This window comes from Oncorhynchus tshawytscha, linkage group LG16, assembly GCF_018296145.1.
Source record: "Oncorhynchus tshawytscha isolate Ot180627B linkage group LG16, Otsh_v2.0, whole genome shotgun sequence".
NCBI classification, from domain to species: Eukaryota; Metazoa; Chordata; class Actinopteri; order Salmoniformes; family Salmonidae; genus Oncorhynchus; species Oncorhynchus tshawytscha.
Genome location: NC_056444.1, coordinates 16496964 through 16759393, shown reverse-complemented (window position 1 = coordinate 16759393; position 262430 = coordinate 16496964). Strand labels below are relative to the sequence as shown.

At 45.7% G+C, this 262430-nt stretch overlaps 15 protein-coding genes across 37 annotated transcripts in view; 7 read left to right on the top strand and 8 right to left on the bottom strand.

The window, feature by feature from the left end:
* Nucleotides 1-20920: 20920 nt before the first annotated feature.
* LOC112215413 lies at nt 20921-25487 on the top strand. Of its 8 annotated transcripts, XM_024374431.2 has the most exons (9): nt 20921-21010; nt 21305-21362; nt 21493-21810; nt 21933-21953; nt 22081-22332; nt 22481-22612; nt 22738-22974; nt 23058-24445; nt 24525-25487. In XM_024374431.2, the coding sequence occupies exons 2-8, from the start codon at nt 21329-21331 to the stop codon at nt 24398-24400; spliced, it is 2337 nt and encodes a 778-aa protein (XP_024230199.2). In that variant the 5' UTR covers nt 20921-21010; nt 21305-21328; the 3' UTR covers nt 24401-24445; nt 24525-25487. The 8 variants fall into 8 exon arrangements, with proteins under 8 accessions (XP_024230199.2, XP_024230200.2, XP_024230198.2 ...); XM_024374432.2 differs by having other exon boundaries at nt 21496-21810; nt 23058-25487; XM_024374430.2 differs by having other exon boundaries at nt 23058-25487.
* Nucleotides 25488-27399: 1912 nt separating this feature from the next.
* Nucleotides 27400-33611, bottom strand: spice1 (spindle and centriole associated protein 1). 2 transcript variants are annotated; one of them, XM_024374428.1, is made up of 17 exons: nt 33225-33611; nt 33068-33115; nt 32831-32977; nt 32500-32602; nt 30878-30996; nt 30715-30809; nt 30406-30554; nt 30151-30276; nt 29704-29996; nt 29486-29617; nt 29226-29355; nt 29005-29145; nt 28449-28909; nt 28108-28282; nt 27946-28024; nt 27693-27753; nt 27400-27597 (listed from the first exon to the last, which is right to left on the bottom strand). In XM_024374428.1, exons 1-17 carry the CDS (start codon nt 33318-33320, stop codon nt 27544-27546), a joined length of 2409 nt encoding a protein of 802 aa, XP_024230196.1. In that variant the 5' UTR covers nt 33321-33611; the 3' UTR covers nt 27400-27543. The 2 variants fall into 2 exon arrangements, with proteins under 2 accessions (XP_024230196.1, XP_024230197.1); XM_024374429.1 differs by having other exon boundaries at nt 27946-28021.
* A 1300-nt stretch (nt 33612-34911) lies between these two features.
* Nucleotides 34912-51164, top strand: LOC112215411 (protein shisa-2). Its single transcript, XM_024374426.2, has 2 exons — nt 34912-36097; nt 48036-51164. The coding sequence occupies exons 1-2, from the start codon at nt 35782-35784 to the stop codon at nt 48614-48616; spliced, it is 897 nt and encodes a 298-aa protein (XP_024230194.1). The 5' UTR covers nt 34912-35781; the 3' UTR covers nt 48617-51164.
* A 9722-nt stretch (nt 51165-60886) lies between these two features.
* On the bottom strand, nt 60887-125457 carry atp8a2 (ATPase phospholipid transporting 8A2). 8 transcript variants are annotated; one of them, XM_042298848.1, is made up of 37 exons: nt 125142-125457; nt 117871-117984; nt 111498-111675; nt 103443-103542; nt 103120-103218; nt 102832-102877; nt 102628-102668; nt 100864-100937; nt 100479-100548; nt 100181-100308; nt 99875-99986; nt 99515-99683; nt 99277-99404; nt 99112-99189; nt 98852-98985; nt 98636-98711; nt 98434-98539; nt 98185-98267; nt 98033-98082; nt 97891-97960; nt 97698-97782; nt 93035-93174; nt 90844-90982; nt 90690-90754; nt 75669-75841; nt 72766-72949; nt 72414-72524; nt 71402-71476; nt 70856-70978; nt 70128-70206; nt 69972-70033; nt 69370-69426; nt 68715-68822; nt 65915-66003; nt 65334-65438; nt 61391-61485; nt 60887-61290 (listed from the first exon to the last, which is right to left on the bottom strand). In XM_042298848.1, the coding sequence occupies exons 1-37, from the start codon at nt 125440-125442 to the stop codon at nt 61196-61198; spliced, it is 3942 nt and encodes a 1313-aa protein (XP_042154782.1). In that variant the 5' UTR covers nt 125443-125457; the 3' UTR covers nt 60887-61195. The 8 variants fall into 8 exon arrangements, 7 of the variants coding, with proteins under 7 accessions (XP_042154782.1, XP_042154783.1, XP_042154784.1 ...); XM_042298851.1 differs by lacking the exon at nt 60887-61290 and adding an exon at nt 64982-65039; XR_006079030.1 differs by lacking the exon at nt 60887-61290 and adding an exon at nt 63240-63328 and having other exon boundaries at nt 61401-61485.
* Nucleotides 125458-125954: 497 nt separating this feature from the next.
* Nucleotides 125955-132235, bottom strand: rnf6 (ring finger protein (C3H2C3 type) 6). The gene is made up of 4 exons (XM_024374416.2): nt 132104-132235; nt 130851-131006; nt 130115-130267; nt 125955-129878 (listed from the first exon to the last, which is right to left on the bottom strand). Exons 2-4 carry the CDS (start codon nt 130996-130998, stop codon nt 127999-128001), a joined length of 2181 nt encoding a protein of 726 aa, XP_024230184.2. The 5' UTR covers nt 130999-131006; nt 132104-132235; the 3' UTR covers nt 125955-127998.
* A 509-nt stretch (nt 132236-132744) lies between these two features.
* Nucleotides 132745-162390, top strand: LOC112215406 (cyclin-dependent kinase 8). 2 transcript variants are annotated; one of them, XM_024374414.2, is made up of 13 exons: nt 132745-133186; nt 150936-151011; nt 151082-151192; nt 152709-152849; nt 154021-154078; nt 154231-154362; nt 154783-154926; nt 155777-155846; nt 158782-158854; nt 158981-159078; nt 160700-160787; nt 160940-161092; nt 161297-162390. In XM_024374414.2, exons 1-13 carry the CDS (start codon nt 133059-133061, stop codon nt 161420-161422), a joined length of 1398 nt encoding a protein of 465 aa, XP_024230182.1. In that variant the 5' UTR covers nt 132745-133058; the 3' UTR covers nt 161423-162390. The 2 variants fall into 2 exon arrangements, with proteins under 2 accessions (XP_024230182.1, XP_024230183.1); XM_024374415.2 differs by lacking the exons at nt 132745-133186; nt 150936-151011; nt 151082-151192; nt 152709-152849 and adding an exon at nt 153070-153089.
* A 657-nt stretch (nt 162391-163047) lies between these two features.
* LOC112215405 (wiskott-Aldrich syndrome protein family member 3-like) lies at nt 163048-190363 on the top strand. 3 transcript variants are annotated; one of them, XM_042298845.1, is made up of 10 exons: nt 163048-163171; nt 164616-164848; nt 176118-176264; nt 180922-181056; nt 182943-183096; nt 184555-184672; nt 184751-184932; nt 185182-185421; nt 186126-186424; nt 189161-190363. In XM_042298845.1, exons 3-10 carry the CDS (start codon nt 176132-176134, stop codon nt 189316-189318), a joined length of 1419 nt encoding a protein of 472 aa, XP_042154779.1. In that variant the 5' UTR covers nt 163048-163171; nt 164616-164848; nt 176118-176131; the 3' UTR covers nt 189319-190363. The 3 variants fall into 3 exon arrangements, with proteins under 3 accessions (XP_042154779.1, XP_042154781.1, XP_042154780.1); XM_042298846.1 differs by having other exon boundaries at nt 163062-163171; nt 164620-164848; XM_042298847.1 differs by lacking the exon at nt 164616-164848 and having other exon boundaries at nt 163061-163171.
* A 4269-nt stretch (nt 190364-194632) lies between these two features.
* LOC112215404 (G-protein coupled receptor 12-like) lies at nt 194633-198583 on the bottom strand. Its single transcript, XM_024374413.2, has 3 exons — nt 198239-198583; nt 197931-197986; nt 194633-197417 (listed from the first exon to the last, which is right to left on the bottom strand). The coding sequence occupies exon 3, from the start codon at nt 197403-197405 to the stop codon at nt 196386-196388; it is 1020 nt and encodes a 339-aa protein (XP_024230181.1). The 5' UTR covers nt 197406-197417; nt 197931-197986; nt 198239-198583; the 3' UTR covers nt 194633-196385.
* A 7368-nt stretch (nt 198584-205951) lies between these two features.
* Nucleotides 205952-209993, bottom strand: LOC112215402 (ubiquitin carboxyl-terminal hydrolase 12). Of its 2 annotated transcripts, XM_042298844.1 has the most exons (11): nt 209813-209993; nt 209619-209700; nt 209352-209503; nt 208238-208318; nt 207829-208042; nt 207448-207683; nt 207183-207259; nt 206979-207062; nt 206652-206849; nt 206493-206571; nt 205952-206236 (listed from the first exon to the last, which is right to left on the bottom strand). In XM_042298844.1, exons 3-11 carry the CDS (start codon nt 209397-209399, stop codon nt 206135-206137), a joined length of 1119 nt encoding a protein of 372 aa, XP_042154778.1. In that variant the 5' UTR covers nt 209400-209503; nt 209619-209700; nt 209813-209993; the 3' UTR covers nt 205952-206134. The 2 variants fall into 2 exon arrangements, with proteins under 2 accessions (XP_042154778.1, XP_024230177.1); XM_024374409.2 differs by having other exon boundaries at nt 209613-209993.
* A 148-nt stretch (nt 209994-210141) lies between these two features.
* Nucleotides 210142-213770, top strand: LOC112215403 (60S ribosomal protein L21). Of its 2 annotated transcripts, none has more exons than XM_024374410.2 (6): nt 210142-210260; nt 211020-211098; nt 211299-211360; nt 212533-212645; nt 213116-213266; nt 213646-213770. In XM_024374410.2, the coding sequence occupies exons 2-6, from the start codon at nt 211032-211034 to the stop codon at nt 213733-213735; spliced, it is 483 nt and encodes a 160-aa protein (XP_024230178.1). In that variant the 5' UTR covers nt 210142-210260; nt 211020-211031; the 3' UTR covers nt 213736-213770. The 2 variants fall into 2 exon arrangements, with proteins under 2 accessions (XP_024230178.1, XP_024230180.1); XM_024374412.2 differs by having other exon boundaries at nt 210220-210260; nt 211027-211098.
* A 9147-nt stretch (nt 213771-222917) lies between these two features.
* lnx2a (ligand of numb-protein X 2a) lies at nt 222918-242552 on the bottom strand. 3 transcript variants are annotated; one of them, XM_042298842.1, is made up of 12 exons: nt 242416-242552; nt 239056-239249; nt 238417-238799; nt 230723-230967; nt 230504-230641; nt 230183-230382; nt 229681-230085; nt 229397-229597; nt 227281-227458; nt 226757-227006; nt 224728-224886; nt 222918-224060 (listed from the first exon to the last, which is right to left on the bottom strand). In XM_042298842.1, exons 2-12 carry the CDS (start codon nt 239074-239076, stop codon nt 223925-223927), a joined length of 2316 nt encoding a protein of 771 aa, XP_042154776.1. In that variant the 5' UTR covers nt 239077-239249; nt 242416-242552; the 3' UTR covers nt 222918-223924. The 3 variants fall into 3 exon arrangements, with proteins under 3 accessions (XP_042154776.1, XP_042154775.1, XP_042154777.1); XM_042298841.1 differs by having other exon boundaries at nt 242406-242541; XM_042298843.1 differs by lacking the exons at nt 222918-224060; nt 224728-224886 and adding an exon at nt 226442-226639 and having other exon boundaries at nt 242406-242541.
* Nucleotides 242553-242823: 271 nt separating this feature from the next.
* On the top strand, nt 242824-245494 carry si:ch211-140b10.6 (protein POLR1D-like). The gene is made up of 3 exons (XM_024374404.2): nt 242824-242978; nt 244417-244491; nt 244678-245494. The coding sequence occupies exons 1-3, from the start codon at nt 242953-242955 to the stop codon at nt 245096-245098; spliced, it is 522 nt and encodes a 173-aa protein (XP_024230172.1). The 5' UTR covers nt 242824-242952; the 3' UTR covers nt 245099-245494.
* Nucleotides 245495-251777: 6283 nt separating this feature from the next.
* Nucleotides 251778-256972, top strand: pdx1 (pancreatic and duodenal homeobox 1). The gene is made up of 2 exons (XM_024376475.2): nt 251778-253107; nt 256533-256972. Exons 1-2 carry the CDS (start codon nt 252717-252719, stop codon nt 256970-256972), a joined length of 831 nt encoding a protein of 276 aa, XP_024232243.1. The 5' UTR covers nt 251778-252716.
* A 604-nt stretch (nt 256973-257576) lies between these two features.
* urad (ureidoimidazoline (2-oxo-4-hydroxy-4-carboxy-5-) decarboxylase) lies at nt 257577-258837 on the bottom strand. The gene is made up of 2 exons (XM_024374403.2): nt 258600-258837; nt 257577-258185 (listed from the first exon to the last, which is right to left on the bottom strand). Exons 1-2 carry the CDS (start codon nt 258772-258774, stop codon nt 257836-257838), a joined length of 525 nt encoding a protein of 174 aa, XP_024230171.1. The 5' UTR covers nt 258775-258837; the 3' UTR covers nt 257577-257835.
* A 382-nt stretch (nt 258838-259219) lies between these two features.
* The window catches only part of LOC112216488 (vascular endothelial growth factor receptor 1-like), a 99242-nt gene continuing 96031 nt past the window's right edge, over nt 259220-262430 (bottom strand). The window contains 3 exon segments of the mRNA XM_042298638.1: nt 259220-259925; nt 259994-260099; nt 260217-260316. Of these exon segments, the coding sequence (XP_042154572.1) occupies nt 259707-259925; nt 259994-260099; nt 260217-260316 (425 nt within the window). The 3' untranslated portion in view covers nt 259220-259706.

Sequence of the window (262430 nt, the reverse complement as noted above, 5' to 3'; positions counted from 1 at the left end):
CTGCTGCCTTGGCAGGAATTAATGGACCCCAGGTAGAGTAGCTGCTGCCTTGGCAGGAATTAATGGACCCCAGGAAGAGTAGCTGCTGCCTTGGCAGGAATTAATGGACCCCAGGAAGAGTAGCTGCTGCCTTGGCAGGAACTAATGGACCCCAGGTAGAGTAGCTGCTGCCTTGGCAGGAATTAATGGACTCCAGGAAGAGTAGCTGCTGCCTTGGCAGGAACTAATGGACCCCAGGTAGAGTAGCTGCTGCCTTGGCAGGAACTAATGGACCCCAGGAAGAGTAGCTGCTGCCTTGGCAGGAACTAATGGACCCCGGGAAGAGTAGCTGCTGCCTTGGCAGGAACTAATAGACCCCGGGAAGAGTAGCTGCTGCCTTGGCAGGAAATAATGGACCCCAGGAAGAGTAGCTGCTGCCTTGGCAGGAACTAATGGACACCAGGAAGAGTAGCTGCTGCCTTGGCAGGAAATAATGGACCCGGAAAGAGTAGCTACTGCCTTGGCAGGAACTAATGGACCCCGGAAGAGTAGCTGCTGCCTTGGCAGGAACTAATGGACCCCAGGAAGAGTAGCTGCTGCCTTGGCAGGAACTAATGGACCCCAGGAAGAGTAGCTGCTGCCTTGGCAGGAACTAATGGACCCCAGGAAGAGTAGCTGCTGCCTTGGCAGGAACTAATGGACCCCAGGAAGAGTAGCTGCTGCCTTGGCAGGAACTAATGGACCCCGGAAGAGTAGCTGCTGCCTTGGCAGGAACTAATGGACCCCAGGATGAGTAGCTGCTGCCTTGGCAGGAATTAATGTACCCCAGGAAGAGTAGCTGTTGCCTTGGCAGGAACTAATGGACCCCAGGAAGAGTAGCTGCTGCCTTGGCAGGAACTAATGGACCCCGGGAAGTGTAGCTGCTGCCTTGGCAGGAACTAATGGACCCCAGGAAGAGTAGCTGCTGCCTTGGCAGGAATTAATGTACCCCAGGAAGAGTAGCTGTTGCCTTGGCAGGAACTAATGGGGATCCTTAATAAATACAAAATACAGAGAAGAGAGAAGAGGAAGAGGGGAAGGAAAAATGATGAACACCAGGAGAGAAGAGGAGGGATGGTGAACACCAGGAGAGAAGAGGATGGATGGTGAACACCAGGAGAGAAGAGGAGGAATGGTGAACACCAGGAGAGAAGAGGAGGAATGGTGAACACCAGTAGAGAAGAGGAGGAGAAAAGGGGGAATGGTGACCAGGAGAGAAAAGGAGGATAAGAAGGAGGAATGGTGACCAGGACAGAAGAGGAGAAGGAGGAGGAATGGTGAACACCAGGAGAGAAGAGGAGGAGAAGAAGGAGGAATGGTGACCAGGAGAGAAGAGGAGGAATGGTGAACACCAGGAGAGAAGAGGGGAATGGTGAACACCAGGAGAGAAGAGGAGGAGAAGAAGGAGGAATGGTGAACACCAGGAGAGAAGTGGAGGAGTAAAAGGAGTAATGGTGAACACCAGGAAAGAAGAGGGGGAGAAGAAGGAGGAATGGTGACCAGGAGAGAAGAGGAGGAATGGTGAACACCAGGAGAGAAGAGGAGGAGAAGGAAGAATGGTGAACACCAGGAGAGAAGAGGAGGAGAAGGAGGAAGGATGAACACCAGGAGAGAAGAGGAGGAGAAGAAGGAGGAATGGTGACCAGAAGAGAAGAGGAGGAGAAGAATGAGGAATGGTGACCAGGAGAGAAGAGAACACCACAGCCTACTGAAACCAATGCCACATCACACCATCTTCTACCTGACACAGTGTGTGACCATTCACCTGCCCCCTCTGCCTCCTTCCCCCTCCCCTCTCTCTCTCTCCACCTCCTTCCCTCTCTCTCCCTCCACCTTTCTCCTTCCATCTCCCTCGCTCTCTCTCTCTCTCCCTCCACCTTTCTCCTTCCATCTCCCTCGCTCTCTCTCTCTCTCTCTCTCGCTTCCTCCACCTCTCTCTCTCACTCCCTCCACCTCCCTCGCTCTCTCCTCCTCCTCCAAAGGCACACCAGCACCTCCAGGCCCTGAGAGCAAGGCTTTCTGGGATATCAGAAACAGATGTGCCTCCTGCCCTGATCTCTACAAACATACACACTCTTTTGACGACAACACACACGCACACATACATTCCCCCCTACACACACACCCTGCAGCAGATGAGAACCGGCACCAGGACCCAGTCAGAGTGACGGGCCAGCGTGACCCTGGGCGTGACCCCAGCCTGAAGCACCTCAGACAGGAAAGGACCGCAATAGGGTTCAGCTGTGATCCTCCTCCTCTGCCCCCCCCTTCGTCCCCCGGTCTCATTAAGACAAACTGTTTTTAAAAGCAAAGCAGCTTTCACTACCACTTAAAGCAACACCCTGGAGCTAACACAGGGAGGGAGAGGTGGGGAAAGAAGGAGACAGAGAGGGAGAGAAGGATGGGGAAAGGAGGAGACAAAGAAGGAGAGAAGGATTTGGAAAGAAGGAGACAGGGAGGGAGAGAAGGTGGGGGAAGAAGGAGACAGGGAGGGAGAGAAAGTGGGGAAAGAAGGAGACAGGGAGGGAGAGAAGGTGGGGAAAGAAGGAGACAGGGAGGGAGAGAAGGTGGGGAAGAAGGAGACAGAGGGAGAGAAGTTGGGGAAAGCATGAGAAAGGGAGGGAGAGAAGGTGGGGAAAGAAGGAGAGAGAGGGAGACAAGGTGGGGAAAGAAGGAGAAAGGAGGGAGAGAAGGTGGGGAAAGAAGAAGAGAGAGGCAGACAAGGTGGGAAAGAAGAAGAGAGAGGGGGAGAGAAGGTGGGGAAAGAAGAAGAGAGAGGGAGACAAGGTGGGGAAAGAAGAAGAGAGAGGGGGAGAGAAGGTGGGGAAAGAAGAAGAGAGAGGGAGACAAGGTGGGGAAAGAAGAAGAGAGAGGGGGAGAGAAGGTGGGGAAAGAAGAAGAGAGGGGGAGAGAAGGTGGGAAAGAAGAAGAGAGAGAGGAGAGAAGGTGGGGAAAGAAGAAGAGAGAGAGGGAGAGAAGGTGGGAAAGAAGAAGAGAGAGAGGGAGACAAGGTGGGGAAAGAAGAAGAGAGAGAGGGAGACAATGTGGGGAAAGAAGAATAGAGAGGCAGACAAGGTGGGGAAAGAAGAAGAGAGAGGGGGAGACAAGGTGGGGAAAGAAGAAGAGAGGGGGAGAGAAGGTGGGGAAAGAAGAAGAGAGAGAGGGAGACAAGGTGGGGAAAGAAGAAGAGAGAGAGGCAGACAAGGTGGGAAAGAAGAAGAGAGGGGGAGACAAGGTGGGGAAAGAAGAAGAGAGAGAGGGAGACAAGGTGGGGAAAGAAGAAGAGAGAGGCAGACAAGGTGGGGAAAGAAGAAGAGAGAGGGAGAGAAGGTGGGAAAGAAGAAGAGAGAGAGGGAGACAAGGTGGGGAAAGAAGAAGAGAGAGAGGGAGACAATGTGGGGAAAGAAGAATAGAGAGGCAGACAAGGTGGGGAAAGAAGAAGAGAGAGAGGGAGACAAGGTGGGGAAAGAAGAAGAGAGAGAGGCAGACAAGGTGGGAAAGAAGAAGAGATAGGGAGACAAGGTGGGGAAAGAAGAAGAGAGAGAGGGAGACAAGGTGGGGAAAGAAGAAGAGAGAGAGGGAGAGAAGGTGGGAAAGAAGAAGAGAGAGGCAGACAAGGTGGGAAAGAAGAAGAGAGAGAGGGAGACAAGGTGGGGAAAGAAGAAGAGAGAGAGGCAGACAAGGTGGGAAAGAAGAAGAGAGAGAGGGAGACAAGGTGGGGAAAGAAGAAGAGAGAGGGAGACAAGGTGGGGAAAGAAGAAGAGAGAGGGGGACAAAGTGGGGAAAGAAGAAGAGAGAGGGAGACAAGGTGGGGAAAGAAGGAGAGAGGGGCAGACAAGGTGGGGAAAGAAGAAGAGAGAGGGGGAGAGAAGGTGGGGAAAGAAGAGAGAGGGAGACAAGGTGGGGAAAGAAGAAGAGAGAGGGGGAGAGAAGGTGGGGAAAGAAGAAGAGAGGGGAGAGAAGGTGGGAAAGAAGAAGAGAGAGAGGGAGACAAGGTGGGAAAGAAGAAGAGAGAGAGGGAGAGAAGGTGGGGAAAGAAGAAGAGAGAGAGGGAGAGAAGGTGGGGAAAGAAGAAGAAAGAGGGAGACAAGGTGGGGAAAGAAGAAGAGAGAGAGGGAGAGACAAGGTGGGGAAAGAAGAAGAGAGAGGGAGACAAGGTGGGGAAAGAAGGAGAAAGGGAGGGAGAGAAGGTGGGGAAAGAAGAAGAGAGAGGCAGACAAGGTGGGAGAGAAGAAGAGAGAGGGGGAGAGAAGGTGGGGAAAGAAGAAGAGAGAGGGAGACAAGGTGGGGAAAGAAGAAGAGAGAGGGGGAGAGAAGGTGGGGAAAGAAGAAGAGAGAGGGAGACAAAGTGGGGAAAGAAGAAGAGAGAGGGGAGAGAAGGTGGGGAAAGAAGAAGAGAGGGGGAGAGAAGGTGGGAAAGAAGAAGAGAGAGAGGGAGAGAAGGTGGGGAAAGAAGAAGAGAGAGAGGGAGAGAAGGTGGGAAAGAAGAAGAGAGAGAGGGAGACAAGGTGGGGAAAGAAGAAGAGAGAGAGGAGACAATGTGGGGAAAGAAGAATAGAGAGGCAGACAAGGTGGGGAAAGAAGAAGAGAGAGAGGGAGACAAGGTGGGGAAAGAAGAAGAGAGGGGGAGAGAAGGTGGGGAAAGAAGAAGAGAGAGAGGGAGACAAGGTGGGGAAAGAAGAAGAGAGAGAGGGAGACAATGTGGGGAAAGAAGAATAGAGAGACAGACAAGGTGGGGAAAGAAGAAGAGAGAGAGGGAGACGAGGTGGGGAAAGAAGAAGAGAGAGAGGGAGACAAGGTGGGGAAAGAAGAAGAGAGAGGGAGACAAGGTGGGGAAAGAAGAAGAGAGAGAGGGAGACAAGGTGGGGAAAGAAGAAGAGAGAGAGGGAGAGAAGGTGGGAAAGAAGAAGAGAGAGGCAGACAAGGTGGGAAAGAAGAAGAGAGAGGGGAGACAAGGTGGGGAAAGAAGAAGAGAGAGAGGGAGACAAGGTGGGGAAAGAAGAAGAGAGAGGGAGACAAGGTGGGGAAAGAAGAAGAGAGAGAGGCAGACAAGGTGGGAAAGAAGAAGAGAGAGAGGGAGACAAGGTGGGGAAAGAAGAAGAGAGAGGGAGACAAGGTGGGGAAAGAAGAAGAGAGAGGGGGACAAAGTGGGGAAAGAAGAAGAGAGAGGGAGACAAGGTGGGGAAAGAAGGAGAGAGGGGCAGACAAGGTGGGGAAAGAAGAAGAGAGAGAGGGAGACAAGGTGGGGAAAGAAGAAGAGAGAGAGGGAGACAAGGTGGGGAAAGAAGAAGAGAGAGAGGGAGACAAGGTGGGGAAAGAAGAAGAGAGAGAGGCAGACAAGGTGGGAAAGAAGAAGAGAGAGGGGGAGAGAAGGTGGGAAAGAAGAAGAGAGAGGGGAGAGAAGGTGGGGAAAGAAGAAGAGAGAGAGGGAGGAGATAAGGTGGGGAAAGAAGAAGAGAGGGGGAGAGAAGGTGGGAAAGAAGAAGAGAGAGAGGAGACAAGGTGGGAAAGAAGAAGAGAGAGAGGGAGAGAAGGTGGGGAAAGAAGAAGAGAGAGAGGGAGAGAAGGTGGGGAAAGAAGAAGAAAGAGGGAGACAAGGTGGGAAAGAAGAAGAGAGAGGGGAGACAAGGTGGGGAAAGAAGAAGAGAGAGAGGGAGAGACAAGGTGGGGAAAGAAGAAGAGAGAGGGAGACAAGGTGGGGAAAGAAGAAGAAAGGAGGGAGACAAGGTGGGGAAAGAAGAAGAGAGAGGCAGACAAGGTGGGAAAGAAGAAGAGAGAGTGGGAGAGAAGAAAAGAAGAAGAGAGGGAGACAAGGTGGGGAAAGAAGAAGAGAGAGGGGAGAGAAGGTGGGGAAAGAAGAAGAGAGAGGGAGACAAGGTGGGGAAAGAAGAAGAGAGAGGGGGAGAGAAGGTGGGGAAAGAAGAAGAGAGGTGGAGAGAAGGTGGGAAAGAAGAAGAGAGAGAGGGAGAGAAGGTGGGGAAAGAAGAAGAGAGAGAGGGAGAGAAGGTGGGAAAGAAGAAGAGAGAGAGGGAGACAAGGTGGGGAAAGAAGAAGAGAGAGAGGGAGACAATGTGGGGAAAGAAGAATAGAGAGGGAGACAAGGTGGGGAAAGAAGAAGAGAGAGGGGAGACAAGGTGGGGAAAGAAGAAGAGAGAGAGGGAGACAATGTGGGGAAAGAAGAATAGAGAGGCAGACAAGGTGGGGAAAGAAGAAGAGAGAGGGGAGACAAGGTGGGGAAAGAAGAAGAGAGGGGGAGAGAAGGTGGGGAAAGAAGAAGAGAGAGAGGGGAGACAAGGTGGGGAAAGAAGAAGAGAGAGGCAGACAAGGTGGGAAAGAAGAAGAGAGGGGGAGACAAGGTGGGGAAAGAAGAAGAGAGAGAGGGAGACAAGGTGGGGAAAGAAGGAGAGAGGGGCAGACAAGGTGGGGAAAGAAGAAGAGAGAGGGGGAGAGAAGGTGGGGAAAGAAGAAGAGAGAGGGAGACAAGGTGGGGAAAGAAGAAGAGAGAGGGGGAGAGAAGGTGGGGAAAGAAGAAGAGAGGGGGAGAGAAGGTGGGAAAGAAGAAGAGAGAGAGGGAGACAAGGTGGGAAAGAAGAAGAGAGAGAGGGAGAGAAGGTGGGGAAAGAAGAAGAGAGAGAGGGAGAGAAGGTGGGGAAAGAAGAAGAAAGAGGGAGACAAGGTGGGGAAAGAAGAAGAGAGAGAGGGAGAGACAAGGTGGGGAAAGAAGAAGAGAGAGGGAGACAAGGTGGGGAAAGAAGGAGAAAGGGGGGAGGGAGAGAAGGTGGGGAAAGAAGAAGAGAGAGGCAGACAAGGTGGGAAAGAAGAAGAGAGAGGGGGGAGAGAAGGTGGGGAAAGAAGAGAGAGAGAGGGGGGGAGAGAAGGTGGGGAAAGAAGAAGAGAGGGGGAGAGAAGGTGGGAAAGAAGAAGAGAGAGAGGGAGAGAAGGTGGGGAAAGAAGAAGAGAGAGAGGGAGAGAAGGTGGGAAAGAAGAAGAGAGAGAGGGAGACAAGGTGGGGAAAGAAGAAGAGAGAGAGGGAGACAATGTGGGGAAAGAAGAATAGAGAGGCAGACAAGGTGGGGAAAGAAGAAGAGAGAGAGGGAGACAAGGTGGGGAAAGAAGAAGAGAGGGGGAGAGAGAAGGTGGGGAAAGAAGAAGAGAGAGAGAGACAAGGTGGGGAAAGAAGAAGAGAGAGAGGGAGACAATGTGGGGAAAGAAGAATAGAGAGAGGGAGAGAAGGTGGGGAAAGAAGAAGAGAGAGAGGGAGACAAGGTGGGGAAAGAAGAAGAGAGAGAGGCAGACAAGGTGGGGGAAAGAAGAAGAGAGAGAGGGGCAGACAAGGTGGGGAAAGAAGAAGAGAGAGGGGAGAGAAGGTGGGAAAGAAGAAGAGAGAGGGAGACAAGGTGGGGAAAGAAGAAGAGAGAGGGGGAGATAAGGTGGGGAAAGAAGAAGAGAGGGGGAGAGAAGGTGGGAAAGAAGAAGAGAGAGAGGGAGACAAGGTGGGAAAGAAGAAGAGAGAGAGGGAGAGAAGGTGGGGAAAGAAGAAGAGAGAGAGGGAGAGAAGGTGGGGAAAGAAGAAGAAAGAGGCAGACAAGGTGGGAAAGAAGAAGAGAGAGGGAGACAAGGTGGGGAAAGAAGAAGAAGAGAGACAAGAAAGGGAGAGACAAGGTGGGGAAAGAAGAAGACAAGAGAGGGAGACAAGGTGGGGAAAGAAGGAGAAGGGAGGGAGAGAAGGTGGGGAAAGAAGAAGAGAGAGGCAGACAAGGTGGGAAAGAAGAAGAGAGAGAGGGAGAGAAGGTGGGAAAGAAGAAGAGAGAGGGAGACAAGGTGGGGAAAGAAGAAGAGAGAGGGGAGACAGAGAAGGTGGGGAAAGAAGAAGAGAGAGGGGGAGACAAGGTGGGGAAAGAAGAAGAGAGAGAGGCAGACAAGGTGGGAAAAAGAAGAAGAGAGAGAGGGAGACAAGGTGGGGAAAGAAGAAGAGAGAGGGAGACAAGGTGGGGAAAGAAGAAGAGAGAGGGGGACAAAGTGGGGAAAGAAGAAGAGAGAGGGAGACAAGGTGGGGAAAGAAGGAGAGAGGGGCAGACAAGGTGGGGAAAGAAGAAGAGAGAGGGGAGACAAGGTGGGGAAAGAAGAAGAGAGAGAGGGAGAGAAGGTGGGGAAAGAAGAAGAGAAGAGAGGGAGACAAGGTGGGGAAAGAAGAAGAGAGAGAGGCAGAGAAGGTGGGAAAGAAGAAGAGAGAGGGGGAGAGAAGGTGGGGAAAGAAGAAGAGAGGGGGTGGGGAGAGAAGGTGGGAAAGAAGAAGAGAGAGAGGGAGATAAGGTGGGGAAAGAAGAAGAGAGGGGGAGAGAAGGTGGGAAAGAAGAAGAGAGAGAGGGAGACAAGGTGGGAAAGAAGAAGAGAGAGAGGGAGAGAAGGTGGGGAAAGAAGAAGAGAGAGAGGGAGAGAAGGTGGGGAAAGAAGAAGAAAGAGGCAGACAAGGTGGGAAAGAAGAAGAGAGAGAGGAGACAAGGTGGGGAAAGAAGAAGAGAGAGAGGGAGAGACAAGGTGGGGAAAGAAGAAGAGAGAGGGGAGACAAGGTGGGGAAAGAAGGAGAAAAGAGGAGGGAGAGAAGGTGGGAAAGAAGAAGAGAGAGGCAGACAAGGTGGGAAAGAAGAAGAGAGAGGGGAGAGAAGGTGGGGAAAGAAGAAGAGAGAGGGAGACAAGGTGGGAAAGAAGAAGAGAGAGGGGAGAGAAGGTGGGGAAAGAAGAAGAGAGAGGGAGACAAGGTGGGGAAAGAAGAAGAGAGAGAGGGAGAGAAGGTGGGGAAAGAAGAAGAGAGAGAGGAGAGAAGGTGGGAAAGAAGAAGAGAGAGAGGGAGAGAAAGGTGGGGAAAGAAGAAGAGAGAGAGGGAGAGAAGGTGGGAAAGAAGAAGAGAGAGGGAGACAAGGTGGGGAAAGAAGAAGAGAGAGAGGGAGACAATGTGGGGAAAGAAGAATAGAGAGGGAGACAAGGTGGGGAAAGAAGAAGAGAGAGAGGGGAGACAAGGTGGGGAAAGAAGAAGAGAGGGGGAGAGAAGGTGGGGAAAGAAGAAGAGAGAGAGGGAGACAAGGTGGGAAAGAAGAAGAGAAAGAGAAGGCAGACAAGGTGGGAAGAAAGAAGAAGAGAAAGAGGGGGAGACAAGGTGGGGAAAGAAGAAGAGAGAGAGGGAGACAAGGTGGGGAAAAAAGAAGAGAGAGAGGGGCAGACAAGGTGGGGAAAGAAGAAGAAAGAGAGAGGGGAGAGAAGGTGGGGAAAGAAGAAGAGAGAGGGGAGACAAGGTGGGGAAAGAAGAAGAGAGAGGGGGAGAGAAGGTGGGGAAAGAAGAAGAGAGGGGGGAGAGAGAAGGTGGGAAAGAAGAAGAGAGAGAGAGGACAAGGTGGGAAAGAAGAAGAGAGAGAGGGAGAGAAGGTGGGGAAAGAAGAAGAGAGAGAGGGAGAGAAGGTGGGAAAAGAAGAAGAAAGAGGGGAGACAAGGTGGGGAAAGAAGAAGAGAGAGAGGGAGAGACAAGGTGGGGAAAGAAGAAGAGAGAGGGAGACAAGGTGGGGAAAGAAGGAGAAAGGGAGGGAGAGAGAAGGTGGGGAAAGAAGAAGAGAGAGGCAGACAAGGTGGGGAAAGAAGAAGAGAGAGGGGGAGAGAAGGTGGGGAAAGAAGAAGAGAGAGGGAGAGAAGGTGGGGAAAGAAGAAGAGAGGGGAGAGAAGGTGGGAAAGAAGAAGAGAGAGGGGAGAGAAGGTGGGGAAAGAAGAAGAGAGAGAGGGAGAGAAGGTGGGAAAGAAGAAGAGAGAGAGGGAGACAAGGTGGGGAAAGAAGAAGAGAGAGAGGGAGACAATGTGGGGAAAGAAGAATAGAGAGGCAGACAAGGTGGGGAAAGAAGAAGAGAGAGAGGGAGACAAGGTGGGGAAAGAAGAAGAGAGGGGAGAGAAGGTGGGGAAAGAAGAAGAGAGAGAGAGAGACAAGGTGGGGAAAGAAGAAGAGAGAGAGGGAGACAATGTGGGGAAAGAAGAATAGAGAGAGGGAGAGAAGGTGGGGAAAGAAGAAGAGAGAGAGGGAGACAAGGTGGGGAAAGAAGAAGAGAGAGAGGAGACAAGGTGGGAAAGAAGAAGAGAGAGGGGGAGACAAGGTGGGGAAAGAAGAAGAGAGAGGGGGGAGAGAAGGTGGGAAAGAAGAAGAGAGAGGGGAGACAAGGTGGGGAAAGAAGAAGAGAGAGGGGGAGATAAGGTGGGGAAAGAAGAAGAGAGGGGGAGAGAAGGTGGGAAAGAAGAAGAGAGAGAGGGAGACAAGGTGGGAAAGAAGAAGAGAGAGAGGGAGAGAAGGTGGGGAAAGAAGAAGAGAGAGAGGGAGAGAAGGTGGGGAAAGAAGAAGAAAGAGGCAGACAAGGTGGGAAAGAAAGAAGAGAGAGGGAGACAAGGTGGGGAAAGAAGAAGAGAGAGAGGGAGAGAAAAGGTGGGGAAAGAAGAAGAGAGAGGGAGACAAGGTGGGGAAAGAAGGAGAAAGGGAGGGAGAGAAGGTGGGGAAAGAAGAAGAGAGAGGCAGACAAGGTGGGAAAGAAGAAGAGAGAGGGGGAGAGAAGGTGGGGAAAGAAGAAGAGAGAGGGAGACAAGGTGGGGAAAGAAGAAGAGAGAGGGCGAGAGAAGGTGGGGAAAGAAGAAGAGAGAGGAGACAAGGTGGGGAAAGAAGAAGAGAGAGGGGGAGAAAGGTGGGGAAAGAAGAAGAGAGGTGGAGAGAAGGTGTGAAAGAAGAAGAGAGAGAGGGAGAGAAGGTGGGGAAAGAAGAAGAGAGAGAGGGAGAGAAGGTGGGAAAGAAGAAGAGAGAGAGGGAGACAAGGTGGGGAAAGAAGAAGAGAGAGAGGGAGACAATGTGGGGAAAGAAGAATAGAAAGGCAGACAAGGTGGGGAAAGAAGAAGAGAGAGAGGGAGACAAGGTGGGGAAAGAAGAAGAGAGGGGGAGAGAAGGTGGGGAAAGAAGAAGAGAGAGAGGGAGACAAGGTGGGGAAAGAAGAAGAGAGAGAGGCAGACAAGGTGGGAAAAGAAGAAGAGAGGGGAGACAAGGTGGGGAAAGAAGAAGAGAGAGAGGGAGACAAGGTGGGGAAAGAAGAAGAGAGAGAGGGAGAGAAGGTGGGAAAGAAGAAGAGAGAGAGGGAGACAAGGTGGGGAAAGAAGAAGAGAGAGAGGGAGACAATGTGGGGAAAGAAGAATAGAGAGGCAGACAAGGTGGGGAAAAGAAGAAGAGAGAGGGGGAGACAATGTGGGGAAAGAAGAAGAGAGAGAGGCAGACAAGGTGGGGAAAGAAGAAGAGAGAGAGGCAGACAAGGTGGGAAAGAAGAAGAGAGAGGGGGGGGAGACAAGGTGGGGAAAGAAGAAGAGAGAGAGGGAGACAAGGTGGGAAAGAAGAAGAGAGAGAGGTGGGAAGAGAAGGTGGGAAAGAAGAAGAGAGAGGCAGACAAGGTGGGAAAGAAGAAGAGAGAGAGGGAGACAAGGTGGGGAAAGAAGAAGAGAGAGAGGCAGACAAGGTGGGAAAGAAGAAGAGATAGGGAGACAAGGTGGGGAAAGAAGAAGAGAGAGAGGCAGACAAGGTGGGGAAAGAAGAAGAGAGAGGGGGAGAGAAGGTGGGGAAAGAAGAAGAGAGAGGGAGACAAGGTGGGGAAAGAAGAAGAGAGAGGGGGAGAGAAGGTGGGGAAAGAAGAAGAGAGGGGGAGAGAAGGTGGGAAAGAAGAAGAGAGAGAGGGAGACAAGGTGGGAAAGAAGAAGAGAGAGAGGGAGAGAAGGTGGGGAAAGAAGAAGAGAGAGAGGGAGAGAAGGTGGGGAAAGAAGAAGAAAGAGGCAGACAAGGTGGGAAAGAAGAAGAGAGAGGGAGACAAGGTGGGGAAAGAAGAAGAGAGAGAGGGAGAGACAAGGTGGGGAAAGAAGAAGAGAGAGGGAGACAAGGTGTGGAAAGAAGAAGAGAGAGGGGGAGAGACAAGGTGGGGAAAGAAGAAGAGAGAGGGAGACAAGGTGTGGAAAGAAGAAGAGAGAGGGGGAGAGAAGTTGGGAAAGAAGAAGAGAGAGAGGGAGAGAAGGTGGGGAAAGAAGAAGAGAGAGGGAGACAAGGTGGGGAAAGATGAAGAGAGAGAGGGAGACAAGGATGGGTACAAAGAGAGAACAAAAGATCAAGGTAAAGGAAAAGGCCAAGAGAAAAAAGATAGTCAGAAAGAAAGGGGAGGAAGAGGGACAGAGAGAGGGGGAGAGAGAGAGGGGGGAGAGAGAGAGAGAGGGAGAGGAATAGAGGGGAAGGAAGAGAGAGAGAGGGGGGAGAGAGAGGGAGAGGAATAGAGGGGGAGGGGGAGAGAGAGGGAGAGGAATAGAGGGGAGGGAGAGAGAGGGAGAGAGAGAGAGGGGGAGAGAGAGGGAGAGGAATAGAGGGGAAGGAAGAGAGAGAGGGGGGGAGAGAGAGGGAGAGGAATAGAGGGGGAGGGAGAGAGAGAGAGGGGGAGAGAGAGGGAGAGGAATAGAGGGAAGGAAGAGAGAGGGGGGGAGAAAGAGGGAGAGGAATAGAGGGAAGGAAGAGAGAGAGAGGAATAGAGGGGAAGGAAGAGAGAGAGGGGGAGAAAGAGGGAGAGGAATAGAGGGGAAGGAAGAGAGAGAGAGAGGAATAGAGGGGGAGGGAGAGAGATAGAGGGAGAGCGAGAGATAGAGAGAGGGGGGGGGAGCTCATATCACATCCAGCTGTCAAAAGGCACCCGCATCACAGAATGCATTGCGACTTGGCATCGCTGTCCTAATAAGAGCGGGCAGCGTCATGGTACTTCTCATATCAAAACATTCCAAACAAGTTTTAATTGCACAGGAGGCATATGAGGTCACTGATTAATGATGATAAAGTAATGTCATTATATCTGGCACTGGAACAGCCAGCCTGCTTGGAGCCAAGCTGGTGTGTTTGTTTATAAAAACAACGTATTATACTGTCTAGGTACTTAAAAAACCTCTACACTGCTCCACTCCTTCATCCCCCTCTTTCTCTCTCCGTATTCATGATTGTGAGTATGGTATTTGTCATTGTATAGTCGTTTATGTATGAATATTGTGAGAAAAATATACGTCTGGCATCCATGTAACCACTGAAATATTTAGCTCCTTTGTAATCATGTTTCACAGTGGATCCAAATAAACTATTCAAATCAATGTGTCTGTGTGTGTGTGTGTGTGTGTGAGTGGCAGGGCATGCTGAGGTAGATTAATACGCTGGCTCAGAGGGGGGCTCATCCATTCAGCTCTGACTGATGTGCGTTCCAAATTGATTTATGAAAACGGCTCTTAATCAATTACGTGTGGAGAAAGAAGGAGAGTGAATGGAGAGAGGAGAAGAAAGGGAGGATCCAAGGGGGGTGAGAGTGGGAAAGAGAGAGGATAGAGGGACTGAGAGGAGAACCAGAGGGCAGAGAGGAAGGGGAATAGGAGGGAAAGAGAGAGGGAAAGAGAGGTGTGTTGTTGTGTGGTTAGGTGATATGGTCGATCTAGTCTAAATACAGGTTCTGTAGTGTCATCACATGTTGGGATACTGTGCAGTGTGATTCTGTTCAGCCATATTGTGTTACTGGATATTGATGTGCAATGGTATATTGTGAATGGCACTGCATGGTGTCAGGCCTCTCTATGTTGCTCGGTATTGTGTATGTATCATTGTTTTGTTAATAACATACTGTGCTATGTAGCAACATTGTTATTAGGGTGCAATAGTATTGCCCTTACAGTTGAAGTCAGAAGTTTACATTCACTTAGGTTGGAGTCATTAAAACTCATTTTTCAACCACTCCACAAATGTCTTGTTAACAAACTATAATTTTGGCAAATAGGTTAGGCCATCTACTTTGTGCATGACACAAGTATTTTTTCCAACAATTGTTTACAGACAGATTATTTCACTTATAATTGTCAGACCCTGACCTAACCAAAACAATAAAGAAAACAAAGAATACTAAGGTCAGGGCGTGTCAATAATTCACTGTATCACAATTCCAGTGGGTCAGAAGTTTACATACACTAAGTTGACTGTGCCTTTTACGGCTTGGAAAATTCCAGAAAATGATGTCATGGCTTTAGAAGCTTCTGATAGGCTATTTGAGTAATTTGAGTCAATTGTAGGTGTACCTGTGGATGTAGTTCAAGGCCTACCTTCAAACTCAGTGCCTCTTTGCTTGATATCATGGGAAAATCAAATTAAATCAGCCAAGACCTCAGAAAAAAATGTACAACTCCACACGTCTGGTTCATCCTTGCGAGCAATTTCCAAACGCCTGAAGGTACCACGTTCATCTGTACAAACAATAGTATGCAAGTATAAACACCATGGGACCACGCAGTCGTCATACCGCTCAGTAACGAGACGCGTTCTGTCTCCTAGAGATGAGCGTACTTTGGTGTGAAAAGTGCAAATCAATCCCAGAACAACAGCAAAGGACCTTGTGAAGATTCTGGAGGAAACAGGTACAAAATAATCGATATCCACAGTAAAACGAGTCCTATATCGACATAACCTGAAAGGCCGCTCAGCAAGGAAGAAGCCACTGCTCCAAAACCGCCATAAAAAAGCCAGACTACGGTTTGCAAATGCACATGGGGACAAAGATCGAGAAATGCCCTCTGCTCTGATGAAACAAAAATAGAACTGCTTGGCTATAATGACCATCTTTATGTTTGGAGGAAAAAGGGGAATGCTTGCAAACCGAAGAACACCATCCCAACCGTGAAGCACGGGGGTGGCAGCATCATATTGTGGGGGTGCTTTGCTGCAGGAGGGACTGGTGCACTTCACAAAATCGATGGCATCATGAGGGAGGAAAATTATGTGGATATATTGAAGCAACACCTCAAGACATCAGTCAGGAAGTTAAAGCTTGGTCACAAATGGGTCTTTCAAATGGACAATGACCCCAAGCATACTTCCAAAGTTGTGGCAAAATGGCTTAAGGACAACAAAGTCAAGGTATTGGAGTGGCCATCACAAAGCCCTGACCTCAATCCTATAGAACATTTGTGGGCAGAACTGAAAAAGTGTGTGCGAGCAAGGAGGCCTACAAACCTGACTCAGTTACACCAGCTCTGTCAGGAGGAATGGGCCAAAATTCACCCAACTTATTGTGGGAAGCTTGTGGAAGGCTACCCGAAACGTTTGACCCAAGTTAAACAATTTAAAGGCAATGCTACCAAATACTAATTGAGTGTATGTAAACTTCTGACCCACTGGGAATGTGATGAAAGACATAAAAGCTGAAATAAATCATTATCTCTACTATTATTCTGACATTTCACATTCCTAAAATAAAGTGGTGATCTTAACTGACCTAAAACAGGGAATTTTTACTAGGATTAAATGTCGGGAATTGTGAAAAACGGAGTTCAAATGTATTTGGCTAAGGTGTATGTAAACTTCAGACTTCATCTGTATGATGTGATATCATAGTGTTGTTGTGTTAATGTAATATCATAGTGGTATTGTGTTAATGTTAATACTAATTAATGTCATGACTCTGGGTTACTGAGAGGAATAAAGAAACAGTTGTTTTCAAACGCCCTCCCTACCCCTTTCTTCAGGTTTCTATTTTGTACAGTATTCTGTTTCAGTAACATGTTAGCTCTACGGTGTTGTGTTGAAGTCATAGCGTGATCCTTGTGTGTTATCTGCTCTCGTGTCATTATAGTATCTGTGTGTTTTATGTAGTGATATGTGTGTTAGTAGCATGGTGTGGGTGTGTGCTTTGATAAGGGCCCAGTATTAGTTGAGAGGAGGGGGGGGGTCTGCAGTTGTTTAAAAAGTCCTTCCCCTGACGGCCCCATTGTGCCGCAGATGGGGCGGAGGACGGGGATAGGCGGGGGGGGGGGGTCATGCTGGGAGCTCGTTTCTCCTGCCTGTCAGAACTATCTGGGATCCAGCCGGAACTAATCAACTCCTATAGGCCTCACCATTACCCAGCCTGCACTAGGTCCCAGGCAGTGGGGCTGGGGGACAGTCCTGTGGGAACAGAAGGGGGGGAGGGAGGGAGGGAGGGAGGGAGGGAGGGAGGGAGGGAGGGAGGGAGGGAGGGAGGGAGGGAGGGAGGGAGGGAGGGAGGGAGGGAGGGAGGGAGGGAGGGAGGGAGGGAGGGGAGGGAGGATGACCCCCCAACACTCACACACACACATATACACTCTCTCTGTTCATACACACTCACACACATCCCCCTCCAGCCCGTGCGGCACACACAACACTCCCACTGTTTCACACTGAAGCAATAATAAACACTTGCAATAATATTTTCACAGCAAGCAACAGCTTGCTTCAGATCAGAACCTAACACAGCTGCATGGTACAGTCCTCTACACACGTTCACACACACACACACACACACACACACACACACACACACACACACACACACACACACACACACACACACACACACACACACACACACACACACACACATGCAGACTCTTCAAAAACACACACTCCCTTCTTCACACACATGCGTATAGAGACATACCATAACAGTCAATGTGTTACAAGTCTAGTAGTTTCTGAAGACAGTTTGAGGTTCATTCAGACCAAATGCAGCCTTTCAGATACACAACATCTTCCTAGAACGGCCTCTATACATAACACCACATACCAAGGTTAAGAGTTACAAACTTGATGCATCGAAAACAAGCCCACCAAAGCTGAATTCATTTACAGAGTATAGTCAAACAAACACTATTTAGCTTCATAACAACAAACTAAACCACTCTGGTAAAACAAAGTGAATAATCAACCTCACAGTGGAAACTACATCACAAAGAAGAAGACAGTCATAGTTAGTGGCTTTATATGTTGAGAGAAAGAGGGTACATTCCAACAAAACCTCATACTGTGTGTGTGTGTGTGTGTGTGTGTGTGTGTGTGTGTGTGTGTGTGTGTGTGTGTGTGTGTGTGTGTGTGTGTGTGTGTGTGTGTGTGTGGACAGAGTGGTATATGGATGTCGCCCTCTGGTGGAGGAAAAGTGAAGCTACAAAGTTTAGAGAGAACTGAAGGCACGCTTCCTGAGACTTAAGGGTACTGGGCTCCAACGCTTCTATAGAAGTCAACAAGGAAAAAGCCATTCCATTCCAAAACCACACCCTGTCAAATAACATTGACAGTACAGTTGACGTACTGAATCCCTTTTCTTCATCTCTCTGTTGGTAGCCTGATCCACGTTCCTCACCGCTGCGCTCTCCTTTCGTCTGTGTGACGAAACAGAAGGTAAGTTCGCAAGATCAGGATGGTTCTTTGTTACTTAGCTATACATATTCCATATTCTGAGTAGCCATCCTTCTATGGGCAGGTGCAAGTCTGGAGGCCTGTCTACAAAAACCTTGGTGAACATTTAAAGATAAATACAACCCAAGTGGTTTTAATGTACCTTATCAGACACTCCAGATGTAAGAACCATCTATCTACAATCTGATCCCTAAGGCCACATGGGATGCATCCACACGAGCCAATAGTCTAGAAGTCAACAAGGGGACGTATTTATATCACAAAGACAGAGTGCTTCATCGTGAAATCTTTTTCATTTTGACCACCAATCTCCAGCATTAACCATTACTCTAGCCGGTCAAGTGTCCCTCACACCTTCCCTAGACAATGTGGAAGTCAATCGTGTCAAGCAGTGACTGAGTGTGTGTTTGAGCTGGAGTGTGTGTTTGAGCTGGAGTGTGTGTTTGAGCTGGAGTGTGTGTGAGAAAGAGAGTGTGTGTTTGAGCTGGAGTGTGTGTTTGAGCTGGAGTGTGTGTGAGAAAGAGAGTGTGTGTTTGAGCTGGAGTGTGTGTTTGAGCTGGAGTGTGTGTGAGAAAGAGAGTGTGTGTTTTCTGGGCTGTGGAGAGGGGGAGACTCCAACCCCCCTTCATTAAGGTGAAGTAGGAGCAGATTGAAATGTGTTAAGAAAACTAAAGCGTGTGCCTGTGCAGTCTCGCCTCTCACATTGGCATTGTGTGTGTGTGTGTGTGTGTGTGTGTCTGACTCGTAACGGTGTGTTGTAATGGTTGACTGTGTATCTGAGTGTATCAAGCAACTATAAGATTCAGGCCTACTTGTACACATGTAAGCATTTGTGAGCGTCATTGTCTCCTTGAAAATGCCACTCTGTCTGTACATGTGTATGCAAATGTTTATATAGTATACCCTATGTGAGTTGCTATATACAATTTCACCCTACTTCCTATGCATTATGACAAACGTGTGTACAGTTATGTGGAGAGGTCGGCTGGAGTAGAAGTGGCGAATGGAGTCTCCCTTGACTGCTTAGAGGCAGATGAAGGAGAGGGTTCCCACAATGTTCCCCAGGTCTCTGGGTGGGGTGGAGGGGGGAGTGAGGGGGGTATAGCAAGCCACTGGGGCAAGGTTAATCCCCATTCATCCCCTCCTCCACTCAGTTGCACAGAACACAATAAGCCCCTCCTGCTCCCCTGGCATCCCCGTGACGACCCTTAACCCTGTGTTTACTGCCGCTGCTCCAGGCCTCTTTATACTGCAGCAGTTATTATCTGACGGATCTACTTCTTAAGATATGGAGAGAAATAGTAATGGCGTATTTTTGTAGGCACTAACTCCGCTATGGCTCATCGGCAAAAGCCTATGGGAAAATGTATGTTTCATTGGGGGGTTGGAAAACCCCCCGAAAATAAGGTCTGTGGTAAACACAGGCTTAGGAGATCTCAAAACACTGAATATACCAAACATTAAGAACACCTTCCTAATATTGAGTTGCAACTCACCCTTTGCCTTCAGAACAGCCTCAATTCACCTGGACATGGACCATACAAGGTGTCAAAAGCGTTCCACAGGGATGCTGGCCCATGTTGACTCCAATGCTTCCCACAGTTCTGTCAAGTTGGAAGGATGTCTTTTTGGTGGTGGACCACTGTCGATACACATGGGAAACTGTTGAGCATGAAAAACCCAGCAGCGTTGCAGTTCTTGACTCAAACCGGTGCACCTGGCACCCACAACCATACCCCATTCAAAGGCACTTAAATCTTTCATCTTGCTCATTCACCCTCTGAATGGCACACATACACAATCCGTCACAATTGTCTCAAGGCTTAAAATTCATTCTTTAACCTGTCTCCTCCCCTTCATCTACACTGATTGAAGTGGATTTAACAAGTGACATCAATAAGGAATTATAGCCTTCACCTGGTCAGTCTATGACATGGAAAAAGCAGGTGTTCTTGATGTTTTGTACACAGTGTACATTTTGTACTGAGATAATCTTCATCAGCAGACGTCACTTTTTGTGGATTTTGAAGCACTTATGTAATCAAAACAAGCACATAAAGCACACGAAGGCTTCATAATTCATGAATGCCTTGTTAACTGGCTGATATTATCTCATAGAACAAAACGTATAAGATTCCCTAAGCCTGTGTTAACCTCAGACCTTATTTTCAGCGTTGATCAAAAAACGCCATTCTTTCCCCATTCATTTCCCCCCATGGGAATGGCTGAACAAACCAGAGGTAACTCATTTACATATTTGAGCTCTATTCCCCCTGGCTATAATGGCATAGTCACTGCTCTCTGGAAAAAGCTCCACTCCTTCCTCCCTCCTTCCTCCTTCCTCACTCTATTCTACTCTCAACACTAGCCCTGCAACCTCCACAACACAGCATAATTATAGCATAGTGCACACCTGAGATGATAAAATAAATATAGTCTGTTGAATTACTAGTTGATACATTGATTTGTGGCTAAAAGATCAAAAAGCAGTTTAAACAGCTACATAATCACTCAACATGTTGGAATACAAAAATAGGAATCCTTTGTTACAGTAGCTGTCTATGTTTTTCTTGGACTGAACATTAAAGAGAGCGGGAAGGCTTTAGAAACTGATCATGGTACTATCATATCATTATTCTAATATTTGGGGAAAAATGTGCTTTTGGGGACATTGTAGACTTTCTTGCTTCCTCGAAGTTAGCTAATATGCAATTAGATTACACAATATCAATTGCAGCAAATCAACTGTTGCTTTTATTTCCCTATTTTGTGCCATTGGTTCCAATGAGTCCACAATGTCAACTAAAGCCCCCCAACTATCTCCAAATATTTCCCCATTGACCTTCATATAGATTTTGTTTTGGTTGTGACACCCCAATCTGTTGGCAACTTCGTAGAATTGCAACATCTAGTGGCAATGTAATTATGTTCTAGGTAAAACACTACCATCTAGTGGAATAAACATGTAATGCATGTTGTGAATTATTGAGGTGGACTACTTGAATGTGGATGGTCCCCTAAACCTGTTTTCTGGTGACATAAAGGAGCTGCGACAGAAGTCAAGGGGGCTAATGTACAGTAATATTCCTACCTTTAGCTTTCCCTGAAGGCCCTCTGCCTGTGCCTGTGCTTCCTGCACCCTGACCTAGTTTTGGGGAAGTTCTCTGGATGGGCAGAGGCCAGCAGCTTGTGAGATCTGTTTCCTGAGATGCTTCCTGCTTTTCTGTGGAGTCATCTCATCTGTTCAAGACAAGATTCACTCTTCCCAGCGAGAGCGTTGAGAAATTGCCACACATACATAACATTTTTTTCGGCCCGTGCAAACTACCTTGCAAAAGTTGGAGTCAGAGTTGACATGTACTTGCAAATTATGTCATTGGTTGTAGCTATTAATGTCAGCATTCCGTGAGAATCAAATCTTCTCACGACAGCCACGAGTCCATCTTCTTTGGCATAATAAAAAAATAAAAAATAAAAATATATATCATATATATCTATATATATATCATCTTTTTAATTTTATATATATATATATATATATATATATATATATATATATATATATATATATATATATATATATATATATATATATATATAAAATCTTTGGCATCGCCTCGTTGCCGGGCAACCCTGGGAGAGGGACTGTCTAGTTGCAAAGCATGTTGGGTACCGTAGTCCTCTAACCCTGCTGCGCGCTGCAACTTCTTCGATACTCCACACATTCAGGTAGGATAATTTTCTCGTTTCATTAAGTGTACTAGTGTATATTAGTTTAGAGACAAATTATTATAGTCAGTGTTGTCATGTTTGAGGATGTAGTTTTTTGGTGGGTCAAGGGCAAAAGGCAGACATTCTGCTGTCAACTTTGACAGAAATATGCTCATTGGCTAAACCAGGAAGTTGACTGGAAGAAAGCTAGCGTTACAAGTTCCAGATGTACCTGTGATTTAAATGTAGAATTCACAATTAAAAAGTTTGCTAAATAAAAAAACTATCTAATTGAACAGTTTTCTTTGCCAGGCTGCCTGCAATGGATCAGTATACATGGTGATGGAATTCCCCACAACGCCAGACCTAGGTAGAGGGTGTGTTCCCTTGTCCGTGCACACCGGTGTAGTTTGAAACACACACTGTTCCGCAATTTAACTACCAATCTGCTTGAATAACTTCTAAGATGAAGTAATGATTGTTCCAATCCTTCCTGACAGAAGACCCAGGCCCAGTGGGGCCTCCAGGGGGGCAGAAGCAGCCTGTGAAGTCCCACCTGCTGGCCTCCAGAGAGCTCCTGGTGGCCTCCCTGTATAACCTGGCTCCCCTGCTGGACAGGACCCTGGCATCCGGCCTGCTCTCCCAGGAGAACTACTTTGAGGTGGGGGCAGAGAGGACCCCTCAGGGCCGGGCACGCAGGCTGCTGGAGGTTGTCCAGGCTGAGATGGACGAGGCTGGGGCCAGAGGCTTCATGGAGTGCCTCGGGAGATGCAAGCAGCACTACCCGCGCCTCCGAGCCTGGCTCAGAACTGATGCAGGTATGGAAGGCCAAGTGTGTGAACACATGATGAATGTGTATGAATATAGTTACCTAATTTCATCTTCCACATGCAAACTTGAGTCTTAAGACAATATTTGATGTATTTTGTTTCCCTCACAGATATTCAGCGTGGACCCACAGGTATGGTAATGCAGAGGACCTCTTTCTGAAAGGGTCAGACTGTTGGTATGCATAGGTGTTTTAATCATCTGGCATTGGTCATCTCCTATCTGATTCAGTGTTGTGTTGTATTGTTTGGCTTCCCCAGAGCGTCAACTGCAGGCCCAGCTCAGTGTCCTGTGTGGCCGGTTGGGGTTCTCTGTCCTGCCAGTCTCCCTGGAGCTGTTCTCTAATGGCACCCTAACTCAGTTTGAACTGGACCAGGTCCAGGCAGCGCCCACATCTTACCAGCAGACCCACCAGCTCCTGTCCGTCTGTCTGTCCAAGGGAGAGAGGGCCTGCTGTAGCTTCTACCAGGCACTGGGCAGCGAAGACCCACAGCTGGCCTCAGACATCAGTGGTGACATGTTATTAACTTGTTATAACAAGTTTATTACTTTTTAATTCTGTCTCGTGTTTTGTGTCTGTATTTCAGTCAGTGGGCTGGTAGAGGCTCTGCCTGATATCTCTGGTCAGTGGTCATGAAGTTTATATCACCTCTGTGGCAGTGGAGGATCCTGGGGTGTGTAGTACTCCTGTGGAAGTGAAGGATGATGGGTTATGTAGTACTCACACTGCAGTTGAGACCAGACAGACTGATGGGGAAGGTCTGTCTCTCCCAGACACCCACATACTCTCGGGTAAAGGTCACACCAGTTAACTACCATTATAACACAAGCAGATCAGTAGCAGAAGATAGATTCAGATTGAAAATAAAATAAACAATTGACAGTGACAACCTGTGTCACCTCCTCCTCCTTCTCAGATGTGCTCCAGCAGGTGCTGTCCCTGCTGGCTGTGGCTCCAGGTGAGGGGGCCAGGCTGAATGTGTGTGAGCTGGGGGTGGCAGTGGGTCTACCCAGGAGGACCGTCAGAGAGTGCCTGTTGGAGGAGGTTGAGGTGGGGGACATCGTTCAGCTCAGGGCCCTGGTCACCCTCTTCCTCAGTAAGACCCAGGATGCCTCTAGGCTGCTAAACAGGGTGGCAGAGTGCACAGCACAGCGTAGGTCTCACTACTTACTTATTTGTCTATTTGTATCAGGTACTTCTCTATCTACCTATCAGTAACTGTTTTGTTGCTTTTAGGGGTGCTGCTCTCTGAGAGGGGATGTATGTTACTGAAGCTGCTGTCTGTGGCTGAGGCCTTTCTCCGCACTGGGGACCACCTGCAAGCTGGGGACCACCTCTGTACTGTGGACCACCACCTGCGAGCTGGGGACCACATAGACAAAGTGTGGAACATCTTTAGCTTGGTCCTGTGGGACAGCATGGCAGAGGCTCTGGAGGATCCTGGGGCTGCAGTGGAATCATTGTGGGAACCTAGGGATGCTGTCCGTCTGTTACGAGACAGTGAGAGAGTGGAGACAGAGCTTCTCCAGGAGTTGGAGGAATGTTGGGCAGACGGGGGAACTGAGAGCCTGTTACAGAGTGTTACAGTACTAGCTCAGTTGCTACGTGATCTCCACCCTCTTCAGGACAGTCTGCGCCTCTCCCCTCCTGAAGAGGGGGCTGTGTACCCCTGCCGCTCTCGCAGACTCCATAGAGTCACCCGTTTCCAGGGCCTGCCTGCACGGGTCATCCGCAAAGCACTGGGACACGGAGCTCCCTCCAAACACCCAGTCCCAGCTGGTCTCCCCATCCAGTACAGAGATCTCTGCCTCTGCATCACACGTCTGCTGGACAGGGTGCACCCACAAGAAAGCACTACCTCCATAGATCTCTCCCAGGCTCCTATTGCTACCATCAGCCAGCACATCTGCTCAACCCTGGCCCGGCCGGCGTTCGGCCCCCAGAGCTTTGATGCTGGTGTGAGACACAGGGTTCTGTCTGTGGTAAAGTATGACCCGGTCAGGTGGAGCCTGCTTAACTTACAGGAGCTGCATAAAGACACTCTGTTGGGTCTGGAGAGCTACCTGAAGCCAGGGGAGCATCACAGCTTCCAGCTTGTCCCAGAGAAAGTACGGATCTTCGGAGGGCCAGAGATACGCTGGGGAGAAAGGGTCAGGGGCCCAGTCGCCATCGACAATGGGATAGAGGAAGTCCTCCAATTTGTCACCTCCGAGCCAGCCTCCTTTCTTATCAGTGTTAGCTGCCGCGGCTATGACAGGGGCCAGTACTTTGAGGTACACGAGCCGCAGTGTGTGCGTGTGTCTGGACTGCAGGAGCAGGGGGTGGGCGAGGTGCAAGGTTTAGGGGGGACAGTGTTGGTTTTGGCAGTAGAGGGCGAGACAGTGTGGATGAGAGAGGAGAGGCAGGGGAGGGCGTGCGGGACAGAGCTGGAGCAGGTGTCTCAGAGACACTCTGCCACACTACAGGACGGGGGCTGCTGCTTCAGGGTCACGACCCCAGGGACACGTTGCCAGGTCAAGTTCATCTACAAGACAAGGAGGATCTCTGCTGTGGCCGAGAGGGACTGTGAAGTTTTCTAAAACCCTATTCGCACGGGACTAGTATTATTATGGAACGTAGGTCATGTAATTATTGCCCCAGCATGTCCGTTTTACCCCATGGACGATTTGCACGGGACTAGTATTATTATGGAACGTAGGTCATGTAATTATTGCCCCAGCATGTCCGGTTTACCCCATGGACGATTTGGACGGGACTAGTTTTACCAAACTGCCCCTGTAAATGTTATTTTTTTCTCATTCAAAATGTGACGTTATGCCTGGAGGCTCTACTATGGGCATGATGGTCTTCAGTTCAGAGAAAGTCATAATAATAATGCATATCAGTAAGAACCATGAACTGTAACCTACACAGACACTTAATTACCTGACGGATCTGGCAATTTATCTTTTCATTGGCACAATATCATCCACTTCATTTAAAAGATAAGTTTGACTCTTTGAAAGTTGATTTGTGAAGGAAAAAAACAGTTCATTCATCTGTAGTCTACGTGCATATAATTTTGTTTTACGCATCAATTTGTTCCCAAATTCTTACCCACACTGGGCGCAGTACCTGTTTAACTCAAAACACACGGATGACAATTCACACGGGATTAGTATTATCAGAGTAGGTTTTAGGGGCTGGGATAACAACCTTCCTGCCAAGTAAAAATAACTGACATGGCAGATTCGGACAGGACTAAAATGACAGATGTGGTGAGTTGCGCTTGTGCACATAATTACATTACCTGAGTTCCCCCGGTAAAACTAATCCCATCCGAAATGGGCTGAAGTCTCACTTGGTGGGATTTAATACCAGAAGCAACAAGCTGGTATTCATGCATAGATTATGGCACCCACATGATTGAAAAAGGTTCTTCAGCACCAGAACCAGAAAGCTGTCTTCACATGTACAGCATGATGAGGTGTGGCGGACTCCAATGTTATTAAATCCCAGCTATAGAGCGAGACATAGACCGTGTTCATTTTCTCACTCACAATCCTTGTTCAGTTATTTATCTATCAACCTACACAGCAGCATTATGTTTTCTATTTTTGTCCAACAATGCACAGTACCTTAGCTGATATAGTTCAATCATAATGTAATTAAAAAATTAAATAGAAACCTTGCACCCGACTTTTCCTACGAGCACCGACTTCGCTGATAACTGAGGAAATGTACTTAAGACTGTGATATGTGGTTGTCCCGCCTAGCTACAGTTGAAGTCGGAAGTTTACATAAACTGAGTTTAAATGTATTTGGCTAAGGTGTTTCACAATTCCTGACATTTAATCCTAGTAAAAAAAATCCCTGTTTTAGGTCAGTTAGGATCACCACTTTATTTTAAGAATGTGAAATGTCAGAATAATAGTAGAGAGAATGATTTATTGCAGCTTTTATTTCTTTCATCACATTCCCAGTGGGTCAGAAGTTTACATATACTCAATTAATATTTGGTAGCATTGCCTTTAAATTGTTTAACTTGGGTCAAACATTTCGGGTAGCCTTCCACAAGCTTCCCACAATAAGTCGGGTGAATTTTGGCCCATTCCTCCTGACAGAGCTGGTGTAACTGAGTCAGGTTTGTAGGCCTTGTTGCTTGCACACACCTTTTCAGTTCTGCTCACAAATTTTATATAGGATTGAGGTCCGGGCTTTGTGATGGCCACTCCAATACCTTGACTTTGTTGTCCTTAAGCCATTTTGCCACAACTTTGGAAGTATGCTTGGGGTCATTGTCCATTTGAAAGACCCATTTGTGACCAAGCTTTAACTACTGATGTCTTGAGATGTTGCTTCAATATATCCACATAATTTTCCTCCCTCATGAGGCCATCGATTTTGTGAAGTGCACCAGTCCCTCCTGCAGCAAAGCAGCCCCACAACATAATGCTGCCACCCCCATGCTTCACAGTTGGGATGGTGTTCTTTAACTCGCAAGCCTCCCCCTTTTTCCTCCAAACATAACGATGGTCATTATGGCCAAACAGTTCTATTTGTGTTTCATCAGACCAGAGGACATTTTTCCAAAAAGTGCGATCTTTGTCCCCATGTGCAGTTGCAAACCGTAGTCTGGCTTTTTTATGGTGGTTTTGGAGCAGTGGCTTCTTCCTTGCTGAGCGGCCTTTCAGGTTATGGTGATATAGGACTCGTTTTACTGTGGATATACTTTTGTACCGGTTTCCTCCAGAATCTTCACAGTCCTTTGCTGTTGTTCTGGGATTGAGTTGCACTTTTCGCACCAAAGTATGTTCATCTCTAGGAGACAGAATGCGTCTCCTTCCTGAGCGGTATGATGGCTGCGTGGTCCCATGGTGTTTATACTTGCATACTATTGTTTGTACAGATGAACATGGTACCTTCAGGCGTTTGGAAATTGCTCCCAAGGATGAACCAGACTTGTGGTCTGTCTACAATTTTTTTTTCTGAGATCTTCGCTGATTTTTTGATTTTCCCATGATGTAAAGCAAAGAGGCACTGAGTTTGAAGGTAGGCCTTGAAATACATCCACAGGTACACATCCAAACGTTGTCAATTAGCCTATCAGAAGCTTCTAAAGCCATGACATCATTTTCTGGAATTTTCCAAGCTGTTTAAAGTCAACTTAGTGCATGTAAACTTCTGACCCACTGGAATTGTGATACAGTGAATTATAAGTGAAATAATCTGTCTGTAAACAATTGTTGGAAAAATTACTTGTCATGCACAAAGTAGATAACCGACTTGCCAAAACTATAGTTTGTTCACAAGACATTTGTGGAGTGGTTGAAAAATGAGTTTTAATGACTCCAACCTAAGTGAATGTAAACTTTTGACTGTACCTTAAGATGAATACACTGACTGTTATTCTCTCTGGATAAGAGCGTCTGTTAAATTACAAAAACATAAATGTATTCATATTCATACACCAGTTATTTAAAAAGCCTTTTTATACAGTGCTATTAAACTATATTGAAACTGGCCTCAGGCAAAGTTGTGCTGTGTTATTGTGTGTATACAATGAGGTAGAAAATAATGTCTGCACCAGCAACACAACCACAGTTATCAAAAGTTTTAATTCACAACCATAATAAAATTGCATAGGTAAAAACAGGGTAAAGAAACAACATTAAGTCTAAAGTGACCTCTACTAAAAGTTACAAAAGTTGCAGGGAGTTTCTGTATTCAGTTCTTAACTTGTTCATCTTACATGTGTAGACAACGCAAACCAGCCTTCTCCTTTCAGCTTGTCCACCTGTACTGGACAAAAGGGAAAATTGTATGATCGTCCTTAAAAAAAAATACTAAACATTCCACAAATAGGATGAACCAGTGTGTGTGTGTGTGTACCGGAGTCCTGCTGCCTCTGGACTGTCCTCCAAGGCTTTGTGGAGAGACCCCACCAGCAGACCTGAAACACACAGGACCTCCTCAGTCAAGATGACCATCATTCCCCTGATCCCTTCATCCACATCACCTGCCGAGTCGGTTAGAATGAAATGTCCTAGTCACAGATCTAAAGTCAGTGTTGTATTGTCCCATTTACGGTTCTCTCTAAATTTACAGTCCTCCCTAATGAAAACAGTTCTTATTTCAGACTCACTGTCTACTACCTCCGCTGCCCAGGGGGGAGGGGTCCTGTTCAGGCAGCAGCATGGATGACTCTGGGCTCAGGCCTGCTGCTGAGAGGGAGAAAGTAGTAATGAATACTGTGTGGAGATGGTTACAACACACACCTCTTGTCTCACACACACAGCTGCCTGACCTGACAGTGGAGGTATGGGGGAGACAGAGGGGGAAACTCTGGCTGAGGAGGAGCTCTGTCTCTGTTGTTCTATAAGCTCCAGCAGTCTGCTCCTGGCTGCTGCGCTCTGCCTGTTGAGCTCTAGGAGACGCTGTTCCACACTGCTCTCACAGCCTGGGCCTTCATGAACCACAGACTGTAGGAGACACAGAGAAACAGCAGGTACTTCACCTGTCATTCATGCAAAACTTGATTGAAGACACCAGTATGTTCACCTCATGGAATGTTTATCATGCCGTACTGTACAGTACTCAAGAGACCTGAAATCTGAACAGTGAGTGTTCTGTTAGATGTGACCTCACCTGCTGTGTTTGCTGCTCTCCACCACAGGACCATGTCCCCCTCTCTCTCCCTGCCTCACGCTGGGGTGTTGTTCTGCCTGTACTGCTGGGAACGAAGCCTCTCTTCTCCATGCCCTGTTGGGGAGTCAGTCTCCCTGTGCTGCTGGAGACAGAACCCCTGCCTGAACTCTGACCTTCACAAATCTCTGACCCGGAGGGAGGAGTAGCAGGGTGGAACTGCCCCAGCTGATCCCGTATGAGGGCGTTCTGACGGGTCAGCTCGGCAATCTGAGACAGCATGGCACCCTGGGACGGATCGCAGAGGAGAGGGAGGGGGTCTGGGATGGCGGCTGGAGGGGGTGTAGGGGCAGGGCGGGACAGGCTGAAGAGAGAGGGGGCGGAGCTGAAGGTCTGGAGGTCGTCACAGGAGCCCCGGGTCACAGGGAGAGAGGGAAAGTGGTGAAGAGCCAGGGAATGAACAGCTGGGGAGGAGAGCAACATGACAGAATGAAAACATGGAGAGCAGAGTAGAGCCAAATAGACAACCCAGAAAGAAGTAGAGAGAGAGACCTGTTACCTGAAGTGTGACCGTGTGGCCGATTGTCTCTCTGACGTGGTGGAGAGAGCAGCACAGCAGGGTTGAGAGTGAGACCTGTCTGATTCTGTTCATAGGAGGGTACAGGAGCGTCTGCATCATAGGACGGTTCCCACTCACTGCCTGCATAGGGACACAAGTCTTTACCAATACTCATAACACGTTGAGGAAAAGTATAGTGAACCATGTGTGTGTGTACTGACCTGTAGCTATGCTGCCAGCCTCTTGGGGCTCATAGTCCCCGTCTCCTCCTAGTACCCCCAATCCCCCCAGAACCAGCACCACTGTGTCCAGCCTCTGTTCCAGATCACATGCTCGCTGCTGCAAACCTGCCTGGAGGGAAATCACTATTAGAGACCTCTTCATCACACATAATGATATGAAGAAACATGAATTAGCCTTGGAAGCCATTCTTAAGGTAGAAGTGATGTAGAGAGATTGTGTGTGTGATGTCTATTCTGACCTGCAGGGCGGCGCTCTCCTCTCTCAGGGTCAGGGTCTCTGCGGTGAGGGCGTCTATCATCCCTCTCTGCTCCTTCACCTCCACCTCCAGCCTCCTCCTCTCCTTTCCCTCCCTCTGAGCCTCATCCTCTCTCTGACCCACAGGGGATAGAGTTATCATTCATACTGGCAGAACAGAACATAGACACAGAGAACCAGTCGAATAGTCGTTAGGCATACCTGTCTGAGTAGTCTAGCCAGGCGGCCCAGTGTAGACACCAGAGCCACAGAGAAGCCTGTGAGGCCGTGTGTGCTGTGCTTTGGCCCCGTCGTCCCCTCTCCTTCCCCTGCTCCTGGGGCTCTGGGAGGCTCCTCTAGCCCTAGGCCATCCAGCTCTGTCTCCACCTGACCCAGCAGGCCCTGCAGCAGCCCCAGGCTGGACTGGTTCCCACTCAGAGAGCTGAGGGTAGAGCCATCCAGACCTGACTCAGTACTGCGCCCCCTACTGGCTTTCGAGGACCGGCTCTTCCTGCCTACATAGAAACAGACACATAGGAGAAACATGGTAACATATGCCTCTATGAACCAATTACTGCACTACTATGCATTAATGTGCACTAATTCAGTCAACTTTAAAGAATAGTACCTGATGAATTGACTGTTGTTGTGATGCACTATGAGTCGTACCTGAGCGGGTGAGAGGAGGGTCTGGGTTCAGGACCTGAGTGACCAGGGTGAAATGCTCCCCAGGTTCAGGCTGGGGTTGGGGCTTTCTGGACCACAACCGCTGGACTTTTACTGTGGCATTCAGAGCTGGAGAGAGAGGAGGAAAGGAAAGAGAATGAGGGTGAGAGAGCAAGAGAAAAAATAGGGAGTAAGAGTTGATGTATAGTACATCACATTATCCATCCTTTTTCCCAGTTAAACGATCTGTCCTCTTACCCGCTTGTACTTGGGTTCCCCCTGAGGCACTGGGAGTCTGAGGGGGGCTGTCTCCTCCTGCCCCCTGGAGGTTGGAGTTACACTGGGGTTTTTGCTGCTTCCCTCTAGTACAAGGCTTGGCTTTCACTTTCCGGGTATACACCTTGTAACTGACAACAGAAAAGGATGTGAGCTGATAAAGTGTCTTCTGCATTTAACTCAACCCCTCTGAATCAGAGAGGTGTGGGGGGCTGCTGTCTGGCAAATAATCATTTGTAATGGGTGTGTGTGGGCATTGGTAAGTGTTTGGCAGAATGTCAGCGTTGTTACCTGGTATCCATGTTGGAGTTGAAATTGACAGAGGCAGAATGGCCAGTTTCTTCATCACTATGGTCTTCAACAGAGTCCTCCAGCTCATTCAGAGCCTGAAATAAAAAATAAATCTGTTAAGAAATGGAAAAAGACACAAACACAAAGAGAAAGAGAGCAGTACCTGTGGGTCCATCATGGACTGGCTGAGGAGGGAGAGCTGTGTTGGGGCCTCTGGTTTCTGCAGGACAGGCAGGTCTGAGTCAGAGCCACAGTCTGGAGCCATGGTAACACTGGGGAACCCTGAGAAAAATAAAGAATACAAAATCACTCACAACAACACTTTAGAGCTTCCATTAACCGGTCAGTAATAACCAGCTTTAAGACAATAAAAACATTGAAAAGCTGATTGACCGGGAGAAAAATAAAAATCCCATTGCGAAATAATGCCTATTAGGCTAACTGATGGAAATACCAGTCGATGTAAATACATTTGACCGGTCATACTTACCGTGTATACTCGTTAGGCATGTTATTTATTACAGAGTGCAGAAAACATGTCAGACAGCAGGAGAGCTTCTGCTACAGCATCTCAAACAGCTGTTTCGTTGCTGCTAGACTGAAAGCTGCCTTTATAGGCACAATCAGTGCACAACAATTCTAAATGCAATCGTGTGTTAAAAACTGTTTTGATGGCCACAATTAAAAATAACTAGTATTTGTATTCATCAACTGGTAATTGAAGCGCGCTTTGGCTTCATCAGTGCATCACACACCACTTTGCAATGAAATGGAGGCCGTGTGCATTTTGAAAACAGACCTAATTATGTGAATCCTGAACGTTTTGCTACATATGAGGTGTCTAACCTTGCTTCAAAGCAGCCAAAATCAGACCACGTCCATAGAGGCATTTATTTTATTAAGACTTCCATATGCCATTGAAACCAGTAGACTATTTCTCTCATGTTCTATTGCTTTTCAAATCAAGTTTATTTTTTACATTGTCCAGTAGCCAAAGGCGCAATAGTCATATTATCAACCCATGTTAGTTGTTGCATCTTTAGATCTCCCCTCTTTCTACATTTCAAATGGATATTTCCATCTCCGTCACATGAAACGTCTCGCATGTGTGGTGTGCTTTTGACAACAGCGTTTTCCCGCTAATTGCATTATGGAATGAACATTTGTGAAAAGCAGCCTGCGCATTGCTTATAATGTGAAGAAATAATAGTTTGTCAACATTTTAAGCGAAACATTCTGATCGGTTGCATCAGACTCATTGCTTTTTAAAGTTTTGTTATGTAGTCTATGCCTACTGGTTGAATTTGGGATCTATCATCCCACAACTGTCCCAGAGTGTTTGGAACAGGCTCTCTTTCTTGACAAGCTGACCAATAGAATAAGTCAACTTTTCTACTATGGTGCATAGTAGATTGACAAAGGCTTGTGATTTTGCTGTTCATTACTCATCTTGTTGGCTGAGGAAAAGTAAATGTGGACACTTATTCTAAAATCTTCAAAGTGCGCATTGGAATTTGGTAAGGATGCATGTAGTTCCATCCTCGAGTTGCATGTTAATATGAATTACCATAATCTAAATGTGCTTTCAGTCATTCGGAGCAACACGGGTGGACGCCCTAATCAAGTTATGGGTCTGGTAAATTTCTCAAATGTCCGGTGCCACAACAGAAACCCTGTAAGATGCATAGAGAACATTCAAACACAGACATACAATAACCAACACATGATCAAAACACATTGAAAAGCCATTCATTAATCCATAGCAGGATAAGAGCAGTATCATACCAGTCTGCCTGCGAGGCGCGTCGCCAAACAAGTCTTTGACCACAGCCATAGCTCTGTCTGACCGGGCCAGAACGTCCTGCAGTTGAAACTGATCTGAGAACACCTACAGCACAATGAGATAACAAGTCTTCAGTGTGAAGACGAAGGTTTAATCTGCAGTTATGTAATATAAACAACATTCAAGAAACATCTGTGGGGAATCAAGGGGATGTAAGTGATCACTGAGTTGCGAGCTGACTTGAGTTTGCAATTTCAAAGTAGTTTCATGTCAAATTAGATTTATGTGAGATACCCCTATGATCTGCGCATGAGATCTGTCTGTACTCCTCACCTCTCTGATGATGTTGAGGCTGGCGCGGTCTAGCGGAGCTGGGCTACCAGGGAGGTCCTTCTTCCTCCTGTGTCTCAGAGCTCTCTCTCTCAGCTCCCACTGGGCCACCACTCGGTTCTGGGACCGGTGCAACTCATGACGACGATTCTGAGGAGGAAGAGAGATGAGTAGGCATACTGACCTAGGATAACTTACAACATAACAAAATGAGAGAAAACAACTACATGTCTCTCTTACCAGCTCCTCCGGTGAAGCCTTGTGTACAGAGAGGTCATGGACGGTGCTCTGAAATTAGCAGAAGATGGTAGTCATAATTTCATAAATGTATCTCTTCATTCTCCCCTGGTGGCAAAGTTGATTCCATGACAGGGACAGCAACTACTAGCACACTCACCACCCACTCTCTCTTCGGGGCATTGGCCTTCTTGGGACGCACAGCAGGTCGTTTTCCTTGACCGTGCTGTAAGCGGCCCACCCTCGTAAACGACATCTGGGAAGAAAACGATAACTAGCTAGAAAATGTCTGATTAGCTGGCTAACGTTAGCCTACCTAGCTATGTTGTTTGACAGGAGTTTTTTCAATGAAAGTCATACGCAAGCTACTCTTAAACTAGGTAGTTGTAGCTTGCTGGCAAACTAGGTTATTAACTGTAGCAAAGTGTTTAGTTAGTTTGCTGTATTCATTGTTTTCTTTCCGTTGTGGAGTGGCGCTGTGTTCAACAGTTGTTGCGCGCTTCTGGGTGAAATGTGTAACCTCCTAGTTACCAATCAAACGACACCACAGATAGAACAATGACACAGATATTTCACTGATTGTATAAATGTGAAGCATCCGCTTTCCGTTTCCACTCACTACCAAATATGGTAGTGAAAGGAAGCCCACTATGGATTTTTGCCGACATTCAGCAAATGTTCTCATCGATGAAATATTTGATCTCAATACAGTTTTCTGTTCCCAAAACTACAATCTGGTATGAACATAGTGGACTAAGTTTAGTAGAATTTGCCCTTTGCAAACTTTTTACAACATCGCGTTGTTTAGAAGGTGCTCAAAGGCGAATTGAGTTATTGCACACGGGTTCTTAACAAAGTAGGCGTTCCCTAACGGAAATATGCAGATATTACTAGAACAACCCAATAGGATCTCGCTAGTTCGTGCTTGGCTCTGCCCACTTCCTTACTTGTTTTGCCACTATGACTAATTTGTTCCCCATTGTAAACGACTGGCTGTTGTCTATCTTGGTTAAGTTATAAAACATCTTTGAGGAGCTCTTTGGCATAATGGGAAATGTAGTCTTTAAAAGCTACAAGCAAGGCACACAGAGTTGTTTGAAAGAGATTTAGATGTAGCAAGAGAGCTTGAGATAGAGCTACACACTATAAAAAATGACCTGAAACATAGGTCCACTCTTCATCACGTTCAAAATATAAAATTACAACAATGTATAGTATTTGCATAATCAGTAATGGGAAAAACACAAGTGGTTCTATGGATTTGTGCTAATACGTATGACCACCAGGTGGCAATGTCATCTTACAAATTATTTTCAGCTCCCATATGACAGAACAGACAGTACTCACCTTGAACATCGAACAACATAATCAGGACAAAGATGTAATGTAGCCTCACAGAAAAAAGTAGGTAGTAAACCTAATATATCAGTTAGTATTCACCATAGAGATCCTATTAAATTCATATTAGTATTCTAATTCCTAGCTATAGGATATTCACTCGAGAGGGTCAATTCACATCCGTGTGAGAGAATGCGTGCGCGCGTGCGTGCGTCCTGGCCAAAGTTTGTATGCACATAAGTCAATTTAATGTGATAATGTATGAGTGCCGGCCGGCCAGCAGACAGTGCGTGCGTTCTTACATTGTGCGCGCAGGGGTCCCAAGGGGGCACCCACACCCAATGCCGCACCGGGGCTACCCTCAGAAAGCGGTGGGGCTCCTCGGAACCGTATGCAGTGACAGTTCTTCACACTGACAACTGGCTGAGCTGAGCGCTGAAAAGTCTAGAAAAATGTCAGTAACCAATGCGCAAGCGCATGGCTGAACTAGTAGCCCACCTCTCATTCGAGGCACTCTCGCCATAGATGGACTAGGAGTGAGAGCCTGGGAGGCAATACTGTATGAATGCGTGAAAAGTTTACATCTCTTGCACGTCTCTTTATGGCGTAGCCTATCCTTAATGAGCACCAGAGACTGTGACTAACATGCTCTATTCGATTTTAGTCTCATGGTCTAGTTTCCAAAATTTGAGTCTACTGTAGAACAGTTTTGAGAAGTTAACCTCATGACACATTAGAAGAGGATAAAAACAAGTTGCTGGTCTGGTGGACTGGACAGAGGGACAGGGGGAGAATCCGTGAGAATACTCACATGGCACGTATGGATTACATGTAAAGCCAGTGTTGGTTTCGCTGCATCTCTGGGGGAAAGTCATCCGAGAAGCGTATTTTCAGGAGACCATGGACAGCCTCGCTTCCATGCCAGAGGGATTCCGCTCAGCCTGGATTTATGTTGGATTTGCCCGGGGCTCCGAGAGCTCACAGCCGTGAAATTGAGAGTGAAAGACGCGCTATGAAATAATAGGCTATTTGTAAGATTGGTGCCAAATGTAGGCTATTTATGTTCTGGATATTTGATCATGTTTTATTTTCTCAACAAGCGTTACTAACGCTACTTGGAATCTTGTGATCAACTTCAAACAGTGGACACTTAAAAGGAGCGCTTTGGTGACAAATTTGTGGATCTATTGAATTAGGCTGTAGGATTACCCACGGAATTCCACTCTCAAATGATAGTTTCAAAGTCGTTTGTTTTGTTTACATTTTGTCGCCTCGCTCTTTCGTTTCATTCATTCGCCGTATCACTTTGTTAACCAGGTTAAAGCCTGAGAGTAAGAGAAAGAAAGTCTCATAGCGCGCCCAGTGTGCACACGGGCACCATGGTCGGGATGTGGGGTGGCGGAGGTCTCCCAATGTCTGTCACCGTGGTTGTGACTCTGCTCCTGGCTATTATTGACGTGAAGGCGAGTGGGGAGTACTGTCACGGTTGGCATGACACCCAGGGCACATGGAGAGAGGGCTTCCAGTGCCCGGAGAAGTTCGATGGTGAGGATGCCATCATCTGCTGCGGGAAATGCGAGCTGCGGTACTGCTGCTCCAGGAATGAAGCACGGCTGGACCAGGGGACTTGTGACAACGACAAGCAAGCCCAGCAACCGGGCACCGACAGCAAAGAGAACAAGGAGACGGGCGCAGGTGAGAACTCTGTCTGGCCCAGCACGGCCAGCTTTAGGGGCCACAGCAGCTGTGCCAAACGCTCTGCCTCAAGGCTGCAAAGCTCTCCTTGTCTGCTAAAAATTATAATGTCATTTCTAAATTAGATTTTAAACTCGCTCAGTTTAAATTGTTTAACTTAATTATAGGCTACGCCAGCAATATTGCATTTTCAAGGAGATGAGTGAGACGGGAAGAGGGCCTAATTGCCTAATTTTAATAAAGGTTTAGACCACAATGGCCCAGGCCTAGAAAAAATGATACTTAATTGAAAGTTGGAGTTATGAGTTTCTTTCAAACATGTAGGTATGTTCTAGTCTTTTCAACCACTATCTATCTGGGAGCTTAAAAATCGCTTAGAGATAGCGTACCGGTTCAGTTGGCAGCAACAGCTGCAGAGAAGCCAGTTGACACCATAAACCCACGCACTCACAAATGGAAAATTGTGCTGCGTGGCGTTATAAATAGCTGTGTTTGTTCTAGCTGCAACACACGCGCGCCGCGGGGACTGCAGAGCTCGAGCAGCGCACTGTCCCCACGAGGATCAAGTTTGGACTTGACCGGATCTTTAGGCCATTGGCTCGCGACGGCGCTGACAGCTCTGTTCATAAAAACAAATCGCGTTATGAATCATTTCCCCGCGCTTGCGTGTCGATTCCGCTGAGGTATAGGCCTATGTGAACGGTTCATTCCCATCCCAAACACATTAGGAATGAATCCCCTGTATGTTCTTTCCTTACGTTTACCGTCTAGTTACATTCACATGATTTCAACGCACATTTTTTACTTTATCCAGGCCTTTTTTTTTTACGTTGAGTGGATAGGGTGTCCATGACCAATTGCGCATGGAACGGAAGCGCCTAATAATGTCACATTGTAACCTCATCTAAGTCTTAGCAGTGAGTTAGTACTAGCCTAACAATTGGGTGTGATTGGAAGAACAGATGTCATAATTCTTCATTATTTTTATTGAAAGCAGATTTACTGAAAATCTTCAAGGTCAAAAAAGGTATTAGTTATTGATGTCTTTGACATGTTTCCAACATATTTCCATCACCTTCTCACTACAGTTGTAGCACAGAAAGCTGCATCATATAGGAAGAAAAGAGACACTACAGTGCACACATATTAAGTGCTTGCACATTACAAAATGAGAGGCACATTTACTATGAGTCAAAAATCTTGCAATGGTCATTTTTCAAAGACAAAAAATAGTTGGCTACACGTAGTACAGATATTAAACATACACATCAACAGAGCATGCCTTTCTTGTAGAGTAGAATACAGTATGTTTCTCTCTTGGCATTTGTTGAAAGAGTCATCAGTTATCACTCCAGAAAGAGCCAAATACATTTTCATATAGTGAACAACAGCCAAAATAACTTAAACTGGCAAAAAAAATGAAGTATTTTGTCATGCAAGGCACCGCTTGTACACATTGAATTCATTTTTTTATGTACAGGGCAACCAATTAATCACAAAGCAAAGATACACACAGCCATGTCAATGAATAACCCCAAGGATACTGTATATGCATTAAGAACAATAAACAGAGCCTAACATTCAACATGAAGGAACATGTGTGGGATGCAGGAAAGGAGAGGACCCCGGGGATTTGAATGGGGAGAGGACGAGCAGTCAGTTACACATAATATGCCCAAACAAGAACAGAGAGATGGGGGCTGATATTACTGCAGACAGAGTAGGGCTGTCCCAGCCCCAGTCCAGCAACAGGTGTGGAATAGACTAGTGGGCTGAATGGAAACTATAGACACTCTCCAACAGATAATGTCACAGCACTGTCATTACTACACTTCTCCCCTCAGCCATTTTACTTGTGTCTCTGTCAGACTATAGGCTGTATTCACATATCATGTGACGCTGTTAGGAGGACATTAGATGACTTTCTGGAGCCTTACGCACTAACTCATATCCATAGTAGCTACATAACTCTCTTAAAGAAAAGCTCCTCTAAACCTGATCATGGTATGGTTTGGCTGTGAGGTATTGAAGCTAACAGCTGTTCAATTAAGCAATAAGGTCAGAGGGGGTGTGGTATATGGCCAATATACCACGGCTAAAGGCTGTTTTTATGCATGACGGAACGCGGAGTGCCTGGATACAGCCCTTAGCCGTGGTATACAGTATTGGCCATATACCACAAAACCGCAGGGTGCCTTATTGCTATTATAAACTTGTTACCAACATAATTAGAGGAGTAAAAATACATGTTTTGTCATACCTATGGTATACGGTCTGATATACAATGGCTTTCAGCCAATCAGCATTCAGGGCTCGAACCACCCAGTTTATAATAGGAAATAGGTCATGGGCTCATAAAATTGATGTCGTAGCGCCTCAGCTTCTACCTCTTTTGTACTGTATCTAGACTGAGTCTAGTCAGGTTGACTGTTGTCCCAGAATTAGTTTTATCTAATGAGTGCCTATAGCTTCAAACTTTAGACATCTTGAAATGGTCCTTTGAAAAGCTGGTGACTTTTGATGTTGCTCAGAGGGAGAGAACGAGTGTGTGTTAAGGAGAGAGAGAGAATGAAAAAGGAAAATGACAGAACGAGTCACTGCCTCTCTCAGGGTTACAGTTACACTCCATAACACTTTGGAGTATTCAAACTGGAAAATGAGTAACTTAACCAGAGGAACAATAAATCTCATGAAATCAGTTGTCATGTAACAAGTTCCCCATTGTGCTCCAAACGGGTGTGTGCCTGTGTGCGTGTGTGCCTGTGTGCGTGTGTGCCTATGTGCCTGTGTGCGTGTGTACGTGTGTGCGAGGAAGCACCTCAACTCTGCCCTGGTCCTGCTACTCGAACCATTGCTGCCAACATTCCCCATGAGCGCTCACTGTTGGGTCAAAAGTTAACGAAACACCCAAAGAACACTTCCGTTTACTATGAACCACTTTCTGTATGCTGTAGTAGGCTACACTGCCATCCTCTACCTTCACTCTGTAAGAGAGTTAGCCTGCTGCTTCATTACCAAGTCATCTTAACATGATTCATCCAGCATAAAACATTTGGTTCCTTGGAAGTTGTGGGAACGTAGGCTTTTGGTTTCACATTGGTTGTGGGAACAAAGGCATACGTAATATGTTTTTTAAACATTCTGAGAACAGAAGCTAACTTTTTTTTTTAGGTTGGAGGGAGGTTCTGAGAATGTTTTACTCTGGTTCCTTGGAAGTATTCCTGGGAGGTTTTATTAAGGTTTTATTAACACTCTGAGGCCTATAAGTTATTTTGAATAACTTCCTTAAAACTTTCACGTGTCAAACTCATTCCACAGAGGGCCAGTTGTCTTTGAGTTTTCTCTCCTCCCTTGTATTTGATTGATGAATTAATGTCACTAATTAGTAAGGAACGTTCCTCACCTGGTTGTCTAGGTCTTAATTGAAAGGAAAAAACTAAAACCAGCAGACACTAAGCCCTCCGTGGAATGAGTTTGACACCCCTCTCTTAGGCATTAATCATGCAAATACATGTATTTTTTATTGTGAGACGGCATCAGTGAGATTCAAACCTATAATCTTCTGTTCTACATCCATGGAATTAGTCAATTGTGCCACAAGGATGGATCTAGCATTCCATGTTTTTTTTACACATACAAAGCTGTTCATTTTAGTCTATTCAAACAGTCCCCATTTCAAAGGGAACAGGCACTCATTAAGATCAGATTTGAAACACTTAACAAGATAAAGGATAGAGAGAGTTTTGTTGATGCTGATAATGGAATGTATGTTTTTAAATAACAAAAAATGAAAGTTTTGTTGTGTTATTTATGGAAAGTTTTCTTAATATTCTCGGAACAATTTGAGAACATAACTTTAAATAGAACAGTGAGCAAAACCTGTAGGAAACGTAATTCCCACAGAATAAATATTTTTCTTACCACTCTCTGAACTATTGAAAAATATTCCCAATGTCAAACCAGTTGGAGAACGTTCCTAGAACATTACCAAGATTGAAATGAAACGTAACCATGTTTGAACTTTTAGGAAGGTTCCTTAAATGAGCTGAGAATGTTCCAAAGCCAAGCAACTATCCTGCACCATTACCAGAACGTTGTGGGAAGGTTGTATGCTAAATAACCTTAGGACAACCACACTCTCACCAATCTCTCAGAAACACATGGTTCTCAGAACGTTATGTGCTAGCTGGGTACTGTACTTCCTGGAACTGGTTTACACTAGACAGATGGCAGAAAAACAGCTGTGTACTTTAAGGGGTGAATTACATGCTAATCATGCGAGAATCATGCAGATGATCGGATTGAACACACAGTAGCCTGCTTTATCTCCAGAGTCACAGCTGTTACTATGGTTCAAAGGTTACAGTAAGAGAGATGTAGTATGCATTAGAGCCCCACTGCAAGGTTGGCCTATATCATGTTGAAAAGATGTATGGAATTAGGCCTTCAATGTGATCTGTTGCATTACTCCAAACCAGCCATCATTAATGCCACTCTCAATATGTCTTAAAGCTGCCTCTATACAGTATAAGGGACTATTCTGGCTTAAATGCCATAGCGCGATGTGGATTTATATAGGAGAAGAGGTCAGGAAGACCCACATAAGTTCTGGCTACATAACTTTGGTATGAGACAGAATCCCCCCTCTCACAGACAAACACAGATCAAACGCACGCACAAACTCACTCAGACAGATAGGTTCAGGGTCGGTGGAGGGGGGTTGAGGGTTGGGGGGGCCACAGCTGGGCGCGCAGGATAAGAACAGATCAAAACAAAGTTAATAACTTCTAATGAGGGACTGGGGCCCCCTGGAGACACGCCAATAGTCCACCTCTGTCTCGGCCTTTCTTCCTCTAATTTCGTCTCTCCCTCTTTTCTCTTTTGTCTCACCGTCTCACTCCATTTCTCTTTCGCTCTCATTTGGGTTTATGGGTGAGGTAAAAACACGTGAGTGTAACAGCTCTTGCTTGAACTTTTTGACAAACTGTTTTTCTCACTGCAGTTCACTCTTGGTCTCTCAACTTTACTAATTCAAGGAAAGAGGGTATTTTCCAAGATCATGTCAAAAGTCTTGATGGTAGAATAAACCACTTCATCATGTTGCTGTTGTAGTTTGTTCAGTTTGTTTTCTCTGAGGGCGTAAGTGGTTATGGTCTGAGGAAGTTCTATCCTCTCTCTGCTCTGCTTGTTATAGAAAGAACAGCCCTGTCTTAATTTACACTACATGACCGAAAGTATGTGGACACCTGCTCGTCGAACATCTCATTCCAAAATCATGGGCATTAACATGGAGTTGGTCCCCCCTTTGCTGCTACAACAGCCTCTACTTTTCCGCGAAGCCTTCCACTAGATGTTGGAACATTGATGCTGGGACTTGCTTCCATTAAGCCATAAGAGCATGAATGAGGTCAGGCACTGATGTTGGGAGACTGGGCCTGGCTCGCAGTTGGCGTTCCAATTAATTCCAAAGGTGTTCGATGGAGTTGAGGTCAGGGCTCTGTGCAGGTAAGTTAAGTTCTTCCACACCAATCTTGACAAACCATTTCTGTATGGACCTCACTTTGTGCACAGGGGCATTGTCATGCTGAAACAGGAAAGTGCCTTCCCTAAACTGTTGGAACAAAGTTGGCCGCACAGAATTGTCTAGAATGTCACGTATGCTGTAGAGTTAAGATTTGCCTTCACTGGAACTAAGGGGCCTAGCCCGAACCATGAAAAATAGCCCCAGACCATTATTACTCCTCCACCAAACTTTACAGTTGGCACTATGCATTGGGGCAGATAGCGTTCTCCTGGAAAATCCAGATTTGTCAGGAGACGAGACCTTACAGCAAAATGCTTACTTACAAGCCCTTAACCAACAATGCAGTTTTAAGAAAAATACCTAAAAAAAACAATAAATAAAAGTAACAAATAAAAATAACGAGGCTATATACAGGGGGTACTGGTACAGAATCAATGTGGAGGCTATATACAGGGGGTACTGGTACAGAATCAATGTTGAGGCTATATACAGGGGGTACTGGTACAGAATCAATGTGGAGGCTATATACAGGGGGTACTGGTACAGAATCAATGTGGAGGCTATATACAGGGGTACAGAATCAATGTGGAGGCTACTGGTACAGAATCAATGTGGAGGCTATATACAGGGGGTACTGGTACAGAATCAATGTGGAGAATCAATGTGGAGCTATATACAGGGGGTACTGGTACAGAATCAATGTGGAGGCTATACTATATACAGGGGTACTGGTACAGAATCAATGTGGAGGCTATATACAGGGGGTACTGGTACAGAATCAATGTGGAGGCTATATACAGGGGTACTGGTACAGAATCAATGTGGAGGCTATATACAGGGGTACTGGTACAGAATCAATGTGGAGGCTATATACAGGGGGTACTGGGAGGCTATATACAGAATCAATGTGGAGGCTATATACAGGGGGTACTGGTACAGAATCAATGTGGAGGCTATATACAGGGGGTACTGGTACAGAATCAATGTGGAGGCTATATACAGGGGTACTGGTACAGAATCAATGTGGAGGCTATATACAGGGGGTACTGGTACAGAATCAATGTGGAGGCTATATACAGGGGTACTGGTACAGAATCAATGTGGAGGCTATATACAGGGGGTACTGGTACAGAATCAATGTGGAGGCTATATACAGGGGTACTGGTACAGAATCAATGTGGAGGCTATATACAGGGGGTACTGGTACAGAATCAATGTGGAGGCTATATACAGGGGGTACTGGTACAGAATCAATGTGGAGGCTATATACAGGGGGTACTGGTACAGAATCAATGTGGAGGCTATATACAGGGGGTACTGGTACAGAATCAATGTGGAGGCTATATACAGGGGTACTGGTACTGGTACAGAATCAGAATGTGGAGGCTATATACAGGGGTACTGGTACAGAATCAATGTGGAGGCTATATACAGGGGTACTGGTACAGAATCAATGTGGAGGCTATATACAGGGGTACTGGTACAGAATCAATGTGGAGGCTATATACAGGGGGTACTGGTACAGAATCAATGTGGAGGCTATATACAGGGGGTACTGGTACAGAATCAATGTGGAGGCTATATACAGGGGGTACTGGTACAGAATCAATGTGGAGGCTATATACAGGGGGTACTGGTACAGAATCAAAGTGGAGGCTATATACAGGGGGTACTGGTACAGAATCAATGTGGAGGCTATATACAGGGGTAATGGTACAGAATCAATGTGGAGGCTATATACAGGGGGTACAGAATACTGGTACAGAATCAATGTGGAGGCTATATACAGGGGGTACTGGTACAGAATGAATGTGGAGGCTATATACAGGGGGTACTGGTACAGAATCAATGTGGAGGCTATATACAGGGGTACTGGTACAGAATCAATGTGGAGGCTATATACAGGGGTACTGGTACAGAATCAATGTGGAGGCTATATACAGGGGTACTGGTACAGAATCAATGTGGAGGCTATATACAGGGGGTACTGGTACAGAATCAATGTGGAGGCTATATACAGGGGGTACTGGTACAGAATCAATGTGGAGGCTATATACAGGGGGTACTGGTACAGAATCAATGTTGAGGCTATATACAGGGGTACTGGTACAGAATCAATGTGGAGGCTATATACAGGGGGTACTGGTACAGAATCAATGTGGAGGCTATATACAGGGGGTACTGGTACAGAATCAATGTGGAGGCTATAAGGCGGTACTGGTACAGAATCAAAGTGGAGGCTATATACAGGGGGTACTGGTACAGAATCAATGTGGAGGCTATATACAGGGGGTAATGGTACAGAATCAATGTGGAGGTTATATACAGGGGGTACTGGTACAGAATCAATGTGGAGGCTATATACAGGGGGTACTGGTACAGAATCAATGTGGAGGCTATATACAGGGGTACTGGTACAGAATCAATGTGGAGGCTATATACAGGGGGTACTGGTACAGAATCAATGTGCTGGGGGCACCGGTGTGTCAAGGTAATTTAGGTAATATTTACATGTAAGTAGAGTTATTAAAGTGAGTATGCATAGATAATAACAGAGAGTAGCAGCAGCGTAAAAGGGTGGGTGGGGGGCAATGCAAATAGTCTGGGTAGCCATTTGATTAGATTTTCAGGAATCTTATGGCTTGGGTGTAGAAGCTGTTTAGAATCCTCTTGGACCTAGACTTGGCGCTCTGGTACCGCTTGCCGTGCGGTAGCAGCGAGAACAGTCTATGACTAGGGTGGTTGGAATCTTTGACCATTTTTAGGGCCTTCCTCTGACACCGCCTGGTAGAGAGGTCCTGGATGGCAGGAAGCTTGGCCTCTGTAGTGCCTTATGGTCTGAGTCCGAGCAGTTGCAATACCAGGCAGTGATGTAACCTGTCAGGATGCTCTCGATGTTGCAGCTGTAAAACCTTTTGAGGATCTCAGGACCCATGCCAAATCTTTTCAGTCTCCTGAGGGGGAATAGGTTTTGTCAGGCCCTCTTCACGACTGTGTCCTTGCACCACACGGTCAGGTCTCTGACCTCCTCCCTATAGGCTATCTTGTCATTGTCGGTGATCATACCTGCCACTGTTGTGTCATCAGCAAACTTAATGATGGTGTTGGAGTCGTGCCTGGCAGTGCAGTCATGAGTGAACAGGGAGTACAGGAGGAGACTGAGCATGCATCCATGAGGGGCCCCCGTGTTTAGGATCAGCGTGGCGTATGTGTTGTTACTTACCCTTACCACCTGGGGGCGGCCCGTCAGAAAGTCCAGGATCCAGTTGCATGGGGAGGTTTTTAGTCCCAGGGTTCTTAGCTTAGTGATGAGCTTTGAGGGCACCATGGTGTGGAGCGCTGAGCTGTAGTCAATTAATAGCATTCTCACATACAGTAGGTCAAATCAAAATCAAATTTATTTATATAGCCCTTCTTACATCAGCTGATATCTCAAAGTGCTGTACAGAAACCCAGGCTAAAACTCCAAACAGCAAGCAATGCAGGTGTAGAAGCACGATGGCTAGGAAAAAACTCCCTAGAAAGGCCAAAACCTTGGAAGAAACCTAGAGAGGAACCAGGCTATGAGAGGTGGCCAGTCCTCTTCTGGCTGTGCCGGGTGGAGATTATAACAGAACATGGCCAAGATGTTCAAATGTTCATAAATGACCAGCATGGTCAAATAATAATAATCACAGTAGTTGTCGAGGGTGTAGCAAGTCAGCACCTCAGGAGTAAATGTCAGTTGGCTTTTCATAGCCGATCATTAAGAGTATCTCTACCGCTCCTGCTGTCTCTAGACAGTATAAAACAGCACAGGTCAGGGTTCCATAGCCACAGGCAGAACAGTTGAAACTGGAACAGCAGTATGGCCAGGTGGACTGGGGACAGCAAGGAGTCATCATGCCAGGCAGTACTGAGGCATGGTGCTAGGGCTCAGGTCCTCCGGGAGAGAGAAAGAAAGAGAGAAAGAGAGAATTAGAGAGAGCATACTTAAATTCACACAGGACACCGGATAAGACAGGAGAAGTACTCCAGATATAACAAAAACACATAAACTACTGCAGCATAAATACTGGAGGCTGAGACAGGAGGGGTCAGGGAGACACTGTGGCCCCATCCGATGATACCCCCGGATACCCCCGGACAGGGCCAAACAGGAAGGATATAACTCCACCCACTTTGCCAAAGCACAGCTCCCACACCACTAGAGGGATATCTTCAACCACCAACTTACCATCCTGAGACAAGGCCAAGTATAGCCCACAAAGATCTCCGCCACGGCGCAACCCAAGGGGGGGCACCAACCTAGACAGGAAGATCTCGCCAGTGACTCAACCCACTCAAGTGACGCACCACTCCTAGGGACGGCATGGAAAAGCACCAGTAAGCCAGTGACTCATCCCCTGTAATAGGGTTAGAGGCAGAGAATCCCAGTGGAGAGAAGGGAACCGGCCAGGCAGAGACAGCAAGGGCGGTCCGTTGCTCCAGAGCCTTTCCGTTCACCTTCACACCCCTGGGCCAGACTACACTCAATCATATGACCTACTGAAGAGATGAGTCTTCAGTAAAGACTTAAAGGTTGACACAGAGTCTGCGTCTCTCACATGGGTAGGAAGATCTTTCCATAAAAATGGAGCTCTATAAGAGAAAGCCCTGCCTCCAGCTGTTTGCTTAGACATTCTAGGGACAATTAGGAGGCCTGTGTCTTGTGACCGTAGCGTATGTGTAGGTATGTACGGCAGGACCAAATCAGAAAGATAGGTAGGAGCAAGCCCATGTAATGCTTTGTAGGTTAGCAGTAAAACCTTGAAATCATCCCTTGCCTTAACAGGAAGCCAGTGTAAGGAGGCTAGCACTGGAGTAATATGATCAAATTGTTTGGTTCTAGTCAGGTGTTCCTTTTGTCCAGGTGTGAAAAGAGGGCAGTGTGGAGTGCAATAGAGATTGCATCTTCTGTGGATCTGTTTGGGTGGTATGCAAATTGGAGTGGGTCTAGGGTTTCTGGGATAATGGTGTTGATGTGAGCCATTCAAAGCACTTCATGGCTACAGATGTGAGTGCTACGGGTCGGTAGTCATTTAGGCATGTTACCTTAGTGTGCTTGAGCACCAGGACTATGGTTGAAACATGTTGGTATTAGAGACTCAGACAGGGAGAGGTTGAAAATGTCAGTGAAGAGACTTGCTAGTTGGTCAGCGCATGCTCAGATTACACGTCCTGGTAATCCGTCTGGCCTTGCGGCCTTGTTAATGTGACACGGTCGCCCGGAAAAGCTGATGCTCTCATGCATGTTTCAGTGTTACTTGCCTCGAAGTGAGCATAGAAGTAATTTAGCACGTCTGGTAGGCTTGTGTCACTGGGCAGCTCTCGGCTGTTCTTCCCTTTGTAGTCTGTAATAGTTTGCAAGCCCTGCCACATCCAACGAGCGTCAGAGCAGGTGTAGTATGATTCGATCTTAGTCCTGTATTGAAGCTTTACCTGTTTGATGGTTAGTCGGAGGGCATAGCGGGATTTCTTATAAGCTTCCGGGTTAGAGTCCCTCTCCTTGAAAGCGGCAGCTCTGCCCTTTAGCTCATTGCGGATGTTGCCTCTAATCCATGGCTTCTGTTTGGGATATGCACGTACAGTCACTGTGGGGACGATGTCATCGATGCACTTTTTGATGAAGCCAGTGACTGATGTGGTGTACTCCTCAATGTCATCGGAAGTATCACGGAACATATTCCAGTCTGTGCTTGCAGTGCTGCTCCAGAGTCCAATGGCGGTGAGCTTCCCACCACTCCAGCCGACACTTGGCATTGCGCATGGTGATCTTACGTTTGTGTGCGGCTGCTTGGCCATGGAAACCCATTTCATGAAGCTCCCAGACGAACAGTTCTTGTGCTGACGTTGCTTCCAGCGGCAGTTTAAAACTTGGTAGTGAGTTTTGCAATTGAGGACAGACCATGTTTACGTGTTACGTACTTCAGCACTCTGCAGTCTCGTTCTGTGAGCTTGCGTGGCCTACCACGTCGCGGCTGAGCCGATGTTGCTCCTAGACGTTTCCACTTCACAATAACAGCACTTATAGTTGACCGGGGCAGCTCTAGCAGGGCAGAAATTTGACGAACTGACTTGTTGGAAAGGTGGCATCCTATGACAGTGCCACATTGAAAGTCACTGGGCTCTTCAGTAAGGCCATTCTACTGCCAATGTTTGTCTATGGAGATTGCATGGCTGTGTGCTCGATTTTATACACCTGTCAACCACAGGTGTGGTTGAAATAACCAAATCCACTAATTTGTCCACATACTTTTGTATATATAGTGTATATTTGATAATGGAAGAAAGAAAAACATATTTTTTTCCCTTGTTTGTTAAAAAATGGTTATCCTCAAACCACTGAAAACCTCCCTCCCACTCCCTCACCCTTCTTCCTTCCTCTCTCCACAGTACCCATCTACGTTCCCTTCCTGATCGTGGGCTCTGTGTTCGTGGCTTTCGTCCTGGTGGGTTCCGTGGTTGCCGTTTGCTGTTGCAACTGTCTCCGCCCCAAACAGGAACTGTCATCAGGGGGCGGGGGAGGAGGCGGGTCTGGTGGCGGCCGTCTCCTGGAGACTATTCCCATGATGGCTAGCGTGGGAACATCTCGCGGTTCCTCTTCCCGCCAATCAAGCACGGCCACCTCGTCCAGTTCCTCTGCCCCTCCTGCCCAGGTGCCTCGCCCGGCCCCCCAGCCCATGATGCGTGCCCAGGCCTCCTGCTGTCTCCCTCCAGACGCCAGTGTCTTCGTCAACATGCCGACCAACTTCTCTGTGCTCAACTGCCAGCAGGCCACCCAGATCATGCCCCACCAGGGACAGTTCATCCACCCCCAGTACATCGGCTATGCCACCCACCACATGTCTCCACCCCAGGGGGTCTACCTGGACCCCACCCAGGGGGGCTACAGACAGCTGCAGTCCCCCTACCCCCCACCCACCAGTGTGGCCAGTGTCACCAGCGAGCAGAAGTACCCTCCAGTAACAGTTTAAGCCATTTTGGGGACTGTGTGTAACAGACCTTGTGAGGGCCTTATGGGGACTGTTTGAGATACCTTATAGGGACTGTGTGAGAAACCTTATGGGGACTGCATTAGAAACCTTATGGGGACATTGGGAGCTCGCCAGCTTGGAGAGAGAATTATATGGACTCAGGCTCACACAGAGGACTCTGTGAGGAAGCTGGGATCTGTGCCTGACCAGCCACAGTGTGTTGCGTGTGTCTGTCCTACATGTGTGTGATATGTAAAGGTTTGGCAGATTTGCCTCAGGGTAATGATTGTGAGTGAGCTGACCTCACCCTAAGATTGAGGCAGGGGTATGTCTGTCTGGTTGTCCTCATTCAGCAACACACAGAGGGGTGATGCTGCCCACCAGGGCCAATGACTCGCAGCAGAGTGTGTGGGTTTAACGTCTTGAAGTTTGTCAGTGTAGCGTTTGTTGTATGTGTTTGTAAATGAGTGAATGTGTGTATGTACAGTACAAGTGAGGGTGCTGTGTCCAGTGTGGCTATGTGTGTATGTGACTATATGTACAGAATGTGCTGTGTGTGTATTACTGTCAGTGTATGTGGTGGTGAGTGGGTGTATGTTAACGGATGTACTATGTGTGTGTGTATATGAGTGTATAGTATGTGTGTATATGAGTGTATAGTATGTGTGTATGTGTGTGAGGACGTGTGTATATGAGTGTATAGTATGTGTGTATATGAGTGTATAGTATGTGTGTATGTGTGTGAGGACGTGTGTATATGAGTGTTTAGTATGTAATGGGAAATGCAGGCGGTGTGATGTGAAAAACAGTCCCTCTCTCCCTGTAGGCCTGTTGATGTCTAATGAAGTGAACACAGGACACAGACTGTGACGCTCCAGCCTTACACACACCCCCCCCTCCCCCCACACACACACACCTACCCACTGCCTTGAGCGGAAACGCACACACACTTGCATATACACAAGAGAACCCACAAAATTAAAATACACAAACACTCATGCAAGGACTTGGAAATAAATGTGCCTGAAAGGAGGTGTGTGTGTGTATATGTATGTGTGTGTGTGCGTATGTATGTGTGTGTGTAGCTGTGATCGGCAACCTTCTGAAGATTGCAGAAATAATAACGCAGTAAAAGCTGTCTGCCAACTGTTCCACCTCACTGAGTATCCCTCCTGTGAAAGAGGTGTGTGTGCTGGTGTGTGCGTTTACTGAAGGTAGACTGGAGTTGTGCTGGAAGGTTTCAGGGCATTTCCAGCAGTTCTTTTCACTTCAGGGGGGTAGAAAAAGAACAGCAAAAAAATGGACAAGACCCACTGGGCACACCACATCATTTCAGGGCGGCAGGGTAGCCTAGTGGTTAGAGTGTTGGACTAGGAACCGAAAGGTTGCAAGTTCAAATCCCCGAGCTGACAAGGTACAAATCTGTTGTTCTGCCCCAGTTAACCCACTGTTCCTAGGCCGTCATTGAAAATAAGAATTTGTTCTTAACTGACTTGCCTAGTTAAAAAAAAAAAATTCTACGTGGATTATTTGATCGAGATGACCCGTTAGGCCTCTATTCACTCAAAAAGACAGCCAAAGTTAGTTGAATTTCCAACGTGTTATCACTATGCTTTCAACCAAATTCTAATGGAAAGACAATGTTTGGTTTAGTTGTCCCCCAAATGTCTATCACTGTGCCAACCATTTAAAAGCACAGCAAAGTTCAAATGGGAATACAATGTCAGATATTTTGTTTATTTATACGACAGATTGGTGACATCACTGTGTTTCATCTATTAGCCGAACCAAATGACCTGGATGGCAGTTGAGATTACATTCAAAGTACGTGGAGCAAGTGATCAATGCCTCTCGAGATTCTGCACAGATTATTAAAGCGATTGTGAAGATCTCCACAGACCTATGATGACCGATGCATGCTATCTTAAACATGCATACTTTATCTAATTACATCATGTATAGTTACAGTAACCTAAAAATGTGGCTGTGGATGTGTTACTCATTTTAAGGTTGAACTTTACATTTGTTTGTAAGATAGAGTAAATATCCTTAAGTTAATTAAGGCTATTACAAAAGTAATATTGAATTGTTTGGTTGACAATGCACCCAAATATCAACATTTTAAAGGAAATGTATCTTACTGTTTGGATAGTTCCATTCTTTAACTTTTATTTTTGGTTGAGTTGGCGACGTGAATACAACATATAATTTGTTAACTTGTCGACAAATAAATATGCTATTTATGTTGTTTCAAAAGCGATATTGAATTGTATTTGGATGTCAACACAACCAAATATCTTGTCTGATGACTCACATTGAATTATTCCACTGCTCTATCAATCACTACATACTTAATTGCGGAAAAGAAATAAACAATTGTGACGTAGCGTTTGGCCGGAGCAAAGAGACTGGGTAAGTCAGCCAACCAAATATCAACATTTGAAGGAGATTTTATCTTCTGCTTGGATAGTTCCATCTGTGTTACTAATTTAGTCTGGCTTTAATTACAGTTTGTCTACAAATTAAGTTTGTCTCCATCTCAACCAAAAATCTAAGTTAAAGAATAGTACTAAATCAAATCAAACTTTAAATGCACTTTAAATAAAGTTGGATTTGATTTAGTCCTATTCTTTAACTTAGATTTTTGGTTGAAATGGAGACGGGAATCCAACTTATGGTTGCGTTGACAACTAAACACAATTCAATATCACTAAATATCATTTCATTTTTATCAACTAGAGCTTGAAACTAGAGGTCTTTATCGGCTCCAAAAAGTTGGACCTGGATCCCGAACGGATCCGAAAACAATCAGACCCGAACACGAATGGACACGACAACAACCGGTCCGGGTCTAGACCAGACTCGATTGGAGCCGAGTTACAAAAAATGTATGTTTGCTAGCCAAGTTGCTCATTTGGTTAACAAATAGATCATTATATGTTGGATAGGCCTTATTAGCGTAAAATAAATAGCTATGCAGAGCCGAGGTTGGGTCCATTCAGGTCCACTCAGGTCTTTCAGCTGTAGTTATATAGACCCGATGACAATCAAACAGGACCTGACCCGGCCCGGAGGGAAAAGTTAGAATTTTGGACCCAGACTCGCTCGGGTCCTGGGTCTGGTCTCGGACCCATTAGGCCTTTGTTCTAAACCTATTCCTTTTCTGCTGTCTTTTTTTTTGCTGAATTCTGGTTTGAATTGAAACAATGGCTGTTGATGACTTTGCCTAAATAGCATCATTGAGGATAAATGAGTATGGTCACATTTCATTTGCTCCGTTAAACCTACACTTTGGAATGACTTCGATGGCAGCATTGAATTGATCTAGTTTCCCTCAACAATCATTCTCATAATAGTACATAGGTAAGAGTCAGTGACATCATAGCTAAGCTGGGCTTGGTTAAACCCTGGATGGGAGACTAAAGGGTAGCTGTGGATAGATTAGTTCTCCAGTAAGAGGTGCTGCCCAGCCGATTGTTTTTTAAAATTCTGAGTAGATATAACGTTGACATTTGATGGTGTTTTAACGGTACAAATTCAACAAGGTTTGTCTATGTTAATATGATGACATAATTCTGTGGTTGAAATTTTACCCTCGAAACAAGTTGATGACAACAAAAAAATCCTATATATTTTCCACGTCATAATACATTGACAAATTATGTTGAAACAACGTTGATTCAATCAGTTTGTGTCCAGTGGGAACACTTTTCACTATGTTGGGTAGCTGGTCTTAAAGGTGGCTTTTGGATTTTGGACTCACTTCTACTTTGTGCCCTGTTATAGAACTGTCTCTGTATTAGGACTGTACACAACTCACCCCAAGTTCCAGTTGATGAAACTGCAGAAATGCATAGGTGTCCCAAAGTGAACTAACCTGACTGTGTGTTTTGTGTATTTCAAGCACAATGTCTGTATGATCAACTGTGTGTGTGTGTGTATCCTGAGGTTGAATGTGTACCTGCTCCCTGTGAAACACAGTGTCCTTTTTCATATGAATTATAATAAATCAATATTAAACAGTGTCCAAACTGTCATGGAGTCATCTGTCCATTCTGTCTGTTTCTACAGTTACCATCCAATACTTTTCTAGAATAAGGATAAAGCATTTTGTTGAGGTTTTGGCGGCTGGCTTAAGAAAGGATATATTACTAACATCACAGTTGTTTGGGCCATATCTATTCTTAAACCATGTACAGCGCACCCCCACCCCATAAATTCACACAACACAAATGTTCCATGGTTAAGTTAGAGAGGTCTGTTGCCATAATGCTAGTCTTACGGCTGACTCGGTCCCAGCAGGAGTTGTGAGATTTACACACACTTAGAGACGAGACCCAGAAGAACAGAAACAACACTCCAAGTGTAAAAACTGACACCCAAGCAGGGGCCAAACCACAAAACGGTCTTGGGGAGTGAGCAGCCAACATACACACTACATACACTGAGTGGACAAAACATTAGGAACACTTTCCTAATATTGAGTTGCACCCCCTTTTGCCCTCAAAACAGCCTTTAATTTGTCAAGGCATGGACTCTACAAGGTGTCAAAAAGCGTTCCACAGGGATGCTGGCCCATGTTGACTCCAATGCTTTCCCACAGTTGTGTCATGTTGGCTGGATGTCCTTTGGGTGGTGGACCATTCTTGATAAATACAGGAAACTGTTGACTATTAAAAAAAACTGTTGGGTTGCAGTTCTTGACACACTCAAACTGGTGCACCTGGCACCTACTACAACACCCCATTCAAAGGCACTTAAATCTTTGTCTTGCCCATTCACCCTCTGAATGGCACACATAAACAATCCATGTCTCAATTCTCAGAAATCCTCCTTTAACCGGTCTCCTCCCTTCATCTACACTGATTGAAGTGGATTTAGCAGGTGACATCAATAAGGGATCATAGCTTTAACCTGGTCACTCTATGCCAACTTGACACAACTGTGGGAAGCATTGGGGTCAACAAGGGCCAGCATCCCTGTGGAACGCTGTCAACAACTCTGTATGGCTTCATTTAAAAGGAGGATACTTTAAACAGGGATCCATTGTCAATCCAACAGAAATGTAAGGTTTTAATCTGTAAAGAGCCCACTCTTCAACATAGGATGGGCCTCTCTTAGTAGCTTACTAGAAAACCAGTTTGGATCTAGATACAATGTGGGCTTTAAGAGAAGTTTAATGCCTTAATATTTAATCGTTTTAACCCTCCAAAATCATGCTTGCTTGAAGCCATTCCTGCGTTGTCTTGGCTGTATGCTTAGGGTCATTGTCTTGTTGGACGGTGAACCTTCACCCCAATCTGAGTTCCTGAGCGCTCTGGAGCAGATTTTCATCAATGATCTCTCTGTACTTTGCTCCGTTCATCTTTCCCTCGATCCTGACTAGTCTCCCAGTCCCTGCCGCTGAAAAACATCCCCACAGCACAATGCTGCCACCACCATGCTTCACCATAGGGATGGCGCCAGGCTTCCTCCAGACGTGACGCTTGGCATTCAGGCCAAAGAGTTCAATCTTGAAACCAAGATTGGAGCTCTGTCAGAGTGACCATTTTGTTCTTGGTCACCTCCCTGACCAACGCCCTTCTCCCCCGATTGCTCAGTTTGGCTGGGCGGCCAGCTCTAGAAAGAGTCTTGGTGGTTCCAACCTTCTTCCATTTAAGAATGATGGAGGCCACTGTGTTCTTGGGGACCTTCAATGCTGCATACATATTTTGGTACCCAGATGATCCCCAGATCTTTGCCTCGACACAAACCTGTCTCTGAGCTCTAAGTACAATTCCTTCGACCTCATGGCTTGGTTTTAGCTCTGATATGCACTGACAACTGTGGGCCCTTATATAGACAGGTGTGTGCCTTTCCAAATCATGTCCAATCAATTGAATTTACCACAGGTGGACTCCAATCAAGTTGTAGAAACATCTCAAGGATGATCAATGGAAACAGGATGCACCTGAGCTCAATTTCGAGTCTCATAGCAAAGGGTCTGAATAATTACAGTTGAAGTCGGAAGTTTACATACACTTAGGTTGGAGTCATTAAAACTCGTTTCTCAACCACTCCACAAATTTCTTGTTAACAAACTATAGTTTTGGTTAGGACATCTACTTTGTGCATGACACAAGTTTTCCAACAATTGTTTACAGACAGATTATTTCACTTATAATTCACTTTATCACAATTCCAGTGGGTCAGAAGTTTACATACACTAAGTTGACTTCCAGAAAAATGATGTTATGGTTTTAGAAGCTTCTGATAGGCTAATTGACATAATTTCAGTCAATTGTAGGTGTACCTGTGGATGTATTTCAAGGCCTACCTTCAAACGTAGTGCCTCTTTGCTTTACATCATGGGAAAATCAAAATAAATCAGCCAAGTCCTCAGAATTTGTTTTGTAGACCTCCACAAGTCTGGTTCATCCTTGGGAGCAATTTCCAAACGCCTGAAGGTACCACGTTCATCTGTACAAACAATAGTATGCAAGTATAAACACCATGGGACCACACAGCCGTCATACCGCTCAGGAAGGAGACGCATTCTGTCTTCTAGAGATGAACGTACTTTGGTACGAAAAGTGCAAATCAATCCCAGAACAACAGCAAAGGACCTTGGGAAGATTCTGGGGGAAACAGGTACAAAAGTATCTATATCCACAGTAAAACGAGTCCGATATCGACATAACCTGAAAGGCCACTCAGCAAGGAAGAAGCCACTGCTACAAAACCGCCATAAAAAAGCCAGACTACGGTTTGCAACTGCACATGGGGACAAAGATCGTACTTTTTGGAGAAATGTCCTCTGGTCTGATGAAACAAAAATAGAACAGTTTGGCCATAATGACCATTGTTATGTTTGGAGGTAAAAGGGGGATGCTTGCAAGCCGAAGAACACCATCCCAACCGTGAAACATGTGGGTGGCAGCATCATGTTGTGGGGGTGGTTTGCTGCAGGAGGGATTGGTGCACTTCACAAAATAGATGGCATCATGAGGGAGGAAAATGATGTGGGTATATTGAAGCAACATCTCAAGACATCAGTCAAGAAGTTAAAGCTTGGTCGCAAATGGATCTTCCAAATGGACAATGACCCCAAGCATACTTCCAAAGTTATGGCAAAATGGTTCAAGGACAACAAAGTCAAGGTATTGAAGTGGCCATCACATAGCCCTGACCTCAATCCCATCGAACATTTGTGGGCAGAACTGAAAAAGCGTGTGCGAGCAAGGAGGCCTACAAACCTGACTCAGTTACACCAGCTCTGTCAGTAGGAATGGGCCTAAATTCACCCAACTTATTGTGGGAAGCTTGTGGAAGGTTACCCAAAATGTTTGACCCAGGTTAAACAATTGAAAGGCAATGCTACCAAATAGTTGAGTGTATGTACAGTGTATGTACATTTCTGACCCACTGGGAATGTGATGAACGACATAAACGCTGAAATAATGTGATGTCTCTCTGACATTTTACAATCTTAAAATAAAGTGTTGATTCTAACTGACCTAAGACAGGGAATTTTTTACTAGGATTAAATGTCAGGAATGATGAAAAACGGAGTTTAAATATTTAGTATTTGGCTAAGGTGTATGTAAATAAGGTATTTCTAAAAACCTGTTTTTGCTTTATCATTATGGGGTATTGTGATGTCATTATGGGGTATTGTGATGTCATTATGGGGTATTGTGTGTAGATTGATGATATTTTTTGTTGTCATTAATCCATTTTAGACTAAGGCTGTAACGTAACAAGATGTGGAAAAAGTCAAGGGGTCTGAATACTTTCTGAATGTACTGTAGATATGGTGACAGAGGGCAACCTGAGAGGTTAACCTGTACGTGTTCATCTACAAAGCCCTTTTGGGTAAACTTCCTTTTTATCTCTGTAGTCTGGTCTCCTTCACCACCAGCAGTTACATTACCCAGTCTGCTATGTGGTTGCTAATTCAAGTCCCCAGGACATTTACAGTATTAGGCAAGACTGCCTTCTCTTCTTGTGCATCAGACGCATGGAATAGTCTACAATCCATGCTTCATCTAGACCACTGAATTTAGACCACTGAACATCTAGTGCCACTGAATTCATTAAAAATGTTGATGGGAGACTCTGTTACAGAGAAGTATAAATGTTTTTTTCCCGGACAGATCATGTTGTTGTATTGTATTGTATTGTTGTATGTTTTAATTCTGTAATGTATTGATTGTTGCTGCCTTCTTGGCCAGATCTCCCTTGAAAAAGAGGCTCTGGGTCTCAATGGGCTTTTCCTGGTTAAATAAATAGAACTTGTTTTACGGCTCTTGACAATTCCCGTATTTATTATCTTACGTGAATGATTGTTGTACATTCCTTTTACATATTTTGTTAGAGATTCTCCGGAGATTCTAGACGTACTGTATCAAACACTTTCTCAAAATCTGCTCTAAAGATTAAACCTGTTTTCCTTCCATTCTCATAGTTTTCCATTATTTACAGTAGTTGTCTAATGATGTCTCCAATATATCTTAAGATATATATCAATATAATATATCTTAAGATATGTCAATATAATATATCTTATATATATATCAATAATATATCTTAGGAAACCTGATTAATAATGTCCGGTAGGACCTATTTTATTCTGAGTAATACATTTTGCCAATATTTTTAAATCACAACATTGAACAGTGAAGGAGGTGTGTTCTTGGCACATCTCTATGGAAACTAGGGGGGACTAGGATGTGGGGTGGGGACGTGTAGATGGAGAGAGAGAGAGAGATTAAATGGATCTAAGGGTCCTACTAGGGAGAAGAAATTGATTCCCCACATTGGAGACGAGCGGCTGCAGGTTGGAGCTGGGCTGGAGGCTTGGAGACGTCCAGGAAGGTGGGTGTGGGAACCCCATGCGGCTCCATGCTGATCAGGAACGGAAGTTTAATGGGGATGCTAACGGGTCATGGCTGGCTTGTAGTCTATTCACAGTTTACATCTAGAATGTAAATTCATCACATTAACTTGGAGTAAATGTATTCCATCTCTTTCTGTGAAACTGGCCGTATGTTTACTATTTTGACTGTCCGTCTCGTGTTCTCCTCCAACATGCTCTCAGCCTTCATTCACTTTGAGTGTCTATTTACTGACTCTACTCTCTTTCTCAATGTTCTCATTGATTAAGCAACCTAAACCTGAACTGCTAATCTATCTTGCATTAGACCATTCAATTGTGCCTTTTCTTAACACATTGGAGTACATTTCCCTGACCTTTGCCTTCCTGCCCTTACGTGTCCTTAACACAGATTTGGCAGACACTGCTTTCACACAGACCACAACACACCATGTAGGGTTGGAAGCAACAATACACACATTCTACAGAATATTTACTGAAATGTTATCTATGCAGACTTTCCAAAATACTGCTTATTGATGGAGTTGAACTGGAATTCCATTGAAGTACACGACCGGTCAAAAGTTTGGGGTCACTTTGAAATGTCCTTGTTTTCCTTGAAAATATACATGAAATGAGTTGCAAAATGATTAGGAAATATAGTCAAGACGTTGACAAGGTTATAAATATAGATTTTTAATTTAAATAATAATTGTGTCCTTCAAACTTTGCTTTCGTTAAATAATTCTCAATTTGCAGCAATTACAGCCTTGCAGACCTTTGGCATTCTAGTTGTCAATTTGTTGAGGTGATCTGAAGAGATTTCACCCCATGCTTCCCGAAGCACCTCCCACAAGTTGGATTGGCTTGATGGGCACTTCTTACGTACCATACGGTCAAGCTGCTCCCACAACAGCTCAATAAGGTTGAGATCCGGTGACTGTGCTGGCCACTCCATTATAGACAAAATACCAGCTGACTGCTTCTTCCCTAAATAGTTCTTGCATAGTTTGGAGCTGTGCTTTGGGTCATTGTCCTGTTGTAGGAGGAAATTGGCTCCAATTAAGCACCATCCACAGGGTATGGCATTGCAAAATGGAGTGATAGCCTTCCTTCTTCAAGATCCCTTTCACCCTGTACAAATCTCCCACTTAACCATCACCAAAGCACCCCCGGACCATCACATTGCCTCCACCATGCTTGACTGATGGCGTGAAGCACTCCTCCGGGATCTTTTCGGTCTCACAAATGTTCTTCTTTGAGATCCGAACGCCTCAAACTTAGATTCGTCTGTCCATAACACCTTTTTTCCAATCTTCCTCTGTCCAGTGTCTGTGTTATTTTGCCCATCTTAATCTTTTATTTCTATTGACCAGTCTGAGGTATGGCTTTTTCTTTGCAATTATGCCTAGAAGGCCAGCATCCCGGAGTCGCCTCTTCACTGTTGACATTGAGACTGGTGTTTTGCGGGTACTATTTAATGAAGCTGCCAGTTGAGGACTCGTGAGGCATCTGTTTCTCAAACTAGACACTTATGTACTTGTCCTCTTGCTCGGTTGTGCACCGGGGGCTCCCACTCTTTCTATTCTGGTTAGAGCCAGTTTGCGCTGTTCTGTGAAGAGATTAATACACAGCGTTGTATGAGATCTTCAGTTTCTTGGCAATTTCTCACATGGAATAGCCTTCATTTCTCAGAACAAGAATAGACTGAGTTTCAGAAGAAAGTTCTTTGTTTCTTGTTAATTGCAAAAGGGTTTTCTAATGATCAATGATCAATTAGCTAATCCAAGTTTATAATGTTAAAAGGCTAACACAAGGTGCCATTGGAACACAGGAGTGATGGTTGCTGATAATGGGCCTCAGTACACCTATGTAGATATTACATAAATACATTTAAAAAGCAATTTCCAGCTACAATAGTCATTTACAACATTAACAATTTCTACACTGTATTTCTGATCAATTTTATGTTATTTTAATGGTCAAAAATGTTGCCTCTCTTTCAAAAACAAGGACATTTCTAAGTGACTCCAAACTTTTGAACGGTAGTGTATATATGTAGCACCTGTTATTAGTTAACATCCTCAATTATAACTCCAGGTAAATTATAGTGGGTGTATAGCCCAGAGAAAAGGAGAACAAACACAGGCATTAAAAGACAGAGACACAAGTCCATTTTATTCAACAAAGAATAAATCCATAGATTAATTGAGAACCCAACAAACAGAGGAAGCACTACAAGCCAGGCTGCTGCTAACTCGGCCTCCTGGGGCGACAGGCAGGACCGCAGGAATCACAGCAGCGGTGGAATACAAGGGAAAATAGATTCAACCGAGCAGGAAGAGGAGACGTGCTGCAGATGAGGGGGAGAGAGACGAGGTCACTGATCCAGAGAGAGCAAGAGTGAGAGAGAGAGAGAAAAGCAGAGAGAGATAGAAAAGTAGTGAAAGGGAGAATAAGAGTTAAAGAAGCTGATGGAGGTGGTCTACAGGGTGCCCCCTCCTCTCCAATCCCCCTCTTCAGCTCTCTGAGAGGAATCCATCCTAGGCCAGTGTGTGTTTGGTGTTTATGTTAAAGTGCCCCCCCTCCTCTTCCTCCCTTTCTCCCATGGTCACGGTGATGACGGATGAGTTAAACCCCTGCTCAGGAGAGGGAGATGTGAGGGAGTGAGGACACGGACACACACACACGCGCGAGCAGCATGCACGCACGCATGCACACACACACACACACACACACACACACAGGAGGGCAGATACATACAGAAGCACAGCCATGCACACGGACAAAGACGCACAGGTGCATAAACTAAACCCAGTCCATGCTATGATTAGATACACATTAGTCTCTGTGGTTGATTTATTCTGTCTGTTTGTGTGGTTGTGATTACTCATGCCTGTGTGTCTATATATATATATATATATATATATATATCATACATACATACATACACAGTGGGGAGAACAAGTATGATACACTGCCGATTTTGCAGGTTTTCAATTTTTTTCAATTTTATCCCTGATGTCCTTACACAGCCTTCTGGTCTTGGCCATTGTGGAGAGGTTGGAGTCTGTTTGATTGAGTGTGTGGACAGGTGTCTTTTATACAGGTAACGAGTTCAAACAGGTGCAGTTAATACAGGTAATGAGTGGAGAACAGGAGTGCTTCTTAAAGAAAAACTGGTCTGTGCGAGCCAGAATTCTTACTGGTTGGTAGGTGATCAAATACTTATGTCAAGCAATAAAATACAAATTAATTACTTAAAAATCATACAATGTGATTTTCTGGATTTTTGTTTTAGATTCCGTCTCTCACAGTTGAAGTGTACCTATGATAAAAATGACAGACCTCTACATGCTTTGTAAGTAGGAAAACCTGCAAAATCGGCAGTGTATCAAATACTTGTTCTCCCCACTGGATATATTTGTGTGTGTGTGTGTATGTGTGTGTGTGTGTGTGTGTGTGTGTGTGTGTGTGTGTGTGTGTAGAGCGGAGACCAGGTTGGACAGTATAGACGGGACTCCATGCTTAGCAATGATCTCCAGGGGTCAAGGTCAGAGGTCAAAGTCAGTATAAGTTCCAGTAAGGCCACAGCAGGGTCGGTCACTCAGCATAGTCTGTCTCCGCTGTCGCCTTGGCAACTGTGGTGGCCACCTTGGTAACTGTTGCCAAGCGCCCCGTAGGCCAGGTGGGCTGAGGGCGGGGCGGTGGGGCAGTGGGAGGGGCTAGATGCTGGGCCGTTGGCGGGTAGTATCGTAGGATCGACACACCTGTGACTGAGACACCACCCCATGTTCCTCCTGGGAGAAGGCATAGCCATCTATAGAGAGAGAAGAAGAGGGACAGGTACAGTGAGTACACCACTGTATGTTTACCTACCTACATAGAAGTAAATCCGAGGCTGGGACAAGGATACTCACGAGACACGTTGCTCTGCTGCACAGAGTTTTTGCGGCCCACGTTGGAGGGTGTTTTCCTAAAGACCCGGGTCAACAGGTGGGCACGCTCGTTCAGACTGGAGGAGAAGAGACAGACAGGTAAGTTAACCAATCACAGCCACTGATTGACAGGTTACAGGGAAAATCTCTATATCAGGTTAACACAACCAACACAACAGGTGGAAGTACTACTCCGAGGGATAACCAGTCGTATGACTGTGGATCACCTTTTAGTCAGGGCAATTTCTATGGCAACGAATCCTTCAGAACTAACCTGCTCTGTAGCAGGCTAACTCCATTTATCCTGAATGAAGTGTCTGAGCCGTGAGTTAAGGACCAAAGTAAATCAGATTCCCTCCCTCTTACAAAGATTGCGACATTATCCCCATCATTTCAGGAACAAGACTGATTCAATATTTTATTAATCAAAAAAGGTATTGTTGTGTTTTTTAAAAATATTTTTTATATTTTTATTACCAAAGTAAATAAAATAAAGACGGCCCTTCTAAAAGCCTATTTCACACCATAGCCTGCAGAGTTTGAAAGATAATTTTTCAGCACAAATGAACATGTGGCACCGACTCGCCCATGGATTGATGTTTCAGTACTGTCTCAATGAAGAGTTTGGCGTTTGACTAGCCATGTGCGACATGTAGCAGGCTTGCAACTGCGCGTACGCTTTGATTACACTGACAGCATCATTGCATTTTGGTACACCAGAATTACATTCATTTCCAATGAAAACGCTGCGTTTGCCTTGCAGCATCGCGCTGCAGAGGCAGTTGCAGTGCGTTCGGTGTGGTGCATAGCATACGTTGGATTTATGGAACATACGTGTCAAACTGTATGCGTTAAAGGCTTGACAAAAATGGTAGCAGAAGGTGAATGTTGAACTTTTGTTGCATACATATCCAGATGATACTGCAAACTATTTTGCGCAAGGACGTTGTCGGTGTGTTTGAAGCACTAGAGTTAGCGGCAGGCGGTCGAGCAATATCCACCGTCATAGTATGGTTAAAGCCTGAGCTGGTATGTGAAGCTAACTGAAGCTGGCTGGCTTTAGAAAATCCTGAGTAGATCTAGCTTGCTTCGTAGTACAGTCTTTGATTGTGACCGAACACTCTGAAGCTTAGCTTGAGTGTCACTGGCCTGCTATACTACAGATGAAACGTTTTCAGAGCGTGAGACGATTCATTTGAAATTGAACCTGGGAGGAAGCAGCGCCGCTGGGTTACAGGCTCGCGTTGCTCAGAGTAAAATTACACTCTAGGTTCTGGTCAAATTACGACACAGCTCACCCCCGAGAACACTTGATAAAGTGACTCGCGCTCTGCTCATGCGGTCCAGAAGTTACAACGCCCATGTCATCCTGTCTGTGCTATCGTGCCAACTCCTTGTCACTCATTCTCAGGCCAATGACTTGACAATAACAACCTTTGGCATTGGCAAGAGCACAAACAGATCTGGGACCAGGCTATGATTTCCTTCCCTTTTATGCACACATATAGGTGAAAACAATGGGTAGTCCACCCTATTGCTTACACCTTGAAGACCTGCAGATCAGAGGTCTTGAAGGAAAGGAACAAGGAAGTGAGAAGAGATCATTTTGTACTATTAGGACATGGCATAGGCACCTGTCTTTCCCACTAACATGGACTTTGCTGATAAAGGAAAGGAGGGAAAATGTACAACTGTGATGTGTTTGTTGTCTACAGATATATTGCACTAGTAAGTCTCTCTGGATAAGAGTGTCTGCTAAATGACTAAAATGTCCATGTAAATAGCCGAGTCCTTTTAGCATTATAGAAGTCAAGCCCTGCCTAGACCTTACCCCAAGACAAGACAACTTCTTGATGTGACTACCAGAGCCAGACCTGGTAGGGTAGGGGCTAGGGGGCTGGGCATATGTCTTGGCTGGTACTGAAGAGCAGATTGACATTCAGTTAATCCAATCCCATCTCATTATGTGACTGCAGGGCAAACAGACAGCCATGTTAAGCCCCCCGCCCCCATTCCTCCTGCTCTCTCTCCAGAGGAAGACTACACCCTCTGTTTTCCAGGACAAACACCATCATCCCTCCTCTAAACATTCACGCTCACATGCAAACACGTACAAATTCACACAGACAGACACGCATACATCCCCCAGCCTTCCTCTCTCTCAATCCTCCTCCTCACTAATGGCAACGCTAAACATTCTGTTAACAGTATCCAAACAGAATGTTTCCTAACAGAATACTTCCCAGATTGTCTGATTCCGCTGTGGAACACGGTAGGTTACTTCTCTAGATCAGGCAGCCAATGAGGCATTAAATCACATGAGGGGTTTCCCTGGCACTGGGGCAGGGGCCCTGATCCGATCCACAGAGTGTGTGGACCCGGGCCAGCCTCCCCAAGGTTACACTTCTGAGCAAGCAGCAGGGACCTATTCTTTATGGTACCACAGGGAACTTAGACCTGGTGTGTTTGGCAAAGCCTGAAAAAACCTCCTGAAGTTTTGCAACCATATCATTCGCCAAAGAAAATGAGGTCTGCTAAATGGATGACAAGGTGAATGAATGAAGAACAAATTGATAGACTAAAAAATAAATATATAAATAGCACATCTGTAAAGTCATGCCTGAATCCGTCGCCCCTGTAGTGTCGCTGTCTGAAAGGGGAGTGAGACTCCAAACAGTCCAAGAACGCTCCACATCTAATTACTTCCCCAGAGAAACTTTGGTCCTCTACCTTTCCCATCCTCGTCCCAATCCTCTCCCGTTATGAAATACAAATACAGATGTGTGTGTGTCTCCTCTGTGCCTCTCACACTCCTCAATGCTTTCCATGGTCGTCGCTGGGGGTTCCTACCCATGTCTGGGAGAAGGTTCAGCCCAGGCCAAGGGCCTCACCTCCAGGCTAGGGAAGGCTGTGTGCACCCAGCCATCCAAAAACAACACCCTGCCTCCCCTCCCTGTCCCCAAGCACCTCCCCAGCCCACCTCTGTCCGAGCCAGTTCTCTGTTCTGGACTGTTGGCCTAGCCGTCTCACTGGATGATTGAGGACTATTGTTCCTGCCCAAAGCCCACCAAAGAGCCCCATCCACAGCCAATATCCCACACAACCACCCCTCAAATGGCCAAACCTCAGTCTTCCATCTCCCACTCCATTCCTCAACCTAATATGGCCAAATACCTCAGATGTCTTAAAGCCCCTTCTAACATGATCAACCCTGAATGGTTCTACTCCTTATCTTATGATAGATACACTGACTACAACCCACGATACAAAACAAACACACACACACAAACGGCTAACGCTAACACACAACCTCAAGAGGCTACAGCACACTCAGTCCTTACAGCAGTGCAAACCTGTCCACTTCCTGACTCGACACAATCAGATGGAGAGATAGGAAAAAGAAGAGGGGGAAGGAAAAGAGACAGTATGAAACATGAGTGCTGAGGTGGGTGAGTGAGTGAGAGTAGGATGCAGTGAGAGAGACGGGGGAGGAGTCTTGCAGAGCGGAGCAGGAGCAGACACACCGGTCAGAGTTCACACAGTGAGCCAGGTCAAACCAAGCCAAGGTGCTACCTGTGTCTGTCTGTGCCCTGAGCTCTGGGGCTAGGGGACCTCAGGGTTGGCTTTGGCCCTGTGGATGGGTCAACCATGTTACCAACAGGTTAGCTGGCCATGGTTACATCACTCTCATATATGGTATATGCTAGACATTAAAACACTGGCACATCAATCTAAATAAACACATTAATCTTACAGACTTTGTAACAAAACCTTTAAAAATGGGGGGACCCCTCAGTCCAAGGAATTATCATTACCTCACATGGATATGCTATGAAAATGACATGAACGATGTCGCAGTAAGTTCAGTAAAGCCCCGCCCCCCAAACTGTGATCCCTTGATGCAGTGTGTGTGTGTGAGTCTGACCTGCGCCCGCTGGCGTCTCGGAGCACAGCAGCCCCCGGGTCTACAGCCCTGGCCTCCAGCTCCTGAACCTCTTCCAGAAGAGACTTCTTCACAGTGCGACGACCCCTACAACACATTCACAGGATTATGTTGCTCGTCAGGATTTCACAGGTTTTTTGGGGTGATATCTGCGGGCAAAAATGCTTGATTTCTTTGGCATCGCAAATTGCTAACTTTTTCTGGCAGGGAAATATTTGCTGATGTGTGGCTTGACTGAACCATTGTATGTGGTAAAAGTGTGGTGATTGGTTAAAATTGCGAGCCCACTTTTTATAGTGTGGTGTTCAGACAGTTTTATGCAGTAATTTGACCGTTTTATGTGGTAATAGTGTGATGATTGGTCAAATTTGCAAGCCCTAGCATAATATGCGGGAATGGTTGATTTTGCAAAAAAATATGCAATCGCAGAAATCTTGGTACAGTAGGATAGTAGTACAGTAGTACAGTGTATGTGTTCGTATTGAAATGTGAAAAACACTGCTGTTCATATGATGTATGCATTGATTTAAGAGGTATTTATGCAGTGTGAGTGTGTTACTCACGCGTTCCAGGCAAAGTCTTTGAGTAGACAGGCTGCTGGCACCAGGACCAGCCCCAGCCAGAAGTGCCAGCACTGCATCACTCTGCTAGCCTACAACACAACGTCAACACAACGTCAACACAACACTCCAGGAACCCAGGAGAGAGACATAACACATTCCAGCCACGTCAAGAGAGACGTTAGACAGACACGCTCCACAGGGTCTCCACCCTCTTTTGTCCAGCTACAGACAGCTTCGTTGACCTCTAACCAGGAGTCTGTCTCCAGGGGTTAATCATCCTCTACACCACGGTCTCTCCGTCCCCCTCTACACCACGGTCTCTCCGTCCCCCTCTACACCACGGTCTCTCCGTCCCCCCCCTCTACACCACGGTCTCTCCGTCCCCCTCTCTACACCACGGTCTCTCCGTCCCCCCCTCTACACCACGGTCTCTCCGTCCCCCACCACGGTCTCTCCGTCCCCTCTCTACACCACGGTCTCTCCCCCTCCCCCTCTCTCCCCCTCTACACCACGGTCTCTCCGTCCCCCTCTACACCACGGTCTCTCCGTCCCCTCTCTACACCACGGTCTCTCCGTCCCCCTCTACACCACGGTCTCTCCGTCCCCCTCTACACCACGGTCTCTACACCACGGTCTCTCCGTCCCCCTCTACACCACGGTCTCTCCGTCCCCCTCTCCGTCCCCCTCTACACCACGGTCTCGGTCCGTCCCCCTCTACACCACGGTCTCCGTCCCCTCTACACCACGTCCCCCGTCCCCCTACACCACGGTCTCTCCGTCCCCCCCCTCTACACCACGGTCTCTCCGTCCCCCCCCTACACCACGGTCTCTCCGTCCCCCACCACGGTCTCTCCGTCCCCCCTCTACACCACGGTCTCTCCGTCCCCCTCACCACGGTCTCTCCACCACGGTCTCTCCCCCCCTCTACACCACGGTCTCCGTCCCCCTCTACACCACGTCCCCCCCTCTACACCACGGTCTCGCCGTCCCCTCTACACCACGGTCTACACCACGGTCTCTCCGTCCCCCCCCTCTACACTACGGTCTCTCACGGTCCTCCGTCCCCTCTACGTCCCCCTCTCTACACTACGGTCTCTCCGTCCCCCTCTACACCACGGTCTACACTACGGTCTCTCCGTCCCCCACCACGGTCTACACTACGGTCTCTCCGTCCCCCTCTCAATTAGCTGCACCTCCTTGTCTACCTCTCCATTCAGATTCCATCTGCATGTCTTTTTCTTTCTCTCTTGATGCGTCGGTCTCTTTTAGAGCGCTCTGAAGTCTCTCTCCCTGCCTGCTGTCCCCCCCTTTTCAAACTCTCTCTTTGTCTTTCTACGTGGTAGCCAGTTCTGCCACCATATGCCAAATGCCTGTAGCAGTTTGCTGAATATGCCCTGACATATTTCTGGTAACAAAGCCCATCTCTCTACTATACTAGCTACATTCATACAAGTGGACATTGACTGTGCTGTAGTCTATGCTGTACTGGCTAGCTACATTCATAGTAAGATTAGAGTGTTCCCTTAGTCCCTGTTATGAGACTGTAGTTCAGAGATGGTCAGAGGTAGATACTTTGGACCGGACACAGCTGACATTCCCAAGGGGATTCTCTGGACTGAATCGGAAAACCATTATGAGCCAGTCCCAATGACAGCTGGAAACACACCCAGAGAAGCTCAGACTACACACACACAGTTTGACAAACACCCACAGACAACAGGACAGACTGTCGGTCTCAGACAAACACCTCCACAAACACACCAAAAACACACACATTCTTTGTCAAAAACCCCACACGCACAAATACGGTCTCAAACAAACACACACAAACATAACTCAAAACACAATTATTTGAAGCGTAAACACAAAGCACTCAATGAATAGCCCAGTATTCATCCCCTATGGGCAGATGAATGTAGAGATACAGGGAACGAGAAAGGGTGAGAGAGCAGAGGGAAGTGAGGAGGAGAAAGGAGGTGATGGGGTTGTCTGAGCGGGCTGATGGAGGGATTGGAGACGGGGAGCGAGGAGGGGTGAGTGTCTCCCCCAGTTCCCCAGTTGGACAGAGCAGCTGCAGGGTTTATTCACATTCCTCATTTCTGACACAAATTGAATTAATGGTCTGAAAGAGGCGGAGACTCCCTCCCCTAGTCTCCCTTCACATTGGGGTAGCACTGCACCCTGAACCTAGCCCCCTAAAAAACCCAACATGGGTCCCCCAATCAGGGGGTCCCCCATATACACACACCCGTCCTCCTCCAGCCCTGCCCAGCTCGGCACACACGCTATAGTCAACACCTCCAGAGCAGGCCGTAAAAGCCTGGGGCTCGGGTGACCGCGCAGCAGGTGCAGAGGGCCTGCAGAGTGGGCTGGAAGGGCATAAATCTCCCAGGAGCTCCAGCAGTGCTGACATGGAACACCCAGAAGGCCAGCCGCCCAGGCGCCGTGTGTGTGTGTGTGTGTGTGTGTGTGTGTGTGTGTGTGGGGGGGGGAAATGGAGGGTTATTACACCCCCACCATCAGAATGACTGACACATGTATGGGGAGTGGTGGTGGGTGGAAAGCATTAAGTCCATATAGAACACATCCACAGAACAGCCATGGTTTCTGGCCTATTAGGACATATTTACAGCCTGGTCTGAGGCTGGGTTTTTTGGGGCTGCCCGCACACCTCTGCAGCACGCCTCAGCTTTCCTAACCAACAGGACTCTGTAGACACTGCTTCCTTCACTACAGTCGTAAGTAGTAACAGAAGAGACAGCTTGAGCCATGAGAAGAATCAGAGGAGGAGGAGACTTGCCTGGCCCTGCATGTCAGGAGCGATGGGGATGGACGGCCAGAAAGCTGAGTAGACAGTGAAGAACAGCATCCAGAGAATCATACTGCCCCACACTGCCAAGTGGGAGAACTACAGGGAAGGAGAGGGGTGGGAGAGGAGGGAGGGAGTTGGTAGAGGAAGGAAACGGAGTGAGAAATATAGAGCGAGGTCACATAGTTAATGTACAAACACTGAATATAGACAACCTTGTCCCTGAGATTCCCCGCCTCCTCTTTCCCTCTGTCTCATTCTCTTTCCCTCCTTCCCCCTCTCCCTCTCTGTAAGGGGACACTGTGTGAATACCTATGGGACCCTGCTTCATTACCGGGGGGGGTGTTGTGTGGACAGCTGAACGGACGGGGGTGTCAACGCCCCCCTCACCCCCGTCCCTGGAGTGGGAATGCCCTGAGATGGCTGTAACACATGGCAAGGGGAGTGTGTGTGTGTGTGTGTGTGTGGCTGATCTCTATACACAAGTATACCCTACACTGTCACCTACCCCTATACCTGTACACAACAGTGTCAGCTGTCAACCTGTAGGCTACCAGTCATGTGGTACTATATGTCAACAGGGTACATAGAAGCAGTCTATAGGGCTAGTGAAGTGGGAGTGTGTAGAGGGGAAACAGACTCTTACCCTGGTCCACGCAGTGGTTTCCATACCAGCTTTTAAACACACTGTTACTACCACATACTGCAGAGAGAGAGAGAGAGAGAGAGAGAAGAGAGAGAGCACGAGAAGAGAGAGAGCACGAGAAGAGAGAGAGCACGAGAAGAGAGAGAGCACGAGAAGAGAGAGAGCACGAGAAGAGAGAGAGCACGAGAGGAGAGAATGAAGGAGGGTTTGTTCACAAATGACACCAGAGATAATAAACATCCATAATGATATACTGTAAACTTAACAATTCCTGTTAAAACCCTCAGAGTACCTGCTGCTCTCAGCCATCTAAACACAAACAAATAAGCAAAAGACACACACACACCGTGCTAAATGTAAGGAACAGAGTGATGGAGAGGGAATAAGGTAGATGAGTAGAGCGATTGCTGAGGTAGACTAACTGCAGTCCCATGAGCACTTCATTACGGATTTAAATGGCCAGAGTCGAGCATCTCTGTAGCAGGATCCAAAAAGTGTAATTGACACACACAACACACACATTTTATCAGACTGGGCATTACATTAGTGGGATGAGTCCATGTTAATGTTCAGACGAGACACAGTGTAGGGCATCTGCTTACCGTGTAAACCATGTTCCCCACAAACAGGTAGTCAGTACCATGACCGTTGTTGAAAGGACTGTCTGGGGAGAACACACACACAGAAATATTTACCACAAGATATTAAGTTAATGAAGAGTGTGTGTCTAGCAGGGGGGAGTAGGCACCACTACTTACCATGTTCTAGTACTTTGAGTGGAAACCAGAAGAGAATAATGGAATGGATCAGAGCATTTATACAGTGACCCCAAAACACCTGAGGGAGAGAGACAGAGACACACACAGAGAGACAGAGACACACACAGAGACACACAGAGAGACAGAGCGAGAGGATGGAGAGAGCGAGAGAGGGCAGTAGTAGTAAGTATAAACCAATGCCAAAACACACAGAGGCCACATCCAAAAACAGTGTTTCCCTCAGAGTAATACAACTACCACTGTGTATTCACCATCGCTACCAACCAACTGCCCTGCTCCTGCGCACACACATTACACACACCTTCCACCCACTAACTGAATGACTTCCTTATTCTGGCCCTCTGAATCTCATTAGCATTGCCATGGAGACGGCCCGGACTCCCTGCCACCTTGTTTACCCGCTGGGGTTCCAAACAAACACCAGGCATCTCAAATCCATCCAGACATGACCCATCAAACACAGAGTATGACAATCATAGCTTCATTTCAGATGACGCCACACATGTGCATATAGGTCTACAAGTTATGTCTAATAATATGCTAATCATGTATGTATTTTTTCATTCACAGTGTTCAAAATGGTTCCATATGCTTGTCCATGAATAATTGTACAGTATTTCAATGTAATTGTGTGTGTGTGTGTGTGTGTGTGTGTGTGTGTGTGTGTGTGTGTGTGTGTGTGTGTGTGTGTGTGTGTGTGTGTGTACCTTGGTGTTGAAACCCTCAGCGTTCTGGGTGATCCTGTATAGCTGGGGGAAGCGTAGCATGTTCTGCTGACTGCATGGCCGGTCAAAGATCCCCAGAGTGAAGGGAGGCAGCGCTGTGAAGATCTGACATACACACACACACACACACACACAATAACAAAGTCAAAACACCCAAACAAACACGACTGCCTTTCAGAGATTCAGACAGTGACTGTTGTGTAGATTGTGTGACTGAGAAAACACACAACACAATCAACAGGAATTCCACCAAACGTGGTGAGCCTGAGGGCTGCACACATTATCACTGAGACGTAGCGGCAGAGAGAGAGGAGAACAGACACTGCTGTGGCATGCAGATGGACCACAGATAACAGAACACAGCTCACACCGAGTGGAGGCATGGAAGGAGAGGGAGGGATGAAGGGAGGGAGGGAGAGAGAGAGAGAGGGGGAAAGGGTGTAGGAGAGAGAAACATATGGAGTACGAGGGAGAGTAAAAGGACAGAGATCCAGGGAAATGGACAGTATGAATAAAGTGGACACTCACCACGTTGTAGAGGCCGATACACCAGCGTTCAAACAGGATCTGTCCAGAGAAGCCGTTCACAAAGGCAAACCACAGCTGGACAAGAGAGGGATGACATAGGATGAGTGAACAAGGGAGGATGGAATGAAAGGCTTTATAGGGCTAGATAGAGGAGAACCATGTCAGACATTGATTTGTTTCATGGTGAAGTGGCCCTTGTGCATAGATGACAGATCTAGGATTTTTCTCCACTACCCAATGCTAAAGTTATCTACAAAGAGTAAAACACTGGAATCTGACTCTGGGTCAGGTGTTGAGGAGGAGTGTCCACCCATACAGAGAGACTGACTGATCAGAGTGTATGATGATATTCCTGGAGCACACACACTCTGCTTTGTGGACAGAGACAGTCTATGACCCTTCACGTATAGAAATCTGCAGGCAGCCAATAATGTGTGATAAACAAACACACACCAGTGTGAGAGGGACCGCGAGGTAGAGGGTCTTATGATGGTTTGCACCTGCTGGCATCCTTAATGTTAGACAGAAAGGGAGGCAAGAAGGGGGCACAGCTGACAGATACCCCTCAGGGCTTCCAAAATGTCTCTCACCCATTCTACACAGTGTAGGGGTGTGTGTGTGTGTACATCCAGTAAAGTATGTGTGTGTGTGTGTGTGTGTGTGTACATCCAGTAAAGTGTGTGAGTGTGTGTATGTGTGTGTGAGTGACAGAAAGCAGACACCAGAGGGGCACCTCATCCATCACTGTCAAACATTTCGACAAACAGCTGCAAAATGTCTCTGTTAATGTATGTGTCTGTGAGTGAGCGAGCGAGCGAGCGAGAGAGAGGGAGAATGACATCAAAATAGAAAAGGGGATTCGTCACTCACTAAATGAGTCCAGCTTCCTACTAATGTAAATCATATTTTATGTGTCTTCATCACCTGATTGGCTCTCTGGGTGGCATGCATAGGACCTGACCTATATAAGGGAGGGTGGGCGTGGTGAGGATGAGGGAGGGGTGTGTCTTACCTCTATAATGTAGAGCACCACATTCTTATAGAAACAGTAGAGTATACACTTAGTGACACGGTTATAACTCCACGCCCCATGGACCAGCAACAGCTTCTCTAGGTAGGAAAACTAGGACCAGTCAGAGGGGGAGGGGGAGAGAGAGATGGATACAGGGTGAGACAAAGAGATAAGCAGTACCCGAGGGGTAAAGACAGATAAACAGACAGATTCCTAGATTCCTCTGGCTCTCACATAATACTTCAACTGGCTCCTCCCCCATTCTCCCCACAGGGACACATGCTAACCATTAACATAGGAGTGCTAGCAGCTCACAAACAAGCTGTGGGCTGGAATCTGCTTTGTGTGTTACCTGTGCTATGGAGTAGTCAGAGGAGTTGGTGGCCTGCATGCCCTCGTTGCCACTGATGCCAACCCCCACATGGGCAGTCTGGATCATGCCCACGTCGTTGGCCCCGTCTCCTATGGCCAGAGTGATGGCCTTTACATGCTTCTTCACCATGTCCACGATCTCGGACTTCTGGAGGGGAGACACCCTGGAGAGGGAGACCATATTAGAGACACATATTTACCTCAGATTACACAGATCCACAAAGAAATGGAAAACAATCCAATGTTGATAAACTCCCATATCTACTGGGTGAAATTCCACAGTGTGACATCACAGCAGCAAGATGTGTGACCTGTTGCCACAAGAAAAGGGCAACCAGTGAAGAATGAACACCATTGTAAATACAACCCATATTTATGTTAGTTTATTTTCCCTTTTGTACTTTAACCATTTGCACATCGTTACAACACTGTGTGTGTGTGTATATATATATATATATATATATATATATATAAAATATAATATACACACACATACACACACCCACACACAAATTACATTTGTAATGTCTTTATTCTTTTGGAACTTCTGTGAGTGTTATGTTAATTTTGATTGTTTATTTCACTTTTGTATATTATCTACTTCACTTGCTTTGGCAACGTTAACATGTGCTTCCCATGCCAATAAAGACCCTTGAATTGAGACGAGGGACAGATCAGTTAGAAACCAGTTACACAACAACCTAAAAGACGTCTGGGAGACTGGAAACAACTATTCGACCAGGTGGGGAACAGACAGACAGAGAGAGACGCACAGACAGACAGAGACACACAGACAGACAGAGACACACAGACAGACAGAGAGAGAGACACACAGACAGACAGACACACACACACACACACACAGACAGAGAGCACGTGAGATCAGATTACCAACAACATAAATGACAAATCGCATAAAGATTAGAATGATTGGAAATGGAAGAGAGGAAAAGAGTTGAAGAGAGAACAAAAGGAGATTTAAAGACAGCTGGCAGATAAACAGACAGACTTCACACATAAACATGAGGTTTCTGTTCAGTGGTTTACATCAGGGAGCAGCAAATATAACCACAATGGCTTCTATTTAGTGCCAAATCCCAAGGTAAAAGTTGGCCTTAACCACAGACCTAGGATAAGATTTTACTGCCCCAGATCCTAACCTGACCCATTAAATAGATGGAAATATATCTGTTCCTGTATCAGTTGTTTAGGGCACTGCTTCCCACTAATGTACTTGTGTAGCCATTCAGTCATTGTGGTAGCTGGTTGAGGGACCAGACCCCTGAGGTACTCCACCCTCTTAACCTGTAACCCTCAGCCTCTCTGTCTGTCTGTCTCCTAAACCGGCTCTGTCTACGCAGACAATGAGATGAGGAGCCCAGGGGACAGGGTCTATGGTGAATTCACAGACATTGTGTGTGTGTGTGTGTGTGTGTGTGTGTGTGTGTGTGTGTGTGTGTAAGAGATAGTATGCCTTTTGAAAACATGGCTCCTGTTACTCTCTGCATGTCAGTTTTGTAGGCCTGTAGTCAAACCAGGACACACAGTAATTTCAAGACCCAACAGGGACCACTCTTTCTTGGTCAAGAGGAAGCAGGCCAGGCTGGGTACGGAGCAAATCTCTACACCAGCATATAGCCTTTCAATGTATCGCTCTGACACACACACCTGCTGCAGGCCAGCGGGATGCCCACGGGTCATAAAGATGGTCTTTGTGTTCTGAGCAGAACCGTGGCCCGGTCAAGCTGAAACCACAGAGCTGGGTGGTCCGCTTAGTATTCTCTCTCTCTCTCTCTCTCACACACACACACACACTCAGCGAGAGAATTGGCTGGAGAAGCTGATGTTGAAAGACGAGATGAGCCTCTGCTCTCTGAGGTGCGTGTCTGTCTGCGTGTCTGTCTGTGTGTCTGTCTGCGTGAGAGACAGAAGGAGCGTATAGGACACAAGTAGAAATAGTGACTCAACAAAAAAAATCCCTCAAAGCCCCCCACCCCCCCCCTGTTTGAGAATGGTGGCTCGGGGTACCTCAGGGTAGATGAAAGAGGCTAAATGGTCTTCATGGTGGAGTTGAAGAGTAAATGAGGAGTTTAAAGTGGTTGTTTAAACAAACAGAGTGTGAAGTCAGGAACCCAAGCATAGAGCCCTGCCTGAACCCACCACCCCTTACAAACAACGCACACACACACCAGGAGGAGAGGATCACAGTCACCTCTGCTATGAGTGGGCCGGGGGGGATCAGGAGGAAGAAAGAGAGGGATCTAGGACAGGGGAGGGAGGGGGGAGGGGGGGCTGGAGGCATTTGTAAGGCCTTGGAGACCCAAGTCCGGATATGGCTTTTATGCTACAGAGAGTCAATTACGTGTGTGTGTGTGTGTGTGTGTGTGTTTTAATAGCGGTAAGTGAGCCATGACTTGGACATTTCCATGCGGTGTGGTGTATTACATTAACCTCTGAGCTGCATGCCAAGCTTTTAACATCTACAGTTATTTACTACTGTAACCCTGGGCAACCTGCAACCTTTAACCCTAACCCTTTGAGCTGCATGCCAAGCTTTTAACATCTACAGTTATTTACTACTGTAAACCTGGGCAACCTGCAACCTTTATCATCTACAGTTATTTACTACTGTAAACCTGGGTAATCTGCAACATCTACAGTTATTTACTACTGTAACCCTGGGCAACATCTACAGTTATTTACTACTGTAACCCTGGGCAACCTGCAACCTTTAACTCACAACCAGAACGTTTATAGGCAGCACATACACCAAGTACCAAGCACACCCTAACACACAGTCCTATACTCTGCATCTTCCCTGTGTCTGACCTGAAGCAGTTGCAGAACAGGATGTGTGTTTGCGAGTGTGCGTGCATTTCTTACCGGCAGCAGATGACGGCCTTGCAGGACAGGGCGAGGTCTAGGAAGGCTTGGCGGAGCTCGAAGGACAGGGCGTATTTTAGGGTCTGTCCATCAATGATCAGAGCCAACTCATTCTCCTTCCCCAGAGAGTCACCCAGAGATGTACAGTGGGCTGTCAGGGTGGCACGTGTAGCCTGGTGAGGGCAAGAGAAAGAGGGGGTGAAACTCAACACACACAGACTGTGATAGATATCTATCAATCTATACACACACACACACACACACACGTTTGAAGCAGAAAGAGATGTGAAGGTATACACTGGAAACACACACACACACACTCACATAAAACACACACAGTACATGCGTGAGGTACTCGTGTTTGTTGGACCAGTCGGAGCAGAGTGTACAGGCCGTTTATGGGGCAGTAGTTTGGGGCAGGTTTATAATGGAGGAACAGGGACTGATAGAGAAAACAAACATCCCATAGACTCTAATGAGAACCATGTGGACAGGCAGGCACGCAACACACCACCACACAGCCCACACAGGAGAATACACACACGTGGAATACAAGACTTAATCCACACGCAAACACACATTTAAAGGATATGCTTACATCCACATTTAAACTATAAATAGAAACACACTTTCACAATGTTCAATATAAATACACATAAGATGTACAATGAGCTCCGAATGTGTTTGGACAGTGACACATTTGTTGTTTTGTCTCTGTACTCCAGTACTTCGGATTTGAAATGATACAATGACTATGAGGTTAAAGTGCAGACTGTCAGCTTTAATTTGAGGGTAATTTCCATCCATATCAGTGAAACCTTTAGAAATTACAGCACTTTTTGTACATAGTCCCCCCCCCCCCATTTTAGGGGACCAAAAGTATTGGGACAAATTGTATCATTTCAAATCCAAAGTGCTGGAGCACAGAACCAAAACATTTTAAAAAAAGAGTTTCACTGTCCCAACACTTTTGGAGCTCACTTTATTGTAGAAAAACAAAACTACAGTCCCAGGCACAAACATGAATACACTTCATGGGTACAAACCCACAGAGAAGACTAGGTTATTTCCAGTCCAATGACCCCAGCTCATCCCTGTGACCTGGACTGATTGAGATGACCCCCCTCTTATCAACTGACTAGTGTGTGTGGGGAAACTACACAGCCCTCCTGTCAACTGACTAGTGTGTGGTGGGAAACTACACAGCCCTCCTGTCAACTGACTAGTGTGTGGGGGGAAACTACACAGCCCTCCTGTCAACTGACTAGTGTGTGGGGGGAAACTACACAGCCCTCCTGTCAACTGACTAGTGTGTGTGGGGAAACTACACAGCCCTTCTGTCAACTGACTAGTGTGTGGGGGGAAACTACACAGCCCTCCTGTCAACTGACTAGTGTGTGGGGGGAAACTACACAGCCCTCCTGTCAACTGACTAGTGTGTGGGGGAAACTACACAGCCCTCCTGTCAACTGACTAGTGTGTGGGGGGAAACTACACAGCCCTCCTGTCAACTGACTAGTGTGTGGGGGGGGAAACTACACAGCCCTCCTGTCAACTGACTAGTGTGTGGGGGAAACTACACAGCCCTCCTGTCAACTGACTAGTGTGTGGGGGAAACTACACAGCCCTCCTGTCAACTGACTAGTGTGTGGGGGGAAACTACACAGCCCTCCTGTCAACTGACTAGTGTGTGGGGGAAACTACACAGCCCTCCTGTCAACTGACTAGTGTGTGGGGGAAACTACACAGCCCTCCTGTCAACTGACTAGTGTGTGGGGGGAAACTACACAGCCCTCCTGTCAACTGACTAGTGTGTGGGGGGAAACTACACAGCCCTCCTGTCAACTGACTAGTGTGTGGGGGAAACTACACAGCCCTCCTGTCAACTGACTAGTGTGTGGGGGAAACTACACAGCCCTCCTGTCAACTGACTAGTGTGTGGGGGAAACTACACAGCCCTCCTGTCAACTGACTAGTGTGTGGGGGAAACTACACAGCCCTCCTGTCAACTGACTAGTGTGTGGGGGAAACTACACAGCCCTCCTGTCAACTGACTAGTGTGTGGGGGGGGGAAACTACACAGCCCTCCTGTCAACTGACTAGTGTGTGGGGGAAACTACACAGCCCTCCTGTCAACTGACTAGTGTGTGGGGGAAACTACACAGCCCTCCTGTCAACTGACTAGTGTGTGGGGGGAAACTACACAGCCCTCCTGTCAACTGACTAGTGTGTGGGGGAAAACACACAGCCCTCCTGTCAACTGACTAGTGTGTGGGGGAAAACTACACAGCCCTCCTGTCAACTGACTAGTGTGTGGGGGGAAACTACACAGCCCTCCTGTCAACTGACTAGTGTGTGGGGGAAACTACACAGCCCTCCTGTCAACTGACTAGTGTGTGGGGGAAACTACACAGCCCTCCTGTCAACTGACTAGTGTGTGGGGGGAAACTACACAGCCCTCCTGTCAACTGACTAAACTACACAGCCCTCCTGTCAACTGACTAGTGTGTGGGGGAAACTACACAGCCCTCCTGTCAATTGACTAGTGTGTGGGGGGAAACTACACAGCCCTCCTGTCAACTGACTAGTGTGTGGGGGAAACTACACAGCCCTCCTGTCAACTGACTAGTGTGTGGGGGAAACTACACAGCCCTCCTGTCAACTGACTAGTGTGTGGGGGAAACTACACAGCCCTCCTGTCAACTGACTAGTGTGTGGGGGAAACTACACAGCCCTCCTGTCAACTGACTAGTGTGTGGGGGAAACTACACAGCAACTACACACACTCCCTTTATTTCCCTCATACACACATTATTTCCCCCCCCTCCGCTGTCCCTACAAAATGTACACACACAAACCGCATTCCCTCCGAAACTGATACAACAGCGGGCTGTCCCTCCTCTCTCTTGAAAAATCCCCTCTTGTTTTCTCAGCCTTGGGCTGTGTGTTTTTCTTCTATCCCAGAATTCCTGTTTGCATTTACCTTCTCCCGAACAGGGGAGAGAAAACACAAACAGAATGAAAGGATTAAAGAAGATTACAGGTTGTCAGATTCTGCAAATCAAAGTATTTGCGTGTGTGTGACTGTTTGAGCTGGTGTCCGTGTGCGTGTATGCGTGTTTGTGTCAAGGGGCACTGTCAGATACAGTCACAATCCCCATCCATCTACCCTAGTGTAATATCCTCATTCTGGGAAGGACAAAACAAACATTTCATTTTCTCAAAGCAATTCAGAAAATAAACTTTTTTAGGTAAGCACCTCAATTCAAAAAGGAAGAACCTCGTGCCGGTTGTCAGGATTACGTCACCTCAAACACACTGTTCTTATGAGGTAGTTTGGTGTAGAGGGGCTGTCTGTCATTCTGTTATTAAAACTTCTTAGGGACCCTTTTTTCTCAATTTCCGCCTGAATGGCGTGTCCAAAGTAAACTGCCCGTTGCTCAGGCCCTGAAGACAGGATGTGCATATAATTGGTACCATTGGAAAGAAAATACTTTGAAGTTTGTGGAAATGTTCAAATAATGTAGGAGAATTTAACACAATAGATATGGTAGGAGAAAATCCAAAGACAAAACAACCAGAATTATTTATTATTTTTTTGAGACCATCCTCTTAGAAATGCAGGGGAAAGGTCGTATTGTAAAATTCCTATGGCTTCCACAGGGTGTCAGCAGTCTATGTTCAAGGTTTCAGGCTTGTAACTTCAAAAACTAATAAGAAATAACAGTTTTTGTAAGACGACAGTCTTGGAAATCTGTGTTTCTGCGCACCATGACGAAGTTGCGCACCTGCTAAAATCGGTTTCCTATTGAACATACTTCTTTCCGAAATAAATATTATAGTTTGATTACATTTTAGGGTGTCTGAGGAGTAAATAGAAACGTATTTTGACTTGTTGAAACAAAGTTTAGGGGTAGATTTTCAGATTCCTTTCTCTGCAAATTGAACGAGTGGATTATTCAAGTCGATGTCACCAACTAAACAGACTTTTTGGGATATAAAAAAGGATTTTAAATAACAAAACGACACTACATGTTATAGCTGGGATGCTTTGGATGACAAATCAGAGGAAGATTTTGAAAAAGTAAGTGAATATTTAATCTTTATATGTGAATGTATGAAATCTGTGCCGGTGGAAAAATATTTTGATGTGAGGCGCCGTCCTCAAACAATCGCATGGTATGTTTTTACTGTAATAGCTACTGTAAATCTGACAGTTCAGTTAGATTAACAAGAATTTAAGCTTTCAGCCAATATAGGACACTTATATGTACCTAAATGTTTAAAATCCATAATAACTATTAGAATTTTATTTGAATTACGCAATCTCCAGTTTCACCTGAAGTTTTCACGGGACACCGATCCTTAAGAAGTCATTTGGTGTAGATTGGCTGTCTGTCACTTTGTTATTATAAGGTAGTTTGGTGTAGAGGGGCTCTCTGTCACTTTGTTATTATAAGGTAGTTTGGTGTAGAGGGGCTGCCACAATATTATGATGAATGTCACAATATCATGAGATATGACAGACTACCTCCATCATCACGATTACACTCCCGAAGTAATAACCAACACTGTGATTCTCTTTCTCTCTCACACACAGCCGCACTCACTCACTCACTCACACACACACTCACACACACTCACAAACACCTCAATGAGTCCAACTGGCAGCAAACAGTGTAATGGCCTAGCACACCGGTGTTAATAACCCACTGCTACTTGTCACAGCAGATAGCTAGTCTGTGCTAGGATGGCCTAACACACCAGTGTTAATAACCCACTGCTACTTGTCACAGCAGATAGCTAGTCTGTGCTATGATGGCCTAACACACCGGTGTTAATAACCCACTGCTACTTGTCACAGCAGATAGCTAGTCTGTGCTATGATGGCCTAACACACCAGTGTTAATAACCCACTGCTACTTGTCACAGCAGATAGCTAGTCTGTGCTATGATGGCCTAACACACCAGTGTTAATAACCCACTGCTACTTGTCACAGCAGATAGCTAGTCTGTGCTATGATGGCCTAACACACCGGTGTTAATAACCCACTGCTACTTGTCACAGCAGATAGCTAGTCTGTGCTATGATGGCCTAACACACCGGTGTTAATAACCCACTGCTACTTGTCACAGCAGATAGCTAGTCTGTGCTAGGATGGCCTAACACACCGGTGTTAATAACCCACTGCTACTTGTCACAGCAGATAGCTAGTCTGTGCTATGATGGCCTAACACACCAGTGTTAATAACCCACTGCTACTTGTCACAGCAGATAGCTAGTCTGTGCTATGATGGCCTAACACACCGGTGTTAATAACCCACTGCTACTTGTCACAGCAGATAGCTAGTCTGTGCTATGATGGCCTAACACACCGGTGTTAATAACCCACTGCTACTTGTCACAGCAGATAGCTAGTCTGTGCTATGATGGCCTAACACACCAGTGTTAATAACCCACTGCTACTTGTCACAGCAGATAGCTAGTCTGTGCTATGATGGCCTAACACACCGGTGTCAATAACCCACTGCTACTTGTCACAGCAGATAGCTAGTCTGTGCTATGATGGCCTAACACACCGGAGTTAATAACCCACTGCTACTTGTCACAGCAGATAGCTAGTCTGTGCTAGGATGGCCTAACACACCGGTGTCAATAACCCACTGCTACTTGTCACAGCAGATAGCTAGTCTTTTGCTATGATGGCCTAACACACCGGTGTTAATAACCCACTGCTACTTGTCACAGCAGATAGCTAGTCTGTGCTATGATGGCCTAACACACCGGTGTTAATAACCCACTGCTACTTGTCACAGCAGATAGCTAGTCTGTGCTATGATGGCCTAACAGAACTGAAATCAACACTTGTTAACTGATTATAAAATCATTATCAAACAGTTTGCAAAATCATCACATCATTGGTTATGTAACTTATTACACCACATTTTCTTAATGTAAAACTAACCATTTCACATTTGTCCTGTACATCTGCAGATAAGAGACACTGCAGGCTGTAAAATGACTGAATCTAGTCTTCTTTCTCACAAATGCTGCCTGTTTTTGGAGAAGACTGGTGCAATCAAGGACTGTACATTTTTCCATGTCACTGAATGACACCATAGTCCCTGCGCCCAATAACACTAAGGCAACCTGTCTAAATGACTCTCTCACCATAGCACTCACATTTGTAGCCATGAAATGCTGTGAAAGGCTGGTCATGGCTCACATCAACATCATCCCAGACACACTGGACTCACTCCAATTCGCATACCACCCCAACAGATCCACAGATGAGGCAACGTCTATTGCCCTACTCACTGCTCTTTCCCACCTGGACAAGAGGAACACCTATGTGAGAATGCTGTTCATTGACTACACCACAGTACCCTCAAAGCTCTTCACTAAACGAAGGACCCTGGGACTCAACACCTCCTGTAACTGGTTCCTGGACTTCCTGTTGGGCCGTCCGCAGGTGGTGAGGATAGGCAACAATACATCCGCCACACTGACCTTCAACAAGGGGGCACCTCAGGGGTGCGTGCATAGTCCCCTCCTGTACTCCCTGTTCACCTACGACTGCATAGCTGTGTACAACTTCAACACCATCATTAAGTTTGCCGACCACACAACCTTAGTAGGCCTGATCGCCAACGCCGATGAGACAGCCTATAAGGAGGTCAGAGACCTGGCAGTGTGGTGCCAGGACAACACCCTTTCTCTCTCAACGTCATCAAGACAAAAGGAGCTGATCGTGGACTACAGGAAAAGGAGGGCCGAGCACTCCACTGTTCGCGTCGAGGGGGCTGTAGTGGAGCAGGTCGAGAGCTTCAAGTTCCTTGGCATCTCCCCCTCTTTACACCACTGCTACTCTCTGTTATTATCTATGCATAGTCACTTTAATAACTCTACCTACATGTACATATTACAAGTCCTAGACTGTTCTTTATGCTACCCTCACGACAAGCGGTACCGATCCTCCAAGTCTGGAACCAACAGGACCTTGAACAGCTTCTACCCCCGAGCCACAAGACTTCTACATGATAAAATAGTTAACTAAATAGCAACCAGGACTATCTGCATTGACCCTTTTTGTACCAACTTTCACTCATCACAGATTCACCCCACATTCACATTCAGATTCACGCCTGGTTCCTCTCTAGGTTTCTTCCTAGGTTTTTGCCTTTCTAGGGAGTTTTTCCTAGCCACCGTGCTTCTACACCTGCATTGCTTGCTGTTTGGGGTTTTAGGCTGGGTTTCTGTATAGCACTTTGAGATATCAGCTGATGTACGAAGGGCTATATAAATAAATTTGATTTGATTTTGCTGCTACTGTTTACTTTCTGTCACTTTATTCCTAGTTATATGTACATATCTACCTCAATGACCTTGTACCCCTGCACATCGACTATGTACTGGTAAAACGTGTATATAGACAAGTTATCATTACTCATTGTGTATTAATTATAACTTGTATTATTACTTTTCTATGATTTATCTCTCTGCATTGTTGGCAAGGACCTGTAAGTAAGCATTTCCCTGTTAGTCTATACCTGTTTATGAAGCATGTGACGAATAACATTTGATTTGATGACAGATCTCTCAGTAGCAGGCATTTTCAGTTCGAAACAAAATTGTATTTTTCATATGCATCTAAGCTGGGAACAAGCTGAAACACAGATTCACACACACACACACACACAGTAAACCATGTTCTCAGGCTCTTGTGTTGAATCTTATCAGGTTTATATTTAGAGCTGGGCAGTAAGGTTCAGATGGTGTGACATATCATAGGTCACCGTCTCGCCACACACACACACCTCTGAAGGGTGAGGGTGGGGGAGGAGACAGACACGCTCATTTCTGAAATGCAGATTGTCACCAGTGAGATTTAATAAAGAGTTTCATTATCAGCCAAGCATCTGTACAAACACCCACATCCTCCACAGTCTGCCTGACAGACAAAGCTACACATAAACACCAACACACCTAGACATACACACAAACACCAACACACCTAGACATACACACAGAAGGTTGGCATAAAATATGACCATAAATTGAGTGTCTACATAGTGTCTTAATTAAGGAGAGGTGTGTGTGTGTGTGTGTGTGTGTGTGTGTGTGTGTGTGTGTGTGTGTGTGTGTGTGTGTAGATTAAATGTATGACTAATGTAAGACTTAAGCCTGGTCTGTACAAGCCACCACCTCTACTGCAAAGACTGAGTCTGAGTGTGTGCGTGTGTGTGTGCGTGTGTGTGTGTGTGTGTTTGATATGAAGGTGACAGATGGAGCGTGTCACAGCGTCACTGTCACAAGCTGCCATGTTTACCCAGGAGGCATTGCTCAGAGGGTTTGTTTTGACGAGAGGGAGTGACAAAAGGAGATCCCATTACCCTCCTCAATCATCAACATCAGATGTTTCCCTCTATGCCTCTCCCTATTTCTCTACTTCTCCCTCTCTCCTTTTTTCTCTTCACCTCCCTCCCACTTTCTCCCCCTCTCCTACTTTTGCATCTCACACAAAACATAATAAAACAGATTCCCTGTCTTGTTCACACACACACACACACCTGTCCATAGAGAGGGTGCTGACAGATGTATAGGTAGCAGCGTGAAGGAGACATGGAAAGGAGGGGAGGGAGGGAGACATCCGCCTGACTACCAACAGAGAAACTAAAGAAACAGACAGAGAGGAAAGGAAGCAGGGAAAGGAGAAAAGGGAGTGAAAAACAAGGAGGACAAGAGATATATTGCAATGGGACAATAGGTCTCTCCTATGAATGATATGCTCCTGCTCTCTCGCTTTCATCTGTAGTGACCTCCTCTCTACGGCTGTCTGGAGCTGTCCTCCCACTAGTCTGTCTGCTTTCATCTGTAGTGACCTCCTCTCTCCACGGCTGTCTGGAGCTGTCCTCCCACTAGTCTGTCTGCTTTCATCTGTAGTGACCTCCTCTCTCCACGGCTGTCTGGAGCTGTCCTCTCACTAGTCTGTATGCTTTCATCTGTAGTGACCTCCTCTCTCCACGGCTGTCTGGAGCTGTCCTCCCACTAGTCTGTCTGCTTTCATCTGTAGTGACCTCCTCTCTCCACGGCTGTCTGGAGCTGTCCTCCCACTAGTCTGTCTGCTTTCATCTGTAGTGACCTCCTCTCTCCACGGCTGTCTGGAGCTGTCCTCCCACTAGTCTGTCTGCTTTCATCTGTAGTGACCTCCTCTCGCCACGGCTGTCTGGAGCTGTCCTCCCACTAGTCTGTCTGCTTTCATCTGTAGTGACCTCCTCTCTCCACGGCTGTCTGGAGCTGTCCTCCCACTAGTCTGTATGCTTTCATCTGTAGTGACCCTTCTCTCCACAGCTCTCTGGGCCTGACACACACACGTTCCTAAACTACAATAATGTACATCTGGATTAGTATACTAACTCAACAAATATTTACAGTTGGAGAGATGAGAAAGAGCAAGCAGACTGGTTACGGATTCAGGCTACTTCTCCAACATGTGACAGGAATGTTAAGTTAATAGTTGTTCTGGTTTTAATTGAATAGACATATTACAGTGCTACTGAACGGTCGCACTGTCATCCTAGCCCCTCCCTCTCTCAGGGAAGCGGGCATGTCTCCCTAGCCCCTCCCTCTCTCAGGGAAGCGTGCACGTCTCCCTAGCCCCTCCCTCTCTCAGGGAAGCGTGCACATCTCCCTAGCCCCTCCCTCTCTCAGGGAAGCGTGCACGTCTCCCTAGCTCCTCCCTCTCTCAGGGAAGCGTGCACGTCTCCCTAGCCCCTCCCTCTCTCAGGGAAGCGTGCACATCTCCCTAGCCCCTCCCTCTCTCAGGGAAGCGTGCACGTCTCCCTAGCTCCTCCCTCTCTCAGGGAAGCGTGCACATCTCCCTAGCTCCTCCCTCTCTCGGGGAAGTGTGCACGTCTCCCTAGCCCCTCCCTCTCTCAGGGAAGTGTGCACTTGGGAGAGTATACATAAAAGTATACATAAAAAAACTCATATTTTAACAATGAAAAGGATTGGTCTACATTTAGCTAAAAATATCTATGTGAGATAGCGGGGCGGCAGGTAGCCTAGTCGTTAGAGCGTTGAGCCAGTAACAGAAAGGTTGCTGGATTGAATCCCTAAGCTGACAAGGGATTCAAAAATGACAAAAATATGTTGTTCTGCCCCTGAACAAGGCAGTTAACCCAATGTTCCTAGGCTGTCATTGTAAATAAGAATTTGTTCTTAACTGACTTGCCTAGTTAAATAAAGTAAAACAAAATAAATAATAGCCTACAAGGATATACCATTAGATTCAACATTGTAATAAAATATGCACAGCATAACAAAAAGACACCAGCAGTCTACAAGTTTCACAGTCTGGCGTGCTTGTTGTTGTCGGTCAATCATAGCCAAGCTTCAGTCAGAGGCTCCATGTTACCCATCATCCAATAGGTAAGCAAGCGAAGTGGGAGATTTCTAATCAATGCAAAATGTAATTAAAAGTACAGAATTAAGTTTGGTAAAGTAGAAGAAGGAGTAGGCTACAGTTATCTTCCAATAGGTAAGCTGTTGTTTAATGGAATGGAGTTGTTGCAGACAAGGATGGAGGGCGCAGCAAAAAAAGTCTATATTAGCTAGCAGGGGAATTTAGCAGGCTACTGTAGCTAGCTAGCTAACTAGCAGGGGAATTTAGCAGGCTACTGTAGCTAGCTAGCTTCTTTACAACAATTTGATGCTGCCCCGACCAGCACTACCAGATGGTATAACCTATGGCAACAACAGTTTTGGCAAGTTTCTCTCTCTCCCTCCCTCCGTGCCACACATAGACTGTTACACACCGGCCCCTGATCTGCTATCTCCCCTCTACCACCCCACCCTTATGCTGAAACAAGCAGAGCACAGCGCGCCATTAAAAGTTTACCAAAAATGTGTTTAAACATTTATTTCTACTATCCGGATATCCCCTCCCCCCAAAAATATATATTATTTGAATAATGAAATATTTGTTTAAATGCCCATCCCTCATTTGTAGGTATCCCTAGTCCCTAGGGGGTTGGGTTAAATGCGGAAGACACATTTCGGTTGAATGTATTCAGTTGTGCAACTGACTAGGTATCTCCCTATACAACTGACTAGGTATCCCCCTTTCCCTATACAACTGACTAGGTATCCCCCTTTCCTTATACAACTGACTAGGTATCCCCCTTTCCTTATACAACTGACTAGGTATCCCCCTTTCCTTATACAACTGACTAGGTATCCCCCTTTCCCTATACAACTGACTAGGTATCCCCTGACTTTCCTTATACAACTGACTAGGTATCCCCTTTCCTTATACAACTGACTAGGTATCCCCCTTTCCTTATACAACTGACTAGGTATCCCCCTTTTCCTTATACAACTGACTAGGTATCCCCTTTCCTTATACAACTGACTAGGTATCCCCTTTCCTTATACAACTGACTAGGTATCCCCTTTCCTTATACAACTGACTAGGTATCCCCCTTTCCCTATACAACTGACTAGGTATCCCCCTTTCCTTATACAACTGACTAGGTATCCCCTTTCCTTATACAACTGACTAGGTATCCCCCTTTCCTTATACAACTGACTAGGTATCCCCCTTTCCCTATACAACTGACTAGGTATCCCCCTTTCCTTATACAACTGACTAGGTATCCCCCTTTCCTTATACAACTGACTAGGTATCCCCCTTTCCCTATACAACTGACTAGGTATCCCCCTTTCCTTATACAACTGACTAGGTATCCCCCTTTCCCTATACAACTGACTAGGTATCCCCCTTTCCTTATACAACTGACTAGGTATCCCCCTTTCCTTATACAACTGACTAGGTATCCCCTTTCCTTATACAACTGACTAGGTATCCCCTTTCCTTATACAACTGACTAGGTATCCCCCTTTCCTTATACAACTGACTAGGTATCCCCCTTTCCTTTCACTAGTAGTATCCAAAGTCGGGGACGAACAGCAGTAGGGTCGCCCAAAAAATATGGAACAAAAAAAATGAAGAGTACATATTATTGTATGGCCCAGTATACAAACTGTGAGAAAGATAACTTAAGAAAAAAATAGAACATTTCTTTTTCTTTTCATTTTGATAAGAGATTAAAAACCAATGAATTGAAAGTTATTTGTTGATGTAACAATCCCAATTTACCAATTTTAAGGTTGTGTCATTAGATTTGGGGTGGGGTCTCGAGAAATTCTTGGTGGAAAAAGTGCGCTGAAAGACTTACACACACGCTACCCACACACACACACACAACCTACACAACCTCCATCTAAGCCTCAGGATGTGTTCACTGTGTTGTTTACTGAAGTGTGCAATTGTTTCAATTGACTATTATAAAACTTGTTGTAATAACCTGATGCAATATACAGTATTTATAGTTTGCGTGTAGTTAAAAAAAATATATATATATTTTGTTGTGTTGGTAGCATTTTTGTACTCAGGGCACCACTGCAAATGAGACATTGGTCTCAATTGGGCTCCCTGAATAAATAAAAGTAAATCAAACTGTTTAGCTCAGGATGAAGTGTGCATAGTACAGTCACAGTGAACAACACATCCCGAGCTAAACAGTCACGGTGAACAACACATCCCGAGCTGAACAGTCACAGTGAACAACACATCCCGAGCTAAACAGTCACAGTGAACAACACATCCCGAGCTAAACAGTCACAGTGAACAACACATCCCGAGCTAAACAGTCACAGTGAACAACACATCCCGAGCTAAACAGTCACAGTGAACAACACATCCCGAGCTAAACAGTCACAGTGAACAACACATCCCGAGCTGAACAGTCACAGTGAACAACACATCCCGAGCTGAACAGTCACAGTGAACAACACATCCCGAGCTGAACAGTCACAGTGAACAACACATCCCGAGCTAAACAGTCACGGTGAACAACACATCCCGAGCTAAACAGTCACAGTGAACAACACATCCCGAGCTAAACAGTCACAGTGAACAACACATCCCGAGCTAAAGTCAGTCACAGTGAACAACACATCCCGAGCTGAACAGTCACAGTGAACAACACATCCCGAGCTGAACAGTCACAGTGAACAACACATCCCGAGCTGAACAGTCACAGTGAACAACACATCCCGAGCTAAACAGTCACAGTGAACAACACATCCCGAGCTAAACAGTCACAGTGAACAACACATCCCGAGCTAAACAGTCACAGTGAACAACACATCCCGAGCTAAACAGTCACAGTGAACAACACATCCCGAGCTAAACAGTCACAGTGAACAACACATCCCGAGCTAAACAGTCACAGTGAACAACACATCCCGAGCTAAACAGTCACAGTGAACAACACATCCCGAGCTGAACAGTCACAGTGAACAACACATCCCGAGCTAAACAGTCACAGTGAACAACACATCCCGAGCTAAACAGTCACAGTGAACAACACATCCCGTCAGTCACAGTGAACAACACATCCCGAGCTAAACAGTCACAGTGAACAACACATCCCGAGCTAAACAGTCACAGTGAACAACACATCCCGAGCTAAACAGTCACAGTGAACAACACATCCCGAGCTAAACAGTCACAGTGAACAACACATCCCGAGCTAAACAGTCACAGTGAACAACACATCCCGAGCTAAACAGTCACAGTGAACAACACATCCCGAGCTGAACAGTCAGTCAGTCAGTGAACAACACATCCCGAGCTAAACAGTCACAGTGAACAACACATCCCGAGCTAAACAGTCACAGTGAACAACACATCCCGAGCTAAACAGTCACAGTGAACAACACATCCCGAGCTAAACAGTCACAGTGAACAACACATCCCGAGCTAAACAGTCACAGTGAACAACACATCCCGAGCTAAACAGTCACGGTGAACAACACATCCCGAGCTAAACAGTCACAGTGAACAACACATCCCGAGCTAAACAGTCACGGTGAACAACACATCCCGAGCTAAACAGTCACGGTGAACAACACATCCCGAGCTAAACAGTCACAGTGAACAACACATCCCGAGCTAAACAGTCACAGTGAACAACACCTCCCGAGCTGAACAGTCACAGTGAACAACACATCCCGAGCTAAACAGTCACAGTGAACAACACATCCCGAGCTAAACAGTCACAGTGAACAACACATCCCGAGCTAAAAAGTTAAGGTAAACACACTTCTTTGGCACTCTGTCCATTCTCTCCATATGGTAACTATGATATCTCGCTCTATCCCAAAACAGTCCATCAGTACACATTCCACTTCATACACACATTCTGAGACACAATGGCGTTTACAGGCCGTAACCCTGCCTGCTATCTGCAGACTGTCTGTCTCACAGACAAATTAACTCCACTAAAGCTAGCAGACTGAGCCATTCTCACATGACAGTTACCCAACCACTTAGAATGACACACAACTTAACAAGCCTAAGGTTGAAATGCAATCTGTAGAATTTGACTGCAGCAAAATGTATTCTACAGAATGTCTCTGATACTGGGGTCTGCACACACACTCAATAATGCTCACAGATATGTAATAAAGAATGACTATGCCAATCCAGTGGATCTGCAGTGGTGAACAATCCCTGTGTTTACCCAGAGGAAATTCTCACTCAATTTGTGTGTGTGAGTGAGTGAGTGAGTGAGTGAGTGAGTGAGTGAGTGAGTGAGTGAGTGAGTGAGTGAGTGAGTGAGTGAGAGAGTGAGAGACACACACACAGAGGGATGAGAGGAGAGAAAGAGATCTTTCTACAGGAAGATACCAGACAGCTTAATTACCTCCACCTGTGAGCAGACAAAGAAACACACTCTCCAATCTTTGCTCTGCCACACCCTAGTTCCCACGGTAACACTATAGAACCCACCCTAAAGACACACACACACACACACACACACACACAGGGAGGAGAAGGAGCAGGAGTAGTAAGTGGAAAATGAGGATGAGGAGAAGAGGAAAGGAAGAGGTGGATGATGGGTGGGGGGGTAAAGGAGGAATTGGTAAGGCAAGAAAAAATATGTACTCACATCCAGTGAATCCTCGTTGACGATGATGAGGGACATGCCATGGGAAACTAGACGACAGGAGTAACCTAAGATAGAGAATACAATCTCAGCTACAGCATAGAAACACTCATCAAGAAGTACACGCCATCTCTCTCTCCCTCCATCCCTCTCTCACCTATGTTGATGGCGGTCTCCTGTTTGTCTCCAGTGAGGACCCAGATCTTGATGTCGGCCTTCATCAGAGTAGCGATGGTCTCAGGGACCCCTGCCTGGAGTCGGTCCTCTATAGCTGTGGCCCCCAACAACAACAGGTCCTACAGAGACACACACACACAAAGAAAGAGAGAGAGAAAGAGACAGAATGAGTGAGCATAGACTAAGAGAGAGACAGAATGAGTGAGCATAGACTAAGAGAGAGACAGAATGAGTGAGCATAGACTAAGAGAGAGACAGAATGAGTGAGCATAGACTAAGAGAGAGACAGAATGAGTGAGCATAGACTAAGAGAGAGACAGAATGAGTGAGCATAGACTAAGAGAGAGACAGAATGAGTGAGCATAGACTAAGAGAGAGACAGAATGAGTGAGCATAGACTAAGAGAGAGACAGAATGAGTGAGCATAGACTAAGAGAGAGACAGAATGAGTGAGCATAGACTAAGAGAGAGACAGAATGAGTGAGCATAGACTAAGAGAGAGACAGAATGAGTGAGCATAGACTAAGAGAGAGACAGAATGAGTGAGCATAGACTAAGAGAGAGACAGAATGAGTGAGCATAGACTAAGAGAGAGACAGAATGAGTGAGCATAGACTAAGAGAGAGACAGAATGAGTGAGCATAGACTAAGAGAGAGACAGAATGAGTGAGCATAGACTAAGAGAGAGACAGAATGAGTGAGCATAGACTAAGAGAGAGACAGAATGAGTGAGCATAGACTAAGAGAGAGACAGAATGAGTGAGCATAGACTAAGAGAGAGACAGAATGAGTGAGCATAGACTAAGAGAGAGACAGAATGAGTGAGCATAGACTAAGAGAGAGACAGAATGAGTGAGCATAGACTAAGAGAGAGACAGAATGAGTGAGCATAGACTAAGAGAGAGACAGAATGAGTGAGCATAGACTAAGAGAGAGACAGAATGAGTGAGCATAGACTAAGAGAGAGACAGAATGAGTGAGCATAGACTAAGAGAGAGACAAATACATTCAGAAAATGCTTTTCTGGACAAAATACAACTTGGAGGAGTTTGGTGGTTCATTGTGCTTTGAGGACATCTTAGAAACTACATCCAAGTTGGAGAGACAGACTGGCTGGCAGCAGCAGCATACGGCAGGGTAAGAAGAGGCGTGCAGCATGTTAAAACTCTGTAAGTGGGTCAAACAGCAGCATAGGGAAAGTCTGTTAATGTTCCCCAAACATTTATTTTGAACTCAATTAAAAAATGCAAATACACTCATTATTGATGCGCGCGTGCACACACACACACACACACACACACACACACACACACACACACACACACACACGCACGCACACACACACGCACGCGCGCGCCCCCCAGCTGGTAACGGTGCAGTGTTTGTTGATTCCAGTTTTACGGGGCTCTTGGCAGACTGGTGAGGATAATTATCCCTGTGGTCTTCCAGTCTACCTCTCTCCCTCTCTTTAATCCCATCACCTTCCCTCTCCTCTACTCTGGGCTGTCTTTCAAAACCGCTCTCTTTATTGGAGTACTACCTGAGAAACAGCCAAACAAAGAAAGCAATGGTGTCCATGTTCCAGCCTAATGGCCAGCCTTAATATACACTCTCAGAATACATTTCCTGCCAACAGCTGCCATGTCCAGTCTCTTAATGACCACAGGCCTCATCATGTCCAGATGTATACTGGAGCTGTCCTCTGGGTTACAGGGCATCTGTACGGTTGACAGGTTAGTAACTGGCAGAGGATAACACACACCGCTTCTTCAGCACAGAGAGGTCCTTATATCCCGCTACAGTGGATCCAGTAGGACCACTCTGCCCTCTGCTGGACAAACAACCCACCAGCCCAGCAACACACTGACTGAAGGGTATGGTGTAAGGGGTCATCACCATCTTGCCATGCTAGAGTACAGAGGTATGGCTTTACAGTATCTAACTAGATGTATTATTTAACTAGGCATGTCAGTTAAGAACAAATTATTATTTAAAATAACAGCCGACCACAGCCAAACCCTAACCCGGATGACACTGGGGCAATTGTGCGCAGCCCTATGGGACTCCCGATCACGGCCGGTGATGATACAGCCCGAAATGCAGTGCCTTAGACCGCTGCACCACTTGTAGCTCAATGCAATGCAATGCTAACCATTGACCCCAATCCTTACCTTCTCCAGTAGTTCGTAGCAGTCCTCTAGTTTCTGGGCCCGGTCTTTAATGATAGTGCTTATACGGGTGTACTCCTTCAGCCACTCCTGGTATACCCCCTCCTCCAGATCAACATAGGCAAAACACAGAGTCCGCAGACCTGGGGGGGACAGGGTCATATATGAATCAAGTCAGGGATGGGCAACCTGCCCCCATTTTTGTAGGCTCACAATACATTTTTGGAACTCAGCTAGGGTCTCAATTTAGAGTTAAGAGTTAGTATATACAAGGTGCAATTTTGAAATGTGGTTGTGCATCAGCAGTTTCTCTCTTATGTCAATCGCTGACAGTCACTCAATTAGCCCAGCTATTTTTGTTCTGCTTTGTAAGTTAGCTGGCTAGACCATCTAAACTTGTAGTAATCATGATCGAATTACAGATCCGGGGTAGCCCAATGATGTTGTTAGGATATCAGGGTGAGAATGTCTATCAAAAACGGCAAACATTTCTTTCCACCCTATGCCAAAATGTGTCAAATTGAAGGAAATTAACTCTAAAATAGGGCCGTCTCTGACTAAAAACAATGCTGGTCGACCGAGAGTCATCTGTTCTTTCGACCAACGTGTATTCTTCTATAATAGACACACTCTACGTTTGAATTAAATCAACTATATATGTACGCTACTGAGCTTTGTCTGATGGTTTAAGCACTGTGATTAAAAAATAAAAAACACCTAGAGGAAGCCAAGGCTCAATATAGCCAGAAGAAAGAAAAATCAGTTTCCCGATCGACCCTCCTCCTGCTGCCTCTGGCCTTCACATATTTTGCCATCAGGCCCTCCAGGATTCTGCGATCGCATAATTCGAAGCAAAATCAACCAAATCAGCCCATATTATGCGAGAGATCGCAATTTTGAACAATCAAATGCACTTTTAGCGCATAAAAAGGTTAAATCAAAAGCGGGTTCGTGATTTTGACAAATTACTGTACTGTTACCGTGGAAAATTGCACAATCCAACCACACTTTAACACAGTTTTCCCCCCTGGCCTGTCAGCGTATTCACGTGTGAAGATGATGGCTGATTGTTGATGGCTGACAGGCAGTACAATGAACAGAAATAGCAGCTCAAGACTGTGCGAAACAATTTCCAAATGTTTTTGGAAACAAGAGAAAGTCAACAATCAAATCAGCAAAGCATATGAGAATGTCAGAACAGTTCCCACAGCAGCGGCAGATCACCATGACTGAAGTGGTAGCAGGGAAGACTGCGGGAAGCACTGAAAGTATCAAGGTGAGTGCGTTTCACTCCGCTAACCTTGGCTTTAGTAGGGTGGTCGGCACTCTGCTCTCCCCAGTCTAACCTTGGCTTTAGTAGGGTGGTCGGCACTCTGCTCTCCCCAGTCTAACCTTGGCTTTAGTAGGGTGGTCGGCACTCTGCTCTCCCCAGTCTAACCTTGGCTTTAGTAGGGTGGTCTAACCTCTTTAGTAGGATGGTCGGCACTCTGCCTCCCCAGTCTAACTAGGGTGGTGGTCGGCACTCTGCTCCCCAGTCTAACCTTGGCTTTAGTAGGGTGGTCGGCTCCCCAGTCTAACCTTGGCTTTAGTAGGGTGGTCGGCACTCTGCTCTCCCCAGTCTAACCTTGGCTTTAGTAGGATGGTCGGCACTCTGCTCTCCCCAGTCTAACCTTGGCTTTAGTAGGGTGGTCGGCACTCTGCTCTCCCCAGTCTAACCTTGGCTTTAGTAGGGTGGTCGGCACTCTGCTCTCCCCAGTCTAACCTTGGCTTTAGTAGGGTGGTCGGCACTCTGCTCTCCCCAGTCTAACCTTGGCTTTAGTAGGATGGTCGGCACTCTGCTCTCCCCAGTCTAACCTTGGCTTTAGTAGGGTGGTCGGCACTCTGCTCTCCCCAGTCTAACCTTGGCTTTAGTAGGGTGGTCGGCACTCTGCTCTCCCCAGTCTAACCTTGGCTTTAGTAGGGTGGTCGGCACTCTGCTCTCCCCAGTCTAACCTTGGCTTTAGTAGGGTGGTCAGCACTCTGCTCTCCCCAGTCTAACCTTGGCTTTAGTAGGGTGGTCAGCTACTCTGCTCTCCCCACTCTGCTCTCCCCCCCAGTCTAACCTTGGCTTTAGTAGGGTGGTCGGCACTCTGCTCTCCCCAGTCTAACCTTGGCTTTAGTAGGGTGGTCAGCACTCTGCTCTCCCCAGTCTAACCTTGGCTTTAGTAGGGTGGTCAGCACTCTGCTCTCCCCAGTCTAACCTTGGCTTTAGTAGGGTGGTGGCACTCTGCTCTCCCCAGTCTAACCTTGGCTTTAGTAGGGTGGTCAGCACTCTGCTCTCCCCAGTCTAACCTTGGCTTTAGTAGGGTGGTCGGCACTCTGCTCTCCCCAGTCTGTCTATAGAGAGCACTGCTCAAAGCACTGAGTGCAATTTGTCAGCATTACCGTTTTAAACTCTCTGTAAAACGTAATATGGATCTTGAAAACAATCTTTCTGGATTTTTTTGAAATGGTAATACTGTTAAGTGCATATCAACCACAATACTCTATTTGTACGTTTTCTGTTCTTTATCTCCCCTACGACCTTTCAGAGAAAAAAAAAATCAATCAAGTATTTTGAAGACAACTTATGCGAAAGAAATATCGATTCTCAAATTGAAAGCGATTGATCAGCATTGAATCTATTTGGGGGGTTTTTGAGAAAGAGTGTGTTGCAATGGGAGGTGGGGGGCTTGCCATCTCGTGTTGATAGCAAGCCCCAAGCCTGATGGAGAGGAGAGGTGTGTGTGAGTGGATTATGACAGAGCTGTTTGTTCAGGAAAATAAACTAAATTGAGCACTTTAGATGTTTAATTGTTTTTGTATTATGTATTCTGCTTAAAATCATCCTAAAACTGAGCACATTACTTTTTATTGCTTTATATAAAATTAACGTGAAAAATAACATCGCAAAATGTATCGCAGAATTTCAGAAAAGCTGCATCAAAATCAAGCATTTTTGGCTTCAGAAATCACATAAAAAAACTTGAAATCCGGGAGGGACTGCATTATGCTCCTGAAGTTGCCTGTACAAGGCTACACCAGCTGTTGGCAACCTTTTCCATTTGGGTGTCAAGCTATCGTACTGTCATATTCATATGTGTAAACATACTGAATTGTTCAACTGGCGACCGAGGTCAGCCTGCAGGCGCCGGTCCGCCACAAGGAGTCGCTAGAGCACGATGAACCATGTAAAGCCCCCCCCGGCCTGGACAACGCTTGGACTCCAGATCACGTCTGGTTGTGATACAGCCCGGGTTCGAACCCGGGTCTGTAATGACACCTCTAGCACCCCGATGCAGTGTCTTAGACAGCTCCATCACTCGGGAGGCCCCTGACTGTAACTTCTTTTACCAGTATGTAAAAATAGCCTACATATCAGCCAACAAATAAAAACATTGCAGCCTGAAAATATCCTGATAAAAATGAATATCCTATAAATCACATTGGCTGTGCATGGCCTGTCTGCAGGAAACTTGAAACATTGTATCAGCTATTAACTTGGTCTGGCACAAAGCTTGTGCTTGCAAACTTGCAACCTATAAAATATTCTGGGCCCTCAGAGTTTCCAGCGCCACCAGTGAGCTCGACAGACACACAGCTGTACTCTATTTGTCCAAGGGATAAGAAGTAATCAGGTCGGCCTAATTTATGACGTTTCCACCGGATCAGAGCATGAAATTTTTTCCCCCTTTCATGCTGAGTGGTTATCGAAAGGGAGAGAGCAGGAAAGATTTTTTTTGATTGATAGTTCCTCAACGTAGCCTTTCTCAATGGATGTAAAAACATACTTAGTTTACTTGCTGTTTGATGCGAATAAAACATTACTTTATCTTAACTCACCATCACTGCAGAGCTTCTGAATCAGAAATAGTATCAGATCCCCAGGTGGGAACATTTACAGGTGTACATTTGCACTCAGACCAGGTAGCCTAGGCCTTCTTCTATGCATAATCAAGTGCGTGTCCTTACTCAAGATTGACAGGAGCACTCCAAACAACTCCTAAATGGAATGAAATGAACCAAAGGTTTTTTCCTCACAAGTGCAGCCTAGGTTGTGCACGCCTACAATGATAAGGCTGTAAGAATAATGTATTGAATGCCTTAAACAGAAATGACCCTAACAAAAACAAACAGTGTAGATGAGAAACGATGGTAATTAACAGTAAATGTAGGCCTACTACTGGTGATACTGTTGTGCATCCCCTCGGCCTCGGCAATGGATTAGTCCACTCAGACAGGCGTGAATCAGACAAGTGTCTGTTGTGCATTCCCTCGGCCTCGGTAATGGATTAGTCCACTCAGACAGGCGTGAATCAGACAAGTGTCTTTTTATACGTTTGCCACAGCTCGACTAAAACAATCCTGGTCAACCAACAGCCTATTGACCAAACAGTCGACTAAATGGAGTCAGCCCTACTCTAAAACGTTGGTCTTTTCTCCGCTGTGAAGACGGGAGCTGCTAAAGTGTTTTGCTCTCAAGGTGAGGGCCCCCAAAAGGCTAGGGCTGGCTCTGACTGCATGTGGTACCAGATCCACCAGCCACTGCAGCCCCCACCCCCAACAAAGTTGCCCATCCCTGAATTAAGCAGTAATAATGTAGATATGAATATATGTCTTGACATATAAAAAAGAGAAAGGCCCGTACCCTCGGTGGCGAACTGTTCCAGGTGTGCGATGGTCAGCTCTTTGTACTGAGACGCATCAGTGAGACGCTCAAAGATCACATTATCCTGAAACAAACATCATGACATCATCAACATGTGCCGTTTCATCATCATTATGAGAAAGACACTATGGGAATAAACTGTGGTGCATTCAATGACTGGGGTTATACTCACTGCTCCCTTGCAGTACAGACGCAGTTTGCCATCGGGGGTTCGGACCACTACAGACATGCGCTTACGGTTACTGTAGAGAAAAAAGAGAGACTTTTAAGTGTCTGTCAATGTTATGAGTGAGTGAGTATGTCATTTTATTTACCTTGAAAACTCCAGCACATTCAGCAACTCAAAGCTCTTCTCCTTCCCCCTCTGAAAGACACAGAGAAATACCAATAATTAAACAGTGAACAGGATGAGTATTTACCTTTCTTCAAATGGCCCTCCATCCCAGTCTCTCAAACCCACACTTACAGCTTCCATGATAACGGAGCCAGGAGTCCTTGCTGTGAAAACGAAGCCCAGACCTTTGGCTCCTTTTACCAGAGCTCCTTCATCTGTGGAAAAAAAAAGAAAAAAAAAACACACATGCATTGCACATATTAGGACGTTTTGGGATAGGCTCTAATGTGTAGTAGCTAGGATGTGATTGGTCCTATTGTCTAGTAGCTGAGTTATGATTGTCTCTATGGTGTATAAGCTGTGTAGAGATAGGCTGTCTACCTGGAGAGGAGGCCTGGTAGATAAGCTGGTCCTCCTCTCTCTCTGGGACCACTGTGTGACACACCGCCATCATCGTCAGAAACTCACAGATTTGGGCAGAGGTTGGCTGGGGGGGGGAGAGAGATACATGGCCCAGTGTCATTCTCTTTCAGTATAAGAATCGTCATTAGAGAAGATCTCAGGAGCTCAGGGGAACACCTACATGGTTCTTCTCAATGTTCTGGATGAGAGCGGGGTCATCAAACTCTGTGGAGTTAAGACTGCTGGACGGCAGGGGACTGAGAGAGGAGACGGACAGAATTAAACACTACCTACACAACGCATTGTATACAACAAAGAAAAGGTTATTGGGGTGTTTGTAGTATAGATAGTGGGTCATAGCACAGTCAAAGGTGCAGAAGAGGAGGCGGTCACTGACCTGAAGTCCTCCATGGAACGATTAACATCCAGGTCAGGGAAGTGGCCGTATGTGATCCCAGCGATGGTACACTTCTTGAAGTGCATGACGTTACAGGTGAGAGTTCCTGTCTTATCAGAAAACAGATACTTCACCTGGGAGAGAGGAAATAAAGAAAAGATAGCAGTACACAACAGAATTCAACTCTGATTGGTTGAGCCCTGATGTGAACATGGTCAAGATTGGTGGAATCCACCATTTGATTTGATCCAAATCCTCACCTGGCCCAGTTCTTCGTTGAGATTGGACGTTCGAGCCATGGCGGGTGTGTCTGTCTCAGAGTAGTACATCTCCTCATCCTGACCACCAAACACAGAGGGAGTTTCATGACACCGCTAAACAGAATTAAACACTCGAAAAACACACACACACACACGTGTCCGTACCCAGTTGATGAAGAGGGCCTGTGTGAACTTGACCACCTCCAGAGTGACCAGCAGGCTGATGGGGATGAGGTTGTTGTAGAGGATGATGAAGGTCAGCAGGTTATACCAAAAGTTAGTGGAGATGTCCCCTGTAGACACACACACACACGGTCAAGAGCTTATATGGAAGAGTAGAGAATGAATAACGCGTGTGTGTGTGTCCACCCATGAGAGAGTGAGTGAGTGGGTGTATTCTCACCGGCGCGTGACAGGTACCAGCAGGCCTCCTCAGTGTGTTGTTTGTTCCAGATGGAGGCTCCTATAGAGCTCACTAGCGCCATCACCAGGAGGATGCAGAACAGCACTAGGATCTGGACGTTGGTCACCCGCTCCACGTTAGAACGCTTCAGGGGGGCCTTGGTCGAGTTCTGGAAGGAACATTGACCAGATTATTACATCCTTCATGTGGAACTACAAAACACCCAAAATGACACACTAACTCAAAAGAAAGCAGCGGAGAAGGAACACCAAGCTCTACTGCTTTGTAGAGGTAAGATCAGCTTGATTCAAGACTATGGTTCAAGTTAGGTTTGGATCACAAAGGCTTGAAATGGCTAACCTGCATCAGTTTGGAGTCATGTCCAGTGTAGACTATAATTCCTACAACCCATTGTGTGTTTCTGAGCTGGGCACCTCTCAGTAGCACCTGGTCAGGACCAAGAGGAACCGCACTGGAGAGAGAGAACAGTGACAATCAGGTGGAGGTTGAAAATGTAATTCTATGGTAGGAGTGTGTTCAGATGAGAGTGTGTTCAGATGAGAGTGTATTCAGATGAGAATGTGTGTTCAGATGAGAATGTGTGTTCAGATGAGAATGTGTGTTCAGATGAGAATGTGTGTTCAGATGAGAATGTGTGTTCAGTACTTTTGGTTGTCCAGCCGTAGGGTCCCAGTGAAGTCGTACAGGTGTCTGTTGGGCTCTTCACACTCCAGACGGCCAGAGAGACCCATCAGCTCCTCCAGAGACTGGAGACCAGCTGTGTGAGTGAGACCCTGAAACACACACTCAGTTAGAGCAGGTACACTGATAAAATACACACACCTTTAGGGTCATTCCTAACACACGTCTCACCTGTCTGAGACCCTGAAACACACACTCAGTTAGAGCAGGTACACTGATAAAATACACACACCTTTAGGGTCATTCCTAACACACGTCTCACCTGTCTGATCTTCAGGTTGGTTTCTCCATCCAGGTTGGAGGTCTCAGTGTAACACATGGCCTGAGGCTCACTGTGGAGAGGGATGGAGTCCAACTTTACCACATCATTCACTTCCACATTCATCTATGCAACAGGCAAATTAAAAATATTGAAACATTTATCAAAACACAGGGCTGTTCGATGTTGGTCCTGGAGAGCCGAAACCCTTCTGGTTTTCAACTTCTCCGTCTAATAAGGGACTAATTCAGACCTGGGATACCAGGTGAGTGCAATTTAACTACCAGGTGGAAACAAAAACCAGAAGTGTTTTGGCCCTCCAGGACTAGAATTGAACAGCCCTGATCAAACATAATGGTGACATCACACAATGTCACCGCAAACCAACCTGGAGGACACTATGACCATGTCAGCTGGAAGATGCTGCCCATTGGTCACCTTCACTATGTCTCCTACTGCCACCTTGTGACCAGGACGCAGCAATGCAACAGCGGGAGGAGAGAATGAAAATGAGAACAGGGTGGGTGGGGGCAAAGAGAGGGGAAGAGAGAAGTGCAAGAGAATGTGAAGCAGGAGAAGACAGAGGGAAAGAAGGGGGGGATGGTGGAGGCAGAGAGGGTTGGTGGAGGCAGAGAGGGTTGGTGGAGGCAGAGAGGGTTGGTGGAGGCAGAGAGGGTTGGTGGAGGCAGAGAGGGTTGGTGGAGGCAGAGAGGGTTGGTGGAGGCAGAGAGGGTTGGTGGAGGGAGAGAGGGTTGGTGGAGGCAGAGAGGGTTGGTGGAGGCAGAGAGGGTTGGTGGAGGCAGAGAGGGTTGGTGGAGGCAGAGAGGGTTGGTGGAGGCAGAGAGGGTTGGTGGAGGGAGGTTGGTGGAGGGAGAGAGGGTTGGTGGAGGCAGAGAGGGTTGGTGGAGGCAGAGAGGGTTGGTGGAGGCAGAGAGGGTTGGTGGAGGGAGAGAGGGTTGGTGGAGGCAGAGAGGGTTGGTGGAGGCAGAGAGGGTTGGTGGAGGGAGAGAGGGTTGGTGGAGGCAGAGAGGGTTGGTGGAGGCAGAGAGGGTTGGTGGAGGCAGAGAGGGTTGGTGGAGGCAGAGAGGGTTGGTGGAGGCAGAGAGGGTTGGTGGAGGGAGAGAGGGTTGGTGGAGGCAGAGAGGGTTGGTGGAGGCAGAGAGGGTTGGTGGAGGCAGAGAGGGTTGGTGGAGGCAGAGAGGGTTGGTGGAGGCAGAGAGGGTTGGTGGAGGGAGAGAGGGTTGGTGGAGGGAGAGAGGGTTGGTGGAGGCAGAGAGGGTTGGTGGAGGCAGAGAGGGTTGGTGGAGGCAGAGAGGGTTGGTGGAGGGAGAGAGGGTTGGTGGAGGCAGAGAGGGTTGGTGGAGGCAGAGAGGGTTGGTGGAGGGAGAGAGGGTTGGTGGAGGCAGAGAGGGTTGGTGGAGGCAGAGAGGGTTGGTGGAGGCAGAGAGGGTTGGTGGAGGCAGAGAGGGTTGGTGGAGGCAGAGAGGGTTGGTGGAGGCAGAGAGGGTTGGTGGAGGCAGAGAGGGTTGGTGGAGGGAGAGAGGGTTGGTGGAGGCAGAGAGGGTTGGTGGAGGCAGAGAGGGTTGGTGGAGGCAGAGAGGGTTGGTGGAGGCAGAGAGGGTTGGTGGAGGCAGAGAGGGTTGGTGGAGGCAGAGAGGGTTGGTGGAGGCAGAGAGGGTTGGTGGAGGGAGAGAGGGTTGGTGGAGGCAGAGAGGGTTGGTGGAGGCAGAGAGGGTTGGTGGAGGCAGAGAGGGTTGGTGGAGGCAGAGAGGGTTGGTGGAGGGAGAGAGGGTTGGTGGAGGGAGAGAGAAAGTGACAGTGAGCAGCAAGTAGCTTTACAGTGGATGTTCATATCTGACGCTTCCCTCAGTCAAAGCAAGGACATTAGATACAGGGGATATTAATCAATGTGGAGAAAGACACCAGAGAACATTCTGGAGAGGTAAATAATGTGCCATGCAGTCTTCCTAACTAGGGCCATGAGTTCTCCTTCACCAGATAACCTGATCAGGAAAAACTCTGGGCCCGAGTTATAGGCTGCAACTTGAGTTCGGAGTTTTCCCCATTCAAGTCGTGCGGTACGGAAAGAACTCTGGTCTTTATCTGTAACCACTAGTCAGACAGGCTGTGGAGAGGATGAGGGCAATGGTACCTGTTTCCATATGACGGTCTGCCAGGCTCCATTCCTCAGAACTGAGACACAATGACAACAGAGCTATTAGCCTAGACTTCATACACTGTTCATCCTTTCTTAAGCACAATTGTCTATTCCCTTAAACTAGTTATTCACTCATCCAAATAAAACTGACTGACACAGGCACACTCATGCATACGCAAACACACAATCGTCCAATACCTGTGGTCTTTTTATTGTTGACTGTGTTGTCTGCCTTGTGTCTTTGCTGTAAAGAGACAGAGGGTTTGTTAGTTCCTTATGAGTCTCACTTTCTTTCTTTCACATTAAAACGCACCAAAACGGCACTGCGCTGGCTAAGACATTGTTTTGGAACAGAGGAGGTGTTGTTCCACAGCAAGGGAGCTGAACTGTGTCTGTTGAGCTGTGAGCTGGTTCTTGAGCCGTGTCTGTTGATGGCTGTCGCGCTGTGTCTGTTGATGGCTGTCGCGCTGTGTCCGTCCTACTTACATAGTCCTCTATGATCTCTTTGATCCCGGCCACAGTGAGGATGAAGATGAGTGGTACCAGGGTGGTGTAACGACCCGTAGGAGACACATCAGGGATTTGCTGACAAGAAGAACACAGACACAACGTCGAGGAAAGGCTGAGGGTGTGGTCAGGTTGTCAGTGCAGGTTACAGATAGAAATATTATGAATAGAGCTGATTCGTTTCATAGTTTTACATGAAAGAGAATCATATCTTATCTAGATAACACATTTCTATGTAAATGCTCTACAACGTTGCACCCTCGAGTAAACCCATTGTACTCTGCATTGTGGGCGTGGTCTACCTGCATTAGGGCGATGAAGAGGAAGAAGGCGTTGGCAGCGCGGCGGATCTGCTCGTACAGGAAACGAGGCAGGAAGGTAAACACCCCGTACTTAGTGGTACTGAGGAGGAGGAGGAGGAGGAGGGACACAGGGATGTCACAGGGTTAGTCTCCACAGTAATGAAACACAATAAGGCTGGGAGTCAATCCGATCAAGCGTTAACCTGCAATAGCAGATACCCGCATAGCTGGTGTTTTGGCAGTGTCGGAGGTGTAACTGCGATAAGAGCAGTCAAATCGGTAAGCAGCTGCTCGTGTGGTTGTCACGAAGTCACACCCCTCCCACTCGCGTTAGAAGTTCAGAATGAGAAAGTGTAGGCTGTATAGCATATCGAAAATGACATTTTTTTCTCCATAATTAAACAAAATAATAAAGATTTATACGAGTCTAATGGAGGTGTAGAGGCTGCATGGGATTGTTACTAACACGTCTCCGTTCATCCAATGGCAGTGTCTGCAATAGCCTACCACACGGAGCTGCTTGTGGATTCGACAGCTCTAATGCGGTTCCACCTCCGACGTCGCCAAAACAACCACTATGGATATGTCGGCTAAAGCGGATGTGATTGAATTGGGCACTAAATCAGCACACCAAAAGAGAAATCCCCCTATAGCGTATTGAAAAAGACAAAAATTGAGTTTGATTTCCTTTGGAAGAAACCACCTCGGTGGTCTCCAGTGTAAAACAGAGGTAGAGTCACTAGAGTGTAAATCTCTTCTTCAATCCCTTCTCCACCGATAGCAGATTATCGATGCACTTGAAACCCCATTAGAGAGACTACACAATTAGATTTAAACATGCTCGGGCACAAAAACATAAAAGGATCTATTATGGGCTGCACACCTTCACATCCTTGCAAATGAACCGAACGTCACTGTTCAAAGCTTTATATTTAGACCAAACCTCCCAAACAGGCAAACCTTGTCAGTCGATCACCTGTATTGATCAGACAACAGCATTGATTAGCCTTGATAATAGCCAGCAGCTATAAGAGACTAAAATAACTCAAATCAGCCTTCAGTTCAGGGTCTGTCTTTATCCTGGCCAATATAGCTAACTCAAACGTGTGTTTATGTGTACGTGATTGTGTTGGTGTGTGTGTCTTACTGTATCTAAATCCTCCAACACGTCAGCATCTCCTTGGAGACAAGCCCAAAGCCACACACTCTAAGGTTAGGAAATAGGCGAGTGTAAGCGGATCCTAGATCTGTGCCTACGGACAACATCTAAGCTAAGTATTTGCTCATAGCGGCTGTGGTGACTGATTGACAGATGGAGTAGATTTGCACAGAGACACAGGGCTGTGAATGAAAGATGACTTGAAGGTAGAAAAGAGGAGGATGAAAAGAGAAGAGGGGCTATAGGAATTTAATCTCAGAGTATTCAGTAGGAGCAGTGAAGCTTTCAACTAAAGACATATGGGAACAATGGGACATCAAAGGGCATGTCTCCAAAGCCAGACTGTCCAATCACAGGCCAGGAAAAGCCTGGTGATCCAATAAAACGAGTTGGCGAAGGCCCGTCTTGATCTCATTAACGGACCTGAAATAGGCCTGCTTCAGAGCAGAATTGAATCTCCTGACAGTAAAGACAGATCGATGAGGTGCGTTTAACGCCTGACGACAGGCTTCTACCCACGTAACTAGAACCTGCTGGATTGTATAGGCGCCAGGGTAATGTTCAGGAGGGCGTAACATCCTAACTGTTGCCGATAGAGCTGACATGGGTCCTTAATATACATGAGAGAAGCATATCTATTATTCACCATGCATTTCTACCTTTTTATACAGAATGTCCTGTAATGTACCCTACTGTATTCAACCCTTATCCTCTTAAAAGGGAACAGAAATAAATGTGCACATGGGGTGTAAAAATACATGTAAACAATTCATTGGTATGTGACGGTGTCAAATTGAACCAAAACATAATGCTATTGGTCTGGTTTGCAAGGCTACACAACTTAACATGTATAGCTCCATAGTCATTGTCACCACCGAATATACAGCAGTCATCTGGGACACTAATGATAAGAGATTCCCCACAGATGCAGATTCCGTTTGGGCACTGCCCTCAATCCCGCCCACAAGCAGGGATGGGCACAAATGACATAATACAATGATAAAATACAGATACAAAATACCATGAATATCAATGTATCAAAATAAACGACATACTTGTATTTTGATTAAATACATATTTTGTTTACAAAAATAAATTTGCAAGTAGCCAACCCGAACATCAACAACATTCTCAGTAAAGGTTAAAAAAACGTTTTACTTGCTATGACTGATATGTTGTTGATCTACCTTAGTTGAGCATGCCTGCTTAATGACCAACATGTATATGTGAAAATGAACTGCAAAGCACACCGTGTATTGTTTCGGGGCAGAGCTCATTAGAATAATACTCAGCATGCTTTGCAATTGTTCATTTTTACATATACAGTTGAAGTCAGAAGTTTACATACACCAGAAGTTTACATACACCTCAATTGTTTAACTTGGGTCAAATGTTTCAGGTAGGCTTCCACAAGCTTCCCACAATAAGTTGGGTGAATTTTGGCCCATTCCTCCTGACAGAGCTGGTGTAACTGAGTCAGGTTTGTAGGCCTCCTTGCTCGCACACGCTTTTTCAGTTCCTGCCCACACATTTTCTATAGGATTGAGGTCAAGGTTTTGTGATGGCCACTCCAATACCTTTACTTTGTTGTCCTTAAGCCATTTTGCTACAACTTTGGAGGTATGCTTGGGGTCATTGTCCATTTGGAAGACCCATTTGAAACCAAGCTTTAACTTCCTGACTGATGTCTTGAGATGTTGCTTAAATATATCCACATAATTTTCCTCCCTCATGATGCCATCTATTTTGTGAAGTGCACCAGTCCCTCCTGCAGCAAAGCACCCCCACAACATGATGCTGCCACCCCCGTGCTTCACGGTTGGGATGGTGTTCTTCGGCTTGCAAGCCTCCTCCCTTTTCCTCCAAACATAACGATGGTCATTATGGCCAAACAGTTCTATTTTTGTTTCATCAGACCAGAGGACATTTTTCAAAAAAGTACAATCTTTGTCCCCATGTGCAGTTGCAAAACGTAGTCTGGCTTTTTTATGGCGGTTTTGGAGCAGTGGCTTCTTCCTTGCTGAGTGGCCTTTCAGGTTATGTTGATATAGGACATAGATACTTTTGTACCCGTTTCCTCCAGCATCTTCAGAAGGTCCTTTGCTGTTGTTCTGAGATTGATTCGCACTTTTCGCACCAAAGTACGTTCATCTCTAGGAGACAGAACACGTCTCCTTCCTGGGCGGTATGACGGCTGCGTGGCCATGGTGTTTATACACCTTCAAAAAAATAAAGGGAACACTTAAACAACACAATGTAACTCCAAGTCAATCACACTTCGGTGAAATCAAACTGTCCACTTAGGAAGCAACACTGATTGACAATAAATTTCACATGCTGTTGTGCAAATGGAATAGACAACAGGTGGAAATTATAGGCAATTAGCAAGACACCCCCAATAAAGGAGTGGTTCTGCATGTGGTGACCACAGACCACTTCTCAGTTCCTATGCTTCCTGGCTGATGTTTTGGTCACTTTTGAATGCTGGCGGTGCTTTCACTCTAGTGGTAGCATGAGACAGAGTCTACAACCCACACAAGTGGCTCAGGTAGTGCAGCTCATCCAGGATGGAACATCAATGCGAGCTGTGGCAATTAGGTTTGCTGTGTCTGTCAGCGTAGTGTCCAGAGCATGGATGCGCTACCAGGAGACAGGCCAGTACATCAGGAGACGTGGAGGAGGCCGTAGGAGGGCAACAACCCAGCAGCAGGACCGCTACCTCCACCATTATGCAAGGAGGAGCAGGAGGAGCACTGCCAGAGCCCTGCAAAATGACCTCCAGCAGGCCACAAATGTGCATGTGTCTGCTCAAACGGTCAGAAACAGACTCCATGAGCGTGGTATGAGGGCCCGACATCCACAGGTGGGGGTTGTGCTTACAGCCCAACACCGTGCAGGACGTTTGGCATTTGCCAGAGAACACAAAGATTGGCGAATTCTCCACTGGCGCCCTGTGCTCTTCACAGATGAAACAGGTTCACACTGAGCACATGTGACAGAGTCTGGAGACGCCATGGAGAACGTTCTGCTGCCTGCAACATCCTCCAGCATGACCGGTTTGGCGGTGGGTCAGTCATGGTGTGGGGTGGCATTTCTTTGGGGGGCCGCACAGCCCTCCATGTGCTCGCCAGAGGTAGCCTGACTGCCATTAGGTACCGAGATGAGATCCTCAGACCCCTTGTGAGACCATAGGCTGGTGCGGTTGGCCCTGGGTTCCTCCTAATGCAAGACAATGCTAGACCTCATGTGGCTGGAGTGTGTCAGCAGTTCCTGCAAGAGGAAGGCATTGATGCTATGGTCTGGCCCGCCCGTTCCCCAGACCTGAATCCAATTGAGCACATCTGGGACATCATGTCTCGCTCCATCCGACCATTTCGAATCTCACCATACCTTCTCTGCTAGGCAATCTGGTTTCAGAGCTGGTCATGGGTGCACCTCAGCCACGCTCAAGGTCCTAAACGATATCTTAACCGCCATCGATAAGAAACATTACTGTGCAGCCGTATTCATTGATCTGGCCAAGGCTTTCGACTCTGTCAATCACCACATCCTCATCGGCAGACTCGACAGCCTTGGTTTCTCAAATGATTGCCTCGCCTGGTTCACCAACTACTTCTCTGATAGAGTTCAGTGTGTCAAATCGGAGGGTCTGCTGTCCGGACCTCTGGCAGTCTCTATGGGGGTGCCACAGGGTTCAATTCTTGGACCGACTCTCTTCTCTGTATACATCAATGAGGTCGCTCTTGCTGCTGGTGAGTCTCTGATCCACCTCTACGCAGACGACACCATTCTGTATACTTCCAGCCCTTCTTTGGACACTGCGTTAACAACCCTCCAGGTAAGCTTCAATGCCATACAACTCTCCTTCCGTGGCCTCCAATTGCTCTTAAATACAAGTAAAACTAAATGCATGCTCTTCAACCGATCGCTACCTGCACCTACCCGCCTGTCCAACATCTCTACTCTGGACGGCTCCGACTTAGAATACGTGGACAACTACAAATACTTAGGTGTCTGGTTAGACTGTAAACTCTCCTTCCAGATCCATATCAACATATCAAACATCTCCAATCCAAAGTTAAATCTAGAATTGGCTTCCTATTTCGCAACAAAGCATCCTTCACTCATGCTGCCAAACATACCCTTGTAAAACTGACCATCCTACCAATCCTCGACTTTGGCGATGTCATTTACAAAATAGCCTCCAATACCCTACTTAACAAATTGGATGCAGTCTATCACAGTGCAATCCGTTTTGTCACCAAAGCCCCATATACTACCCACCATTGCGACCTGTACGCTCTCGTTGGCTGGCCCTCGCTTCATACTCGTCGCCAAACCCACTGGCTCCATGTCATCTACAAGAACCTGCTAGGTAAAGTCCCCCCTTATCTCAGCTCGCTGGTCACCATAGCATCTCCCACCTGTAGCACACGCTCCAGCAGGTATATCTCTCTAGTCACCCCCAAAACCAATTCTTTCTTTGGCCGCCTCTCCTTCCAGTTCTCTGCTGCCAATGACTGGAACGAACTTCAAAAATCTCTGAAACTGGAAACACTTATCTCCCTCACTAGCTTTAAGCACAAACTGTCAGAGCAGCTCACAGATTACTGCACCTGTACATAGCCCACCTATAATTTATCCCAAACAACTACCTCTTTCCCAACTGTATTTAATTAATTAATTTATTTTGCTCCTTTGCACCCCATTATTTTTATTTCTACTTTGCACATTCTTCCATTGCAAAACTACCATTCCAGTGTTTTACTTGCTATATTGTATTTACTTTGCCACCATGGCCTTTTTTGCCTTTACCTCCCGTCTCACCTCATTTGCTCGCATTGTATATAGACTTGTTTATACTGTATTATTGACTGTATGTTTGTTTTACTCCATGTGTAACTCTGTGTCGTTGTATCTGTCGAACTGCTTTGCTTTATCTTGGCCAGGTCGCAATTGTAAATGAGAACTTGTTCTCAACTTGCCTACCTGGTTAAATAAAGGTAAAATAAAATAAATAAATAAATAAAATAAAATCCACCAATGCCACGTTGCACCACAGACTGTCCAGGAGTTGGCGGATGCTTTAGTCCAGGTCTGGGAGGAGAGCCCTCAGGAGACCATCCGCCACCTCATCGGGAGCATGCCCAGGCGTTGTAGGGAGATCATACAGGCACGTGGAGGCCCCACACACTACTGAGCCTCATTTTGACTTGTTTTAAGGACATTACATCAAAGTTGGATCAGCCTGTAGTGTGGTTTTCCACTTTAATTTTGAGTGTGACTCCAAATCCAGACCTCCATAGGTTGATAAATTTGATTTCCATTGATCATTTTTGTGTGATTTTATTGTCAGCACATTCAACTATGTAAAGAAAAAAGTATTTAATAAGAATATGTCATTCATTCAGATCTAGGATGTGTTATTTTAGTGTTCCCTTTATTTTTTTGAGCAGTGTACCATTGTTTGTACAGATGAACGTGGTACCTTCAGGCGTTTGGAAATTTCTCCCAAGGATGAACCAGACTTGAAGGTTTTTTTCTGAGGCCTTGGCTGATTTCTTTGGATTAGAAATACATTCACAGGTACACCTCCAATTGACTCAAATGATGTCTACTAGCCTGTCAGAAGCTTCTAAAGCCATGCCATTGTTTTCTGGGATTTTCCCAATTGTTTAAAGGCACAGTCAACTTAGTGTATGTAAACTTCTGACCCACTGGAATTGTGATACAGTGAGTTAAGTTAAATAATCTGTCTGTAAACAAAATTGTTGGAAAAATGACTTGTGTCATGCACAAAGTAGATTTGCCAAAACTATAGTTTGTTAACAAGACATTTGTGGAGTGGTTGTAAAACAAGTTAAGGACTCCAACCTAAGTGTATGTAAAAGTCCGACTTCAACTGTACATTTAGTTCATTTAGCAGACGCTTTCATGACACCATAGTGCTATCAGACTTCTGATACCAATGCAGGGTGAAAGGGGGACCAAATATATAGAAGATGTATAGAAAAGTCATTTGTATTTGGAAAAAACAAATGACAGTATTTTAAAAAAAATACATTGGAGTGTAGTTCAGCCAAGTGTAATTCAAATTACAAAATACTCAGAAGTAATTAAAATACTAATTTCAAATACATGCTGCCCATCTCTGCCCACAAGAGATGGGTACACACCAGAACATTCACTAACTAGTAGTGAAAGCTATCGCTTTAGAGATTGGCACTGTAAACAAGCAAGGCTGGATCCCCTGCTTACCACAATCTCCCAAATTAAGAGTAGGCCAATAAAAATGTATTGAATTGAAGTCAAAACTCTGGGCTTTGGCATTTTAAAATGTAATGTGAGAAGGTTGTTTGTTTCATCTGATCAGGACAGCACATAGTAACCTGATCGGTGACCAGACCTGGACCCCACTACAGAATGTCTTATTAGATTTAGAGACAATTTCAAGGATAACTATTCTATTCATACATTGTTAATGTAGCCTACCATTAGTACCGGAGGAGCTTCTATTAACATCTACAAACTCACTGTAGTTACTTTACCTTCAGTGCCTGTTTTAAAATGCATGAGGTATTATTGATTAAGAACAGTAAATGGTCATGTTAAGCACTTTCCTCAGATGCACTGAACTTAAAAACAACCCGTTGATGCCGCCGATCCAACACATAATTGATGATCATTTACAACCCTCCTTTACTAGTCTATAACTGGGCCATTAACTCATATAGCCTATCACAAAACCTATTTTACAAAAAATATATGTGAAAATAAATCGTTAAAACTATCAACTATTGTAGGCAATTATAATATCACAACTTGTCTGGAAAGGCAATTCAAGTCTGTATTCAGTAACTTGATGATAATGATGCTGTAGCCAGGTGAAATCTTACCTGACATGGTTGTCACAGAACTTGGTGTTCTGAGGTTGGTTTAGCAGAATCGTCCGTGCCGTAGCATCTATGGGATCTGCTTGCGAAGTAGTCCCGGACATCTCATCATCTGCCTTGCGGTAGCCGGCGGATGAACAAGAGGTTCCTGCACCGTTCGATTGATGGGAGAGAGGCGAGGCTAGGGTAAGTGTGTGTGGGAGACAGGGAGAGACGTAAGAGACATGTTTTACAGTTCAAAAGTGGAGGGCAGAAACAGGTAGGGCTATTGTATGCGGATGTAAGCTGGCGGTCGATGTCAATGACGTCCCCACCTCCCCATTCTAAACAGCCCCTCTTCTTTCAGTGCGCTGCCTCGCTCGGTGCTGGGCAATTCCAAAAGAGTGATGCTGAGACTCAGATTTTTTTTAACTTTAAAATGTATGTCAAACTAAAAATAATTATTGCTAAGTTACTTTAACCAAGTCACTTAACTTTTAACAAAAAACACATTTACTTGAAGAACAGTGTAGTTTTATAACAGAATGCCTATTTCTACTGTTTGTGCCGTCTTCAAGTAAACGGTGTTTTGTAACATTTTCGCTGGAAATTGTTAAGTAGTGCTTGTGCATAGTTGTATGGTTTTCTTAACTTTGCCTTAATTGGTTTTTGTTTGACATACATTTTAAAGTGAGTCTCAGCATCACTCTGTTACCATGGAATTGCCATGCCATAGCTCCATCACCAATACACACACAAGCCGCTCGACGCCCACAGGGTCCCCTTGTATAGAATGTGATGAGGGATGCACAATGGTCAAACAAACACCGTGAGTTAGACTCCTTTCATCGGCGCGGAAACATTGTGTATTTGTTTATCAAACAGCGGGACTTGTTACATCGCCCTATGTGCGCATAGCATAGTGCACCAGCATTATCACCCAAGCAAAGAACCCGAACCCACGTTGCATAATTCGCTCCGCGTTTGCACTGCCTACGGAGTCCCCCCTCCTTTGTAGTTTTCTCGTATAAAATCAAGGCCAAGCTGCGATCAGCACGACTTGCACACCCACTGAGCATCGGAGGAACCTTTTCTGTCATCGGGCTGCGCTAAATAATGGAGGGGGGAGATAGAGACAATCTGCTTTGGACGTGACGGAATAGTTTACCCAGCTGGCACAACAAGCCCCGGTGAGGACAGATGGAGCCCGCCCGTCACTCGTCTCCTCTCCCTTGGCCTCGCTGTCCGGGAAGCTCCCGACTGCTTGTGAGAATAGCCCAAGCAAGCACACAGACCTTCGCCGCCTCCGTTTCATCGGGCCTTCTCTTGCGGTCTAGAGAAGGCTTTGAAAAATTGTCTCTCTGCAAGGTGGATTAGATGATGCTTCGACACCAGACAACGGCCCCAATCTCTCGTGGAGCCTTGACTACGGTGTTCCCATCCGAGGGCGGGCTGAGGGCTCGTATTTAAAGGGACAGTAGCCCCCGAGACTGGTATTGTGTCTGTAGTCTGACATTGCAGGCTCGGTTTACCAGTTTAAATTACACTTGAAAGGGGACGAGTCATTCATCATGAGATCACTATCCTCAGTTTCCCAGACCGTTTTTTGGGGGCTTATGAGGTTCAGTCTACATTCACTATTCAGGGCAGGCTATATGAAGTCATAGGAACAAGCTGCAATATTGGCCCTACTGCAGCTCAATTTCTAACTAACTTCAGGTGCTACACCAAACCTCACCAGCAATACAATTGGCAATCAATTCTTACAAGAATGGGCCCTGTCTGGATCGCTGTGTGGGTCTGGAAATAAAAACAGCCATTAATCCATCAATAATTCAGACAAATAATAAGAGGTGGTTTCCACTATATTGAATGTTAGAATAGGGATATAATTTCCCCAGAGAGGCCTATCAATGTGTCACAGCCAACATAGAGAGAGCCCCGGTCCCAGTTCTATAACCTTATATTTCAACCTATTAACATTACTCAGTTATTGCTGTATAGCCTGTGAAGTAGACGTCTGATACCCGACCCCAGCCCAATGGGCCCAGATATTGTACATTGAGTTAAGGCTGGGTAACTAGGGTACGAGCAGGGCTCAGTTATCACTAAATTGATCACTGACATTTTGAAGCTGAGCCATTTGCTCGTGCTCTGATGCGCAGTACAGTTATATCTGACTTAGATCATAACGTGGTGTCAGAAGTGCTTCAAACAGGAGAGATTATTTCACAGAAAATAATCATGTTCCTTGAGTTTTGTTGGGGTTTAGTGACAAAAAGTATAGCTAGCTAAGTTCTCATGTCTCTTCATTGAGCAGAGCAGCCCAAAAGGAGCCATTGCTATGGATACTCACAGACTCAGAGCTGCCATGAGCAGAGCGCAGGGACAGAGAGGAGCAGCTAATGGTTTTACTATCAGAGGAAGTTATTTCTGATTTCAGGTTTCGGGCAGGGTCTTAAATTTGGCAGAAGCAATCGTCCCTGGGTAGGGTAGGGCCTGAACGTTTCAGCATGGGTAGTGCTGGAGCTTAAAATTCATGCCCGTGCAGGGCTCTACTGTGAAGTGACTTGGATGAAATGACCCAGTCAAAAGGCCCAGGTCATTAAAGCCCTTGATAGCATCAATATTCAGGCACCTCCTGTTTTCCACTGGAATGTAGACAGTGACACATGTTTAGGAGGGGAGATCACCGCAAGGTCTTGCCAGGCATATCAGGTAAGCATCTGGCACGAAGGAAGGAACATAAGAACTACATACAGGTGCCACGGTGTGTACGGGTGTAATGGACATCACGCTGCTTGCTTAGCGAGTACCTCTTTCTCCTGATACGGCTCACAGCGAGGCTCAAAGCCAGGACCTCTGCCTTGCTAGCACACGTGATCGCCTTCTCAAAGTATTTACCAATCAGCGCCACTGAAGAGCTAGCTATTCGGCAGGGCAAGTGGGGACACATGGCGGAGGAGTGAGGTTCACACATCCCCTAGGATAAGTTGGATAAGTTGAATCAGGTGTTTTAGAGCTGGTCTGGAACCAAACCCTGCACACACCCCTGACTCCAATGTGATAACAATACAGCAAAACAGATGAACAGGATTTCAATTTACTCTTGCAGGTGGCCAAAAATAACTATCTGACAGCCACACCCCTAATAAGCAGCACACCCAGTCTTCTGATCTGACCCGCTGGGTCATATCCCTATAACCCAGCATCAACAACCCAACCTTGTTATTTCTTACCTTTTACTGCAATGGGCAAATCAGGGTCACAGTGTTTCTTGGTAGTCTTAAACATATCTACTTTGAAACAAAAGTATACACCTCACACACATGGTTATGGGCTTAAAAAAAGAAGACACCTGTACCATGTCAGATATAGTTGAAATGTATTACATTTTGAGTTTGCAGCCCAATTTTACACTTATACACATCACAGAAGACTGAAATATAACAAAACTGTTAATTGCCATTAATTAAGAAAAATATTCACAACATTCCACCCATGAGGCCACTAGGTCATTTGACTGCAGGAAAGGTCTACAGAAAACAACCCAACTAAGTGACCCAATGCCTGCCAGCCAGCATTTGGGTCATCCTAACAACCCAGCATTTTTTTGTGTTTGTTTAGTGGTTTTTTGTGTTTCCTCCATTTCCCCACTCTACCTCTCTCTGTCCTTACGGTATACTTCCACTCATCCATATCTCTTCCCACTCTACCTACCTCTCTCTGTCCTTACGGTATACTTCCACTCATCCATATCTCTTCCCACTCTACCTACCTCTCTCTGTCCTTACGGTATACCTCCACTCATCCATATCTCTTCCCACTCTACCTACCTCTCTCTGTCCTTACGGTATACTTCCACTCATCCATATCTCTTCCCACTCTACCTACCTCTCTCTGTCCTTACGGTATACCTCCACTCATCCATATCTCTTCCCACTCTACCTACCTCTCTCTGTCCTTACGGTATACCTCCACTCATCCATATCTCTTCCCACTCTACCTACCTCTCTCTGTCCTTACGGTATACCTCCACTCATCCATATCTCTTCCCACTCTACCTACCTCTCTCTTCCTACTCTCACTCTCCTCTTTACTCTACATTTTATTCCTAGCAGATCAATATTGACCATCTCAGCAGCCTGCTACAGCTCTGATATGTCCATGAGCAGATCAATGCTCTGTGTTCCTCCTCCCTGATGGATCAGAACCAGAAGCACCGTCACCACCATAACTCATTACTGAAGAGTTGACGGACTCCAAGAATACTCAAACAGAACTTGTTTAGGACGGCAAGACTTTATTTAACAGCATACTTCAGCATATGGAGATGTTCTCAAAAATCACACCCTTCTATAAACGTTAAAACGGGAGGCCCTAAAGCTTCTCCCTCGAGTGCCATACCAGACTGATTCTTCATTGGTTAATACAGAACGGTGGGTAGCCTGTGTGCAAATATTTTGAGTGTCGGGTGCAATGTAGTGCACGTTTGTGCGTGTTCAGCAAAATATGAATGACCTTGTAAAAAAGCAGATAAAACTACTCTCATCTTGATATAACCACACATGCAATCAAAAATACATATACCTGGTAGAGTCCTGTTTAATCACCCCCCTCTCAAAACGCATCAACAGCTCAATCCGACACAGCTTGGCCCATCTTTACTGTACTAGCTCAGTCCCTTAGTTTGGCTCTGGGTTGACCCCTCAACCCTTAAGGTCACTACCTGGCCCGTGTTACCTGGTCCCGTGCCAGCCTTTCATGGCTATAAAGCAAGGCGCTATTCTGAATAATGGATAGAGAGAGGCTGCATAATTCATCCTCTCTCTTTCCTGTATGACTGGTGCCTTATTTCAGCAGACACCGTGCCTCTGTGGCGCAGCCACGCCACCACTCAGATGTCACACTATCACTGCAGCTCCCTCAGCGCTTATTATACACCAGCATTTAGCCCGGCCGGCAGCTTTGTGCTTCAAACCGTATTAACCATCGCTATTGTAATGACCACCGATTTAATGTGACAGTCTGATAGAGACGCTCAGTCAAATTCACAAACCAAAAGAGGAAAAACAATCCGTACAGAGTGAACTGTACAGTCAAAGGCATACAAAGTCAGTCATATGACTTAAAACACAGTCCATGCAAACTACAAACTCGACAGCTCAGTTGAAGATCCCACCCTCTGAAGGATTCTTGGTGAATCGGAGGTTCCCCAATTCACCCCACATCCTCCCCTACCCCCTCCCATTGTGAGGTCAGGATAGCGTTACCGACGGAGGCGCGTCGTCTGACCGCCTGACCCCTATGAGGTGCCATGGCTGTTCCTGTCCCCAAGGTGACCTCTAGTCAAGTCGTCTACTTCCTGGTTAAGGTTGACCTGCAGGTCTGCTGGTTGCTAGGACAGCCAGTGTGTCCAATTACTACAGCGACGGAGTGAATGGTGAGAAGGTGGAGCGCCTCTTTCCTGCAGTACAGGCTGGGGTAGTAATCCTCTCTCTGTCTGCTCTGCAACTTCCCCTACCTGCTAATCCATACACTGATAATCCAACAGGTGAGACCAGAGACTGTACACGCGCAATATACATGTATACTTAATCCCATATACTACACTGTACTGTTCACTCACACACAATTACAGCAGTGACGCATTTTGTATTTACACATGCAACGTCCCCCAACATGCAGTTAACTACTCCCTTGCTCTCACCCTCTCACTCACTCTTCCCCAATCTAACTCAACAGTCAACACCCAAACACTTGCATGCATCTATGTGCATGCTTAAAGGATGCCATGTGCATATGCATGGGACATGGGTACGTGTGCTTTATTTACATGTATGCAAGCATACCATGTGGTTCTGTGTGTCTGTATGTATAGTAAATGCGTGTGTTTGTTAATGTGTACTAGATCATGTGAAGTGAATACATGGTGATCAATACAGTATGGGTTTGTGGTAATGACTGGAGCGGAGTCAGTGGAATGGTATCAAACACATGGTTTCCAGGTATTTGATGCCATTCCATTCGCTCCCCTCTGGACATTATTTATGAGCTGTTCTCCCCTCAGCAGCCTCCACTGGTGTGAATGCTAATCAAGTGTATTTACTACAAGCACATGCAGTGACTGTGCAGAAAGGCAGACCAGCCAAGTCCAGCAGTCACCAGCCCTGGTCCTAGAGAGTAGTGTTTCTCTGGTATCAGGGTTAGTGATTACCACTGTGCTCTAGGCCAGGGTTGGGGTCAATTCTCAATTGAAATTCACTCATTACATAGAATTGTCCCCGACCGCTGCTCTAGTCATTATAGGCTACTATTCCAGTGCATGCACTAGTGAACTCCAAGATGTGGGGAGCGCCAGCCAGGCCAGCCTGTGTAAGACAAGACTCCAACTCACTTTTTTCAAACCTGTTAGCGAGTCGGGAGCGCATGGCGGCCACTCCGACGCCCAGCTCTGGGTCCAGGTGGTCAGGAGACTTCTCCTGCCTAATGAGAGTCAACACTAACTGCTCTGGGGGAGAGAGATCGGGCCACCAGCCGCGGGACGGGAGAGACAGAGATCAGGGAGCAGGCCACCAGCCGCGGGACGGGAGAGAACAACACACAAGACAGAGGGTCAGTCAGTAACGCCACTGTGGTCCGGGGCCGGGCGCACACAACAACACACACACACGTGAGTAAGTCAATGATGTGTGTCTGTGTGTAGGTGAGTGGTGAGTTCAGGTGTGAGTCTGGAAGAGGCAATTGAAATTGAGTTTGTGTGTGTGTGCATGCGTATGTCAACTGTATGTGTGTGTCTCTGCTTGTGAAAGTATGTCAATGCTGTTGGAAAATGGTTGACATTGTCTTGAGTCCTATGACAGTTGTACAACACTGCTCCTTTGTGGTCAACTGGTCTCATTGCCTTCTGAAGTTTTTCTGCAGCTCACAATACTCACCGTACCAGCCACACGTCTGTCCATAGAGACCATTTATTCCCAAATGGTCTCCTTAACAACCTAGAAACATAAAGGAGAGCCGCACACTCTAGGAGCTCAGAGGGAAAAATATTTATGTCCAACGCTTCGACAGACAAGCGGTCTTCGTCTGAGCTCCTAGAGTGTGCGGTTCTCCTTTATGTTTTTAAGTGTTCCACTCCGCTAGCCAGCACCTCGCCTAAATAGGTGTGCTTTTCTTTCACCTCTAGATTATCCTTTACAACCTAGCAGCCATGACAACCAGGAATTATTTGTCTCCAACAGACCCGCCTCAGACACACAGACAATAAACCTGATTTATCTCATTATATCCTTATACCTGGTAAACAAACCACACTTATTTGGGGACTGTACACACAGAATAGTAATGTCGCCCAATGCTCAGTGAAGAACTGTCAACATCTCCCTTACATGTCACTGTTTGGTTTGCAATTGAAGCATCCAGTTAACCGAATAGAGAATCTCTAAACACTGTAGTACTGAGATCAGAGAGGGTGATCCAGCTATACTCCTTCACAATACCTGACATGACTTCACCTGCAGAATACACACTTCGTCAGAATACATGCCTGGATTTCACACTTGGATTAGCATATGTCCATCGAGAGTAAAGATTTGGCTTTGAATGCATGAGCAGCTAATAGTGTGGACTCTCTGCACGTGTAGGACAGGTCACTCTCTCCTGTCAGAAGACTAATTATCTGTGTCACATATAGGATGGGTCACTCTCTCCTGTCAGAACACACCTTATCTATGTGTCACATGTAGGATAGGTAACTCTCTCCTGTCAGAACACACCTTATCTATGTGTCACATGTAGGATAGGTAACTCTCTCCTGTCAGAACACACCTTATCTATGTGTCACATGTAGGATAGGTAACTCTCTCCTGTCAGAACACACCTTATCTATGTGTCACATGTAGGATAGGTAACTCTCTCCTGTCAGAACACACCTTATCTTTGTGTCACATGTAGGATAGGTAACTCTCTCCTGTCAGAAGACTAATTATCTATGTGTCACATATAGGATGGGTCACTCTCTCCTGTCAGAACACACCTTATCTATGTGTCACATGTAGGATAGGTAACTCTCTCCTGTCAGAACACACCTTATCTTTGTGTCACATGTAGGATAGGTCACTCTCTCCTGTCAGAACACACCTTATCTATGTGTCACATGTAGGATAGGCCACTCTCTCCTGTCAGAACACACCTTATCTATGTGTCACATGTAGGATAGGCCACTCTCTCCTGTCAGAACACACCTTATCTATGTGTCACATGTAGGATAGGTAACTCTCTCCTGTCAGAAGACTAATTATCTATGTGTCACATATAGGATGGGTCACTCTCTCCTGTCAGAACACACCTTATCTATGTGTCACATGTAGGATAGGTAACTCTCTCCTGTCAGAACACACCTTGTCTTTGTGTCACATGTAGGATAGGTCACTCTCTCCTGTCAGAACACACCTTATCTATGTGTCACATGTAGGATAGGCCACTCTCTCCTGTCAGAACACACCTTATCTATGTGTCACATGTAGGATAGGCCACTCTCTCCTGTCAGAACACACCTTATCTATGTGTCACATGTAGGATAGGCCACTCTCTCCTGTCAGAACACACCTTATCTATGTGTCACATGTAGGATAGGTAACTCTCTCCTGTCAGAACACACCTTATCTATGTGTCACATGTAGGATAGGTCACTCTCTCCTGTCAGAACACACCTTATCTATGTGTCACATGTAGGATAGGTCACTCTCTCCTGTCAGAACACACCTTATCTATGTGTCACATGTAGGATAGGTCACTCTCTCCTGTCAGAACACACCTTATCTATGTGTCACATGTAGGATAGGTCACTCTCTCCTGTCAGAACACACCTTATCTATGTGTCACATGTAGGATAGGTCACTCTCTCCTGTCAGAACACACCTTATCTATGTGTCACATGTAGGATAGGTCACTCTCTCCTGTCAGAACACACCTTATCTATGTGTCACATGTAGGATAGGTCACTCTCTCCTGTCAGAACACACCTTATCTATGTGTCACATGTAGGATAGGTAACTCTCTCCTGTCAGAACACACCTTATCTATGTGTCACATGTAGGATAGGTCACTCTCTCCTGTCAGAACACACCTTATCTATGTGTCACATGTAGGATAGGTCACTCTCTCCTGTCAGAACACACCTTATCTATGTGTCACATGTAGGATAGGTCACTCTCTCCTGTCAGAACACACCTTATCTATGTGTCACATGTAGGATAGGCCACTCTCTCCTGTCAGAACACACCTTATCTATGTGTCACATGTAGGATAGGTAACTCTCTCCTGTCAGAACACACCTTATCTATGTGTCACATGTAGGATAGGTCACTCTCTCCTGTCAGAACACACCTTATCTATGTGTCACATGTAGGATAGGCCACTCTCTCCTGTCAGAACACACCTTATCTATGTGTCACATGTAGGATAGGTCACTCTCTCCTGTCAGAACACACCTTATCTATGTGTCCTTTGGGACTTTTGTACTTTGGGACTTCATGCACACACTTGACATTCTCTTTCTTCTTCCCTTTCCCTCACATCCTGTGTGTGTGTGTGTGTGTGTGTGTGTGTACATCAGTGGAGGTTGCTGTGGGGAGGATGGCTCATAATAATGGCTGGAACGGAGTAAATGGAATGGCATTAAACACATTGAAGCCGTGTGTTTGATGTGCACTACATGATCAAAAGTATGTGGACACATGCTTGTCCAACATCTCATTCCAAAATCATGGGCATTAACATTGCCTTGGTCTCCCCTTTGCTGCTATAACAGCCTCCACTCTCCTGAGAAGAGGAGAAGCTTCCATTCAGCCAAAAGCGCATTAGTGAGGTCGGGCACTGATGTTCGCTGATTAAGCCTGGCTCTCAGTCAGCGTTCCAATTCATCCCAAAGGTCTTCAATGGAGTTGAGGTCTGGGCTCTGTGCAGGCCAGTCAAGTTATTCCACACCGACCTTAACAAACTATTTCTGTATGCCCTCGCTTGTGCATGGGGCATTGTCATGCTGAAACAGGAAAGGGCCTTCCCTAAACTGTTGCCACAAAGTTGGAAGCACAGAATTGTCTAGAATGTCATTGTATGCTGTAGCGTTAATATTTCCCTTCACTGGAATGAAGGGGCCTAGCCCGAACCATGAAAAACAAGCCCAGACCATTATTCCTCCTTCACCAAATTTTACAGTTGGCACTACACATTGGGACAGGTCACAGTCTCCTGGCATGTGCCAAACCCAGATTCGTCTGTCAGATTGCAAGATGGTTAAGTGTGATTCATCACTCCAGAGAATACGTTTCCACTGCTCCAGAGTCCAATGGCGGTGAGCTTTACACCACTCCAGCCAAAGCTCGGCATTGCACATGGTGATCTTAGGCTTGTGTGTGGCTGCTCGGCCATGGAAAACCCATTTCATGAAGCTCCCAAATGAACAGTTCTTGTGCTGACGTTGCTTCCAGAGGCAGTTTGGAACTCGGTAGTGAGCGTTGCAACTGAGGACAAGCGATTTTTATGCGCTTCATTACTCGGCGGTCCCGTTCTGTGAGCTTATGTGGCCTACCACTTCATGGTTGAGCTGTTGTTGCTCCTAGACGTTTCTATTTCATAATAAGAGCACTTACAGTTGACTGGGACCGCTCTAGCAGGGCAGAAATTTGCCGAACTCACTTGTTGGAAAGGTGGCATCCTATGACGCCGCCACGCTGAAAGTCACTGAGCTCTTCAGTAAGGCCATTCTACTGCCAATATTCGTCTATGGAGATTGCATGGCTGTGTGCTCGGTTGTATACACTTGTCAGCAACGGGAGTGGCTCAAATAACTGAATACACTAACTTGAAGGGGTGTCAACATACTTTTGTATATATATAGTGTATTTGATACCATTCCAATCACTCTTCTCCTGCCACGACCACGAGCCAGTCCTCCCCAACCTCCTGTGGTGCACATGTGTTTAATAAAACACATCTGTCAGTCATCAGTGTGTTTGACAGATCAGGCCAGTGAGGCCACCAGGCTGTAACAGCCTGGATGATTATGGCTAAAGTCCAGGTCAAAAGGATTGTGGGAAAGATTGAAGTTAACCAAGAAGAGCTGAGAAGGTGCAAAAGAACACAGTGACTGGCCACGTGGGACACGGACACACCTTCAAGAGGGCGAAGGAGAGTCTAATACGGGACTAAGGTGTGTGTGTGGTGGAGTCTGTTGAGAGAGTAGGTCTACAAAGGGTTGTTCTTTGATGTGTCTTCCTGTCTTGACTCCTGACGGTACTAATTAACCCAGAGTAAGAGCCATTTTCTGAACTAACTAATGATTTGGGGTTGAAGTAGTGATGTCCAGGTATGGAAACCATATTGATGCCGAACTCACTTGTTGGAAAGGTGGCATCCTATGACGCCGCCACACTGAAAGTCACTGAGCTCTTCAGTAATGCCATTCTACTGCCAATATTCGTCTATGGAGATTGCATGGCTGTGTGCTCGATTGATGCTGTTCTCCCTTTCACTCTGATGGGGTTCTTTAGCCTGGAGACAGATTGATGCTGTTCTCTCTCTCACTCTGATGGGGATCCCTAGCCTGGAGACAGATTGATGCTGTTCTCTCTCTCACTCTGATGGGGATCCCTAGCCTGGAGACAGATTGATGCTGTTCTCTCTTTCACTTTGATGGGGATCCCTAGCCTGGAGACAGATTGATGCTGTTCTCTCTCTCTCACTCTGATGGAGATACCTAGCCTGGAGACAGACTGATGCTGTTCTCTCTCTCACTCTGATGGGGATCCCTAGCCTGGAGACAGATTGATGCTGTTCTCTCTTTCACTCTGATGGGGATCCCTAGCCTGGAGACAGATTGATACTGTTCTCTCTCTCACTCTGATGGGGATCCCTAGCCTGGAGACAGATTGATGCTGTTCTCTCTCTCACTCTGATGGGGATCCCTAGCCTGGAGACAGATTGATGCTGTTCTCTCCCTCACTCTGATGGGGATCCCTAGCCTGGAGACAGATTGATGCTGTTCTCTCTTTCACTCTGATGGGGATCCCTAGCCTGGAGACAGATTGATACTGTTCTCTCCCTCACTCTGATGGGGATCCCTAGCCTGGAGACAGATTGATGCTGTTCTCTCTTTCACTCTGATGGGGATCCCTAGCCTGGAGACAGATTGATGCTGTTCTCTCTTTCACTCTGATGGGGATCCCTAGCCTGGAGACAGATTGATACTGTTCTCTCTCTCACTCTGATGGGGATCCCTAGCCTGGAGACAATTTGACCTGACCCAGTTGGCGCTTCTCTCTCTCTCTCTCTATCCTGACAATATGCCCTCGCTGCTTTCTATTTCTGGAACCTGCTGGAGGCAAAGCACAGTCACACACAAACACACAGCAGCCCCACAATGTACTTGTGCCAGCACTCATGGACATTCAGCCACACAAGTTTCCAGGACAATCCCTCTAAAGCCCCTATAGACGCAAGAGCAAACAAACTGTTCTCTCATCTCCAGCGGCATCGCTGTCAAACCTGCCCCTGTGGCGATGCCAGCTATCTCCCAAAACACTGACCTCCTCCCCTTTAATCCTTGCAGCTCGACCAAAAACCTATTTTGGCCCACAGCACTCACTCCCTGACGCAGCCAAAATGCAAATAATCATGCTAGGACGCTGTGTGTGCATAAGAGTCCGTGGAAATATAACTATGCGCTGTGTGGAGGGTGCAGTGCAACGATGTGTTCGGCTGTCCCTGTAAATGCAAAAGGCGCATCTGTGACGCATTACTTTTTTTTTCCGGGGACAAAGGTGCATAGAATAGCAACCCCACCACCACCACAAAAAAACAACAACATTATGCTGCACAGCTATATAGGCCTAGAAAGCACATATCTGGTGTCCGCCTGTCTGGGCTCCACGTGACTTTAACAGATGATCGCCTTCCGGCAAGGGGCTTAGAATAAGATCAATTAAATAGTCACGTGCCCTTTAAGTCATTGAAGGTGTTAAGCTCTCCCACAGTGCCGCCGAACTAATTTACGTGCTCAGAAAAAAAAGTCATATTCTGACAGTATGCACCCTGTACCATTTACAACTCTCCCAGAGAAAAGAAAGACATTCCTTGGAAAAATACATAGGCATTTATGTCTAGCCTACATAGACTACGCGCAAAGAATGGGTGCGAGCACTGTTTATAGTGAGGCCATGACAACTCGGTCCCGCTCACCTGCAATAACCTCCATTTACCCGGCTTTACTGTCATATCTGCAGCATCATTAATACATCATACAAAGCATTGGAAATTGGTTCAGTTGAAGCGCAGCGCCCCCATCCCGAGTCTGTCTGTGCCAACACAAGAATAGCCCTGTTGTTTGTACTGACTGTATATGACAGGCGTAATAAGCAGCTGCACCGCCACCCGTGCCGCAGTCCTGGGCTCAACAAGGCTATCCCAATCCCAATCCTAAAGCCCCACTAATATAACACGCATAGGCCTATAGAATTGGACCGATTGTGCCATTAGAACCAAGTCCTCACTGCAATGTTTATGTCACTGCAAGTTCGATCCCTATAGCTACCAATGGAGCTGTACTAGCCTGTACTATAAGCTACTGTACTATAGGCTACATGCCTCCGCCCCTCTTGTCATGCTTACCTCCCTCGCTGTGGATCTTCTTCGATCGCCGGTTGAAGTACATCCTGATCTTGAGCCGGGGGTCTGTATTGGCCTGGAAGAGGGCGACCGGGGCGCTGGCATGCCGGTGGCTCACGTACAAAGCGGGGGAATGCGGGCCCGGGACAAGGCTGCGTTCGCTGGGAGATGAATCATGTTCGATCGTTGGACGAGGGACGGCGATGGGTCGGCTCAGCAGTGACGAGAGCGCGCATAGGGGTGAAACGTGTTTGTGCGTGCGCGCGTCCTCGGCCAAGATCACAAAAAGCCTGATCCGTTGCATAAGTAGGATCCTCGCGTGAATCTCGTTCCTTCATCCTGATTCACTTTGCTTCAATTGGACATTCATGTAGCCGAGTGTGTGCCCTAAGTTAAGTCTAATATCACGTCAAGCATAAGAATAGCCTAACTCAGTCAGTAAGCCTAGTTGGGCCATAGACGCAGAAAGGCCAACACTTCAGAGGTAGGCTAAATAGATAACTACTAGGGAATATGGCTATTAGCACTTCGGTACTATGACCATTTCACATGTGCATCTTTGATCATAACCTCACTGTCCTACTTAGTGTAAGGTTAATCTAATTGCATAGGCCTGAGTAACTTCTAGCCTACTGAGTGAAAGAGCCATTTAAATCAAATTAAAGTTTAAAAACCCAGACTTGTCATGATATGATAGGAGGTACAGTTGTTCACACCACTGGGAGACAATGTCATTGGAGATGTGGGAAAAGACAGTGGTCCCGTGGGAGGAACAAAGTCCCCAGTGGGAAGCAAATAAAGGGCTCACAAATTAACTCCAGGCATAACAAAGCTGTATTTAATTCCCTTGTTAAGGAGCAGAAGAAACCCCTTGTGTTTATTTATATTACATAGTAACAGAATACATATTAATCTTAACTGTTTTTTAAAATCTCATCACATACCACATTCAATATTTCAAAGTTTGTTTCTCATTAAATAGGAACAGAATAAATATTCATTTCTGAATTTCGGTGGCCACAGACGCTCTCTTTCTTAGATGGACATTCAGGCGACTGACTGATGCTTCTCCAGAACCATATTAGACATTCTGTTTAATCACTTCCTTCAGCGCTAACACACACACACACACACACACACACACACACACACACTTCAGTACAGAAAGAGCATTGTTTCCTGTATCACATCCCTGTCTAATGAGTCTGCTTGGAACAAAGTTAGTATGAAAATGACATTAAACCCCCCCTGCCCTACATGGACACCAATACCACTGGTCTCCAGTCCTCACCATGTCATACTGTAGTTGTGAACACTGCCTCTGGTGGTAACAGGGTGATACGGCCTGCAGGGAAAGCCAATTGAGATCTAAGCCAGGCTAATGGAGGAAGACACTGATCTGAAAGGATTGGATAGATGTAGAAAATGGATTGAGTGGAGGCTCCACCATTCTGCTTTCACCTAGTCATTCCTTTCAGGTTTGTGAACATGAAACTATTACTTAGGTGATAGAAATCAGGCCATGACAGGCAGGTTCTCCCAAAGCAGGGGCTTTAAACACAGACATTAGAGCAGGGGTGTTAAACTCATTCCACAGAGGGCCGAGTGTCTGCAGGTTTTTGGTTTTCCTTTCAATTAGACAGACCTAGACAACAAGGGTGAGGTGAGTTCCTTACCAATTAATGACCGTAATTCATGCATCAAGTACAATGGTGGAGCGAAAACCCACAGACACTCTGCCCTCCGTGGAATGAGTTTGACACGTGTGCGTTAGAGGAGTGGGGGATGATGATTGAGGAGTTTAGGAGTCTGGGGATAGGGGGGAGAGCGTACTACAGAACAGATACTCTCCATCTCCCAACAGAAGAATTATTCATCAATGCCCAGGAGTAAACAAGAGAACAGCACTATAAAGTTTAAACATTTAACAACGCAAAATGGTCCTTCCGTTCCTCCTTCATGTTATTGCATTATTTGCCTGTCTCCCTATCAGACGAGTCCAACTACAAGTGCTTGCTGCTAAATTACCTCACACACTTATTTGCTTTAGATGTTTCTTTCTGACTTGTGTTACTAATAGTGTCAAAGGCTGAAACTAATTTGAAGAACTATTGGAAATCCACCGTGGATCTATGGGGTTCGATGGCTAGGTTTAAAGAGCTGGAACAGGTAGGCAGACATCAACAACATTCTAGGGACCACTGGCCAAGTAAAATGTAATTAAAAAGGTCAAATAGAACCACAATAGCCTTTGTCCAAACACATACACATGATAGAGGACACTTTAAAAAGGGTTGTTGGAGCTTTAAATTGAAGGATTCCAATATTAGCTCGAACTTAATGTTTTCTGCTTAAAATGCAACGAGGATGACTCTTCCCAACCCCAAAACACAGGCGGCAGTGGTGACATATTTACACATCGTCAACCAAATCAAGTCTACAGAAGCGACTGACTGTGTGACATCACAGCGTATCAGGTGAAAGAGTTTGAGACTGATCAGCAGCGGCTAGCTATAGTAGCTCTTTAAGCTAAGTGCTATCTGTAAATGTGGACCTCAGAAGCATTGTGACAGAGGCCGAAGAGAAACAAGACAAGAAAAAACATTTCAAAAAAACAAAAGGTGCTGAAAATAAGTCTAAAAAAATAACACTTTAATTCTCTGCATTAGCCACCCCCCACCCCTTTGGGTTCTACCATTTCAGAGTGAACACAATGAATATTTCAATGGTAAATGAAAACATTAAAGCTCTATGTACATGTACCGTCCTCTCTGCTCGGGCATGCTCAGTTCGGCCAGCAGGGGGCGAGGTGGAGCCGGTGGTGTTCTGGGGTCAGGGGATTCAAGGGGTCAGGGCAGGGTCAGTCCTGGTGAGCAGGGAGGATGGGCTGCCTGCAGATGGGGCAGGTGTTGTTCTCAGAGAGCCAGCGGTCGATGCAGTGGATGTGGAACTCGTGGGCGCAGGGCAGGCGGCGCAGCTTGTTCCCTTGGGCATAGTCGTTGATACAGACACTGCAGGCGCGCCCCGCTTCCCCCTCCAGGCTGGCCTGGCCATAGGTGCGCGTGGCTAGTATGTCAATCTGCTCTTTGGTCAGGCCGCGCGGGTGCTCCTCGTCCTCCTCGTCGTTGAGCAGGAAGAAGTGGGCCAGCCGCAGGATGGGCAGCGTGCCGTTCTCTACCAGGTTGTTTGTGTCCCTGCTCATCGGCCGACCGTCGTCGGGGGTTGGGATTCCACCGTTGTCACTCCCACCTAACCTCCCATGCACTCCTTCCTCCTCATCACCCCCCCCCTCTCTCTCAGTCTCTGTCTCTCCTGCCTGGCCTCCCGCCACAGTTCCACTCTCATTACTGTGGCTATGGTAGGTCTGTGTGGTGTTGGTGTTAGCATTGGGTCCTGCAGGGTCCTGGTGACCGGGAGTACCCTCAGTGGTCTCAGCGTCAGCCTCCGTCTCCATGAGGGAGCTGAGCTCCCCGAAGCCGGTCATGATCTGTCTGAGGATGGAGCGCAGGGCGGTGGAACTGGGCTCCCCCAATCCAGTCTCGCTGATCCTCCTCAGAGGGATCCGGATGGTGCTGACGTAGGTCCGGATCCCGGCCCGCTCCGAGCGGGAGATTGTGCGCCGGAAGCCCCCGCTGTCGCTCTCGAAGGTGACAGTGTTCTCGGCGGCGCGGGCCCGGGAACGGGTTCGGCTGGCGATGCTGTCCCGGTCCCGGTTCTCTCCCGGTCGGATGCGCCGCACCTGCAGATCCAGCATGATGGTGGGGTGGCGCCGCACCCCCCCTGCACCCCCCGACCCGGCCGAGTGTGCCTCTCCCTCCTGCTCACCTGCCTCTGGGCCAGGCTCTGCTAGTACAGCCGGCTCTGACACGGCCTCACCGGTCTCCATGGAGACAGAAGCAGTTCTGTTTCCGGGCTCAGCAATGTGGCCATTATTAGAGACACCATTTCCATTCCCACCACTAGGAGGCAAGGTAGCCGAGTTAGGGGCGGGGTTTCTCTGAAGAGGGGAGCGGCTGCGTCTCCTAGATGACCGGGAGGTAGTCCCACCTCCTGCTGCAGCCCTGCGGGTCCGGCCGCGAGATCGAGTCCTGCTGCTACGAGGCTCACGCCCCACAGACGCCACCTGGGGGCCAGACTGGGGCGGTACACGGGGGAAGTCCAGGGTAGGTACCCCCTCATCCTGCCCCTCCCCTGGGGAGGAAGCTCTGCTTGGGGGTTGGAGCTGTGGAGGGCTTATTTGATCCTGAAGGATAGGGGGGGTGATGGGGACTGGGGGTGGTGGGAGGTTGAGGGCTGCTGTACCGCTTAGCGCAGTAGGGGGGGGCAGGGGTGTGGTGAGGGGTGCGGGAGTCAGAGGGATGGTGGTACTACTGCGTGTACGGCGGATCTGAGCCCTCCTGCCCTGGGTGGCTCGAGGTAAGGGATAGGTGGAGGGCCGGGCAGGGGTGTAGGGGGCAGTGCGTATGGAGGCTGAGGAGGCTGTGGATGGAGGGGGGACAGGGGACAGCTCTGAGGGGTCGGGGGCATCACTGTGCTCCCCTGGCTCTGGCTGCTCATGGTTGATGTTGATCTCCAGGCTGAAGCGGAACTCTCCACTGTTGGGGTTGGTGCGGCTGACCGCGCGCCACGTCTGGTTGCCGCTCTGGCCACTGCGCGTGGCGTTCCCTGTGCGTCGGAAGGTGTTCAGCCACTCCAGCAGTGAGTCGCCGTTAGACGTCTCTGCTCCCGGCTCAGCAGTAGCTATACAGACAGCAGCTCGTTACTGAACTGAGTCAGTTGTAATTATCTAGTAATACTTTGATCAATAATATATCAAATGAACTGAGTGAGTATACAGCAGCAATTAGGCCATGAACCTTTTGAGACCCATAACAATCTGTCAGTTTAGGTTATACAGACCCTTTAGCATTAATTTCCCACAGTAAGCCCTATAAGCCCATAGAACCACGACCACCGCTATAGCTCTTTACTCCTACCTGCCCCTCCCTCGCTCTCCTCCCCCTCAATGCTGCTCCCCTCCTCCTCTCCGGCCTCAGTGTTCTGTGGGAGTGGTTCAGGGCGGGGCTGAGATGACACACGCTCCTTTGCCCCGTCCAGGCGCTGCCGTAGCTCCTCCGCTGTCACCTCACCTGGGGAACAACATGTCCCCTTTTAGGTCAAGATGGAGGACTTATATGCTTGATTGTCCAGATTCATTTTCAGCCCTTAGTAGCCAACATGAAGCCATTACATTATAAAATGTGATAGTTTTATTACACAATGTGTGTAGGCCTATATTAGGGTGCATTAGCAGGTTTCAGTCTATTGGGTTGGGACAGGGCTGCAGTCCTATGGTTATTGTTTCTCCATGGCATTAATTAGCGACACTAATTGGATAAGGCAGGGATGGGCAACTACGGTCCTCAGGGGCCGGAGTGGTCACACCTTTCCTCCATCTCTAGAAAACACAGCTGATTAAACTAATTTAATTTTAAATTGAAGATCATGATTTGTTGATTATTAGAGTCAGTTGTGCTGGAGGGGCAAAAGTGTGAGACCAATCAGGACACTGTAGGACTGGAGTTGCCTATCCTGTGGTTGTCCTGGTACAAATTAGCCAGTTATTTAAAAAGAATGAGGAAAACCAGCAGACACCTCTGCCCTGGGGGACTGGAGCTATGCAACCCTGTGTTAGGGGTTCTAGTGAAGTTACGTGTACTAGGTTCCTCTCACCAGGTGTGCCCAGCAGGTTGCTGTCTCTCATAAGGCGGTACTCTTCCTCACTCAGCTCGTTGATGAAGTGATAGTACGCCTCCTCCCGTCGAAGACGCTCTGCCTGACGCCGCCGCTCGTCTCGCCCGCTAGGAGGGTCCATCACCATGGAATCCGCTGTGGCACACAGAGGGCAGTAGGTGGGGTGTCAGAAATGTGGAACACCTGGCTGGAACTTACCTGGAACGTACTGCTTTAGTAATACATCCATCATTCAATCATTAAGTTGAGATCACAGATATTTTGATTCTATACAACTGACAAACATGGATGAGAACGAGACTTTACAGACCATCCAATTCCCTGGGGAAAAACCTCAGGTCAACAGTTTTTTATAACGATCAATGCAATTATGTGACATTACCACATCAGACGCCTTCACTTTATTAAACGTGTCCCCACCTTTAGCCATAAACCATGTCAAAACAACACTATCCATTCTGCTGTGGGATGAGACATGGCCAGTAAGAGGTCGTCTGAGACATTGCTAAGTAATTGCGGACTATTCTTTGGGTGCTGAAATCAGTCGTTTTTATCAACTTCATTTTATGTGACGGAGCTAGTCGCTGATCAACTACTTAGTAAATCGGCTACAAAAATCAAACCTGAGTTCCGACATCTAGCAGACTAACCTTCCTAGATTCAGAAACCTCCACACAACAGCATCGATGGCACACCGATAGACCGCAATGAATATTCAGTTGGCAACAATCATGCCATTTAGAGAAATATTCCAGCCTCTACAAAACATGCCATGTTGGAGAACACAGGAGAAAGGACCAACAAAAAAAACTGACGCTAGTGTCATCCTACTAGCTACCAATCACCGACGCAGGAACGATCACACAGCCACGTCGGAGGAGGGACATGACAAAGAATAGTCGGGCTCCATGTAAGTTCACTATGTAGAGGACAAAAAAAATCGTCGCCTAACCATTGCAACTTAAATATATAAGCGTCTCCAACTAATAAAAATCTTCACACCTATACGCCGGTTTCACATTGCCTTTCAAAGCGGCGAGCTGTCATTTTGAATGCGCAACGCATTTGTTAGTTGTCGACAGCTAGCTATCTGGTGTAAGGTTTCGCCAACAAATAAGACAATTATTTTAACGAGTAACACACGAACTGAGTGCATACAATATTCAACCTAAACATAGTTTTTTAGCTCGAAAATATGGAGTTGACAACAAAATGTAAAGGTATTTTTGTACCTGACACAGCAGCTGTAATATCGACGCGTTTGCTTCCCTCTCCGCTCTGATTACAATGTAGCCAAGATGGGACCAACTGTGCTACACTTCTCACTGTTCGATCAAAGACCAGCAGTGTCAGATTAGTTCCTACCTTACGAAACCGCACGACTACATTATTAAAAGGTGCCGATTATAACAGATAATTGTTGTGTTAAAATCAATCTATTCATGTGTTTAATTGTGAAGAGGACTGTTTTCAATTTGAAACAGGTTCTTTTTCACAAATGTATTTTACATAATCACGCAGTTGATAATTTTCTACCAGCAGTCTGAAGGTAAATATTTGAATAGATAGCAATGACATCCCCCCCCAATATCCGTGCGCATATCTTGACTCCTCTTTATGCCTTTATTAGACGCCAGAATTATCTAATTTTGGATATCCAACATCAGATTATGATTAAGGAGTGGCATAATTGTCATGAAATGTGTAGAGGAAACACTTGAACTGGCTTCAGAGATGCCAGCACCAAAGTTCTGATCATAAAACGTGATGTTTTTGTGTGAATAGTACAATTTGTATCCCCTTCAGGTTACAAAGAGTTAAAATCCACGTGGTGTTCTAAACATATAGCCCCGTCCATTTCTGTGCAATAACGACATTTTACGACAGTGCCGTGCGTGGTTTTTCAGTTCTCCAGAGTGATACCGGCTGGAGAAACGCAGTAGCAAGATAATACAAGAGAACGGGGAAGCTAGTTTTACTGCCCATACCTGGCCCTTCGTCGCCGATAAAAAACCTGCGTCTTCTCTGGTAAACATAAACCTAGCCGTTAAATGTGTAAATAGGGCTGAGGAGAGAGCGACGCGAAGGAAGGCAACAACAAATTCTAACTGGGGTTGTGAAGTAAGTTGCCTCCCAAGCGGCGCTTTAAAAGGAAGCAGAAGATAATTGACCTAAACAACAGAGAGAATGGACTACGATTTCAAAGTGATGCTGACCGGAGAGAGAGAACGTGTCGAGGACCTGTTTGAATACGAGGGATGCAAAGTGGGAAGAGGCACCTACGGTCATGTATACAAAGCAAAGAGAAAAGATGGGTGAGTTGATAATGAGAGCCAGTAAGAAGGCCCTCAGGTCCACTAGTCTCCCAATAAAACAACTCGGTTTGTCTTGGTTGCTCTTGTTTTCAAGGCCCCCTCTCCGTTACACCTATTTGTAACTCGTAGTACGGGGAACATTTTAAAGAACCAACTGAATAAACTCAGTACGTCATAGCACTTGGAGAACAGGGGCTCGAGTTCCATGACAAAGCTGATTTGAGCACTGACCTCAGTGGCCCAGAACTTTATTTTATTTAACCTTTATTTAACCAGACAAGTTAGTTAAGAACAAGTTCGTATTTACAATAACGGCCCTCCAAAAGGCCTCCTACGGGGGCTGGGATTAACGATACAATTAAAATAAAACGCGATAAGAGAGACCTAAAACAACAGCATGGTAGCAACACATGACAGCAACATGGTAGCAGCACAAAACATGGTACAAACATTATTGGGCACAGACAACAGCACAAAAGGCAAAGAAGGTAGAGAACAATGCATCACGCGACGCAGCCACAACTTTCAGTAACTAACAGCTGTGCAATGTGTTAGCTAAATCCACCAGCTAACCTTGCTGTATTGTAGTTAGTATGCTAGTATAATGCATTTCAAATCCGGTATAGTTTTAAAATGACGCCTGCGCTCGCAGATGAAACGGAACAGAGCGGGGGATGTTGTAACAACATTGTATGTGGGGTATTGCAGTCATCAAGCAAGTCTAGCTCCAAACAGAATAACGAGGATATTTTTGTATCAAATTATGCCGTATCATTTGTTTGCATTTCGAGATATAATATTTTCGCAGTAATATGGACAAACTGAGTGAAGTAGGCCAGCCTTTGTGTGATAGCCTATTACAGACGCAGCCAAGCAAGTCAGGTGCAGTCGCGCGCAGGGAATGTTTGGTTTGGCTGGTTTGAGGTGTCTGGATCGGCCTGGCTACACAATACATAATAATGGGTTTACAGAAAGCAGTTTTATCACCAGGTGCTTTACATTGTATGGCACTTTACATTGTATGGAGGAATCTCACCCCCTCTAATAATAGAAGGAAAGTGTTTCAAATCTCAAAAGGAGGGACATTAAATGTATACATGTACATATATTCTGCATGGATTAACACAGTGAAGAGGCCCCCTTCATATAGATGAGATGGACATGATAATAAAAGTGATCCTTCTATTGGCCATGTTACTCTCTTTACTATCATGTCTTTTCTCCCTAGTATGTAGTGTGGAATAGAAAACTATGCTGTAGGGTGTGCTGTAGGGATGCATAGATGTGACATTTTTGGCCGATACTGATATCTGATATTTTACATTTGAGTGTCCTTTTTTTAAGCATTCTAGTACAGTTAAATAGTTAACACACACGGACATAGCGGTCTAAGGCACTGCATCTCAGTGCAAGCGGTGTCACTACAGTCCCTGGTTCGAATCCAGGCTGTATCACATCCGGCCGTGATTGAGAGTCCCATAGGGCAGCACACAATTGGCCCAGCGTTGGCCGAGGTAGGCAGTCATTGTAAATAAGAATTTGTTCTTAACTTACTTGCCTAGTTAAATAAAGGTTACACACACACCACACCACACTGACCAAAAAGTTATTTTGTTGGCATTTACGTATGTCCCCATTACCTGTAAAACATCATCAAACCTATTTCTTTCACTTACTTGCTGTGCTGTTTCATTGTTAATTTGTTCAGTCGTTTCATTCTCAACCAGGATTTCATCACACATGTCAAACAGTGAAGTTTCAGCTCTGTCTGTCCGTGGCCTCTCTTCCTCGGTGCCCACTGTCACTGTGTCCGTTTTCATCTTGTCCAGCTGTCTGTGTAACATTTCACGTAAACCCTGTTTCTTGTCTGCATCGAAGTAGCGGTCCTTGTTCCTAGCACCGAGCATGGTGGCGACGCAGTAAAGAGGCTCAGAGAGAATACCACCGAATCACTTGTTCACAGCCTCGAGTACTTTTGTAAAGTTAACCCCACGGTCTGCAGTTTTGTTGAGCAGGCGTTTCAGTGCCATGACAGAGGGTTAGCTTATTTCTCCAGTCAGTTGTTCAAATGGTGCTAAGTGTGTATATGTTCTCAAATGCCATTGAAATGGCAGCAGCAGCGGTATGAGAACCTGCACCAAGACTGCTTCCATCACGTGGACTGGGAGATGTTTCGTATTGCGTCAGATAACAACATTGACGAATACGCTGATTCGGTGTGCGAGTTCATTAGAACGTGCGTTGAAGATGTCGTTCCCATAGCAACGATTAAAACATTCCCTAACCAGAAACCGTGGATTGATGGCAGCATTCGTGTGAAACTGAAAGCGCGAACCACTGCTTTTAATCAGGGCAAGGTGTCTGGTGACATGACCGAATACAAACAGTGCAGCTATTCCCTCCGCAAGGTTATCAAACAAGCTAAGCGCCAGTACAGAGACAAAGTAGAATCTCAATTCAACGGCTCAGACACAAGAGGCATGTGGCAGGGTCTACAGTCAATCACGGACTACAGGAAGAAATCCAGCCCAGTCACGGACCAGGATGTCTTGCTCCCAGGCAGACTAAATAACTTTTTGCCCGCTTTGAGGACAATACAGTGCCACTGACACGGCCTGCAACGAAAACATGCGGCCTCTCCTTCACTGCAGCCGAGGTGAGTAAGACATTTAAACGTGTTAACCCTCGCAAGGCTGCAGGCCCAGACGGCATCCCCAGCCGCGCCCTCAGAGCATGCGCAGACCAGCTGGCCGGTGTGTTTACGGACATATTCAATCAATCCCTATACCAGTCTGCTGTTCCCACATGCTTCAAGAGTGCCACCATTGTTCCTGTTCCCAAGAAAGCTAAGGTAACTGAGCTAAACGACTACCGCCCGTAGCATTCACATCCGTCATCATGAAGTGCTTTGAGAGACTAGTCAAGGACCATATCACCTCCACCCTACCTGACACCCTAGACCCACTCCAATTTGCTTACCGCCCAAATAGGTCCACAGACGATGCAATCTCAACCACACTGCACACTGCCCTAACCCATCTGGACAAGAGGAATACCTATGTGAGAATGCTGTTCATCGACTACAGCTCGGCATTCAACACCATAGTACCCTCCAAGCTCATCATCAAGCTCGAGACCCTGGGTCTCGACCCCGCCCTGTGCAACTGGGTACTGGACTTCCTGACGGGCCGCCCCCAGGTGGTGAGGGTAGGCAACAACATCTCCTCCCCGCTGATCCTCAACACTGGGGCCCCACAAGGGTGCGTTCTGAGCCCTCTCCTGTACTCCCTGTTCACCCACGACTGCGTGGCCACGCACGCCTCCAACTCAATCATCAAGTTTGCGGACGACACAACAGTGGTAGGCTTGATTACCAACAACGATGAGACGGCCTACAGGGAGGAGGTGAGGGCCCTCGGAGTGTGGTGTCAGGAAAATAACCTCACACTCAACGTCAGCAAAACTAAGGAGATGATTGTGGACTTCAGGAAACAGCAGAGGGAACACCCCCCCCCATCCACATCGATGGAACAGTAGTGGAGAGGGTAGCAAGTTTTAAGTTCCTCGGCATACACATCACAGACAAACTGAATTGGTCCACTCACACAGACAGCATCGTGAAGAAGGCGCAGCAGCGCCTCTTCAACCTCAGGAGGCTGAAGAAATTCGGCTTGTCACCAAAAGCACTCACAAACTTCTACAGATGCACAATCGAGAGCATCCTGGCGGGCTGTATCACCGCCTGGTATGGCAACTGCACCGCCCTCAACCGTAAGGCTCTCCAGAGGGTAGTGAGGTCTGCACAACGCATCACCGGGGGCAAACTACCTGCCCTCCAGGACACCTACACCACCCGATGCTACAGGAAGGCCATAAAGATCATCAAGGACATCAACCACCCGAGCCACTGCCTGTTCACCCCGCTGTCATCCAGAAGGCGAGGTCAGTACAGGTGCATCAAAGCTGGGACCGAGAGACTGAAAAACAGCTTCTATCTCAAGGCCATCAGACTGTTAAACAGCCACCACTAACATTGAGTGGCTGCTGCCAACACACTGTCAATGACACTGACTCAACTCCAGCCACTTTAATAATGGGAATTGATGGGAAATGATGTAAATATATCACTAGCCACTTTAAACAATGCTACCTTATATAATGTTACTTACCCTACATTATTCATCTCATATGCATACGTATATACTGTACTCTATATCATCGACTGCATCCTTATGTAATACATGTATCACTAGCCACTTTAACTATGCCACTTGGTTTACATACTCATCTCATATGTATATACTGTACTCGATATCATCTACTGTATCTTGCCTATGCTGCTCTGTACCATCACTCATTCATATATCCTTATGTACATATTCTTTATCCCCTTACACTGTGTATAAGACAGTAGTTTTTTTGGAATTGTTAGTTAGATTACTTGTTCGTTATTACTGCATTGTCGGAACTAGAAGCACAAGCATTTCGCTACACTCGCATTAACATCTGCTAACCATGTGTATGTGACAAATAAAATTTGATTTGATTTGACATTCTTGAGCATGCAATTTCGTACTTTCCTCAGTAGGAAATCCTTGTTGACCCACTGTGCTGTCAGACTCTGCATGCTCATGGGGCTGCCATCGCTTGTCCAAATGTCAGTCGTGAAGCTAATAGCAGTGACGCCCATATCAAGTAGCATAATGAATTCCATTATCTTGGCGTTAATGGATTTCGCCTTTTGAGTTGTCTCGCTGAAATTTTCTTAGTCTTTCAAATGACTGCTCAACTTGAACTTGTTTAGTTGTTGGAAGTGTGCGCTTAGTATTTTTCTGCTTTTGTTCTGTGTAGCGCTGTATTTTTCGTGGCGTTATTACTGTAGTATCTGGGATCTACATCTGTTTATATTAGTTACTGTGCTGTTACTAAGCAGTAATGCATTACGGCAGTGTTACGTTACTACACCTAATAGGAAATGCACATGCGCACTGGGATGCCGGGAACTGTAGAGCACGAGAGGTTTTGACTAAACGAAAACTAACTGTACTCCCGTCTCCTGCCTGGTCATTTCTCCACAACACAAATATTACAGTGGCGACGAGGTGATTAAACTACATAAACGGACATTGCTTGAAGGGAAGAATGTTGCGTGGGTAATGAAACTCAAAATAATTATGTAATTTGCCAGTTATTTTTTTATTTTCTTTCGCCAGTAGAGAAGGCTAAGCACTGCTAGCACTGCTAGTACAGTATTCAGGAGCTGCCAAGTAGCAAGACTATTGGAGTCCAGAATAGCGACACTGCCCTCTGGTGGTAAAAAGATTTTTAACCGGTCTCATTGAACCCATTGAAATTATTTATTTATTTAACCTTTATTTAACCAGGTAGGCAAGTTGAGAACAAGTTCTCATTTACAATTGCGACCTGGCCAAGATAAAGCAAAGCAGTTCGACAGATACAACGACACAGAGTTACACATGGAGTAAAACAAACATACAGTCAATAATACAGTATAAACAAGTCTATATACAATGCGAGCAAATGAGGTGAGACGGGAGGTAAAGGCAAAAAAGGCCATGGTGGCAAAGTAAATACAATATAGCAAGTAAAACACTGGAATGGTAGTTTTGCAATGGAAGAATGTGCAAAGTAGAAATAAAAATAATGGGGTGCAAAGGAGCAAAATAAATAAATTAATTAAATACAGTTGGGAAAGATGTAGTTGTTTGGGATAAATTATAGGTGGGCTATGTACAGGTGCAGTAATCTGTGAGCTGCTCTGACAGTTGGTGCTTAAAGCTAGTGAGGGAGATAAGTGTTTCCAGTTTCAGAGATTTTTGTAGTTTGTTCCAGTCATTGGCAGCAGAGAACTGGAAGGAGAGGCAGCCAAAGAAAGAATTGGTTTTGGGGGTGACTAGAGAGATATACCTGCTGGAGCGTGTGCTACAGGTGGGATATGCTATGGTGACCAGCGAGCTGAGATAAGGGGGGACTTTACCTAGCAGGGTCTTGTAGATGACATGGAGCCAGTGGGTTTGGCGACGAGTATGAATCGAGGGCCAGCCAACGAGAGCGTACAGGTCGCAATGGTGGGTAGTATATGGGGCTTTGGTGACAAAACGGATTGCACTGTGATAGACTGCATCCAATTTGTTGAGTAGGGTATTGGAGGCTATTTTGTAAATGACATCGCCAAAGTCGAGTATTGGTAGGATGGTCAGTTTTACAAGGGTATGTTTGGCAGCATGAGTGAAGGATGCTTTGTTGCGAAATAGGAAGCCAATTCTAGATTTAACTTTGGTTTGGAGATGTTTGATATGTTGATATGGATCTGGAAGGAGAGTTTACAGTCTAACCAGACACCTAAGTATTTGTAGTTGTCCACGTATTCTAAGTCGGAGCCGTCCAGAGTAGAGATGTTGGACAGGCGGGTAGGTGCAGGTAGCGATCGGTTGAAGAGCATGCATTTAGTTTTACTTGTATTTAAGAGCAATTGGAGGCCACGGAAGGAGAGTTGTATGGCATTGAAGCTTACCTGGAGGGTTGTTAACACAGTGTCCAAAGAAGGGCCGGAAGTATACAGAATGGTGTCGTCTGCGTAGAGGTGGATCAGAGACTCACCAGCAGCAAGAGCGACCTCATTGATGTATACAGAGAAGAGAGTCGGTCCAAGAATTGAACCCTGTGGCACCCCCATAGACTGCCAGAGGTCCGGACAGCAGACCCTCCGATTTGACACACTGAACTCTATCAGAGAAGTAGTTGGTGAACCAGGCGAGGCAATCATTTGAGAAACCAAGGCTGTCGAGTCTGCCGATGTGGTGATTGACAGAGTCGAAAGCCTTGGCCAGATCAATGAATACGGCTGCACAGTAATGTTTCTTATCGATGGCGGTTAAGATATCGTTTAGGACCTTGAGCGTGGCTGAGGTGCACCCATGACCAGCTCTGAAACCAGATTGCATAGCAGAGAAGGTATGGTGAGATTCGAAATGGTTGGTAATCTGTTTGTTGACTTGGCTTTCGAAGACCTTAGAAAGGCATGGTAGGATAGATATAGGTCTGTAGCAGTTTGGGTCAAGAGTGTCCCCCCTTTGAAGAGGGGGATGACCGCAGCTGCTTTCCAATCTTTGGGAATCTCAGACGACACGAAAGAGAGGTTGAACAGGCTAGTAATAGGGGTGGCAACAATTTCGGCAGATAATTTTAGAAAGAAAGGGTCCAGATTGTCTAGCCCGGCTGATTTGTAGGGGTCCAGATTTTGCAGCTCTTTCAGAACATCAGCTGAATGGATTTGGGAGAAGGAGAAATGGGGAAGGCTTGGGCGAGTTGCTGTTGGGGGTGCAGTGCTGTTGACCGGGGTAGGAGTAGCCAGGTGGAAAGCATGGCCAGCCGTAGAAAAATGCTTATTGAAATTCTCAATTATGGTGGATTTATCAGTGGTGACAGTGTTTCCTATCTTCAGTGCAGTGGGCAGCTGGGAGGAGGTGTTCTTATTCTCCATGGACTTTACAGTGTCCCAGAACTTTTTGAGTTAGTGTTGCAGGAAGCAAATTTCTGCTTGAAAAAGCTAGCCTTGGCTTTTCTAACTGCCTGTGTATAATGGTTTCTAGCTTCCCTGAACAGCTGCATATCACGGGGGCTGTTCGATGCTAATGCAGAACGCCATAGGATGTTTTTGTGTTGGTTAAGGGCAGTCAGGTCTGGGGAGAACCAAGGGCTATATCTGTTCCTGGTTCTAAATTTCTTGAATGGGGCATGTTTATTTAAGATGGTTAGGAAGGCATTTAAAAAAAATATCCAGGCATCCTCTACTGACGGGATGAGATCAATATCCTTCCAGGATACCCCGGCCAGGTCGATTAGAAAGGCCTGCTCGCTGAAGTGTTTCAGGGAGCGTTTTACAGTGATGAGTGGAGGTCGTTTGACCGCTCACCCATTACGGATGCAGGCAATGAGGCAGTGATCGCTGAGATCTTGGTTGAAGACAGCAGAGGTGTATTTAGAGGGGAAGTTGGTTAGGATAAATCTATGAGGGTGCCCGTGTTTAAGGCTTTGGGGAGGTACCTGGTAGGTTCATTGATCATTTGTGTGAGATTGAGGGCATCAAGTTTAGATTGTAGGATGGCTGGGGTGTTAAGCATGTTCCAGTTTAGGTCGCCTAGCAGCACGAGCTCTGAAGATAGATGGGGGGCAATCAGTTCACATATGGTGTCCAGAGCACAGCTGGGGGCAGAGGGTGGTCTATAGCAGGCGGCAACGGTGAGAGACTTGTTTTTAGAGAGGTGGATTTTTAAAAGTAGAAGTTCAAATTGTTTGGGTACAGACCTGGATAGCCTGCAGAGTTCTGTCCTACTATCTTTGCAGTAGATTGCAACACCGCCCCCTTTGGCAGTTCTATCTTGTCTGAAAATGTTGTAGTTTGGAATTAAAATTTCTGAATTTTTGGTGGTCTTCCTAAGCCAGGATTCAGACACAGCTAGAACATCCGGGTTGGCAGAGTGTGCTAAAGCAGTGAATAGAACAAACTTAGGGAGGAGGCTTCTAATGTTAACATGCATGAAACCAAGGCTATTACGGTTACAGAAGTCGTCAAAAGAGAGCGCCTGGGGAATAGGAGTGGAGCTAGGCACTGCATGGCCTGGATTCACCTCTACATCGCCAGAGGAACATAGGAGGAGTAGAATAAGGGTGCGGCTAAAAGCAATAAGAATTAGTCGTCTAGAACGTCTGGAACAGAGAGTAAAAGGAGGTTTCTGGGGGCGATAAAATAGCATCAAGGTATAATGTACAGACAAAGGTATGGTAGGATGTGAATACAGTGGAGGTAAACCTAGGTATTGAGTGATGAAGTGAGAGAGATTGTCTCTAGAAACATCATTGAAACCAGGAGATGTCATTGCATGTGTGGGTGGTGGAACTAATATGTTGGATAAGGTATAGTGAGCAGGACTAGAGGCTCTACAGTGAAATAAGCCAATAAACACTAACCAGAACAGCAATGGACAAGACATATTGACATTAAGGAGAGGCATGCTTAGTCGAGTGATCAAAAGGGTCCAGTGAGTGGAGAGGTTAGTTGGGGGTCACGGCGATTTAGACAGCTAGCCAGGCCATCGGTAGCAAGCTAGCATAGGATGGAGGTCTGTTGTTAGCCACCTCTTGCGTTCCGTCAGTAGATTAGTGGGGTTCCGTGTGGTAGAGGGGATTAATCCAAATCACACAACAACAACAAAAATAAAAACAATAGATATAGTTATAGAGGCCCAAGAAGAAAACATAATAATAATAAAAACACAACGGAGGAGCCAGCCGGATCTCCTTCGGGTAGATGACGTCGGCAGTCCAGTTGTGAAGGACCGGTGGGGCTCCGCGTAGGCAGTAAAACGGGTCCGGATAGGTGACTGCAGCCCAGGAGTGATCGATGGAACTCAGGAGTGATTGACGGAGCTGGCTAGCTCCGGAATAATTGATGTTTGCTCCGGAATCGACGAAGACCGATAGTCACACGGATAGCAGCTAGCTAGCTGTGAGATACGGGTATGAATGTCCAGAGAGCAGTTGAAATCCAGGGACATGGAGAGAACAATTGGTCCGGTATGTTCCGAGCCGCGCTGCGCCGTACAGAACTGGCGATAGATTTTCGAGCTAAAGGATAGCTGATGACCACAAACCGTGGTTAGCTGAATACTAACGATTTGCCAGTAAAGAAGCTAACTAGCTTCTGAACTAGCTTCTTATTAGCTTCTGGATTAGCTTCTGGCTAGTTTCTGGCTAGCTTCTTGGAGTTTCTGGCTAGCTTCTTGGAGGATTACAGATTTGAGGTAAATAATACTTTTTTATAAATATAAATTGGTGAGGCGGGTTGCAGGAGCGTGTTTTGAAGATGAGTTGATGGAAAATAAAAATAAAATGTATGTGAAAAGTTGTAAATATATGTATATATATATATATATATATATATATATATATATACACATACACATACACACACACAGGACAAGACGAGGACAAAAGACGTCTGAACTGCTATGCCATCTTGGTACAAGTTGAATTAGGCGATCTCAGTGGAGAAATATTGTCAAGGGAAAAAATGAACATTAAGGAATACAATGATGAAGATGAAAATGAAGGAATAAGGAAACTGAACAATTAACAGTGAAAATGGCAACCATTGGTAGAGTACCAGAGTTTGAGGCTACAAAAGAGGATTTTGATTCCTATTTGGAGCATTTTGAGCGTTGGCTGGCTGCAAATGAAATCAAAGATGGAAAGAAAGCAGACGTATTTCTCAGTGTTTTGGGTCCAACTGAGTATGGATTGCTGAAAGGTCTCATTGAACCAATGAAAGCAGTGGAGTTGAACTATGCAGAACTGACTGAAACTCTTTCAAGGTATTTCAAGCCTAAGCCAATTCAGATTTTACCAACGTCACCAGAGTCAAGGGGAAACCGTGGCTGACTACATCCTTGCTTTGAAAAGGCTGGCAAGTACATGTGAGTTTGCACGATTTCTTGATGATGCTCTCCGAGACAAGTTTGTATGTGGTCTCACAGGTGAAGCATATCACAGAAGGCTCCTGTCAGAGAAGGACCTGACCTTTAAGAAAGCCTGTGATATAGCACTTGGACTTGAGCTTGCCAACAGGGATACTATTGAGCTATTGGGACATGCAGAACGTCAGAAAGGTGTTCACATGGTCAGTGATGCACGTGGTGAAAAAAGCTCACAAAAGTCACACTTTTTTCAGTCCCGTCCTCAAGCTTACACAAGAACAAAGCAGCCCACATCTCAAAGGTCTAAGCCAAGTTGCTACAGATGTGGGGGAGATAATCATCAGCACAGTGAATGTAGATTCCAAAATGAAAAGTGCCACAATTGTGGAAAGGTTGGACATTTACAGAGAGTGTGTAAGGCCTCAAAACGCACAGCAAGAGCGCACAAAGTGTCAGACGCAGCACAAGAAGAGGAAGGTACAACTGAAACAGTAGTGGAACTGTTCACAGTGTACACAGCTCAACAACTAAAAGATGGAATCTATCCCAACATGGAATTAGCGGGAAAACCAGTAAAAATGCAGCTGGACACCGGAGCGTCTGTATCTCTGGTTCCAGAGAGACTCTACAAAGAAAAACTGAAAGAGTGCCCTCTTCAGCCCGCGTCCATCCACCTTTCTTCATACACTGGTGACACTATTCCTGTGAGGGCAGATCCAGGTACCAGTCCGTTATGAGGGGAAGGAGTGGACGCTACCGCTTGTCATTGTTAAAGGAGAAAAATCAGCCTTACTAGGCAGAAACTGGCTACAAAAGATCAAGTTGAACTGGGGAGAAATCTTCAGTCTCAGAAATGACAAACCAGTGAGTCAGGCTACACTCACTAACATGCTGGAGACGCACAAAGATCTTTTCAAAGATGGCTACGGTGAAATACAAGACTTCACAGCAAAAGTCAGAGTGCAAGAAGGAACCAAGCCTATCTTTCACAAACCATGTCCGGTTCCCTATGCTCTTAAGGAAGCAGTAGAGAAGGAACTGGAATGCCTACAGAAGAATAACATAATCACGAAAGTAGTGAGGAGCGACTGGGCCGCTCCGATTGTTGTAGTCCCAAAGAAAGACGAGACCGTCAGAATGTGCGGTGACTACAAGGTCAAAGTAAATCGCTGCATGCTACCAGAGGAATATCCACTACCAAACGCTGAAGATCTGTTTGCCACTCTAGCTGGTGGGAAGGTTTTCAGTAAGCTGGACCTGGCATTCGCTTATCAGCAACTGAAGCTGGATCCGGAGTCAGAACAGTATCTGACCATCAATACACACAAGGGGCTATTCAGATTCAATCGCTTGGCCTATGGAATCTCGACAGCTCCAGCGATATTCCAACTGTCGTGGAAATTTCCTCTATTTACCAAATCATGAGAGCAAACCACAACACAAGTCAGAGTTAGTTATCAAAGTCCATCTTTAATTATATGAGCTCTATCACAACCCTGTGACTCTCAGATCAATTCAGTGTCTATCAATGAATTCTCTGAGAGCCCCCTCTACATTGCAACTGAGATACTTTAATAGCAAAGATCCACCCCCCCCTAGACGACATGACAAACCACAGGTCTTAGGAACTTACACAAAGAAAGACTTTACCTCAGAGAGGAGTATCCCCTAACCAGACAGAGTTGGCTATAAATTATCATTCAGTTTGGTCTCCTAAACAAAGCTCTTATTTCGTCCTTGGTACAAAATGGTACCAAGACATTACCCCCACCCTATGATATATATCAAATTGTTATTTAGATACAACCAATTCTAAATACAACCAATCCTGGACAAACTCACGGAGAGGAGAGTGAGGCTATAGGTCAACAAAAGAGGGAGCATAGAATGATTCCAGACACTGCCATCCTCCTCTCCCCGATGGGAAAAGTAGGGAGTGACCGGCACACAGACACAGTGGAGCAAAGGATATGTTTACACATGACACCTTGACCTCTCCCCTCTCTGCGGCCCAAACAACTTAGTCCTGACAGAGAACAGATAACTGCCAATGGCCACCACTATAGTACAACAAAATACATTCTTATGAGAAATAACTCATAAGCATATGATGAATATAAAACATCTTACCTATGTTACCAACCAATTCTGATTATTCCCCAACACAACAAACAATGGATCAGATCTTGGACGGTATAGACCATGTTGTGTGCTTCATGGACGACATCCTCGTGTCAGCACCAACCATTGGAGAGCACCTTGTAGTGCTGGACAAAGTGATGTCAAGACTGGAGAAATACGGAGTGAGAATGAAACGCAGCAAGTGTGAGTTCCTCCAGGACTCAGTGGAGTATCTCGGATACAAGATTGATGCACAAGGCCTACGCCCAACCAACAGCAAGGTGGAAGCAATCATAAACGCACCAGCACCCACAAATATCTCAGAGCTGAGGTCATTTTTGGGGCTCCTGAACTATTACGGAAAGTTTGTGGCAAACTTGTCCACATTGTTGCATCCGCTTCACCAACTGCTGCAGGCCGATACAAAGTGGAATTGGTCCCCACAATGCGAAGAAGCATTCAAGACTTGCAAACAGCATCTGCTAAAGAGCAAGTGGCTTGCCCACTATAACACAGAGATGAAGCTGAGACTCGCGTGTGATGCATCTCCATACGGAGTAGGAGCCGTCATCTCACGTGTTCTACCGTCAGGTGAAGAACACCCTATTGCATTTGCATCACTGACTCTGTCACCAAGTGAGAAATTATGCTCAAATTGAGAAGGAAGCCCTGAGCATAATATTCGGAGTGAAGAAGTTTCACAAATACCTCTACGGAAGGAAGTTCCAACTGCTGACAGATCACAAGCCTCTGTTGGCCATCCTTGGACCAAAATCAGCTATACCAACCCTTGCTGCACTTCGAATGCAACGTTGGGCTCTGATATTGTTAGCCTACAACTACGAGATTGAGTACAGACAATCCAGTGATCACGCAAATGCCGATGCACTATCAAGACTACCATGCAATAGTGACTCCGACAGTGAAGATGATAGAGCAGTCTTCCAGATCTCTCTCATTGATGAACTGCCCATATCTGCTTCTGACATAGCAGAGGAAACAAGGAAAGACCCAGTGCTTTCCAAAGTCTTGGACTTAACATTAGGCGGTTGGCCAACCTTTGTAAATGACGATAACCTTCGTCCATTCATCGACAAGAAAGACCAGTTGTCCACTGATCAAGGGTGGTGGTACCTCACAAATTCCAGAGGAGACTGCTATCTGACCTGCATGAGGGACATCCAGGGATCACTCGAATGAAAGCACACGCTCGCAGTTATCTGTGGTGGCCTGGACTGGATCAGGGGACATTCAACAGCATGTAGGCCACTGCTCACCTTGTGAAGCTGTTCGCAACAAGCCTGCTGCTGCACCTCTTCATCCATCGTCCTGGGCTGCTACACCGTGGGAACGCATCCATGTGGATTACGCAGATATTGACAAGCAACATTTCGTTGTTGTCGTCGATGTCCATTCCAAGTGGATGGACGTGTTCCCTACTCAACTGACCACAGCTGAGAAGACCATCAATCTTCTCAGACACCTGTTTGCATCCTTTGGACTAGTCAAGGAGCTCGTATCGGACAATGCCCCCCCGTTTACGTCAAACAATTTTGAAATGTTTCTCAAGAACAACGGAGTAAGGCACATCCTGTCACCACCTTACCATCCGGCATCAAACGGAGCAGCGGAGAGAGCCGTGCAAACCTTTAAGAAGGCCTGGACTAGACTCGAGGTTCAGTCTGTGCCCATCCACAAGGCTTCCCCGGTTCCTATTTACTTACCGTAACACCCCACACACAGTAACGGAATGTACACCAGCTGAACTGTTTCTGAAACGCCAACCACGTACCCGCCTGACATTGTTGAAACCAGACTTGTCAAGCACTGTGGCAAAGCACCAGCTACAGCAGAAGAAAGCTCATGACAGACACTCAAAGACTGTCAGAGAATTCAAAGAGGAAGAGAGGGTGATGGTACGTAATTTCAGACACCCCAAGCGCCTGTGGAACTCAGGTGTGATCTTGCAACGCAGAGGACCTTTGACCTACCAAGTCCAAATTGGTCATCGCCAGGTCAACGTTCATGTGGATCATCTGCTACGGTCCAACGCCCCAGCAGAGACATGCCGAGAGAACAAGAACAATAACGACCCCCAGGACTATTCTCCTGACTGTGGACGTACGGGAGAGACGGAGCCTGACCTTCCACCCGAACCTGGCCCACCACAGGTAGCCCAGGAGGAGCGGAGATATCCTATTCGACAGCGAAGGGCATCTCAAAAGCTTGACCTGTGAGTTGTGCTGGTTAAGGAGGTAACATACAGTAAAACAAACATTTTAATATGTCCTAGATAAAAGGAAAGAAAAATGACATTACCTGGGTTAGTTATTAGGACACAAACTCCATCTTCGGGGTGGAATAATCCCCTGGATTTGTGCTGGGCTCTGAAAAGTCTGCTTCAACCCAGTAGTTGAAAAATGTTTAAGAATGCATTGTTCAGATATTGCATTTGTAGTTACCTAACATATTTACCTTGTTCTCTGGGAGTTAAACACTATGGGGGAGGAGTGTAGTATCTGGGATCTACATCTGTTTATATTAGTTACTGTGCTGTTACTAAGCAGTAATGCATTACGGCAGTGTTACGTTACTACACCTAATAGGAAATGCACATGCGCACTGGGATGCCGGGAACTGTAGAGCACGAGGGGTTTTGACTAAACGAAAACTAACTGTACTCCCGTCTCCTGCCTGGTCATTTCTCCACAACACAAATATTACAATTACGTGACCTACCTATGTTATACGTATGCACGTCAGCTTTGACATCGGTTTTGCACATTAGCGTTAAGCTAGACCACAGGTCGATGCCGGCGTTTTTAGCTAATATCCTCCTATTCTGATATCGTGCATCCATACTATGCTATTATCTCATGACCAAGTACTGTAAAGCACTGTAAAACTTGCAAACAATGTTATTCTATACATGTCTCGATTACGTTTTCTCTTCAACCAAAGTTTTTAAAAGAAAAAAAAATAGGCTAGACTAATTTATGTAGACCAATGCTGAGAACTATTGTAATGCAAATTCATAGGCTAAATAGTAATGTCCAATAAATTATTCAAAATACTAGAATATATGGGTTTTGAGCAATCCCCAAATTAGTTTGTTTTGCTATTCTGGTTTAATTACCTTGGGCTCTTAACGTTATTGCATAGACCTAGTTTGACACAAAAAAAAATATTTTTATTGCATTGAACGTTTTAGCCTAAACATGTTAGTGTCTGGCTGAGACAAAAAACACTGCCGATGTATCCAAGAATGTAGACCATATCATAGCCATTTCAGCCAGGCAATGCTGTTTATTCCAGTTTTCCCATTGTCTTAAGTATATTGTTCTCTTCTTGCTCCCTTCATAAATTATTACCAGTGAAAGGACTGGTTAGGTTTATGCTATTACAATAAAGGTATTTTATACAGAGGCCATGAAGGAGAAGAGCTCATTTCAGACTGCAGACACCCTGTCCTTCCCCTTCTGTCCCAATCCAGCCATAACCTAGACTGTTGGTCTAGTCCAGTCCTCCTGGCCCCATCCTAGCCTGGTCCAGTCCTCCTGGCCCCATCCTAGCCTGGTCCAGTCCTCCTGGCCCCATCCTAGCCTGGTCCAGTCCTCCTGGCCCCATCCTAGCCTGGTCCAGTCCTCCTGGCCCCATCCTAGCCTGGTCCAGTCCTCCTGGCCCCATCCTAGTCTGGTCCAGTCCTCCTGGCCCCATCCTAGTCTGGTCCAGTCCTCCTGGCCCCATCCTAGTCTGGTCCAGTCCTCCTGGCCCCATCCTAGTCTGGTCCAGTCCTCATGGCCCCATCCTAGTCTGGATGTCTAGTCCAGTCCTCCTGGCCCCATCCTAGACTGGTGGTCTAGTCCAGTCCTCCTGGCCCCATCCTAGACTGGTGGTCTAGTCCAGTCCTCCTGGCCCCATCCTAGACTGGTGGTCTAGTCCAGTCCTCCTGGCCCCATCCTAGACTGGTGGTCTAGTCCAGTCCTCCTGACCCCATCCTAGACTGGTGGTCTAGTCCAGTCCTCCTGACCCCATCCTAGACTGGTGGTCTAGTCCAGTCCTCCTGACCCCATCCTAGACTGGTGGTCTAGTCCAGTCCTCCTGACCCCATCCTAGACTGGCGGTCTAGTCCAGTCCTCCTGACCCCATCCTAGACTGGCGGTCTAGTCCAGTCCTCCTGACCCCATCCTAGACTGGCGGTCTAGTCCAGTCCTCCTGACCCCATCCTAGACTGGCGGTCTAGTCCAGTCCTCCTGACCCCATCCTAGACTGGCGGTCTAGTCCAGTCCTCCTGACCCCATCCTAGACTGGCGGTCTAGTCCAGTCCTCCTGACCCCATCCTAGACTGGTGGTCTAGTCCAGTCCTCCTGACCCCATCCTAGACTGGTGGTCTAGTCCAGTCCTCCTGACCCCATCCTAGACTGGTGGTCTAGTCCAGTCCTCCTGACCCCATCTTAGTCTGGTGGTCTGGTCCAGTCCTCCTGGCCCTATCCTAGCCTGGTGGTCTAGTCCAGTCCTCCTGGCCCCATCCTAGCGGTCTGGTCCAGTCCTCCTGGCCCCATCCTAGTCCAACCCCATCCAATCCAGTCCAAACTCATCAAGTGGAGTCCAGATCATCCATGTTTTGTTTAATCCAGCCCAGATCCTTTACTGTAACTGGACCCTCAGGACACAAATCAGACCCACCAAGCAGCGGGTCTAAAACATGACTGGTGGCTGCAACCGTGTTTTAACCAGCCCTAAGTGTGCAAAGATGTTTGTGTTTATTGTAGGAGATTGCTGTTTACGAGCCTCTCATGCCCTCATTTGTTCTACTGGTGTTGAAGCATGGCCCGAGGAGGCACAAAAAGCAGTTTATGAGATGATTTGGGCCGGATGGAGGGGTGGGGTTTGTACTAGTGAGGGGCTAACCTAACTTTGTGTCCCTTGCCAGCTGCCACAGTCTGTTTCCCCTCTACTGTATGGGGGTGAGCTTGATTATATGACATAAATCTGGAGGAAATTTAAGCATTTTGCCCTCTCAGCCACTCATGTACCACCAACTGCCAGCTGGCCTCCGTGTCTCAGTGTAGCAAGGCCCCATGGGAACTGTAGTGAACTTTCGTTGATGCTGTATATTTTTCTGTCTTCAGGAAGGATGATAAGGACTACGCCCTCAAACAGATTGAAGGCACTGGCATCTCCATGTCAGCCTGCAGAGAGATTGCAGTAAGTGTGTTGTTTAGTTCAAGAGCAGACATCCCATAATGTCTGTGTGAATGAATGTTTCTTCTTCTAGTTACTGCGGGAGCTGAAGCATCCTAATGTGATCTCACTGCAGAAGGTGTTCCTGTCACACGCAGACCGCAAAGTCTGGCTGCTCTTCGACTATGCTGAGCATGATCTCTGGGTAATACACACACACACACACACAGGTTTGGGGACGAACTGATTAAAAACCAATTGTAATCAGTAACGTTACCAGCAAAACTATAGTAATCAGATTAAATACTTTTGAAAAATGAAATTATTAATTCTAGGATTACTTTTAAAATGTTTGCGTAAAAAAAAATCATTGACACCTTTCTGTTTTCTCAATGGCATTTAAATCAGCATTGAAAAAATTGTCAAATTTAAGGTCCTGCCTGAGTGAGTCTGACCACAAGTCAGAGACCACTGATGACACACCAAATGCACTTGATGGATTGTGGGAAAAGAGCAGGAATAGGCTTTTGTAGGCCCACGGTCCAAGCTATGTCTTCCAGTGGTACGACTGCTGTCGACATCCAAAGATTATCCAACTTGAATAAAAGCTTGGCGGTAAGGGCCACACAGATATCATTAGTGTTGATATCTACATAGAGCAATGATGTGAATCACACTGCTGCTCTCTCATTTAGCTATTTGCGCCTCATGTATTGTGGTTGTTGTGGATGGCTGTTCACAAATGTATATGTGTGTTATTATTTTTACCCAATAATGGTTGAATTGAAGAATAAGCTGTCTATCAATCTGTTTTTGCAACCAGTGAACAGCCAGTGAAAATATGCAACAGCTGCTTAATGCTTATGGGGAAAAAAGTTAGAGGGAGTTCCTCCCTTCTAAACTACTCTGTGGTGTTGTGCTCCATACTGTCAAAAATGAGTTTACTTTAAGAAGACCACGAGTGGGGCTTTTATTGCCCAATCTAATTTGTGCTGATAAAAAAAAACAGGCCTAACGGACACACTTTTGATAGACTTAAACCTCTGCAAATTATATAGATATCAGCATTTCAATGAGAGCAGCATTTTTTTTCAGCTCGAAGCAATGAGCCCAACCAGTCCTCCATGACAACAAAATCATAAACAACAAAGTAAGCTAATAAGTTGTTAGTTTTTGGGTTATGCTCAGGTAAAACAATTTGGATAATCTATAATTATAAGTCTTATTGTTGAATGTCAAGGTTTATTACATTATTTGGAATGACTGGAAATCGGACACTTTTTTTATTTTTTTTATGTAAAGATTAAGCCTAATCATATTATCTGTAGTAGAAAGCAATGGCTTAGAAGAAGCCTACATAACCAACCTATAAAGTAAAATGCAACGTCCATTTATGGCCAGCTATGTAATCTCTAACATTGTTTTATCCTGCAATAGATGTCGTTCAGTTGGCAATATTCATTTTTGTCTCCTTCTAATGCCTCTAAGGGGAAAGTCATCTAAAAGTAACGGAATGATTTGCATGAACACTCTGATGTTGTATCCGATACATCCATCCACACTATAAACATATACACACACACACACACACATGTGCACATTTGTTTTTACATTTACACACTTTTTTTTATAAACGTTTGAATATTTTACCTTCACACTTGTTTAAATCCATTGACCCAGACATTGATAACACACAATAAGGATGCTCCCTCTCTCCACAGCACATCATAAAGTTCCACAGGGCGTCCAAGGCTAATAAGAAGCCCCTGCAACTGCCCAGGGGGATGGTCAAGTCCCTGCTCTACCAGATCCTGGACGGCATCCATTACTTACACGCCAACTGGGTCCTACACAGAGACCTGGTGAGGGACAGGGGATAGGGTGGTGAGGGACAGGGGAGAGGGACAGGGGGAGAGGGTGGCGAGGGACAGGGGGAGAGGGTGGCGAGGGACAGGGGGAGAGAGGGTGGCGAGGGACAGGGGGAGAGGGTGGCGAGGGACAGGGGGGGAGAGACCTGGCGAGGGACAGGGGGGAGGGTAGGAGGGAACGAAGGCGAGTGCATCCTTTTCCTGCATGCCAACTGGGTCCTACACAGAGACCTGGGCCTTTTCTCAATTGGATTTGCTCAACTCCTGCGTCCTCTCTCCTCCGTCTCTCGCCTCCTTTTGAAAAATGTCAAAGGTAATTGACAGGTGGCGAGCAGAGGGAATGTGAACGAAAATGTGCTTGTATTAAATTAGATTCTCCTCTCCATTTGTGCGTCATCAGGCAAATTACCTTTACAGGTGTGGAATCCCAAAATAAATGTAAAGTGATCAAATAAATGTAGCCAGTTCTGCAAGACATTTTTATAGATAAAAGGATAAGTAGCATATACATTTTAAATGTTTGCCTGCTCTTCTCCTCGTAAGCAACAACTGCTTCAAAGGGGGGGTCAAATGTAAAAACTCTTCTGTGAATAACTGGTGGGATACACATGACTATCGTTGATGAAAGGAGGTTATCGAAGAGGAGAGGACACTCCTCCATTCACCTAACTAATTGACACACTCCTCGACCACTTATCAGTTTCCGGGTCACAGAGGAGAGCGGACAGAGGACAGACTTTTGCCCAAATGAGAAAGGCCTTTGTGTGAGAGAGAGGGGGAGTGCGGAAGAAGGGGCAGTGGGGGGAGAGTGGGCATCCACTAACTGCTTCCTACAGAGACCTGATGAGAGTGGGGGATGAGGAAGGGAGAATAGGGGAGCAAAGGGGGGGAAATGGAGGGATGCAGGAAATGGAACAGTGGCTGAGCACTGTATAGTTGACCTGGTAGAGGAAATGGAGGTGCCTGGCCTGCTTCTCTCTGAGATGTGAGTTTCATTGTTACGCCACCAGAGGGTAGCATTGACACTACCTGAACCATTCATGTGTTATTCAGCATAACGCGGCCAAACTAATCTTAATTCCTCTCGTTTGTGTATCAGTGTGGGTATTAGGATAATGGAAGTAAATATTTGGGTGATATTAACTGTTAATCTGTTTTTCCCCAGAAACCTGCAAACATCCTAGTTATGGGGGAGGGGCCGGAGAGGGGTCGAGTAAAGATCGGTACGATGGAGGTTGTTTTTTTTTTTTTTCAGCATAATGCTTTGTCTACACAGACTGGCTATAGTTTATTCACTGGTCATTACACACTATTTGAGCGTTATACTACATTATCATATTATTATGTGGATTATTTCTTGTGTGTTGCTGTACAGCGGACATGGGCTTTGCCCGCCTCTTTAACTCACCACTGAAGCCTTTAGCAGATCTGGACCCTGTGGTGGTCACCTTCTGGTACAGGGCACCAGAGCTACTGCTAGGTGCCAGGCACTACACCAAAGCCATCGGTGAGAATGGCCACGGGGTGGGTGGGTGGGTGTGCTGTGTACCAAGAGCTGAACTTCTGAGCTATTCTTCCACCATCCTAGGATAATTACTGTTGTGTATGTGTGTGTGTGTGTGCATATTTGTGCGAGCATGTTCAAGTGGGCGTGGTTTAGAACACACTGATATCCAGGGCTCTGTCACATGGTCATATTTTACAAGGAGCACATGTGCTCCTAAATTGAAAAATGTAGGAGCACAAAGAAATGTAGGCGCAGATTGAAAAATATTCGATGTATTGATGATTAGCCAGCAATTACTAAATATAATTATTTTCCCCTAGGCACTGGTGGCCAAAATAAAAAATATTTAGGGTCATATGAAACCAAAATGGTAGCACTGTAGAGCCCTGATATCTCTAATCCTCCCTGTGCATCTGTCAGACATTTGGGCGATTGGCTGCATCTTTGCCGAGCTGTTGACGTCTGAGCCCATCTTCCACTGTCGCCAAGAGGACATCAAGACCAGTAACCCCTACCACCACGACCAGCTGGACCGCATCTTCAACGTCATGGGCTTCCCCGCTGGTGAGAGAGCTGGGCTGGGGCAGGGCCTCTCCTCCTTTAGATCCACCACACACAGGCCACAAAATCAGCATGTAGAGGCTGAGAATACTTAAAAACTGGCTCTGGATTAAGAGGGTTATCCATGAGTGCTGGGGACTCATAACTTATCAGGACATGCCTATGTGCATTGAAATGGTCGCTCGTACAGTATGTGTTAAATTATTAACCTTCCATCTGAATACCCATACTTGCGTTCTAAATAGTAGGCTATTTGGTGTATGCAAAAATATAACGTCAGTATGTGTACAACTTTAAATGCAAGGATGTTATATTCATTTTGTCTTTTCATCAAGTAGAATTCGCTGCACACTATTGAGGAAGAGAATTGTCTTTTCAGACTTGCGTCTTTTTCATACTCATCTGATAATCAGAATAGGGAATGCGCTCTACCAAAATGAATGAATGGCGGGGAACAAGCACGATTGAGCATTAGATTATGCCTTCTCAGCATGGATCAACCTAGTATGTTTATATTTGTTGCTTCCTGCATATGTTTTTATGAAACAGTACGTTCTCAATAGTATGTAGTACTATTAGTACACAGCATGTCGTTTTTAGAAACTGGTCGGCAAGACAGATTTCAGACATATTTTTGACATGTGTATTATGAACCTGCCTGGCAAATAGGGATATATAAATAATACTGAAGAACAAGAGTGTAATTAAACCATGACTAGGCACAATTCTATTCTGGCCTGGCTTGTATGAGCCCAAAGCAATCTGTCTGTCCTGTACAAGCACTCACTGACAGTATGAGGATGTAATCCTCAGAGAAGCACTCACTGACACAGTCTGATGATGTAATCCTCAGAGAAGGACTGGGAAGACATCAAGAAGATGCCAGAGCACTCCACTCTGATGAAAGACTTCAGGAGGAACACGTGAGTGGCTTTCTGCCAGCTCTGAACAAGATCATTTGTATCATTGTAATAATAGATTTGTCTTCTCATCCAAACTGAAGTGAGGTGGTCTGGTATACAAACTGAAATATGTTCGTATATAACACAGGTATACAAACTTTTTTTTATTTTTTATTTTACCTTTATTTAACCAGGTAGGCAAGTTGAGAACAAGTTCTCATTTACAATTGCGACCTGGCCAAGATAAAGCAAAGCAGTTCGACAGATACAACGACACAGAGTTACACATGGAGTAAAACAAACATACAGTCAATAATACAGTATAAACAAGTCTATATACAATGTGAGCAAATGAGGTGAGAAGGGAGGTAAAGGCAAAAAAGGCCATGGTGGCAAAGTAAATACAATATAGCAAGTAAAACACTGGAATGGTAGTTTTGCAATGGAAGAATGTGCAAAGTAGAAATAAAATAATGGGGTGCAAAGGAGCAAAATAAATAAATAAATGAAAATTAAATACAGTTGGGAAAGAGGTAGTTGTTTGGGCTAAATTATAGGTGGGCTATGTACAGGTGCAGTAATCTGTGAGCTGCTCTGACAGTTGGTGCTTAAAGCTAGTGAGGGAGATAAGTGTTTCCAGTTTCAGAGGTTTTTGTAGTTCGTTCCAGTCATTGGCAGCAGAGAACTGGAAGGAGAGGCGGCCAAATAAAGAATTGGTTTTGGGGGTGACTAGAGAGATATACCTGCTGGAGCGTGTGCTACAGGTGGGAGATGCTATGGTGACCAGCGAGCTGAGATAAGGGGGGACTTTACCTAGCAGGGTCTTGTAGATGACATGGAGCCAGTGGGTTTGGCGACGAGTATGAAGCGAGGGCCAGCCAACGAGAGCGTACAGGTCGCAATGGTGGGTAGTATATGGGGCTTTGGTGATAAAACGGATTGCACTGTGATAGACTGCATCCAATTTGTTGAGTAGGGTATTGGAGGCTATTTTGTAAATGACATCGCCAAAGTCGAGGACTGGTAGGATGGTCAGTTTTACAAGGGTATGTTTGGCAGCATGAGTGAAGGATGCTTTGTTGCGAAATAGGAAGCCAATTCTAGATTTAACTTTGGATTGGAGATGTTTGATATGGGTCTGGAAGGAGAGTTTACAGTCTAACCAGACACCTAAGTATTTGTAGTTGTCCACGTATTCTAAGTCAGAGCCGTCCAGAGTAGTGATGTTGGACAGGCTGGTAGGTGCAGGTAGCGATCGGTTGAAGAGCATGCATTTAGTTTTACTTGTATTTAAGAGCAATTGGAGGCCACGGAAGGAGAGTTGTATGGCATTGAAGCTTGCCTGGAGGGTTGTTAACACAGTGTCCAAAGAAGGGCCGGAAGTATACAGAATGGTGTCGTCTGCGTAGAGGTGGATCAGGGATTCACCAGCAGCAAGAGCGACCTCATTGATGTATACAGAGAAGAGAGTCGGTCCAAGAATTGAACCCTGTGGCACCCCCATAGAGACTGCCAGAGGTCCGGACAGCAGACCCTCCGATTTGACACACTGAACTCTATCAGAGAAGTAGTTGGTGAACCAGGCGAGGCAATTATTTGAGAAACCAAGGCTGTCGAGTCTGCCGATGAGGATGTGGTGATTGACAGAGTCGAAAGCCTTGGCCAGATCAATGAATACGGCTGCACAGTAATGTTTCTTATCGATGGCGGTTAAGATATCGTTTAGGACCTTGAGCGTGGCTGAGGTGCACCCATGACCAGCTCTGAAACCAGATTGCATAGCAGAGAAGGTATGGTGAGATTCGAAATGGTCGGTAATCTGTTTGTTGACTTGGCTTTCGAAGACCTTAGAAAGGCACGGTAGGATAGATATAGGTCTGTAGCAGTTTGGGTCAAGAGTGTCCCCCCTTTGAAGAGGGGGATGACCGCAGCTGCTTTCCAATCTTTGGGAATCTCAGACGACACGAAAGAGAGGTTGAACAGGCTAGTAATAGGGGTGGCAACAATTTCGGCAGATAATTTTAGAAAGAAAGGGTCCAGATTGTCTAGCCTGGCTGATTTGTAGGGGTCCAGATTTTGCAGCTCTTTCAGAACATCAGCTGAATGGATTTGGGAGAAGGAGAAATGGGGAAGGCTTGGGCGAGTTGCTGTTGGGGGTGCAGTGCTGTTGTCCGGGGTAGGAGTAGCCAGGTGGAAAGCATGGCCAGCCGTAGAAAAATGCTTATTGAAATTCTCAATTATGGTGGATTTATCATTGGTGACAGTGTTTCCTATCTTCAGTGCAGTGGGCAGCTGGGAGGAGGTGTTCTTATTCTCCATGGACTTTACAGTGTCCCAGAACTTTTTTGAGTTAGTGTTGCAGGAAGCACATTTCTGCTTGAAAAAGCTAGCCTTGGCTTTTCTAACTGCCTGTGTATAATGGTTTCTAGCTTCCCTGAACAGTTGCATATCACGGGGGGCTGTTCGATGCTAATGCAGAACGCCATAGAATGTTTTTGTGTTGGTTAAGGGCAGTCAGGTCTGGGGAGAACCAAGGGCTATATCTGTTCCTGGTTCTAAATTTCTTGAATGGGGCATGTTTATTTAAGATGGTTAGGAAGGCATTTTTAAAAAATATCCAGGCATCCTCTACTGACGGGATGAGATCAATATCCTTCCAGGATACCCCGGCCAGGTCGATTAGAAAGGCCTGCTCGCAGAAGTGTTTCAGGGAGCGTTTTACAGTGATGAGTGGAGGTCGTTTGACCGCTGACCCATTACGGATGCAGGCAATGAGGCAGTGATCGCTGAGATCTTGGTTGAAGACAGCAGAGGTGTATTTAGAGGGGAAGTTGGTTAGGATGATGATATCTATGAAAAACTGAAATATGTTCGTATATAACACAGGTATACAAACTGAAATATGTTCGTATATAACACAGGTATACAAACTGAAGTATGTTCGTATATAACACAGGTATACAAACTGCAGCCTTATAAAATACATGGAGAAACACAAAGTCAAACCAGACAGCAAAGCATTCCACTTGGTGAGTTGAAATTAGTTTTCTCAGTCTTAACATTGCCTGAACGTTGTTGTTACATAGCATTCTTCAGTCTGACGTTGTATAAACGTTCCCTCTGTTTTACTCATGCTCTAATGTTTGTGTGTGTAGCTCCAGAAGCTACTGACTATGGACCCGATTCGCAGGATCACATCTGAGCAGGCCATGCAGGACCCTTACTTCCTGGAGGAACCACTGCCCACCTCAGAGTGAGTCAGGACTCTAATAGAGCTTTAGAACATATTTATTACAACATCTGGCATTCGGGAAAGTAATCAAACCCCTTTTTCCACATTTGTTACATTACAGCCTTATTCTAAAATATATATTTTTAAATTTGCCTCATCAATCTACATGCAGTACCCTATAATGACAAAGCAAAAACAGGTTTTTAGACATTTTCACATTTTACATAAGTATTCATACCCTTTACTCAGTACCTTGTTGAAGCACCTTTGGCAGAAATTACAGCCTCAAGTCTTCGTGGGTATGACACAACAAGCTTGGTACACCTGTATTTGGGGAGTTTCTCCCATTCTTCTTTGCAGATCCCCTCAATCTTTGTCGAGTTGAATGGGGAGCGTTGCTGTACAGCTATTTTCAGGTCTCTCCAGAGACGTTTGATCGGGTTTAAGCCCGGGCTCTGGCTGGGCCACTCAAGGACATTCAGAGACTTGTCCCGAACCCACTCCTGCGTTGTCTTGACTGTACTTACGATCGTTGTCCTGTTGGAAAGTGAACTTTCACAACAGTCTGTGGTCCTGAGAGCTCTGGAGCAGGTTTTCATCAAGGATCTCTCTATACTTTGCTCTGTTCATCTCTCCCTCGATCCTGACTGGTCTCCCAGTCCCTGCCGCTGAAAAACATCTCCACAGCTTGATGCTGCCACCACCATGCTTCACCATAGGAATAGTGCCAGGTTTCCTCCAGACGTGACGCTTGGCATCCAGGCCAAAGAGTTCAATCTTGGTTTCAAATCAAAGTTTATTTGTCACGTGCGCCGAATACAACAGGTGTAGACTTTACAGTGAAATGCTTACTTACAAGCCCTAACCAACAGTGCTATTTTTATGTAAAAAATTGGTATTAGGTGAACAATAGAAAAGTAAATAAATAAAACGGTGAATATAACAGTAACGAGGCTATATATAGGCACCAGTTAGTCAGGCTAATTGAGGTAATATGTACATGTAGGTATAGTTAAAGTGACGATGCATAGATGATAAAACAGAGTAGCAACAGTGTAAAAGGAGGGGGGGGGGGCACAATGTAAATAGTCCTGGTAGCTATTTGATTTCCTGTTCTGGAGTCTTATAGCTTGGGGGTAAAAGCTGTTGGAAAAACCTTTTAGACTTGGTGCTCTGTTACCGCTTGCCGTGCGGTAGCAGTGATGCTCTCGATGTTGCAGCTGTAGACCCTTTTGAGGATCTCAGGACCCATGCCGAACTGAGGAGTATTTATGTCTGTAATTATGGCCTTTTTGTGGAGAAACTCATTCTGATTGGCTGGGCCTGGCTTATAGTGGGTGGACCTATGCCCTCCCAGGCCCACCCATGGCAGCGTCCCTGCCCAGTCATGTGAAATCCATAGATTAGGGCCTAAATAATTTTTCAATCGACTGATTTACTTTGAACTGTAACTCAGTAAAATCATTGAAATAGTTGAGTTTTATATTTTTGTTCAGTGTATATATTAAAACAACTAAAACATTATTACTACATGTAATACAACAAAACCCCTTACTACATATATTGCATTATAACAAATGTATTACATGTCTGGAGTGATGTGGTCCTATACCCTGTAAGATAAGTGGTGTGTTTGTGTCAGTGTGTTTGCAGGCTGCCAGATCCCATACCCCAAGAGGGAGTTCCTGACAGAGGAGGAACCAGAGGATAAGGCAGAGAAAGTCAGAAATGTGTGTGCCTCTTAGCTTTACATTTGGGTCAAAATATATGTTATATTTATACGTGTATTTTTTATCGACAGAGTAAAGGTTTAAAGGGAGCATTTTGAGTGTATTTCCAGTGTGTGGTTGATGAAGCCTTGGGTGTCTTTTTAATATTCCAGAAGAACCAGCAGCAGGGGAACAACCACACCAACGGGGCGGGACATACTGGTAACCCTGACAACAGCCACGCACAGGGCCCTCCCCTAAAGAAGGTGCGAGTGGTCCCGCCCGTCACTACCTCAAGTGGCCTCATTATGACCTCAGACTACCAGGTAAGGGTAGTCTCACATACGTACATACATACATACCTACATACATGCATACGTACATACATACCTACATACATGCATACGTACATACAAACAAAGCAGCTACTATATAGCATAGCAATACTATATACTCAGCAAAATCATGCTATCTCACCAAATCATAACTAATCAGACTATTTACAATTTGGTATCTTATCTCTCTCTCAGCGCTCTAATCCACATGCTGCCTACCAGAACCCCGGACCAAGCACATCACTGCCCCAAAACAGCATTGGATACTCCTCTACCTCCCAGCAGCCCCCGCAGTACTCACATCAGACCCACCGCTACTGACCCCTGACCCAGCCCTCACCTGGCCCACTAGGGAGAATGTACTGAGGGAGGTGGGTGTGTCCATGGCAATACCCGCCCCTCCTCCCACATTTAACCCACCGGTCCACCCTCACTGCAGTAGTCCGTTAGCCCAGTATGAAATACAATGAGCCCATCCTGAAAATTACAACTTCAACCATGAGCAACACATGGAGACTAAACCACAAAACTAGATGGAGAAGAACGGATGCTGTCAGTTGGTTCTTCCCTTGTTCCTTACGCTCTTTGTCGCTGTGTCTATGAACATTATAAAGTTAACCTTCAGAACTGGTACTTAACAAAAGCCACAACATGACAAGCATACAAAAGATGGCTTCATTTGCAGTAAAGGCCACCCAGGGTGTTACCCACTCCCTCCTTTCCTTCTCACCACCTCCACCAAAGCTCTCCCCCTTTCCAGCCAGATCCCCTCTTCCTGTTGAAGTTTCGATCAGACTAAAGCTGCTATGTGACTGCCAGCATCGACAGAGTACATGCCCCTCTGTCCTCCTGTCTCTGTCCTCCTGTTGGTCTTTCTTCTTGTCTGTCTGTCCTCCCTTCCGAGGGCGTCTTTGCTGGGGACCGAACTGAGCTGCTGACAGGAGCATGTTGGGAGTTTATGGGCCCCATCCACAGCTCTTGTTGGGGGTGTAATTGAGACAAAAACAAAGGAGAAAAAAAACGACAAAAGAAAAAATACTTGATATTAGTAGTTTATAATTGAATCTGTTTTCCTTGGTTTTCACTGACTGTATTTAAAAAAAGCAAGTGGCGAAGCAGCTTCTATTGGCCTGAGAGAGAGCAGCTGTTTTTATCGCTGTGGGCAAAACCTTAGAACTTCATAATTACAAAACCAACCAATCGTGTGGAGGATGGCATATGGAACATGTATTGTATTTAAATATTTTACATGAAGCAAGTATCCTGACAATAAAAAGTGGAAATGTTAACATTGGAGTTGGGGGTTTCTCTTCTTTGTCTCTGTGTTAACCTGGAAAATGGAAAAAGAACGTATGTTCTCTTCCAGGAATAGAACCGTGTCTTCAATAATGGAACAATCCCAGTCCATCCTACTATTTTCTCTCCGATGTCTGTCTTTACTCGTTCACTGCCCTCGTTTACTGCCCTCTCTATCTCTGTCTTACTTTCTCACATTCACACTCTCACTCTAGTCTGCACCCTTTGCCCTCATCAGTCATCTGTCAGTTACTAAAGCTGCTAGAATGGAACCAGTCTAGCGCTATCATTAAACCAGCCACCGCCAAATTTAATTTGCTCCCCAAAACACCTTTAAAAACACCCTAAACCTTTTATTAGGCCATTTCAAACTAGGCTAGGTCAAGTCCGCATCCCCAAAATATGTTTATTTCAAGCCTTTAACGTTAACCCTGTGTGGGGACTGGATTGCATAAAATGGTAAACCATGGGTAGCCTTCCCTATCCACCCTGAGCAGAGACCCTGCCTTTTCTATGACCAACGAGATGTCAAACGGGGAACCTCGATGTCACTCATACGTTTTCAAGGACTACAATTGGACATTGGGAACACCCACTAATCATTAAAACCCGGTTGCTGAATGCTGATAGGCCGAGGCTGCTGGCGGGTCCCGCCCCCGCGGTGGATTGTTTGGAGTGGCCAGACCGCCAGGGACACAGGATGGCAACGCGATCAGCAGGAGTATCTAACGGGACATGCGGACGGACTTAAATCTATTACATTTCTGACTGCCGGTGAGGGTTTTTACTATGCTTTTATATGTCATGATACGAATCGGAATATTACTCACCAAACTGTTTATATTTGGCCTTAATTGAGTATTTTTTTAAATGTTGAATTGCGTTAATCCAAATGGCCAAACTACAAAATCGACCACTGACTGGACGTAGCGGCCGGCCACCACTAGTGGACCCCAGTAGAAGATAATGATTAAGCACAAGGGTTCTGTGTCCAAGGCCCGATTCTTTCAATTCAACTCTTGACCATTACTGCACACTCCATTTGGCAACCGCCTTGCTCCGAACCGCTTGATTATTGTTCACTAAAACGTACAAACGGCATTTGATTTAGAAAGTGTCCGGCTATAAAATATTGTAACAATCTGTGGCGGAAGGAAAATAGACTCGGTAACGGGAAGCGACGGTGCGGAACTTTGATTGATCGTGCTTGCCATCAGTTCTCTGTGCATGTTGTGTGCATTGGCTGCAGCCAGCACACAGACGGCTGCTTTTGTTGCTCACTCACACTTTACTGAAAGCAAGAGAGATTAACTAGCCCACAGTGTGAATTAGACAACATTATTATATGAATGTAGGCAGTGACACGTCAGTTATAAGGGTTACTTGCGATAATTAAGCAATAAGGCCCGAGGATGTGGTATATGGACAATATTCCACGACTAAGGGATGTTTTTACTTAAGACGCAACGCGGAGTGCCTTAGTACAGCCTTAGCCGTGGTATATTGGCTATATATCACAAAACCCTGAGGACTATTTGTGCTAATATAAACCATTGGAGCGGTAAAACTAAACGTTTTGTCATACCCCTGCTATATGTGGTGATATACCATGGCTTTCAGCCAATCAGAATTCAGGGCTCAAACCACCAAGTTTATAATTAACAACAGACAGTTTTTATTCACAAAGATATAGGCTATTAGGGAGAATAGCCATATTCTATATTGTCGAAAAAATGAAGATCCAGCCATGTCGGAGTAGGAGTTAAGTCATTTTTTAGGGCAATGTGTAACATATCTTGCAATATTTATGACCTCACCACAAGCTCTCCAGCCTCCCTCAAAGCAAGAGGCTGTACCTGACTCATACATTTATGTTTCCCTGCTCCGACCTTAATAGAATTTCGGTGTCCATAGTAAAATGTGTCTGTGTGGAGGGTCTTTAGGGAGACAGGAAGCACATCATCCTGGTGGCAGCAGTCAGGATGTCTCTCTAGTGAAGTTCAAAGGCCCTCAGCTCTCTGAGCTCTGGAGATGGCTAATGGTACATCTGAGAAGCTAATGGTATAGCTAAGAGGTTACCTGTGGTTTTATGTGTGTATGTGCATGGCAGAGATAGTCCTGGGTGTTTGTATTAGAACTACTCATTGACTTCCTGCAGTTTCTTTTTCCACCTTTCTCTCCCCCCTCACTCTCTCCCCACCTCCCTAACTTTCGGCAGGTAGCCTACCGGTTAAGAGTGTTGGGCCAGTAATCGAAAAGGTCGCTGGTTTGAATCCCAGATCCGCCAAGGTGGAAAAATCTGCCTCTGCCCTCCAGCAAACCTCAACAACAACTGCTCTCGGGGTGCCGTGGACATTGATTAAGGCAGCCCCCCACACCTCTGATGCAGAGGGGTTGGGTTAAATGCAGAAGACACATTTCAGTTGAATGCATTGTTGTGCAACTGACTAGGTATTCCCATCCCTCGCTCTCTCCCACTTTCTCTATTTACTGTTTTTCCATGTCTCTCTCTTCCCCCTCTCACTCTTTCTCTCCGCTCTTCCTTTCTGAGTGGAGTGTCCTCTTTTCAGGGGATGTTAAAGGAGGGGAGGGGGAGGGGAGGCATGCATGGGAGCACTTTGCTGTTGCCGTGTGAACGGAGCTCCATTGTCCCTGGAACCTTTCAGAGTGGCTTCCCTGAGGTCCCTGCTTGCCCCTCCCCCACCCCTCACTCACTCTAGACGCACACACACACACACACACGTTCCATCCCTCTCTCTCCCCATTCCCTTCATTAGCCCACTCCCCTACCTCTAATGATGTCGCCTTGTTGTTGGGACCATTCTCACACCAGACAAAACAAACTCATGGCTCTGCAGAACTTCCTCATTTAAGGGTTACAAAGCAGAGCAGACCAACACATTTCACACACTAGTGTCTTTATATGATAATGTGGGCCTGGTTCATCATCTGGTTGAATACGCAAACCATGGTGCTAATTGGCTGTTTTCAGTGTGCTTTGTGGCAGCAGACGATGATGTAATTTATTCTTTGTTGTCCCATATTGGTATGTGGCTGCAGGCAAGGCTTGGCGGGGGTATTGGACCGATGCCAGCTGAGGACCCTACCCATAGCCTTGTAGGGAGGTTGTTTTTTGGTTGTCAGACATTTCTCTTTTCTCTGTCAACACCTCCAAGCTATTATGATTCTATCTATTCATCAATGACATACATGGCATAGCCTACTAGATCTGAATTAAAGAGAATGGCTGAGGGGTCATCTTTGCTTTTGGGTGTGCGGCATTATGCATTTTGTTTCGTGCACACAAATCAAATTGTATGTATCACATTAAGCCAAATACAACTAGTGTAGACTTTACAGTTAAATTCTTGCTTACGAACCTTTCCAACGATGCAGAGTTTAAAAATAAAAAAGAATATAGTAACTGACACGAGGAATAAAATACACAAGAATGGAGCTATATACAGGGAGGACCAGTACCAGATCAATGTGCTGCTATATACAGGGAGTACCAGTACCAGATCAATGTGCTGCTATATACAGGGAGGACCAGTACCAGATCAATGTGCTGCTATATACAGGGAGGACCAGTACCAGATCAATGTGCTGCTATATACAGGGAGGACCAGTACCAGATCAATGTGCTGCTATATACAGGGAGGACCAGTACCAGATCAATGTGCTGCTATATACAGGGAGGACCAGTACCAGATCAATGTGCTGCTATATACAGGGAGGACCAGTACCAGATCAATGTGCTGCTATATACAGGGAGGACCAGTACCAGATCAATGTGCTGCTATATACAGGGAGGACCAGTACCAGATCAATGTGCTGCTATATACAGGGAGGACCAGTACCAGATCAATGTGCTGCTATATACAGGGAGGACCAGTACCAGATCAATGTGCTGCTATATACAGGGAGGACCAGTACCAGATCAATGTGCTGCTATATACAGGGAGTACCAGTACCAGACTGCATATGGGGACAAAATGTTTACTTTTTGAAGAAATGTCCTCTGGTCTGATGAAACAAAATAGAACTGTTTGGCCATAATGACCATCGTTATGTTTGGAGGAAAAGGGGGAGGCTTGCAAGCCGAAGAACACCATCACAACCGTGAAGCACGGGAGTGGCAGCATTGTGTTGTGGGGCTGCTTTGCTGCAGGAGGGACTGGTGCACTTCACAAAATAGATGGCTTCATGAGGGAGGATAATTATGTGGATATATTGAAGCAACATCTCAAGACATTAATCAAAAAGCTAAAGCTTGGTCGCAATTGGATCTTCCAAATGGACAATGACCCCAAGCATACTTCCAAAGTTATGGCTTAAGGACAACAAAGTCAAGGTATTGGAGTGGCCATCACTAAGCTCTGAGCTCAATCCTATAGAACATTTGTGGGCAGAACTGAAAAAGTGTGTGCGAGCAAGGAGGGGTACAAACCTGACTCCGTTACACCAGCTCTGTCAGGAGGAATGGGCCAAAATTCACCCAACTTATTGTGGGAAGCTTGTGGAAGGCTACCTGAAAAGTTTGACCCAAGTTAAGCAATTTAAAGGCAAAGCTACCAAATACTAATTGAGTGTATGTAAACTTCTGACCCACGGGGAATGTGATGAAACAAATAAAAGCTGAAATAAATAGTTCTCTCTACTATTATTCTGACATTTCACATTCTTAAAATAAAGTGGTGATCCAAACTGACAGGGAATTTTTACTAGGGTTAAATATCAGGAATTGTGAAAAACGGAGTTCAAATGTATTTGGCTAAGGTGTATGTAAACTTCTGACTTCAACTGTATATAGTCTAGTGACTGTGTATAGCGTGTGTATATACAGTCTAGTGAGTGTGCGAGGAGTCCGTGCAGATAGTTTGGGTACCATTAATTCACTATTTAGCAGTCTGGCTGTTTAGCAGTCTTATGCCTTGGGGGTAGAATCTGTCTCGGAGCCTGTTGGTCCGAGAGTGGCGCTCCGGTACCGTTTGCTGGACAGTAGCAGAGTGAACACTCTATGACTTGGATGGCTGGAGTCTTTGCCAATTTTTCGGGCCTTCCTCTGACCCCGCGTGACAATGTGGTCCTGGGTGGCAGGGAGCCCGGCCCCAGGGGTGTACTGGGCTGTTTGCACCACCCTCTGTAGCGCTTTGCAGTCAAGGGGCGGTGTAGTTCCAATACCAAGCGGTGAGGCAGCCATCCAAGATGCTCTCGATGGTGCAGCTTTATACATTTTTGAGGATCTGAGGGTACATGCCAAATCTTTTCAGTCTACTGAGGGGGAAGAGACGTGTCCTCTTCACGACTGTGCGGGTGTTATGTGGACCATGTTAAGTTGTTAGTGATGTGGATGTCAATGAACTTGAATCTCTCAACCCGCTCCATAACTGCCCTGTGGATGTGGATGGGGACATGCTCTCCCCTCTTTCCTCTATAGTCCACGGTCAAGTCTTTGGTCTTACTGACATTGAGGGAGAAATTGTTGTCCTGGCACCACAGTGCTAAGTCTCTGACCTCCCTGTAGGCTGACCCATTGCCGGCGGTGATCAGGCCTTCCATTGTTGTGTCGTAAGCAAACTTGATGATAGTGTTGGAGTCATGCCATGTAGTTGTGGGTGACCAGGGAGTACAGGAGAGGACTAAGCACACATCCCAGAGGGGCCCCTGTGTTGAGGCTCAGTGTGGCGGAGGTGTTGTTGCCTACCCTCACCACCTGGGATCGGCCCGTCAGGGTGTCCAAGGATCCAGTACCAGAGGGAGGGGTTCAATCCCTGGGTCTCTAGTTTGGTGATGAGTTTGGAGGGGTTTATGGTGTTGAAAGTTGAGCTGTAGTCTATGAACACCATTCTCACATAGTTTTTTCCTCTTTTGTCCAGGTGGGAGAGGGCAGTATGAAGTGCAACTGAGATTGCGTCATCTGTGGATCTGTTGGGACGGTATGCGAATTGGAGTGGGTCTAGGATGTCTAGATGATGGTGTTATGACCTGCCTTTCAAAGCACTTCATAATTACAGTTGTGAGTGCTACGGTAGTCATTTAGGCAAGTTACTTTGGAGGTCTTGGGAACAGGGACAATGCTGATCATCTTGAAACATTTTGGGATTACAGACTTGGACAAGGAGAGATTGTAAATGTCTGAAGACACCTGCCAGCTGGTCTGTGCATGCTTTGAGAGCGCGTCCTGGTGTTCTGTCTGGCCTTGCGGCTTTGTGATTGTTAGCTTGTTTAAACGCTTTGCTCAAATCGGCCACGGAGAGCGAGACCACAGTCATCGTGAAAAACGGGCTTTCACACAAGGCAAGGTGCTATATTCCTTGAAGCGAGCATAAAATGCATTTAACTTGTTTGGGAGTTCTGCATTGCTGGGTTTCCCTTTGTAATCTGGTATCGTCTGCAAGCCCTGCCACTTACAACGAGCATCGTAGCCGGTGTCATAGGATTCCACCTTCCCCCTATATTGTCCTTTTGCATGTTTGATGTTTCTTTGGAGGTCATAGCGGGATTTCTTGTATGCATCCGTTTCCGTTCATTGTCAGCGGTAGCTTGAGCTTTTTTCAAATCAAATCAAATCAAATTTTATTTGTCACATACACATGGTTAGCAGATGTTAATGCGAGTGTAGCGAAATGCTTGTGCTTCTAGTTCCGACAATGCAGTAATAACGAACAAGTAATCTAACTAACAATTCCAAAAAAACTACTGTCTTATAACACAGTGTAAGGGGATAAAGAATATGTACATAAGGATATATGAATGAGTGATGGTACAGAGCAGCATAGGCAAGATACAGTAGATGATATCGAGTACAGTATATACATATGAGATAAGTATGTAAACCAAGTGGCATAGTTAAAGTGGCTAGTGATACATGTATTACATAAGGATGCAGTCGATGATATAGAGTACAGTATCAACGTATGCATATGAGATGAATAATGTAGGGTAAGTAACATTATATAAGGTAGCATTGTTTAAAGTGGCTAGTGATATATTTACATCATTTCCCATCAATTCCCATTATTAAAGTGGCTGGAGTAGAGTCAGTGTCATTGACAGTGTGTTGGCAGTAGCCACTCAATGTTAGTGGTGGCTGTTTAACAGTCTGATGGCCTTGAGATAGAAGCTGTTTTTCAGTCTCTCGGTCCCAGCTTTGATGCACCTGTACTGACCTCGCCTTCTGGATGACAGCGGGGTGAACAGGCAGTGGCTCGGGTGGTTGATGTCCTTGATGATCTTTATGGCCTTCCTGTAGCATCGGGTGGTGTAGGTGTCCTGGAGGGCAGGTAGTTTGCCCCCGGTGATGCGTTGTGCAGACCTCACTACCCTCTGGAGAGCCTTACGGTTGAGGGCGGTGCAGTTGCCATACCAGGCGGTGATACAGCCCGCCAGGATGCTCTCGATTGTGCATCTGTAGAAGTTTGTGAGTGCTTTTGGTGACAAGCCGAATTTCTTCAGCCTCCTGAGGTTGAAGAGGCGCTGCTGCGCCTTCCTCACGATGCTGTCTGTGTGAGTGGACCAATTCAGTTTGTCTGTGATGTGTATGCCGAGGAACTTAAAACTTGCTACCCTCTCCACTACTGTTCCATCGATGTGGATGGGGGGTGTTCCCTCTGCTGTTTCCTGAAGTCCACAATCATCTCCTTAGTTTTGTTGACGTTGAGTGTGAGGTTATTTTCCTGACACCACACTCCGAGGGCCCTCACCTCCTCCCTGTAGGCCGTCTCGTCGTTGTTGGTAATCAAGCCTACCACTGTTGTGTCGTCCGCAAACTTGATGATTGAGTTGGAGGCGTGCATGGCCACGCAGTCGTGGGTGAACAGGGAGTACAGGAGAGGGCTCAGAACGCACCCTTGTGGGGCCCCAGTGTTGAGGATCAGCGGGGAGGAGATGTTGTTGCCTACCCTCACCACCTGGGGGCGGCCCGTCAGGAAGTCCAGTACCCAGTTGCACAGGGCGGGGTCGAGACCCAGGGTCTCGAGCTTGATGACGAGCTTGGAGGGTACTATGGTGTTGAATGCCGAGCTGTAGTCGATGAACAGCATTCTCACATAGGTATTCCTCTTGTCCAGATGGGTTAGGGCAGTGTGCAGTGTGGTTGAGATTGCATCGTCTGTGGACCTATTTGGGCGGTAAGCAAATTGGAGTGGGTCAAGGGTGTCAGGTAGGGTGGAGGTGATGTGGTCCTTGACTAGTCTCTCAAAGCACTTCATGATGACGGATGTGAGTGCTACGGGGCGGTAGTCGTTTAGTTCAGTTACCTTAGCTTTCTTGGGAACAGGAACAATGGTGGCCCTCTTGAAGCATGAGGGAACAGCAGACTGGTATATAGATTGATTGAATATGTCCGTAAACACACCGGCCAGCTGGTCTGCGCATGCTCTGAGGGCGCGGCTGGGGATGCCGTCTGGGCCTGCAGCCTTGCGAGGGTTAACACGTTTAAATGTCTTACTCACTTCGGCTGCAGTGAAGGAGAGACCGCATGTTTCCGTTGCAGGCCGTGTCAGTGGCACTGTATTGTCCTCAAAGCTAGATACGTTCTTATAATCACTGTGGGGACGACATCGTCTATGCTCTTATTGATGAAGCCCGTGACTGTTGTGGTATAGTCCTCAATGTTATGTGACACTGGGAGGAACAGGACGTAAAGATGTGACTCTGGGGGGAACAGGAAATAGAGATGTGACACTGGGAGGAACCGGAAGTAGAGATGCGGAGACCGCTAAAACAGGAAGCTGCTGTAAAAATCTGCCTTAGAAACAGGATCAGCTTAGACCCCAATTGCATTGGACAGTGTGTGTGTGGGTGTTGGTCTGAAATGTCAAGTGAATGTGTCTGAGCGTGAGTGTGTGTGTATGCAAAACATTAGGAACACCTGCTGTTTCCATGACAGACTGACCAGGTGAAAGCTATGTTCTCCTAATGACGTCACCTGTAAAATCATTCAGTGTAGATGAAGGGGGAGACAGATTTAAGAGGGATTTTTATGCCTCGAGTCAATTCAGACATGGATTGTGTATGTGCTCCATTCACGTGCTGCGCAGTGGTCTAAGGCACTGCATCTCAGTCCAAGAGGATCGAATCCAGGCTGCATCACATTTGGCCGTGATTAGGAGTCCAATAGGGCGGTGCACAATTGGCCCAGCGTCGTCCAGGTTTGGCAGGGGTAGGCCGTCATTGTAAATAAGAATTTGTTCTTAACTGACTTGTCTAGTTAAATCAAATTCAGAGGGTGAATGGGTAAGACAAAAGATTTATTAAGTACCTTTGGTAGTGGGTGCCAGGTCCTTCAGTTTGTGTCAAGAACTGCAACACTCTTGGGTTTTTCATGCTCAACCATTTCCTGTGTATACAGAGTGGTCCACCACAAAAAGGACATCCAGCTAAGTTCACACAATTATGGGAAGCATTCGAGTCAACATGGAACCGCATCCCTGTGGAACGCTATTGACACCTTGTAGAGTCCATGCACTGACAAATTGAGGCTGTTCTGAGGGCAAACTCAATATTATGAAGCTGTTCCTAACGTTTGGCATCCTCTGTGTATATTTGTGTCTGAACTGTTGACCCTAAACCTGGGCAGTGATGAGGCCGGGAAGCAAAGCTGGGCGGTGGTGAGGCTGGTAAGCAAAGCTGGGCGGTGGTGAGGCTGGGAAGCAAAGCTGGGCGGTGGTGAGGCTGGGAAGTAAAGCTGGGCGGTGGTGAGGCTGGGAAGCAAAGCTGGGCGGTGGTGAGGCTGGGAAGCAAAGCTTGGGCGGTGGTGAGGCTGGGAAGCAAAGCTGGGCGGTGAGGCTGGGAAGCAAAGCTGGGCGGTGGTGAGGCTGGGAAGCAAAGCTGGGCGGTGGTGAGGCTGGGAAGCAAAGCTGGGCGGTGGTGAGGCTGGGAAGCAAAGCTGGGCGGTGGTGAGGCTGGGAAGCAAAGCTGGGCGGTGGTGAGGCTGGGAAGCAAAGCTGGGCGGTGGTGAGGCTGGGTGGTGAGTCTGGGAAGCAAAGCTGGGCGGTGGTGAGGCTGGGAAGTGGTGAGGCTGAGCGGTGGTGAGGCTGAGCGGTGGTGAGGCCGGGCGGTGGTGAGGCCGGGCGGTGGTGAGGCCGGGCGGTGGTGAGGCCGGGCGGTGGTGAGGCCGGGCGGTGGTGAGGCCGGGCGGTGGTGAGGCCGGGCGGTGGTGAGGCTGGGCGGCGCCATTTTATCGGCTCTTAACCAACCGTCCCATTTTGTTTGTTTTTTTCGCATTGTTTGTAACTTATTTTGTACATAATGTTCCTGCTACTGTCTCTTATTACCGAAAAGAGCTTCTGGACATCAGAACAGCCATTATTCACCTAAAATTAGACCAACAATTTTTCTTTAATGAGTCAGACTGGAAGGATTTACTCCGAACACCCGAACAGGCCCTCATCCCCGTCATTCGCTGAAGAAAGAAACTGAGATTTCGTGGAAAGAGATCGGGGTGCCTTGCGAGGATCAGGCGACAAGTGGCTAATCTGCGTTTGCCATCCATACTGTTAGCTAATTTGTAATCGCTGGAAAATAAATGGGACAAACTGAAAGCACGTATATCCTACCAACGGGACATTAAAAACTGTAATATCTTATGTTTTACCGAGTCGTGGCTGAACAACAACATTAATAACATACAGCTGGCGGGTTATACACTCTATCGGCAGGATAGAACAGCAGCCTCTGGTAAGACACAGGGCGGGGCCTATGCATATTTGTAAACAACAGCTGGTGCACGATATCTAAGGAATTCTCAAGGTTTTGCTTGCCTGAGGTGTAGTATCTCATGATAAGCTGTAGACCACACTATCTACCTAGAGAGGTTTCATCTGTATTTTTCATAGCTGTCTACATACCACCACAGATCGACGTTGGCGCTAAAACCACACTCAATGAGCTGTATACCTCCAAAAGCAAACAGGAAAACGCTCATCCAGAGGCACCGCTCCTTGTGGCCGGGGAGTTTAATGCAGGGAAACTTCGGTTTTTACCTAATTTCAATCAGCGTGTTAAATGTGCAACCAGAGGGGATGAAACTCTGGGGCGGCAGGGTAGCCTAGTGGTTAGAGCGTTGGACTAGTAACCGAAAGGTTGCAATATCCCCGAGCTGACAAGGTACAAATCTGTCGCTCTGCCCCTGAACAGGCAGTTAATCCACTGTTCCTAGGCCGTCATTGAAAATAAGAATTTGTTCTTAACTGACTTGCCTAGTTAAATAAAGGTAAAATAAAAAATAAAATAAATAGACCACCTATACTCCACACACATTCATAAGGCCGCAGGGCCAGACGGATTACCAGGACGTGTACTCCGAGCATGCGCTGACCAACTGGGAAGTGTCTTCACTGACATTTTCAACCTGTCCCTGACTGTGTTTGTAATACCAACATGTTTCAAGCAGCCCACCATAGTCCATGTGCCCAAGAACACTAAGGTAACCTGCCTAAATGACTACTGACCCGTAGCACTCACGTCTGTAGCCATGAAGTGCTTTGAAAGGCTGGTCATGGCTCACATCATCATTATTCCAGAAACCCTAGACTCACTCCAATTTGCTTACCACCCCAACAGATCCAAAGATGATGCAATCTCTATTGCACTCCACACTGCCCTTTCCCACCTGGACAAAAGGAACACCTATGTGAGAAGGCTATTCATTGACTAGAGCTCAGCATTCAACACCATAGTGCCCTCTGCAACTGGATCCTAGACTTCCTGATGGGCCTCCCCCAGGTGGTAAGGGTAGGTAACAACACATCTGCCACGCTGATCCTCAACACGGGGGACCCTCAGGAGTGCGTGCTCAGTCCCCTCCTGTACTCCCTGTTCACTCATGACTGCACGGCCAGGCACAACTCCAACACCATCATTATGTTTGCTGATGACACAACAGCCTGATCAGCGACAATGATGAGACAGCCTATAGGGAGGTCAGAGGCCTGACCATGTGGTACAAGGACAACATCCTCTCTCTCAACGTGAGCAAGACAAAGGAGCTGATCGTGGACTACAGGAAAAGGAGGACCGAGCACGCCCCATTCTCATCGACGTCCACATCACCAACAAACTAAAATGGTCCAAGCACACCAAGACAGTCGTAAAGAGGGCACGACAAAACCTATTCCCCCTCAGGAGACTGAAAAGATTTGGCATGGGTCCTCAGATCCTCAAAAGGTTCTACAGCTGCACCATCGAGAGCATCCTGACGGGTTGCATCACTGCCTGTTATGGCAACTGCTCGGCCTCTGACCACAAGGCACTACAGAGGGTAGCGCTTTCGGCCCAGTACATCACCGGGGCCAAGCTTCCTGCCATCCAGGACTTCTATATCAGGCAAGGTCAGAGGAAGGCCCTAAAAATTGTCAGACTCCAGCCACCCTAGTCATAGACTGTTCTCTCTGCTATCGCACGGCAAGCGTTATCAGAGTGCCAAGTCTAGGTCCAAGAGGCTTCTAAACAGCTTCTACCCCCAAGCCATAAGACTCCTGAACATCTAATCAAATGGCTACCCAGACTATTTGCACCCCCCTCTTTTACGCTGCTGCTACTCTCTGCTATTTTCTATGCATAATCATTTTAATATCTCTACCTACATGTACATATTACCTTGACACCGGTGCCACCGTACATTGACACTGTACCGGTACCCCCTGTATATAGCCCCAATATTGGGCAACGTTAGCTAGTTGACATTAGCCTTCTACATCTGGAACTTCCATCCTCAGACCAGGGGCACAATGCATTTTTTGTTTGGATCAGAATCCCCGTTATAATCATTGGCCAGTATGGAGAATTTAGTAAAACCACAAGTCCAAATCCCTGCCTTCATCCATGGTTAATTTAGGAAAGGGCCAATTTTAGCTAGCTAGTCACCTGAGGACAACAACACAACGAGATGCAACAATTCAGGTTGTTGCATCCCCCTTCTTCTACGATGCTGCTACTCTGTTATTTGCTATGCATAGTCACTTTAATAACTCTACCTTCGGGTTCATATTACCTCGACACCGGTGCCCCGCACATTGACTCTGTACCGGTACCCCCTGTATATAGCCTCCACATTGACTCTGTACCGGTACCCCCTGTATATAGCCTCCACATTGACTCTGTACCGGTACCCCCTGTATAAAGCCCCGCTATTGTTATTTACTGTTGCTCTTTAATTATTTGTTATTCTTATCTCTTTAATTTTTTTTTTGTATTTCTTAACTGCATTGTTGGTTAAGGGCTTGTAAGTAAGCATTTCACTGCAATACCTGTTGTATTCTGCGCATGTGACAAATAACATTTGATTTGACTGTAGCTCATTTTCCCAATACCTGAATCACTCTGCTGTCTGCTACTACTGCACTGCCGCTTGGTCTCGTCTGGACAGGTCACTGTTGAATGCCCAGCCTCACTTACCCTGTTTCGAAAAATACTATTGTGTGTTTGTTAGTGTGTGCTAATACGTCTGGCCCATTGACTATCTGTGCGTGTGTGTGTGTGTGTGTGTGTGTGTGTGTGTGTGTGTGTGTGTGTGTGTGTGTGTGTGTGTGTGTGTGTGTGTGTGTGTGTGTGTGTGTGTGTGTGTATCAGTGTCTCCCTGCATTGTGAGTGTGTGCTTATAATACTTACAGTAGTTATAACTTCCAAAATGTAGGAAAACGTGTCTGTAAATACATCCACTCTGAAAGTACAGGGTGTGTCATATCATATGTATTGTGTGCTTCCTGTGTAACAGTGTGAGGTGTCACCATGCCTCTGGTGAAGAGGAACATCGACCCGCGCCACCTGTGCCGGGGGGCGTTACCAGACGGCGTCGGCAGTGAGCTGGACTGTGTGATGAACAACACCCTCTCCTCCATCATCCGCCAGCTCAGCAGCCTGAGTAAGACACGCAGAACACACCGAGCAGAGAGCACCAACCACAGGCTACATAGAACTACATGCGCTTTCTACCGTGGTGACAACAGTGAAATAACACACTGTCATTGTACTATTCCCCACATATAGGTGTGCCACCTATGAATATCATGCTTATGCTCATCATATTATACTATTAAATTCTCTCCTAAATAACCTCTCATCTCATAGTCACCATGCTGCAGTGCTGTTACACATTTTGAGAAGACCTGATGATATAGTGATGTCTAAGAAGCGATTGATTTGTCAGTGTTCAGTGAAACAGGATCTGGGATAGAGGTGTCGAGGTCAAGACTGGACTAACACTGTCATCATACACCCGAGGGGGGTACAGTATGTAATCCTGTTGAAATATTTCACAAAAATCTATTTATCCAGACGTGTGTGTGTGTACCAGTATTGGTGCGTGAGTAAAATCACTTGGGAAGCCAAGCCAGGGGAAGAAGAACTAACATTTTACAACCCATGTGTTGTGATAATTGCGTTGTTTCCTCTATAACCTGTTAGTTCATGTGCCTTGCCCCTGTGATATATAGCTCTAAGGCCGAGGCAATAAGAAGACAGAGGCAGAATAAATTGAACCACACCTCTGTCTGGTGAAGTCCACAAAGCATATTGCATGTGACAAACAGTTACAGTACATGACCTACAGCAGGGTCAAGAAAGTTCATGTTTCCAATATTTTCAGACCACTAAACAACTATTGATTTAGAACCACTGAGAGTTACTGCAAGTCGCAAAGTTAAACAGGAGCTGCCTCCACTAGTCCTGCACCATTTTAATTTCAACATCATCAAATCACCTCTGCTTAGTTTAATACAGTGATGCAGCTAAAAGATGCCAAAAATGATTTTGTCCAATCAATGTAACCTAAATATGTGGCTGTCCATGGTTCTGAGTTGTGTGTTCGTGTGTTCGTGCAAGTAGAAAAACATGTTGACACCCTACTTGTAGAGAGATCTACTCCTCCTCTCTTTCATGTTGATGTAACGGTCTATGACGGTACACTATTTGTTGTTGTCATAGGCTACCTGGCTAAAATGCTTGGACGCTAGCCTAGCTTCCTTTCATGGGCAACGTTAGCTAGTTGACATTAGCCTTCTACATCTGGAACTTCCATCCTCTCAGACCAGGGGCACAATGCATTTTTTGTTTGGATCAGAATCCCCGTTATAATCATTAGCCACTACAGAGAATTAAGTAAAACCACAAGTCCAAATCCCTGCCTTCATCCATGGCTAATTTAGGAAAGGGGCAACTTTAGCTAGCTAGTCATGAGGACAACAAAACAACGAGATGCAACAATTCAGGTTGTTTCTGTCAAAGAAACATATTTCTCTGTGATAGGAGTGAAACCAAATCCCTTGACACTTTTGTTGTTTTGATTTTGGTCCGAAAGGACCATTCACTGTTTAGCTCAACGCTGATTGGCTATTATTTACAGGTGAGCTCACTCAGTTTAGCTCAACGCTGATTGGCTATTATTTACAGGTGAGCTCACTCAGTTTAGCTCAACGCTGATTGGCTATTATCTTGTTTATTTTTTTTATCAAGGGAGGCCAAATGCTCGCTGGCTTCCTTTTCATTCAATGCTATGAGCAGCAACAATGTCATACTCTTTATGACCAGATGGAATCAGATAATGGCCTACACATACGGAGACAGAGGGGCTCTGTTTTGCTCGTTTGGATGCTTTCTCTGAAAATTATGAAAACACAGAGATTAAATATACTTTCTTATTATTTACTTTTTTTGCTTTATTGCTTTATTCGTCTTGCTCATGCTCTGTTTTCCTCCCTCCCCCTCTCTCTACATTTGAATTCCATTTCATTTAAGGGCTTTATTGGCATGGGAAACATATGTTTACATTGCCAAAGCAAGGGAAATAGATAATAAACACACGTGAAATAAACAATAAAAAATGTTGGTGAACATTACACTCACAAAAGTCCCAAAATAATAAAGACATTTCAAATGGCATATTATGTGCAAATAGTACAAAAGGGAAAATATATAAACATAAATATGAGTTGTATTTACAATAGTGTTTGTTCTTCTCTGGTTGCCCTTTTCTTGTGGCAACAGATCACAAATATTGCTGCTGTGATGGCACACTGGTATTTCACCCAATAGATATGGGAGTTTGTGTAATCTGATGGAAATATGTATCTCTAACATTTGGCAGAAGGTTAGGAAGTGAAACTCAGAAAGTGGCCTTTCTCAATAGCAATGCTATGCTTACTGAGTCTGTACATAGTCGAAGCTTTCCTTAAGTTTGGGTCAGTCACAGTGGTCAGGTATCCTCTCTCTTTCTATCTCACTTACTCTTTCTCTGTCATTGCAGTTTAGCATTTTTTGGGATGACTCATGTACTGGAGGCAGCTAAGCAGAGTGATAACTAGCTGGCACAGCCACAAAGTCATATTTTAACCTTAACCACTGCTTACCCTAATTAGTGGCGCAGCATGTCAGTGCAAGAGGCGTCACTACAGTCCCTGGTTCGAATCCAGACTGTATCATATCTGGCCGGCATTGGGAGTCCCATAGGGCAGCGCACAATTTTATGTTTAACCTTTATTTAACTAGGCAAGTCAGTTAAGAACACATTCTTATTTTCAATGACAGGGGCAGAACGACAGATTTTTACCTTGTCAGCTCGGGGATTCAACCTTGCAACCTTTCGGTTACTAGTCCAACGCTCTAACCACTAGGCTACCTGCCGCCCCAGTATATAACGAGATTTTTCCATTGTCCCAGCGTCGTCCGGGTTTGGCCGGGGTAGGCCTTCATTGTAAATAATAATTTGTTCTTAACTGATTTGCCTAGTTAAATTAAAAAATAAATGAAGACCAAAAGGCATTTTTTTCATTAATTTTTACAATTGAGCCAATTTTGACTTTGCAGCTGTCCCATCTAGCGGAAATCGCTCAGTTCTGCCTCCAGGACAAGACTCATCCAATAAACATCTCTGCCATTGTGATTGTTCCTCTGGTGGGAGTGGGCCTTTCAGCAGCAGCTGTGTGGGTTAAATATAAACAAAGAGGGAGTCTAAGCTAGAGCCCTATCCCTTCCCAAATCTGTCCATGTTAAGCAGATCATTCATTATTAAGCAAGTGAAGGGTTTCTTTATGGGGGGCAATGAGAGGGTTGAATTTTTAGTCAAGATAACCATGAATTGCTATTTTGATACGTGAGGCTGATTTGATCTAATAGAAGATTGGTAACAACCTAAGCATTACCAATGTACTGATAAGTGTGACACACGTGACATCCCGGCAACTTTGAGAAAGAGCACTTTATATTGGAGTTCTCCCTGTTGAAATTTGAGACGGTATATGCATAATCATGAGGCTAGCATAGCATCTCACACTCCATTGAACACAGGCAGTTGACATCAACACCCCTCATAGATTATTCCTTTTTCTTAAATTTCTATATAACGAGATTTATCCACCAATCCAAAAAGGACTAGGCAGGAGATTGACAACCCGCTGTTCCTGCTCTGTGGACAACTAATCCCATTGTTAGGGCGGAGACATACAGATGGAGGATCTTCATTTGAGTATTATATGGATTATAATTAATGGACATTTTTGTCGGGGTTAATACATTTCTCATCAGGGAAAATCAAGTCTGAAATTTCAAAGTGGAAATGGTGAACTTCAGAGGCCTTTTTTAAACACTACAAGTTTTACAATTATTGCGTTGCAGGAAAGTTCTCCTGCAACAGGGTGATCATATTAAGTTCTCCTGCAACAGGGTGATCATATTAAGTTCTCCTGCAACAGGGTGATCATATTAAGTTCTCCTGCAACAGGGTGATCATATTAAGTTCTCCTGCAACAGGGTGATCATATTAAGATAATAAGATCCCATATTAAGATCCTACATATTAAGATCCTAAGATCCTACATATTAAGATCCTACATATTAAGATCCTAGGGTCCCATATTAAGATCCTAAGATCCCATATTAAGATCCTACATATTAAGATCCTAAGCATCTTGTCATTATATCCATATCTCTTGTATAAATGACTGGGCACAAATGCCTGGAGAGCCTGAACTAGGGACAGGAGGTGTGTGTGTGAGAGACAGACAGACAGACAGACAATGTCAGAACCATAGAGGGATTGGACCTCAACATGCTGAACCTCCTTTTCTTCCTCTAAATATTTGTCCAGTGGTCATCCTGTGCATGGGTGTGTGCGTGCCTCTGACACACAAGTTAGTGTTAAACATTTTGACGCCTGATCTCAACAGATGTGCTCTTGCAAAGAGTGATTGTTTGTATTTTTCCTCTAGGACCTCACATGACAGTGATGCCCTGGTCTATTTGTGAGTTTAGTTTGTTAACAGAAGAATGGTAGACCTGTGCCTTTTGATAGTCCCATGCATCAAGTCCATCTCAATTGATTTCTCCTACCAGTCAGGCTTTAATGTCATTGCTGTCTTTAACAATGGCTGTATCTCCTGTTGTCTGGTTGTTGCTTGGTCCTGTTGTCATAAACAGAACAGTTGCTCTATAGTATCCTCAGTGTGCTGCATACTGTATGCATCATTTAGTGCACCAGAATGTCATGTTAACCACATACAATCCATCTGCCTACTCTTGTACTGCAGGTAAACATGCGGAGGACATCTTTGGGGAGCTGTTCAACGAGGCCAACACGTTCTACCTGAGAGCCAACTCCCTGCAGGACCGCATCGACCGTCTGGCTGTCAAGGTCACCCAGCTGGACTCCACTGTGGAGGAAGGTGAGACAGGGGTTAGAGGTCACAAGAAACAGGAAGTGGTGTCAATACTGGTTGCCACAGGGATGTGAGGTCCTTTGTATTAGTGAGTTAAGTCAGGTGTGGAGAAAGTGCTGAAACTGAGGATGTACAGTGCATTCGGAAAGTGTTCTGACCCCCTGACTTTTCCCACATTTTGTTACATTGCAGCCGTATTCGAAAATGTATTAAATTATTTCCCCCCCCCTCATGAATCTACACACAATACCCCATAATGACAAAACAAAAACGGGTTTTTATAAATATTACATTTCCATAAGTATTCAGACCCTTTACTCAATACTTTGTTGAAGCACCTTTGGCAGCGATTACAACCAAGTCTTCTTCGGGATGATGCTACATGCATGGCACACCTGTATTTGGGGATTTTCTCCCATTCTTCTCTGCAGATCCTCTCAAGCTCGGTCAGGTTGAATGGGGAGCGTCGCAACACAGCTATTTTCAGGTCTCTCCAGAAATGATCAATCGTGTTCAAGTCCGGGCTCTGGCTGGGCCACTCAAGGACATTCAGAGACTTGTCCCAAAGCCACTCCTGCTTTGACTTGGCTGTACTTAGGGTCGTTGTCCTGTTGGAAGGTGAACCTTCGACCCAGTCTGAGGTCTTGACCACTCTGGAGCAGGTTTTCATCAAGGATCTTTCTGTACTTTGCTCTGTTCATCTTTCCATCGATCCTGACTAGTCTCCCAATCTCTGCCACAGAAAAATATCCCCACAGCGTGAAGCTGCCACCACCATGCTTCACTGTAGGGCTGGTGCCAGGTTTCCTCCTTTGCATTCAGGCCAAAAAGTTCAATCTTGATTTCTCATGGTCTGAGAGTCCTTTAGGTGACACTTGGCAAACTCCAAGCGGGCTGTCATGTGTCTTTTACTGAGGAGTGGCTTCCGTCTTGACACTCTACAATAAAGGCCCGATTGGTGGAGTGATGAAGAGATGGGAGAGCCTTCCAGAAGGAACCCCATCTCCACAGAGGAACTCTGGAGCTCTGTCAGAGTGACCATTGGGTTCTTGGTCACCTCCCTGTCCAAGGCCCTTCTTCCCTGATTGCTCAGTTTGGCCGGGCAGCCAGCTCTAGGAAGAGTCTTGGTGGTTCCAAACTTCTTTCATTGAAGAATGTTGGAGGCCACTGTGTTCTTGGAGACCATCAATGCTGCATTAGTTTTTTGGTACCCTTTCCCAGATCTGTGCCTTGACGTAATCCTGTCTCAGAGCTCTACAGACAATTTGTTCGACCTCATGGCTTGGTTTTTGCTCTGACAAGCACTGTCAACTGTGGGACCTTATATAGACAGGTGTGTGCCTTTCCAAATCATGTCCAATCAATTGAATATACCACAGGTGGACTCCAATCAAGTTGTAGGATGATCAATGGAAACAGGATTCACCTGAGCTTAATTTCGAGTCTCAGAGCAAAGGGTCTGAATACTAATGTAAATAAGGTATTTCTGTTTTTAAAAGTATAATACAAAAATGTATAAAACCTGTTTTCACTGTCATTGTGTGGATTCATGAGAACTAAAAAAAAACTTTTATAGTAAGGCTGTAATGTAACAAATGTGGAAAACGGGAAGGGGTCTGAATACTTTGCGAATACACCGTATAAATACTTTTCTCACACCCTGTCTGTCCCCCTCTCTTTTCTCCCATATCTTCCTCACCCTCTTTCTCTTGGTCCTTCTCTCTGTTTGTCCTCCCTCCCGCTTCTTTCTCTTGGTCCTTCTCTCTCTGTTTGTTCTCCCTCCTGCCTCTCTCTTGTTTGTTCTCTCTCTGTTTGTTCTCCCTCACCCTCTTTCTCTTGTTTATTCTCTCGCACTCTTTTTCTCCCTGTTTGTCCTCTCTCTCTGTCCTCAGTCTCTCTGCAGGACATTAACATGAAGAAGGCATTTAAGAGCAGTACCGCCCAGGACCAGCAGGTGGTGTCCACAAGGAGCGTGCCCATCCCTGTCAAGGAGATGTACAACCTGAGTGATAAACCTCCACCGCTCAACATCCTCTCCAAATATAGGTGGTTTATCTCCCCCTCCCTTTCTATGATCTGTCTAACCTCTCTACTACCCAGGGCAGTGTAAACCCAGAGTCAAATACCTCACCAGATCTGTCTAACCTCTCTACTACCCAGGGCAGTGTAAACCCAGAGTCAAATACCTCACCAGATCTGTCTAACCTCTCTACTACCCAGGGCAGTGTAAACCCAGAGTCAAATACCTCACCAGATCTGTCTAACCTCTCTACTACCCAGGGCAGTGTAAACCCAGAGTCAAATACCTCACCAGATCTGTCTAACCTCTCTACTACCCAGGGCAGTGTAAACCCAGAGTCAAATACCTCACCAGATCTGTCTAACCTCTCTACTACCCAGGGCAGTGTAAACCCAGAGTCAAATACCTCACCAGATCTGTCTAACCTCTCTACTACCCAGGGCAGTGTAAACCCAGAGTCAAATACCTCACCAGATCTGTCTAACCTCTCTACTACCCAGGGCAGTGTAAACCCAGAGTCAAATACCTCACCAGATCTGTCTAACCTCTCTACTACCCAGGGCAGTGTAAACCCAGAGTCAAATACCTCACCAGATCTGTCTAACCTCTCTACTACCCAGGGCAGTGTAAACCCAGAGTCAAATACCTCACCAGATCTGTCTAACCTCTCTACTACCCAGGGCAGTGTAAACCCAGAGTCAAATACCTCACCAGATCTGTCTAACCTCTCTACTACCCAGGGCAGTGTAAACCCAGAGTCAAATACCTCACCAGATCTGTCTAACCTCTCTACTACCCAGGGCAGTGTAAACCCAGAGTCAAATACCTCACCAGATCTGTCTAACCTCTCTACTACCCAGGGCAGTGTAAACCCAGAGTCAAATACCTCACCAGATCTGTCTAACCTCTCTACTACCCAGGGCAGTGTAAACCCAGAGTCAAATACCTCACCAGATCTGTCTAACCTCTCTACTACCCAGGGCAGTGTAAACCCAGAGTCAAATACCTCACCAGATCTGTCTAACCTCTCTACTACCCAGGGCAGTGTAAACCCAGAGTCAAATACCTCACCAGATCTGTCTAACCTCTCTACTACCCAGGGCAGTGTAAACCCAGAGTCAAATACCTCACCAGATCTGTCTAACCTCTCTACTACCCAGGGCAGTGTAAACCCAGAGTCAAATACCTCACCAGATCTGTCTAACCTCTCTACTACCCAGGGCAGTGTGTACCACAGGAGGCTGCTGGGGGGAGGAAGTGTCATAATAATGTCCGGAACAGAGCAAATGGAATGGCATCAACACCTTCAAACCATGTGTTTGATGTATTTGACACCATTCCACTGATTCCGTTCCAGTCATTACCATGATCCCGTTATCCCAAATTAAGGTGCCACCAACCTCCTGTGGCATAAACCCAGAGTCTCATAATGGAATGTTGTGGACTTCATTTCCCATAAACCCTGAGCCGTGTTTGCACTGTAGGGATGACCACAAGGAGGGGCTGAAGTTCTACACTGACCCCTCCTACTTCTTCAACCTGTGGAGAGAAACAATGCTGCAGGACACAGAGGACAAGAGGAAGGAGAAGAGGAAGAACAAAGTAAAGTCTAAAGTTATCTATCTTTCTTTCATTGTATCTCTTCCTCCTCTGTCTCCACTAATATGTGTCTCCTCCCAGGAGCAGAAGCGGTGTGTGGACGGGACGTTGCAGAGGGAGGTGAAGAAGGTGCGTAAGGCTCGGAACCGTCGCCAGGAGTGGAATATGTTGGCCCTGGATAAGGAGCTGAGGCCTGACCACCGCCACACACACTCGCTCCACCAGGGGCCCACCTCCGAGGGATCACTGTCCCCTGAGATGAGGTCAGTCATCACACACGTACATACATATGAGATGAGGTCAATGAAAGTTTACACATGAACACATTTGCATTTATAACATAATGTATGAAATGTAAAGAAATATGGAGTAATTACTTTTCTGTACAGATGATTACCCACTTAAGGTGTTTCCCCAGTGCTGTGCTAGTTTAGTCTCCCTCTGCTGTTCAGGGAGAATTTAGCCCTCTTACTCCCCCTGCTGGCCATGCTGTAACCTTTTCTCTCTCCTAGGGGTCTTGGGCCTGATCACATGGACCACCACCACTACCCTAACTCAACCAACCATGCTGGTCACGCCTACACATACTCCGGGCCACCCCCGAGTCTCCTGGCTGCTCACCTGGCTGCCCAGGGACATGCCACTCTGGACAAGGACTATAGGGGAGCCACCCTGGGTCGCCCCCACGATGCTCCACCCCCTCCTCCACCCACTGAGAACATGAACGGATCTCTGCCCCCTGTGGACTACAGGTCAGCAAGTGCACAGACACACACATACATAAACACCCTGGCAGACAGACAGACATGTGTAAATGCACACTTAAATAAACATTAAAACGTGCACACAGACAAATCCATGTGCACTCTTTTGTTGTCACTCTAGGGTTTGGTTGAGTCTTGTGTCAGGGGAAATCTGATCTGATGGCGAACAACAGGCTTAATTCTCTCTGGGACTAATCTTTAGGGTTATACTGTCACCCATACAAACCGAGTACAGCCCTGGTACACTCAACTGCCTTGGTCTTGGCACGACTCCCCTATAAACTCTGTGAAAATAATGGCATCCTGTTATTCATTCTTCTTCAGTTGTCAGAGGATGTTTAGTGTGACATCGCTATAACTGAGATGTTTTTGTGGAGAGGCAGATAGACAAGATACTTTCAATTTCTGAAATGGTTATGATGATTAATACAGTATAATGCTTCATGCCCACGGTCTCACTTTGTCCCTTCTCTCCTCTCTTCTCTTTCTTTCTCTCGCTCTCTCCCTCTCTCCCTCTCTTCCTCTCTACCTTCTCTCCCTCTCTCCCTCTCTTCCTCTCTACCTTCTCTCCCTCTCTTCCTCTCTACCTTCTCTCCCTCTCTTCCTCTCTACCTTCTCTCCCTCTCTTCCTCTCTTCCTCTCTACCTTCTCTCCCTCTCTTCCTCTCTACCTTCTCTCCCGCTCTCTTTCAGTATGATGGAGGGATATGGAAACGGTCCTCCTCCCACTCCTCTCATGCCATCAGCACAATCTGCCTTTGCCACGCCCCCCGGAGGACCACTTCCTCCCCCAGGACCAGTGGGATCAGCCGGTGGCTATGCCCCGACCCCACCACCACTCACTGGGTCTCTGGTGGCTCCACCTCCCCCTATACCCCCGCCCCCTCCTCCAGGCTCCTCCTACTCTACCACTCCCAAGATGTCCTCCGTGCCCCACATTGCCCAACCTGTTAATGATGCTCGTAGTGATCTGCTGGCTGCCATACGCATGGGTAAGTGTGTGCATCTCTATCTAACCCTGTGTGTCTCTGTGGCAGGGGTATTCAGTCTGTCTGTGTCTGACTAACTTGACTGGGGGCTGATAATGCATCGCCTAGTGCCCCAGGTGGGTGGATATTTCACTTTGGGACCAATGGAATGGCCAAAAATGAGCAAACTGCGCTCACCCGGGGCCCCGGGCCATGCCTTTTCTGACTGACTGGCTTACTGACTGTGTCTAACTGTCTCTCTCCCTGGCTGTAGGTATCTAGTTGAAGTGTGTCTAACTGTCTCTCTCCCTGGCTGTAGGTATCTAGTTGAAGTGTGTCTAACTGTCTCTCTCCCTGGCTGTAGGTATCTAGTTGAAGTGTGTCTAACTGTCTCTCCCTGGCTGTAGGTATCTAGTTGAAGTGTATCTATCGGTCTCTCTCCCTGGCTGTAGGTATCTAGTTGAAGTGTGTCTAACTGTCTCTCTCCCTGGCTGTAGGTATCTAGTTGAAGTGTGTCTAACTGTCTCTCTCCCTGGCTGTAGGTATCTAGTTGAAGTGTGTCTAACTGTCTCTCCCTGGCTGTAGGTATCTAGTTGAAGTGTATCTATCGGTCTCTCTCCCTGGCTGTAGGTATCTAGTTGAAGTGTGTCTAACTGTCTCTCTCCCTGGCTGTAGGTATCTAGTTGAAGTGTGTCTAACTGTCTCTCCCTGGCTGTAGGTATCTAGTTGAAGTGTATCTATCGGTCTCTCTCCCTGGCTGTAGGTATCTAGTTGAAGTGTGTCTAACTGTCTCTCCCTGGCTGTAGGTATCTAGTTGAAGTGTATCTATCGGTCTCTCTCCCTGGCTGTAGGTATCTAGTTGAAGTGTGTCTAACTGTCTCTCCCTGGCTGTAGGTATCTAGTTGAAGTGTATCTATCGGTCTCTCTCCCTGGCTGTAGGTATCTAGTTGAAGTGTGTCTAACTGTCTCTCCCTGGCTGTAGGTATCTAGTTGAAGTGTGTCTAACTGTCTCTCCCTGGCTGTAGGTATCTAGTTGAAGTGTGTCTAACTGTCTCTCCCTGGCTGTAGGTATCTAGTTGAAGTGTATCTATCTGTCTCTCTCCCTGGCTGTAGGTATCTAGTTGAAGTGTATCTATCGGTCTCTCTCCCTGGCTGTAGATATCTAGTTGAAGTGTGTCTAACTGTCTCTCCCTGGCTGTAGGTATCTAGTTGAAGTGTATCTATCGGTCTCTCTCCCTGGCTGTAGATATCTAGTTGAAGTGTGTCTAACTGTCTCTCCCTGGCTGTAGGTATCTAGTTGAAGTGTATCTATCGGTCTCTCTCCCTGGCTGTAGATATCTAGTTGAAGTGTGTCTAACTGTCTCTCTCCCTGGCTGTAGGTATCTAGTTGAAGTGTATCTATCTGTCTCTCTCCCTGGCTGTAGGTATCTAGTTGAAGTGTATCTATCGGTCTCTCTCCCTGGCTGTAGGTATCTAGTTGAAGTGTGTCTAACTGTCTCTCCCTGGCTGTAGGTATCTAGTTGAAGTGTATCTATCGGTCTCTCTCCCTGGCTGTAGGTATCTAGTTGAAGTGTGTCTAACTGTCTCTCCCTGGCTGTAGGTATCTAGTTGAAGTGTATCTATCGGTCTCTCTCCCTGGCTGTAGGTATCTAGTTGAAGTGTATCTATCGGTCTCTCTCCCTGGCTGTAGGTATCTAGTTGAAGTGTATCTATCGGTCTCTCTCCCTGGCTGTAGGTATCTAGTTGAAGTGTATCTATCGGTCTCTCTCCCTGGCTGTAGGTATCTAGTTGAAGTGTATCTATCGGTCTCTCTCCCTGGCTGTAGGTATCTAGTTGAAGTGTATCTATCGGTCTCTCTCCCTGGCTGTAGGTATCTAGTTGAAGTGTATCTATCGGTCTCTCTCCCTGGCTGTAGGTATCTAGTTGAAGTGTGTCTAACTGTCTCTCCCTGGCTGTAGGTATCTAGTTGAAGTGTGTCTAACTGTCTCTCCCTGGCTGTAGGTATCTAGTTGAAGTGTATCTATCGGTCTCTCTCCCTGGCTGTAGGTATCTAGTTGAAGTGTGTCTAACTGTCTCTCCCTGGCTGTAGGTATCTAGTTGAAGTGTATCTATCGGTCTCTCTCCCTGGCTGTAGGTATCTAGTTGAAGTGTGTCTAACTGTCTCTCTCCCTGGCTGTAGGTATCTAGTTGAAGTGTATCTATCGGTCTCTCTCCCTGGCTGTAGGTATCTAGTTGAAGTGTATCTATCGGTCTCTCTCCCTGGCTGTAGGTATCTAGTTGAAGTGTATCTATCGGTCTCTCTCCCTGGCTGTAGGTATCTAGTTGAAGTGTATCTATCGGTCTCTCTCCCTGGCTGTAGATATCTAGTTGAAGTGTGTCTAACTGTCTCTCCCTGGCTGTAGGTATCTAGTTGAAGTGTATCTATCGGTCTCTCTCCCTGGCTGTAGATATCTAGTTGAAGTGTGTCTAACTGTCTCTCCCTGGCTGTAGGTATCTAGTTGAAGTGTATCTATCGGTCTCTCTCCCTGGCTGTAGATATCTAGTTGAAGTGTGTCTAACTGTCTCTCTCCCTGGCTGTAGGTATCTAGTTGAAGTGTATCTATCGGTCTCTCTCCCTGGCTGTAGGTATCTAGTTGAAGTGTATCTATCGGTCTCTCTCCCTGGCTGTAGGTATCTAGTTGAAGTGTATCTATCGGTCTCTCTCCCTGGCTGTAGGTATCTAGTTGAAGTGTATCTATCGGTCTCTCTCCCTGGCTGTAGGTATCCAGTTGAAAAAGGGTCAGGAGCAGCAGGAGCAGCAGGAAAAGAGGGAGCCTGTAGGGAACGATGTGGCCACCATCCTGTCCAGACGCATCGCCGTTGAGTACTCTGACTCCGAGGACGACTCCGAGTTGGAGGAGAACGACTGGTCTGACTAACACACACACACACACACACACACACACACACACACACACACACACACACACTCACTCAGAAGCTGAAAAGCACATACACGTGCACGTTCACATCCACAAACTAAGAACCACTAAAAGGTATGTGTACGAACACATGAACAGAAGCTAACATTCACATATACAGACTCATACACTCCCTCGTGTCGTAGGTATGTTTGTACAGTATATAAGCTGGGTGATCCTTGGTCACATGTAGCACTGCTGGGAGATCAGGCTCCTGCATCAGCTGCTGAAGGATTCACAACTGGAACGCTAGGGTTGAATTCAAGAAGCATAGTGTCATGTTCAGCTGCTATACAGACACTAACTGCAAACCAACGTTCAATTCAAAACTATTACATTAACATTTAAGAATTCTCATGCAACGCTCTGGGCATCTTGAATACACCCCAGGAGACCACAGTGTCTCTGTATAATATGTTATCCATTATAACACTAGTAAAGCCCTGTATGTGTTGGCACCCCACGAATGGGGACTTATCTCATGTATGGTAACTATCTTAAGGGTGTCACTTGGAGAAATAGCAACCTCCCCTTGGACAGAAAATCTACTTGTCTTTTCTAATGTTTTTACTCAAACACTTATTAATAGTTAATCTGGGAAGCGACAAGCTTTTAATGTGTAGATTATAGCAACTGGAGGAAGAGAAGTCAGAGTGGACTGCGATGGTCAGGGTAGCGTTCAGGAGGAACAAATAGGTGACAATGTTTTTAAAGCGTTTCCCAACTGTTCCTTCTGAACAACACCTGAGATTGAGGCTGTATTCCATCAACCGCACTAACAATGTAGACCAGATATATGTTGAGAGTTAGGCCAATGCGGGTTCTCTCTGAATATTCATGGAGCGCCACCTTCTCCTCAATAGCCATTTCTACGTGATAATTAAAGCTTCCACGTTGTGCTGTTTACTGCTGATAGTTTTCACAGTGAAAGCAGATGTGCAATTTGTTGACTTGAATACACATTATCCCCAATGCTAATCAATAAAAAAATCTGTTAAATTCACTGCTCTGTTTTGCTTGATTACAGTGGGTCATTTCATAGGGAACTGTCAGAGGCGCTCTCGTTTTGGTACATCACAACTATTCATTAATAAAGTTCTATATGGGTGCTAACATGGTGGCTGTGGTAAAACCTGGCCTAACTCTATATATGTGACTGATGTAGACTATTGACTGGGCATTTTCCTAAGTGGTACTCAAGAATGGATATTGAAACGTAGCTGGAGTGTGTGGTAAGAGCGTCTGATTGGAGAGCAGAGAGATATGAGTGAAAGGAAGCTTAATGAATAACATCTGAGACTATGATCGCTTAGTGATGTCTAGCAAAGATTTGGAAGCTGCTGAAAAAATAGATTGGATTGGGTTTAGGGTTGTCATGGTTATTTTTTGTAAAATCTGTAACCTTTGAACTCTGACCTTGAGAACAAATATGAAAAAGGATATTCACAATGTTGTCTGCGTTTCTTTTACTGGCGTACCGTTGTCAGGAGACGTGGTCCTGATGGTGACACAGCAGTTTCCATGGTAACAGTCCAGTTTAGAAGGAAGCCACCATGGGAGCAGAGCCAGTGGATTCAGAGTGAACTAAACAAACCAACACAGGCTTGTGTTTTTAATGCACAGCACATTCTTTTAATACAAAATTAACAACATCTCTCAATTCGGTAAACTAACCAAAGCAACAAAAATGTACATCTAACACCTTGAAAAAATACACACCACGTTCACACGTCTTACAATATCTCAGTTAGTGCATGTTGATTATCATTTATAGTTTTCATTTTGCAGATACTTAATTTGTTGTGCCATTTTTTTGTCCAACAACATAAAGTGCATTTCACATTTAAAACAACGCATGAGTCTACAGAAGATGCTGTTACTGTAGCATCCCTCCCCATTCTCAGCCATTGAGGAGTTAAAAGACTTGTAATTTAGCTCTGGATCGGGGTACCAAACCACATAATTCACCTACAGCTCTTGAAACCCCACCGGTAACACTAGAAACTCCTCCAACCACATGAAAGTTCATTCCTCTGTACAATCAAAATTACACATTTATGTGCGATTACACTGCACAATACTTGAACATGAAGTAAATATGCTATCCAAACAGTAAAGTACCATATCCACACACCAGTGGTTCCTTTGTCTACTCAAGAATGTGAAGCCCTTGTTTGCACCTATCCCAACTACGAAAGCTCACCTAAGAGCCTTGAATGATTGACACTACTGTACATGAGAGAACATTAAAAAAAATAAGGGAAGCACGGTTTCATTTCTGTCCCTAGCCCTTAGCTCATTGGTCCGGCACATCCTCAAGATTTTTGATAGGTGAAAGTACTGCGACAGCTCCACCTAGCCCTCCAACAGGTTAAGTAAAGTGTAAGCCATACTGCTTTCACCTCTTCAGACTTTGCAGATCTGCCTAAAGAAGGGGGAGGGATTGGGGGAAGGGGCTAGGGATTGGGGGAAGGGGCTAGGGATTGGGGGAAGGGGGAGGGATTGGGGGAAGGGGCTAGGGATTGAAATGTAAACAGGCTTTAGAAAACTGTAATTGGGAGTGAAATGTGATGTCACTCAAAATTGGTGCACCTGAGCCCCCCTTGGACCCTGGCGTAGGTAGCACCATACGTGATGTCATAACACCCCTATAAAAAGATATGCATGCTATATCTACAGAATCTAATTGGTCAACAGGCTGCCACATTAAATAAACAATGTATATTTACCAATACATTCAGAAGAGGCTCTACAGCGCATTAAAATACAAGATACTTTAGATAAATCAGAATTCAGGCGTGTCAACGCTAGAAAAAAATATAGAAACTTTCACTAAATATAACAAAATAGATTATTCATCAAAGGTAAAGGACATGTCTTCTTGGCTTTGTTGGTCTGTGAAGAGCCACAGGGACTTGTGATATCAGGCTCTATGACAGGAGCTCTTATTCCATCAGTTACGTGACGTCATTGTCTTTGCCCCACACTACTGCTCAGGGTCAGCCGCTGCATACCTCCACTATTCAGTTCAACACATCAGGAACTATCCTTCTCTTCGTCATTCCTCTGGTGGAATGTGTGTGATGAGGCCACTTCTCTCAGAATGATGGGAAGAATGGCAGCCATTTCCCCTGAGGTGAAAGGGTCACGCAGAAAGTCAATCCTCAGATCTACTGTCCCCATGGAGACAGCTATACAGTAGGTCTGTGCTTCTGATCACACAAACACACACACATACACACATCATACTCAAATGCACACACTCAGAGGCCATGCAACTCATATGTACAGAAAGATTTTCCTTAATCACAGACGCTTAATATGTTCACAAAGGCAGATGCAACTGAAAACCGGTGAGATATTTTCTCACAGAGTCCGGGTTTCATTCAGTGTAAGATATTGAAGACGACCGTAGCCAGAGAATACAGCAGTAGATTCAGATCAAAGGAGGCAGTGACATTGTAATGAGTGATGACAGAATACTGGACGGTGGCAGTCAGTCTCCTATCCCATTCACATTTTCAAAAACAAAACACACAAGTCAAGATCTAATTTCCCATTTGGAGAAATCACACACGGCACAAGTATTGGGGAAGTTCAGAGTCCTTTTCGGCCTGGTCGTATAAGGACTCTGCTTGGCATCGTAGATAAGGGCTGTTCGTTGTCCTTGTATATCATCATGCTGGAGGTGGTCATGCTGCTGGGAAGAGGCTGTTATTGCCAATGATGTTTATAAACCCTGGATTGCGGATGCTATGTATTGGCCATTGAGAGGCTTTGAAGCCACCGGTCGGCCATATTGGCCCTCCCCAGTAGCAGCAGTCCGCCATAGAAATGAATGGAATTCTACAGAATTCTTTCAATTACATGTTTCAAGGACAAAATTACATGCATTTAAGTATTTGTTTTGTCGTAGAGGGGACTGTAACATGAGTAATAAAAAAATACTTTTAAGGATTTTTAAATATTTTATGTTTAGCTCACATATTTTAAAGTATGCATGAAGGTGTCTGTAATATAATAAACTTATCAGACACTAATGTAGACATTAATAAATGCATGTCTATGTCTTCCTAAATATTTTTTACACTGGAGGGGGAGTACCGAGGTGACTTCAATACAACGCCTCCTGTTAGTCATCCAGGGCTTATACACATCATTGCTTATTGCTGACAGAGTATTGCGATCGGTCCATGAAGTAACTAACATTTAGTTGTTGCTGCTGGCTGATATGACAGGGCAGAATGAGGACCTGGGCAGAATGAGGACCTGGGCTGATTGACCCTCATCAACAAGCAATGTGTGAAGGGCGATGCTGTAACAGCATTAAGAACAACCATAAGATCACTCCACAGCTAGCTTGAAATGTCGCTGATGGTGCTATCGAATTAGATATATTCTGATAGCTCAAATGGCTGGCATGTTGTCAAAGACTGTGGCGGTCATGTGTGCTAGCAAAGCAGAAGTCTTGGGTTTGGGTCTCGGTGTGAGCCGAATCAGGAGGAAGTGGTACTTGCTAGGCAAGCAGCGCGACGTCCATAACAGTGGTGCCGTGATCCGCAGTTGGGCTCAGCTCCAAGGCCGGGTTGTTAGCTATGAAGCGAGTTTAGAAGGGGTGAATGTATTAAGGTTGTACCCGTCAGCTCACTCCACAGCTATCTTGAAATTGAGCTATCGGCTTAGATATTTTCCGATAGCTCAAACCGTTGTCAAGGAGGGTGGTCACGTGTGCTAGCAAGGCAGAGGTCCTGGGTTCAAGCCTCATTATGAGCTGAATCAGAAGGAAGTCGTTGGTACTCGCTAGGCAAGCAGCAAGCATGACGTCCACACCGCTGGCTATGATCAAGGGAAGGTAATACCTAGTCTGTATTCCTTCAACCGAAAGGTGTCTTCTGTATTTAACCCAACCGCTCTAAATCAGGGGGTGGTGTTGACTGGCTTCTGTCAGCCACGGTAAGGAAGTGGATCCAGGAGGCAGGAGACATCCATAGCTGGAAGAACAAGACGTGTCACTGCTCTCCTCCTTTCTTGTTATCCAAAGATTAAAACATTTAAAATAAATACACTTATTGTACCATGGTCTGTCACATAGATGATTGATAATCAACACTCTATTACTTTGTGGATGTCCATCCCCATTTCGTATAATATGTTACGAATTACAATTTGTATTATATGTTACGAAGATGCAAAACGTACAATATGTTACGAAGTTGAAAATGTACAATATGTCACAAATTTGCTAAATGTATGATATGTTCCTTATTCTAGCTAGGCTAGTGGTTAAGGTTAAGTTTAGGAGTTAGGTTAAAGGGTTAAGGTTAGGGTTAACTAAAAGGGCTATGGTTAGGATTAGGTGATGGGCTAGCTAACATACTAAGTAGTTGGAAATTAGCTAAAAAGTAGTAAGTAGTTGAAAAGTTGCTAATTAGCTAAAATGCTGAAGGTGTCAGTGATGATATTCAAACTTGCAGTCTTTGAGTTAAGGCTGTCTTTTGTAACCATACCAAACATAACATATCACACAAAATGGAGTATCTTGGATTTACATATAGAATAATACACAATGGTCTGAGACCTGGTTGCAATATCAGGGGAAATGGTATTCATTAAAGTCCTATGCTTCATACACCTCGGGCTGTGTAGTCCGATGGCCCCACGGCCGCCATCCCACTTCTGACAACAATGTAGCAAAAAGAGAAAGCTGGAAGCAAACCCGGGTATCTGGCGTAAAACGCAAACACCCCACACATAGTGCCAATATGGTAACATGCTTGGTGGTAATTGTAACTTGGCTCATATAGCGAGGATCCCACAATACATTCAGTTTCAACAGCTCCCATACGGTCTAACTGTCTGCTTGGTCTGCAGAGGGAACATTTCACTCTCCTCTACTTTCAAGAGAAGTCAGCCTACTTAACGTGCGTAAAATACAGAATGAGTTAGTTATGAGAATTGAGCTGTTTATGTATGAAGAAGCGACTGGATAAAACGGAGATAAAAAGATCAAACCCATAGGTCTTATCATAATCTAAAGGCATTTGGCACGCGCAAGGGGTAGGGCAATAAGGGTACTTATCTTCCGGAGGCTGTTGTCACCTCGGGATGTAGAGCAAACAGAACATCATAATACATTCTCACACGTGAAATGGGGAGAGATGGAGATTGAAAGATGGATGGGAGGGAAGATAAGCGCCCGCTCTCCTCCTCCTCGGCTTGGTTTCTTTACTCCGTGTCTGCGGAGGACGCAGGGCGCGCGGATCACAGAGCGCCGGGGCTATTTTTAGCCTTTCGCGGTTGTTTAGCTTTCAAAGCACGTTCAGAGTGCAGCAGCGAGATGAGATGCTCTAGCCGCAGCCCGGCTTCGTTGTAGGGAAACGTCTGCATCTTGATCATCGCCCCCTTTTGCTCATCACTCCCTCCACTACTCCTCTCGCTCTCCCTCTCTGTCCATGGGACACATGCATTGCCTTTTTGCACACACACGAGCTTTTTAACTTGTGGGACAAGTTTAAACAGTCTAGAATAATCTCTCAATCCTTTTATGGAGGGAAAAAGCGCACATCATTAAAAGCGGCTAAAACTATGTAATCTACATTTGCTGCAGCGCCATGCGACCATCCTTTCCCAGTCATCTGCAGAACACCTCGTGGCACGTAAACCCAACGGTGGTGTGGAGGGGGGATGGTACACCTATGGTGGCAGCGGTCAGATCATGTGATGTTGTTTTATATTTAAACTGGGAAGACGGAAGATAGAGAAGGTCGGACAGTAGTACAGTAGGCATACAGTACACTTTTGTACCAAATCCTCCATCCTATACTCAAAGATATATACTGCATGTCTCTGCCTCTACTTATCCCTCCACCTCCCCTTCTCCTGCTGCTGCCTCCATCCTTCACTGGATACAGCCCAGCCATGGAGACACAGAGCCATGCAGTAGACCCAGCATGAGCCCTGCCTGCCTGCCTGCCTTCCTCTGCCCAGGGCACCTCTCTCCTTCCCTCCCAGGGCCTGGGTCTGTGTCAGACGTGGCTGGGGGTCCGTGCCCTGTGGGTCACCCTGGCCGGTATACAGCCACAACACACCAGCCACAGAGCCTGCTGGATCTCCTGGTTCCTGAAGGCGTAGATCACTGGGTTGATGACTGAGTTATAGGTGGCGGGCACCAGGGTGGCGTAGGTGTAGAGAGGTGGGTACGTGTAGTCGGCGACGAGGGAGTAGACGGTGAAGGGCATCCAGCAGGCGGCGAACGTTCCCAGGATGATGGCCAGTGTGGACACGCCCTTCCTGGTGGTGACGTAGTGGGGCGAGGTGGACAGGAAGTGATGCTGCAAGGCGATTTGGTGGGCGTGGTGCATGACGATCTTACAGATCTGCACGTACAGCTGCAGCATGAGGCCGAACAGCAGGAGGAAGGATACGGACAGCACCACCACGTTGTTCTTAGTCAGCGGGCGCACCACGCTGCATGTCGACTCCTCCGCCAGGCAGTTCACCCCCGTGACGGGAAGTAGGCCCAGGCAGAGAGACAGGCCCCAGAGGAGGACCAGCATGGTGTAGGTGAAGGCGGCAGTGCGCTCTGAGTTGTAGGTCAGGGCGTAGTAGAGTGACAGGTAACGGTCTATGGTGATGGCCAGCAGGCTGAAGACGGAGGCTGAGAAGGAGGCCACCACCAGACCAACAGTCAGCAGCTGGGCCGAGTCAGACCTCAGCAGGTAGGCCAAGGTGAAGTGGAGCACCAGGCCCAGACCAGCCAGGAGGTCAGCCAGGGCCAGGCTGCCGATCAGCAGGAACATGGGGGCTCGGAGAGACGGGTTCTGCCAGATCACCAGCACCACCAGGGCGTTCTCACAGGCAATGAGGGTCCCTGAGGAGCACAGCAAGATGTCCCAGGGGTTGACCAGGAGAGGGGGCACCGGGGGAAAGGAGTCCAGAGGGGAGTAGGTGGCGTTGTCCGTGAATCCGTCTCCGCTGCTGGACCAGGCTGTGGGGTCAGGGGTCAGCCAGCTGGGGGTGACCAACGCCTTGTATGCGTCACTCATTGTGCCCCCCGTCTGGAAACACACACATATTACTAGTGTTTATAAGAGGTCACACACACACACATGTCAAAATTCACACACACACATTGCAGACACAAACTTAAGAAGCCACACAGAGATGAGCGCTCACACATAAGATCATATTTTGATAGAGGACTATAGTAGCCTAGACATTATCCCTCTACCCACATTTCATGCCTTATTTTTAATACAGTAACAAGAGATCACTCAGCCTGATTATAATCTAAAGTGTATTGTACCCTATCTGGTATGAATTGAAAGAACAATACACAGTTGCCTATACTTGCTATAGTCATTGTGGTATGGAGCAGTTTTGTGGCAGATTGTGTAAACTACTCATCAACAGGCTCCATATAAAGTCTTTTGAAATTGGCCTACTATCATAACCAATCATAAATTGATATTAGGCCCAATTCTGAAAACCACACAATGTAGGAATAGGAACCCTAAAAGACATGCAGCGCGCGTGCGCTATGCACACATTCGATTGTTCATGTATCTCACCCCACCACAAGAGGAAATGGTCCCGATAGCCTCTTCTTCGCCACAACCCGTAGATGCTTGGAATAACGCAAAACAGACAATTTCAGCATCCTAGTCCTTTGTGGTGCTCCTCTCTTACCTTCTCATGTGTCTCAACATTGGGCCTAATAATATTTAATCACCTTTGGTTTTCCCCAAAACCCCGCCAGGTTGCATTAACAATAGCCTTGGTTGCATTGTATTAACAATTTTCCTCAAATAGACCGCCCGCCCGTCCATTAATTAATTAATTAATTCATCCATGTATCCACCACTATTAACATGCCTACCTTGACTCCGTGGTGCGGCGTAAGGCTAGATAAAAGTGCGTCCTTGCTGTGTTTCCATGATAGGCTATTGATAACGATGGCGGCAGGTGCGGAGCCCCGATCAGATGAAGATGCAGCACTGTTGCACCGGGGGGGTGGATGGGTCTTTACTGAAGCACAGAGGGAGAGCAGGGAAAGCGGAGCAGAGGCTTTACAGGAGCATTGCTGTGGACTGCGGCTGTGCAGCGAGCGGGGGTGTGGAAAAGGGGGAGCGCTGCTCTCTAACCGGCCAGACTCCGAGACGCGTACTGTTTGTTCAAACCCCCCACGGGAGGACGAGACAGCAACAGCTCAATACCAGGAGGACCTACTCATCTGTCAGCGCCCATTGCTCAAGGACAGAGACTGATAGGAGTGTTGTATAAGGCACAGGACCTTCATCCGTTCAAAGGCTAAATCGATTGGAAACAGGTGAGAAAACCCCCCACATCTTATTTCTTTAATTTGGAGAAGAGTAGGCAGACTAGGAATAGTATTACATCAATGTATGTAAATTACACTATATCTGATGATCTTGAAGTGATTAATAAGGAAATACACTCTTTCTGCAGTTCACTATATCAATCTCATCTTTCAGAAAGCGACTTAGATTCCTTTTTTGATTCAGTTAATAACTATGTTGGCCTGTAGAAGTAAGGTTTAAGAAACTCAGTGATTCTGATATATATTACTGAGTTGGACCAAGCCATTAAACAAATGCCCATATGTAAATCTCCTGGACCAGATGGCCTGACTCCTGAATTCTATCAACATTTTTGGCTTGATATTAGATAGTTATTGCTTTCGGTCTACAAAGAAGGTATTGCTAATGCTATCTTACCATCTTCTTTGAGACAGGAACTAATAGTTATTATACCCAAGCTCTCTTTACCTGGACAATTGGAGACCAATCACGTTGTTGGCAACTGACTATAAGTTACTAGCCCATGTCTATGCCAATAGGCTGAAAAAAGGCCTTGATAATATACAGTTAAAGTCAGAAGTTTACATACACCTTAGCCAAATACATTTAAACTCACAATTCCTGACATTTCATTCTAGTAAAAATTCCCTGTCTTAGGTCAGTTAGGATCACCACTTTATTTTAAGAATGTGAAATGTCAGAATAATAGTAGAGAAAATTATTTATTTCAGCTTTTATTTCTTTCATCACATTCCCAGTGGGTCAGAAGTTTACATACACTCAATTAGGATTTGGTAGCATTGCCTTTAAATTGTTTCCCACAATAAATTGGATTAATTTTGACCCATTCCTCCTAACAGAGCTGGTGTAACTGAGTCAGGTTTGTAGGCCTCCTTGCTCGCACACACTTTTTCAGACCAGAGGACATTTCTCCAAAAAGTCCGATCTTTGTCCCCAAAAAGTACGATCTTTTGTAGTTGCAAACCGTAGTCTGGCTTTTTTTATGGCGGTTTTGGAGCAGTGGCTTCTTCCTTGCTGAGCGGCCTTTCAGGTTATGTCGATATAGGACTCGTTTTACTGTGGATATAAATACTTTTGTACCTGTTTCCTCCAGCATCTTCACAATGTCCTTTGCTGATGTTCTGGGATTGATTTGCACTTTTCACACCAAAGTGCGTTCATCTCTAGGAGACAGAATGCGCCTCCTTCCTGAGCGGTATGACGGCTGCGTGGTTCCATGGTGTTTATACTTGCATACTATTGTTTGTACAGATGAATGTGTACCACGTGTACCACGTTCATCTGTGAAATTGCTCCCAAGGATGAACCAGACTTGTGGAAGTCTAGAATTATTTTTCTGAGGTCTTGGCTGATTTCTTTTGATTTTCCCATGATGCCAAGTAAGAGGCACTGAGTTTGAAGGTAGGCCTTGAAATACATCCACAGGTACATCTCCAATCGACTCAAATAATGTCAATTAGCCTATCAGAAGCTTCTAATGCCATGACATCATTTTCAGGCATGTTACAAGCTGTTTAAAGGCACAGTCAATTTAGTGTATGTAAACTTCTGACCCACTGGAATTTTGATACAGTCAATTATAAGTGAAATAATCTGTCTGTAAACAATTGTTGGAAAAATGACTTGTGTCATGCAAAGTTGATGTCCTAACCGACTTGCCAAAACTATAGTTTGTTAACAAGAAATTTTTGGAGTGGTTGAATAACAAGTTTTAATGACTCCAACCTAAGTGTATGTAAACTTTTGACTTCAACTGTATATAATCAGTGAAACTCAATCATCCTTCATTAAAGGAAGGAGTATCCATAACCATATATGATTGGTTTTAGATATTAGATTACAGTGAGTTCAAATAAGTTGACGGCTTTATATTGTTTTTTTTTGTTTTTTAGGCTTTTGACACTTTAGAACACAACTTTTTCTTGAGAACTCTCTCTACTTTTGGGTTTGGGGAGAATTTCTGTAAAGTATATTATAATATATTATACAGTGCCTTGCGAAAGTATTCGGCCCCCTTGAACTTTGCGACCTTTTGCCACATTTCAGGCTTCAAACATAAAGATATAAAACTGTATTTTTTTGTGAAGAATCAACAACAAGTGGGACACAATCATGAAGTAGAACGACATTTATTGGATATTTCAAACTTTTTTAACAAATCAAAAACTGAAAAATTGGGCGTGCAAAATTATTCAGCCCCCTTAAGTTAATACTTTGTAGCGCCACCTTTTGCTGCGATTACAGCTGTAAGTCGCTTGGGGTATGTCTCTATCAGTTTTGCACATCGAGAGACTGAAATTTTTTCCCATTCCTCCTTGCAAAACAGCTCGAGCTCAGTGAGGTTGGATGGAGAGCATTTGTGAACAGCAGTTTTCAGTTCTTTCCACAGATTCTCGATTGGATTCAGGTCTGGACTTTGACTTGGCCATTCTAACACCTGGATATGTTTATTTTTGAACCATTCCATTGTAGATTTTGCTTTATGTTTTGGATCATTGTCTTGTTGGAAGACAAAGCTCCATCTCAGTCTCAGGTCTTTTGCAGACTCCATCAGGTTTTCTTCCAGAATGGTCCTGTATTTGGCTCCATCCATCTTCCCATCAATTTTAACCATCTTCCCTGTCCCTGCTGAAGAAAAGCAGGCCCAAACCATGATGCTGCCACCACCATGTTTGACAGTGGGGATGGTGTGTTCAGGGTGATGAGCTGTGTTGCTTTTACGCCAAACATAACGTTTTGCATTGTTGCCAAAAAGTTCAATTTTGGTTTCATCTGACCAGAGCACCTTCTTCCACATGTTTGGTGTGTCTCCCAGGTGGCTTGTGGCAAACTTTAAACGACACTTTTTATGGATATCTTTAAGAAATGGCTTTCTTCTTGCCACTCTTCCATAAAGGACAGATTTGTGCAATATACGACTGATTGTTGTCCTATGGACAGAGTCTCCCACCTCAGCTGTAGATCTCTGCAGTTCATCCAGAGTGATCATGGGCCTCTTGGCTGCATCTCTGATCAGTCTTCTCCTTGTATGAGCTGAAAGTTTAGAGGGACGGCCAGGTCTTGGTAGATTTGCAGTGGTCTGATACTCCTTCCATTTCAATATTATCGCTTGCACAGTGCTCCTTGGGATGTTTAAAGCTTGGGAAATCTTTTTGTATCCAAATCCGGCTTTAAACTTCTTCACAACAGTATCTCGGACCTGCCTGGTGTGTTCCTTGTTCTTCATGATGCTCTCTGCGCTTTTAACGGACCTCTGAGACTATCACAGTGCAGGTGCATTTATACGGAGACTTGATTACACACAGGTGGATTGTATTTATCATCATTAGTCATTTAGGTCAACATTGGATCATTCAGAGATCCTCACTGAACTTCTGGAGAGAGTTTGCTGCACTGAAAGTAAAGGGGCTGAATAATTTTGCACGCCCAACTTTTCAGTTTTTGATTTGTTAAAAAAGTTTGAAATATTCAATAAATGTCGTTTCACTTCATGATTGTGTCCCACTTGTTGTTGATTCTTCACAAAAAAATACAGTTTTATATCTTTATGTTTGAAGCCTGAAATGTGGCAAAAGGTAGCAAAGTTCAAGGGGGCCGAATACTTTCGCAAGGCACTGTATATAATGATATTAGCAGTTCTGTGGCTATGAGTAATGGCACATCCCCTTGTTTCTCTATTCCTAGAGGAATTAGACAGGGTTGTCCAATCTCCCCACTTTTATTTATTTTAGGCACAGATTTACTAGCAGTATTTTGAGTCTGAGAATTTATAAGGGATCTGTATTTTTGGTAAAGATATATTAAGGTTTGCAAAGCAATTCCACTTCCTTTACTTTTACTTATTAAAAACACTTGGTTATATTATGAGGTTGTTCCCTCTTTTCCAAGTTTACAAATTCATGACTTGAATCTATTGGATAAAAATGCAACAATAAGTGGATACGATTGGCAGTTAATGAAGTCATTTTTGGTGATTATAATGAAATATATTGATACGGAAGTGACCAACCCATGCTGTGATCAAAAGTGACTACCTTTTACCTTACTTGTCCAGTTATCCCAAAAGTTAAAGAAACTCATTTTTAAATATTTTCTTCCACCTACCCTGTTAATGATTTCTTGCACAAAAGATTCAATTTTGACAAAACTCATGTTTTTTGTTCTTCTGATTCAGAATCTATAGAGCATTTTTTTTTTCCCATTTCATTTATTTGCTACCCTTCTAGTAAACTATGGATTGAAATTCATGAATGGTTGTGTATAAAATCTCCAAAAATCACATTAGACTTATCCTTGTAATTCCAATCATAACTATTTTATTAACATTATTATTATTTTTGCCAAATATTATTTTGAAAAATTTTGTAGTTTTTTTCATTGAACTATTGCAATTTTATAAATCCCTCAAATGTGTGAAATGTAAAAAGTTGGAAAAAATTATTAGAAGCTATGTCTCTGAATGTCTGTTAATGTCTCATTGCCTGGTCGCCTGGTGTTCCATTATCTCATTTTTTTCATTGTATTCACAGGAATGTCCCTGTATTGATGTGTAATATTGGTATTGTTGTTGCAATACATAAAAACATTTTTTTTTGATAAACAGAAATAAATAAAAGATAGTGTTGTGCGCATCCCCGTGTGTGTCGGCCTGTCTTTTAAAAAAAGTAACTGTCCATTGTTTCCAGATTTCTATGAAATACGACCTATGATTAATGACAGTAAGAGTGTAATAGTGTTCCTTCCAAAATGTTTAATTAAATATGTTAAAAAGCAGCTTTTCTGTGTTGGAATGGTGTGGGTGTTCCCCAACAACATAATTAATGGTGTGGGCGTATACCAGTCATAAATAAAAATATTGATGCAAGTAGACAGAATGATGACATCATCCTCTATGAGGAAATAGAAAGTATTTTTGAAATGGTCTGTTTGAGATACTAGTTTGAGGTGGGGTTTAGGTATTTTTTCTCAAATGTATGCTTTGGCTACAAATACAAGTAGGCCATAGGACGAGTCAACAACCTTATTTGGGTATAAGTCAACAGAATATTAACTTTTAAAAGTTTGAATTTTACTGGTTAGTTACTTTAGACAGAAAGATGACTTCAAAATAGAGGATAATGCCCCTGGACATCGTTAAATAAAATAAATGAACATTGACTCTGTACCGGTACCCCCTGTATATAGCCCTGCTATTGTTATTTACTGCTGCTCTTTAATCATTTGTAATTCTTATCTTACTTTTTTTTTTTGGTATTTTCTTAAAACAGCATTGTTGGTTCAGGGCTTGTAAGTAAGCATTTCACTGTAAGGTGAAATACTTACACCTGTTGTATTCGGCATGTGTGACAAATAACATTTGATTTAAGTGCAGGGACAAGTTATGATTGTCAGGCTGTGGTATCACCATGCAACAAGATCTCATGGTTTGACCAATTTTACTTTAGATTCCGACATTTCTCTAATGCCATGTTGACGCGGAGTGCTTCTTTCCCTCATCCTAGCCCCCTGTGTTTTGCTATTCTGGGCATGTCTATTCGAACCATAATCTGTCAGCCACCTCCCGATTCTCATCCCTCTCTCTCTCTCATCCATCTTCTATCTACCCTTATTCCCTCAGTTCCTCTGTGCTTGAAGGCCTTCACTTTCAATCATTAATTGATTAAGTCTGTCTTCAGATGTGTCTGTAGGTGGCTAGTCAGTAGACTCCTCTATACACCTGCTTGAGGTACAGTGTCCTAGCATCATCTAGCCCTGTTTTTGTTAAGGCAACCGTGGGTGGGCTGGGCTGCTTACATAGGCAGCATCATGACTGGAGGTGTGAATTCATTAAAAATACACTGCTGATATTATAGTATGAACCTGTAGTGACCAGGTAGAACCACTGAGGGGCAGTGCTGAGCAAGGATGAGTCATCAGTGTGCACCTGGGGGAGAGGAACCAGTCTATGAAAGTAGAACACAAACTCACAGCCTGTATCTATTATCTTTTATTCAATTTTTCTTTAAAACAGAAAATGACCATTTCACAACAGGCCGTCTCGAGCAAACCCTCACAAACCTTGCCAACACCTACAAAACGGTATCAAAAGTGCACCATAGTGACAATACATTATCTTCTCAAGGACTTATATTTTTTTCCTATGATAATATCATCTTATTCTCCTCATATTGATACAAATACCACTCTGTACATGGTAGAAATACACAATCCAAGTGTCCCACACTTGGAACACTCACCTCCCCACTCTCCCTTCATGCAGTCAACTGGTCTGCTCTGACTAGGCCCCAGCCAGGCACCAAAGCAGAGTTGCAGTCTGAGGGAGTGTGCAGACACCTGGCCGCTATTACAACACATGAATCATTAAATACCCACTCACCCCACACAAACCCCCATGCTATAACCATCGCCTCAGTCACACAACCTCTGTACAACAGTCATTAAACAGCTTTCCAACTCACAAAACTTTGATACGTCCACTGAACCTTTGACACAACTCCCTGTAGCAGCATCTCCAGCCTAAGTGACAGGGTGGGGGAAGGAGGGAGGTAGGTAGGAGGGAGGTAGGAGTGGGATGGGGGAGGGAGGGAGGAAGGAAGGTAGGAGGAAGGGGGAGGGAGGTAGGAGTGGGATGGGGGAGGGAAGGAGGGAGGTAGGTAGGAGGAAGGGGGAAGGAGGGAGGTGGGTAGGAGGAAGGGGGAGGGAGGTAGGAGTGGGATGGTGGAGGGAGGGAGGAAGGAAGGTAGGAGGAAGGGGGAGGGAGGTAGGAGTGGGATGGTGGAGGGAGGGAGGAAGGAAGGTAGGAGGAAGGGGGAGGGAGGTAGGAGTGGGATGGGGAGAGAGGGAGGAAGGAAGGAAGGTAGGAGGAAGGGGGAGGGAGGTGGGATGGGGGAGGGAGGGAGGGAGGAAGGTAGGAGGGAGGTGGGAGGGAGGGAGGGAGGAAGGTAGGAGTGGGATGGGGAGGGAGGGAGGAAGGAAAGTAGGAGGGAGGTAGGAGGGAGGTAAGGAGGTAGGATGGGGGGGAGGGAGGGAGGGAGGAAGGTAGGAGGGAGGTAGGAGTGGGATGGGGAGGGAGGGGGAGGGAGGTAGGAGTGGGATGGGAGTGGGAGGGAGGGAGGGAGGGAGGGAGGGAGGGAGGGAGGGAGGGAGGGAGGGAGGGAGGGAGGGAGGGAGGGAGGGAGGGAGGGAGGGAGGGAGGGAGGGAGGGAGGTAGGGAGGGAGGGAGGGAGGAAGAGGGGAGGGAGGGAGGGAGGGAGGGAGGGAGGGAGGGAGGGAGGGAGGGAGGGAGGGAGGAAGGAAGGAGGGAGGGAGGGAGGATAGGGGGGACTGAGGCTGAGCTTCAGTAGGTGTGTGACACCACAGAGCGATTTACACTAGTATGGTCCCCTAGTATGATCCTCAAATCCACTGAGAGGTACTGTCCTCTTCAGGGACAGTCAGTCTCTTGACTGATAGAATAGGATGTAGCCTGACTCAGAGTTCTTTGAGATCTCAGAGGTGAGGCCGTAGAACTCCTCTATGGCCTGGGCGTCTATCTTCTGCAGAGGGAAGGAGAGACAACACGGGTCAATGGGGTCACACAAAACACAAGGGCGCTTCCATGCATGCTCACACATCCTCGTGGGGACCTAATCCTAATTCCTAACCCCTAAACTTAAAATAGCCTTTGTCCACATGGACATGGGTAATGACCCACAAGGGAGAATTTTTATTGTTTTACAATCCTTGTGGAACTTTGTGGATTTGAAGTCCCCACAAGGATAGAAGAACCAACCTACACATACAACATCTTACCTCTACAATGTCATCATCAAACAGCAGCCAGAAGTCGTGACTCTTCACAATGGCGATGTAGTGTCCTCTGTTTGGACCACTGAAAACAAGACGACAAAGTCAGCAACACACTCACAACCTTAAGGTTCAGTTAGAATACTTTTAGACAACAACACTGACCTCCCACAATGCACCACGACGGCAACCAGGTCATAGAGCCTCTCGGGATTGGTTGCGTCTCCTGAGGTGTTGAAGAGACGGAGCTCCAGAGGGAAGACAACACGATAGGACAGCTTGGTGTAACGCTGCAGCTGCTCCATGTACTTGAACCTCTTCAGGTGTAAAGCCAGGATCATAGGCAGCTTCTTCACACGCATCCTGGGGGAGGAGTCAATTACAGTGGACACACAACCTCACACACACAACCTCACATAGCGATAAACACGGTCATCACAGAATAATACTTTTGTTTACTTTTGCAATGAACACAACACTGCTAACACCAACCTTTTGTGTGCCTCCTGTTTACTTCTACATTCTTCACAGTAGTACTTATACTCACTGCAGAGAGTCTCTGTGTTACTAAACCCCCTGGAGAGAGAAACGAAGAGAAGGAGAGCGAGGGGTCAGAGTACTTGGAGGCACACGGAGCAAGAAGCAATACACAGGCCAGTCAATATGTAATGTGTTATTGTAGTCAGGTTTTCTTACCTGAGACAGTGTGTGATAGAGGTGTTCTGTTCCACGTCCACTGACAGGTCCAGGAAGTCTTCATCTTTGCTGCTGATCTGTAGGGAGAAAACAGCATGACTAGAGTCAGATGGAAACTTGATTTTGTCCATCTTCGTGCCAACAGAATTTGAGCCTTCTCTCTACAGCGTATCACCGACATGCATTGCATCCTGCTGACCACAACAACAACAGGGACATAACTAGTTGATGAGGGTGAGGGGCTTCAGACTCAGATGGTGTGTACCGTTTCACAGGTGAGGCAGCGGGTCTCGTTGGTGAGGGTTCCCTGGAAGATCTCATGGACCCAGGTGGAGGGAGGCGGGGCGTTGCTGTTGTTGTTCTGGGAGTCGAGCGAGCCATTGGCCAGGCGGCCGTTGGTCTTGTCCTGCTTCTTCTCCTCCTGCAGCAGGTCAGCGATGGTGTTGAGCAGGTAGTTCAGGAACTCATGGGCATCCTGTTGCATGTAGTTGTCAAACAGCTCTGCAGAGGGAGATGGAGAGGAGAGGGGGAGAGGAGGTAGGTAGGGTACAGGGGAGACAGGGGAGAGGGTCAACCTCAGGGGAAACAGGAGAGAGAGGGTCTGTCCCCCCCATCCCGAACTACAAGCATACCGTCTCCTGCTCACCATTCTCCTTGCGTAGGCGCGTGATGAACTTCTTGGGTGGTATGACTCCCACCTTTCTCTTCTGGTTGGCGATACTGTGGAACAGGTCGGCCAGGCAGGTCAGCAGGTTCTCCTTGCGTCGGGGCTGGCTGCGGTACGCCAAGATCTTCTCCCGGAACGGACGGCAGAAGTACAGCGCCTGCAGCACCGAGTTACAGTAGCACGTGTTCCCAAACTGGTTGCAAATACAAGGACAGATACAAAGAGTAAGGCAAAGAGCTAGACACACACACACACACACACACACACACACACACACACACACACACACACACACACACACAATAACCGTCTGCATGGATAAGGCACATGTGATCTGTAACAAAGATTATGCAGACATGTGCATGTGAACTACGGCACTCTCACTTACATTGACCAATCCGAAGTAGTGCTCGTTGACAGGGAACTGCTCTGAGCCAATCTCTTTCTCCAGAGCGGAAGCATTGGCGCCCTGTAATACAAAGTGCTGATATTTTTGGCATAGGTCGATGGGAGTGTGTACCGATCAATAGTTCCAAATGGAATTTCATATCCAATGCCAATAGCGGTCAGTGGGAGGGGGGGCAGAACGACTGTCATTCTTTGTTAATGGAACATGACCCTAACCATCAGAGGCTGTGAAAATGCACAGCAACCAGGATTTCCTGAGTAGGCCTACATGGACAGAGGTTGGGTTTGATCATAAAAAATTAAATAAACTAAATGTATGATCCAAATGAATGAAGTCTGTCTGACAGGTTTGCCAAACTAAGTAGTTATCTTTGTAAACTGGGAACAATATGACAGCCAGTCAGTCTTGTCTAGCAGCTGATCATGTCGTCATCTGCTGTGTTCCAGAAATAGCTCGCGCTTCGGTAGAATTCAGAAAAGGGGGTTTACAGGAAGACAACTCACTGTATCGTCAGTCACAATGTTAGATTTGACTAACTAACTACTGTAACTATCTGGAAATGCTGTCTAGCTAAATTAACATTCACATACAGGAAAAGCACAACTGTGAACATAACTTTGTTAGGTTCGTGGAGTTGAGTAAACTCAGCTAACAATTACGGAGTTATGTTGATATAGTATTCAAATTGTGTCCAGTGTTGAAATGTCTTGACATCCACACTGCTTTACTGCAAAATGAACGTGCAAGCTAGCTAGCCTCGGTAACTAGTTAACCAGGTGCTGAAGCCGCAGAACTATGCAGTGCGGTCACAGTGGGGGAGGAGATAAACATCACTAATTAATGAAAGATCATACATAAACAGCCCGCTAATATAACACATTAAAGGCCTACGACATTAGTTATCATAGCTAGCAATAGAACGTAAGACAAAAACAATGTGTCAGTGAAGCCAGGAAAACTGACTGGGTAGCAACAGAAAAGCAGACGATTTTAACCATCTTCCATGTCACGCAAGATAGTAACAACACAACCACGGTTGTCGTGCCACCCTCTCATCACTTTGCAATGTGTTTAGTAGATGCCATTTACTCACCATGGTACAAAAAGAGGCAAATTTGGAAACTGTCATTAGGATTTCCATTCGCCCAACGCCATCTTCCACCCAATCACCGCGAGGAGGACTCCCTTGTGACAGGGCACACTGGACGGGCGATGGGAGCTCCGCTAGGTCTTAGAGGGTCATGTCTGGAAGCGATCCATATTTTGTTAAATTAACGTCAGATTAAGGAGAATACGGTAAAGGTTTGGAAAATATGTAGTTAGCTAAAATGCCACAAAAACAAAAAAAATCTACTTTTACGTTAATTTGACAAAAGCTCGATCCCTTCTAGCCGTGACCGTTTTAGCTCCGTGCAAGATAACCTCCATCCGATGTCCATGTTCTGTGGCGTAGATAATATAACATTCACAAATGTGCCCACATGAGCAATTCTGGACACACAGCTGTGTAGAGAACGACGACTGTAATTAATGTCAAACCAGAGTCAAACTCACTTTGATCAGGCTTTTGAGACGAGAATCCAATTTACTTGTCACGGTCAGCAGTTCATCAATCAATTATTTCGATAATGTACAAGCACAACAAAATCTGCATTATTTTAATACATTTTGTTAACAAAAGTTAATCAGATGAGTCGTTCAGCAGTTCACTGACATGTACTGGTCATAGGACGCTTCACAGTGCCTCAACATTCCAATAGGAAAGGAAGTTTGCTATTATCTGATCTGAAATCATTTAATACATTGTACCAATGGAGCTTAGTCAATGAGGTAGATAACCAAAACTGGACTTAGATCAGCACAGAGGGGAAACAAATGATTCTACCCCAGCATGTTTGTTCAGGCAATAGGAAGGCCATGCTTAAATTTGTTTTAGAAGGAGGAGTTTCGGGTCCTTTATTCTCTCTTTCCGCCGTACCCGCCATCTTGTGAGCTACCGGGGGTAAGATGTGCTCTGCATTTAAAGACCATAAACTTATAAAATATCATTTTAAATGCATATGAAGACATTGATATAAGTATGTTAAAACATACTCTATATTTGAGGCGAGAATTCACCCTTTAAAGACCGTATGTGTGGCATATAGTGACACGGTTTGGTAATGGGGTAACAGCGTGGCTGCACATGCGGGCCTGACCACTGTTGCGTTCGCAGGATTTGTTATTTCTTAGGCACAATAGCATACACAGCCAGAGAATTTGACATGCAAAATAACTTAACTTTGGTGCAACGTGGCAGTTAACTTAATTGTCAATCTGGGAAAATGAGGCGGCATTGGACTGAGTTTGCGAGCTAGGTAACGTTTGTTTTTCGGCGTTGTATTTTTGACTGACGTTTCCATGTTTTGCGCGTCTCATTATTATTAGTAACTGGTGTACATCTTATAATAATCACTAGCTATGATTCGGACAACATTGTTTTTCTTTGCAGTGAAATTCACTTTGTCACAACAGGTTGCAGTTGTCAGGCAAACGTTAATCAGACCACTATATTGGTAATTTAGTTACATAACATAGATACATAGGGCGGGGTTAAATTAAGTTTTTGTATCTGACAGCATTACGTCCAATGACTGTACTAAACCCTAGTATACAAAGTCCTAGACCACTCTTGTAAATCATACATTTTACAGCCACAGTAATTAAGAATTCCTACTTTGCCGTTGGGTTTATCTAACAATTGAATGTCCATGTTTTCAAGTAATCAGGCATCATGACGAACACAAGAGGCAAGAGGAGGGGGACGAGGTACATGTTCAGCAGGGCCTTCCGCAAGCATGGTGAGTTCATATCAGAAAGACTGCAGATGAAATGTCTCGTTAGGTCACTACAATTTCTGAGTTATTTGAAGTAAAGAACTCGAGATTAGGGGTGTTACTGGCATGATCCACAGCTGAGTAGCTCTCGTTAGTTACTCCAAGCCCATTTTCAAATTGTTGTTTTGGTTGGTTGTGAGGAATCAATGTACTTTGTTCCTCAGGTCCCATTCCTCTGTCCACGTACATGCGTATCTACAGGAAGGGCGATATCGTTGACATCAAGGTAGGGTTTGTTCCACCTTTTCCAGGTTTCACTAACCAGGTTTCCATCTATCTATTTCGTGCTGATGAAATGCCTGAAGCATGAAAGTCGCCATCAGGCTGACACCAGAACAATAACTCATATCGAAGTACATTTGTAGTCATGCAATGATATGGTGTGGACCTCATTACGAATCGGAAACCATGCAGTTTATTAGGCTCAGAATAAATATGTTTTTGATTAACTTCACAGGGTGGTGAATGTGCAAGGTGATGAACTTGATGCTTCTGTCCAATAATTATCCAGGGTCTTATTCAGGTGACATGATTGATGCTTGGCTGCCGTTTGACAAATACATACAAATGACATCGCTTTAATCTATAATAATCTCATAGTGTAGATAGTTTCAGGTAGGCTATCTGTGAGCTGTTGGTTACAGATAGTGGTCACATTTGCTATATAATGCAATAGGTTTTGTGATATTGAGAATGCAATGGAAACACATTTGACTTGTATTTTTCATTTGGTACATGGGAATTTAACGGCAAGCTATGTGCACTACGTCATCAAAACAGTCAGTTTGATGGAAACACATCTTCTCCAAAAACACAGTCCCATTTTCACTTTGCCACCTGGGCTGTCCTTAGTGGTCATTCACGTGGGGGACAGTATTTGTACTTTATCACCCCGGCCAAGCATCTACCGTATGTTTGAACTTGGGTTGTTGGAGACCAGCACAACAACACAAAATTCCCCTCAATTGCAGGTCATGGCATAGCACAAGTTCCAGCAAAATTAAGGCTGTATAGAATTTCAAAAACATTACAATACATTTCACAATGCATTGTGTGCCCTCAGGCCACTACTCTACTACATATCTACAACACAAAGTCTGTGTAGGTGTGTCCCTGCTGTACCATATGGTGTGTTATATTTTTTCAGATTGTATTGCGTGCGATACTTGACGTGGAATAGAGTTCCATGTAGTACTAGATGCGCCTCCCCGTAGTCTGTTCTGGACTTGGGGACTGTAAAGAGACCTCTGATGCAGGTTTTTGAATATTCACATGAAAATCAGTTGCAAATTGGATGGAAACCTGGCTATTGGTAGTGACGGCAGTGTAACTAAATTAGTTATATTTTGGACTTCACCAAAAACCCAACTCTTAAGATTGTGAATGTCTCTTCTCCAGGGTACAGGTACCATCCAGAAGGGAATGCCTCACAAGTGCTACCACGGTAAGACGGGCAGAGTCTACAACGTAACCCAACATGCTGTCGGCATCATTGTCAACAAGCAGGTCAAGTAAGTACGGCAATGTATGGTGGATTGGTCAGCATCGGTTTCCTTTCCAGCTTAGTCATGTTTTAGGTCTTTCATAAAGGAAATTGATGTGCCCTGCCGGTATCTTTGTAATGGAAGGTTAATGTTGCAGAAGTATGATTGCTGCCTATCTCAAAACCCCACCTTCACTTTGCCACCCGGGCTGTCCTATGTCCTAAGTGGTCATTCACGTGGGGGACAGTATTTGTACTTCAGCATCCCGGCCAAGCACCTACCGTATGTTTGAACTTGGGTTGTTGAAGTAGACACACACAAAAAAACATTTGCAGGCCACACGTCTTTCACCATTTGGAAGCGTTATGTTTTCTGATGAGTCAGGGTCTCAATTACGCTGCTTACATCCATCTTGTGACCAGTAGCCTTTTGTATGTTGTGCTGACCACATCCCTGATTTATTTCCAAGCTGAAAACGTCTCCCCTTCTCTCTGTAGAGGTAAGATCCTTGCCAAGAGGATCAACGTACGTATTGAGCACGTGAAGCACTCTAAGAGCAGGGACAGCTTCCTGCAGCGCGTCAAGGAGAACGAGAAGAGGAAAGTGGAGGCCAAGCAGAAGGGCACCTGGGTGGAGCTGAAACGGCAGGTATGGAGAGCACATTTACCTGGGCCGTCAGTAGTGTTTTAACAGGCTGTACATCCTATAGCTCTCTAGGACCAGCCTTGTTGGTCACTATTCTATGTAACTGAACATTCCAGATAGATTGAAGATATAGAAAGGACATCAACACATCTAGTGGAATGGTTTGATATTTTGACGCATTCTGTAATGGTAATTCAAGCCATGTCATCATTTCTGATAGTCCTTTGAATTGTGTACCCACATATAAATGTATGCACACATGACTAAGTCGCTTAGGATGAAAGCCTGCTAAATTGCTATTTATTTAACCTTTATTTAATGATTTTGTATTTGTAGTGGCATCTCATCTGTGCATTTGTCCTTTCCTCATCTCCCCCTGCAGCCCACTGCTCCCCGTGATGCCCGCTTTGTCAGCACCAAGGGCAATGAGCCCCAGCTGCTGGAGCCCATCCCCTATGAGTTCATGGCATAACTATGCTGACCAAAATAAAACTGTTTCTGCACAGATTTATGTGAGCTTGAGTCTTATGTACACTAACATGCAGGGATGTTGGTAACTTCTGTGTCTAAAACTACCTAATGGAAAAGGAGATGTTTCAGGTCAGGGGGGAGAACTGACCCTTGTGTGATACCTTGAGTTATGTAGGTGCTGTCCAGGGAGACTTAGGTTGCAGCTGTGGTTCAATGATTGTCTTTCATTGATCATTCGTAGGGAAGTGAATTGCGATTTCTATTTCACCGGCAAAGGGAACTCCAAGCACAGCAGTCTCAAAGTATACGCACAGCTTTTACTCAACCCACTTCAGGCACTCCACATTTGCATTTGCGTTGACATTAATGTGAAGTGTTTTGACACTTTAAAATGTGAGTGCTGTCCATTGTCAAAAAATAAAGAACATCTGGGTGTATGTTTTTTTAAATGGATTGGTTGTGTTGCAAATATGTCAATGTTCAAGGTAGACTTTTTCAAAATGTACATTTCTCTGCCTTAACTGTACTTCCTGGAAATAACTGCTAGTACACCAATCAGGTCAGCAGGTGGCAATGTGCACCAGGGTAAGTGCCTTCCTCTAGGAGCTGATTATTAATTACTATGGATCCCCATTCGCTACTCTTCCTGGGATCCAGCAAAATTAAGGCTTTATACAATTTAAAAACATTACAATACATTTCACAGCGCATTGTGTGCCCTCAGGCTATTCTAATACTACATATCTACACGTCTCCATGGTCCCAGCTGTTCCAGAAGGTGTATTTAGCTTTTATCAGATTTTACTTGTATGAGTTACTTGATGTGGAATAGCATTCCATGTAGTACATTTGTCATTGTTTCATAGTACAGATTGAATGCCCGGGCTCCTATACAAATGTCAATGGTCATAGACTGCTACTGAGAACACATCTGATCATTGTTTCATAGTACAGATTGAATGCCCGGGCTCCTATACAAATGTCAATGGTCATAGACTGCTACTGAGAATACATCTGAAAAAGCTATACCCTGTAAATGTTGATTGTGTCCTATCAGATTTAGATGCATTTGAGAGCAGTGAGCCCTTAAATGCCCTTCAAGTACAATCACAGCAGGCTGGTGTTCAGTCTTTAGTGTAAAGTACATCATTCTTCAAGTGTTACATCTCTTTTCTGGTGGTGTGACCATGCAGCCATGCCTGTTATGTGTGTGTGTGTCATGTGGTACTGTTTGACTGTGTACTTTGTGTGTGTAGGGAGGAGGGACTACCTCTGTCCTATCTTGACTTGTGCTGTTTAATCAGCAGAGCCTGAATGGCTGACTGGGTATCTGACATATGTTATCGCATCCTACCTCAGTTCTTTACCCAATATTTACTCCAATTAGGACCAGTTTACTGAGATAGTAGCAGCAGCTGGGAGAGAGAGCATGAACTGACGCTATTAGGTAATGAGCCATATCGTGAATGTATATGAAAATGTATCACTTTCTTTATTGAAATGTCATGCTTGATGAGTTGTGTATCTGAATAACATTCTAGTTCTGTGGTATGTCCTGTGTTGTTGCATTTTTGAAAATGCCTCTATTTCTCCCCCGATTCTTTTAAAATGCAGCCAATTGGCTGCATTTATAAAGGCAGACCAATTATATATTTTTTCCACTAATGGTCTTTTGACCCATCAGATCTGTTGCCCATAATTGGGCAAAATATATGAATTTGTCTGCCTGTGTAAATGCAGCCTATTAGTGTTCCCATTGGTGGGATACTATCCCTCATAAAGACCTCAAACCTACAGCCCCTGATATCCCTGTCTGTCTCCATAAAGGCAGAAGATAACTGGTGGAACAAGTGTCCAACAAGCTGAATGAATACAATCTGGGGTTACACCCAAAATCAATGTGATCAATCAGTAGCGGACATCCAAATCCCTGGTTATTGATCAGTATAGACTGCGTTGAGGCCTGGGTGCTTAGATAACTGCCTATATTGTTGGGCACCTACCGTTTCACCTATGGAGCTTCCTTTAAACATAGTGATATCTGTACCGTCAGACAGAACAAGGATATGAAAGAGTACGAAAGAAGGAAACATAATGAAACTGTGTGAATCTGCTCTCACAGACAGAATGGGCCTTCATCTGGAGCGCTGACTCATGTAAGTTAGTGATTGAAGGAGGAAAAAGTAAACAGTCTGAGAGGAAAAGAGGGAGGAGAGAGAGAAAGGAGGGGTGGTGTGGAACGGGACTTGTGGATAAAAGCCATGGATCACTATGGGCTCCTTAATCACACACGTTCGACACACAGATTGAGGCTGTCAACTCAGCCAGCAGCCCAGAGCAGCCATATCGACCTTGTGTGTCACACATTAACCACTCACACCACTGGTGGAGGGAGGAGAGCAGAAGCTGTATGGGATGATAATAACGACAGACATCAGACTATGTCTCTCTCTTTCTATCCACAATGTTTCCATGAGTTCATGTTGTTCTCACACACTTGTCAACCCTTCTTGTTTCACCTCTCTCTCTGTTTTTCTTTGTCTCTGGCCTGATTAGAGTCGGATTAAAACCGCTGAAGGCCTGCCAGTGAGTAAATGAAGGGTGTATTTGTGTCAGTAATGTGAGGGGGGAGTGTGTGGTATGTGTGTGTGTTTTCGTTTGGGGGTGGGGGTGGACAATGGAGCTAGGAAATCCCAGGCCAAACACAGAGCACACTGTATCTCTCTGGGGGATAGGTGGACAGATAGGGTCTTTCTTCCCCCTCTACTTGTCAGTAGTGGTTATCAGTGAAGACCATGGTCATATACAGAACTAGGGTTATTGATCCTGTCAGTGGAGGGATTGGGCCAGTGTGACCTTACAGGGAGAGGTTGATAACGGTGGCGGGTGACCTGAAGCGTGGGAGGGAGCAGAGGTAACGCCCTGGAGTTCTTAATAGGCCTCATTCAGAGAAGTCAGCCAAAGGTTTCTCACCAGATCATGGGAAAATGAAACATGCATGGTAGTTGGTCTCTAGTCTTTAGGAAATGGACAGACCATATTGTATTGAAGATGTTATGTTTTGTTTTCACAATTAAGTACCCTTGTGGAAACATATTACATTGTTAATCTAAGTAAAGAGCAGTGTCATCATTGGGAGTGGGTTGAACGGTCTTCATAATTGCATAACACAGTCTTGTGGGTTAAAGAGGATCACATTGGGAGAGAGTAGGAGAATGAAGACTGGGTTTTGACTGTAAATCCCAGTATGGAGCTGGTTGATAAGACCACGATTAAGGCTGTAATTTCCATGTGCGTTTGATGACTGGAGATAGACAGTCACTTAACTCATACTACAAATGCACACAGACAGAAGATAGCGATGCAGGGTGTCAGGAGCCTGGATAACAATATTAAAGCCTGCAATCAGTCAGAGAAAGGTAAGTTCAAGGACCTGAATCACAACAACTGCTGGCTAGTCTACTCAATTTACCAAACCCAAACACATCCATTTGCAAGAGAGGATATTTTGGCTGAGTTCAGTCAAGCAGCCCAATTCTGATACTTTTCCACTAATTGGTCTTTTGACCAATCACAGCAGATCTTTTTCAGAGCTAATCCGATTGGTCAAAATACCAATTAGTGAAAATTGGGCTGCCTGTGTACACACTAATTGAAAGGAAAACCCCAAACTCACAGACACTAGGCCTTCCATGGAATGAGTTTGAAACCCCTGCAGACACTCCTCGTCACAACTCTGAATAGGCTGTTCATAGAGATAGATAGAGGACTGTGCCATTAAAGCAGGGGTGTCAAACTCGTTGAAAGGAGGGCCGAGTGTCTGCAGTTTAAAAATACATCTATAATAATTAAGACCTAAACAACAAGGTGAGGGGAGTGTCTTACTAATTAGTGACTTCAATCAAGTACAAGGGTGGAGCAAAAACCTGCAGACACATGGTCCTCCTTGGAATGAGTTTGACACATATGCGTTATAGCCTGTGTGACAGCATGGGCAGCACCATTGAGGCTATAACCCATAGGAATTCCCACCCAGTTGACTACTTTAAAATGGTGGAAACATGCAAGCCCTCAATGGCAATGTCCATGCTAAGACAGGTTATATCCATGATGAGTCCTTTCTCTATCAGGCTGTTTGCATCGATTCACTGTTCCTAACTTCCTCCAAACAGGAACGAACCAATGTCAAATGTAGGGTGATGAGTGAATAAAATCACAAAGCAGATGTCCAATATTAACTTATTTAACATCAATATTTCTCCAAAATAATGAAAGTACTTATTAGGCTCCCAAGACAAAATTTGCTTTCCATTTAGTTAACTTTCCATTGCGTGAATTGAAACACCCCTGTATTATCCAATAGTGGTATCGCCCAATATAATATATCATCCTCAGATGTGTCAATCCATGTAGTGTGGTAAATGACCTGCTCTCGGTTTTTATTAGAGGTGGTTCTTTACCAAAACACTGTCATCTTTACCACCTATACAATTAAAATGGGGGAAAGGATACGAGTCCAAAAAAAGTTGTATTTGTTATTTTGTGAACTGCGAAGCCACCTTCAATAAATCTTGGAAATTAGATGCCCATCTTTGTAAGCACACAGGTTTGGTGTGTTTATATCTGTCCTGCCCAGCTTTAGCCTCTTTCAACAGATGGTCCCAAAGAGATCAGATCTTAGCTCCTTGGGCTTGAAATTCACATTTCTGTTAGATCAAAGACTGGACATCCTATGTTGTTTTTTTACTGATAGATGAATGTTAATGTGTCTGGGGGTCAGAAACACATGGGTATTATAGTGTTTGTTACAGAGAGGAATCCATGATGTTGATGTTTCTCTTCCATAGAAACCCTTCTCACTTAAACTGTGATGAGCTTCTGGATCTGCTACCGGGTCACTAGACACGGGCTGAGCCACAGTGGAGAGAAGCCATACATGTGAGTGTGAAGTTTCACTATCCTAAAGGGCAATGGTTCACTTCACTGTCAATGACTGGTTTGTTTGAGGCTGGATGGCTGATCTTTCTACAATACTACATTGTTGCCTTTCCAAGCCATTTGTCAAGACAACCAGTTGGCTAAAGAAAAGCAGCGGGTTGGCTCCGAGGCTAGGGTTTAGTTCTGAATGTGTTTGAACCAGAAATGTTACTGATTGGACTTGAGTAGTAACCTAACTCACTGTGACACTTCCACTCTACAGGTTTTGAGTGGGTGAAGGAAAAGTGACAGCCATATCGGAAAATGACAAACATGGGTCCTGCTGCACAAGATTAAACACGCACATCTGCTGCCCTTTTAGTGAAGATGACACACACACAGGCCTCTACGAGGGTATTTAGGTTCTACCACATCCGCCTGAGCTCTGACCCTTTCTCATAGGTGTAACTTTTGGGTCTGTAAGAGAATTTGTTAATTTTTGTCCCAAGTTATGTTTGGGGCAAGTACAACAAATTACAGAGTACCACTCTCCATATTTTTAAACATAGTGGTGGCTGAATCATGTTCTGGGTATGTGTGTAGTGGTTAAGGACTGGAGAGTTTTCAGGATATAATTTTAAAAAATGGAGCTCAGCACAGGAAAAATCCTAGAGGAAAACCTGGTTCAGCCTGCTTTCCACCAAACACAGGGATATGAATTCACCTTTCAGCAGGACAATAACCTAAAAACCCAAAGCTGAATCTACTGGCGTTCCTTACCCAAGAACACAGTGACTGTTCCTGAGTGGCCAAGTTAGTGTTTACTTGAAGAGTGGCAAGAGTTAGACCTGAAAATGGTTGTCTAGCAATGATCAACAACCAATTGGAAAAGGTGTGGAAAGCTCTTAGATTTACCCAGAAACGGGAGGTCCGTGGGGTGCACAATTGGCCTAGCGTCATCCAGGTTAGGGAGGGTTTGGCCGGTAGGGATATCCTTGTCTCATCGCGCACCAGTGACTCCTGTGACGGGCCGGGCGCAGTGCGCGCTAACTAAGGTCGCCAGGTGCACGGTGTTTCCTCTGACACATTGGTGCGGCTGGCTTCCGGGTTGGATGCGCGTTGTGTTAAGAAGCAGTGCGGCTTGGTTGGGTTGTGTATCGGAGGACGCATGACTTTCAACCTTCGTCTCTCCCTCGCCCATACGGGAGTTGTAGCGATGAGACAAGATAGTAGCTACTAACAATTGGATACCACGAAATTGGGGAGAAAAAAGGGGGTAAAATAAAAATAAAAAAATATTTACCCAGAAGGACTCACAGCTGTAATTGCTGCCAAAGGTGGTTCTACAAAGTATTGACTCAGGTGTGAATACTTAAGTAAATTAGATGTCTGTATTTAATTTTCAATATATTTGCTGAATTGTCTAAATATGTGTTCCCTTTGTCATTGGTGTGTAGATGGGCATGGGATCTATTTAAATCACTAAATATGTGTTCCCTTTGTCATTGTGTGTAGATGGACATGGGATCTATTTAAATCACTAAATATGTGTTCCCTTTGTCATTGTGTGTAGATGGACATGGGATCTATTTAAATCACTAAATATGTGTTCCCTTTGTCATTGTGTGTAGATGGACATGGGATCTATTTAAATCACTAAATATGTGTTCCCTTTGTCATTGTGTGTAGATGGACATGGGATCTATTTAAATCACTAAATATGTGTTCCCTTTGTCATTGTGTGTAGATGGACATGGGATCTATTTAAATCACTAAATATGTGTTCCCTTTGTCATTGTGTGTAGATGGACATGGGATCTATTTAAATCACTAAATATGTGTTCCCTTTGTCATTGTGTGTAGATGGACATGGGATCTATTTAAATCACTAAATATGTGTTCCCTTTGTCATTGTGTGTAGATGGACATGGGATCTATTTAAATCACTAAATATGTGTTCCCTTTATCATTGTGTGTAGATGGACATGGGATCTATTTAAATCACTAAATATGTGTTCCCTTTGTCATTGTGTGTAGATGGACATGGGTTCTATTTAAATCACTAAATATGTGTTCCCTTTGTCATTGTGTGTAGATGGACATGGGATCTATTTAAATCACTAAATATGTGTTCCCTTTGTCATTGTGTGTAGATGGACATGGGATCTATTTAAATCACTAAATATGTGTTCCCTTTGTCATTGTGTGTAGATGGACATGGGTTCTATTTAAATCACTAAATATGTGTTCCCTTTGTCATTGTGTGTAGATGGACATGGGATCTATTTAAATCATTTGGAATTCAGGCTGTAAGTCAAGGGGTAGGAACACTTTCTGAAGACACTACCTATATGGTCACTGTTGGAAAGCGTTGTCGATTCCCTTATTGATGAATCTGATGACTGATGTGGTAAACTCCCCAATGCCGTTGGATGAAACCCGGAACATATTCCAGTCGGGGCTCAGGAGGGAAGGGAAAATCCGTCCTGTACCTTTTAGCATCCGCTTCATCGGACCACTTCCTTATTGAACGCGTCACTGGTACAACCTTTAAGTTTTTGCTTGTAAGCAGGAATCGGGAGGATAGAATTATGGTCCGATTTTCCAAATGGAGGGCGGGGGAGAGCTTTGTATGCATCTCTGTGTGGAGTCAAGGTGCTCTAAAGTTTTTATCCCTTTAGTCACACAACTGAACTGCTGGTAGAAATGAGGTAAAACAGATTTGAGTTTCCCTTTATCAAAATCACCGGTAACTAGGAGAGCTTCCTAGATGAGCATTTTCTTGTTTGCTTGTGGCCCTATGCAACTCGTTGAGTGCCGTCTTAGTGCCAGCGTTTGGTTTGTAGTGGTAAATGGACAGTTTGAGGTATTCTAACTCAAGTGGGCAGAATCCTGAGACTTCCTTAATATTAGAGATTGCGCAGCAGCTGTTAAACACACCACCACCCTTGATCTCACCGGACTCTGCTGTTCTGTCCTGCTGATGCATAGAAAAACCCTGCTACATTTCTATTATTCATGTCCTTGTTTAACCATGACTCTGAGAACCATAGTATATTCATTCTTAATGTCCCGTTGATAGGATAGTCTCAAACGGAGCTCATCCAGTTTATTTTCCAACGATTGCACATTAGGCAATAGGTAAGAGGGTAGAGGTGATTTTTTTAAATTAATTCGCCGACATAGTCTTACCAGGGTGCTCTCACACCGGCCTCTATAGGGCAGGATTCCCCTTCTATGAGTGTTGGGGATTAGGGCCTGGAATCGATACCAATCGCCGCCTCTATTTGGACGAGGACTTCTACTTCAATGAGTCGGTTAGTGATAGCTGTTCTGATGTCCAGAAGCTCTTTTCAGTCATGGGAAATGATGGCAGAAACATGTGTAAAAAAAAAAAGTTAAGATCAGAGCAAATATAGACACAACAGTCTTAAGTCGTCCCATCAGACTCAGTTGGAGTCCGGGACTGTGTCCACACGGTCTGAGACCAGCAGACTGGCTGCCCAACTCCGTAACACTAGCTCCTACACCATGTAACACCCATGCCCTGATATGGACTGGTCCATCAGAACCACGGGGGTGTTCTGAAACCTGTGGAAGAGGAACCTATACTTTGCGCTGTGTGAAGTCTTTTTGTTCAATTTGTTTTCAGAAGCCGACTCTTTCAGTTATGTATCAAATACATCCTCATTACTGCAGGTCTGGATTTGTGTCTGATGTTAATGGTTGTGTAATGCAACATGTTTAGCAATAACATTCGGTTGAGGGGCATTTGCTAAGTGCCTCCAATATCGGCACTTTCATATCGTGTTCTAAAGTCTGTTCCTTTCATCCAGGGGAGGGGGGATCTTGAAGAAGAAATGGCACTTAAAATAGCCAAGAGGTCTGTGTGCTCCAAATATATCAACTCTCGCATGCTCTTCTCAGTGCCCACAAGACACCAACTGAACTGACTGAACACACACGGCAGGGAGCCTAGTGGTTAAAAGTGTTGGGCCAGTAACCGAAAGGTTGCTGGTTTGAAACCCTGAGCCAACTACTTGAAAAATCGGTTTGAGCCCCTGAGCAAGGCTCTTAACCCAAATTGCTCCTGTAAGTTGTGTCTGCTAAAATATAAATGCATCCAGGTGCTGAACTGACTCCAGTAAACTAGCGTGCCAAAGACATGTTTTCCTCTTTCACTATGAAGGTGTGGGGCCAGGCAGAGGTGGCAGACACACACAAGCACAGTGGATGGACTTCTAGGTAAGAGAACTGACTCATGCGCTCTGTGGGAAGTCTTTATTAAACCGCAGAACACACATTCACACACGTATAAAACCCCAGCAAGCTGACGGCTGGGTCGATGAGGCCTAAGGCTGTGTCCAGGGGGGCGGGTCGGGCCTCCAGGGCGTGGCAGGTATTTGGTAAGGCCTGGGTTTATTCAGTTGGGTTGTATTCAGTAGGAGCGACTGGGTGAATGTTTTTTATATTTTTTTGGAAAGGGGTGTTACCTGAACTTGTTTCAAAATGATTTCTCCTCCTGAACATAACCCTAGAAGCGTTTTATAATGACAGAAATACATGGCCTAAAGCTGATCTATTTCATTATTCTACATGGCAGAGAATCCTGTTCTATGCAGGGAATTTCTATCGGAAACGTTCTGTAACGTTGCGGCCACGTGAATATGCCCCTGGTATCTACTACTGGAGTCCAGTGAAGAGAAACAGAGATGATATCCTGTCCTCTAACATACAGTCCCACTCTCTCTGTGTGGGAGTGAAGACCGGTACCATGACCATACAGATATAGCTTCTTCATTTCAGCCAGTTTGCTACAGCAGGAAATGTTGATTATAAAGAATGGACATTTTTGTAGCGTTTTGATATATTTTTCATAAGGAAAAATGAAGTCTGGAATTTTAAAGTGGACCTTTTTAAACCTCATACATTACAAGTTTGAAATGTCCTACAACAGGGTGATCAAATTAAGATCCTACATCTGTATGAACACATCAGTATGTGTGAGTGCAGTGTGGTGTGGGGCTGGCACAGTCCAGCCTAGTATCGAGGGATTTGGCCTAGGAGGGCCAGGTTCACTCTAGCCTGGTTTGATGAAGTCCATGTGATTTGTCCCAGGTTATAGTAGGTTAGATCCAGAGCAATTTCAGTATGGCATGATTTGGCACCATAGCTTGGGTTCGATGCAGTCTAGCATGATTTGGTCCTGGTTAGATACAGTCTAGAGTAATATCAGCATGGCATGACGCAGTCCAGTGCAGTTTGACCCAGTTCTATGCCAGGCTGCCAGGCCAGGAGACCACGGTGAGAGCCACTCTGCTACGCTGCTCCTTCAGCATGGGTACCAGGGCTGAGTGGCTCATACCAGCCGTAGACAGCCCGTTAACCGCCACTATCATGTCCCCACACCTAGGGTACAGAAGGGGACACAGAGGGGAACATCAATATGGATGGACCATATACACTGACTATGCCCAACATTAAGAACTCCTTCCTAATATTGAGTTGCACCCCACCCTTTACCCTCAGAACAGCCTCAATTCATCAGGGGAATGGACTCTACAAGGTGTCAAGCATTTCACAGGGATGCTGGCCCATGTTTCCCACAGTTGTGTCAAGTTGGCGGGATGTCCTTTGGATGGTGGACCATTCTTGATACACACGGGCAACTGTTGAGCCTGAAAAACCCAGCAGCTTTGCAACTCTTGATACAAACAGGTGTGCCTAGCACCTACTACCATACCCCATTCAAAGGCACTTCAATGGTCTTTCCCGTTCACCCTCGGATTGTGTATGTGTGCATTCAATGTTTCAATTGTCTCAAGGCTTAAAAAAACTTCTTTAACCTGTCTCATCCCCTTCATCTACACTGATTGAAGTGGATTTAACAAGTGACAATAGGGGATCATAGCATTCACCTGGTAAGTCTGTAATGGAAAGAGCAGGTGCCCTTAATGTTTTATATACTGTGTGTGTGTGTGTGTGTGTGTGTGGGTATACTTTATTGCCTGTTAACTTACAAATAATGGAAATGTGTCTTTATGTTCATATGCCAACAACATGAATGATGGCTTACTTGAGGCGGCCATCATAGTATGCAGGCGTTCCAAGGACAATGGTCTTGATGAAGAATGCCTGGTTGCTATGGTTTTCCTCGTATCCCCCAACGATGCTGAAGCCCCAGCTCCCAGGGTGACTTCTACGCAGAACAATCTCATGGCTACTGTGAAGGAAGCTGAGATAAATGGATGGAAAGAATGAGTCAGTGTTTTAGTGAGGGAGACAGAAGAAGGGGGAGATGGAGACGGAGGAGCCAGGTTTAGAGGGAGAGGGAGGGGCCAGGCTTAGAGGGAGCGGGAGGGGCCAGGTTTATAAGCAGAGGGAGGGGCCAGGTTGAGAGGGAGGGGCCAGGTTGAGAGGCAGTGGGAGGGGCCAGGTTGAGAGTGAGAGGGCCAGGTTTAGAGAGAGAGAGGGGAGGGGCCAGGTTTAGAGAGAGAGAGAGGGAGGGGCCAGGTTTAGAGAGAGAGGGAGGGAGGGGCCAGGTTTAGTGAGAGAGGGAGGGGCCAGGTTTAGAGAGAGAGGGAGGGGCCAGGTTTAGAGAGAGAGAGGGAGGGGCCAGGTTGAGAGGGAGGGGCCAGGTTGAGAGGGAGGGGCCAGGTTGAGAGGCAGAGGGAGGGGCCAGGTTTAGAGATAGAGAGGGAGAGGGCCAGGTTTAGAGAGAGAGGGAGGGAGGGGCCAGGTTTAGAGAGAGAGGGAGGGAGGGGCCAGGTTTAGAGAGAGAGGGAGGGAGGGGCCAGGTTTAGAGAGCGAGGGAGGGAGGGGCCAGGTTTAGAGAGAGAGGGAGGGTCCAGGTTTAGAGAGAGAGGGAGGGTCCAGGTTTAGAGAGAGAGGGAGGGAGTGGCCAGGTTTAGAGAGAGAGGGAGGGGCCAGGTTTAGAGAGAGAGGGAGGGAGGGGCCAGGTTTAGAGAGAGAGGGAGGGAGGGGCCAGGTTTAGAGAGAGAGGGAGGGGCCAGGTTTAGAGAGAGAGGGAGGGGCCAGGTTTAGAGAGAGAGGGAGGGGCCAGGTTTAGAGAGAGAGGGAGGGGCCAGGTTCAGTGAGAGAGGGAAGGGACAGGTTTAGTGAGAGAGGGAGGGGCCAGGTTTAGAGAGAGAGGGAGGGGCCAGGTTTAGTGAGAGAGGGAGGGGCCAGGTTTAGTGAGAGAGGGAGGGGCCAGGTTTAGAGAGAGAGGGAGGGGCCAGGTTTAGTGAGAGAGGGAGGGGCCAGGTTTCGTGAGAGAGGGAGGGGCCAGGTTAAGAGAGAGAGGGAGGGGCCAGGTTAAGAGAGAGAGGGAGGGAGGGAGGGGCCAGGTTTAGAGAGAGAGGGAGGGAGGGGCCAGGTTTAGAGAGAGAGGGAGCGGCCAGGTTTAGAGAGAGAGGGAAGTAAGGGCAAGAGAAAGGGTGAAAGGAGAAAGACCGAGGTGGGGAGGAAAAGAGAGTTGGAGGAAGGGAGATTCAGAGAGGGAGAACAAGCAGAACAAAAGGAGAGAGCGATAGATAAAGGGAGGAGTGAGTTTGAGGCTGTCCTCTCTGTACCAGTCTCAGAAGGATGAATGGGGGAGAGACACTGGGGATGTCACCACATGGCCCTCAGTTGATAATCCACAGCTGTTGATTTTTACAGCGGCGTTCAGGACAACACACACGTCAACACACACACGTCAACACACACACACACGTCAACACACACATGTCAACACACACACGTCAACACACACATCAACGTCAACACACACACACGTTAACGTCAACACACACACATCAACACACACACACACACACACATAATACATGATCTGTGTGACATTTACATCCCAACACAGAACACACTCGAATCAAGATCAACACAAACGCTCCGACTACACATCCTCCGCAGATTACTTCAGGTGAATCATGGGGTGGATCTCACTAGTCAACTTGCTTCCTTTCCTTGTCTCCTCTGCTTCACCTACACTAATATGAAAACACTAAATTAATCAAAGCAATATTTTCAAACTCAAACTCCCAACATCCCAACCACCCCAGGTGAGTCCAACCCAACGAGGTATGTCTTCTATATCTCCTGTTTACCTGGGCAGGCCGAGCCACAGGACCCAGGAGGGGGACCAGGAGGAGTCGAAGTCTGAGTCGTGTGTGTGGTGGTGTGTGGGCAGCAGCTGGTCCTCGGGGCTCATGTCCTGGTCCGGCTCCTCCACCATGCTGACCTCCAGCGCCCTCAGCTGGACGGAGGGTGACGCCGCACTGGCCTTCAAGGTGCCAACCGCCTCGCTGTGGCTCAGGTAGGTCAGGTCCTGGTCGTTGATACTCAGGAGGATGTCACCTGCAGGAGAGGAGGGGACAGAGAGAATGAGAGAGAGAGGAAAACAGAAGTTGGTGATGCAGAGTGAAGAACCGAAAGAGTACAGAGACAGAGAGAAAGAGGGAGAAATAGAAGGAGCGAGAGGGACAGAGAGAAATACATTGTTACTTAAGGACAAAGAGTCCTGAGAGAGAACACTGACCCCTGAGAATGTAGCTGTGGCAGATAATGAGCCAAACCAAATAAGAACTTGGCCTCGACAATCTAACAGGCTGTGATGTAGCCCACAGCTCACCTTGTTTGATTCGTCCAACCCGTGACAGGCAGCCATGTGGTTGGACGCTGGTCACAAAGATGGGCAGCTCGCCACTCTTGCTGCCCCGCCCCCCGGCCACGGTCATACCCAGAGACTCATGAGTCTCCTTCTTCACAGTGATGTGTTTCTCCTTACAGGTCACACACTGGGCCAGGTCCTACACACACACACACACACACACACACATATATAAATACAGTTGAAGTCGGAAGTTTACATTCACTTAGGTTGGAGTCATTAAAACTCGTTTTCCACAAATTTCTTGTTAACAAACTATAGTTTTGGCAAGTTGGTTAGGACATCTACTTTGTGCATGACACAAGTCATTTTTCCAACAATTGTTTACAGACCAGATTATTTCACTTATAATTCACTGTATCACAATTCCAGTGGGTCAGAAGTTTACATACACTAAATTGACTGTGCCTTTAAACAGCTTGGAAAATTCCAGAAAATTATGTCAATGCTTTAGAAGCTTCTGATAGGCTAATTGACATCATTTGAGTCAGTTGGAGGTGTACCTGTGGATGTATTTCAAGACCTACCTTCAAACTCAGTGCCTCTTTGCTTGACATCATGGGAAAATCAAAAGAAATCAGCCAAGACCTCAGAAAAATAATTGTAGACCTCCACAAGTCTGGTTCATCCTTAGGAGCAATTTCCAAATGCCTAAAGGTACCACGTTCATCTGTACAAACAATAGTACAAAAGTATAAACACCATGTGACCACGCAGCCGTCATACTGCTCAGGAAGGAGACGCGTTCTGTCTCCTAGAGATGAACATACTTTGGTGTGAAAAGTGCAAATCAATCCCAGAACATCAGCAAAGGACCTTGTGAAGATGCTGGAGGAAACAGGTACAAAAGTATCTATATCCACAGTAAAACGAGTCCTACATCGACATAACCTGAAAGGCCGCTTAGCAAGGAGGAAGCCACTGCTCCAAAACCTCCATAAAAAAGCCAGACTACAGTTTGCAACTGCACATGGGGACAAAGATCGTACTTTTTGGGGAAATGTCCTCTGGTCTGATGAAACAAAAATAGAACTGTTTGGCCATAATGACCATCGTTATGTTTGGAGGAAAAAGGGGGAGTCTTGAAAGCCAAAGAACACCATCCCAACCGTGAAGCACGGGGGTGGCAGCATTATGTTGTGGGGCTGCTTTGCTGCAGGAGGGACTAGTGCACTTCACAAAATAGATGGCATCATGAGGGAGGATAATTATGTGTATATATTGAAGCAACATCTCAAGACATCAGTTAGAAAGTTAAAGCTTGGTTGCAAATGGGTCTTCCAAATGGACAATGACCCCAAGCATACTTCCAAAGTATTGTGGCAAAATTGCTTAAGGACAACAAAGTCAAGGTACTGGAGTGGCCATCACAAAGCCCTGACCTCAATCCTAAATAAAATTTGTGGGCAGAACTGAAAAAGTACGTGTGAGCAAGGAGGCCTACAAACCTGACTCAGTTACACCAGCCCTGTCAGGAGGAATGGGCCAAAATTCACCCAATTTATTGTGGGAAGCTTGTGGAAGGCTACCTGAAAAGTTTGACCCAAGTTAAACAATTTAAAAGGCAATGCTACCAAATACTAATTCAGTGTATGTAAACTTCTGACCCACTGGGAATATGATGAAATAAATAAAAGCTGAAATAAATAACTCTCTCTACTATTATTCTGACATTTCACATTCTTAAAATAAAGTGGTGATCCTAACTGACCTTAGACAGGGAATTGTTACTAGGAGTAAATGTCAGGAATTGTGAAAAACAGAATTTAAATGTATTTAAGGTGTATGTAAACTTCCGACTTCAACTGTACACACACACACCAACACACACACACACACACACACACACACACACACACACACACACACACACACACACACACACACACACACACACACACACACACACACACACACACACACACACACACACACACACACACACACACACACACACACACACACACACTAAGAGAGGTCCTACAGTGTATAATACACATTGGGAGGCCTCCAGCATAAACAGATACATATGAACAAACACAGTCAGACACACACACTCCCTCAGGTGTGTACTCACTCTGTGGGTGCTGGAGCGGGCCAGGTGGGCGCAGGTGGGCACGGTGCTGGGGTTGGGGGAGAAGCTGTGGTGATGGTGGTGGTGGTTGGGGAGGAAGTGGTCATGGCAGTACAGATCTCTGCTGGAGGTGGAGCTTGATGGAGGGGGAAGGGTAGGCTTGCTGGGACGGCCAATCAGCAGATAGACTCTTTCGCCGCTGGCCTGTAGTTGACAGGAAAAGGGAGTTGGGTTAGCCATCCACAAGAGGATGGTCAGAAACACTGTTAATCCCTTAGCAGTCTTACCTGTATGATCTGAGCAGCCTGTTCAGGCGTGCCGTGGCGTAGGTCCTGCTCGTTGACCGCCAGCACGCGGTCGTTACTACACAGCCTCCCGTCCTTGGCAGCCAGGCCACCGTCCAGCAGGTCTAACACAAACACCCCCTCCTCATCAGTCCTCCGCACCAGCTTGATGCCCAACTGCTCCGACGAGTCCCGCTTCTGCAGGGTGATCCTCAGGCTGGCAGGGCTGGACGGAGTACCCTCTGGGGTGGAACAGGGGGCGTGGGGCACCGAGGGGGTGGTGGAGGGAGGTGGGCGAGAGACACAGCGGCGCTCCCTTAGGACAGTGAGCTGCAGTGTGGCACAGGGGCGTGCCAACGTGGAGCGAGCAAAGGTATGGCCCACATTGCTGATGTCTACACTGTTGACCTGCAGAGAGGGAGAAAGAGAGAGACATAGGAGGAGGGAGCTTGGCTTTGGAGGAATATTAGAGGAGAAAAGGTGAGGATGGATCCATGGTCCTCACCTGTAAAATCTGGTCCCCGGCCAGAAGCCTGCCATCTCGAGCAATGACCCCATCACGGTACACTTCCTGGATCACCACGTTGATGAGAGGTGTTTCGTTGCCCCCGACGATGCTGATGCCCAGTTCAACATAGGGGTTGGAGCGGTGGACCTCGATGGTGGTGATCTCACCCTCTGGAAGGGACGGCAGCTTCACACTACCTGGGAGATACACAGGGACATGGAAGCACATCAATCTCTTATATTCATGAATGTTTAGATTCAACATGATTACATTGGAAGGTTAGAGACAGGAAGTCAGATGGAGGAAGTGATGTCATACCCTCTTCTGCAGAGAGGGGCGGTGACTCTGGGCTGTCCCACCCAGAGGAGGCAGGGCTGGCGGTGCGGAGGAGGTGGATGCACGGGTTACTGAGGGGTCGCTTTACCCTGGGTACCACACACTCCAACCCTACCACACCTACACACAGAGAGAGAGGTTATACACACACACACACAGACACACAGACACACAGACACACACACACAGTTGTTTACTCACTGTCCTCCTCATTGCTCTCCTCGAAGGCGGGGTTGTCCAATCCAGGCTCGTCGGTCCACATGGGGATGCTGCTTCCGGCGGTGGAGGTGACACCGGGAGGCGAGGAGGAGCTCTCCTCCTGCAGGCCTGTCTCCGTCTGGAGGGAGCGTGGGGACTTGGAGGGGCTGGTCACCATGGCTCCCTCCTCCCCGGGATCACATGGTGGTCCCTCTAAACTGGTCTGCTGACACTGTGTCCCCGGACACCTGGACACAGAGAGAGGGATGTGGTGGTCGACTTTGGGCAAAAACTGATCAATGCACTATTGTACCAGGTCATTTAATGCTTAAAAACAAACACATTAGGATGAATACTCGAGTAGAATTTTACTGGGTGAGTTTTACTTGAGTCATTTTCTATTAAGGTATCTTTACTTTTACATAAGTATGATAGTTGGTTACTTTTTCCACCACTGGCATTGACCAGTCCATCCTATAGCTGCTATGATTTAAGCTGTGCAGGAAGAACCACAGCTAGTCCTAAAGGATCAAGGATCAGATCATCAGACATTCCACCCAGTTCAAGGACGTTCCAAGTGCCCTGGCAGTCTTCTGTTCTAATCTCTGACTCTGACTTTAAGGCGGCTTTAGTGACACAATATTAAATGTCCAAGCTGACAGACACCCAACTCTGTCTCTCATGATCTCATCCCATCCTTAGCTTAATTACTGTCTTAGGGTTGGGGCATTGGGAATGACCCACATGGACCTGGGCCTTAATCTATAGATGCTTAAAGAACAGAGAAAAGAATGCCCAGTCATGCATAGACACCTCAGAAAGATCTAGGGACCCTTGGAGTGAGACATAAAACACCCTTCTTCAACTGGTTGCCCAGTGGGAAGCAATTTTGTATACTTGTCCATATGCTGAGGAGAAGGTGTAGTGGATACCTAGTGAGGAGAAGGTGTAGTGGATACCTAGTGAGGAGAAGGTGTAGTGGATACCTAGTGAGGAGAAGGTGTAGTGGATACCTAGTGAGGAGAAGGTGTAGTGGATACCTAGTGAGGAGAAGGTATAGTGGATACCTAGTGAGGAGAAGGTATAGTGGATACCTAGTGAGGAGAAGGTGTAGTGGATACCTAGTGAGGAGAAGGTATAGTGGATACCTAGTGAGGAGAAGGTATAGTGGATACCTAGTGAGGAGAAGGTGTAGTGGATACCTAGTGAGGAGAAGGTGTAGTGGATACCTAGTGAGGAGAAGGTGTAGTGGATACCTAGTGAGGAGAAGGTATAGTGGATACCTAGTGAGGAGAAGGTATAGTGGATATCTAGTGTTGAAGGTACCAAAGGCAATGTAATAATTCCTTGCAGAAATGTTCAGCGCCGTGGGCAAAAATCAAATCAAAGTGATACCCAACAAGAAAAATTGTCTAGGAGATACGAACAGGGCAACCATGTCTGTTCACACCATCTTGTCAGTCTAGAAGTGAATGATAGCATAACTGTTTTACTGTCATTAATTTAAACGTTTTTCAAATGATCTTCAACCACTGTATTATCTGATTTCCAGACGGCTGGTCACGTGTTTAATGCTCGTCCTGTAGAATTAGCAATGGCGCTGGTCCAATGATTTAGTTTATTTTCTAACGCTGCCACATGGAAATATTAGGTTGTCTTAACCTGTATTTTTCCGATCTAGCGTCTTACACTTTGTTTAAAAACTTTAAAAGGTATCCTTCCTCCATTCCTTCATTGAGGCAATCACCGATTAAAATTAATGGCAATGTTTGTTGACCAAGTTGACGTTGTTGGTAAAGGTTTTCATCTCATTGGTTTCACCAATCCAATTTTGACAGATCAGTGATGACTTTGAGGGAGGAAGGAAGTAAGAGAGGATGCACTTTAAAATGATTCGAATTGTGCTTTTAGTGGACATTGTGCCATAGGCTGGACAGAGCAGAGCAGGGTAGAGGAGGGCTGGACAGAGCAGAGTAGGGTAGGGCAGAGAGCAGAGCAAGGTAGGGCAGAGCAGAGTAGGGTAGAGGCGGGCAGGGCAGAGCAGGGCAGGGTAGAGGAGGGCAGGGCAGAGCAGGGCAGGGTAGAGGAGGGCAGGGCAGAGCAGGGCAGGGCAGAGCAGAGCAGCGCAGGGCAGGGCAGGGTAGAGGAGGGCAGGGCAGAACAGGGCAGGGTAGAGGAGGGCAGGGCAGAGCAGAGCAGGGCAGGGTAGAGGAGGGCAGGGTAGAGGAGGGCAGGGCAGAGCAGGGCAGGGCAGGGTAGAGGAGGGCAGGGCAGAGCAGGGCAGGGTAGAGGAGGGCAGGGCAGAGCAGGGCAGGGTAGAGGAGGGCAGGGCAGAGCAGGGCAGGGTAGAGGAGGGCAGGGCAGAGCAGGGCAGGGTAGAGGAGGGCAGGGCGGAGCAGGGTAGAGGAGGGCAGGGTAGAGGAGGGCAGGGTAGAGCAGTGCAGGGTAGAGCAGGGTAGAGCAGTGCAGGGTAGAGCAGGGTAGAGCAGTGCAGGGTAGAGCAGTGCAGGGTAGAGCAGTGCAGGGTAGAGCAGTGCAGGGCAGGGTAGAGCAGGGTAGAGCAGGGTAGAGCAGGGTAGAGCAGTGCAGGGTAGAGCAGTGCAGGGTAGAGCAGTGCAGGGTAGAGCAGTGCAAGCCAGTGTGTCCATGTATTAGGATGACTCAACACTATACATGTCAGCTACTACAGCGACTGAAATGACTGTAACACTTAACAAAGAGCTGCAGTTAGTTTCAGAATGGGTGGCAAGGAATACGTTAGTCCTAAATATTTAAAAAACTAAAAGTATTGTATTTTGGACAAATCATACCCTAAACCCCAAACCTCAACTAAATCTTGTAATGAATAATGTGGAAATTGATCACGTTGAGGTGACTAAACGTCTTGGAGTAACCCTGAAATGTAAACTGTCATGGTCAAAACATTGTTGATGCGACAGTAGATAAGATGGGGAGATGTCGGTCCATAATAAAGCGCTGCTCTACCTTCTGAACGACACTATCAACAAGACAGGTCCTACAGGTTCTAGTTTTGTCGCACCGGGACTACTGTTCAGTCGTGTGGTCTGGTGCCACAAAGAGGGACTTAGGAATTGCAATTGACTCAGAATAGGGCAGCACGGCTGGCCCTTGGACAGAGAGATAACATTCATAATATGCATGTCAATCTCTCCTGGCTCAAAGTGGAGGAGAGATTGACTTCATCACTACTTGTATTTGTGAGAGGTATTGACATGTTGAAAGCACCGAGCTGTCTGTTTAAATGACTAGCACACAGCTCAGACAGACCTGCATACCCCACAAGACATTCCACCAGAGGTCTCTTCACAGTCCCCAAGTCCAGAACAGACAATGGGAGGTGCACAGTACTACAGGGATCAATGACTACATGGAACTCTATTCCACATCAAGTAACTAATGCAAACAGTAGAATCAGAATTAAAAAACAGATAAAAATATACCTTATGGAACAGCGGGGACTGTGAAGCAACACAAACATAGGTACAGACACATGCATGCAGACACATGATAACATACACACTATACACACACATACTCATGTATTTTGTGTTGTAGATATGTGGTAGTGGAGTAGGGGCCCGAGGGCACACAGTGTGTTGTGAAATCTGTTCTGAATGTATTGTAATGTTTTTTAAATTATAAAGGACCCCAGGATCCTTTATAAATACAAATTCAGCAGGAGTCAGGACAACAAACAAGTTGGCTGAAGATGGAAGGCTAGCACTCAAGCTAGCTATAGAAACCAAGCAATAAGCTTCAGATACAGTTGAAGTCTGAAGTTTACATACACCTTAGCCAAATACATTTAAACTCAGTTTTTCACAATTCCTGACATTTAATCCTAGTAACAATTCCCTGTCTTAGGCCAGTTAGGATCACCACTTTATTTTAAGAATGTGAAATGTCAGAATAATAGGAGAAAAAAATATTGCTTTCAGCTTTTATTTCTTTCATCACATTCCCAGTGGGTCAGAAGTTTACATACACTCAATTAGTATTTGATAGCATTGCCTTTAAATTGTTTAACTTGGCTCAAATGTTTCAGGTAGCCTTCCACAAGCTTCCCACAAAATGTCGGGTGAATTTTGGCCCATTCCTCCTGACAGAGTGTCACACCCTGACCTTAGAGATCCTTTTTATGTCTCTATTTTGGTTTGGTCAGGGCATGAGTTCGGGTGGGCATTCTATGTTTTCTATTTCTGTGTGTTTGGCCGGGTGTGGTTCTCAATCAGAGGCAGCTGTCTATCGTTGTCTCTGATTGAGAACCATACTTAGGTAGCCTTTTCCCACCTGTGTTTTGTGGGTAGTTGTTTTTTGTTTGTGTGTCTGCACCAGACAGAACTGTTTCGTTTGTTCTCTTTGTTGTTATTCAGTGTTCAGTTCTATCAATAAATCATGAACACTTACCACGCTGCGCTTTGGTCCACTTCTTCCAACAGCCGTTACACAGAGCTGGTGCAACTGAGTCAGGTTCGTAGACCTCCTTGCTCGCACACACTTTTTCAGTTCTGCCCACACATTTTCTATAGGATTGAGGTCAGGGCTTTGTGACTGCCACTCCAATACCTTGACTTTGTTGTCCTCAAACCATTTTGCCACAACTTAGGAAGTATTCTTTGGGTCATTGTCCATTTGGAAGACCCATTTGGAAGACCCATTTGCAACCAAGCTTTAACTTGATGTCTTGAGATGTTGCTTCAATATATCCACATTATTTTCCTCCCTCATGATGCCATCTATTTTGTGAAGTGCACCAGTCCCTCCTGTAGGAAAGCACCCCCACAACATGATGCTGCCATCCCCGTGCTTCACGGTTGGGATAGCGTTCTTCGGCTTGCAAGCCTCCCCCTTTTTCCTCCAAACATAACGATGGTCATTATGGCCAAACAGATCTATTTTTGTTTCATCAGACCAGAGGACATTTCTCCAAAAAGTACGATCTTTGTCCCCATGTGCAGTTGCAAAACGTAGTCTGGCTTTTTTTATGGCAGTTTTGGAGCAGTGGCTTCTTCCTTGCTGAGCGACCTTTCAGGTTAGGTCGACATAGGAATCGTTTTTACTGTGGATATAGATACTTTTGTACCTGTTTCCTCCAGCATCTTCACAAGGTATTTTGCTGCTGTTCTGGGATTGATATGCACTTTTCGCACAAAAGTACGTTTATCTCTAGGAGACAGAACGCGTCTCCTTCCTGAGCGGTATGACGGCTGTGTGGTCCCATAGGGTATATATATATATATATATATATATATATATATATATATGTGTATATATATTTGGAAATTGCTCCCAAGGATGAACCAGACTTGTGGAGGTCTACAATTGTTTTTCTGAGGTCTTGGCTGATTTCTTTTGATTTTCCCATGATGTCAAGCAAAGAGGCACTGAGTTTGAAGGTAGGCCTTGAAATATATCCACAGGTACACCTCCAATTGACTCAAATGATGTCAATTAGCCTATCAGAAGCTTCTAAAGCCATGACATAATTTTCTGGAATTTTCCAAGCTGTTTAAAGGCACTGTCAACTTACACAGAACCCAAACCGGCTGCGCGCCATCGTACATACATTTATTTTGTCCCCCCACACCAAACGCAATCACGACACACAGGTTAAAATATCAAAACAAACTCTGAACCGATTACATTCATTTGGGGACATACATTAAACATGTATGGCAATTTAGCTTGTTAACTTGCACTTGCTAGTTAATTTGTCCTATTTAGCTAGCTTGCTGTTACTAGCTAATTTGTCCTGGGATATAAACATTGAGTTATTTTACCTGAAATGCACAAGGTCCTCTACTCCGACAATTAATCCCCACATAAAACTGTCAACCGAATTGTTTCTAGTCATCTCTCCACCTTCCAGGCTTTTTCATCTTTGAACTTAAATGGTGATTGGCATCTACACTTTTACCACAACAACCGGCAAAACATTTCGTCTTTCAATCACCCATGTGGGTATAACCAATGAGGAGATGGCACGTGGGTACCTGCTTCTATAAACCAATGAGGAGATGGGAGAGGCAGGACTTGCAGCGCGATCTGCGTCAGAAATAGAAAGGAGTTCTATTTTAGCTCTTGGCATCGCAGACGCTTGTTGGCGCAATAATTGAATAACATGGATTTCTACATTTATCTTGCGATGCTCGCGCACGCGACGTGTCCGGTCTGCTCAGCATAATAGTGTATGTCAACTTCTGACACACTGGAATTGTGATACAGTTAATTATAAGTCAAATAATCTGTCTGTAAATAATTTTTTGAAAAATTACTTGTCATGCACAAAGTAGATGTCCTAACCGACTTGCCAAAACTATAGTTAGTTAACAAGACATTTGTGGAGTGGTTGAAACACTTAGGTTGGAGTCATTAAAACAAGTTTATATCAAATTCTGACTTCAACTGTCGAATCATCTCTACATAGTAACTGCAATGTCTGTCCTATTTACTGTTTTTAACACTACAAATGTCAGCATCAAGACATCCCAGCTTAGAGACCAGATCCTACAACCGAAATTAGTACTTTACACTACAGATCTCTCTCACTTCAGATATAGTTGATGTACAGTTTCCTCACAGCGACCACTAGCCTGCTGAGCTCCCAACCGTCACATATGCACTCACATTGTGAGGTGTGTGTGCACGTGCGTGACTCCACTCTACCGCTGTGTGTGTGACTCCACTCTACCGCTGTGTGTGTGACTCCACTCTACCGCTGTGTGTGTGACTCCACTCTACCGCTGTGTGTGTGACTCCACTCTACCGCTGTGTGTGTCACTCCACTCTACCGCTGTGTGTGTGACTCCACTCTACCGCTGTGTGTGTGACTCCACTCTACCGCTGTGTGTGTGACTCCACTCTACCGCTGTGTGTGTGACTCCACTCTACCGCTGTGTGTGTGAGTGTGACTCCACTCTACCGCTGCGTGTGTGACTCCACTCTACCGCTGTGTGTGTGAGTGTGACTCCACTCTACCGCTGTGTGTGTGTGTGTGTGACTCCACTCTACCGCTGTGTGTGTGTGTGTGTGACTCCACTCTACCGCTGTGTGTGTGTGTGTGTGTGTGTGTGACTCCACTCTACTGCTGTGTGTGTGTGTGTGTGACTCCACTCTACCGCTGTGTGTGTGTGTGTGTGACTCCACTCTACCGCTGTGTGTGTGTGTGTGTGACTCCACTCTACCGCTGTGTGTGTGTGTGTGTGACTCCACTCTACCGCTGTGTGTGTGTGTGTGTGACTCCACTCTACCGCTGTGTGTGTGTGTGTGTGTGACTCCACTCTACCGCTGTGTGTGTGTGTGTGTGTGACTCCACTCTACCGCTGTGTGTGTGTGTGTGTGTGTGACTCCACTCTACCGCTGTGTGTGTGTGTGACTCCACTCTACCGCTGTGTGTGTGTGTGTGTGACTCCACTCTACCGCTGTGTATATGTGTGTGTGTTTGACTCCACTCTACCGCTGTGTGTGTGTTTGACTCCACTCTACCGCTGTGTGTGTGTGTGTGTTTGACTCCACTCTACCGCTGTGTGTGTGTGTGACTCCACTCTACCGCTGTGTGTGTGTGTGTGTGTGTGTGTGTGTGTGTGTGTGTGTGTGTGTGTGTGTGTGTGTGTGTGTGTGTGTGTGTGTGTGTGTGTGTGTGTGTGTGTGTGTGTGTGTGTGTGACTCCACTCTACCTGTGTTTGAGGTGAGCCTCCAGGTCACAGCGAGGCATGCTGAGGCTGCAGGCCGGGGCCAGGGGACAGGACACAGACAGCTTGTCAAGCAGCTTGTGTACCAGGATGCTGCTCCGCCTACACACCTGCAGATGTAGCCGCTCCCGGTCCAGCGGGCAGAAGTCCCGCTCCTGGAGGAAGCTGCGGAGGCAGCGGACACAGAAGGTGTGTCCGCAAGGTGTGTCTAGGGGCTGGACCAGGGGCTGCAGACAGATGTGGCACACCAGGTCATCGTCCACCTCCAGGCGGTAGTTATAGAGGTGGTTCTCCCAGGCCCGGTGGATCTGACCACACTCTGGACACAAGGCCTCCAGCACGGGCTCCACAGGCCCTGCCGGACTCACCTGGATAAAGAAGAAGAGATTTATATGGGAGATGTTGGAGGACAATGATAGTTGAACAGAAAAGCTTTGTTTGAATGAATCCCAAAGAAACAACCAAGTAATCTATATGTTATTACGGTGTAATTACCAACTTGTCTTTTATTTGTGTATACAAGGTAATTAGCGGATCGGAATGGTTAATAGCAGATCAGAAGATCAGCATTACACAATTCATACACACAGCTGGGAGGGTACAAACTGCAAAATCAAAACCCACCTCACAGCCGGGGCTGCCCATGTCAGGACCAAGGCTCCAATCGCCAGGCACGGCCTTCGGCACAATCGTCACTGGGGTTACAGGTCGGGAGGTTACAAAGGGGTTGGGTGGGGGGCGTCCTATCCCATAAGCCTCAGAGGGTGAGCTGGTGACAGAGAGGACAGCCGCCCCCCAGTGGACAATCAGACATCACCCTGTAGGTCAGAGAGCAGAGGTTAAAAAGCTGGGAAATTAAAGTGTGTGTGTGAGTGTGTACTCAAGCATACATGTGTACTACTGTATAACTTCGTAAATATTTGCATTGTATGTGTGTATATGTGACGTGTGCATGTTAATATGAACATGTGTGTGTAGTGTGTGCGAGGTGTGTGCAGAGATGATGTACTGTAGCACTGCGCCTGCTCAGTGTAATCTCTCTTTCGCTCTCGCCTGCTGCAATATTAGTCTCTCAGAGAGGGATTTATCTGGGATTGAGACAGAAGGAATTATCTGGGATTGAGACAGAAGGAATTATCTGGGATTGAGGCAGAGAGGAAATGGGTATGGTTGAGAGGAAGGAGAGAGATAGAGGGAGAGGGCTAGAATGATGAAGAGAAAGAGGGAGTGAGAAAAAGAGAACGAGAGAATATGCAAGGGAGAGGGGAGGGAGGGGAGAAAGAAAACAGGAGAGAAGAGAGATGGAAAGAGAGGAGGAAAAAAGGTTGACAGAGAAAGGGTAAAAACGGAAAAACAAAGGAGTAGAGAAAGAATGAAAATGAGAGACGAAGACAGAAAGAGAGAGAGCTGTGAGAGGGGCAAGAAAAAGAGTGGAAGACTGTCAACTGATCACTGTGCATGTGGTGTGCATGTGATGTGTATGTGGTGTGTGATGTGATGTGGTGTGTAATGTGGTGTGCATGTGGTGTGTGATGTGGTGTGCACGAGGTGTGTGATGTGGTGTGTGATGTGGTGTGCATGTGGTGTGTATGTGATATGTGATGTGGTGTGTGATGTGGTGTGTTTTTGGTTTTACTATCCTTGTGGGGACCAGATGTCCTCACAAGGACAGTAAAACAAATATTTGGTCAAGTGGGGACATTTCGCCGGTCCCCACAAGGAATAAGGCTATTTTAGGCTTAGGGGTCAGGTTTAGGGTTACAGTTAAGTTAAGGGTTATGGTTAGGTTAAGGATGAGGTTAAGGGCTAGGGTTAGTGGTTACGGAAAATAGGATTTTGAATGGGGGCCAATTGTTTGGTCCCCACAAGGATAGTAAAACAAACGTGTGTGTGTTTGTGTATGTGTGTGTGATGCACTCTGGCCGGTTCTGCAGCGTGAGAGAGACAGAGCTAACGAAAACTCCTTGCAGCTCTGAAACACAGCCGACCACTCATACAAATCCCCAATGCTGAGCCATCCTCAAAACTAATGCATTGTGTACCAGTCATTTCCCCTGTGTTGCACGTTCAACGCCATTTAGACTCACTTCCCCTACTACAGTACTCTAGCCCCATCCCTGAGGAGCTCATGGACACAAATCGACACAAGGGAGCGTATTTAAGCATGAAACAGAGCCAAGCTAATGACACCTGACTACCAACCTCTATTCTCATCTCCTTGCCTCCATCTGCATGAATCTAAAAGAACTGAAGAGGTCATAGCAAATGCTAAATAGTCGTCCACCATATTGCTTTCACCAATCCTGTGATTTCAGACCAAAGCAGATGACGTGGAGAGGAAGCCACTTTAGACTGTTAAGATGCAGCCTCTGTCAGTCTGTGCGAGGGTCTGCTCCTGTCTCCATGGCTACGGAGCATGTTCAGTAGAGCTTGACATTCAGAGCTGTGTAGATAGAGATGGAGTGTTCTCTCCTCCATGTGTCCTTTCTATTTCTGTACACTTCTATCTGCTGCTGGCTATATTCTCAATGGTTCCTGTCCTTCTGACCGTGCCACTGCTGTCTCTGCCTGTCTTTATGACTGTTGTTTCCATGACTACATGCCTCAATGTAACCTGTCTATGTAACCTGCTTCTGTCTCCTTGACTGCTGGTACCCTTTTCCTTCTTTTAAGTACCTGCTTCTGTCTGTGAGTGAGTGTGTGTGTGTGTGTGTGAGTGAGTGAGTGAGTGAGTGAGTGAGTGAGTGAGTGAGTGAGTGAGTGAGTGAGTGAGTGAGTGTGTGTGTGTGCAGCTGGAGATGCATTATTCATGTAGACAGAAGGCTCCTCTGTTTCCATAACCAAGCTCTGACATCATTTTAACTCACACATGCATGTACACACACAGTGTATGCTTTTGGGGTATGAGTTTGTGGGTGTGTGCAGTGTCTTCTAACCACTGCTGTGTATAAGTTTGACATGCAAGACTAATGCAGTCTATAAGTTCGATCTCTCTTTCCCTCTCTCTCCCTCACTCTCTCTCTCTGTTTTGAACCTTCTGCCAGGATAATACAGCAGTTACAAGAGCACTTAAATCTTATCTTACTTTCAAAATAGCTGGATTGCAACAGCGTGTGTTATTGTCTTTGTTGTGTTACCCGGCGCCTCAAGGCCACTATGCTATTGTATTGTTATTTCATCCATAGGCTTGCTGTTCTCTGCTCCTTCTATTGATACCAGCCAAGACAAGGCCTACAGCGACTAATGCACAACACCCGATAACTAACGCAATAAGAAGATGACGTCTGTCCTATTGCCAACCCAAATAAAGGGGTAAACCGGACTATAACATATAGTCTACAACAATCTTGCATGTCAGACAAGAGGAAAATGCGATATCTCCTTGCCCTCAGGAACAGTTGATCACGTTAATAAAGGTAGTCAGTAGACTAATAAAACCACAATCCCGAAGATGCATTACGCCTAACATGAATTTCAATAGCATAATCATCTTATCAACCTTCGCAAAAAAACAAACCTGAATATGCAATGTTTCATTTCATGTTTCGTTTCAATATAGCCTAGCCTAGAATATATATTGTTGAAGGCTGAATAACATAATGGCTTATTGAAGGGGAGAAAAAACGGAATATACCAAACAAAGGCTATCTATTCAAATTGCATTATTTGGCTACCCAGTTTATGCACTGCCCTGAAAGACTACACTCAGATTCAGATAGATCATATAATTGGTTCGACGACAGCAATACCCTTCTCCATTTAGGCTGGTGAGTGAACCAGCCGGAATGTCTGTCTGATTGTCAGATTCCCCCCTCCCTTCCTTCGAAAAGCGCTGAGATGGATACATAATAGATGGACAATAGCGACTTCAATTGAAAGCTATATAGACTATTACTAGACCATAGATATAGAACCTGCTTTATATATATGTTCTAGACATCGTGACAGTGAAGATCTGCGATCAGAATACATACATTATATTACCTATTCCGGCTTCTCCTTGGTGCCGAGAACTCCGGCCCCGAGAGGGGACAATTAACCGAACTCAATCACACATTCACCGCAACAAGCAGAGCCGTAGCAGCCGCACATAAAACGCCCCTGTGACTTTCGCCGTGAAGAACCCGCCCACCGCTCTTCTCCAGCAGTCAGTCAAGGAGAAGGGGGCAGGGTCTCGTGCTGTCAATCCCAAAATTAAATTAGAGGCTTCGCTTTATGCCTGTTCGAAACTAACCACTAAAAAGTATCATTAGGACATTTTATTTTCAATATTAGACAAAATACATACTGTTTTACAACATTGAAACATAATTTGTTTGTTGTTAAGCAATGCTATCTGATTTTTACGTATAAAATTCGATATTACGTAAGGCACTACTAAGGACAGTAGTCATGCGGGGTCCCTGCCGGAAGGCCCCCATGGTGGAGAAGTAAACATACATATTCAGAAATAAACATTAGCTAGCATTGGCAGTATTGATTTGAAATATCTTTTGATTATTTTACATTGATCATTACACTATGGCAGATGATGGCGAATTGGAGAAGTATGTTATAATCTATCCTATTGCCAGACTGGTATTTCTTGCTTGATGTGAATTTCTGGGGTGTTTTGAAGGGGGAGCTAACGTTAGCCAAGGAACGTCAGCTAGTAGCGTTAGTCAAGTAGCTAGGTCAATGTGATTTATTATGCTATTAAAATAGCTAGTTAATTGTTCACCAGCTTAGCTACTAGGTAGCTTGCTATGCGTGTCAATGATTAGCTAGCTATGTTTCAATTATTTGTTGCATGACTATCTAGATAACTCACATAGAGACTGAATTGTTGTCGAGATTCAGTAGGGTACTGTATGCCAGCTTTACAAGTTGAGGATATTTTTGAGTCACAGCTGCTGGAAAGTGTGTGTGTGTGTGTGTGTGTGTGTGTGTGTGTGTGTGTGTGTGTGTGTGTGTGTGTGTGTGTGTGTGTGTGATTCTGTATTTCCTGTGCACACTTGTCTGGGATCCGTGGTCAAAGGGCAGCTGTAACAGTTGATCTGTAGTCAAAGGGCAGCTGTAACAGTTGATCTGTAGTCAAAGGGCAGCTGTAACAGTTGATCTGTAGTCAAAGGGCAGCTGTAACAGTTGATCCGTAGTCAAAGGGCAGATGTAACAGTTGATCCGTAATCAAAGGGCAGCTGTAACAGTTGATCTGTAGTCAAAGGGCAGCTGTAACAGTTGATCTGTAGTCAAAGGGCAGCTGTAACAGTTGATCCGTGGTCAAAGGGCAGCTGTAACAGTTGATCCGTGGTCAAAGGGCAGCTGTAACAGTTGATCTGTAGTCAAAGGGCAGCTGTAACAGTAGATCCGTGGTCAAAGGGCAGCTGTAACAGTAGATCCGTGGTCAAAGGGCAGCTGTAACAGTAGATCCGTGGTCAAAGGGCAGCTGTAACAGTTGATCCGTGGTCAAAGGGCAGCTGTAACAGTTGATCCGTGGTCAAAGGGCAGCTGTAATAGTTGATCCGTGGTCAAAGGGCAGCTGTAACAGTTGATCCGTGGTCAAAGGGCAGCTGTAACAGTTGATCCGTGGTCAAAGGGCAGCTGTAACAGTTGATCCGTGGTCAAAGGGCAGCTGTAACAGTTGATCCGTGGTCAAAGGGCAGCTGTAACAGTTGATCCGTGGTCAAAGGGCAGCTGTAACAGTTGATCCGTGGTCAAAGGGCAGCTGTAACAGTTGATCCGTGGTCAAAGGGCAGCTGTAACAGTTGTTCCCACTGACTCAGCAGATCAACCCAGGACACACATGACATGTGCCTCTAGCTCTGTGACTGACTATCTTAGACTGGCATAGCGCCTTCTCTCTCTACTTTTTATCCTGCTGTTTTCCTTCACTTTTATTCTCTTTCTTTCTCTATTCTTCCTTTTTCCTCCTATTTATATATTAATTAATATCTCCCTCTCTTGCACCCTAAACTCTCTCTGTCACTCTCTCCATGTGCCACGTAGACGTGCAGTGGAGGAGCTGCTGAAGGAGACCAGTAGGGCTCGGGTGCGAGCAGAAACTATGGGTCCAGCAGGCTGGTGAGCGGCATACGTTAGTAAAGGATCTGGTAAACCATCTGTTATGGGTGTTTGGCTTTCAATGCAGAATGTACTTGACACATGGCAAGGTGTGACAGACCAAGACGGATGCATATCAAAGACAATGGCTCATATTGAAGGCCTTGCTGGATTTGAAATGTTAATTTTGGTTCAACTGTCTTCCAGGATGAAATGTCCACTGCGTAGCACCAACAAGCGTTTCCTGCTCAACACACTGCGCACCACCATCCCACAGCGCCGCCCTGCTGGCCACTCAGGAGAACAGACATCAGAGTGCAGGAGGCGCAGCAGGACCCCATCCACAGACCACAGAGACAGTCACAGACGACACAGGGACGAAGACAGTCATAGGGACAGCAGAGAACATAGTCTCAAAGATGGACACAAAAGAGACAAAGACAGCAACACGTGCCACAGAGACGGCTACAAATACAGAGGGGTTGGAGACGATGACAGATACAGACATAGAGACAAGAAACACCGGGATAAAAGTGTCCCTGGTCACAAAACACACAGTCCCCATTCTAAAGAACACTCCCCATCTGAAGTCCCTTCCTCTTGTAGAGACCGCTCTCTCCGCCGATAGTAGCTCCTCCTCCTCATCAGACCACGCCCATTTCAGGGCCAGTTCTCACTCCATAGGCCACACCTATCAATCAAACCAGCACCTGTCAATGACACTCCCAGTGGGAGGACCCACATGTGACGTCATAACCTTGTAGGGAGTGCTGTAACGGCATTACCAGAGGAGGTTTTCTCCCTCGAAGACATACATAACCATTGAATGACTGGAAAGACATACATAACCATTGAATGACTGGAAAGACATACATAACCATTGAATGACTGGAAAGACATACATAACCATTGAATGACTGGAAAGAATGTATTGTCTGAGAATGTGAGAAAGATTGGGGTTGCTGTTGTCAGTTTGTGACAAGCATAACTGATTAAATTGCATTTGTTTCTACTGATCTTTTAACTGGAGGTCGTGTCTTTTCTATTCTTATTCTCAATTTTGACACACTTATTCCCATCTTGCACTCAGCTCTGTTATTTCATTGTGAATCTTGCTGGTACGATCTGTAAACTGACATGATCAAATCACATTTTATTAGTCACATGTGCCGAATACAACAGGTGTAGACCTTACAGTGAAATGCTTACTTACGAGCCCCTAACTAACAGTACAGTTTTAAAAAATATGGATAAGAGTAAATAAAAGTAACAAGTAATTAAAGAGCAGCAGTAAAAAATAACAACATGCACGGGGGGAGCTGTCTCAGCCTCCAGCAAGAGGTAAAATATATAGTGAAAATAATAGTGGTCCTAAAACAGAACCTTGAGGAACACCGACATTTAGGCCATAAGACTCCTGAACAGGTAATCAATGGTTACCCAGGCTATCTGCATTGTGTCCCACTACCCGCCAACCCCTCTTTTTACGCTTCTGCAACTCTCTGTTCATCATATATGCACAGTCACTTTAACGATACCTACATGTACATACTACCCCAATAAGCCTGACTAACAGGTGTCTGTATAGAGCCTTGCTACTCTTTTTTTCAAATGTCTTTCTACTGCTGTTTTATTTCTTTACTTACCTACACACACATACCTTTTTTCGGCACCATTGGTTAGAGCCTGTAAGTAAAGCATTTCACTGTAAGGTTTACACACATCAAATCAAATGTATTTATATAGCCATTCGTACATCAGCTGATAACTCAAAGTGATGTACAGAAACCCAGCCTAAAACCCCAAACAGCAAACAATGCAGGTGTTGAAGCACTTTGGCTAGGAAAAACTCCCTAGAAAGGCCAAAACCTAGGAAGAAACCTAGAGAGGAACCAGGCTATGAGAGGTGGTCAGTCCTCTTCTGGCTGTGCCGGGTGGAGATTATAACAGAACATGGCCAAGATGTTCAAATGTTCATTTGACCAGCATGGTCAAATAATAGGTCTGGGACAGGTAGCATGTCCGGTGAACAGGTCAGGATTCCATAGCCGTAGGCAGAACAGTTGAAACTGAAGCAGCAGCACGGCCAGGTGGACTGGGGACAGCAAGGAGTCATCAGGCCAGGTAGTCCTGAGGCATGGTCCAACGGCTCAGGTCCTCCGAGAGAGAGAAAGAAAGAGAGAATTAGAGAGAGCATACTTAAATTCACACGACACCGGATAAGACAGGAGAAGTACTCCAGATATAACAAACTGACCCTAGCCCCCCGACACATAAACTACTGCAGCATAAATACTGGAGGCTGAGACAGGAGGGGTCAGGAGACACTGTGGCCCCATCCGATGATACCCCCAGACAGGGCCAAACAGGAAGGATATAACCCCACCCACTTTGCCAAAGCACAGCCCCCACACCACTAGAGGGATATCTTCAACCACCAACTTACCATCCTGAGACAAGGCTGAGTATAGCCCACAAAGATCTCCGCCATGGCACAACCCAAGGGGGGTTGCCAACCCAGACAGGAAGATCACATCAGTGACTCAAACCACTCAAGTGACGCACCCCTCCTAGGGACGGCATGAAAGAGCACCAGTAAGCCAGTGACTCAGCCCCTGTAATAGGGTTAGATGCAGAGAATCCCAGTGGAAAGAGGGGAACCGGCCAGGCAGAGACAGCAAGGGCGGTTCGTTGCTCCAGAGCCTTTCCGTTCACCTTCACACTCCAGACTACACTCAATCATATGACCCACTGAAGAGATGAGTCTTCAGTAAAGACTTAAAGGTTGAGACCGAGTTTGCGTCTCTCACATGGGTCACACCAAGTCACACCCACATGTTCTACAGTGGTATACCCAGGATTGACTGGCTGGAGTTGTATCCAAGTCACACCCACATGTTCTACAGTGATATACCCAGGATTGACTGGCTGGAGTTGTATCCAAGTCACACCCACATGTTCTACAGTGGTATACCCAGGGTTGACTGGCTGGAGTTGTATCCAAGTCACACCCACATGTTCTACAGTGGTATACCCAGGGTTGACTGGCTGGAGTTGTATCCAAGTCACGCTCACATGTTCTACAGTGATATACCCAGGGTTGACTGGCTGGAGTTGTATCCAAGTCACACCCACATGTTCTACAGTGGTATACCCAGGGTTGACTGGCTGGAGTTGTATCCAAGTCACACCCACATGTTCTACAGTGATATACCCAGGGTTGACTGGCTGGAGTTGTATCCAAGTCACACCCACATGTTCTACAGTGATATACCCAGGGTTGACTGGCTGGAGTTGTATCCAAGTCACATCCACATGTTCTACAGTGATATACCCAGGATTGACTGGCTGGAGTTGTATCCAAGTCACACCCACATGTTCTACAGTGGTATACCCAGGGTTGACTGGCTGGAGTTGTATCCAAGTCACACCCACATGTTCTACAGTGGTATACCCAGGGTTGACTGGCTGGAGTTGTATCCAAGTCACGCTCACATGTTCTACAGTGATATACCCAGGGTTGACTGGCTGGAGTTGTATCCAAGTCACACCCACATGTTCTACAGTGGTATACCCAGGGTTGACTGGCTGGAGTTGTATCCAAGTCACGCTCACATGTTCTACAGTGATATACCCAGGGTTGACTGGCTGGAGTTGTATCCAAGTCACACCCACATGTTCTACAGTGGTATACCCAGGGTTGACTGGCTGGAGTTGTATCCAAGTCACGCTCACATGTTCTACAGTGATATACCCAGGGTTGACTGGCTGGAGTTGTATCCAAGTCACACCCACATGTTCTACAGTGGTATACCCAGGGTTGACTGGCTGGAGTTGTATCCAAGTCACACCCACATGTTCTACAGTGGTATACCCAGGGTTGACTGGCTGGAGTTGTATCCAAGTCACGCTCACATGTTCTACAGTGATATACCCAGGGTTGACTGGCTGGAGTTGTATCCAAGTCACACCCACATGTTCTACAGTGGTATACCCAGGGTTGACTGGCTGGAGTTGTATCCAAGTCACACCCACATGTTCTACAGTGGTATACCCAGGGTTGACTGGCTGGAGTTGTATCCAAGTCACACCCACATGTTCTACAGTGATATACCCAGGGTTGACTGGCTGGAGTTGTATCCAAGTCACACCCACATGTTCTACAGTGATATACCCAGGGTTGACTGGCTGGAGTTGTATCCAAGTCACACCCACATGTTCTACAGTGGTATACCCAGGGTTGACTGGCTGGAGTTGTATCCAAGTCACACCCACATGTTCTACAGTGGTATACCCAGGGTTGACTGGCTGGAGTTGTATCCAAGTCACGCTCACATGTTCTACAGTGGTATACCCAGGATTGACTGGCTGGAGTTGTATCCAAGTCACACCCACATGTTCTACAGTGGTATACCCAGGGTTGACTGGCTGGAGTTGTATCCAAGTCACACCCACATGTTCTACAGTGGTATACCCAGGGTTGACTGGCTGGAGTTGTATCCAAGTCACGCTCACATGTTCTACAGTGGTATACCCAGGGTTGACTGGCTGGAGTTGTATCCAAGTCACACCCACATGTTCTACAGTGGTATACCCAGGGTTGACTGTCTGGGGTTGTTTTCCACAGATGTAATGTGCCTTTTAATCCAGCAGGTGACGTGTGATATCAGCATTGACCCAGGGCCTTTGACGTTCGCGTTGTAATACAGCAGAGATGTTTTTGCAGTCATGTCCCTGGCGCTATTGATGGGGGGAACATAACAAAGCGAACAAACGAGGCCTTATCCAACGTTAGAATTATAAAGCCCAGGGAGATTTGCCTGGTCCTGGTGAATATACTCTTCTCGTGTTAATGATTTTTCCCTAAAATATAGTCTACATATTATTAGACCCACAATGTACCCATAATGTAGATAGTATATTTGTTGCTTAATCCTTTCGATTTGGCATTAAGCTGATTTGCAGTCGTTATTTCACATTGTCTCTCATAGTTTGATTTATGGTGCTGTAATTTCTTCACTCAGAATAGATTTGATTTTAATTGTCGTTTGCGTTTGGTCGTTACTCACTGTTGGCCATGTTTACATAAGCTATGGCTGTCGCCATGGGTAAGCACTTTTTATCATGTCTACTCATTTTTGACATGTATATACCTGCTTCTATCAGAAACGGCTTTGTTTGTGAAAGAAAGAATATCAACTGTTTTCGTGACACTCCTCGGGTTCTGTAAAACCTGTTCTTTGAATTCCACTTGGTTTTTCTTTAATCCATTAACCATCATTTTACTTCAATAATTCTCATTTTTAATTACACAGAAATAGGATAATACAACAACAACAATATATATTCCTATTAGTTCATCATGGTTGTTGTTAATTTGGAAATATATATAAATGTGTGTGTGTGTGTGTGTAGTACCAATCAAAAGTTTGGACACACCTACTCATTCAAGGGTTTTTCTTTTATTTGTACTATTTTCTACATTGTAGAATAATAGTGAATATATTTTAACTATGAAATAACACATATGGAATCATGTAGTAAACAAAAAAGTCTAAATATATATTTTCTATTTGAGATTCTTCAAAGTAAGTACCCTTTGCCTTGACGACAAATATGCAGACTATTGGCATTCATGTGTTATTTCATAGTTTTGATGTCTTCACTATTATTCTACAATGTAGAAAATAGTACAAATATAGATAAACCCTTGAATGAGTAGGTGTGTCCAAACGTTTGACTGGTACTGTATATATGCTTTGCTCTATCTTGGCCAGGTCGCAGTTGTAAATGAGAACTTGTTCTCAACTGGCCTACCTGGTTAAATAAAAAAAATACAAATATATACAGTATATACATATTTAATTTAACCAGAGAAGTCACATTGAGATTTACATCTCCTTTTCAAGTGAGCCCTGGACAAGGGAGCGGCATACATATAGTTAAACAACAGACACAAAAACACACCAAGCAAAACAATGAATGAAAGTTAAAACAGTGCAAAGTGCATAACTGATCTTAAAAGAGCAGCTTTAAAAACGTGCATTCAGTGGTCAGCAGTCCTCAATTATCATTTTAGACCCATTGTTGATGGGTTATTAGGCAATACTAATTATCCCTATTACTTTAGATTTTTTTATGGGATTGACAATTTCCATGAATTGAGAAAGACCTTGTTTGAGCAATTTAATTTAAGATTGAATGAATTAACCATGTTGCTCGCTAGGCGCTCATGGGGGGTAACCCAGGGACTATATGAGGCAACATCAGTATGAACAGCATGGCCATTCACTAAAGCATTATTGTATCTCTCCCCACAGCACTCCGTTCCATCTGGGTCCATAACCTGTACTGCACTCTATACGGCTGTGGCCCCTCTCGATTGCCTACAGACGTTTTATTGCGGTTCATATTAAGAGTCCTTAAAGGCTTTTTATTTGCAAACCTGTTTGTGAATCATTGCATTTGGGTTCAGCAACGCCGCATTAACTTTCACTTAAAACCATTACGCAAATTTCAATGCCATGGATAAGGGGTCTAAATAGCGTTTTACGCAGTCACGCTTCATAAACTCCGTTGTGCGTTTTCAGTGTAGCGGGGCAATACACGCGGTTAACAGTTTCCTTCCTCGTTCAAACGACGAGCAAATATAAACACCATTAAGCGACAATACATGGACTGATTTGTATGGAATTGGTTTACTTGAACTTTATAGCAGGTGCTGAGTGCCCCATTAAGATACTGGAGAAAGAGCCATAATCTCTCTTGAAAAACTCTGCCATAGGCCTATTAGTTTCTGTGTGCGTTTGACTGGTTATTTTAGACATCACGTCAACTATCATGTCTAAAATGCAGATAAAGCCTATGTAAGCACAATGGCCAAAATAGAAAAACAATGTAAACGTTATATATATATATATATTTTACATTTCTTATCTCATGTAGGCGAATGGTTATTATCGATGGCCTGCAAGGCCAGCTGAAAGAAATGCTAGTGCTTTATAACATTACAGTTATAACATGGTAATACATTTGATATTTTAATAAGTCGTGGGCCTTAGCTGCTGTCTGGCACTCAGTTGCTGCGTAAATGTGCTCGCCCGCCTGGAGAGACGTGTATTTCCTCGCACCACGCGCGCTAATTGAGTGCTGCTCCTCACTCCATGCTAATTGGTTTACACCCTGGCTCTCCTCTTTACTTTACCGTGAAGAGTGTTGTTTAATGGAGCGAGCACCTGTCTGCCTAATGTCCAGCAAACACAGAGGAAGAGTGGCGGTGGGAGACACGAGCTCTGCTGCTGTTTGTTATGAACCAGAGGAGATCCGTTAAATGGTGTTAAATGAGCCATTGGCTATAATGGGCTGGATTTAAAAAGTCGCAAGTTCGGCCACTTTTAAGAGAACACTAAAAGGTATCCAACCAGGAGAGGGTTCGGCCAGGACTTGGTCTTTGATCCCCCTCACATCTCATTGCCAAGTTTCCAAGACAACCGCCGCTGCAAGTTGCTTATCACCAGGGTCAGCCGATGCGAGTAGGCTATTAGGCCTATACATCTGGTTATCGATTTCCCCCTCTATCAGTCGCCTATTGATAAGAGAACTAGGTTCATATAAATGTTCAATGGCTGACATTGTTCTACGGCAGTGAAATCTGCATTCAGGCTTCACGAGCGCACTGCATTCCCATCGTTTCTTCTTCTTTTCCATCAAGAGAGCCAAAGCAGTGATGATACTAACATTGTGGAGGCACTTTCTGTTTGCGTTTCTCTTCGTGCTTTTTCTCTGCGGGCCGCAATCTCTCTGATTAGTTCGATGGCATTAGCCCCTGTCCGCTCGCAGCGATAGGACCCGCAGATTCCGCTGCTCACCTGTATATCGCTGCATTAGGACCAACTTGCTGCAGGTGGGTCTCAGATATCCGCCGTCAAACAGTGGAGTGTTTGCCGAGAGCATTGATTTGTGCACGGTCAATTCTGTTCAATTATTGTCGCTCCGCGGGGCAGAGAATACAGACACGAATAGAAACTAAGGTGACGACTTCTCAGTTTTGTGTAATCAGTGAAACCAATGGCTTAGGTGCAGCAGGGTCACGTGGTGGCGGTGACACACCTGCGCAGGGCCTATAGCGGCGACAGATGCACGAGCAGCACAGGTAGAGCAGAGCACAAGGTTCCACGCAGCAAAGGCAATAGGGCGCATGTACATGTGTGCACACACCCGTTGGATAGCCCTGGCCCTTGGCAGTCATGAATCGAGAAGAGCACTACTATTCCCCCGCGCAGCTGTTCAAAGACCCCTGCCCCTACCAGAGACCCCACAGCGAGGACTTCAGCCACAGCCCTCCGCCCTGCCTCTACATGGGCCGGCAGGCTCAGTCCGTCTATTCCTCGCCTTCCATCGGAGGGCTAGACCAGGCAAGTCTCCCTGATATTGCTCCGTACAGTATGCCCATGCGAGAGGACCCAGGTGTGCCGCAGCTCCACCACCCCCAGGCGCCCCAGCAGACTATCCAACCGGGGGGTTACGGAGACCCGGGGGAGCTGGCTCTGTGTGCCGATAGGAACAGATACCACCTGCCTTTCCCCTGGATGAAAAGCACCAAGTCTCACGTGCAAACCTGGAAGGGACAGTGGGCAGGTAACTCACTGCAGTCACCTTGGCAATTTTCGTATAATTCTCGTTGCTGTAGGGCTGCAAAGAAAGCTATTCATCTAGGCCTCTCAAGGAATCTACCCACACATTTATAGGAATTTTGCAGACCGTTCTTTTGCAGTAGGCCTATCTAAATATATTCGTTTGAACACACTTTTATACTGTATAAATAGCCTACAAGTGGATAATCTATTTGATTAAAATACAATATTTCAACAAAAGTATTTATGTAATAGTTAATTGAACATTCAGGAGTTTTCTTTTGCCAATAGCCATGGAGTGAATGTTATTTGACCATAGAGAATTCAGCAGACATAAAAGTGAACATTGAGTGTAATTTAAAAGCTATTTAACTCACACAATCAACTGTCGTGTATAGAGCATGAGTTGCCGCTGCTTTATGTGTAGGCTAATGCCAATGATGTGAACATAGGCCTAGAAAACGATCAGACGTTCATCGTGATAAATGTTCATGAAGTTTGAATAGACTGAGTCTTTTGTTCATGTATACGAACTTAAATTACATCATGATGTCGAGAATATATTTCGAGGGTGGGTGTCAGTTTACCTTGTCAATCAATCTGTAAAGGACCTAGGTTCCCTCATACAGGCCAAACTGTTTTGTATGCCTCTGAAGGTGTGCCTCCTGTCTCAAGTACCAAGTTGAGATATACTTCAAATATGTGAAAAATTCAGTTGTGATAATTTCTTTGTTAATGATTTCCAAATGGCAGTTATTATCCATATAGGCCTTCATGAAAAATGCTGCGTAGTATATATTACAATAACCTTCATTATATCAATATTTTTAGACATATCAAATATATTAAAGTGTATATCATTAAGGTGGAGTCTTCAGGAATCGTAGCAAAATAACGAGTCAACTCTTCCTCCTAAAAGTATTTTCTGTTGCGGCCATTTTAAGTGAACTTGGTTCAGCGGGTAAATGGGAACTCGATTGAGCCTTTTTTCTCTAACCTAAAATATCTCAATACGTTTTCAAGCCACTTACACAATTAAACGAAATATAAAGTAGTGTATGTTACTCAGCGCCTGACTTGGGCAGGCGTCCACCGGAGCTGAGGACCGGCACCTTCAATTTTCTACTGCTTGATCTCTTGTTCCTCTTATATAATATTAGCTCAAAAGTATTGTGGAGCACCTGCACCTTACTATAAACAGTACCAGAACCCAAAATGAGTACCGGCACCTATTTCAGTCCAGGTGAGGCACTGATGTTACTTAAATAAATTGATGGTAACAAGATGTGGAAAGGTTAGCGCAGAGCACACGGTTCTTCTCAATTATTTCGTAGGCCTATAGAAAATTATTCTCTCAACTCAACCTTCCTCAAAAACAATAACACAAATATTGTTTGTAATTAATAGGAAAATTAGGATACAAATGTGTTAAATATGACTTAATTAGGCTATATGTGCTTTTATTGTTTATTCCCGTGGCTTTAGAAAATGGTGTAACTTTACACACGATACACTTTTTGGCAAATCATTTCGATAAAAGCTTATTTCAGTAAAAATATCTTCCTCATTAGACAAACGCAACCAGGGCAAGAATAAGCTTACTCTAAAACGAATAATTAAGCAGTTCAACTATTGGATAGAATAGATTTGAAATGCTTATTTATTTTGAAGTCAAAGACCACCTTGACCAATAAAAAAGTTTAACAGTTGTGCCACTGATTTCATCATTCAAAACACAAATTAATTGTAGTGGTGATACATGAGAAACTATGGCTGTTCTTTTATCACGTGGGCCTACCTTTATGTTTTATAAAAGTCCTTACATTAAATTAACGGACTGTCTGTAAATTGCCTTGTTCATCCAGGCTTTGTGTTTTAGTGAACAGTTCAAGTTAGCGAAGCTTTTCAAGTGAAATTACTATAGAATAATAGCCTATCATGTGAAAAGAGATTAGATTATAAGCCACAAGATGTTCAACTATTGTACACTTTTGTCAACTAACAAAACCCACAGAAATCGTGTCACAGAGCCTGGAGCGGTGGGTGCGGAGTCAAACGCAGAGAGCAGAGGATACTGGGGAAACCGGACTTTATTTCGGTTTCCAATGCGAACGCCCAAAACAGGCAAAATAATCACAAAAATGTCCTACCCAACACATGGCACAAACGGACAGGAACAATACACGCACAACCTCGACTAACAGAAAACAAGTCCGCACAAAAACAGGCGGGCCTATTTATTTATTTTTTATTTCACCTTTATTTAACCAGGTAGGCTAGTTGAGAACAAGTTCTCATTTACAACTGCGACCTGGCCAAGATAAAGCAAAGCAGTGTGAACAGACAACACAGAGTTACACATGGAGTAAACAATTAACAAGTCAATAACACAGTAGAAAAAAAGAGAGTCTATATACATTGTGTGCAAAAGGCATGAGGTAGGCGAATAATTACAATTTAGCAGATTAACACTGGAGTGATAAATGATCAGATGGTCATGTTCAGGTAGAGATACTGGTGTGCAAAAGAGCAGAAAAGTAAATAAATATAAACAGTATGGGGAGGAGGTAGGTAAAATTGGGTGGGCTATTTACCGATAGACTATGTACAGCTGCAGCGATCGGTTAGCTGCTCAGATAGCAGATGTTTGAAGTTGGTGGGGGAGATAAAAGTCTCCAACTTCAGCGATTTTTGCAATTCGTTCCAGTCACAGGCAGCCTAACATGCGTAAATAGTCCTGAATCAAAAACAAAATAAGAGACAGGTGCAACCAATAAGACAAAACAAACAGAAAAGGAAAAAGGGATCGGTGGCAGCTAGTAGACCGGCGACAACGACCGCCGAAATTGGCAGGGGAGCCACCTTCGGTGGGAGTCGTGACAAATCGAAATGTTACTGTTCTTTTTTTATATAGTCCTAACTATTTTCCCTCCAATTGATTGACCCATTTGTGAGTCTTTGTTATAGAATATGCAGTAATGTGAAATTCAGTGTGCTGTGACCTAGGCAGAATTGTTCTGCACAGAATACATGATACCTCACATAGTCAATTTCCAGTATACAGGATCTGTTGCTATAGTTGCATTGACAGATGTGAGGGTTACCTGTCATCTGATCTAGCCTACTGTATGTGTTTTAGTTATCATCAGTTACCCAACTGTTTCTATACAGTAGATGTTCTGCATTCTTGGGTGGTCAGTGGGTGAGCTGAGTTCAGTCAGCGTGCTGTGTGCGTTTCAGCTAGACCCAATGGGTTAAAACCCACTGGTGGGTCAATGCCAATTTCATCTAGATTGTGCATTTGGGACTTTGACTGTGACAGGGTACAATGTTAAGTTAAAAACTCAAAACCCTTTCCATCTCTCCAGTCCTGCTCTTTCATTGCCTCTCACTCTTTCTCTATATTCCCCTCCCCATCCTCCCCCCCAGGCCACTACATGGAGGCAGAGGAGAACAAGCGGACAAGGACTGCCTACACGCGAGCCCAGCTCCTGGAGCTGGAGAAGGAGTTCCTGTTCAACAAGTACATCAGCAGGCCGCGGCGTGTAGAGCTGGCCCTCACCCTCAGCCTCACAGAGAGACACATCAAGATCTGGTTCCAGAACCGACGGATGAAGTGGAAGAAGGAGGAGGACAAGAAGAGAGTGAGGGGGGTCGACCCCGAGCAGGACTCGTCCATTACGTCAGGGGACCTGAAGGATGAGGCTGGGCTGGGGGTCGGAGGGGCTGGGATGGGGGTCGGGGGAGCAGGGGTGGGGGTCGCGTTGGCAGGGGCTCCCACACCGGCACCTCTCACCATGACCACCAGACCCCCCTCACCCCTACACTCCCACTCCCACTCCCTGTCAGGTTCGAGAGACTCGGCTTAGCCGGGCTGATATGGGTGAAAATTGGGCAGACACTGAAGAAAAGGAAGGCACTTTTCAGACTCCGCTGGCATCATTCATGTTCGTTGTCGGCCGTGAAAGATTGAAGAGATGTGAAGGGAGAGGACTGCAGGGGCATTGTCTGTGATGTCATCATTCTGCGACTGAACTGACCTCATGTTGGTGTTGAGGACCTGAGGGGCATGCACTGATGATGACACTTTGCATTGGACATACATCTAGACCCACTTTATACTATTGCTCTGATCCCTGGGCAGTAGCACCAGCAGCTTGGAGAGACCGTGGTGATACAGACCACACAACTCTGGTGAGAGCTACTTTTAAAGCAAGCTTAGTGCTTTAAAACCAATGCACTTCAGATTTCAAACTTTTCTCTGAACATTTTGGCAGTATAATGTATGCAGTTTACGCACAGTACATGGTTCTGCTGTCAATATTAACAATACGGATGCATTTTCTGATAAATTGTTATATGACAAAAATGAGTCACTCACACCAGTTATATAGCCTTTACATGTGTTATATAGCCTTTACATATGTTATCATATCGTTGATGTCTAAATGATAGGCACTGTGAAGAATGTACTATATTTTGAAATTTTTATTAATTAATCATCATAGACTTATCAAATAAAAGTTCATATTTGAAATCAGAATAAAATCAATGAAACACCTGCAGTTATTCAATTACTTTTGCTCAATTTTGGCACTTGGTACACTTAAGCACATTTAGGCACAGTTACTCCTTTACGCACAACAATGACGCAGCCATTATGATGCACTATTCAAACACATACAACTTATCAGGTAGACCACACGAAACTGTATGTCATCCCGTCAGTCAGTTATAGCTTGTTGGACGTCTCCGGGACCACGAGCCCCTGCAGACGGAGGTGACAGATCTTCTTCACTTCATCGATGGCGCACGCCCTCTCAATGGTGCGCTCGTTGCGGAGACGCTCCTCTAGCTGCCGCAGGATGGTCGCCTTGTTGTTCATCCGCGCGCAGATCACGAAGGGGAAACCGAAGTGGTCCTTGTATTCCGTATTCAGCCGGGCCATGCGAGAGACTTCCGCGGTGGTCAGCGTGTCCAAACCGGCCTGGACCTGTTCCTCTCGCGACTCCCGGGTCAGAGTCCCACTCTGGAGGTCTCTACCCGTGAGGTCGGGGTGAACTCTGAGGATTCCCTCTTTACCTATGGATAGTAGAGTTTAGATAGTAGTCCGATGCTGGAAAAACTATCGCAAATTCAATATTCATTGGTTAATAGAATAGCGTGTAGTAAAATATATTTCACATCCACGTTTAAAAACCTTATAGTTTAACAATCTCTCGTTGGACTAGTAACTTAAAGTTTGCAAGTTCGAATCCCCGAGCTGACCAGGTACAAATCTTTCGTTCTGCCCCTGAACAGGCAGTTATCCCACTGTTCCTAGGCCGTCATTGAAAATAAGATTTTGTTCTTAACTGACTTGCCTAGTTAAAGGTTAAAAAAATAAATTAAATAAAAAAACAATCCCTCACCAGCTGAATGTAAACAATAAAACATATATTACATTTTAAAGAACAAATAATTGCCTATGGGTTATGCATTCATCCTTGGCTATACCTGATTCGGGGAGGGCATCGATGAAGTCGTTTATACTGGCCTCCAGGTCAGCAAGGCTCGAGAAGGGACGGCGGGACCATACTGCGGCCGTTATGAGTGGACATTTCTCCACCACGTTACCGAAAACATCCACAAAGTCCTCATAAGGAAGATAATTCACTGATCCGATGTCCATATTAAACTCTGTCTCGTCTGCACAGACTCATTAGTAGCGGCCCCAAAACTGCCCTTCGGACAGGTCAACAGAAAAGCCCAGCATGCCAACACTGTAGGGTTATTGAACTCCGGGACAACAAGGCGCGATGACCCCTCATGCCTTCTTATTGCCCAGATTTGAAGTCTTACTAGTTTATAATGCAACCCGAACCTTGGCCTGTTTGTTATATTTCAAAAGGTGTGAATTGAGATAGTGGTCTTTCACATCTTTTAATTTGATGCGAGCCAGGTGAATGACACTATTGCGTCTCAGAACACCGGAACGTAGCTCTTGCGACTAATGTAGCTCTGGCGCCACCAATCGTGCAATTTGTGCCCTTGCTCCCCACCCCCTATAAATATAAAACACCACTGTTCATTCCCAATGTCACTCAGACTTAATATAAAAGCCACAAAAACAGTGATCATGTCAAATACTTTATTTCAAATATTTGAATAATTTCCAGAACTCAGATGGACAAACATACCGAAAACGAAATCATTGTTATTCTTTTTTTTTTTTTAAATAACTTCACATAGGAAAGAAAAGACAGAATAATCCAGCTGTCAAAATTATTTAAATATCTCTTCTCCAAAAGCAGTAATAACATGATTAATATTGAATTAGTTGCACACAGTGTATAATATGTTCACAAAAACAGGTTGTGTTAATTTTGACATCCATTACTATGTTGCAATGTTAAATATGACTTTATCAATTCCTACAGTGACGGAGCTACTAGCCTTTGATACAAAAACAGTTTTAATTGACATATTCATTGTTAAACATATTTGGATAAAGCAAGTCATCAGTGCTTTTGAAATCCACAGCATTATACAAATATACACTACCAGGATATAATAGGAGAAATCCTTATGGCACAGAAGAATTAGAAAGACAGGCCACTGCTCTCACTGACATGGTTTCAGAGGATTGTCATCATCAGTCTCCATGGCAACCCTGTCAGACAGTGTTGTTGGGGCCTCTCCAGTGGAGTGGGTCTTGCAGTATTGGTTCTGTGACTGTGCTTGATGACCCTTTTCTTTGGCCAAGGCTGAGAGATCAGATTTCACCGGTGCATTCTGGTATAACACATGACTGCAGCGCTTGTCCAGGATGTTATGGTAGAGCTAAAAGAGAAATCACGATTTTAATGGAATGACGTGCACTGAGGTTTGTTGTATTGTTTGAGCCTCACCTTCTCCTCCATGTCGGCCAGTTGGTCATCCATGAAGGCCACCAGCTTGGAGAAGTGAGGGCGGTCCCGAGGCTCCAAGGCCCAGCACTTACACATGATCGAATACCTGCAGGAGGGAGGAAGGGAGGGGGGTGTGAAACCTTTTACAGTTCCTATATATGATAATAATTAAATGTGCATGTAATGTTATAGATGTAGGTGCAGAGCGGTTCTGGATACGTACACAGATTCACTGGCGTAGTACGGCTGCTCCATCTTAAAACCTCTCTCTATCATCACATAGAAGTTGTTGTCCACCTTTATCCCTGGGTAGGGGGTCACACCTGAGAGAGAGAGAGCGCAAATCATTTAATACAGTGCCTTCAGAAAGTATTCATACCCCTTGACTTATTCCACATGATGTTGTTTTACAGCCTGAATGCAAAAGTTATTAAATCAACAAAAAATTCTCACCCATCTACACACAATACCAACGATAAGGTGAAAACATGTTTAGACATTTTTGCAAACATATTGAAAATTAAATACAGAAATATCTAATTTACAGAAGTATTCACACCCCTGAGTCAATACTTTGTAGAAGCACCTTTGGCAGCGATTACAGCGATTAACATGATGCAGCCACCACCATGCTTGAAAGTATGAAGAGGGGTACTCAGTGATGTGTTGGGTTGGATTTGCCCCGATCATAACACTTTGTATTCAGGATATAAAGTTAATTTGTGCCACATTTTTTGCAGTTTTACTTTAGTGCCTTATTGCAAACAGAATTCATGTTTCAGAATATTTGTAATCTGTACAGGCTTCCTTCTTTTCACTGTCATTTAGGTGTCACGCTGGTATAAAGGATTTAGGAGACAGGCGCAGGAATATACAATAGGGGTTTTTAATACACCCAAAACAAACACGTACACAAAAACACTGGGCTGTACCCAAACAGAAGAGCGAGGGTAAACCTCGCTGAACGACACGGGACGATACCCTTAACACACAATATATAAAGCACGCAGCATAAGAGCTGCACCAACGCATAGGTACTCACACCACCAACGCATAGGTACTCACACCACCAACGCATAGGTACTCACACCACCAACGCATATGTACTCACACCACCAACGCATATGTACTTACACCACCAACGCATATGTACTCACACCACCAACGCATATGTACTCACACCACCAACGCATATGTACTCACACCACCAACACATAGGTACTTACACCACCAACGCATAGGTACTCACACATAGGTACTTACACCACCAACGCATATGTACTCACACCACCAACGCATATGTACTCACACCACCAACACATAGGTACTCACACCACCAACGCATAGGTACTCACACCACCAACGCATAGGTACTCACACCACCAACACATAGGTACTCACACCACCAACACATAGGTACTTACACCACCAACACATAGGTACATATGTACTCACACCAACACATAGGTACTCACACCACCAACACAGGTACTCACACCACCAACGGACATGTACTCATACCACCAACACATAGGTACTCACACCACCAACACAGGTACTCACACCACCAACGGACATGTACTCACACCACCAACGGACATGTACTCACACCACCAACGGACATGTACTCACACCACCAACGGACATGGAAATAATAACCAACAAAAACAGAGGGAACAGAGGGCACATATATAACATACTAATCAGGGGAAATGGGAACCAGGTGTGTGTGATCAGACAAGACAGTCTGGGGTTGATGATAATGAATTCCGTTCAGTGAAGCCTAGAAAACCGGTGACGTAGACCTCTGAGAACTGGTGAACAGAATGAGCAGCAGTACCGGGGGGGAGGGGGGGCTCCATGACATTAGGTTAGTATTGTGGAGTAACTACAACGTTGTAGATCCATCCTCAGTTTTCTCCTATCACAGCCATTCAACTCTGTAACTGTTTTAAAGTCACCATTGGCCTCATGGTGAAATCCTTGACCGGTTTTCTTTCTCTACGGATCTCCCCGGTACTGATGCTCATCAGTACCTCATTCTGCTCATTCTGTTCACCATTTCCACAGGTCTACGTCACCGGTTTTCTAGGCTTCACGTCACATGATCATCAACCCCGGACTGTCTTTACAAGGACGCCTGTATCTTTGTAATGACTGCGTGTATTTATACACCATCTAAAGTGTCATTAATACATTTACTATGCTCAAATGGACATTCAATGTCTGCTTTATCTTGGCCAGGTCGCAGTTGTAAATGAGAACTTGTTCTCAACTAGCCTACCTGGTTAAATAAAGGTGAAATAAAATAAAAAAAATGTATAAAAAAATATTTTTAACCATCTACCAATAGATGCCCTTCTTTGTCAAATGTTGAAAAATCTCAATGTAATCCGTTTTAAAAAGTCACGGGGAGTGAATTCTTTCTGAAGGCACT

Bases quoted from the DNA above. Each gene is read 5' to 3' on its own strand.
- LOC112215413 (XM_024374431.2), top strand. From the start codon at position 21,329: ATGGTGATGGAATTCCCCACAACGCCAGACCTAG. The intron at 21,363-21,492 runs GTAGAGGGTGTG...CCTTCCTGACAG, and splicing joins CCCCACAACGCCAGACCTAG to AAGACCCAGGCCCAGTGGGG. The intron at 21,954-22,080 runs GTATGGTAATGC...TGGCTTCCCCAG, and splicing joins TATTCAGCGTGGACCCACAG to AGCGTCAACTGCAGGCCCAG.
- spice1 (XM_024374428.1), bottom strand. From the start codon at position 33,320: ATGTCGTTTACGAGGGTGGGCCGCTTACAGCACGGTCAAGGAAAACGA. The intron at 30,555-30,714 runs GTAACAACGCTG...TTCTGTTGTCAG, and splicing joins AACTCCAACATGGATACCAG to TTACAAGGTGTATACCCGGA. The intron at 30,277-30,405 runs GTAAGAGGACAG...CTCTCTCTCCAG, and splicing joins GGGAACCCAAGTACAAGCGG to CTCTGAATGCCACAGTAAAA.
- LOC112215411 (XM_024374426.2), top strand. From the start codon at position 35,782: ATGGTCGGGATGTGGGGTGGCGGAGGTCTCCCAATGTCTGTCACCGTG. The intron at 36,098-48,035 runs GTGAGAACTCTG...CTCTCTCCACAG, and splicing joins GAACAAGGAGACGGGCGCAG to TACCCATCTACGTTCCCTTC.
- atp8a2 (XM_042298848.1), bottom strand. From the start codon at position 125,442: ATGCAACGGATCAGGCTTTTTGTGATCTTGGCCGAGGACGCGCGCACG. The intron at 98,712-98,851 runs GTCAGTGACCGC...CTCCTCTCTCAG, and splicing joins CGTTCCATGGAGGACTTCAG to TCCCCTGCCGTCCAGCAGTC. The intron at 70,207-70,855 runs GTACACACACAC...TCTCTCCCTCAG, and splicing joins CTGAGGGTTTCAACACCAAG to GTGTTTTGGGGTCACTGTAT.
- rnf6 (XM_024374416.2), bottom strand. From the start codon at position 130,998: ATGGTGATGGACCCTCCTAGCGGGCGAGACGAGCGGCGGCGTCAGGCA. The intron at 130,268-130,850 runs GTGAGAGGAACC...GTTGTTCCCCAG, and splicing joins CAACCTGCTGGGCACACCTG to GTGAGGTGACAGCGGAGGAG. The intron at 129,879-130,114 runs GTAGGAGTAAAG...CTGTCTGTATAG, and splicing joins GGAGAGCGAGGGAGGGGCAG to CTACTGCTGAGCCGGGAGCA.
- LOC112215406 (XM_024374414.2), top strand. From the start codon at position 133,059: ATGGACTACGATTTCAAAGTGATGCTGACCGGAGAGAGAGAACGTGTC. The intron at 154,079-154,230 runs GTACGATGGAGG...GTTGCTGTACAG, and splicing joins GAGGGGTCGAGTAAAGATCG to CGGACATGGGCTTTGCCCGC. The intron at 161,093-161,296 runs GTAAGGGTAGTC...TCTCTCTCTCAG, and splicing joins TTATGACCTCAGACTACCAG to CGCTCTAATCCACATGCTGC.
- LOC112215405 (XM_042298845.1), top strand. From the start codon at position 176,132: ATGCCTCTGGTGAAGAGGAACATCGACCCGCGCCACCTGTGCCGGGGG. The intron at 176,265-180,921 runs GTAAGACACGCA...CTTGTACTGCAG, and splicing joins CCGCCAGCTCAGCAGCCTGA to GTAAACATGCGGAGGACATC. The intron at 186,425-189,160 runs GTAAGTGTGTGC...CCCTGGCTGTAG, and splicing joins GCTGGCTGCCATACGCATGG to GTATCCAGTTGAAAAAGGGT.
- LOC112215404 (XM_024374413.2), bottom strand. From the start codon at position 197,405: ATGAGTGACGCATACAAGGCGTTGGTCACCCCCAGCTGGCTGACCCCT.
- LOC112215402 (XM_024374409.2), bottom strand. From the start codon at position 209,399: ATGGAAATCCTAATGACAGTTTCCAAATTTGCCTCTTTTTGTACCATG. The intron at 208,043-208,237 runs GTAAGTGAGAGT...ATTTGCAACCAG, and splicing joins ACTACTTCGGATTGGTCAAT to TTTGGGAACACGTGCTACTG. The intron at 207,684-207,828 runs GTGAGCAGGAGA...CTCCCTCTGCAG, and splicing joins GCGCCTACGCAAGGAGAATG to AGCTGTTTGACAACTACATG.
- LOC112215403 (XM_024374410.2), top strand. From the start codon at position 211,032: ATGACGAACACAAGAGGCAAGAGGAGGGGGACGAGGTACATGTTCAGC. The intron at 211,099-211,298 runs GTGAGTTCATAT...TTTGTTCCTCAG, and splicing joins CAGGGCCTTCCGCAAGCATG to GTCCCATTCCTCTGTCCACG. The intron at 211,361-212,532 runs GTAGGGTTTGTT...TCTCTTCTCCAG, and splicing joins GCGATATCGTTGACATCAAG to GGTACAGGTACCATCCAGAA.
- lnx2a (XM_042298842.1), bottom strand. From the start codon at position 239,076: ATGGGCAGCCCCGGCTGTGAG. The intron at 230,383-230,503 runs GTATGACATCAC...TGTATCTCCCAG, and splicing joins GCCCCTCTCTGCAGAAGAGG to GTAGTGTGAAGCTGCCGTCC. The intron at 224,061-224,727 runs GTAAGCCATCAT...TCTGTACCCTAG, and splicing joins TACTATGATGGCCGCCTCAA to GTGTGGGGACATGATAGTGG.
- si:ch211-140b10.6 (XM_024374404.2), top strand. From the start codon at position 242,953: ATGGCAGATGATGGCGAATTGGAGAA. The intron at 242,979-244,416 runs GTATGTTATAAT...TGTGCCACGTAG, and splicing joins GATGATGGCGAATTGGAGAA to ACGTGCAGTGGAGGAGCTGC. The intron at 244,492-244,677 runs GTGAGCGGCATA...ACTGTCTTCCAG, and splicing joins ACTATGGGTCCAGCAGGCTG to GATGAAATGTCCACTGCGTA.
- pdx1 (XM_024376475.2), top strand. From the start codon at position 252,717: ATGAATCGAGAAGAGCACTACTATTCCCCCGCGCAGCTGTTCAAAGAC. The intron at 253,108-256,532 runs GTAACTCACTGC...CCTCCCCCCCAG, and splicing joins CTGGAAGGGACAGTGGGCAG to GCCACTACATGGAGGCAGAG.
- urad (XM_024374403.2), bottom strand. From the start codon at position 258,774: ATGGACATCGGATCAGTGAATTATCTTCCTTATGAGGACTTTGTGGAT. The intron at 258,186-258,599 runs GTATAGCCAAGG...TACTATCCATAG, and splicing joins CGATGCCCTCCCCGAATCAG to GTAAAGAGGGAATCCTCAGA.